Source organism: Vidua chalybeata, chromosome 8, assembly GCF_026979565.1.
Source record: "Vidua chalybeata isolate OUT-0048 chromosome 8, bVidCha1 merged haplotype, whole genome shotgun sequence".
Taxonomy (NCBI): domain Eukaryota; kingdom Metazoa; phylum Chordata; class Aves; order Passeriformes; family Viduidae; genus Vidua; species Vidua chalybeata.
Genome location: NC_071537.1, coordinates 26,402,965 through 26,644,750, shown reverse-complemented (window position 1 = coordinate 26,644,750; position 241,786 = coordinate 26,402,965). Strand labels below are relative to the sequence as shown.

At 41.8% G+C, this 241,786-nt stretch overlaps 8 protein-coding genes across 12 annotated transcripts; 3 read left to right on the top strand and 5 right to left on the bottom strand.

Moving 5' to 3' along the window:
• Positions 1–12,984: 12,984 nt before the first annotated feature.
• Positions 12,985–60,654, top strand: OGDHL (oxoglutarate dehydrogenase L). 5 transcript variants are annotated; one of them, XM_053949341.1, is made up of 25 exons: positions 12,985–13,092; positions 16,593–16,793; positions 16,931–17,039; positions 17,345–17,579; positions 24,134–24,307; positions 27,418–27,520; positions 30,771–30,886; positions 32,624–32,778; positions 35,462–35,608; positions 36,197–36,287; positions 36,794–36,973; positions 37,353–37,481; positions 37,852–38,031; positions 38,300–38,452; positions 39,812–39,914; positions 40,525–40,653; positions 42,666–42,816; positions 44,870–44,997; positions 51,252–51,430; positions 55,061–55,132; positions 55,952–56,077; positions 56,697–56,769; positions 58,788–58,951; positions 59,504–59,658; positions 60,405–60,654. In XM_053949341.1, the coding sequence occupies exons 4-25, from the start codon at positions 17,373–17,375 to the stop codon at positions 60,526–60,528; spliced, it is 3,039 nt and encodes a 1,012-aa protein (XP_053805316.1). In that variant the 5' UTR covers positions 12,985–13,092; positions 16,593–16,793; positions 16,931–17,039; positions 17,345–17,372; the 3' UTR covers positions 60,529–60,654. The 5 variants fall into 5 exon arrangements, with proteins under 5 accessions (XP_053805316.1, XP_053805319.1, XP_053805317.1 ...); XM_053949343.1 differs by lacking the exon at positions 12,985–13,092 and adding an exon at positions 13,462–13,523; XM_053949344.1 differs by lacking the exon at positions 16,593–16,793.
• Positions 60,655–70,844: 10,190 nt separating this feature from the next.
• On the bottom strand, positions 70,845–71,958 carry C8H10orf53 (chromosome 8 C10orf53 homolog). The gene is given in 3 exon segments (XM_053948486.1): positions 70,845–70,907; positions 71,397–71,515; positions 71,910–71,958. Coding segments are annotated over 3 exon segments (231 nt in total).
• A 10,764-nt stretch (positions 71,959–82,722) lies between these two features.
• CHAT (choline O-acetyltransferase) lies at positions 82,723–113,895 on the bottom strand. Its single transcript, XM_053949240.1, has 15 exons — positions 113,752–113,895; positions 110,660–110,804; positions 103,085–103,276; positions 100,863–100,981; positions 99,380–99,433; positions 97,555–97,735; positions 96,379–96,556; positions 91,805–91,974; positions 89,427–89,527; positions 89,101–89,229; positions 87,737–87,859; positions 86,155–86,296; positions 85,028–85,088; positions 82,993–83,055; positions 82,723–82,749 (listed from the first exon to the last, which is right to left on the bottom strand). The coding sequence occupies exons 2-13, from the start codon at positions 110,720–110,722 to the stop codon at positions 85,071–85,073; spliced, it is 1,470 nt and encodes a 489-aa protein (XP_053805215.1). The 5' UTR covers positions 110,723–110,804; positions 113,752–113,895; the 3' UTR covers positions 82,723–82,749; positions 82,993–83,055; positions 85,028–85,070.
• A 1,320-nt stretch (positions 113,896–115,215) lies between these two features.
• SLC18A3 (solute carrier family 18 member A3) lies at positions 115,216–117,459 on the bottom strand. The gene has a single exon (XM_053949242.1). It carries the CDS (start codon positions 117,457–117,459, stop codon positions 115,873–115,875), a length of 1,587 nt encoding a protein of 528 aa, XP_053805217.1. The 3' UTR covers positions 115,216–115,872.
• A 31,859-nt stretch (positions 117,460–149,318) lies between these two features.
• Positions 149,319–162,689, bottom strand: RGR (retinal G protein coupled receptor). The gene is made up of 7 exons (XM_053949132.1): positions 162,483–162,689; positions 159,485–159,641; positions 158,638–158,759; positions 153,510–153,663; positions 152,821–152,938; positions 151,265–151,378; positions 149,319–150,355 (listed from the first exon to the last, which is right to left on the bottom strand). Exons 1-7 carry the CDS (start codon positions 162,559–162,561, stop codon positions 150,212–150,214), a joined length of 888 nt encoding a protein of 295 aa, XP_053805107.1. The 5' UTR covers positions 162,562–162,689; the 3' UTR covers positions 149,319–150,211.
• Positions 162,690–171,743: 9,054 nt separating this feature from the next.
• Positions 171,744–182,904, top strand: LRIT1 (leucine rich repeat, Ig-like and transmembrane domains 1). Its single transcript, XM_053949700.1, has 4 exons — positions 171,744–173,022; positions 175,537–176,003; positions 179,268–179,573; positions 181,919–182,904. Exons 1-4 carry the CDS (start codon positions 172,901–172,903, stop codon positions 182,902–182,904), a joined length of 1,881 nt encoding a protein of 626 aa, XP_053805675.1. The 5' UTR covers positions 171,744–172,900.
• A 6,551-nt stretch (positions 182,905–189,455) lies between these two features.
• LRIT2 (leucine rich repeat, Ig-like and transmembrane domains 2) lies at positions 189,456–194,322 on the top strand. Its single transcript, XM_053949701.1, has 3 exons — positions 189,456–189,565; positions 189,956–190,737; positions 192,193–194,322. Exons 1-3 carry the CDS (start codon positions 189,456–189,458, stop codon positions 192,996–192,998), a joined length of 1,698 nt encoding a protein of 565 aa, XP_053805676.1. The 3' UTR covers positions 192,999–194,322.
• Positions 194,323–195,137: 815 nt separating this feature from the next.
• CDHR1 (cadherin related family member 1) lies at positions 195,138–240,586 on the bottom strand. The gene is made up of 17 exons (XM_053949699.1): positions 240,526–240,586; positions 239,661–239,756; positions 231,562–231,707; positions 230,688–230,738; positions 229,772–229,861; positions 229,197–229,283; positions 227,348–227,464; positions 225,644–225,787; positions 222,626–222,704; positions 219,673–219,773; positions 217,726–217,929; positions 214,546–214,698; positions 210,408–210,572; positions 208,227–208,294; positions 205,543–205,771; positions 204,382–204,636; positions 195,138–197,803 (listed from the first exon to the last, which is right to left on the bottom strand). Exons 1-17 carry the CDS (start codon positions 240,584–240,586, stop codon positions 197,252–197,254), a joined length of 2,598 nt encoding a protein of 865 aa, XP_053805674.1. The 3' UTR covers positions 195,138–197,251.
• Positions 240,587–241,786: the final 1,200 nt, after the last annotated feature.

Here is a 241,786-nt window from a genome sequence, read left to right as displayed (position 1 = left end):
GCTCATGGAAATGGCCAAAGGGATCCCATTTTCACGAGCAGTGTTTGGCTGAGTGCTGGATGAGCTAGGGGTGGCAGGCTTTGTTTGTGTGACACCTGGGAAGGGAGAGAAGGGTTGATGCTCTTCATGTTGTACCTTGGAAATCCCAGGTGCAGGGGAGGCAGAAGGTGCTCCCACTGTGCTGCTGCAGTGCAGAAGCAGCTGCCAGTCTGTCCCAAGCTGTCACTGATCTCACTGTAATCAGCAAATACCCTCGTGAATACATTTTAAAAGCAACCATAGCCTGTGGAGATAACCCTGGGGATAAAGCACAATTGCAAGGGCTGCTTCACCATGGACTTTTCCTGGTTTTCTCCATTGTCTTCCCACCATGTAGGTGTTTGGACAAAGGAATCCCAGACACCTGAATTTCACAACTTTTCATGTTTAAGTTCACAGTCTGCATCCTCTCATCCTGAGCAGCTTTCTATGACAGAAGGATGGACAGATGGATGTCAGACTTTGGGATTCCAAAAGCTGTTAAAAACTCTGTCTGGTTCACTGAGGTAATTGTATATTAGCCAGTGTAGGGTGATGCAATGTTTGCTCTGGATGGATGACTTGGGTTTTTTCTTTCTTTTTTTAACTTTTTTTTTTTTTTAATATCTGCATAAAGTCATCTTTTTCTGTTTTGTGGCACCTCTGTGACAAGAGTGAGAACATCCATAAAATCATGGAGACTGCAAGATGCACAGCTGTCTGAAATGGTAGGGTTTTTAAAGCTTAGAACTGAGTATTTATGATCTTGTTTTGTGCTAACAGTGTTTCATGCTCATTTATCATTGCTTAAGTGAGTGTGACCTGGAAGTTGCATAGGAGGTATTTGTCACTGATAACTCCATTACAGCAATACCATCAATTTGTGCTGAGCTGAGCTGTCAGCCAGGTTTCATTGCATGGTCCTGGTAAGTGGCACTTGCTCTGCAGCTAAAGGAGGCACTGGTGTGTTCCAAGTCCTCTTGGTGACACTGTGGGATGTGTGTGGGTGTGTGCACACTGTGCTCTGCATGCACACACATTAAAGAAGTTTTAAAGAAGCTGCCATGAACTACTGGAGTAGGGATCATTGCTAATGTAGCTCATCAGCTGTAAATCTGGGAAGCAGGGGACAGGAACCTAGACAGAGATTGCACTGTCTTTACAAGCTGGCTGTGCTTGCTGGCTCTCTGGTATCCACAGTTCACACACCTCAGCCTTTTGCAGTCAGCTGTCCTCTCTCTCTGATGGACTGTACTGAAAACTGCATAGCTGATGTGCCTAAAAATGACAAATTTTTGTGCTGATTTTTTTTTCCCGAGGTTTTGTTCATTAATTAATAGTAATTTGAACAGGTGATATTAAAGATGGTGTTTTTTGCCCTTTATTTTTAATTGTTGAATAGGTAAAAGGACCACTTTGATGTTCGAATTTTTAAAGAAATGGAATGCAATAAAGGCATTGCTCCATTGGGTGTAAAACAGTAAGAGTATGCCTGGTTGGGTAAAGGTTACTGAAAAGCCTCATCTCCTGCCCAAGTGATAAACATTGTTTTTTTGTAAATCTCCTCTTGGAAAATTCATGTAGCATGCAGATAAGGACCTACTTTCTCTGTGCAGAACTTACCACAGAGGCTTTGTCTATTCTGCTCTCAGTGGTTTTCACTTGGAAGGCCCAGTTCAGTAACATCTTTTTTTGTTTGCTTTTTAGAGATGCCTTCTGTAAATGATTGGAATTTTTATACCTACTACAGCTGCTTCCTTTTGTAATTGATATTATCAAAGTGAGATTCTGCACAGATAAAAGCTGCGTTTGCTAAATAAGAAGGGAACAAAGGACCAGTGAGGCAGGTTTGTTTTAAAAGTCCATGTTTAGAGTTAACAAGAAACAATAATGCAGTGCCATACATGATGTTACCAGTTTGGATCCAAGGGATTCATATGTGTGTTAGCATCTAATCACTGTCCCTATGCAAATCCTGAGCTTTCATTCCAAGGCTGTTTTTGTAGGAAGGCAGTAATGACAAATTACAAACTGTTTGTTTTAATATATCCATATGTCATCACTTCTTTAATATGTCTAACCTTAGCTAAATGTTACAGGCATTATGGGTGTTTTTGCCTGGAAGGAGAATGTTTGCTAGCTTTTATAAACTAATTTACACAGAACAACATCTGGCATGCATAAGGAATTAAACCCCTGTAAATCCTGTCTGGATGGGCTCTGTAATGGCTTTTGAGCTTCTGAAATCTTTGCAGGGTGGTGGAGTGTGCTAGGAGGCTACAGGGGAAAACTGCAATCTTCTTGCTCAAAGACAGTGCTTTCACCTTTCTTTACACTTGATGGAGATAGAGAATTATTTTGATTGTGGGGAACTGTTACATTTATTCTCAGAAATTGCTAATAGTATTTGTTAAAAAAATAAACCAGGAAAGCAACGACAGAATCAGGGGCAAACTCCAATGTTTTCATATTTATTACAGTAATATTCTATAGTCATGCTCTCTAAATGTGATGCTTAGATTCTCTCAAAAATCATCATCAAGACCAGCTATAACGGGGATGGGGATGTATGTTCCCAAATAGCCTTTAGTTTCAAAGTTTGCAGGTCTTTGCAAAAAAGGCAGAAAACACTTTCAGGAGGCAATTGATTTTTGCTGGGTTGCCATCTCCCATGTGATGGTGTCCAAGCAGAAACACCTGTATGAGTTTCCTTTGGTGCCTGTTTTTTGTTTGTGAAAGGCTGTCCTGATGATCCTGACAGTAGTCTTGCTTTGCTTACAGAGGAGAAAAAACACAAGAGTGATGTTTCTCTGAAAACACCAGTGTGAGCTCTGTCCATAAGTGTCCAAGTAAGTAATGTCTGTTTTGAAGCTGTGTGGGGAAATGACAAAGTTAAGCGCCTTACATGTCTAGAATCTTGCAACTTTGGAATTGGAATAATATGGAAAATTTTCTCCAGGCTGCCTGGTTGGTTGAAGTTGTTTTGCTTTGTGTACCTGGAACACCAGAGAGTAGGTGTTCCTGTTTCCGTAGGCTTGTGCATCTTCATCAGTAACAATGTTCCCATATTAATGGGGTCCCCTTTTGTGACAGTGAATAATCAGGCCAGTGAGGAACTGGATCCACGTGTAGAGAAAGCAGAGTGTCCCCTCTGGCTTGGCTTGCAGAACTGACCAGGGGGAAAAGCACTATATTAGAGATCTTTTCTCAGGAGTTTAACCCACTCCACTCTTGCAGATGTGCTACTTCTACATCAGGTGTTGCCTCTAAAGGGACATTTAGGAAAGTTCATGATCCTGAACTGTGTGAATTATCACTAAGGAGAGAGAAGTTTTGTTTACTTCCATTTGAAAGGGGAGGGAGCTAAATCAAATAAATTAATTATTTGTGTCCACTTAAGATTTAGATGTAGTTTATGACATCTGCTTTAGAGATGCTTCAGAAGAATCCTCCTCTATGGCCTTGCACCAGTGAGGACTTGGCTCCTCGGCACACGTACAACGGCCTTTCAGCTGGAAGTTGATGGGAAGTGCTGAATTTGCTAATTTTTTTTCATTCATCAGAGCATCTTGGCATACCAGATGCAATAAAGACACTGTATAAATCAAAGTGTTTCATCATGGCACAAAGTTAATTTTGCCAAGATTTGAAGACTTACCTTTTCAAAATTAAAGGTTAAGAAAATTGCTGTGAATAGCTAAAATCCTGTTATTGAATAATGACAAAATTTTCTTTAATGTACTCGGAATTGATTGGATTGAAACCAAAATGTCATGAACATAAATTAAAGTAATTGTAAGTGTTTCACACCCTTTTATATAAAGGATAAGGTCCTAAAAATTGTATTTTCAAATCCAGAGTTAGGTCTATCTTCAAAATGCCTGCTTTGTTAGGTAATTATCTCATTGCAGTTTTAAGTCATTATTTTGTCTGTTGCCTGAGGAATTTTACAGCAGAGCAGTATTAATAAGATGCCAGGAGAACAAATTCCATAACTTAATCTCTGTCATAAATTGAACTCCTATAAACAAAGTGGCATTTTCATTCATAATTAAATGACCTGCAGCAAATGTAGGTCAGGAGCAAAGGGATGTTTTATTTTACATCCTGTGGAAAATCAAAACTTTTGAATTTTGAGGAGAAAGGTGAGAAAAAATGCAATCAGTGTCTTCTGGACATGGATTGAACATACCGCAACTTTGAGAAAAGGAGGTTCCTAATTCATCCACATTATAAATCTCAGCTTAGTGGCATTTAGACTTTACAGTTGGTGATGACAATTCCCTGAGCATTCAGATGAAAAAAGAAGTCCTACTGATTGATTGAGTCCACTCCTTCCTCATTCTGCCAATTCCACGTACACAAAAACCAGCAGCCAAACCCAGCAGATTGAATTTAAAATGCAACAGATTTGGAGCTTTTTTTCCTTATCTGAAATTGGACTACTTGATTGTGAGCAATCATGTGGATGAGATGTTTCTAATGACAACTAAGTACCTCCTAAAGTCATATACCTTCAGCATCTGTGGCTCTAAATATTTTGACTGATTTTTTCTGGGTTGGTTTTGTTCTAAAGTTTTTGAAGTCTTAAGATTGTTTCCAGTCATTGGTATGAGACCTGGAAACACTCAGATGAACCTGCAACTTCTGCATGTCAGTTTTGGAAGGGGTTTGTTACCCTGACTTAAATCAGAAACCTCCTTTGCCTACTAGGAAAGGCTTTGGCCTCAGTAGCTGGAAGGGTTTCAAGGCTAATCAAATTTCTGTTTGCCTTAAACAAGCATCCCCTTCTTTTTGCCTCAAATCTTGATTACATATGACCTTCACAGAGCCTCAAAATGTTAATAAATTCCTCTGAAATTGGTTTTTGTTACAGTCCAAGGTAAAATTGTACCCATGAGAAATGCTTAATCTATGACCAAAATAAGGCATTTGTATACTTAAATGAGCAGGGGAAGGCTTTGCTGTTCTGAATATTCTTGTGGCAATGACCTGACAGAGCTATGTCTTAAGGGAATTAAATCCAACTTCGAATTAGGTCAAATTCTAGGTATTCTCTGCTGCCTTAATATTTCTCCAGGGCTGAGAGACATAACACAGGTAGCAACTAGTGGCTCAAGTATCATAATGTTGTATTTGGTAGTTTGTGTTTTACAGCCTTTCCAAAACCAAGTATTGGTAATGCACCCAGGTGAGTGCATCTAAAGTGGGCTGAAGGAAAGAATGAGCCAGGGGGAGGTGAGAGATCCCGTGAGTGTCCCTTATGCAGTGCCCAGCAGACATAGGCAGCACCTTTTCCTCACAGAGGTCAAACACACTGCTATCAATGCAGTCCTGTGCCTGAGACCCGTGTGTGTTTTGTCACACTCTTGAGAAGGTTGTAATTTTTTGCAAAAGCCTCTTTGTTTACTGAAGTGCTTGCCCTCTATTTGTGTTCTGGGCAGATGGCTCCTCTGCAGCGTCTGGCCGATGAGCTCAGCCTCGCCCGAAAGCTTCACCCTGTCTGCGGGAGGAGCCGTAATTCAGCCTCGGGGCTCGCTCCTGCTAAGCCGCTGTCGCAGGCGGAGCGCCGGCGGGACAGCGTGTGCCGGCCATGCATAGTGGCTTTAGAGTATTGACTGAACTGACAGATCCAAACTCATTTACCTAAGGCTTGGGCTAATCACAGTCCCCAGAGTGACGTGCAATCCTCGCTCTTCGTAGCTAGATCCTTCCCGTGCTACAAGCTCTGAGGTGGTGATGACTGAGGATTATGATTTGCTAGGGGGATTGAGTAAGAAGTGACAGGTGGGATTTATTCCTCACTTGCCAGACACCTTTACAGACTTTTCAATATTTTTCTATAATTGGCTTCAGTGACAGTCTCCCACAGGCACCATACTCATCCAGGGAACGGGTCTATGCAGGAAAGGTCTGTTTGTTAAGGCAACATCTGTAATTGCCTTAGTCTGCCACAGCAATTGCACTAAAACTCCAAACCTAGCATCATTACAGGCAAAAGTCATCTCACTGTGGGTCCTGCCTTTCACTTAATGATATTGTTCTTCTTGTAATGTTCTGTGCATTGAAGGTGGTATGATTCATCAGACCAGGATTTCACACTGCTCAAAAATGCCTTCAAATGGAGCTGTAGAGATACTCCTTCTACACACGTGCCACAAGCACAGATACCTGCTGGGAACTGGCCTGCAGAGACTGGAGAGCTGGACATCGCTATGGTGCTGTGTGCTGAGCTCCACAGCTGCCTCGTGCTAATCAGCGTTAGAACAATTCAGTGAGCTCAGCGTTGATGGCTGAGGACTTTGTAAAAGAGGGGGATCTGTAATGTGACAGCATGGACTGCACAGCAAACTGTTCTGAAAGGGAGTTAGAACAGTTCACCATTCCAAGATGATAAGCCAAAACTACATACTGGGGGCAAGTTTGGAGTGAATTGTTGCATTTTTCTATGGCACCAACATTATTTTTCTGAATATGTATTTGGTGATATTGGTGGCTGCTAGTGGATCAAGAGTCCCCATGAAGCACAAACAGCTCACCTTGGTAACTGAAATGCTCACAGGTCTGCTCAGTTCAGTTGTTTCCACTTTACAGGAAAACAATTGAACAATTTGCTGGGAACTAAACATAAAGGAAATACAGAGCTGTTTCAACTGTGAGGCAGAAGCACTCTTGAATACTGTCCAGTTGAGTTCAGCACTGTGGATGTAGTGTTTCCAAATGGCCACCATTAAGAAAATAAGAAGTGATTGTGACTCTATGGCTAACAGGTTTGATATTCCCAGGCCACCCCTGAGCCCTTGGGTATTTTCCATTACTACTTTTGCAGATGGTCCCTATGGCTCTGGCACCAGAAGAGAAAGAGTTGGGAATGCCAGAGCAAAGTGTTAGAAAGAAATGATGAAGTTTTAACTGTACAACAGGTTTGGAGTGCAACTCCAAAGGATCCCATTGAAAAACATAGATGAGTTTTTACTTCTGAAAAACAAGTAAACAGAAAAGCCTGTTTAGTTATTGCAGAATAACTCAGTAGGGACAGTGCTTCTAAGGGAACTCTAGCTTTGAGGCACAATGTGGTGTTGATTAGTGCAAATAAAGCTCTTCAAGAGTCACCTTTCAGCAATTACAATCAGACACTACTACTGTGGCTTCAAAAGCTTCATTAGCAAACCCTGCTCCTAGTGAGAGCTGTAAATCTTAGATACCCCAGAAGTTTTAGCTGATGGAGAACTGTCTTCCCTTGTTTATTTTCTTCCAAATGAAAGATAATTACATATTCTGTCATCTGGATAAACAGCATTAAAAATCAAAATAGATCCTCCTGAAGAAAACACAGCCAGTGGTATAATTCTAAAGAGATGAGGATAATTTTCCAGTTGAATATGATGAAGTCAGGGCACCTTAAAATTTTATTGTTACCTAAAGCAACAGTCTAACAAAATGCAGTGTGTTTTAGATGTAGCCAAAAGAAAGGTATAAAAAAGAATTATTTTTTCTATTTTTGTTAGGATTCTCTAATGAAACACCTGCAAATACTGAAAACAATTTTCTAGCAGTTTTCTCTTAATCCACAAATTGAAGATGATGATATTTTCAATTCTTTCTTGGTTAAGGCAAGAGCAGTTGGCAGTGCTTTGTTCATTGTCATCGTGCCAAATACTGGCAGATTCTTTTGCAGTGTCAGTGGTGATCTGTTTCCACAGTTAGTGGGAAGACTTCTTGCTAATTTGCCTGACAATGTACTAACCTTCCATTAAAATAGTGGGACAAATTAAGTTTGCTTAGGACAAATTAAGCTCTTGCTAATTTCCACATGAATTCATTATTTGGCAGCTATAATAAATGTTGTATGCCAGAGTTCCTCCTTAACCTACGTATCTTACTGACTAACTCACGGCTTTGTATAAACTGTAGTTAATTGTTTACTCTAAGAATTTAATGAAAATACCATGACATATCAAAGAAATAATTACAGCAATAGTTGCTTTTGTTCTTGTAGCTGTAACGGGCTAGTTTATTAGGAAAGACTTGGGAAACCACCAAGTAGAAGTTGTGTTTTCCTGATTTTCAAGCAGCTTTGTTGTCTAGCTTGTCTCTCTCTAACAGATCTGTGGCTAGACAAATGGGGTCCTGCAGTTTGATTCTATCCAGAAATAAGTTTGGAGAATAAAATCACTTAAAAATAATCTAGTGGCCAGAATCAAACAAGGAGCAGTCTTGGGTGTTACTGGTCTTCCAATAAAACATGCTGTACTTGTACCCGTTTTCTCCAGAGCATCACAGCCTGACATTTTAGAACAGAGAATAAGTAAACCCAAGATAGCTGTTATTCAGATAAAACTATCAATATGAGTTTGTCTGTTGACCAAATAATGGTGGCCTGCTTACCCTTAGGTTTGATATAACTTCTGTTGTGAAACTGGCACAAATCATGGGTGCTAGCTTGGAAGGAAGCTTGGAGGTCATCCAGGGCTCAAAGCAGGATCAATACTGGGGTCACATCAGGCTGTCCAGGGCTTTTTTCAGCTGGGTCCAGATGCCTTCAAAGATGGCATCATGTTTCTGGGTCCCCGTTGTGATGTTTTGTATCCTCTGAGTGAAGAAAGTTTTCCATGTGTCTAGATGGGGCCATTTCTATTTCACTGTCTAATCCTCCTGCCATGCAGCACTGTGAAGAACCTGGCTTTGCTGGCTCCGTCTTCCTGCTGAACTCCCTCCCCCCGCAGGTTATCCCTGTGTCTGAGGAAAGGGCAGTCATTGCTTCCCTCCAGCTCCTGGCTGTGCTTTAGTTGGCACAGCCCAGCATGCTGCTGGCTTTCCCTGCTGCCTCACATTTAACCTGCCTAAAGCAAGGAGCTGTGTGAAACTGGGACTGACTTTTCTGTTCCTCAGACATCCAGCAGCACATCTCCTTTACCACGGGAAGTTTATTCATGGAAGTGGGGATATTACTGAAGCTTATGGCACACAGAGCCAAGGTTTCAGAAAGCAAAGGGAACAGAAATAACCCATGTAAAATTCCTCATGTGAAATTTTCTGCAGGAGGTGTCAGATGTAATTAAAATACTTCTTTTAGGTAGGACTGGAGAGGGAGAAAAGCATGATAAATTACTTGTTGACAGAAAAAGGGATTAAAAAAGGGTTTTAGCATGTATTTGAAATGTCTACCTAGGAAACTCCCCAAAGCATCTCCTTTGAAAACTGACTGAATCATTTGTTGCAGCTGTTTGGTCTGGGCTCTAAGGTTTTTAGGTCTCAGATTTAAATGTTAGACAAGCATAATGACCAGAGTCCTGTGTGACATCCATGTTAGGCTCCAAGTGAGAGCAGGTTTTACAGTTTCCAAATTGCCTTGCTTTGAGAAGAGATGGTGCTTTAGATTTGAACCTCTGTTATTTTGTAGTCTGTGTGTAATAAGCACATTGGGAAATAAAGGCAAATGGAGTTTCTGGTTTGGCTTAAAGAGAACTTCTGGTCAACATTGTCTCTAGTGGAATTACATTACCAACAACAATGAAGAGTTGCCAAAAACACATAAGTGTATCTATCTCAGGAGGGGAAGCTATTAATGAGATTGTCCTTCTATGAGTAATCCTGTACCCCGACCACCTCCTATGAGATTACCCTTTGAAAAAACAAGCCCACTGAGAAGTCGTGCTGTGTTGGAGAGAGAGTTGTGTGGAGCAATTAACCACAGGGGCTCAGTGCTGATTGCAAGTGGCTGCTGATCCGCCAAGAAAAACCCTCGTACCAAACCCAAGAGAAGACAGGAGCAAGGCATTAGAAGGGTGTGCAGCACCATACCCTGCAACAAGCACACTGAGCCCTCAGTGGGCAGCACAGTGAGTTTCCAGAACCAGCTGGGTTCTAGTTTTGATAGAATATGCTTTGGGTTGTTTAAACAGGTTGGATCTAGTTTTGTTAACTCATGTCTGAGTTAAGACAGAAATGAGGTAGAAATAAGTAAGCAAACTTGATAGATTCACACTGGTGCTAGAGGACATGAGGATAAATATAAAAATAAATAATGGCCTGGCAGTGTGTCTTTCAGCACAGCAGGCAATTTCATCTCTGACAGCACAGGGGTGCTGTTGTGACTATCCTGTGCTGTACATTTTATCCACTACAAAACTTTTCTAGCACATAACATTTCCTCACTTTGGAGCTAGCATAAGAACCATGCAAAACAAGCTGGCACACCTGACTCTGCGTGTGTGTGCTAGGAATTGCAATTTTGTTCAAAGTTTTCATTCTGCTGGTGGATTTCCATTCTGGCCAATTTTGAAGTGTGATGGTTTAGCAGGAAGCAAAGCCAGTGTGTGGATCTCCCTTTGGCTGGCCAGAGGGAGAGGTAAGTATACAAGTAGACACATATATGGGCAGGTAAATGGAAATTGTAAGAATTGAAACAGGAATTGTGGGCAAATAGCTTATTGTCCATCATGGTCTCACTGGAGAGCAAATGGATGAGTGGCAAGCAGGTGCTTCTCAGGGGTGTAGACTGGTAACAAAGTGACACCAGAAGCCAGCAGCAGCAAGGCAATAGCTCAGTACACCAAAAGCTGCTGGGGCAGGCTGGTGGGACAGCCAAGTCACAATGAATATTGGAGAATTTGGGAGCTCCTCCAAATCCCAATAAACCAGAATACTGCTGTTTCAAGCATACAAATTCCCATTGTGTGAAGCATTAAAAAAAAAAAGAAAGAAAAGAAAAATAACATAAATGTGAAACTGGGCAAATGCTTTTGGGAACAACATAAACACTTGAAACCTACTGTAATATCTTAGTGTCTATCCAAGCATATTTAATTTATCCTATTCACTGCAATGGTATTCACAGTCAGATTTGACATGTGGGTTTCCCTCTAAAGTGGAGGGGAGGTCTGCTTGTCCTCACTATAATTTTTAATTTAATTTATGTTCAGTCAGCATAACAGGATTGCTCTAAAGATGGCTTCTGTCTGCCCATAATAAGGTTAAGACTCAATTAGTAGTTTCAGCATCTAACAATGTTTCACCACTTGCCAGAAGGCTCAAGCAGCATCTGGCCAGCTGCCGCTACCAGTTCAGCTCCTGTTTCCCTTTGCAGGGGTGCTGGGCCGCCCTCCCCAGGAGCACTGAGCGAGGGATGGGCGGTCCTGGGGCTGCCTGTGCCCCATCCCTGCTCCATCTGTTCCCTGCACTAAACAGTGTAGCGCAAAACCATGAACGCATCATTCACACCCTCGCTCTGCAGTCCCCCGAAGGTGCACAGCTGCTAGGAAAACTGCTGAGATGATAATAAGGTTTTTGATGTCTTTATGTGAGGATTAAGGGTTTTTTCATCTTGAAGAAATTAATTTTACTCTAATCAACAACTGTATCAACCAGTAAGCCTCAAAAAAATCTGAGTGACTGTTAGGTGACAAAACCCCAGATGAAGCCTGTTTTGTTCCTTCCTAAGGTTTTTCCTTTCCATTTCTGCCCATGTGACCTTGATAAACTCATTTTTGCACAAAATAAATTATAGGTCTTTCTCTCTTCCTTTTAAGGTGTGTCCAGTTTTCCCATTAATCTTATTACTTACCCAGAAAGTTACCAAACCTTGGAATGTATGTGATGGTGTCAATAGTTATCTGAAATACCAATTTTACCATATATATAGGCATTTATCTTTGTTGTAACTTGATTAACAGCAGGTAAATAAAAAAATACATAGTTTTTGATTTATGAGAGAAAACGGACAGACATGTAATTTGAAGGCAACCAGGAGAAAAGAAAACATGAAAGTTGTAAATGAGAATTCTACCAGCAAAGGAACACTTGAAATTGTATTATCTCGCATTTTATATTTGGTCATGTAAGTCAGATACTATCATTTTGTCGAGGTCTACTACGTTCAGTCTACTTTATGTACAAATTTTGGAGAGCAAACGTGTGTGTCCTTGGGACACTTTGTTTGCCCCTTGTCAAAATTCCCATCTTCTTCCCGTCAAGCTTCTCCTGCACAGGAGCGGGGCGAGCAGCTTGTCCATCGGATGGGTTTCCTGAGGCGTTCCCTGTCGCAGGTGCTCACCGGAGCGGTGCTCTCACCTGTATTTACCCGTTTGGTGAGAGCTGAGGGGCGGGAGCACCAGAACGCCGCCTGTGCCTACCGACCGCACGACGGCGCCGGGGCCGGGGGCTGTGCGGGGCCGGGGGCTGTGCGGGGCCGGGGGCTGTGAGGGGCCGGGGGCTGTGCGGGGCCGGGGGCTGTGCGGGGCCGGGGCGTGAGGGGCGGGGGCTGTCCCGGGTGTGTCCCGTGTCTGTCCCGTGTCCCGGCTGTGTCCCGTGTCTGTCCGGTATCCCGAGTGTGTCCGGTGTCCCGAGTGTGTCCCGTATCCCGGGGTGTGTCCCGACTGTGTCCCGTGTCTGCCCGGTGTCCCGGGTGTGTCCCGTATCCCGGCTGTGTCCTGTGTCTGCCCGGTGTCCCGTGTCCCGGGGTGTGTCTCGGCTGTGTCCCGTGTCTGCCCGGTGTCCCGGGTGTGTCCCGTGTCCCGGCTGTGTCCCGTGTCTCCCCGGTGTCCCGGGTGTGTCCCGTGTCCCGGCTGTGTCCCGTGTCTGCCCGGTGTCCCGGGTGTGTCCCGTGTCCCGGCTGTGTCCCGTGTCTGCCCGGTGTCCCGGCTGTGTCCCGTGTCCCGGGTGTGTCCCGACTGTGTCCCGTGTCCCGGGTGTGTCCCGGCTGTGTCCCGTGTCTGCCCGGTGTCCCGGGTGTGTCCCGTGTCCCGGCTGTGTCCCGTGTCTGCCCGGTGTCCCGGGTGTGTCCCGTGTCCCGGCTGTGTCCCGGGTCTCCCCGGTGTCCCGGGTGTGTCCCGTGTCCCGGCTGTGTCCCGTGTCTGCCCGGTGTCCCGGCTGTGTCCCGTGTCCCGGCTGTGTCCCGTGTCCCGGGGCGGTGGTGCCGGTGCAGCGCCCGCGGCCCCGCCCCGCCGTGACCTCAGCGCGCCTCACGTGATGCAGGTGCGGCCCCCGCCCCGCCGCTCCCGGCGCTCCCTCCCTTCCCTCCGCGCCCTCCCTGCCGCGCTCCGCGGATGCGCTGGAGCCTCCGCGCCCCCGCAGGTCTGTCCGCACCGGTGAGGGGCGGGGGGCGGCGGAGCCAGGCCGGGCCCGGCCGCGGTGCAGGGCCCGTCCCCCGCGCAGGCCCCCGGCGCGGCGGGGCCTCTCGCCGTGCGGCTGAGGGGGGTCGCGCCGCAGGCCGGGCCGGGCCCCGGAGCGTGGGGTGAGCGGGGCGGCCCGTCCTGGCCCGGGCTCTGGTGATGCCTCAGCCCCGTCGCAGCCGGGAGCGCCTCGAGAGCCCGGCAGGCTGCGGCCCCCGGTGGCCAGGGTGACCAGGACACCGCGTCCTGGCGTTACGGGGAGGGGCCGCAGAACAAACCCGACCCTCCCAGATCCTCCCTCTGCTCTGCTGGTAGCCTGGAGTCTGTGGCGGTGTCATCCCTTTGGTACTGTGGGTTTATCCCCCTGGTACCCGCTGAAGCGTTCAGGGCAGGGTAATAAATCCGTTAAGTTTCATGGCACCGAGACGCTTCCATTGCCCAGGACTCGCGGGGTGCGCCTTGGGGCCAGTGCGCCGCTGGAAAACCTCCTGCAGGGCAACTTTCTGTGTGGAGAGTTAGGATTCTCTGTACAGGACGGCATTTCTGTGCTGAGAGAAAAGAAACATTTAGTGCATGGAGGTATCCCTGAAGTAGCCTTATTTAATAAGGGTATTCCCTGTATCTGTAATTTAAGTTATTTATAATAATCTTTTGGAGAAACTTCATAATGTTCATCCAGTTCATCCATTTTTTTTTGCTGTCAGCCTTGTTTTATTTGAATTAATCTGTCTTTAAAAGAACTTTAAGAGTAAGCTGTGTGGGGAATATTGTGGGAAATTACCAAGATAGTGGATGAAGAACTACTTTTATGAAATATGGAGCAGGTTTTTTAACCACCACATCTGCAGAGCATAAAGAACATTAGCAGCAGGGCTTCACGTGGGTTAAGAAACTCAGTAAGGGCACTGACAATACCAGGAGGATATTAATTCATATATGCAGTGTATTTATTCTGAAACTGATCTTGAAAAGAGTTGGATAAAAACATTGTTATCAGAAGTGTCTGCTGTCTGTTTTCCACGAGCTTGTATGACCCTCTAGAAACCTGGGTAGAATAATTCCCAAGACTGTGGCATTAGGGCACTTCTAGAGGTGGAAGTGCCAAGGTGAAAACTAGGTCGTCATTTGAGGCAGAACAGCTGCAGGAATTTTCAGCTACTTAGGGCTTTCATTTACTTCCACCATTTTGAGGGTGCTGTGGTGCATTAAATATCAGGTTGTTCTTGTGGTTCACTGCTTCTTTCTTCTTTTTGACCTCTGGTAGAGATTTAATTAATACCATTCTTTAGGTTGATCTTAGCTCAGCTTGATCCCTTTCCAATCACTGTTTTCATTTCAGGGTTGGTTTGGGAAGCATAGTGGAGTGGAACAGTTCTAACTCTTCCCGACCCCTGTGCGCTGTCCTGGGTGCTGATTTTTGACTGACAGTCTCAAGGCTGAGTGGGCTGGGATGGTCTGGGATCACGCTGGTGGTCTCTGGCTTGTTTAGCTGCTGACAGCTGACATCTGTGCTGAAGAGCGATGTATGCAGAAAGAAAAATTAGGAAGAAGTGCGGGGTTTTGAGTCATATTAATCTGTAACTGAAGTCTGGCTGGAATGACATAGCTCCTGTATGCTTTTATAGATTGCATAAGCAGTAGTTACTGCTTGAAGTATGGATCTGACCCTATTTTGAAATGTAAATGGAACCAGAGGGAAGTGACTGGTACCACTTAAAAGCTCTTTTTTTCTTCTATATATTATGTTATTTGCACCCATTTTCCAATTTCCCTGACAATTTTTTCTTATTCTGTGTTCTTTACTAAGTTCTAGAAGAAAGCTACAGAACATTCTTCAGGCAGACATATGATGAAGAAAAAATGTAAAACTACCTGTGCTTAAGAAGCTTGCTGCTGCAGTATGATAAACTGGGAAAAACGTTCCTCTCTTTCCCTTCTCTCTCAAGTCTTTACAAAGTACTTTAAGTGAGAGTAGGTAATCCCTTAGGAGTGAGTGTACATGTGCATAGGTTTTGTGGCAGAGGGTGAGATTTGCATCCAGTAAGGTAGGTGCAATAATAATAATTTCTATGACAATGGGCACAGACATAAAGTTGTAAGTGCCATAGTGACCACTCTATTCTTACTGTTATAGCATGTTGAAGTCTCACCCAGTTTTGAAAAATGACATAATGAATGCTTGCTGTTAAATCTTACAGAGAATTATGTGTGCAGGCAGTATATGAGTTCTGTCAGTGCTTTTGCAGGACTTAATGTGCTGGTGGTGTTCGTGTTCCTCCACTTGCCTGGGAGCCCTGGTCAGAGACGGGTGTTGACACAGGTGTTGTAATAAGCTTTGAACATGTGAAGTGGGAAATGACAAGGGAATATAAGCAGGTAGGAAATAACACTGCTGAGTAGGGATTCAGCATACCAGCAGCCCAACTGCTGCCAATTTGCTGCAAAAGCCAGGTGCAGAGGTAAGGGTGTGTGCTTTTGAGGAGCTCATAGGTTTAAATGAGGACTGGGTGCTGGTTTCAGCACTGCTGCCTTGGAAGAACACTTTCACATGTCTGTGGACATGGAGAATGTGGACAAGTGCTTGTTTAGAGTAAGTGGGCGATGGTCTGCTGGTGGGTGAGAGTGAAAAGGATGCAGAAGTCTTGAAAGTGTAGGCAAGGGAACCTGGTATGATCAAGGACAGTTCACTGCTGGAATGATAGTTAAAGGTAGTGACTAAGAAAAGGATCTCGTCATCAGTTTTTAAAATAGATGTTGAGCTAAAAATGTGATGCCAGAGAAGAGCAAGCAGTAATACTGATTTATTTAGTAGGAGCCCTTTTTCTTTTTTTTTTTTTTTTTAAGGATCAATATTAACTTTTAAATTGGATGATGAATATAGCTATTCCTATCCCTTAAAAAATTAGGCATTTTATAACCACGCATTTTGTTTTTTGAAAACAGGCTATAAGAGGAGAAACAGTGAGAAATAATTTAATGGGATTTATATACAGAAAATGTTTTTGAAGTTTTTGATAGAATCTATTTTTGAATTAGAGATGAAGAAACCTTAACATGTAATAGGTAGCAGAAAAAAATTTTCTATTACTCAAAATAATGGTGTTTTAAAAAAAACTTAGAAGTTCATTTGGCAGCTCAGTACTTTTGTTTTTAGCAATTGTTCAGTCACACCAAGCAACAAAAGACCTTGGGTTTTACCTTGGACCAAATAAATTATTTCTCCAGGTGGACAGCTAAACAAATGAGAGACACTTTGGGGTTAAATCTGAATTTTACTTGTTCTAAATTAATACCTTATCCTTCATGATATTGTAGCTTTCTAAATACTTTTAAAATGAAAACAAAATGAATAATTTCTTTTCACATTATTGCTCTTTCTTTGCAGTTTTAGCAACTTCAGCATTAATAGTATATTATTTTGGGACTAATTTTAAGATGCATTTGTTCTTTTTTATTTTGAAGGTGAGCCCTGATTCCCTTTACTAGCGCTGGAGCTAATGGTGTTCAGCATTCAGAAGATTCAACCCTTATCGTGGGAAATTGACTTGGAAAATTGAATTTCTCAATTCAAAATTGCATGGAATCTGCTGTCCTTGTTACAAAGCTCATAAGAGATCATTGGAAGCACAAGATAAATGTTGCCAGTTAGGAAAACACATTAAAGTGAGCCTTTTCTCAGTGTTTCACTGTTTGGTTGAAGGCTAATGTCAATATGAACACTTAACTAACACTTCTAATTATTTAGTCAGCTCCATTACTCGTGGCAGAAATTTGAGGTAGCGGCTTTTTGTTTTCCACAGCACCTGTGGCTGACACTGTTTGCTGACCCCAGCCCAGCCTGACTGGGTAAAAGGCCACAGCTTTCCAAACAGAGGGAAAGCAGCTGGGGTTGCCAGGAGCTCTGGAGAGGTCAGTGATTAGCAGCTCCATTTGTTCCAGGGAGCTGGGCCTGGCGGTACAAATGGTGATTGCTCCAGGGAGCAGGGTGGTGTTACCAGTTACAGGAGCTGAGAGAGGAGCTGGCTGATGTGGGGATGGCCAGCAGTAGCCACTCCACTGCTGTGGCTGTAACTCTGAAGGGAGCTTCATGCCTAGGCCTCAGCCTTGTACTAGGGTGCCGTAGCCAGAAACCTCAGTTTTTGCTGTGAGGCTGAAATGTGTCTGCAATTCATTGTCTCTTTTTCTGATTAAGTTTGGTTTTATTTTATTAATAGACTTGGATCGTCTGGCTAATAAACAAACATGAGTCATCTGAAGTTGTTTGCAGCTACGCTGAAGAGGCATGGCTTTAAACTTCTAGAAAATCAGGATATAGCCAGAAGGGCATTTTTACATGGCCAACGGTATGTTTCATCAGGAACCTCAGAGCCATTCCTGAGTGGGAGTAATTCCAATTACGTGGAGGAAATGTACTATGCATGGCTTGAAAACCCTAAAAGTGTACACAAGGTAAGTCTAAAACTTGACTGTAATGCTGGGCTAAGAGTGGGATAGGTTTCTTTTACTTTTTCACTTGCTTTTTAATAAAAAGTTCAGGAAAAGGTCCTGTGAAATGAAAAACATGAAATTAATTTCCCACCTATTGATTGGTGTAAGATGTAATATTGCAAGTATGAAAGTACAGAGGAGGCACAGGCATGGTGAGCAGAGCGGAAAGAAGGATAAGTACAGTCCAGAAATAAACAGCTGCTCTGAAACTTTATTCCTCCATGGAAATGCTGGTCAAGCAGTCAGTCAAGGAATTCATTGCATCCAGAAGAAGACCCAAGAATAAAATAGATTTAATTTTTTGGTTTATAGTAAGGCTATATCAGAGAATATAGTTAAATAATGTATTGATGTTGGTACTTCTAAACTGTCTGAAGAAGACGAACCTTCAGTTGTCTTTGGATTAAACTATGGAAGTTGTAACTTTAAAACTGAATCTGAAATTGTCAGAATATTCTTCTGAAGTATCTTGAAAAGTATTTTGATTTGCGTCTCTCCTTCTCTCCTCAGGCAATAGACATTTGTTTGCTTTTCTAAAAACTCTATTACCCAAATCCCTTCTTGTGGACATAATACATAGGCTTATTTTTTAACAAGCTTTCTGCTGACAAAGAGGGCTCTGTTATGGTGATACATGTATAGTAACTTAAGAAGTTGATGAGAAGTCTGATCAATTCTAAGACAGACAAGTCATTTTCCAGGAAGTAATGTGAATTGTGCTCAAAATGTTTACCAAATTGGTTGTCTGTTCCCTTATTCTCGAGGCACATATGTCAAAATGTCACTTAGAAGTTGTTGTTCTAAATCTGATAATCTGTCTAGAGCGTGGGGAAGTGACGCATGCTGAGGGCAGAAACTAAAAAGGAAACCAAAAAGGGTGGTTTTGTAACTGTTTTTTAACTGTGGATGTTGTGCATGGACTTAGTCTTGTTGAAAGACGACATATGCAGTGCCAATTCTGAAGACTGACTATTATTCATATAGCAGATCGATCCTAGGTTTTTTATCTTACACCTGAACTTGGGATGGAGAAACCTTCTCCAGGAATGGCTCTTTCTCATCTGACTTTGAGCCCTTGTCCTGTAGCTGCCAGCTGAGCTTCACCAGCATGGGGTGGGATAGCACGTTGTGTGGGTGCACTGAATTTCTGCAAAGCCCTCATGATGTGTCAAGGCTGTAGGTCGGTATCAACCCTTTTATACTGGGGATACTGAAGGGATGAACCCACGCATAAGGAGTGACATCAAGGTGACATCCTGGTTTTTATTGTATTTACATTATATTGGCTTCTGGCTAACTTCTTTCCTTTTAGATGAATGAGATTCCTGGTTCAGCCCCTTTGCCGTGGAGTGCGTTTTGCTGCTGGGAAGCCCTGCAGGCGTCTCTGTGGGTGGGAAGCTGCCCTCGGTGCGGGTAGAGGAGTGCAGAACCGGCCGCGGACGGGAGCGTGGCGGCAGCGCTGGAGCGCTCCGCCCGGAGCTGGCCCGGGTGCTGAACCAGGCGGCCGGGAGATGCGCTCCTGCGCCTTACGGATTGGTGCTCGGGGTAGGCGGAAATGCTAGAAATCCTGCCGAAAGGCCATCCAACTCATCCGGCAGTTCAAGAGCAGTCTGGTCATGGGTCCTGTTGAGGTGGTGCAGGTTGTGGGTTGAACAGCAAGCAATAAATGAGTTGACTGTGGAATGCAGGGTGTGGCCTAGGGAGTGGATCCCAGGTGATTCAAGATGCATTTTTGTCGTGGTTTAACCCCATCTGACAACCACGCAGCCACTTGTGCTTTCTCTCTCACACACATGCATGAATGAGGGAAAGAATTAGCAGGGTGGAAGTGAGAAAACTTGTGGATGGAGATAAAGACAGTTTAATAGGGAAAGCAAAAGAACAAAGCACAAGCAAAGCAGAACAAAACCAGGAATTCATTCACCAGTTCCTGTGGGCAGGCAGGTGTTCAGCCATCCCCATGACAGCAGGACTCCAGCACATGTAATGGTGACTTGGGAAGACAAACACCATCACTCCGAATGTCCCCCCTTCCTTCTTCTTTCCCCATGCTGAGCATGATGTGGTTTGGAATATCCCTTTGGTCAGCTGAGGTCAGCTGTCCTGGCATTGTCCCTCCCAGCTCCTTGTGTACCCCCAGCCTCCTCACTGGTGGGGTGAGGAGTAGAAAGGCCCTGGCACTGTGTAAGCTGTGCTCAGCAATAACAAAAATGTCTCTATATTGCCAACCCCCTTTTGAAACCCAAACCAGTTACTGTGCAATTAACTATCCCAGCCCAAACCAGCACGATTATAAAACTATGTGAATTCTTTTCTAGGTTAACTGTGTTTAATAAACTTGCAACAGTAACAAACTGAAGTAAATTCACTGTGTCCCTGATTTATGAGGCTTGAAAGAGTATGATGGATGGAAATAATGGATTACAGCTATTCTTGCCTAAATTATTAGTTTTTTCACAGCCTATGAGAAAAGGGGAGGGGGAGAAGAATGCCAATTAATTTTACTTTGTTTCATCAACAAAATTAATTTTTAGTTTCTTGAAAACCATCTCATTTAATTGGCTGAAAGCTGCAAATACCTTCCCCAGATTTTTGTTGACAGAAATTGTTCAACTTGAGCTTTCATAAAACAAGTTTAAAATGTTAAGGGTTGAAATCACCCTGTTTTCTTAAAAATGCAGAAAAATTCGTGCTGTGGTTTTGACTGTAAAGTTATGCATTTGTCATTTGAGTATGGAAAGGACAGGAAGTGTTGGAAAATAATGTCAAGAGACACCATGTGGTGTTGATTATGGTTTTGTTAATGATTTGGCTCTCTGCAGGCCATTTGTTTTTGTTGTTTTATTTGATATGTCCAGCATGATTTAGAGAACCAGCTTGTGCATTTAGACATTGCATTCGCTTTCCTAATTTCCCTTTTTATACCTTATTCCTCCTCATGTTTCTTCTCAGATAACCCTTTTTCAGAGGGGATGTGCCACCTCATTGATTAGATGGAAAAGCTTGATTTTTCCTGGGCTTTAAAAGTAATTCTCTAGTCTCTTGTACTTAGAAACTCCAATTAATTAGGACTCCTGAACTGATTTCCCTCTCAGAAGATTTGATTGGACTTGTCTTCCCAAGTATGCTTATTTAGAGCTGTTTGTAATATGGCAGTAACATTCCAAAGTATTTCTCCTTTCTGTTTTTATCATGGTTGTGTATCAAGGAATATGCATATATATAATATATATAATATATATATATATGGAGTTTCTATTCTTTTTACAAATCCACTTCATATTATTTCCTGCTTTTTCTTGCCTTTTGATTTTCGTATCATAAGAGTGGCCAAAACAACAACCAGAATAAAATGACATGTGCTCTGAAAAAGGCATCATTATTTCTCCTTGAAGCTTGGTGTCAGGGCCATAGATCATAAAGAGAGAAGCTTGACAAGGCTCAGTTATTACTATCACAAGATTAATTACAAAACTGCATGGTTTGCTATGGAGTACATAATGCCTGCCATGTTATCCTGTGTGCAGCTGCTCTGCCATGAGTGTGCAATCACCTCCTTGGTTTATGGACTAGGAAAAGATGGGGGGGGATTGTTTTGCTTTGACTTAATTTTATTAATTTTCTTTTTTAAATGATATAGTGGTGCTCAGTGTGTGTCTTCTAAGGCTTTACTGTCCTCACTGTAGTTGATGAGTATTGTGATGGCACTAGGAAAAAAACCCAAACCATCAAGATAAAGCATATGTTACTTGTTATTCTAATTGCAACATTGTTTATTATAAGTCAGTAAAATGTTGCCACTGAATCACTTGAATTGTGTTATATTACTTGAGAAAATAATGGTCAACTACAATATAAATTTGCTGGCAGAAGGAAAGAAAATGTATAATCTATCACTATAGTATTTTTTTTTTGTGAATATATTTCTGGATTATAAATCTCCTCTACCATTTTCTTGACGAACTTTACTAATTTAGTTGAGAAGCTGCAGGTTTTCAATGAGAGCAAGCTGGTCTTCTATCTGTTCAGTCACATGGCAAATGCTGTTGCCAAAGACTGACATTGATACACAGAACTTGAAGACTATAATCTGGTATCAATCTTGAAAGACACTATAGAAATTTGTAGAGGCTTTGATGGATGTGTATCCAGTAAAAACTAATTTTCTGTAGCCAAATGATGTATTTTCCCTCCCCTCTGATTAAATGTCAAGCCTGTCCAACAAATCAATAAGTTCAAAATTGTGATAGGAAAAAATAGTCTGGGTCCATTCTGTCTCAGCTGGTTGCATCTTCAGATGGAAACATTTTCTTTATATTTGTGAGTTTGCATGAAGAAAGAGCCCTATACTGATTCTCCTTAAACAGATCACTTGTTGGGCATGTCTATTTGGAGTTTGTTAACAACTCTCTCAGCAAAGCACTTGTCTAAGAACACATTCAGTTGTTTGTGGGACAACAAAAAAAGCTGTGGTAACTTTTACATTTAAATGAAAGGTTTTACTCAAAAAAGGAATAATTATGTTATTATCATCATGTATCATGGTGTTAGAAAAAGTAAGGAAGAAACCTTAACATAAGCAAAGCAAATTCTTTATTAAAACTTCAAATGTGAGAGCTGTCATGGATCCAAATGTATGTTAGGAATTTCCTAATTTAATGTTTAATGATAATTTGTTACTGTGTATTGCCCAAGTAATTTCTTCAGTCTAAGTAACTTTAGTAGTTCAAGAAGGGATTATGATTGTTTTTCATCGTCAGGGATCTCCAGACTCTTGGACTGGGTGCTTTGTAGTCATGGAGTAACAATACTATTCTTAACACAGACCAAGAAGGTGTATAGAGAGAATCCCAGGTGAAATGCAGTCACACTTATAGTCTCTTGTAGACCACTTATAGGATGTAAATTCGGACTTCTAATCTCAGTATGGCTGCCAAGATGTCAAGGTAAGAAGAATATAGGAAACAGGCATAAATAAGAGAAGAAAGGAGGAATGAATTCTTCATCATTGTGTCTGGAACTGGGCACCACACATGATCTGTCTGCCTTAATTTGTCAGGGCATATAAAAGTCAGACTATGTTTAGATAAGCCTGTGTAGAGCAGGGTGATTACTGTATTTGCATTGATGCAGCTTTGTATGAATAAAGAAGGAAGAGGGGTGCATTAAAACAATGTTTCTTGGGCAGTGGCCTCATGCTAATGGTGAGATTCCCACCCACAGGTTCAGTGAATCCCTTCACTTCCACAACTTGAGGTTGGGAGGCTGGGTGATGTTTAGCTCTTTCAGAAACACCTCATGGTGTTTCTGAACACCTGAGAGCTTTTAGAAATTTCAGTATGAAGACTTTTTGTTAATGAAAGCAAAAAGGATTTTGTAAATATTTTTCTGTCATGCCATGCTTATATTATATTATTTTGATTCTTTTGTGGGTTCTGTAATGCATATATTAAGTAATCTTTTAAAAAGAATTGCTTTGGACTACTTTTTCTTTTTTTCTGGCACTTGGTTCTTTGAAATGTAATGGAAATCTGCAAGGCTTGCAGCCTTGCAGAAATTTATCTCTTGCAGTTCTTCTGTTCCAGTCACAAAGATATGTAAGTTTTTAAATAGCTTCCTTTTTGTTTTCTGAAGTTAGCCAGCTGAGGGAAATGTTTTACACAGACTCCCTTCTTTGCTGAGTATAAGTGTCTCACATGTTTTGTCCCATTCTGCTGCTCTCTGTTAGCATTCATATATCTGATACCGTTCTAACCTGGCACAGTAACCACCTCATCAGAATGAAAACAGTTCAGGAAAACGAGATTTGGGCATATGTGAATGAAGCAGCTTGTGTAAAAGCACAGAAGGAAATAAAAGGATCTCTTGTTTGTTGTGATTCAGTTTCTGAGATAAGTACTTTTCTAAAATTATGACTTGCACCTGAAACCAGGCCCATAATTTCTTTCATGGTAAGGTAACCTAAGCTGATGAGGAAAGGATTTTAGAACAAATCTCACTCAAAAAAACTTTAATTGCTTTTAAAGTTTCTTCAAGTAAAGCTCTTAAGGACTGATTCTGATTTAGCATAATCAGTGAGTGTCTTGAAGTACCATAAATTCTATAAGTATCATTAAAGGAATGGATTTAGTTTATTGAGGTTCGTTGTTTTATAGGCTTGATAGCTCTTTACCAGTAGCATTATTTTATACCTATTCTTGACTGCCTGAATAAACAGAACAATTAAAAAGAGCTGTGGAATTGGATAATATATGGAGATGCTTTACAGTCCTGTGTGCTGCAGGGTTTTCTGTTGAGCAAGCTCGGTGTAAGAAATGAGAGGAAAAGTGTTCTGTGTGAATAAAACACACAGTTGTAGTGAGACTGGGACGTATCAGTGCTCTTTTTTTTGCTGTCTCTGAGTGGTGTTTGACACTGTAATGCAATGAGGTTCCATTTGCAGTTTGAAAGAGCTGCTTTGGATGAGACTTTTGTTTGAGGTTGTAAACATTTCTCTTCTCTGTACATGTGTCCAGTCCTGGGATGTGTTTTTCCGAAGTGCTAATGCTGGCCAAGCAGCCCATCTGCCAGTTCAGCAGGAAGGAAAGGGATCATTTCTGCAGAGCCACGGCCTGGCCCCGAGACCAGGGACCGCTGAAAAGGCTGTTGAAGACCACCTCGCTGTGCAGTCCTTGATAAGGGCATACCAAGTAAGTGCATTCTGGGGGAGGCGTGGGAAGGCCTCTTCTGTGCCAACAACCTTCTTCCTTTTTATGTTCTCATTTCTATTCTGGTCTTAACTACTGTCTTGCTTCTGATACAAAAGGCCTTGAACTAGACAGCTTTTCTTTCCAGCACAGTGTCTAAACATGGAAGTGCTGGATTCAGACTGGGGTGATCCTCTGGGCTGCAAACTCATAATTCAGATTACTCACAGGCCTGATTTTGGTCATCTGACTTACCCTGGAAGGACTTTATGCGGATCGTGGTTTGTGAAAGTCTGTCTTCACCTCTGGGAACGTTTGTACTGCAGTTCTAAATGTTACTGCCAGTCTTTAGGGAAGGATGGAATGTACTTGCCTTCTCATACATCTAAGGTGAATCTTGAGATTCCTTATTTGAGCAGGATTTTAGGTAAAAAGAGAGACAAGCAATGATGAATTAACCAGAAACTGAATTTTGGGAGGCTGACAGTACTGAGTTTGGGTTAACTTTGATGGATTCTTTTAGAGAGCTGTTCATCAAAATTGATTTTATTTCACACTCTGATTTTTAACCCTTTTATTAAATTAAGAAATTAAGTATAATTTAATTATTTTTCTCTAAAAGAAGGAATTTGGAAATAGGACAGTGTGTTTTGTTAGATGTTTTCCAAATGAAAAATAAGTTTAAATATTTTTGTTTAGACTTGTATTTAGTATCTTAGTTTCAATAAAAGGTTTACAAATGATGTAAAAAAAACCCCAAAAATAACTAACCCATAAAACTAGATCTGTGTTTGACAAAATATTCCACAAGTACTTTTTAAATTAGTAACTTCCCATGAAGTTTCCTACAGTTTGATTTGAGCAGATCTGTTCCTCCCTGCCCTAAGTATTTTAAATCCTGTTTGGTGTCATGAGAGGGAATAGAAGAGGAGCTTCTTAAAAGACCTTTTTTTGTACACATCACATTGTCACCATTGAGTTGGGAGGTTGTTGTAAAAGAATAGAAATGGTTGTGAATATAAAGTAAAAGTTTGGTGAAGTATTAGAGAAAATTGGAGAACATTAGGCTGCTTTGACACAATTTACTTGAAAATAATTCAGGGACTGCCATTGTGCTCTCTGTATTTGTCAGGTGATGGAACAGAAATGTCTGTAGAAATGGCAGGCACCCATGTGTCTGCAACAAACAGTCACAGAGGATTGCCTAAGGCAACTGTCTGCTTTTTAAAAGGTATTTAGTACCCTCTAAATTCAGTGTTGAAGGGGTATGATAATTTGTGACCTTCCTTTGCCTGATAATGAAATGAAATGGAGAAGGATATAGAGTTTTCATTTCTCAAACCTGTCAGTGTTTTATGGTTTTGTGGTCTGCTTTGTAGTCTGTTGAGCTGGACTTTGAGAAGGCAGTTAATCTATTGCTTGTTCTAAGAGAGAGCACTGGGGACACTGAAAGAAGGAATTTCAGTGGGATGTGTGTGCTTAACAAAAGTGAGGCCAGAGAAATCAAGGTCTAGTTTCTGCTAGTCTGTACTTGCATTTTGTCATATGGCTATCGATGAAAATTTTCTTTTTATGTATTTTCACAAGGCTGATCTCTGATTTTTGCAGATGTTACTATTTTCTGTATTCAGTGAAAGTAGTAGGACTTACTAAAAATGCCTTGATATTGAGGGAAATACTGTCTTTTAGTTAAAAACCAAACTGCTCCTGGAATAATATGGCACAGCATTTACTGCTCTGCCTTTCTGGGTTTTGGCATTCCTGCTGATCTTCCTCTTCCTATTAATGCTGAAGAGCAGATGTAACTTAGGGAGGGGAATTCTTTCCTGTTGATGATGTTTGAGACAAAATTGTTTGCTTTGTTCCAGTCAGATAAACTTAGTGCTGCTGTAAACAGTCAAATGGCACAGATGTTGCTATGGGCATCATTTGGCCTGTCAGAGTTTCATTACTGGTGATTCATGAGGTGCAAAAAATCACAGAAGTCAGGCTGAGTTTACAGTGCTGATAGTTCCAAAAAGGATGAAGTATTTCTGGTTTCTTATGACTGGAAACCAAATAATTATTTGTTATTGTATAACAAATAATTGAACAGTGTTTTTACAGGTCCCTTCTTGTTGAACCACACTGTAATCATCTTCTGTTACTGTGTGATGCACTTCACTGCTAATGTTGCAGTCTATAATTTTGGGTTTTTTTCAGAGACAATTAGGATACTAGTAGCGTGAATGAAATTCTACCCAAGGGATGCAAATATGTTGTTAAAAAGAAAAATTATAAGGAGAAATTATTAATATATTCATCTATACAAAGTTTTTAATGAGTTAATTTGGTATATGAGAGTCACACATAAGAGACATATTAAAAATGGTTTTATATTTGTGACTCTCTGGGATCAAGTAGTTATTTCTTCTGTAGCAATGTTATATGATCATTCACTAGTTTATAACAACTTGTGGCATGCATTAACACCAGTCACACTGATCATTGAAAGCTGGCTAAATTCCTCACTCAATTTGTGTTCTTTAGTGCCTTGAATATCAATTCTATCAGATCAAATTTCTGAAATTTCATGAATTAAATAGGTGCTGTCAGATGCTATCTGACTTGGAGCAGAGCTCTGGAAGAGTGATCCCTTCACTTCCAATATAAACTACTTCAGCACCAATCTGTTTTAAGTCAGCAATTCTCTATTTTAATATACTGCAGGTATATTAAAGGAGGATTCAGGCAAAAATACAAAATGACTGAATTGGCAAATGGAAAGATCTATTAGGCTCATCATACTTACTTAAATTTACCTAAGGACTGAGAGTGTACTCTCTAGAAGCCTTCTTCACTTAAACTCCAGTGTAATCCCAGTTAAATTGTGTGTCAGACATAATGAAGATGGTGTTGTAATGTGTAATTTTTGATAGAGGTGTATATGCAATCAGTGATATAATGCTTATTTTTTGTTCTTATGGGAAACCTTGGGAATACGTAACCCTGTCATCACGTTAGTGGTGTTTGTTCAGCTTAATGGCTGATATTATGGAGAGATATCACTGACTTTTTGCCTTTGTCTGACTTTTAGTGTGATTTCATTTTGCTCTACTTTCCTCCATTTTCAGATCCGTGGCCATCATGTGGCTCAGCTAGATCCCCTTGGAATTCTGGATGCAGATTTGGATTCGTTTATTCCATCTGACCTTATTACCACAATTGATAAACTTGGTGTGTAAGCTGTGTGCCTTCTTATTTGAAATGCTCATTTGTGTATCCCTGGACTGAAGTGATTTAATAAGACGTTGCACAGATTCATAGAAAGGCTTGGGTTGGAAGAGACCTTAAAGATCACCTAGTTACAACTCCCCTCTAGGGGCAGGGATGCCACATTTCAGGGATGCTTCTGCCTTTTCTGCTTGCTGATATCATGACATAGAGCCTTTGAGCATCTGTAAGGAGGCTAAAATTTCAGGATGAAGGAGTTTCTACTCTGAGATCACAGGTGAGGTTCCTGTGAATCCATCTTCTGGTGAATGATTATTGTAAACCCCCTAAATATTTTATTTTTGAACCACACCAGAAATGAGTACTAATCAATACATTCTGATAATCTTAATTACTCTTATAGCATTACAGTTCAAACTTGTTTGAACTAGAGACATCTGAAGGGTAGTCAATAGGGAAACCAAGCAATAAGCAAAGTACTGGACAGAGAACTTAGAGTAAATTTCATACCAAATTTGGAATCTAACGTCTGATACTTATTCCTTATGTATGTCTTGAAGAGGTCTCTTTGAAGTTAACAGAAGAAAACATGGAAAGCACAGAATTTTTTACCTGTGGATATAATCCAAGGGTGATTATATCTTCTATTAAAAACATCAGTTTACTGCTAAAAGAGTGTAGTGCACTGGGGTCTGCTTTTGCAAAGGTTGTTCTCATTGTTAGGAGGACTTGTGTCTGAGAAATTGGCACTGATCAATTTCTTTGCCTCTCTCTACTTAAATAAAAAAAATCCACCTGATTGATTTTTCTCTGCTCTTCAATCTACCTGGTTAGTTTAAAATGTGGTTTTCTACTTGATGAAGACACTGAATCAATTTTTCTTTGATGTGTAAGGGAAGCTTTTTCGATCAGACAGAAAATATAGTGCAGGAAGTAAATAAAACACCCTCTGCCTAATTTTACTATAAGCATATCTATTCTTTGCTGCTCTGTTTTCTATTTCTAGTGTAGGGAAAGAAGCAGTTCTGATCATATAAAGGAAGTGGATGCCCAAGACTAGAGGGGTGCTTACATAAATTGGGCCTTCTCTCTGGAGTTTGTCAGCTTTAATCAAAGAAAAGTACCAACTAGAAAACACCTGAGACATTTACTGAGCAAATATAATTAATTTAGAGCTTGGGTGACTACTAGCATGTCAGTACACATTTCTTTACACTCTACAGATAATTTAGTACACGGTGTTGTGACTGATCAGAAGGCATCCACTGAAACCCTCATGCCCAAAGGAAAAATATGCCAGACCTCTGAATGAGATGGGAAGATGTGTTTGAGAGTGTAACTGAGGAGATTCAGTTGATTCAGATTCAATTTCTAACCCAGTCTTGGCAGAGCTAAAATAGAGGAAGATCTCAAATCCTATCCTTGAATGTTCCAGGCAGGAAACTTATGAAAGGTCTTTGGCAGGACAGAAATTATTTTAATATTTGATTTTTCTGTGCGTTTTCTTTGTCCCATCTTCTGGTTTCTTTTTGAGAAACCTTGTGGTAGGAAATTTCTTCTGAGAGTTGCTTCTAAAACTGCAGATGTACCTACTGCATGAGTCACAGTATAGCATTGCTTTCAGCATTTCAGTAAGAGTGTTATCTCTTTAAACACGAGGTGATGCTTCAGTAAATATGTGGTGCTGTGGTACAAAGCACAGATGTTCTGTGTGTGCCCAAATCACTCCTGTATGTGTTCTGGTTTATGCATGAGAGGACATCAACAGCCTTTGAAGTCTGAGGGAAAGTCAGCAAAAGTGAAGAAATAAATGCATTGCTTTGTTTCAAATGACACTGAAGGCCCTGTGATCCCCTGTGTCACTCTCCCCTCCTGCTGGGAAAAAACCTGTTACAATACCAAAAAGGAGAAGTAATGATACCTATGCTTTTTTGGCCATGCCAGGTCTGAAATTTTTAATATATTATTGAAATTTTTATTAGAACCAAAATTTAAATTTTAAAGTGTATTATTTTTAAAGCAAAAAAGGTGTTATTTACTGACAGTGCTGTATAGTAAAAGTGGTAGCAATGCAGTCCTATGGCCTGTTTTCAAATCTTTAATGCTGTTGTTATTTCATCCTTAATTTGCTGCTTTGCTTTTATCTTCAGAAACGTCACTTAACATTTAAGCAGTTTATTGATTTAAGAGTTATGTGCATGCTGTCTTACCAGTGTTTAAGTGGTTGTCTACAGCTTATCTGGAACCAAGCTAAAGAGTTCAAAATTAAAAATGGAGAAGCTATTTTTAATTTTTCTAATATTTCTACATGTGTAGGAACATATGTAGTTTTAATGTTTATATAAGGTTCTATAACTGTGGTGTATTATAAGTGTTGCACCTTTGCTTCTTACAATTATAAGAAACTGTTTTTCCTTCCTTCATTTAACAGGTCTAAGTTAAACTTGGATCATACCAGGCCTTTAACTGGCATTGATACCAGTCTTTCAGTCTTTGTCTATTGTGTATTTTGGCTTTTGAAACTGCATAATAGTTAGGTTAAATATTTTCTTAAATAATATTCTCAGCCAGAACAAGTTTAGATATGTCCAAATCGAGATGGGTCAATGTGGTTAAACAAGTTTTAGATGGTGGGGGTGTGGAAGTCTCTGTATTTTATAAGAGGTCACTGCCTGAGAACTAGAACTGTACAGGTCATTAGAGGGCTATTTCAAACTGATTTCCCTAAAAAGAGAAGGAGGGTAAATAGAAATACTTTGCCAGTTCTCCAGAGTGCTTGTACAGCATTTTATTGAATGGTGGTGCATTCTCTTGTTCTGTCTATTAATGTAAAATGCTTTCATTTACAGAACCAACTGGTTCTGTCAGTGAGGAGGGATTCTTTTTGTTTGCTGCTTATGTTAGAGTCAGTTATTTTATTAAACAGTGAGCTGTAGGAAGTGGTGTGGAAAACTGATGACACATGTCTTAATATGGTAAAATATAAAAAAGGCTAGAATGATTCTAATTTCAGTTGTTTCATTTGAGCATTTAAGAAAGAATCAAGTAATGACTATTTAATTCAAACACTTTTTAAAATCTAGATTAAAGTCCATTTTACTAATGGGTACCTTCAGAATACTCACACTTTAAATTTTTAATCTTCTTTCTTAATACTGCTTTATTAAATATGATTGCCATGGCTTGAAAAGCAATGCTGGTTTCCTTTTTGTCTCCTGTTCTGCTTTGCAAATCAATAATGTTCCTGTTGCAGGGTTTTATGGTTTGCATGAATCAGATTTGGACAAAGTCTTTCAGCTGCCAACAACCACCTTCATAGGAGGAAATGAGAACAGTCTGTCTTTGCGAGAGATCATCAAACGCCTGGAGGTCAGTGGGACATGATTCATTTGGGATTGTTTTCATTCAAACCAAAGTGAACTTTTTCCAGGTGTCAGTCACAAAACCCCCTTATTATTTGCCAGTTATTAATAGAGTTCTTATTAATATTATAATTAATGTAAAGGATTCCAACAACATTAGACATAACCTTTGTACTATTTCTAGAGGTTGCAGCACCATTGGTGCAATTAGCTGGATATTGGGAATACATAGATTAAGGATGAGTATAAAAGAGGTGAATATGGTAGAATATTAATGCCAGGAAAGAACTGATATTGTTTAAAAGGAGAAGAGCCTTTAGAAATTGTCTTTTAAGTGTTGTAACACAGATAAAACACCTGTGCATTCAGGGGTTGCTTTCAGATCCCCAGCTCTAGTAAGACCTTTACTTCAGGAAAAATATGGAGGCTGGGTACCAAATTCATGAAAGCCCAGCTGTAGCTTGTAGACTGTGATGGTCCTTGTTTTCCATCCCCACTTTTTTTTCTAGAGTTTCATTATCTGACAGGTGACATGGTTTATGCCATAGGAAGTCATCAAAGCTAAAATAATTCAAAGAAAAACTACTTTGAAGGAATAAATATAATTAGAGGTAAACTCCAAATAGCAAAGCAGCAAATAGGAATGGTAATGTATTTGTAGACTGCCGAGTGAGTCATTGTTGGATATTCCCAGTTGCTTGACTTTTATGTTGGCTTAGCTGAGGCATGGTAAATTGTTAAACCACATTATCTTTGTTGTGCATTTGAGCTCTATATTTGGTTGGGTTTTTTTTTTTTTGTTTGTTTTTGCACTTCTAGCTTATCTGTGTAGCAATAATCTTTAAAATTGTAATGTGCAAATAAAAGGACAAAATCAACTGCAAAATATAAAAGCCTTAAGTAACTGATTTGTGTTAAAGAGAAATAACCTTCTCTTTCCTCTTGTCTCTAGAGCTTTAGATTTTTTTAAATAGAGGTTAACATTCAACTCCTTAAAGACAGTAGAGAACACAGACTATGCTGAGAGTAGATTTGTCTCAAACTCACAGTAGGTCTTCTGTTGACTTGTAAATATTTGGAAATATTTTGGATATATTTTTTCTAATGAAATACTCTTTTTAAAGTAAGAAAAATAAAATCTAAAAAATGAACAAGGAGATAATATTTCTGCGGTGTCTTTGCATTTCTCCCTGTCCTTTCTCTGCTCTCAGCTGCTTGGATTTTTTTTCACGTTTCCAGGTTTCTGAAACTTGACAGTTATCAGATGATTTGCATTAGACTTCATAGCTGTCTTCTCACTGTCTTTATTTCTTGGTTTAAAGTTATATTAACAAAAGATGTGATAAAATACACAAATTTTGATAAATTACTTGGAATCTTTGCTGGTGAATCTAAAGAAGAGTGTACTATGCCTGTAAGAAAAGCACTGAGTTAGGTGAAATGTGCCAGTCAGTGTAATGCAGGTTTGTTGGCCTAATTTGAGTGTAGCACGAGATGAGAATCTTCCAGTTTAAAAATTTTGAAATGTTACTTTGTAGAGAAAGCTTTGTGACACAAAACTAGATTCAGTAAAATGATTTATTCATTTATAGAATTACTTTGGGGGAGATATTGTGGAAGAGGAAGACACGGTAGCTTTCGGGAGAGTAACAGAGGATATAATGAAGAGGGTATTTCTTTGTGAAACTACTATATTAGGCCCACTAGCTCCTAAAGCTTCTCTGTTGGTGTTTTCACTTGCTAGCATACCTACTGCCAACACATTGGCCTGGAGTTTATGTTCATCAACGACGTGGAGCAGTGCCAGTGGATCCGTCAGAAGTTTGAGACGCCGGGCGTGATGAAGTTCACGAACGAGGATAAAAGGACTTTGCTGGCAAGGCTGGTGCGCTCAATGAGGTACGCTGGGCTGGGACACTGCTCTGGGCCTGCTGCCTGGGAGCTGTGGGACCTGGAAGCTGCTGAGTGGGGGGGAGCAGCCTCACTGAAATCTGGAGTACAGGTAGGTGTAGTTAACCTGCCTGCCTTATCGAAGGAAAGTGTGTGCTGTGAGGAATCTCTCAGGATCTGTGTTGTGACTTAGTATTCTGTTCTCTCAAAAGGCATTTAGGGGCATGCCTGGCAACGTTTTTATTGGCTTGAGGAGGTAAACTTGGAAAAGGTTGTTTCAACACACCAGTAATATACAGCTGTGTTAAAGATTTGCAGCCTGTTGCAGAAAATAAGTGTCAGAACAATGTTGGTGTGTGATTTTAAGTACTTTCTGCCCTTTTCATTTTGAGATGTGCCAAAATGTGTTGTGCTGTTGCATGACCTGGCAGCAGCAGTTTTAGTACCTATGATAAAAGAAAACACATTTGGAAATAGCTTATTGACTGCTCCCATTGTGGCTATCTGTGTGGAAATATTGTGATCCCAGAGATGGAATTATCCTCTTACCCCTGGAACAAGGCTTCTCAGACACAAGATTTATTTCAGTCCCTACAATCTGAAACACTGTATATGTCCTTTGTTAAACACAAGAGTCAGAGATTTGAGCATTTAAGAAAGAATCAAGTAATGACTATTTAATTCAAAAATTTTTTGGTTAAGATTCTTATGTTCAAAGATCCAAAAATGAAGTACTCATTGGAGGTGTTAAAAGATACTTTTGCCAGGTGTTTTGTTTGCCAGTGTTATAATGTCTCATTAAAAGTTTCATTTAAAGAGAAATAAAAATGACACTTACTGGTCAAGTGAATATGACACTTGAGTAAGTTTGTTTAACAGGTGTTCAGTATGAACCATCTCCATTTATCCTAAGACAAGAATTTGTGCTTTTATTCCTGCCTAAGCTGTGGAAAGATCTGGTGTTTCTAGTGGCATGAAGGAGCCTAATGTTCTTCGTCTGCCAAATTAATTGTCTGCTGAATGTGGAAGAAAAAAGTTTTACAAAAATTTCGATCCAGCTATCTTTAGAATACTTTTTTATTTTATTGTATGAAAATGATTCAGGAAAAAAAGTCTGGTTTTGTGGAAAACTGGTTTTCCTCTTGAGATTTGTGGCTTTGTAAAGCAGGTTTTCATTGTTTTGCTCAAGACTGTTTTTAAAAGTATTCATTCCAAGAACTACAGAGTTCAGATACTTGAAACTGAATTTTAAAGTTGGATTTCTCATCCCTTATGATTTTCACTGATAGGTTGTTGAACAAAGGGTAATTTTAAACTCCTTCTTATGTAAAATACTCATTGTATATTTCTGAGCTACTTTGTAATGCATTAGTAAACATGTTAGATCCTGATGTAGAATCTGATCTGGGCAGGGTCAAGCATTTCCAGATTAATCCCTTCTGAGCGCAACCAGCTTTCAGCAGATGTTTCCCTCACTGGGCACTGAATGCATGCAGTGACAGAGACTGGGGCTCTGTGACCCCCAGTGGCATGTGGGGGACTGGCAAGGTGTGATTGTGAAATGCTGTAGCTCTGCACACTTAGTGGCACTTTGCCTCAAGTAATGAACTTGCTGCTTGTCCAGGACTGGCTGAACTTGCTGCTGCAAAGAGGAAGAACTCAGCGTGTGCACTGCTTTCCTTCACCCTCTGGGACCTGCTGTTCACATGGCACACTGCTTTCCATTTATATAGAAACTGGCATAGCCCCACAGACTTCCCTGAGGAATTCTGGCAGAATGGCTCAGCTGAGGGTCTGGCTTGTTGCTTAGATGGCTGGATGGATTGTAAGGTATTGATGGCTAAGCTAGGCGAGATTTTGGCAACAATTCATATCAGTGCCTTTAGGACTTCAGTCTAAAGAGGTAAATGTCAGGATTCTAAGTGAGGAATAAGCTGAGTGTTAATGGATTATGGCAGTGTTATGGGGTGAGGTACTGCACAGATGATGTAACCAATACAGTTACTTTCATGAAGATGTATTTTCTTTGCCTTTCCTATCTCCAGGCTTTACAATGTGTAATCCTTTCAGTGTTTGTTAAAAGGTACTTTTTAACCACTCACATTGCCTCTGGCCCAAATGCATTAAAGAATGAAAGAGCTTAAAGCTGTCAGGGATTGACATAATTCTGCTGCTGAAGCTGAGGCAGGGATACCAGTGTCCTGCTTTTTGGCCCATTCCTAAGTGTTACATCACACAGTCTGAGGATCCTTGCTATTGAATGAGACCTATGGAATAGATGTGTTTTCTACTCTGGCTTTTTTACAGGTACTAGAAAATATAGGTTCTCTGTTATATTTTCTTCAGTTCATAGAAGAGACTTCTTTGCTGTCACTCTGCCTTCCCAGTGGTGAGATTTGTGTACATGAGGACAGAGTTTAACTTGGGAAGTTCATTTTGTCTGAGGTGGGGACCCTTAATTGCTTCAAAGTCCTAGTCAATAGTTTTCAGATGGGGAGAAAGAAGACTGAATTCTCTCCTGTTTCCCTCCCCTTGTGTGATTGAATTCCAGAGGTGTATAACATGTATTCACAGATGTTTTAAAACCATTTAATGTAACTTTATTTGCTCTAAGATGTAAACTATTAGTATTTGCTACATTACCTTAGTACAAATAATTTCTCTTGGTTTTTTTTGTTTCTTTTTGGCAAAGATTTGAAGACTTCCTTGCTCGCAAGTGGTCTTCCGAAAAGAGATTTGGTTTGGAAGGATGTGAAGTAATGATTCCTGCACTTAAGACCATCATTGATAAATCCAGTGAAATGGGAATTGAATATGTTATAATGGGAATGCCTCATAGGTAATGCCAATGGAAACACCCCAACAAATGGGCTTACTGTGTCGGGACAAGTTTTGGGTTCTAGAAATTTATTTTAAAACTTGATATTAAAGCAGCTGAGGTAGGAAGAGTCAGTCATAACAAGTAATGGGAACACAGAACTGTAGCAAATGCCTGTCAGTAAGAGGCTACAGGCTTCAAAAGTAAATGACAAACTCTCCTCAGTGTACTTTGAAACTGCAAGCAAATGTGGCAGCAGCCATGGTATCTCTGCCATTGCATACAGTCTCTAGAACTGGGAAAACTTGGTGAGGTAGTTTTGAACTTATTTTTGCTGTCTGCTTTAACTAATTTATAATATGATTTTTTGAAGACTGCTAGATAGCTACAAAATCCACTTGGATAGCAGGGTGATCTAAAATGTCTGAGGGAATGCATTGGAGGAACTTTGTAATGGGAAGAAGGGTTAAATCAAGGGTTTCAGGTTCAAAAGTTCGAAGAGAACGTCTGCAAATTTCTTACAGGGTGGTTTACAGATTTTGTAAGTTTTATACTGTTGACTCTCTTAGTACTATTTTTGAGACATAACTGTGTTTGGAAATTTCTTAGAGGTCGGCTGAATGTATTGGCTAATGTAATCCGAAAAGAGCTGGAGCAGATCTTCTGTCAGTTTGATCCCAAACTTGAAGCAGCTGATGAGGTAAGATGCTTTTTCATTAGATCTGTATGGAGAGGTCAATATTCAAGATAGTTTCCAGTTGTTTTGGTCATGATTACTATGAAATCAGCATTATCAGCTGCAATGCCTTCTTTTCTAGTTTAAGGAACATGGTTTGGTGAAATTTCATAACAAATTTAAGAATTATATTATACTTCTAACATGCAGAAGGTCTCTCAGGAGTGACTGTAGATAAATAAGTTACATTTGGCAGAGCTCATAACCTCTAAGCATCTCTTTTTGTTTCATATGAATGAACAGAGTATTAATATGCTGCAAGTATTTATCTAACATTTGATGACAGCAGTAAGATAATAGAATAGGAACAGTATTTCAGTTTGAAATTATGGTGTCAAACCCATAGTGCACACTGATGTTCAGGTAACCAGATGTAGTTTTCAGACTGAAGCAAAATTTTAGGCCTAGTGAAATCAGATGGAGCAGGTCTGAATGACATTCCGGAATTGTGATTACGTCTTTCTTGTTAGGGATCTGGGGATGTAAAATACCACTTGGGAATGTACCATGAGAGGATCAACCGCAAAACAAACAAGAAAATCACTCTGTCCCTGATGGCTAACCCTTCTCACTTGGAAGCAGTTGATCCTGTTGTGCAAGGCAAAACAAAAGCTGAGCAGTTTTATCGAGGGGATACAGCAGGGAAAAAGGTAAAGATTGTTTAATATAGTAACTTTTAATGGTAGTTTCTCATGGTGTTTCCAATAAAAATAGTTTGCCAGTAGTTTCATATCACAGAATCGTCCACTTTTCCCCCTTCAAAAGGGATATATCACCTGTTGAACTAGGTAAGGTTTCTGACATGAGACCTCAAGGGTAACTTTGGAAAGTAGGCCTAAAGCTTTATTTCCTTTGCAAACTGAGAAAAAGCAGCAGAATGCCAAGAAATTTATGGTTTATTATAAAATTACTGTTTTATTTTAAAAGCAGTATAGAAATATGGAGCCAAGAAATCCTGCTGAGAAGCTCAAATTGCAGTTTTCCTTTCTAATGTATGTGTGGCTATGTGTGTACAATTCTCCCTCCTAGGTTATGTCCATATTATTACATGGGGATGCTGCCTTTGCAGGACAAGGAGTGGTTTATGAGACTTTTCATCTTAGTGACCTCCCATCCTACACCACAAATGGTACTATTCACGTTGTGGTCAACAACCAGGTAACAAGTACAGCCTTTTGCAATCAGCTTTTCTCTGCTGAATATTTGCCCATCTATCTCTTTTTATTGTCTGTTATTAACTGTATTCCTTGCCCCTTTCTGGTTATTAGAATGGTTGAGATGTTTCTGAAAATGATTCTAGTATCGAGCAGATAATATTTATCACCTGCGTGTATTCCATTCAATTTGTAATACTTAATTGGATTAGGCTTGCTCTGGTTTTTAAGGGAGCAAAAAGAAGCTAGCTAGCCAAAATGAAAAGCTGATGCTGTTGCTGTGTGAATGTGTGAATTGCTATTAAATGCAAACTTCACAACAGAGTAGCAGGAGGTGCCCAAATTATTTTAATGGAAGTTTCTGGAATTTTTAGATTGGCTTCACCACAGACCCCCGTATGGCCCGTTCATCTCCGTATCCCACTGATGTTGCTCGTGTGGTCAATGCTCCCATTTTCCACGTGAATGCTGATGACCCTGAAGCAGTGATGTACGTGTGCAGCGTAGCTGCAGAGTGGCGAAACACTTTCAATAAGGATGTGGTGGTTGACTTGGTAAGTTTTGGTTTTCTTTACTTCTCATTCTGTGCATTATGTACTACTCTTTATTTTTTTGTGGCTTAGAAGGTCCAGTCAAGAAACATACTTCCTTTTGAAGGCCTTTAGTTTCCTCATTTTAAAAAACCAAGAAACAAACAGGCCCATAAGAAGCCATGAATGTTTTTTATACAATAAATCTCTTAAAATCTCTGTAAAATTATGAAATGGAAATATTCCATGTTACATTTTTCCTTATCAACAGAAGCAATCTTTCCCTTTGTAGGTTTGTTACCGTAGGAGAGGGCACAATGAAATGGATGAGCCCATGTTCACCCAGCCTCTGATGTACAAGCAGATCCATAAGCAGGTGCCAGTGCTGAAGAAATATGCTGACAAACTGATTGCAGATGGGACTGTGACACTGCAGGAATTTGAGGTACAATCCAGCAGAGTTAGAGGGAATCTAAGGAGTTGTAAGGAGAAAGACCCAACTGTCACTGTATGCTGCCTGCTTGAAAACTTCCTTACTGTGATAAGTCTTTACCCTTTGACAATTTGTGATTCGATTTGGCTTGGATTTTCATGTAAAATACTATTGTTGTAGCAAAAGGACTGGAAGTGCTCTGAAGTAATTAAAATATATTGCTCATTAAAAATTGCTTCAGTTCTGAGGGAGAAGGTGATTAAATGAGAACATTGGAAGATAGAAGCATTTGTCAGCTGTTCTTCATCTCTAGAACCTTGATTCAGCAGCAAGACAGTATTTGAACACTCCTGTTGATAGCTTCATATTGATAACCTTGGCAGGCTTGTGTCCAGCAATGATGAAATAGAATCAATTTAGCCTTTTGGTTTTCTTGCAAGAATTCAACCAAGTTCAGAGACCATTTGAGGTATTCCAGAACGGTGAAGTGTAGAGTCTGGTGTGTATATTAAACTGGTTAGGTCTTTACCTTAATTTTTTTGAGAATGGGTGTTTAGAGTGCAGATGAAACCTTCTGGGGAGCCTTGAAACCTTCAAGGACCTTCTGAGAAGGTGTAGTGACATGATATTGCAGATCAAGAAATAAGCAGTTTGGTAGGTGAATTCTGTGATCTGTAAGAAGCATCACAGCTCATGCAGAAGTAGCTTTCCTGAATCATTTATTGAAAGAGTGTGCCAGTAGAGGCACCGTGGGATTTGGTGACTGGATCTAGGATCCTGGATGGATGTTTGGCTGCACAGACTGAGCTCAACATTGCTGTTAATTCCTTTAAAGATTAGCTAGCTCAATAACTTCAGTGTGATTCTGGGTTGAAACACAGGCATTGCAGAGGTGTTCTGCCTCTATGGAATATGGCATTCAATCTGTTGCCATTGAGAGGTGTGGCCAGCAGGTTCTTTGCTAGATTCTCCCAGACAGACTAATTTTTTGCAACCTTCTTTTCCAAACTTTAGTGGCTTTTGTAGCCAGGAGTATAAGAGCTGGATGATTTTGATCTTAGAAGTATGACTGTAAATTATATTTGTTATTTCACTTTTGTCTCATTCAAGAGCAATGCTTGCAGCTTCAGCTCTTGGTACACTCCTCTGTAACACCTGTCCAATGAAATGATTTATTTAGAGTAATGTGTGTAAGCATGTTTCTAGAAGGCAGTTTGATCCTAGATAAAATTAATTTTATTTATTTGTATTATTGTCACTAAATTTTCTCATGGAGTTAAATAGCTGGTATTGTCATGCTGAATGAGAGGTATCATCTGAACGACAGGAGGGTGTTATGTTTATCCATTTTAAAACCTTTTTGTTCTACAGGAAGAAATTGCAAAGTATGACAGAATATGTGAAGAAGCATATACTAGATCTAAGGATAAGAAGATCCTTCATATCAAGCACTGGCTGGATTCACCTTGGCCTGGTAAGGAGTGTACTTTCACTTATCCTAGTGTCACCCGAATGTGCTTTTATTTTGAGTCCAAAATCTAGGATTTAAATAGATTTTATCAGACAATATTCCTTTAAAATGGAATAGATGACCTTTGATTTGCCCCTGTTTATAGTAAATATAGCATTCTGCCAGATCAACTTGAAATAAATGCTTTTGTTAAAAAATGTGCGAAGTAAGCTGTGACTTTGAAAAAGCCATTTTCCAGTTTAGCAGGGAAGTGGTTTTCCTGTACTGTTAACTGTCTGGGCTGTCAGGAAGAAGGAGTGTGTCTCATGTTATTTATTCATTTATTTATTTTTATTTGAGGGATTGAGGTGCCATATGCCTTTTATTGGCAGCCTCTGCCCACATAGTAGGACTTCACAGGGAGTGAAAGCAGGAACAAAATAGATCATTGTGTGCCTGTAAGATCAGCTTCTCTTGTCAGGCAGACAATCAAAATTATTGTCTCCCAGCAAAAGGGGAAGAGCTAGGCTTAGACTGCTGCTGAGCATGTCACTTGAGTTGTTGAAAAAATTATAGGTGATATACATATCTCCTGAACAGTCCTTGAACAGGTCACCAACTCTTGTCCTTGCAGGCTTCTTTAACGCGGATGGAGAACCCAAGAGCATGTCTTGTCCCCCGACGGGCATTTCGGAAGAGCTGCTGACTCACATTGGCAACATCGCTAGTTCAGTGCCAGTCGAAGACTTCAAAATACACTCAGGTCAGCTGAAGGCTTTGTGTCTCCTCCTGGCTTTGTGTCTTGCTCCATTTCTGTATTTCTGCACAGAAGTTATTCTTGGACCATTTCTCAAAGAGGAAAATGCCTGTGACTGTTTTTACTTTGACTCTTCCACTCTATGGGTGAGGAGAATGTGACATTTAAGTTCCTGCTGCTTGTTCTCAGCATAATATTCTTTCAGAATCACACCACTTCTGTTTCATACCTCATTAAAATAGATTTTCCTTTGAGGGAGGTAGAAGTCTCCTTGCAGCCTTAAGTTAATAACTCCTTTAATTCTTCAAGTCTTTGCTTTTTTCCCAAAAAGTCTTATCTTTTGTTCTGAAAAGATTCAGTCCTCACTTCGGCAGCTATTACAGTAAGTGTCTGTCTCACTGGGGAGCCCCAAAACTGTGTCAGAGTTGTGAGATAGTTTATTTCCTGGGCAGGTTGAAATCTAGCAACTATTGGGAGCAATAACCTGCTCATTCCATGGAGAAACATGGAGACCCTTTGCTTAGGAATCTTTTTTCTTTTGTTGACTTATAGGGTACATACTAAGGGTAAGGAATAAAGATAATTTTTTCCTCTTTAAAATCTCTAAACATAGAAAGCTAATCCTTTGTGGAGTCATCCATCAAAGAATAAAGTTTGTCTTCTATAAATATTCTATGTGTTTCTGTTCCTTTGGGAAGTGAATAGAAATGATGGTGGGGCATTCCCAGTTATTAATTAAAGGCTTGTTGAGCAGATACAATTAATGGATAAATTTAACTCTTCTACACATTTGTGCACTTCGTTGTGACACTAATAAATTAAAAATTGTAGTTGCCTGATAAAATGTAATACTAGACATTCTAATTAAAAAGGTGAATTGGTCTCTTGTTAGTAAGTTGATTAACCATTGACACTAGGGAACACTTGTCAGTATATAAGGTAGATTTATGGTTCAAAACAATTATGGTATGCTAAATTCTTTTATGCCATTTAAAAGGCTGTGAGAGAGAATTTGTGGAGAAACAGAAGGGGAGAGAAATAGAAATTTGAAGTACTTTGTCCTTTCACTAGAATAAAAAAGCTTAATATCATATAGTCTTGCAATAAACAATGGGAAGATTATTTTTTTAATCAAATGTTTGCTATGTTCTAAAGGGAAAATTTTCAAGGTTGTTTTTTTTTTTTTTAACTTAAAATGAGGCAATTTCAATGAGAGTTTTATGTAGAAAGAAAGTGAGGTGTTTTTCTGTAAAATTATGTAAAGTAAGGAAAGGGAAATATGGGAAAACAACATATGGGAAAGCTTACCAAAATCATCAGTGCAGCAAAATAAGATGCTGCACAATAATATTCAATTGACAGTGAATACAGGAGACTTGTGGCCTCAAAGCTGGAAGCACCTGTGTGCAGCTGTGAAGTCTTGTTCCCTTTGAAAGTGGCAGTGCTGTAACTTGTGCTTTGGCTCACAAGGTTATAAAATCTTCACTGAAAAGTCAGCTATTGGTTACCAACTGAAAATCCATTGGCAGCTGCTACAGTTTTTCTGTTTATATGATATTCATAGTATTGATCCATCCATCCTGTTTCACTGTATAACATCTCCAGAAGTGCAATGAGACAAATGCCAAGAAAAAATGAAGAAAGGAAGGAAGACAAAAATTCAGAAAGCAAATTGCTGTTTTCAGTCTCTTATAAAACAGTACTTGGTGTTAGAGATGTGAAAATAAATCTTGAGGAAGAAGAAATTCACCATGGGTCTTTTTAATTGTCCTCAGTAGTTTCCAGCACAGTCAACCTTACTTTCTTCTTCAAAAACAAGGTATGAACATTACACAACTGCTGCTGGGAAGCAAGTTGTTTTATTTTGCCAGCAGTTCAGTTCTGGAAAAACAGTTTGTAGACCTGATTTGGTATGTGTGGTTAGTTTAGGCAATGAGGAAGGAGAATGGTGAATGCTATGTGAACAGAGAATTTCTCTGAAGTAGATCCATTCCTTTCTGATCTTTACTCCGATGTAGGTCTCTCTCGGATTTTGAAAGCCCGCTCGGAAATGACCAAGAACAGGCTTGTTGACTGGGCCTTAGCAGAGTACATGGCTTTTGGCTCTGTGCTCAAAGAAGGGATCCATGTCCGACTGAGTGGGCAGGATGTGGAGAGAGGTACTTTCAGGTCAGTACTGAGGTAACTGTTAGATGTTGTTAAAACTGTTGAAGTCCCACACTTAAAGAAATAACTTGGCATTTGCTTAAAAAATATGGTCTTCTGCAGGGAGGAGGAAGTTGGGGCTCTTTCTTCAGCATTAATCAGAATGTTATAGATTCTTGCAGTCAATAATAATCAAATTTCCTGTGTATCTGTAAGCAGCCTTTTAAAGTATAATATTTAAGCCAGAACAAACATTTTTAGACACTTTCTACCTTCTCTTGCTGAAAAGCAGAAATGGTATTTTTCCCCTGCTTTCTAACAAAAAATACAGTTGCATTCCATCTAATTGCTGGGAAGTAAGAGAGGATACTTGCTGCAGCAGATCCTGAATCTCTTAAATTCCAGTGATGCCTGCTTGGAACTTGTGTACCCTGTGAACAAACATGTTGGCAGTTGGTGAGGCTTTTAAAGTCAAATAAGGTCCGTTGTACTAAGACTTTTAATGCCTGTGGGGCATGTATGAAGGCAGGATCTCATCACTTGGTAAAATATGTACAGTTTGCTGCCTTACCTGATTCTCTGTAGAGTAAAATGTTAATGATGTATTTAATTGAAACCTTTGATGTGATGCCAATTCCTGGGGTGAATGCTGCACTGTGCTTCATTGTGAATGCTTGCAGAAGAGAGCAATAAATTTTGGTGCCTGTCTTCTCTGGTATAACATTGGCTAGAATTTGGGAAGAACTGAATATACTGTGTTGCCATAGTAAAACAACATGGTGCTTCCACTATTTTGGAGTTTCTAAAGTGATGTCTAAAAAATCTTTCTTTCAATATTCCATGTGATGGCTTCTTTTCTTCCTGTTTCAGTCCCCAACACTATCAATAGATAGAAGCTAGATAAAGCTGCTGACAGAAGCACCAGACCCCTTCTCCTCTTGGAGACAAACTCTTGAGGACAGAGGGAAGGGGAGACAGCCTTGATTCTGTACTGGTTTGATGTCAGTAAATCTGACAATTGCAGATGTGCAAATTATATGTCTGTGTATTTCTGACTGGCCATCTATGCTCATCTTAATCACCTTTTGCTAGGGAAACACAAAACTTTGTACTCTAGAAGCTTAACAGCTAGGTCTTCTGTCGTTGGCTTAATGATAAAATCAAAATTGCAGTGGCAAAAATTATTTCTGCCAAACAGCTGCCTGGTGTGTGAATTTTCCCCTTTCTCTCTACTTCCATCCCTGTGCTGCTCTTCAAAGGTTTAGTCTTTTTCTGGCTTTACAATGTTGAGTTATAGATAAATTTCAGAGCTCTTTTGCTACCATTCATTATAGCAAAGGGAAGTGCAAAAAGATTCAGACTCCAGTGTTGGCAGCTCTACAACACACAGTATTGTTAGCAGTACAATAACTGGCCTTATGTTAGTGATTGTAAAGCTGCACATATTGCTGTGATTCACTCAGTCTGCTCAGAGAGTTAATGGATTGCAGTAATTACTTCAGTCATCTCTGTTTTGGTAGTATTCCTTGGTGCCCTATTCTAATGCTGATTAATGGTGTTCTAGAGAACTGTAAATGGTGCATGTGAGTGGAAATAGCAGGAAAGAGGATACAACTCCTTCAAGTTTCAGTGCTGAAGATTACATTTTCCCATTAAAGACAAACAACAATTATTTCAAGGAAAATATTAGAATTTGTGAGGAAGGCAGAAGGAAATGTTTTTAATAACAGTTTTGTTCCTCTGAATTTCTTTAATAATTCTATTTTATAGCAACAGCTTCCCCATCCTTTTCTCTTTCTCCCCAGTTCTACTTGCGATGAGGTATTTTCAAATTCTCTGAGTGCTTGAGAAGCCTGGATAGTCAGTAAAAGTCCTTATAGTGCAGCAATTGTATTTAGACATGTGATTGTATTTCCCATGGTTTCAACCAGATCCCAGGGTGTTGTGTGTAGCAGAGATAACCATAGTGCTTGCTTGCTTTCCAGAACACAATTTTGATGCTTTAGCTTTGAAAATAGCTCTGTTAAAGCCCAAAATGATTCTTGGCTAATAAATCTCTTGCAACAACTCTTTGCAGCCATCGTCACCATGTACTTCATGATCAAGAAATTGACAAGAGAATTTGTGTTCCCATGAATCACCTGTGGGAGCAGCAGGCCCCCTACACCGTGTGCAACAGCTCCCTCTCTGAGTACGGGGTCTTAGGTATGTCTCCATCTGCCTGGGGTTTGCTAGGGCTGCTAGACAGGAAGCAGAGCTCAGCAAGGAAAAGAATGTGGGGAAAAAAAGGCTGTGAAATGGTCATATATGCAACAGGTATCAAAGCTCTTCCTCTCAGGTTCTGGCTTCCCTTAAACAAGCATCTCCACATTTTTCAGTTCTGGGATTCGGTTAAAAGCATCCATCTGCTATTGTTGATCTTGGCAATGCTGGAATGTGCACCTGATGCTTTCTTAAGAGGAACTGACAAGAAAACCAGAGACACTTTGTCACAGAGATATAAAAAATCTGCCCTGGCCTTATCTGAACTGCTATTCTGAATGTGCTATTTCAAGAAAACAATTTCTTTTTACTGATAGCATTAATCATGGTGAATTATTTTACCTTCAGCCACAGAGAATGGATAACCTTACTCTGACATGATGAGGGTGGCAAGAGGAATGTGGAGCATGAGACAAATACATCTAATAATATATCAAAAGCGTTACTGGTTATATGGATAATAAAATATTGTGTGAAGGAAAAACTTGAAACATTGTAGTAGATAAAGGTGGTAGTTGATAGCTGCTTGTTTTAAAGTTCTAGAAATATTTGGTTACTTAGTCATTGTTGCAATGCTACATATTACATATTGCTAATAATATTAAAGTGGTATAAAATTTTACAGTTGGAGCATGGGCTGAAGACCAGATTTTTTTAGGTATTTTTATTAGCTCTGTGGCAGAATTGGTGTGAACAGAATCAAAGTTTTTGTATCGCCAACATGTAAAGGTAAACTTTAAATAGGGAAGTGCAAGCAAGGATGTGTATAAATGGGAAAAAATAATTGGCTTAAATAAAAATCAAGAATTTAATTTCAGAGAATGATTGTTTCCAATTTCCTATTGTTTCTCACAGTGTGTTCTGGGTTTTCTTAATTTGAGCCTTTTTACAGTATTGCTGCAAAACTTGTGGGTAAGTGGGTCATAGGTTTCTGGATTTGGTTTTTTTACATCCTAAAAGAAGTGACAAATGTCTGTTTCAAAAATAACACCTCAATAGGAAGCCTAGTGTTGTTGATATGGTGTGAAGGCAATTCTAACTGTCACAATTCCATTCTTTAAAAACTAACCAAGTGGGCTCTCTCTCTTTCTTGATCTCATCCTACTCACTATTGTCCTTCCACCTTTCCAAACAAAAGATAGGTGAAAATTGATTTAACAAAATTCTGTGAATACAAGCAATAGGGTAAAATAGGGTTTTGTTTGTCTGCTGAAAACAAGAATACCATTTCTGTGCACTTCTGCTTCAGCAGATGGGATGACAGGTTCTTTAAAACTAATAATATTGATACTTTCAGTTTTTAAGAACTTTAAATCCCTTATGTCCGAGATGGTTTCTAGCAATAAAGGAGATTAAATTGGTACAAATAGTTGATAAGTGATGTGGTTTTTGTGTGTTTGTTGGGTTGATTTTTTTTAAACTAAAAATGCTATGTTCTGTGTTGAAGTGATTTTATAATGAACTTTTCTCTCTCTTGCTGGTATTTATTTAGTGACCTTTTCCAACATGTTTACTTTTGTGTATTGCCTCCCTAGAGAGAGCAGCAGTGTGTGAACATGTCTCTTCTAGTTAAGGCTGTGAGTCAAAGAAGAGCTATCAGAATTTATATTTATTTGGTTGGTAACATCACTGGGTCTCCTTTTTAATACATGGAAGAATAAGTTAACCAGTTGTAGAATTGGTTTTTCAGGAGACCCTAAACCCCTAAACACTTTATTTTCTCTAACTGCTGTTTCTACTATCTAATTCTGTTAAAAGAAGCAGTTTAGAATTAGCACACTGAAGTGTTTGGTGGCTGTAGGGAGAGTTGTGAGATACTATAAAGGGGAAAAAATGGTGAAAAAGTGTTAGGAATTTATTTATGACTGTGTTAACATGCAGCATCTCAGAAGCATTTTAGGAATTTCCTTAGTTTCTGTGAGGGAGAGCTAAGTAAAAATGGATTAAACAGCCCAGCATGATATAACTACAGATTATTTCCTTGGCAGGTATATAAGCCAAGAGCTGGTATCTGTTCAGAGCTGGGAGCTTTGCAACCAAGTTATAGTCAATATTTAGGAACACCTGGGGAGCCACTGCCCCATTAAAACGATACTCTGGCAAGACTGATTTCACTTAGAAAGAAAAAAAAGGCAATCTTGATCAATTGTTGTTCTGACAACTGCTTATGTTTTGTCCACAGGAAACTGGAGTGGGTGTAACCTGGGCATTAAATCAGAGTACTTAACAATCTCTGATAATTTAGAGTATTTAATTACCTCTGATAATTTTGTTTGATATCCTATGTCTACTATTTTTAGTTATACCCAGATTATAATAAATTTAGTTGTGTATCCATTTGCCTTGCTCTAATTTTTCCCTTGTACTGAAACTGAATATCTGGAAGTGTAAGTGATGGGAGTGAGAAGTCATTTAAGCAGAAGATGTTTGTCTGAACTTATTTGCTGATTAGGGTAGAGGAGGAAAAAAAAATAACTTACAGATGCTCCATTCTAGCTCTTCAGCATTTTTTAAATACTTGAAAGGGTTTCCTGTCTTTCTTTATGGCCCTCAGAATGACTTTGTAGTGTTGAATCTCTCACCAAGAGGTGCGGTTCTTTGTCAGATTCAATACTGCCTTTGAGAGATCTCAGGCTGGGGCATTCCATACTGGGAGCTTTCAAGGAATATCAGGCAAGATAGATTTGGAACTGGTGTGTGGTTCAAGAAATTCATGAACCATGGGACTTGGAGTATATTTTTTTCAAATGAAAAAGTCAAGTTTTAAGCAAAAGATGAAAGGAAGAAGACCAGTATTGATGTAAATCTTTTTTTTTGCAATACATACTTAGGATGAAATATGTAGTACTACTGCTCAGTCAGAACAATGTATTTTTAATGTTGGGGGTAGCAAATACAAATACCTGTCAGAAATTGTGTTAGGAACCAGGATATACTGTAGTAATCAATGACATCTGCATGGAGTTCTGGGAAGGCATCAGTCTCCCTGTTTAATAGAGTCAGCCACCAGATGGGTACTAGCTTCACTTTGTCCTGAGCTGTGTTTGGGTTTGTGAAAGGATGTATGCACTACCCCCTCTGTAGTCCCTGTGCTTAGAATTTCTGTTAAAGATAGCAAAAATCTGTCTTTGAACCTTTCTTTATTCTGACATAAAATCCTTGTACTGACAAGCCCTTTTAACCATTTGTTAACGTTCATGCCCTAAGTCACTTTAAAATCATATTGAATTAAGTTATGGCTGTAGCCTTACATTAATTGAAAAACAGCTGTTCTTATGACAATCATGGAAATGCTGTGGGGAAAAACACAGCACAGTATGCTGTGTAAGCTGCCACTTTGCTTGACAACACTTCTTTCTGTGCCAGAGTGACAGAAGAACACTGAGGGAGCACAGCAGGCACTGGACTAAAAGAAAGCATTTCTGCTAGGTCTGTCATCTAGGGACCATAATGAACTCCAGCAACTGAAACATTAGCTTTGCAGCCTTAATCAAGTGCTGTGTATTTTTCTTGCCTCTGTCTCCTCAGTGTAGAAGTTTACCAAACTGCTGTGCTGTTCCTGGTTCCTGGTTCCCTGTGCCCTGGTGTGTCAAAGAAGAGCTATCAGAATTTATATTTATTTGGTTGGTAACATCACTGAGCCCTGAGCATCTGCCTGCTGTTTGGAGTTGGCTGGTTGCTCTCCAACACCCTTTGGGTGTGCAGATTCCTTACCTGACATTCTTTGAAAGTTGTTTTGCTGCCTGGTTGCCTTGGATTTCCTCACAACTTCGACCTGTTCTCTCTCTGTTTTTAGCTGTGTAAGAGTTAATCCTTTAAACCCACAATATTTGCACAGAATTTTAAAGAAATGTTCAGTTCTTGTTTCTGCAGATGCAAACAATAAAGTTTGCAAAGTCTCTGCTGTAGTTTTTCTTTGTTGGGTTTTTTTTTTTTGTTTTTTTTTTTTTTTTTGTTTTTTTTTTTTTTTTTTATACCTGCTTCCCTGCAGTTCATATCCCATCTCTAGAACAGTGGAGACTTTCTACTTCAGGTCATGTTCCCTGATCTTGACTCTGGTGCCCCAACAATTCCTTTTCAAGAGAACACCTCACCCTCTCCTGGGCTGTTTACCTTGCATCTGTCTAGATCTCTCTTCACCAGCACTTTTTAAAAATTTATTTAGCAGTTTAGATCTTGTTCTTTAAGCAATTTAAGCAATGAAGGTAGTAGTAGTAATTCTTCACAGACTCCTTAGTCTGTCAAGAGTTAAAGCTATTCCACTGCTACAATCACAATTGGAATAGTTTTAATTTAGTAACTCTCATTGCCATTTCCCTGGTGGAAAATGGAGTTGTGGTATACCAAAGATGTGTATACCACAGACATGTGCCATGCAATAGTAGTCTCAGCAACATTATTCTCAAAATACTTATCAGAATGTATAGATTACATGTGGATCTATTTTCCTAGATGTTTTTATAGCTGTCAGAAAGCTTGCAAATGGTATCTGTGTTAAGATCACATTTTTCGATGCAGCTTCACCTAGAACATTTTTACCCTGTAGAGATTAGCGTGAAGTTGTCAACAAGATAGGAAATGAGCAATTATACTCATTTTTCCATGTGAATTTTAGGGGTGATCTTTCATGAAGTAGAATTATGTGTGTGCTGTGACCAAATTTTAAGTATGCACTGAGCTCCATACTCTTTGAAAAGCACTGTTTGATTATTGATAACTCTGATAACTTCAGTTTGTGTTTCTCTAAAAGCTAGATTACCCCACCCTTACAGAGAGCAGCATATGCACAAATAAGTCTTGAACATATTGCATATTTTCTCAACCATGTCACCCAATCAGTAGAAATGGTCTCTTAAAGCTTGTGTAAAATTAGAATGGGATTCAAGCCTATCTAGGGAAATCTATTTTTCAGATACCTTTGGGAATATGATTGAAGGAGTTGTGTAAATTTTTCCCCTGTTTTCATTGTGTTAAGAACCATGCAATTACACAAACGAGGAGGCCAGAGACAGAGGAAAGGCTGTTCAGGCAGTCAGGCCAAAGGCAAGGCCAGAAGAAGTCATTCTCTTTGGTGATGAACTGTCATGGGCACTCACAGACAAAGGGCTGGCTGCCTGAGTCTTTTTTTGGCCTCTAATGTATCAGTTGCCTTTTGGTGGGACCATGAGCATCTGCTGGAGTCATGGATGGACTGTTCAGAGATGAATAGTCCAAAAGCCAAGTGACTCAAAGATTTCTTGCCATGGGGATGGTGAATGAAAAACTGGGTTGGAATTACCAAGGAGTAGACTATGAAGACCCAAAAGTTAGTTGATCTGCTGGGGTAATCTTCAGTGGGAGTACTCCCTTGTTGGAGTTCTGTGTTTGAAACCAGATCATTATATTCTGTGTAGAGCTTCAACATGAAATGTATCTGTCAATTAAATATTTATTCTCTGTGTGTATTGAATCAGTTTTGCCTCAGTCGGAACCTCTACACCCAGAACAATGCTATATAGCTTTTTACTGAGAGCTTTAACCTTTTTGGTTATAATCACTCCAAACTACAGGTGAAGAATCTGAGTACAGATATTCATTCAGCACTTCAGGCTCTGCTATATCAAAGGAAAATATGAACAGAGGTCGGATAATTTAACACTGAAGCAGAAAGCTAAAGGTCCTTAGCTCTGTTTCAGAAGTGATTTTTTTATCCAAGTCCCAGATGTGTTTGCCATGCAGCTGTTATGTTCAAATTTTTTGGAAGATCTGAAGACTAGGATCATGTCTGTAGACTGAAAATTGATGTCACCAGTAATCTTCTTTATCATCTGCGTATGAGAGGAGGAAAGAAAGACAATGTTGTGTAGGGCTCTGGAAATATTAAAATTAATAAATAACTCTTTTAATTGGGCTGTAAATGCATTTTTACAGGAGAAGATAGCAGTGAGCTCTTAGGGAAATATACTAAAGTTGGAGCAGAGGGAGGGAGTGTAATTTGTTTAACAACTCCTATGATATTGAAGTGTTTGAAGAAAAGTTTGAAGGATTGAAGTCAGGCTTGGAAATGGTACTATTGAGAACTGCGTGATTTATAATGGGGCTCCAAAAATCCAGTTCATGCTGTAATTTTGGGTTTATTTTTAATTTTTAGTGAGGAATGCACAGAATTTTCAGGACATCTGTTTTTTTTCTATTTCTCCTACTTGTTTGCTTGTCAGGTTTTGAGCTTGGCTTCGCTATGGCGAGTCCCAATGCCCTGGTGTGCTGGGAAGCCCAGTTTGGGGACTTCCACAACACGGCTCAGTGTATAATCGACCAGTTCATCAGCTCCGGCCAGGCCAAGTGGGTTCGGCACAACGGGATCGTCCTGCTCCTGCCACACGGGATGGAAGGAATGGTGAGCACTGGCTGGCACATGCCAGAGGGGAGTGCTGGCTGCAGTGCCTTCTCTGCAGCTGGAAAAGCCAAAGGTGGCTTGGGGATCCAGTGGTGATAGGAGCCCAGGGGAGGAAGGCACTGTTAAGCATGTGGGGCTGCCTCAGTGTTATGAGAAGAATGCAGATAGATTGACAGGTGAAACCCAAAAAACCCTGAGAAATATTTCTGAGCTTTTAGCTTTGTGTCCTTCTTAGTGGCATGTACCACTTCCCCCCATTTTTTTCCTTTTTTTTTTCCCTCTCTTTTTTAGTATCTTTCCCTAAGACACTGCCTTCTTTCCCCAGAAAGCTGCATTCTCAGTGTACAATAAGAAAAAAATCATGTCTGAGAGTGCTTGCTTGGTTTTATTTTGCATAAAGTATATCTCTGTAAACTCTGCACTAAATTTTCTTACTATGAAACTATATAAAACAACTTTAAAACATCTTTAAAAATAATTGACCTTGGTTAATTTTGATACAATAAGAAATCTCCCTCTTTCTGGAAAGGAAAATGTTTCTACTAGCTGTTGACTGTCCTTTCTTTGGTGGCTAGTAGGAGGAACTAGGCAATGTCTTAGAGGGAAAGGGCATGGGCACACCCAATGTGTAAAGTTACATGAAGTTCATCTCAGCAGTGGAATTGTTCTTCAAATATTTTAAATTATTTTTAAGATTATATGAACATCATGTCAGGCAAGGTTAATTTTCTCCTTTTCAAATACATTAACCTTCATGAATTGTTGCATGTATGTTTCTAGTTTTCTGTTTAAAAAAGCATAGTTTGTGCCACAGTGGCAATCTCCATCTATATAAATGCTTTAGACCTTTTCACCGCAAACTGTGTAATTTCTATTCTCACAAACAATTTAGTTTATTTCCATTCAATTATGATCCTGTCCTGATACACTGGGGTGCATTCATATCTTATGAATGGCTTTCCATATCCATTGTGCTTAAAGAATAACGGGTCTGATGCTGTTCACAAGGGTTTTGATAAATTAATTTTTTTAACTGTATCCTGAGGGGACAACCTGAATGAGCCCCTCAGTAGGAGGTGTGGTCCTCTGCAGGGAAGCACTCGGCTTAAGGGGCTGGTTCTCTGCTACTTAGAATACATTTAATCTTTCTTTTCCCATAGCCACTTGGCAGAGAAGATTTGTACAGGTCTTCTGAAACATGCTTATTTTGCTACTAGTGTCAGCTGCTTTTGGAATATTTAAGAATCCCACCAGGCTGCTGAAATATTTTTATCTTCCCAGAGGACCTTTTCGTTACAGGAAGACTAGTCTTCCTATAACTACAGTGTTGGGGACAAGATGATTTGGGGAAGGATTCTTAATGGGATATGGATCCCTTCACCTCTAGGTCATGCATTCACAGGCAGGTTGGCTGTGATTGAAGGACTCTGCAGCCTAATGGCTCCTTGGGGACTCATCTGAGAGTAGCTAATGGATTCAGTATAGGTCTCACTGGATAGGTGGTCACAGTAGAGATAAACCCTACCCCATCCCACGCAGTGGTTGCTGGCAGTCTGATTGGTGGTGTCAGCACAGAAACCAAAGATGGATGTGAACACTGGGGCTCTGGACTGAGGTTGTTGCTGGGGCAGTGTGTGAGTAATGGGAAAGCCTCACCTGCCTCTCCTGTAATTGTTTGCTGGTAACATCTCTGTTCCCAGTGTACTGACTGCAGTGTGCTTGTGAAGCACTGGGTTTTGTGCTGTGTGTGCCATGCTTAGCGCAGGATTTGATTTACAGCAAACAGATGTGAACAGCAGAGGTGCTACAATAAACTGGGCCACTACTGTGCACCACAGTTTTGTGCAGCTTTGCTCCTTGCTCTCAAGTCCTTTCCTGTCTGTGACTAGATTATTTGGCACCTCAAAAGTGGAGGCAGAACTCAAAGGAGCAGTGATACAAGGTGCAGTTCTAGGCTGTTTCTGTTATACCTTTGTTGCCAACAGAATGTTTTTTTCCTTTGAATTCCCTTAGTCCATGAAGCAGACTGAATCACGGAGTCATAGAATGTTTTTTGTTGGAAAAGACTGTAAAGATCATCTACTGATCACCATGGCAGGGAGCCTTTCATTAGACCAGGGGCTGCTCAAAGCCTTATCCAAGCTGGCCTTGAACACTTCCAGGGACAGGGCATCTACAACTGCTCAGAGCAACCTGCTCACCACCCTTACAGCAAAGATTTTCTTCCTTGTATCAAAGCTATATTTGCTCTCTTGCAGCATAAAGCCATTCCCCCTTGTCCTATTGCTACCTGACCTTGTGAAAAGTAGCTCTCCAGCTTTCTTGCAGGTCCCCTTTAAGTACTCTAAAGTGCTGTAAAATATTTCCCTGGAACAATCTCTTCCCCAGGCTGAACCATCCTGACTCTCCCAGCCTGTCTTCATAGGGGAGGTGCTCCAGTCCTCAGAGCACCTTTGTGGCCCTCTTATGGATCTGGAATCCTGCACTTGGAATTAGGAAGGATGATGTGTTCAATCAATCTACCAGTTGTCAGAATAATGACTGATTTTGGAGTTCATGTATTAAGATTTCAATAGAGGAAGTTATTATGAGAGCCATATAAAGAAGAAATCTCTTTATGAACATTATTAGCTTAGGAGACATGGAGAGAGTTGAGAGGTGTAATAGTTTGTCTGTGGGTTAAAATACTTAACAGCTATGTGTGAAATTAAAGCCCTTCCTAGGGGCACCTGTCATTTGAACGAGCCAAGGCTGTCAGCAATAGCAATACATAAAAAAGCACGTTGCGTTCTCACGCTCCTCACAGCTTTCTCTTATCCTTTATAAACAGGCACGTGAAAAGGAAAAGCAGCAGATTCTGTGACATTCCTTATTCCTGATAATTTCTGTGGCCAGCATGCATATTTTGCTAATGTAAAATGGAGCTAACAGCATTTGTGCAATTCAAGTAATTGCCATGGGTACTGCTAGTGAGACAGTGGATGGGAGTGTTCAGTAATGACAGAACATAAAATATCTCCTGAGGAGGCAGAAATTAATCATAGGTTAGTCTGGCAGATAATGCGTGTGTGTATTTTGATCCATTTTAGCTAAAGCATTCATCTCAGTATTTGGTCCTGTACTGAACAGTGAACAATAGGAGGACAGATCCTGTGCCTGCTTTTGTTGCTAATACAGCAAAAGTAGTCAGCAGTTAACTTTCTGTTTGTCCTGTTCAGCATGCATGAAGAGTGACTCGCTGCAGTACTCTGAGGCACCCAGTGCTTCTCTTCCTGGCATTCCTCGTGCTCCTGTTTGCTGTGCATTAGCAAGGTGATTGTTGTGCCCACATGGACCACTGCCTTTCCACTAGTCTTCACTGTGCAGCTAGTCTGAGGGTAGAAATCACTTGCAGCTGGTAGAAATGTTGGAAATACATGTGAAACCCAAACTCCTATGAAAACAGAAAATGAGGAATCCTGTCCTGTGGTGTGTCCTCTCTCCCACTGCTGCTGTTGATGCCTTTGGCTGGGGGTCAGTTGTGCAGCTGGTGCAGAAGGGACAGGAGGTACTCATGCAGTGAGTGGTCTAGATTGATGTCTTACTGCTTATTTGGCTCTTTAACATTGTTTTACATGATACCTTTGCCAGGGTCCAGAGCATTCATCAGCCAGGCCTGAGAGGTTTCTGCAGATGAGTAATGATGATTCTGATGCCTATCCAGTAAGTAGTTTTGTCCTTTTCCTGCTTTTCAATCCATGAGATTTTTTTGTTAGTAGCATCCTTTTAGCTTGGTATAGCAGGTTTGGATTTAGCTTCAAATCTTGGTGTAACTTTAACTTGATCCCAGTAAAAGTAATGGAAGTAAGCAGCATTGCTGCTCATTACAAAGCTGAGGTCATATACAGTTAATCTCTGGCAGCATGATCTTTTTATGGCTGTTCCTCAGGGCCAATGATCCCACTTGTTTATACTGCTGTGTGCACTGCAAATAGGTTCTCTAGCCAATTTCTAAAGGAGGTCAAGTGAGACTACCCTGGCTCTTTGCAGTGGAGCTAAATTGTACTGCTAGGAGCATGAAAATAAGCAACTTCTAATTTTGATTGGGTTAAGGCTTTCATAGATTGGTCATTCACTTCTACAGATAAAGTGCACAGCTCTACAGGATGGGAAAGAGAGTGAGAGCCAAGTGTACATTGAAAAATTGAATTATAGTTTAACATTCTTTCAAAGTGGTTCTATTTTGTTTCTTCCATCTGCTAATGTCCTAGTCCTCCTCAGTCTTCTTCCTGGACTTCCCATATTTTCTGAATTAATGGAAACTTTTCATGCTTATTTGCATAAATTTTTAGGAAGAAGTAGAAACAGAAAGGTATGATTTGTAGGGATGCTTCCCTAGCCAATAAAACAATCTCAGCTGAGAGCTGCTAAATAATTTTTTTGAGGAAAGGAGTTGCTGAGAGTCAGAAATAGAAGGATGGTTTTCAAGCCTTTTATCTGATCTTTGAGACATTTTTCTATTGCCTTTAATGTTTCTCTCAGGAGTTCACTGAGCAGTTTGAAGTTTCCCAGCTGTATGAATGCAACTGGATTGTGGTGAATTGTTCAACTCCAGCCAATTACTTTCATGTCCTCCGAAGGCAGATCTTGCTGCCATTCAGAAAGCCGGTAAGGTCACCTTAATGGACTTGATTATTCCAGGTAAATTAGCCCTCAAACAAGGAATGGCCTTTGTATATGACACACTGCTGAAAAAAATGAGGATTGCTGGTGAAAAACCCTAACTGAACATGGGTTGAAGTTGCTAGTATGATGGAAAGAATCTCTGATTCTTCAGCTCTGATTTACTATGGCTCTAAAGCTTGATTTTCAGCTTTGCTTCCATCTGGCTATGCAGATCTTCAGATGAGCCTGTCAAGATATTAGTGATGTAGCTTAGAGGTTGCAGAACTGTCATCTGCATGTCTAATTGCTGGAACTTCAAAGACCCAAGATACAACTGTTGAATGTTTTATTGGTTCATAGCCTGTGATTTGATTTTGTTGTCAAAAAAAAAAGTATAAGCAGTGAGGTTTGAGAACCTGTAAAAGGAGTAGGCTACCTAAATCTTCTGAACAATTTTGAAACTTTCATGGCTTTCAAAACAAGAAAAAAATAATTTACTGTGTTTGCTATCATACTAATTTATTCTATATCATACTCAGTTTGTGGTTTTTGTGTTACAAATATTGCATGTGTAATGAAGATAAAGCAGCTCCCGACTCTTGGAAAAATTCCTGTCTTACAGCTGATTGTTTTGACACCGAAGTCACTGCTGAGGCATCCAGAAGCTAAATCCAGTTTTGATGAAATGGTGTCTGGTAGGTCACCTCAAAGTATTGTGGGGAAATAATTAGCTATACCAAGTTGCATGTCAGACTGTGAAGAACAGAATCTGCTCTGCAAAGTTTGTCTTTTCTGTTGGCATAATTCCTGTGGAGCTTCCAGAGTGAGAGGTAGCAGGGACTTTTGCTGAAAAAATTGCTTTCACATATAGATTCTTAATTTTAACAGGTTTATCTTGAAACCTTAACCCTTAATGGTAAGTGCATTCCCATTTCTGCAGGGAGTTTCCCCTCAAGAGGCTACTATATCCCTCTGCTCTTTTTCTCTTCATATAAAAATGTAGTTGTTCTTTGTACTGCCCATGCCTCCTGACCCCATGACTGAGGGATGGGTTGTACCCATTTGGAAGAATAATGTGCCCAGTTCTTGTTACAGTGCTTGGTTTGGGGCTGCTGTGTCACACCAGTGATCTAAAGTGAGATCAGTGAGTTCAGAGCTGTTGTTGACATGCCATCAGCACCAAGAGGTACACAGTGACTGCAGGGGGAATACCAAACACTGCAGTGGTTTTCTCCTACCTTGCACTGGTTAGACTGTGTTGGAGTGGTATCAGGAAATGCAGTGGCATGTAATGAGTGAGGGATTAAAGTGACTGTTCAGAGTGAGAATGTGGTGTGCTGGTCTATCTCCAGTTCCAGTGAGGGTCTTGACTGCTCTCAGAAGAGAGCAACTGCTCAGTTTTTTAAAAGAAACTCACACTGTATAAGTGTACTTAAATATTGTATTATCTTATTTTTCTAAGTGTGTAAAATTTGCTTCTCAAGCAAAGGCATTTGCTGTTTTTAGTACTGTTTAAAAGCTCTGTAGAATGGGTCAGATTAGAAATTCTGTAGGCTTTGGGATTTGTCACTTTGTCTTGGGAGTCCCCTCTACTTCAGGCTAACCTCAGTAGTGGCCAAACTCCAAATTAACATTGAGTTTTGGCATACTTTCATGTTTTTGCTGAAGAGGACAGCAGGTAATAAAGTGTTTCTGACTCTCAGCTAACCCTTTTTGCTCTGCTTTTAATAGAAAGCTCAGAGAGAGGAAGATTGACTCCAGCTGACCCAATGAAGCACAGATTCAGTCTTTTTTAATGATGAATTCTGCTGTTCAGTGAGACAAGATAATTCTGACATAAATCAGTTCTTCTTTGATATGTTTGTGCTGTTGCTTTCCTTCCCCAAGATAAATGATTTGAACAGGAGCTTATTCTGATAAGTGAGTGTGCTGATTCAGAATAGGGATCGAGCTGCTGTCTGCTACCCTGCAGTTGTTTAATGTGGAAATAATTCTACTCAATCATATACGAGAGCAAAGAAAAGGATCTTTTAGACCATCAAGTCCTTCTTCCAGTATCCCAAGCAAACTGTACTCCTGGGAGGTGGTAGCAGTGAAGATATGCATCTGAAACTGTACTTGTACATTAGCATTTATACATATGGCTCAGCTCTGTGCTAATTCTTGCTTTGGCTATTGCTGTTTTAGCTCTCAAACAGAGGTTTAAATCAAATATACAGCAGTAATGTGTGTGCTTGGGTTAATACTTCTGCAGCTGCCCAATTTAATGTGTTTTGTTTTTATAGAATATTCTGAAATTTGTAAAGCTGTATGAAAGTTACATGGTTGAAATAATCTTGGAAAGAAGAAAGAGAGTGGTTCAGGTGATTCTCTGAAAAAAGCCCCAAACTGGAAGCAAAGTTGAGCTGTCTAATAAATTTAAAAGTAAAGATGTAATACAGAGCACAAAGCTGAAAAACAGTCTACTGTTGATATGATTCTGCCTATGAAATATGGTGAAAGACTGGATTATTAACAGTCTTTTAACTTCTTGAAACAGAACTGCTGAAAGTCACTTTAGCCAAGTTACCAGTCTGAAAAGTAGGACCAGACAGGCAGGAGAACCCTTTGATCACTGCAGCCTGCTGCTTGGACTAAAGGACAATTTCTTGGGCTGCTTTATTGAAATGTCAGGTCCACTGAGGACACTTTTTCTAATTTGTGCTCCAACTAGGTACCACTTTCCAACGTGTGATTCCTGAGAATGGGCCAGCAGCTCAGGCACCACATGAGGTCAAGCGAGTGATTTTCTGCACAGGAAAAGTCTACTATGACCTTGTGAAAGAGAGAAAGAACCAAGACCTGGAGAAACAAGTAGCTATAACTAGACTTGAACAGGTGAGTTCCCTGATCTCAGAAGACAGGGTGATAGGGGTTCTTGTGCTTTTAAATAGACACCTCTCCTAGAATGGATAACAATAACATTTTTCTAGCACTTAGCATCTTACAGGGCATATTCTAATCCTTCGTGGCCTTGTGGAGAAGGAACACATCAATAGCATACTGGACAATGAGATCCAGAAAACTTGATGACTTTTCCAGAACAACATAACAAAGTGAGGATTTCAATATGATAGCACCTTAAATTTGTATATGCAGTCTGCTAGGTTTAAATGTTGTGAATAGTGCACTTGAAGCTATATTGTGTGTCATTCATTGATTAAAGACATGCTACAGCTACTTCACTAAAAAAGCTGTAGGAGTGCAGGTGGTCTGGACTACGACCTACTTCTGTTCATACTAATACAACTATAAAATACTTGTGTATTCATTTCTGAGCATTAAATCAATTAGAGAAACATGAGTCACTCTCCATGGAAAAGTAATGACTCACCATGGGCTAATACCACATAAGAGAAAGCCTTGACAATTATTATCCTCCTTTTCCAGATCTCACCATTCCCCTTTGACTTGCTGAAAGAAGAACTTGATAAGTATCCAACTGCTGATCTAGTCTGGTGTCAGGAGGAGCACAAAAACAGTGGATATTATGATTATGTCAGACCTCGTTTCCGCACTATTGTGAACCGCACTCGACCCATCTGGTATGAGACTTTAAACAACTGCTTTGTCTCCTGGGCTGATTTGTTTGCTTTTAAATTTGGTTGGGGTTGTTTTCAGGTATTTATGGGTAAGTCAGGTTCTTCACAAATCAAAACCTCTGAGTCTGGGTTCTTAGGTGAAGGAGGGAAAAATCTAGACTACTGTTCCTCAAATACAACATACACATATTGCACCTTCTTGTAGATCTAAAAGTAGATTAGTAGCAACTAGGTCTGTGTTTATTAAAGCCCTTCCTAGGGGCACCTGTCATTTGAACGAGCCAAGGCTGTCAGCAATAGCAATACATAAAAAAGCACGTTGCATTCTCATTCGCACTTAGCACAGCACTTTAGTTCTCTTATGTCTAAGATTCTGTCATTTTAAGAATTTCATTCCAGATGTTAGGTTTCTGCAGAAACAGCTGTTGTAAGAGCTCAGTCTAGGCACCTTTGCATTTATTTTAGATGATTGACTCTCAGATCTGCCCATGCAGCTGTCAAAGGAATGAGAGTCTTCATTGCCAAAAGCAAGTTACCTAATTATGAGGCAGTGTACCTGGCTGCCCTGGGAGGAATGGGGAGAAGACACAGCTTAACAATGATGAGAGGAAAGCTGACCAGAAGGTATAACTTGGTACAACTTAGATTGATTTTTATTTTAAAAAGATTGATGACCTGCCAAGCTGACTTGAATGCATTAAACAGCATGTTCTCATGCTTGTTATTGTCCAATTCTTTTTGTCATGAAGGTATGTTGGCCGAGAGCCTGCTGCTGCAGCTGCCACAGGCAACAAGAACATGCACCTGGTGTCTCTCAGAAGGTTCTTGGATACAGCTTTCAACCTGGAGGCCTTTGAGGGAAAGACATTCTAACTGCAGGGCCCCGACCTGTCTGACTAGTAGTCTCTCAAAACACTGCATCCAAAAGGAAAGTGGGGAGAATACTGGGAAATATGTATTTTTGCTTTACCAAATAAAAGGATCCAGCAGCTGACTTCATTAGTCTGTACCTTGCTTCCCAGTTTATAAGGAAAAAAAAAAATCCAGCTTACCTTCCACCATTTTTTTTGTCACTTGTCTATTTAAATTGGGACCTCTTTGACACAAGAAGCTTCTCCTATCCCAAGATGCAATGTGTGCTTGGTGAGGCTCATATCTCAGTCTGTGGGCACTGTCTAATTACTGTAAATAAGTAGAGCAGGCATGGACAGCACCATAGTTATGCACACAAGGAAAAGAACTTACTTATTTCTGTCTATATATCAGAGAAGAGCAATGAAACTGAAAAGCAGAGTTGGTAAATGACTTTGGTAGAGAAATGTACCAGCTGTATTTGTTGGAAGGAGATGGTGAGGTAACCTGGAGATGTGAGGAGGAGGCTGGAAACAGGGAGTCACATTACAAAGTTGTTCAACTGGGGGTAACAGTAAGTAGTGTGAACCACTTAGATATGAGGTCAAGAAGGGCAGAAGTAAAAAGGACCAAGAAAAGGTTGTTTGGGGATACTTGAAGAGGCAAGGAGTGTACATGAGACCACAGCTGACAGAGCAGTGGGTGATCACCAGGAGAATTCAGCATCAAATGACTTCAAAAATAAGAGGTGCTCCCGCTCCCTGGGCTTCTTGTCTCATCAAAATAAAAAGCTGTAATTAAAAGCTTTAGCTATGATCAGGTACTACATACCCAGGCCAGGTTTCCAAAAAGGCCTGTGTGTCTTGTATTGTCCTTTTATTTGGCTTGGATACACTGTGATGGTGAAGAAACGAAGAAACAATTCTTCTGTCAGAGCAAAGAATTGACGTGGTAAGGTACTTACCATGGAATCCAGAACTGAACTTAGTCTAATGTTTGTGAAACTCTGTAGCATCCTTTTAAATCAGGCTGGTTGCCCTGGGCTTTTTTGTCTCAATGGAGCATTTAAGCTAATTCAGTCTTTGAAAACCTAATAAACTTGGAAAGTGCTGCAGTTGACAGCCACAAATGTTGTTTCCTATCCCCTTCTATAGCTCAAAACATTAAGCTGATAGACAGTAACCATCACCCAAAGTATTTTAATGCTTTTATGAATGCTTGTTTCTGTAGCAAGAATTGAGTGCAGCTAAATATTGCTGGCTCTGTTTATTGTATTCTCAGTTTGCATAAGGGAGTCGGTGCTGCATGAAATATGATAAATGCACTTTTGCCACAGTATACGCAGAGGTAGAAAACAAAATTAACATAGAAATATAAACAGTCAATGACAGATTTTCACTCTCATTGTGTATCATAGATTGTGGCATAATAGTTGCATAAAAATTCCATCAAAGATGCAAAAAAACCAATAAAATAAAAGTACATAAGAAGAAAATTCTCTGTTATGGTTGTTCTTTTTGAAAATTTCTCCTTTGAGTGGGGACATTAACATCCTATTTGTAAAAGTGCTAGGATAGCTTATTTTTCTGTTTTCTATTTGTTTCTTCAATGTTGGCTTATTTAAACATAGAAGCAGTGAGGTAGACAACATTTGGACTAGCCAAAGATAATTATTCAAAACCATTGAATCAAAATTGACAATAACATTGATGTTATATTAACACATTTTGGTTTATTATTTGCTAATTTTTTTGAAATAACATATTAATGCATTTTTATTTCAATGACAGATTTTAAAATACTGGAACTAGACTGGAATTAACATCTCTAATTTCTAAACATTGTAAATCATTTCTCTAAACATGCTGTGTCTTCAGCTTTGAAGTGGTATATGATTAAAAGATTCATCTTTGTATAATGTTTGACAAGGACTGAAGTATTGTATAGACCTCTTGTGAAAAAAGTTGGCACTGAAATTCAAATGACAGCTTTGCAATTTGGAAGAAACAGCAAATGTGAGAATGAGTTGACTTCATCTACTTGGGGACACACCATACTGTGCAGCAGCAAGACTTGCTAAGATAATCAGTTTCTGTCACTGTTCTTCATTCCTGACAGCAGGAGTGTGCTTGATAGAAACCTTTGCTCTGCCCATGGTACAGTCAGAGTCTGTGCTAGAGCAGAGGAGGAACCTGTTCTCCAGAAGAGAAACCATTCTGTTTGTTCCAGGAGGTAAAGATTAATGTAGGAGACTAGACAAAAACCAGGAATGTGTGTGCATTGTTTGAACTGAGTAGATGAAAGTGTGTGCCTTGGGGGGTGTTGTCTGTTTCTTTTCTTTGTTTTGTTTTAAGTATTCCTTGCTAGACTCTCTGGCTGCTGTTCCAAGAGCTCTGGGTAGTTCTTACCTGGGTACACAACCAGCAGATGTGCTGCCTCTGATACAGAGCTGGGAATACTCACTGCTGCTAAGAATAACAATGAAAAAATGAAAGCTTGGGAACCTCTACTCTGTGTTTTCACACATGCATATATATGTATATGTGTGTATATATATATATATCTTATTTTAATTGCTGTTGGCATAGATGACGTTGAACATTGTTTAAAACATGAAAGAGGCACACTCAATACTCACATAAAGCCAGAATGGCTGCAGAAGCAGATAGAATAGATTTGTAAAGTGAACAAGTCTGGTCAAAGATGGAAGAAGAAAGTCCACTGTTGTCTCATATTGGTTCAGTGAATTCAGAATGTTTTGATTTTCCAGGCAGCTCCTCAGGTTGGTGCTGGGCCCTGGGATGTGATGAGGGGCGTCAGGGCCCCTGCCAGGCTAACGAGCAGCCCAGGGCAGCTGGGGATAATTACTGCCAATGGGACTGGCCTGTGTGCTGTGGGGCTTGAAGCCCAGGCTGTGGTCACAGCTGGCCCATCTCTCTCTAATTTGCTGTCCTGCCCTAAAAACCTCAAGCATTTTACCTTGTTTTCCCAGAATGGAGGGCTGTGGCTGTGCCCTGTGCGGTGTTGCCACCGTTTCTGCAGTAAGAAGGAGTTATGGAGTCAAGGTGGGGGGAACAAGGCCAAGGATGGCTGCTGGGAAAGGCTCGGGAGGGAGAAGTGGCCTCAGGCTCCCAGATATTGGACTATGGGCAGGTAAGAGACTGGGAACTGGGTGGGGATGTGTTGTCCTTCCCCTGGGGTGAAGGGAACGCTGAATTATTGTCAGAGCTGCTGAGGACTGTCAGGCCTGGAGTAAAGAACACGGCATGCTGGGGATCTCTGGGGTGAGCCACTGGCGAAAGCTGCTCGGGCTGTAAAATGCTGCCGCTTGCAGTGTGAGTGCAGTGAGGCTGGCTTGGGAAAAGTAAGGGGACCTGTCAGTGGTAAAGAAATGCATTTTGTTCTTTTTGCAAAAAAAAACACCCCAAACACTTAAAAATTAATTCTTCTTTCGTGGGGAGAGATATAGAATAACCTGGATTTTTCCAGGCTGCAGCCATCATCCCCAGGTGAGACCTGCTGAGGTGACAGACACTGAACCTCTACTTCTCCCTCTTTCCATGTCCTGTGGACAAAATTGCAGGTCTTGGAGATTTTGTCAGTACCTGTCACACAACCTTTTGTGCTGATGATCATTTTAGAAACCAAAAAAACCCTTGTAGATGTGGGTAATTTTGCATATATCTTTCTGCCCTTCTTCCTGAATAGTAAAGTTACCGAGTAACTACAATATGGCATTCAAGATTCCTATTAGGTCTGATTAAAAAAATATATATATAGTGTGTTTTTTTTTTTTTTTTGTCTTTGCTCCTTTTGACTGTTGAGTAGTTCTGCAAAGTCCAAACATGTAGCAATAGAAGTCTTGATTTCATGGACTCTACTGATTAAAAAGATAATTGAAAGTTTTTCTTCATGTTTATACAGAATAAGGACAGAGATTAAATGAGTACGTTTTCTTAATCATTGGTGTAAGATATCAGGGAACAGCATGCAGTCTAAAATAGAAATTCAGCACACTTGCTGGAAGGAAACAGATTAATATTTTTTCTTTTCTAATTTGTGTTTTTTAACATTGAAACCATGTCTGGTTTTAGATACCTCTTAACAGTTACTTCAGGTTTTTTTAATGCCTTATTTAAAATATCGCCTATTATCCAAAAGGCATAAAAGAACAAAAGGAGTAATTATGCAGGAAAAATAATATTTTAGAGAATTATTAGCTTTGAAAATATTTCATGGATTTCCTCAAAGTTTTCAATTATTAATAAGTGCACCAGGCAGTTCCTTTGTGATACTTAAGTGATTCAGTCATTAGCGGCAAATGGAAATCTAATTTGTTTAGAGGGGAAAACAGTTGTAGTCATTGCTAAATATGCTGTGTGAAACCCTGAATTATAATTTCAGAAATCTTTACTTCCTGCTCAATAGCCCATAGATTCACTGATACTCTTACAAAAAGAGCACATAGACACTTTATGCTCGTGTCATGCACAGCCAATGTGAGATTCTCCTCCGCTTCAGGTCAGGGTGCATTCAGCCTGCCACAAGAGGAGGGGGTCTGTGTTAGAGCTCAGCTTGGCTCTCAGTTATTTTCCTTGGGTGGGTAGTAGATTATCCCTATAATGAGTTTTGTACTGGTTTAAGTGACTGCATTTCATTGGAATGTCACCTGCAGTGGAGTAACAGCTATATGCACATAGACTTGGTTGAAGGGCAGTGATGTTTGGTGCTCTCACAGGATTCCCTGTGCACCTGTGATGCTACCTGGGCTGAAGGCAAAAGTGCAGATCAGTGCTAGAAGCTGCCTGAAAACCCACCCGTGCCAAAGAGGAGACCTGGTTCTTCTCTCTGCTGGCCCAAAATGACCTTGCCTGGGCTGTGAGGTCAGTTCTGCAGTGATGCCCTGGGTAGTTTTGCTGGGGTTCCCACTAAAGCTCCCCTATTTGGAGTGAGTCAGTTCCACAGGAGAGGCTGGGAAGTAAATGTGAGCAGGCACTGTGTGCTGGCCAAGACTTTGCAAGGGTAAAGTTAATTAGTAAAAGCCAAAAGACATATGAAGGAAGAGTATGTTTCAGATACATTAGAGGAACGATTTTATTTCCCCAAATTAGCTTACCCACTGCTGGGGGGAAAAGAAAGAGGATAAAATGAAATTGTCTAATAGAGAACATGACAAAATGACCATACATAATTTCCCGTGACTAGAAATAAATGTTTAACAAACTGCTCCCAGTAGGCTTGTTAAAGATGAAATATTTATTACTATATGTTAATTACAGGGTTTAAGCAGTACTTAAGTAATTTAAGGGGTTTGGCTTCATCTTGCTTTCAATAATTGTATGTGATTGAATCCTCCTTCATCAGTTGTTCTTTGTGCTACAGCAGTTTGCCCAATGACATCCTTACTTAGTCCATGTTTGCAATGTTGGTTATTTTGTATAGGATGAACAGTGGACAGCTTTCTTTGTGAGTTTCACAGTTCAAGCAAAATCAAATTTCATCAACACTGATGTTTTTGCATGTAAACTGAAACACAGTAACTTGTGAAGTCTAGAAAAATCTTATTACTATGGTAAAGTTGTATGTTACTCTCGGGATACTATTCTCTGACACTACAAATCTGTTTTGGAGAAATGCTTATATGCTTTTTTTAGGCAGCAGTGTGTAAGACAAATAAATACTTAGCATTAAAGTTTTCCTCTTTCCCCTGAACATACCATAAGGTATCTGTAAATCTTTTGCATTTTACATCTTAAAGTACTGGTTTGTGCCAACCCATTTTGCACAAAATTACATTGAATAAATTTTTTGGCTTATCCTGACTTCAAACTGGTGTTGACAAAACTGTCATCTTACAGCTGATGAAGAGCTGAAGCTCTGTGTTGCTTAGGGACTCTTCATTGCAACAACCTACTGCCTATTCAGAAGGAAAGATAAACAGAAATAAAGCAACTTAATCTCCAGTGATTCTAAACGGTTCCTGGTTACACTCTCAGATAATTAACTTCTCCTGTGATGTGCTCATTTAATAGATACCTGGTCATATGTGACCATGTTTATTTAATGTGCTCTGCAATATTTATACCACAATACACCCTTCTCATTATAAACCAGACAGTCTTTAATTTATTTACAGACACATATTCTGAAGCTTTTGCTTAGACAAAACTCTACAGGCTTCAGGAAAATATATCTGAGTGTACATGTCAGTTTATGACTGCTCATAAATAGCTTCTGAAGGGACTGCCAGGAAAAAAAAATGGAATATTTTTCCCTTCTTTTCAGCATTATTCTTCTGATATTTATGTACATTGAAAAATTAGGGACATGCTACATGAAGTGTGATTATTTTTGTTACTTCCATTTTTATTTCATTTTCACTTACCACAAGCTTGAGGTCCCTCATTAGACTCATCAGTAAAATAATATTTGTCATAGTGAGCATAATATTGCACAGCTCAGGAGCTCAATAGATTTATGCAGATTTCAGCTCTGTGGTACCTGTCTCTGTAACAAAGCCCAAAGGGAAGGAGATCTCTGTAGCCACGTTCTGTTCCCCAGAATTAATTCCAAAGCCTACAACAAAGACCACTTGTTTGTGATGTTTCTGGCTGTACTTCATACAGCCTCAGTGGGTCGTTCCTGGGCACATTTGCATAGGCACCTATGTGTGAGCAAATATTTATGTGCCTGAAAAGTGCCTGTGCATTGGTGCAGAGCAACCCTGTCTTTTCTTAAAACTGCCTTGCAAAACTGATCAAAACTGAAAGCTGCAGCAAGCAATGGCTGCATTTCAAATAAATTTTAAATTAGTCATGCATCTTGTCTCTCACTTGAAGGAGCCTATACTGAGGATTACCTTTGTAATTTCCTTCCCATGCACCACTTCCATATCCACAGAAGAGCTCCCAGACCTTTGCAGGTCTCTTTTTCTGCTTGATCAAACTGGTAACCATGAAAGTCTGTATGTCTTGCAGCAATAACTGTACCACTTTTGCATTAGGCGTCTGAAAATTAGTGGCTTGGAAATTAAGTGCCTGCTGTTGTTAATATGATAATGCATGGGATAAACACCTAAAGGCCTCCCTGGTAAGGGAACTGTCCTGTTGCAGTGTATGGCCTGTGCAGCCACTGGGAGTGATGGCCAAGAGCAAAGTCCTATTTGCTGAGAATGAAGAGAGCACATCTGTGGTGTCTTGGATGATGCCAGTTTGCTCCTTTTTAAGTGTGCTCCTTATATGAGGAAGCAGCTTAATCTTTCCCAATATTGTTTCAAACCAAACACCAATTTAATACCTAGATTAGGAACCCAGAAATGCCACAGTCTGTACACAGAGGTCTGAGCTGCTTTGTGGAGGTGTCTCCATCAGTTACAGAGCTAGCCCAGGGCAAGCCAGCTCCTAAACTAAGGTTCATTGAAGTGCCTGCAAATAACTGAGCCAAAGCCAGTCTTTGGAGGTATGTTCTGCAAGGGGAAGTGGACTAGGTGCCACACAACCATGCTGCTATGCAACCCATGCTTGCTACAGTTGTTTTCATATTATTCTAAAATTTATCGAGGTTTTTTTTTTTTTTTTTTCTTGATAGCTAATTAATTTTATATATATTTTCTCTCTCCTTTTGAAGAAGTTACTCGAAAAATTTTCAGATTTTTTGAGCCATTTGCAAAACACAAGGAAATGCACGTGATGGAGCTTAATCATGTTATCAGAGATTGTTACTGTGAAAGGCATAACTCTTTCAGTTATATTGGGTTATTGTGCCATTAGTACTGTTTGACTGCCAACTGTGCAGCAGTGGGGCTCCAATCAACAGGAGTCTGTGAGCCTTTTCCATTGCAAAGAGTGCCAAGGATAGGAGGGAGAGAGGCTCTTAGTGGTACCGTTTTTTCAGTGATTAATAATACTTGAGATCCATTTCAGTGATCAGAAATGTGCCTTAATGAGACAATTAGTCAAACCATAAAAGCTGCACAGCAATTTAGTTGGTGTTACTACTGGAATAATTTGCTGCGACTGCTTTCTTCTTCCTGATTTGACTTTATCACAATAGTCTAGCTGAAAGTTGCTGTAGAGAAGACTTGGAGGCTAAATTCAGTTTTGAATGGCCATGATTATCCATAGGGCAGATAATCCCCTTATAAATGAGGAAAAAAAGTGGATATTTCATTATAAAAAAATTACATGCCTTTGTCCATTTGGCTACTGTAGTGCCTTTCAATATCCAGCTGCCTGCTAGTGCTGTGGCAGCTAACTGCAGGTAGTGTTTGGGGACACGTACCAGACTGTAAAGGGCTACTGCAAAATTGTATTTATTTCTTCCTTCTGTAATAAAAACACAGTAACAGGGCCTGAGTTCTCTATGTGGAGCTATGAGATATTTTTTAGGTGCAGCTGATTTTTTGCCTCGCTCTCACATTTCGGTCATAATATTACTCCAAAGCAAAGTCAGAGCAGTCGTCCTCAACCCATGCTTGTCTTGAAAGCTTGCTGTCTCAAACCTGCAGCTTTGTGTTCCTCAAAGCTTGTTTGTATTTACTCCAGTTAAACATGTTGATTTATTAAGGCCTAATATCTCCCTACAAAACTGCTGTTATTCTGACTTCTGACTTGGAGGTATCTCAGAAATGCGCTCAGAGTGATGGTAAAGAGGGCACCAAATACAGCAAAATTAACCCACCCAACAAAAAAATAACAAACCAAAAAATCTACCCCAAGACTAGTCACAGTAGTGAGCTCATCTGCTTGTTGTGTTTCCAGTGATGTTCACAGCTTCCCATGCTCAAGAGATCTTGGGGAGTTTATTCTGCTATTTTTGGGAGTAAATCCTGCCCAGAACTAGCAGTATTTAAACTAATTTAGTCTAATTAATTTGCATTTACCTAAAAAGCCAATAAACAATTTACTGCCAGGGCAGAAAGTCATTTATTGGCATCCCAGTGATGAATGCAGTAGGTGTGTTTGAGAAAGCCCAGCCTCTGCTGAGAGCTGCACTGGAGCTGCTTTATGGGCAGGACAATCTGCTCAGTAGTGGTAGGGAAGGCCAGGGTGACAGCAAGGTGTGAACAAACTCCCTCTGTCCAGGGCAGGTGCTGCAAACCCAGTTTGCTATCTGTGTGAATGCTTCCTGCAAGAAGTGCCCCATGCCAGCTGTGCCCAGCTTAATTGTATTGATCTTCTCAATCCAGCTCAGTCTGGATGTTCCCACTTTCTTGGTATATCACAGTGGTAGAAAGCAAAAATGTTTCAGTCTTCTAAAGGGACAGTACAATTCCTGCTTTGCTCAGCTTTAACTATGAGTATTGTTTTTCTTATTAAAGAATATTGATCTAATGCCTCTGTCACCTCGAGGGAAGGGGACTGAATCTGGACATAGTGATAGTGTTATTTTGACACACTTTTGTGTTGGATCAGTGTTACTGTAAATGTGGTTTGCTATCTCCCTGCAGATTTCAGTTGGTAGAAGATACTGAGTGACAGGTTTTCTTTGGGTTTTACCTTTGTGCTGGGCAGCCTGCTCTTCTGCAGCCCTACTGGAATCTGCAGCTTTGCTGCCTGCTATTCCTGGGCTTCAGCAAATCCTTGTGCTTCTTGGCTCAACCCCCTTTGTTAGTATGCAAAGATTAACCACTTCCTTCTTTCATAACTAATTATGGGCCAAACTGAATATTGCTCAGGGCACCAGCATTCTGGCATATGATAATTCTCACACTGCTGAATTTACCTAAGTTCAAATTGTTTTTAAAATAATATTGATGTTGAAAGTATGTTGACAAATAAGGACCAAAAAAGAAGCTTCATACTCTAGTTACTTTTGAGGTACATGAAATATCAGTGATGATAACACCCAGTCAGTTTTAATCCTGTCCTTATGGCTATGCCAACTTCTTTCTCTCTACTTCTGGGCTCCCTAGTGATGCACAAATGTTCTCTGAGATATTTGTGGCCAAGGGAAGAGCTGAACTGTAAAGCTGTATAACTGTAAAAAGAAGTATTATCAGCTATGAATGACTTCAAAAGTAACTTTGACATAAGAAACTTTATAAAAAGTGGAAAGAATGAAAGATATCCTGAGTTTCAGTCTTCTTTTAATTTAATTCAAATTATTAAAATGCCATACAAGTCAGTTCTACCCGAATTTGCAATATTCAGGCTAGTAACATACAACTGTTTCTGTAAAAGGTGTTCTATTCTTATTTGGTTGACATGGGGCTGTAACAAGATTATTCTCTTCATTAAGAGACCTAAAACTGTAAAGAACCAATTGGTTGTATCTTTGTGATGCAAGTAAACCCTGTCAGAAACCCAAGATTAAAGGGGAAGTGTCCCTGTAAATTGTTAAGAATTTTACACTGCTTTTCTGGCTTCTCCACAAAGTGGATCTAACTTGCCATCACCTCCTAAAGGAGAAAACTACAACTTACAAAATATATGCAAGTAAATGTATTTACCTTTTACATTTCTGCTTCCTACCCCAACACATGTAGCTCTTTGTGCTCTCCCTCATGGTACTTGGATCCAGTTTGGCTCTGCTGTGGTTAATTCTGTAATCTGAGATGGATTCAGCTCAAGCAAAAAATAAAAATTGCTATTTTGAAAGCAGAGGGAAGCCCTAATACCTCTGTGGACCAAAACCTAGCAGGTTTTCTTGTGGTTGTGTGCTGGTGCATGTGGGATGGCCCCAGACAGTGCTCTCCCAAGCGTGGCCTTAACTCCCCAGCCATTCTCTGTTCCTGACTGTGCCTTTCAAACTGCCTTGAATATAAAGAAGTACAGAGCTTAAAAGTGTAAATGTTGATAGAACCTGGACTGTTTATGCCTTAGGAAGTGCTCGTTTCAAAATGCAAGTGCTTTTGGAGAAACTACAAATAATAAAATTCAGGAGTTGTCAAAATCCAGGTCATAGACATTGCAGTGAAATACCATCTCCCTGTTGACCACCAGGTCTACAGCATTTCAGTTTGTTACCACTTCCAGAATAAGGTGATGTCCATCTCCATTCAGGCCAGCTGGAAAAGGGCAAAAAAGCAGTGGTCATTACTGTATTTGCTTGGTTCCCAGTGAATTTTGAGTATATCTAAGTTCTTGCACTTATGAGGATGAGAAAACCCCAGTGTTAATGTAATTAAGTGCTGTACAGAACTCCCCACAAAGCCTATCAGCTTTCATCTCCATCTTCACTATTATTACATTAATGGATCTCCTTTGAATGAAGCCTTCACCCTCTGTCATTTCTAGGTCTAGGGGTGTAGAAGGCAAGAAATTAATTTTGTACTTTTATTTGCTACAGTTGCTCTGCTAACTGCAGAGCAGCTGTAAGAAACAAAATGCATTTATTTATAAGTACCACAGAATAAGACTAAATTCAAAAGAATTCTCCAGTAAGCATTAAGATGGTGTTACAGAACAGCTGGAACATTAAGTGAACAACCTTGATAACCCAATTGTTCATTGACGCATAATTCATCTTTCTTCTACTGAAAGAGTAATTTCTCAGGACATTAAACACTTGAGATTTTTGTGAAGCTGAGAATCAAATCAAAATGGACAAAATAATCTCTTGATCCACATATTTTTTAGATGAATTAGGTGCTTTTCAGGTTTATTATGGTACATTGTATAACGTTAAATTAATCAGAACTGGGAAAATAAGAAAACTGACTGATAATGCAGTTCCAGCAACACTGAAATGCCAAGTACTTGCCTGGGCACACCCCAGATTTAAATTTGTTTTAATTCATCACTTTCTATTGAGTTGTTTTAAAAAGCAGAAGCAAATTCCTCTATAGCCAAACATCCAGGGTCTCACCTTTCCAGGGTTCTTTCAGCTGTGTTAAGGCTGTACTGACACCTCAGTTATTCTGGCAGGTGGAAGCACTTTCTCTGTCCCACTTCCACTGTAGCCGTATGACTTGCAAGGGTCAGCATTTCTCAAAGATTTAACCTGTGTTCACCTGTGAGGGCTATTTGCAGTGTTTTAATTCAGCTTACTGAAAAAGTAGAAGTGGCTGAGGAAAGAGTCTGTTTCATCAAGTAGCATGCTTTCACCTTCTGCTGCTGTTTTGCCATTTTCATCAGACAGCTCTCACTGCTTTCTAGGAAGCTTTGATGGTAATCTCAGACAATTAATTCACACTTATAAAATAGGTGAGAGAGATGACATCTCTATACTCTGGGCTCTAAATTAAAAGCCCACATTATTAGTTTTCCCATGTTAGGACCATGGCAGGAACATGGCAATGATCTACCAACCCCAGTGGGAAAAATTTGAATGAGTTGCCAGTAGCCCCACTTATTGCATTGACTCGTGCTTTTTGTAAATTTTCAGTGTCAAGCAAATAGGGATTTATCTGATACTTAGTTTATTAGGTTTGCTTTTTTTTTTTTTTTTGTTTGGTTTTTTTTTTTGGGGGGGGTGCCTCTATGTTTTCTAAAGCCTTGAAATTCACAAAATTGTACGTATTTGAATACTTGAGATCACATGCATGCAATTCGATTTGTCTTCCAACCTTAGATGAATTTTGCTAGGCAGAAATAGTTATTATTACAGCTGGAGAGCATTGGAGCCGAGGAAAAGTGTTGCTCATTCCCTCATAAACAGGAAATAGAGTACACCAGTCCTTAATGGGATGAATGAGAAAAAAAATAGCTACAGCCCTTCTCTGTGGGCTATACATCACTGCAGCTCTAGGTATGGGTAGTGAAGTTCTGCAGCACCTGCAAACTCTGTAAAGCCCCGAGGCACTGCTCTTGTGTCAGGGCTGCCGAGGAGCCATTTCAAGCCCTGCAGCAGCGCCCCGAGCCGCACAGCTGGCTCGGTCCCTCACCTGCGGATGTGGGAGCTCGGAGCAGCTCTGCTCAAAACGTGGCACCCGAGCCTGGGGGTACCTGCTGCCTGCCCTGTGGTGTTGGTTGCTGGAAATAATAGCTGAGCTGTGAGCAGCAAATTTAACTACTCCCAAGTACTACTACATTTGGGTTTAAATGTATTCATCATTGGTTTATGTGTTTATTTCAGTCTGTGTTTTTGATGAGGTTTGTGTAACTGGAAAATATATGCACACTGTAATGCAAGTTTATTCTAGCAAACACAAAAGATGGAGGTGTTTGTGCTTTCTGAGGCGTGCTAGAGGAGCAGCCCTTTTCCCTGCCTCAGCTGCTGGAGCCCCCTTCGCAGCCTGCCAGCCTTGCAACACCGAGAGCCTTGGGTACGGTGCGGCCACAGGGAATCTGGGCAGGGACCCGAGGGAATGGCCTGAAGCTGCCCCGGGGGAGATTGAGAGTGGGTATCAGGAAAAGGTTCTTCACCCAGAGGGTGGCTGGGCACTGGAACAGTCTCCCCAGAGCAGTGGTCAGAGCAGCAGCCTGGCAGAGCTGAAGAAGCGTTTGGACAACGCTCTCAGGCGCATGCTGGGACGGCTGGGGATGTCCTGTGCAGGGCCAGGAGCCGCTGATCCTTGTGAGTCCCCTCCGACTGGCGGTACTGCACGATCGCACGCCGGGAGCCCGGCGGGTCCCGCCGATCCGCCCGCGCCTCCTCCCCGGGCAGGGCAGGGCAGGGCAGGGCGCAGTCCGCCGCACACCCGCGGGGGGACGGGGCAGGGGAGCCCCTGAGGCTCCGAGCGGCCGGGGCTGAAGGCACAAAAAGGCGACAAGATCTTTCCTCTGATAGCTTTTATTTGCGGTGCGGAGCTCCGTCCGTGAACGAGCTGAATGCGCGTTATCAGCGTACACTTCAGGGCGTACATATGGATATAGACAGATAAATATATTTCAGTAGAGACAAAACATAACAGGAACAACATGTGCTATAAACACACATTTACATTTGTCATAAATATATACCTTTTTTATAAAAATAAAAGTATCACTAAAATATTTCTCTTGTCTTCTGCAACTCACGCTGTGTTTTCACAGCCGTGTCCTGCCGAATTACCCGTGGGGCTCTGGCAGCACTCCTGTCCAAAGAGTGAGGTCGGGCTCTTACACCTTTGAAACACCCCTGCTTTGAAATCGAACGTCTTTTACTTTTGATCACCGTGAACACGGAGTTTCATTTAAAAATTTGCTTTTTAATTTCTGTACCCCAGCACTGTGTGAACATTGGTGTACACCCACGGGGAGAGCGAAACAATTACCTCCTGACAGTTCTCTTGCAGGGGGTTGTGTGCCCCGGGTCCCACCAAGAGGGCTCATTAAATCATAGCCACTTGTTACATCAATGCAATTACACTTAGTTTGTCAATCAATTTTCTCTCTTTTTATACTGAACAATCTATTCCACAGTATTCTGGTTAGAAACGTTTTAAAAGCTTCATGTTTTGTTTCCATAAGTGCATAAAGGTGTGTATTTTTACACTTCATAAAGGAACTTCATCTGCATAACACAATTTTAAATAAGAACTTAAGAAAACCTGTTTCCTGAAATCCTTGATAGATACAGCATGAGACCACACCACACAGGTGCAGGGAATTGTGTTAACTGAGAAGCAGTACAGTCCCTTGTGAAGCTCCTGCTGTCAGAGAAGTTTGTCATGCCTGTGAATTTTTATCGATCTGTAATTTAACCAGAACCCTCCAATTGAAACAGACCTGAACTGAGCCTGAAGCTTCCTGCACCAAGTCAGGTACCTTGCAGATAGTGCTTTTAGCACAGGTAGTGGCAAAGGTAAACCATGTACACAAAAGATTTCTCCAGCAGGGACTGAGGTCATCAAAGCTGCTCCTTTCAGATATTCAGGCTGAACACTAAAACCAGATCAGTAAGATACAAGTACAGAATGGTTGGCTAAATAAATAGGAAGTATGGATAGTCACTGGTCTTCAAGTAAAAATATATTGTCAGTATTTTCCACCACCAGTAGTTTCCAGAGCTGGAGAATGCAAAACACCTGTTACAGCAGCTGTACACAACTAAGGGGCTCTTAATAAAAAATTGGTATAAAGTATCAGGTGTGGGTGTAGTTGCTTCCTGAGTTCTCAGTGACTGTGTTGGGCACAATGTCTGAGCTACTGTTAAGATTCCAGACAAAAATGTAAAATGAGAAACAGGTAATATTTGCAAATAACTATCTATACTTACATAGCTAGGATTACAAAATAAAAGTATATATTTAATTAGAAGAAAAATAATAAATTATCAAATAACTATTCACAGTATTTTTATGCACTTAAAATATGACTACAATTTTAAACATAAAATTCTACAAAAAATATGTAGTGCTACATTTATGTTAGAAATGCAGAATGCATTTGTAGTGAAATGATACAAAGAAAAATTACTGGGAATGTTTTGAAGTAATTTTCATAATTATGATATAGGAACAATTTAAAGTTTTATTTTGAACTGTGTATTCTTTAAGCAAATTTTTGGTCTTGGTAACAACTTTCTTGGGTTTTGTTTGTGTATTTTTGCATCTTAAGTTTTAAATTAGATTAGATTAGATGTTGGGAAGAAAATCTTTACCATGAGAGCAGTGAGGCACTGGAGCAGTTTGCCCAGAAATGTTGTGGATGCTCCATCCCTGGAAGTTTTCAAGGCCAGGTTGGATGGGGCTTGGAGCAACCTGGTCTAGTGGAAGGTGTCCCTGCCCATGGCAGGGAAGTGGGAACAAGTTGATCTTTAAGGTCCCTTCCAATCTAAACCATTGTATGATAACTTTGGGGCAGCTTTTATGCTAAAATACTATTTATGTAATCTAAAATCACATTTCATCTTTGATTTGAACCACAGCTCATGGAGTAATAAAACATACATATTTTTCAGTGAAATATAATAACTTAAAAAAAAAATGAACCCAGCTTTTAATGTCTGTAAATCATCATAGCTGATTTACTTAAACACAGCTACTTGCTCTAATTGATTATCAGGCCCACTGTGCTTTCATATATGGAGTTGTGGATATCTTTTATCCAGCAGTCTGCTTAATTGCATTCATGTATCTCCAAAGAGGCAGTAAAATAATCATGGACATATAGAATCTCCTGAATTTGTATCTAGAGTTCTTAAACAGAAACGTATCTGCATCTCTAGGTTATTGCAATAAATCTATTCTGCTTTTAGGCTTCAGAGTGCTTAAATGTGTGATTTTTCAGTTTACAAAGAAAGAGAGAACATCACCTCTCCACAGGCAAGGAAGCAATCCCTGGCCAGGCCTCAGAGTGTGTTCCAGCTTGTGCAGCATGGGATCTGCACTGGAGTTAGGAATTGAATGTCTCAGTCAGTGAGTAAGTTGTGTTCTAACAATGATACTGAACACCTCTAGGTAAGGCAGCATATTTGATCTCATGAGAAAGTAACTGGAAATATCAGTCCCTGGAAGGATTTATAGGGAATAAAATAGATAATTAGGAAAACCTCAGGATAACATTCACATAAAATGAGAATTAGCAGACACTATATACTACCACTTTCCTGGTTGAATTTACTGTATATTGCAGAATATGATACCCTAAATCTGCTATTAAAAAATATAAAATATAAATCCCTCCAAGGGGGATGATACAAAGCTGATTCAAGTACCAGTACTGGTATTTATAACTCTAGCTTGAAGACTTCCTTAGAATGTAAATTTACCTTTTCATTCTAATTATTGCTCTTTGATTTTGTGTGGTTGCATTCACTCTCCTGCCAGTCACAGTGACTAAATTAATTCCAATGCAAACAGAAAAGGCCTTAAGTAGGATTGAATCGTACATTTGTTTTGTGCTTTGCCGCTCTGTCAGGCTGGATTTTGCTCACCGATAGAAAGAAATAATTAAGTCAATTAATTAGGGACAAAATTCTCCCAGTTATGTGTGATGGGTCATGTCTCCAATATGCTGCTTTCAGAACAGGACTGTGCTTGAGACCAGTGCAAACCAGAATAAAGCTAAATTATTTCTGCAGCATTTTCGAACTGGGGGAAACATGCAAACACTGATGTTATGTTCCTAAACTCTGTGGAAATGCACAGGGGCTACTCTTTAAAAAATAATCAGTTTTTCTTGTATGGTAAATAGACTGGTGGTATTATTGCACTTCATGCAAAAGTTCACGATATAATGGCATCAGCCTACTATTTACAGTGTTGCTCTCAAAATTCCCAATAGGGCAAATTAATTTTTTTCTTTACATGCAAATCTTGTAGTAATAGATGTGAATATTTTAGAACTACTTGTAGGGGATATTAATTAATTGGTGCTCCTTAGTATTTAATTTATGTAATATGCATATAACTTACTCAATTTTTTAGGGAATAAAATGGCACAAGGTAATTATGGTTAGAAATGGTAGTACAACACATACTTTTATGACTTCCTCCTTCATTTCAGTCAGTGAGACCAAATCTTTTTTGCTGACTCGTAAGCAAGAAATGGTAGATTTAGTACACAGAGTTGTAAATGTTGGCAACAATGAGAAACAAATGACACTTTGGTTCTACACTATTATATTACTAGTATCATCTTGCTTTGAACAGCTATGTCATGTTTCTTCCTAGAGGGATTCAGGAGAATAATTCCCACAGCCTCCTAGCGCTGGTGGTCACTCTGCAGCTGTGTGGCTGCATCTTGTTTAGCAGGTGGCTCTGCTGTAGTAGAACTGCATTTGTTGCACAGATCTCTCATTGCTAGGAGACTTTCTTCCACAGCTTTTGCAAACATGTCTGAGGAGGTTTCCTTACATTCCTTAAAGCTTGAGATGCAGAATAATAAATGCTCTGGCTGAGGGTTATAACATGCCCCATATCCATTGGGCACCACAGGCCCATAGCAGCAGAACATTTCCATAGTAGTAGGAACCTGGTTGCAGGGAGAAGGGAAGGAGTGATCTCTGATTAATCAGGGCACCTAAAATCAGCTGCTTAGGAATTAGGAAAAAGAGAAAAAAGTGCTAAAAATGCTGGTAATGTGGTGAATCCAGCCTTGTGGAGTATCACTGTCTTCTGAAGTCCAGACCTGGAGATGATTTACCTTGGAAGTCAAAAGCTGATCTCAGAATAGAATCTTGTTTGCTCTATTTGTTTGCTATGGTTTAAAAACTGGTGTAGTTTGAGGTGGTTATAATGCATTTCTTCGCTCAATTTATATAGATATTTGAAAACTAGAATATTTGTTATTGATAGGAATTTTAGGTAATCCTTGTACATAAAATGGATATGAAAAACTTCTTTAAGGTTTTCAATTTCTTAAGATCATGTTAAATTTGTAATGTGAAGACTGCATTAAATTGGAGAAATGAGCATTGTCCATTTCTAATAATAGTTTATAACTGATGCTCTATAAAAATACTTTAGTGCAACTAGGCGTTCTATTATGCCCCAGTTTAATCATGGCATAATATGGCAGTGAAACACTTCTGCAGAAAATAAAAGGTGTTAGAAATCTATATGTTTCAGACTTCGTGTTCATGGGCCTTCTCAAACAACATTTGCCTTTTTAATGGTGTAGAACAGGCCATTAGTCCTGCTAATAGAGCCATAGAATTGTCAGATGAATTTGCTGTGCAACAGCCGAAGGCCATAAAGCCATTCAGAAGCACTCTTTGCTCATGGATAGTTTCTTGGAGAATTTATGTAGTAGCATGTTGGTTACATTCATTCATGTCTGAAAGCCTACAAACATTATGACAAGATCAAATTACTTATTAAGGTTTTATGCTGTAGCATGATATTGTAAGTCTCTTTTGTTGCATAGTCCCAATCTGTTGCAGTTGGGTTAGTGTTTTGGCTAATGAATTCCTGCATAGATTTCTTTTTTCATTAGGACTGCTATTACATGCAATGAAATATTTAATTTTTATGCTGTATGACATAAAGATGCTTCCTTATTCAGAACATTAAATGTAGGAAGTATTGACTCTTAGAGTACCTTTGTATGTGCACATAACTGTAAATCTGTAAATGTCTGTACCTGTCTAAAGTGTCTGTAAGTCTTAAATTGCACGTCTGCATGTGTTGCTGTCCTACAGCAACCAACAGAATGCTCTCAAAGGTCTTAAATGTAGCAACTTTTAAGAGTAAAATGTCCTCGTGGCTCTTGGCTTTTTGTTTCTCAGAGTGGCAGCCCTTCTGGCTTGCTATACTGTCAGTGGAGTAAAGACTGCTCACTAGAGATGTCATCTTAGGGGAAGGAGGAAAAGAAGGGGAATGGGAATATATGTAGTTTGGAAACTGAGCTCTCATGTGAATTTCCAGAATTTCTGCAAAGGACTTTGGAAAATTGCCTTTGAAGTGATAACTGCAGTCAGTATTTACTGTGCTGATAAACCAAAACAGGATTGAAAATGTGGAGCAATTTGCAGACTTCTTGATGATACTGCTTTTGTTTGCTTGCCTTTTTTACATTGTTCTTATTGTGAGCAACAAGGTCTGGCAGAACACAAATGAACTATGCTTTGCTTGGCAAGACCAGTGAACAGGAGGCACTCACCTGGCTGGTTGAGAGGATGAATCGATTGCTTGTCAGATAAGTCTCATCTGTAAATATCTCTGGCAGTTCCTTGAAGTGCTCCCGTGCCACCTCTCTGAGCCCTAGCAGGTGATTGTCTATTGCCATTCCAGTAACAGCCTGTGATAAGACAGCAGCATTTAACTGAGTTGGCAGGCATTTGGACTGTTACTGCCCAGTGCTCTGGTCAGAGCTGATGAACTTGGTTTGAGTGACGTAAAGCCTGTAATGTTCAGATATTACTTACTCTGAGTATGTACGTTGCTGAAGATCAGTAACTAGAAATTCATTTGGTGCTCTGAAGATTTACAAATTAGGAAGGAGACAGTCCTGATGTGTATTATGTGCTGATGTTATCTGAGTGTTCGTCGTCTCTCAGAGCTGAATATCATGGGCTGGGTTTCTAAAGATGCTGAGGGAAGCATATGGGACAGCAGAAATTTCTAAGCCTGATTTGGAATTTTCTGTGCATCATTTGGATTATGTTTCAAGGTGGAGGTCTCCAAAACACCTCCAAATTGGAACAAATCTTCCATCACCTTGCTGCCTGCATCTCCCTTTGGCAGTTAAAGCATATGCCATTCCATAGAATGTAGATCCAAGGATCTGGTAGGTGTCTGCAACAGGCTGAGCAGAATAACAGATAGATTTGCCAGTGATCTATCACAGATCTATGAGCAAGCCCCACTGCTTTAGAAAACTGGAGTTAGGGATACAGAGGCAGTGGTGGCAGCTCACAGGAGCTGCTGCTGAGCCTGCAGTGAGTCCCTGCCATCAGCTGCCTATGCTCAGGTCTCTGCTCTGTCCAGCTACCAAGTGCTCTAGACTTAAGGCATTTATTAGCTTTAAGAGCTTTGCACTACAGTGAATGTGATTGAAGATGGCTAATGGGATCAAAATTCAGCACTGGGGGCTTGGTAGACAGGATAGTTACAGAGCTTTGTTTCTTTAGGAAACCAAACCAAAATTTGGTCCAGCCAGGCAGGAATTGCCTCAGATAAGTGTGTTCAGAATCCTTCAGTCCGGGTTTGTTCTTGCTGGTGAAAGCACTGATTCTGTGGAATGAGCTGTAGCTCTTCTGTGGCCCAGGCTGAAGTCATGTAGGAAGGGAATGCTGAACTAGGGGCATTGTACTGCCCTGAGAGCAGAGCTGATATCCCTGTGGCACAGGACCCTTGCAACAAGGGGAACAAACAGCCTGAGAGAAGGCAGGATATAAAAAAGAGCATGAGCTTGATTTTCCTCTTAAGGATTAAAAATAAATAAAAACACATACCTCTTCTCCTACAAGGAGAATAATTTTAACCACTGCTAAGTGCCTGAAACAGGGAGTTGGGAGTGCTTAGCCTGGTTTAGCTTATTAAGAACTAAACACCCATTGGTAAAGGAGCTATTTGTTCATCAGCCCAGACAGAGGAAGGATGCTTGCAAAAAGGTAGCATACATCAGCAATGTGTTTATGTTCTTTTTCCCATACAGGGAAACTGACTTGATAATCAAAGGAAATATTTTGCTATCACACAAGATTTATAAGGCTGTTAGCAATGACATTTTTGCAACATAGATCAATGTCATGTCTGAAGAGAGGCTGAGACAGGCTAACGAAATAAACTGTGAGTCAACGCATAGGAAAAAACGGGGCTAAATTGAATTTTAGAGCTCCACTTTTAAGATAGCAATGCTACTAGTAAGCCTTAACAAGGGGAAATAAAATCATTAAATTGCTTTTTGTTTTATGAAGTAGATTTTTTTTTTTGTTTTCTTAGGAGCTATTACATTTCAGTCTGTTACGCACAATTTAGTCAGACCATCTAAGTCTTACTCAGAGTTTAAAGCCCCAAAGATTACATACTGCTATTCTGAGAAAGGAAGGGGGAGCTTGGAAGCTTTTGGGAGCTTTTTAAATTTAAAGATAAATTATTTTTCCAATGGAAGTTTTAATATTTTCCCATGAGCTACACTGAAGGCTGAATTTTATAACAGTTTCTGGGTTTGAAACAACTTGGAGGGGAGAATTAATGCACGTTTTTATTTTTTTCCTCCTTTTTTTTTTTTTTTTTTTTTTTTTTTTTGAGAGCTATTGTGCAGAAATTCTGTATTCTGTTGGTTGTGACCCAGTAGACCTACAGTGTGTTGTGTTCATTGTGAGGTTACCCTAAGATGGTTCAGGTGAGGCAGTTGCCCTGAAGTAAGACTTGGCTTCTCTTTACAGAACATGTGAAGTCCCAGCTTCTAAGATGTGGGTTCTCAGCACAAGGCTTGAAACACAGAATTGTTTTTCTTTTGTTTCACAGTCTTGCCTGAAAGCAACACTTTGCCTCTTCAGTGCTCAGAATATACCTTTAAAACCACCTCTGAAGCTGAATGATTTCTTGAATATTATGAATATTCAAAGAGTAATCAAAAATATGGGTTTATAGGCAATGGTCTGAGTCAAAACCATAGGTAGCAAATTCATTTATCATAGCTGGTTATTAATATTTATTCATTTCATAAGTGGTATGACTAAGTTGTTTATAGAACAAGTCTGTGCTTTGTCTTGGCACAGTGGGACGTAGAGCATTACCCAGACTGAATTGTCTCATTTTTAATCAACAGAAAATGAGTTGTATTTGATATTAAACTGATTTCTTTACTGGAGGGCATCTCTCCCTTTTATTAGACATTACATTCAGGTCTCTAAAAGAAAATTTACTATAATCACTCCCTCATTGTTAATGACCTTTATTAGAAATGGCAATTTGGAATACCAGAATACATGTTCCAGAATACCAGTCCATCTGAGGATCAGGTTCCAGATAGGGACCTCTATCATCTAGTGAAGAGAAATATAAGAAAATGCATAGATGGTTAGTATTAGGTGTAGGTTTTTTTAAGTTGAGGTTAGTTGAATATGGCTATTTGGGCCATTAGAAATGTTCCTAAGTGTGACACAGCAGATACTTTCCTGTTTGGAGATGCCTAAATTTTTCTAGTGTTTAAATAGCTAATGACTGTCTTCATACTTTTGTTGAAAAAGCTGACTAGTTCTTATTCAGACAGGCAGTGTTTTACTCACCAGAACAGAGTAATTAGTCTGAGCTGCAATTGCATCCTTAAATTTCTGCATCTTCTCAGAATCCTGTTGGGGTAATCAGAATATATGTATTATTGAATCAACTCTGAAAGAAATAGCATCTTCCATCAACTAACTGAGAGCCAAATAGCAAGCACCCCAAATGTCAGATAAGTACTCTGATAAATGAAAAGCCACAGGGATCAATGTCCTGATCAGCACCAGCACCTGATCGTGCAAGGGGAGAACAGGTTTCTTGGTGGTGGTTTGTTTGAAGTCAAGAAAAGGCTTGCAGTTCCTTTTGTGTATTCCTTCCATGGATTTTGGGGATGTAGATTATTACCAATAGAATCACTATGTTTGAAGTAGGGAAAATAATTGCCTAGTGTAATTCAGTATTTTCAAAACAGACAGGCAGCGTACCTACTCCAGAATGGTTTACCCAGACAATGACAGTGATATTAATGAAAGCCATTACTGATATTTTACTAGCCAGTCAAAAAATTACTCCCATGTGTGAAAGGGCATCTAGAATTTTCCAAGGCTGCATCCACAGATGCCTCACATTTCAGATAACAAGCTAGTAAATTTTAACTCCTGTCAAATGGCAGCCTTTTATATTAAGGGAATGATCTTAAGAAGTGTTGCCTTGCTGTACATCAAGTCCAACACTGCAACTTTGGGAGACCCTGAAACAGCCAGAAATGAGTGGGTCTCCAGATAAACAGGGGACCTTCAGCTCCTATGGACGATGAATGATCTTTTGAACAAAGAATTCATTTTAGAACCAAGTCAAGGTCACCATCAGGGACCTTCAAAATACAAAGTCTGATATTTTTTCACAAGGCTAGAGCCAGGCCTTAGCTCCCTTGTACAGATTAAATTACCAAATGCAGTCTTTAAATCTGATTAATTTACAGCCATTCAAGCAATCTCTAGTGTCAGTAGCTGCTGCTTTTACAGCAAGTGTCAAATGCATGAGATATTTCTCCTGCTGAAGAATCAATCTGACTCAATCAATCTTTGGTGACTGTTCAAGCTATCATTTGAGGATAATTTTTGTTTGTATCAGAAGAAAAACGTTTTTTAATTGGATTTGAATTAATGGCTATTAACAAACCATATTTTGAGGAGTTCAAGGCTACTTATACCGGGTTGTGCATCTCTTTGTCCAGAAAAAAGAATTAACCCCTTCACATTCAGAGCAGTGCGTAGGTCTAAAGAAATTACCTTGGAATAGGTGATTTAATACTTTTTGTATTAAATTAATTTTCTAATGTTTCTGTGATGCTAATATATATGTAATTTTGCATGGAAAGATGAAGAGTTTCACATCAAAACAAAGGTTTATTAATGTCTGTTGGAAAGAACAATCTCAGACCAGTATAAGTGTCCTTTGTATCTCTCAGTGGAGAAGAGGCCCAGAAAACTATCACTGGGTTGGGTTGCAGTATGATTACAGGTTTTCCAGGGGAAATGAAACCATTATTCCCCCTATTCTGTATGGCCAAGGCATGCAGTAGAAAGATATGAGCTTCATCTAGAGACACATGGCATTCTTTGGCTTGCTTATGGGACAGTTTAGGAGGCTGGGAAAGGGGAGCACAATCTCAGATTTGGGTGGGAAAAAGGTGAGAAATGCTGAAGCTCTGGGAGAGCTGCAGGAGTCAGTAAGTGTTTGAAGAAGGCAGGAAGGAAGAGATAGTTGCAAGGGGCTAGAAAGATCTATTGAAACCACGTGGTAGGAGCCTGTTGGCTCCTGCCAGGAGCAGTCAGTGTGCCACAGCATGGGCTGGGACTATGCCGAGTGCCCAGGTGGGGAGAGGAAAGTGCACAGAAAACAGGAACTTCTGATGAAATGTGATTGATAACTATCTTGTCACACAGGACACTGATAGCAAATAAAACCAGCCTCTTCTTGCCTACTGTGTGGTAGGCACTATTCTGTGCAATAGCATGGTCATAGTCTGCCATGAATTACCCACCCAGGAAAGGGAGTTACTTTGGGTTTTTTGAGTTATTTTACCATGGGACTTACTTGAGCTTTGTTCATCAGGAGCTAAGTTCTGGGCATGATAACGTTAAGGAAATTGAAGAAGCTGTGGATGAAGAGAGGACTTATCTGGGCAAATTTTCATAATTCTCTGGGATGTTAGATCTTGGTTTATAATTTTTCATTAATTTACACCTAATCTATAGCCCAGCAATGCTTCTAGCAATATTATGCTAAATTCTAAAGAACAGCCATGTGGGCTGTTGCCACTGGAATGAGCTTACTGTGAAAAATAAACTGTATTGTGGCAGCATTTTGCATCTAAACAGCCACCTGGAAATTCCCTGTACAGCAGCGCAGTGCAGTGGGTGGAAGCGGCGCAGAGACATTGAGGGAGGCTCTCCAGGGATGGTGGGCAGGACAGTGCACAGGGCTGTTTGTGCAGCTCTGCTCTCAGCTGCACCTCTTTGCATCCCCATCTACTCTGTACAGTGCTCATGCTTCTGGCAAACAGATGGTGGTGTCCCAAAGAAAGGCAATTTTAATTTTGCTTTTTGCAGTATGATATCAGGACAGTTTAGAGAGTTGTTTGATTAGCTTGATGAAGCTTTTCATCATTAAGGTTCAGCTCCCTTGAGGATCCTATAGGACTTAATCTATTTGGTAGAAACATCCCTTTAAAACAAAAAAAGATATCAAGAAAGAACATATTCACATATCCAGAAATGAAAGCATGGGAATTGCATCACTTATTGCAGGCTGCAGAAGAACTAACCACTGCAGGAGACCTGCCAGGCAATTCCCCTGGTGTGGCAGTTTAATGATCCTGAACTTTGCAAGTTCAGCCTAGATCTCTCCAGGGAACTGAACTTGCATCTGATGATAGAACATTCATATCACAGTACTAAATCTAAAATTAGATATTATGTTTCTTATAATGTCACATTTAGGTACCTCTGAATCTTTTGGATGCTTAAATAAAAAAAAAGGGAATATTTATATTTAGCTTAATGGTTGGTCTGTACAAAAAGCAAAATCCTGTAATGCTTGCTGCCCTGCCCTATGCCTTCATGTTCTCAGTTAAGAGTTAAAAAGTGAGAGAACTGGGACCATGAATGCATTATTTACTTAGTGGATTGGCAAAGAGGACAGAGGGAGCCAGCCCAACATACCGACACAGCTGCCTTGTCACCTGCCATTGCCTTGACAAAAGCAAATGCTTCGGAGGTAGCAGACCTAATATTCTCAACCCGGCCCTCCTCAAATCGGCGCAGGGAAGCGCTTTCATAGGTTGGGACAAGCCTCCTGTGGCACCTGAGGGAGTGAAGGAAGGAAAACAAAGAATGATCATTTTCTAAGAGTCATAAAGACTAAGAGAAATATAGGCTTGGTACATTTTATTGTTACAGCCACACTTTTATTTCTGGCACAGTATTCATCTTAATGTCGATAGAATTCTGTAAGAAACTTTAAAAAGATGGATGCTCGCTCCTTCCTAATATGAAGAGCTGCATACAGCTGTATATGTTTTAGTTATGCATTGCCAGTAAAAAATGACTTGTTGTGTAAAAACAAGGCTAGTAAAACAAAAATTTACTGAAAGATCTCAAGGAATGTTTTATTTGTACTGCATCATAAAATAATTGTGTAATTCATCATTTACTTATGGGCTTGAAATATGTTTTATTTAAAACAAGAGGAAATGCACTGAGTGCATCAATAAAAAGAAGAAAACTAAAAGGGGAGTAGGGAGCTGGAATGAAAACCCTCATAGCAATTAGAACAGATTATGAAGACTGTTATTTAATTTGGGTCCAGGTATGCAGATACTACTCCTTGCTTCAGGAGACAGACTGTGTCTTTCAGTTGAAGCAGGTGGTCTCTGAACACAACTGTTCCCTAAGGTTTTTATGGCAAACATGGGATTTATATCATGGCTGGAATCCAGATGAAAATCTTGGGCTAGGTCATTGTTGAAGTTTTATTAATGGAATATGCAAAATGGATGTTCAACAGATGTTAAAGGAGTGCATGAAATATGTTAAGCATCTCTGATCTTGACCAGGTAAAGACCACTCTGGGATTTAATTTGACATGATAAAGAATTTTTTGTGTAATAGGCTGTTCTGCAGGAAACCGTGCAACCTATCTCTACCCTGGAGTTCTGGCAATGTAGAAAGAAGCTTTTAACTTTGATAAGACCATGGAAATTAGGGGATCTTATCAAATCTGGGGATGCTTGTGAAGAAGGGAACAGCAGGAGTTACTGTTCTGTGTAGGAACTCCAGTCTGATATGCTGTGCTGTAGTGGATGCTTTTCCGCCTGTGCCAGCCATGCATGTGTGGTTACTGCTGTGGTTCCTCCCAAGCTACCCACGAGGCAAGGCAGTGGAGTTTCTGCCCCAGGGACCTGGGCTCCCCAGCTGCTGCTGCTCCAGTCATCCCTGCCATATTCTCTCACCCTCTCTACGCCAAGCACTGGGACAGATGTCGGGAGGGTACTGGCTGGGATTGGCATGTGAGGGACACAGGGATGGGAAGGCAGAGCAAGAAGAGGGAAAGGGAGTGAAGAAAAGGAGTACTCTCTCCCAGAACCAGGTATCAGTTTCTATCTTGTCTGCCCTACAGTCATTAGGCAAGATCACTCATTTTCATGCAGGAGGCATTTGTTTGAATGTTGAGGAAAAAATGGACCCTCTGTATAAAACCCCACTACCTTGTGTACCTTGTTCCTATGAATTGAACAAACCTTACCTGTAGAATGCCAGCTGAAGTGCTACTTGAATGTAGGCATCTGGGCTAATCTTCTGTTTCTTAATGAATTCCTTTCCATAGTGTTCAAACTTGTAGGCTATAAAATCCAGATTTTCCACTGCCCTGGAAAACAAGCAGAAGGCAGTTACTATTGGGGTAGATGTAAGAATCTCATAGAATTATTAAAGTTGGAAAAGAACTCTTAGATCATCAAGTCCAACCATTAACCTACCCTACCTTGTTCACCACTAAACCGTATTCTGTCCCATTTCTGTTTGCAAATAAAACCCAGAGATCTTTCCCTGCCAGTACCCTCCTAGAGGTGAGTGGACTGCTCTCCTGCTCTGCAGACAGTCCTGGCCTTTGGTAACTTGTTCCTAGTCAGTAATTTTTATTCATTCAGATTCTACACCAGGCTTGTTATCTGCAGCTTTAACTGTAGCACTCAAGTCTGTTCATTTGAGTAAGACATCTTTAAAACAAACAAACAAAAAAATCAAACCAAAAAATCCAGCAACCTCCCCTCAACCTTAGTGTTTCCACCCGTGAAGCCTAAGCAAGGGTCTCCTTTGTTCTTCACAAATTTCTGAGAGATTTACTGATGTGAGAATTGGGTGCATTTGGGACATGATGAAGGCCCTAAGCTCCTTGCAAGATTCAATTCAACTACCTTTATTTAAAAACACAAAGGAGTTATTCTGCATCCTGAATGTTCTCACTCATATGTATCTTTCTAGCCACTTTGAGGTCTTATCTGATGCAACCACACTGGACGTGCTTACAGCTGATCATGCAGACAATGTGTTAATTCTCTACAAAGAGATCACAAGCCTCAATGTTGAGAAAAAATTCTTATTGCTGCCCCCACCCCCACAGATCACGCAAATCTTTGATGGCCTGGAAACAGAGTCAGAAAAACTAAAGTTTGTAGGAGCAATATGAATGTAAACAAATTACATTCCTGAATTCAATTGTTTATTCAAACCAGTTGTATTCTCCTGTCCTCTATATGTACCCCTATTGCCCTGGCTTCAGATTGAGTCAGCTCAAACCCATAAGACACAAAAACAGAGGCTCTGTATTGTTTGCATCCTGTGCAAATATGGGTAAGCTGTTTTTCCAGTGGTTTTTGGAGTACCTAATATTTACATGGAAGGAAAACACTGGTAATGCAATTCCTGAATACAGACAAGTAGCTTCAGCCCATAAGGGTCTTATCCTGCAGAGAGATGCTAGGTATGTACAGCTTGGTAAGAAAAGGAGGAGCAGGAAGACAAGAGGCCCCCAAGGAGGGAGCCCATGCAATGTGCTGGGTACTTCCCAACTTGCAGTCATGGCTGAGAAAGATGAGGCATCTGTACTACCTTTGGAGTTTTTCTGCTGCTGATGCCAAATGTGTCTGAATATCAGGGGAACACTTCCATCTTAGTCTCCGTGGAGCAGGAAGCTCGCTCACTGAATCAGCTCGGACTAATTTCTTGGAACTTTCTTTCCTGTTGGTATATAAGACAGAAGTCATTAAGGTCACAGGAATCATCCATTTATTAAACACTGCTCTTTTAGCAGGTGAATTACTGCTTTTCAACAGTTTTACGTGTCTTAGTGCCCCTGTGCATCAGGGGAAATTTGCCACTGGCAGGGGCTTCCCAGGGGCTGGAATGGGTGTAAAATGCACAGAAAGGGAACTCACATGTGCCTGAGCAGGTATTCAGCACACTGCACCATTACGATGCCATCGAAAGGGGAATGTTCGCACACGGTCCCGCAGAGTCCGTCTCTTCCTATCACAAACTAAACCAGGAGAAGAATAGGTGCAACATATACAGGGAATAAATCGTGTTCTGGCTAAGTTATCCATGATGGAAACCTGACAAAGATGTTATCCTTCCCCTGTGGTTTTCTTATTGCTCATATCAGGAGCTGCCTTGCCCTACAGATCAGTGGGTGACTTACAGATTTACTGCAGGAGACTTGCTTGTCCTGTGAAAGGTGTTGCACTGAATTCCTTTCATGCTGCTATTTGGGACTGAATCCTGTGAGAATGTAAATGTTAGCAATTCCCAATGGAATCTGAAAATTTGATTTAGCACCTTAGCTTTATGGTACATAAAACTCATCAATACAACGACAGGCCAGGATTCACCTTCCACTTTTGAGGACAACAAAACATCTGTATGTGGGAAATCCTTAGGATCCCATTTTATTACAAAGCTCATCCTTATTTGATAGCTTTCTCATAGTTTATTTTGAATCTTTTATTTCTAGATGCTTTCCTCATTCCATTTCCCTCTTATTTTCTTAATTTCATTGTATACGCATGGCACTGCTGCACTCCAGTTGTGTGATATACCCATGCAATTTGTAACTTCTGCATCTCATACAAAAGCAGATTTCTGGGCCAATACTGCAGCTTTCCTGTCCTTTTTCTGGGCTTTTCCTCACACTTATTTTGAAGTGCATTTGGCTGGACTTCACCCACTTAGCTCTCTCTTGCACATTTGTATCACATCCTGCCTCCCTGCTTTCCATGAGGTTTTCAGAGAGTGGGCATGACACAAAAAGTTCACCTGGACATTTTCTGAATCCTTATTGCAAAGGTGAGGAAGAATATGGAGAGAAAGAACAAATTCTACTTTGATAATGGCTTCCTACATAATCTGTGTTTGCATACAAGGAAATGGGATCTTATTTCCCTAAGAATTTCTCTTCACTTTTGAACTATTTTGGCCTGAATACATCTGGACAGATTAAGTTCTCTCACACTATATGCAATTTTATTTGCTTTCTGCTCCCTTATGATAGTAGACAAAAAGAAAATGTTGTTTATTCTCATCTGCTTGAAATATCTCAACACTTGACCCTGCAAATAACAGGGTTCTAACTGTTCTAAAGACAAGTGGTCTGTTCTTCAAAAGAGTCTGCTAATAATGTAATTTGCAGTGGCATTAATCAGAAATAATTACTGAAATGTATTTGCTCTTGGGTAAGTTGGTGCAAGTGAAATTATTTATGGGAGTAGAGAAGGGAGACAGAACAGAGAGCACAGTTGTGCTTATGGATCAAGATATTCTGGCCTTGGTCTGGTACAGATTGTGGGATAAGCAACCATAGATCTGAAAAGAACTAGAAAAGTACAGCATATACAGCTATCAAGCTTTTTGAAACGATGTGGTTTTGTAAGGCTGCCAAATAACACATACAGCAGGCTGATTGTGTAACTAGTGGGAAATTCTTGCTTAAGGATGTAACTCTTTGGGGCTGTAACTGCTTGGGGCCACAAAAATATATAAACTGATTTGTGATAACAATAAAGTGCCTTCAACTTCTTTTTGCCTCAACTTCTCGCATCCCTCCTTCAAAGTCCTGTCTCTCAGTCATGGCAATTATTTTAGGTGTTTCTCTTTTCATGTTGCTGTTCTTAGATATGGCAAGAGCAAAAAGCATTATGCAAGCAATGTATCAGTCAGGTTTTTTTTTCAATTTTTCATAAGATGTCAACATTGTTGACAGTTGGAGATTAATACATCACTTCACTCTGGGTCTATTGCAAAGTGTGGAAATAACAGTGCGGTGCTTTAAAATATGACGATAAAATCTGATGGGGAAAAAGGCTAGAGAAGTCAATATTAAGGAAAGTCTCAACAAAGATACCATTAAATGAATAAACAGTCTGTTAAGTGAGAATTTAAACCCATGCCAAATTATAAGCAGTAGCATTTCTTGGATGTCAGGAAAATGTGTAAGAAGAGGAAACGAAGAAAAATATCATGCTCTTTTTTTTCATTCTGGCATACTAGGCCAGCATTTTCATTCCATTTGACTCAGTGTAGAAAATGCATTGGTTTTTTATATCCAATGTCTACCTACTCACACATCTGGGTATCTGTGATATCTCAAGAGCAAAGGGCAGCTTTGGAAAAGGTGGAATGTCCCTGCTTCCCCTGCCTTGCGAGGGACAGCCTTGCTCACACCAAACCTGCCCATCTTCCCCTCTTTCTCCCACCTGACTCTAAGTGGTCCCCACCATAAAGCAATGTGCTAATGTTCACAGTGTGTAAGTTTCTTTACCTGCATAGGTTTGTCATACCAACGATTGGCCCCATTTTTATGGTAGCCTCCTCCATGCAGCATCTGAAATGCCATGTTTGTGTTGTTGAGCTCCACCCCACTGGGGCTGTCCAGGCACACCAGGCATATGCACCGCTCAATCATGTCTAGAGAGTCGCGGTTGGTGGAGTCTGGGGATAAAAGAGTGAAATGTTCACATCTTCTTACCTCTGAGTACAGCACTGGCTGGGGAACCCTCTGCCTCGGAGAGCACTGAAGATCTGACTCTGACTCTGCAATGAGCTGGTGCCTGCAGAGATTCTCTCAGCAGCAGATCACCTCAGTGCAAGGGAACATTATACCAAGGCATTAATTCCTGTGTTAACTTCTGTGACTGTGTATCTCTCACATGATTCAATAATAACCACTTTCTTTTTCTGCCTTTCATTTCCTTGAAGTAATATTATTACGAAATAGATCTATTTTACACTTAAAGCCAGCATTGCTTACTTATTTTATAAATAACAGAGGACAGGTGGAAAATAGAAAACTTCAGAGCTCATGCTATTGCTGCAGTATTCTGCTCTGGAACAGCAGAGCTTAGAGTGTTTTTGTGTTTTCTCCCATGAAAACTCTTTTCAGAACAAGGAACAGCAGGGTCTATGTTGGTTTTGTCTTACTGTATTAAAACCCTCTTGTCTGTCCTGTCTCTGATCATTAGCTTATATTGCCTACATCACATGAGGAAACATCTGCAGATGAGGTTTTGAGGTTTAGTTTTTGGACGTGGTTTTGCCAAAACCATGGGTTGCCACGTTATGCTGCTCTCCTGTCACTACTGTACTGCTGAATAAAATGGGCTTTTCTGGATCTCTTTCTGTTTCTTTTCCCTGTCTTGACCCTCTTATATGGTTGGACTACTGCAGGTATTTTTACCTTATCCTCAGTGCTTTCCTCCTTATTTATGGTATATTTATGTATTTCTCAGTTTCTTTGTCTAGCTCAGAAATATTACAAAGGTTCTGGGTTTGTTTGCATCTGAGCACCAGTTTGAAGCATAGGAAATATTTAATTGTGAGCACTTTTTACAGTTCCTCATTGAAAAGATAAAGTGTGCAACTTATAACAAGAATTTGTTTCATTTAAAAACATATCAAATTATTAATTGCTTTAACAATTGTTAACAAGATCAAAGGAAAAAGGGCTTTCAAGTGTCAACATAAAATTCCTTTTGTTCTTAAGAGAGCAGCCTTCATCCTCTGGTTTTGCTAGATTTTGGTGTAAATGTAAACTTGTTTCAGAATATTCTCAACAAAAGATATGAATTCAGATTGATCAAAACTTCTTTCAAGTCTAGGCTAAGTTCAACAAATATGTGCTCAATTCAGAAAACTATTTTAGGTGAAAGAATGGAAACATATTTAAAATTAAACTATTCTTATTTGCATTTGAAATATGGGGCCATTTCAATATGTGCATGTTTTCAAGGTTTGCAAGTATGTACAGTAGCTTGATTGTCTGAAAGAGCAGCAGTTTCCATAGTAAGAAATAATGCACCTTTCCTGGAAAGTAACATAGGTTACAAGGAGTAACATCGGTTAGTCAGAACCTTGAAAAAACCCAGACACTTGTTACCATCCAGGTTCATTCTTCACATGCTGTGTAGTGAAAAAGAGACCAAATATGCAAGAAATTTAAATCCTTTTCTGTGTCAAGAGAAGGAGAGGCAAGTGATAGCAGCAGCCGAGAAGGAAGAGGGGGAGCTGTGGCCTTGTGCAGGTTATGGTAAGGTACTGCTTATTGCTGTTTGGTGGCTCCTGCAAGGCAGCATTAGCAGCCAGGGCCCAAGGGACAGAGATGGTCAGCCTGACTTCTTGCAGGCTCCCTGGGGACCTGGTGGAGTGCAGAGTGTGTTGTGTTCCCTTGCCAACAGAAGAGTCCTAGGGAAAGCAGCTGGAACACCTGCCAGCTCCTACAAAGGCTTGAGCCAAGAGATTGTGTTTGATGGAGCGTGCAGAGAGGTTGCTGTCCTGCAAAATGTGAACACCAGCATCCCTTTGGAGTGTCTTCAAAAGCATTCAGAAGCTTTATAAGAGAGAAGACACATCCCTGTCCACTTGGCTGTAAAGCTTTTCTAGTATCTCACACTTGCAGGGCTGGCCGTATTTGTGGTATTTTTTTCATTGATGATCTGGGTGCATCAGTACAAAGATTGAAAAGATCCTTGTGAATGGAACTTGCCCTGTATACATCAGCTTCTGGTGCTGGCAGACAGGCAGCTTTGAGGAAAAACAGCTTGGATAGTGATTTACAAACTGCTCACAGCTTGCTCAGCATTCTGCTTTCCACTGTTTGATAGGTTTATATATATTTCATTGTGGCTGCTACCACACATCTTTGACAGATATGAAGCCCTTAGTCTGACATATGGCTTCAGAGTATCTGGAGTCTAGGTATTAGACTGAATAAAATTAAGCTGTGCCAGAAACAGAGAAGTAGGGGAAAGATGCCTTTACAGAAGGAAACAAACATATCCAGAGGGCTGATCAAACACTGAAAAATTATCATGTGAAGCAGGCAATAAATTGCACGAGAACTCATGAACCATGACTTGGGATTGAAAATATCTGCAGAAAGAGCTAAAACAAAGGAGAGTTAGACCAAGCCTAAAGCCTGCAAGACATTTCTTCCTTTCTAATGCACAGTTGCATTGAATTGGCCAGTCAACTCTTGGTTAGTTGGGGTTTTTAAAATTTAGTTTTAGAAAGGAAAACATGAGTTTTGAATCAAATTCAGATGTAGGATGCATGGACTGTAGCCAGTCACTTCATGCAGAATTCATTTCCTGTACTTAGGAAGAGCAAACTAGTTCTGCAGCCTGAAGGCAGTTACAATGCTGAGTGTGTTTATAAATCACTGATGGCTGGGTTTATTACAATCTCGTGGACATTTTCTCACCTAGAAGACCTATGCTCTACTTGCAGGTCTGTGGAGGCCCATGGGTATAACTCCTTCACAGCCTCTGCAAAGCACTGCATGGGTTTTCTGTCCCAAAGCATTCTCTCTTGCCCTGCCCAGCACAGGGCAGCTGTGGAGTGACGTTTCACCCACACTACTTCCCAGGTTCTCTCTTCCTCTCTTATTTATTGTTGCAGGAACATTTCACCATCACAGATAAGAAAGAAAAGGGCTGTAAATGATCATATATCCATGTGTAACAGCAATGCATTCACTATATAGAAGGGCTGTGCTGACATGAACGGTCTGGGATGGGATTCCTGCTTAGATTAGAGAAGGCTCACATCATGGTCCTATGAGGGTTACTAGTGCAGAATCTGTTTTTTTTTTCAGCTGCATAACTTGTTTGCCTTCTGATTAAAATTAATATTCTGGGAAATGCCAGGCAATCTAAAAACACCATGGAGAGGGTTTTGCTAGTTTTTGTTGATTTTTCTTTTTGTTTTTCTTTTGGATGATGTAGGCATTAACACAGAATTTTGTTGAAAGTTTCAAGGCATTGACTGTTATACTTAGTATGATATGAAAATAAATGACTAGGTGTTCACTTCAATTATCATTAAAATAAGTTATTTATTTGTCTCCTCCTTTAAAAAGAAATGATGGGAAGAGGAGGAGAAAGCTTAAAGATGGGACTAATGCTATATAATATTGCTGAAATAATGGCCAGGACTCTGTGTGTGTATCTGTACTAAGTTTTATAAACACAGATAAACTTGAATAAGAAAAGGGGAATCTTGCTTAGGAGGATAAACTTATTTTGAGACTATTGGCAACTCTTGTATATTCCAGGGCATTAGTAAAACAGCAATATTTTCTGTGGCATTGCTAAACTGGAGATAGAGAGATGTGTTAATGTTTTCTCCAGGACAAAGAAGTAAATACTTATTACATGTAAAATGGCAAAAAGAGGGCATTTTTATCACTTAGCCTCAGGGTAAAATACATAAGGTGTGATATGATAGAGGTCACTAATCCTACCCTTTATTTTAATCTGTTTCCAAGTTTGACATTCAAGTCCAGAATCTGAGACAGCTAAATGCTGCCTGATGGAAAAGAGATAGAGGGCAGTCCCCAGATAATAACTGGTGCTACCTTTCCTAGATATTTAAGAATTGGTTGAGTCAGCCCTGGTACCTTCTCCATTGATTAGCGAGAGGACACAACAAGATTCAATAGGTGTTTAACTTGCAGGTGCTTTTGTTGGATAAGATCAATAATATCAAATAGTTGCCAAAAGCTAAGAGGATACATCATTCCTATTGGTACAAAATAGATATGAAGAAAGAGACAAATCACAAAATCTGACATAACGTAATTTATGTGATGAAAAACAAAGAATGGAGTGAGAGTTATTACATGGCATAACACTTAAACATACACAGCCAATAGGTCGAGCTATTTCTGCTGCTCCCCTGGCAACACACATCTTACAGAGTTTCCTACAGCTGGAAAAATTCAGCAGTGGGGTTGCACATTCAGTCCTGTGTTTGCTGTGATGTTTGCTCTCAGCAAAGAAAGGCAGTGATGGTGAGGAGGAAGATGATGAAGAGAAAGCTGGGGTTGCTGTGGCTAACCTTTCATAAGGGTCATCCTGGCCTCTGCCCACTCTGTTCTTCCGTCTGTTGTCAGCAGGCCAATTGGAGGCAGCATTTCCTCTTCATTCTCTGCCATTTTTGCTATCTTTTGTAACTGAGTGAAAAGATCTCCCTCACTGAGACGACGGAAATTAATGACAACATCCAAAACAAAAAACTGCAAAAAAATTACAGAAGTCAGACGATCAGTCAGAGGTGGGTTGGACCCTCCAACATTTGCTGTCACCTATTGACATGCTGAAGTCCTGCCAGGAGAGCCAGGCCTGGATGCAATTCAACACAAAACCACTGGGGAATGAATGGCCCAGGGCTCATCCCTCCTGTGTTTTAACATCAATGTAATGCCAGTTGCCACAGGGGAATTATAGTGTGTGTTGGACTCAAATAAAATGTACCCTATTTGAATAAGCTTTAAAAAAACTTGGAGAAATAAAATCAGGCAGTACGTAAGTAATTTTCATGGTATTATTTGTTTAAACATAACCTAGAGAATCTAGAAAATTTCCTGTGCTTCCTGGAAAAGCAGAAAGCACTTCACTGAAAGCTACCTCCTCATTCCAAGAGCACCTACAGGCATGGCTCCAGTAATGCAAATAGTCAAGCTGGGCTATAAGGTACTGTGCCCAGAAACAGACTCTGCTGCTCCCTGCTAATTACTGGTTGGGGCAGATTCACTCTAACACTTCAGTATTTCTGCTTGTACCTGTGCTAACTTCTTCAGACATAGCTTAGGGCCCCTACATGGCATCTATGCCATGCATAGGTGTGATGGTGGTATAGTTGCCATGAACTTGACTGTGCCAATACTTGATTGTCATGAGAAGAGCGTTTCCAGAAAATGCACTCTAATAGGATTCTTTTTTCTTTGTGATTTCATCTCTGTTTATTAAGCATTTTTCTTGGAAAGAGAAAGCAAATAAAGTCTGTCATGCTCCTCCTTTCTGCACCACTGTACTTGGAACATAATGTGGGCCAAGGACAAAAATGCTGCAGAAGCATCTTTTAGAAATACCGACTGCAAATGCTTGGTAAGAAGTGAGCTCATACATAGCACGCTAATTGCATTTCTGAACAGATATTAGATTAGGCTCTTCTGGAGTGAATTTAAGCAAATTAAGAAATATAGAAAGGTATGAAAAAAGAAAACCAATTTACCTGATTGTTACAAGCAACAATGATGTGCTCTGGTTCTGGCATTACATTGCTTTTCTGGGCCACGAGGGTATCTTTGGTAAGTCCTGGAAGACGATAGGAAGAAAAGAGTCCATAGTATTGCTTCATGCAGAGAGGATGGCCAGACAGCTGTCCACGAGAAAAATCAGTAGGTAAAGCATGGCTGCAGAGAAGGAGAAAAACACAGCCAGAGGAAAAGAAGGGAGACAGAAAGGAAAAGAAATCTTATCTGTCCTTTGTTCTGTTACAATTAGATCAGGTATAACACAAATTGAATAATAAAATGAGATTACAGTATAAGGGAAATAGATGAATTCCCATACCAAAGTTAAATACATCATTCCTGGCAGCTTCATGCATATTCATTAAGCAATTGCATTATCATTTAGTGGAAATGGAAATAGCAGGTTACAAACAGCTTTGCAATGTGCATAGGAAGCCTGCCTAGATGGGACCCTGGAAATTTGGCAGGACGGAAGTCAGCAGAACAGCTGGGAAAGACCAGCACCTCAAAGAAAGGTACTGATGAAATTCCCTGCAAATCACAGAAGTCATGTACTGTACTGACTGGTTAGAGTGTGTGTGAGAGGGCCTTGCTTGACAAACAGGAATGACTTGGGCAATACAGTAGGAATTTCTATTTTCCACAGGTACTCACTTTTGTGCTAATTTTTACTTAGACCCATGGAGTAGCATGTGCTGAAAACCTATTCTTTTTTTGGCTGGAAGGTAGGTGAAACCAGCATCTCTTTAAAAGCTTCTTTAGTGGCCAGGGAGAAAAAAAGAATTATCACAGTCACAATTATGATTATGGATTGTAAAATACCCCACTGACACTGCAGCAGGAAATAGTGGTGCTGCTGGTCAGGAGAGGCTACAGAGACCACAGGAGGAAGAAAATCTTACAGTGCAAAGATTTTTTTCTTCTGCAAAAGAGGACTAAGCTTCCAACTTGTCAGACAGGGGGAGGGGTAAAGAAGCAGGCAAGGAGGTTTACTCTCATACAGCTTATGAGGGGTAATGTTTTATGCTAGTTTATCTTGGTTAACCATGTCTTTAGAACTGTTGCAGTTCTAAACTAGCAATATTTCCTTTAGTTCCCAACTCTCAAATTCTCTGTATCGCTTATTTCCTTGTACTTCAATAAAACTCTAATTTTCAGCTGCCATGTTCTAACATGGCTAATGAGGGCTGAAGATCTAACACGGTTAATGAGGATGAACTGTGACTTTGTGGAACGGTGCATAATACATACATGACTTGAAGAATCATGCATTTCCCATGTGTTTTTATTCAGAAAGTAACAAGAGCATAAGTAGCTTATTTTTACTAGCTACTGAGCCAGCCTTTCTGTGGTGAGACTTCCCTGCTGGGATGTGTTATTTCTCTGGGGGGAGGGAGGTGGGACAGTGCTGTTGTAAGTGGAGAGTACACTATGAGGAGAGTGCCAGGAAAGGTGTGCAGGCTGTGTAACCACAGTGCTGCTGCCCTTTGGGTGTGGGGAGCACAAGCTTCCTCTTGTGTTCTCAGTAACTCTGTTAGCCAAATTGTCTGTGCCCTTTTGGGCTGCACTGTGCCTGCCTGAGTGATGGCTGACAGCTGTCAAAAAGGATCCTTCTCCAACCTGTTACACTGCAGGAATACAGCAGAAAGGGTATAAAAATTGCTGAAGCACTTGCCCTGAAGCATGCTGGAGCCCCAGCCCTTCCCCATGGTGGAGAGGTGCAATACAGCCCAGCTCTGTACTGAGAGCAGCCTTGAATCAGAAGCCCTGTGCATACTCAAGCTCTCCTTCCAAGCCACTTACGTGTCCAGTAAAGCTTTGTAGTCTTGCACTCCTGAAATGAGATTGGCAGCAAACCTGCAAGTAGCAGAGAGAAGTGACATCAGTCTTTTGTCATTTGGCCATGCTGGGCTGTTTCTGGGAGACAGAGGAAAGCCTGAATGATTGATGACACGGCATAAGGAGAAAAAGTCTTCTGCCTTGGCAAGGATAGCTCCCTGCCCCCACACAAAACCTAAATTAATTCATGTCAAGAGAAATATGAAATCCTAGAGACAGTCCTTTCAAATGGTTAAACAGACTACCACAGGAGGAAGCCTGAAAGTGCTTATTTAGAGAATGGGAGCAGAGACTGAATATTTAATGGAATCCTCACATGGGTTTCAATATCAATACTCACAACCTGTCCAGTATTAGAGTACTTCCTGTCCTAAGCAGATATTATTTTTGCAGAGCTGTGGACAGGTGTATTTCTTCCTGACATTGTCCATTTGCACTGCATCAGAATGGGAGGCTCTGAGAAAAATATTTCCTTGTTAAAGCACGTGCATTAGAAAATGCAAAGTGGAGGTTTTTTGAAAGCTGTGTGCGCAATAAATTTAGTCAGTAATGAATGGAAGCATTTATAGTTATGTTTAAAGTAAAGTAAAAAGATGCATTAGCTGTCTATGAAAAATGTTAAAATAATGCATATTTGTTTCAAGGTTCTGGCTGTTTTATAATAGCATAAATTCACATGCAGTTAATTATTTCAGTAATGAGCAGCTAGAGAGTGCTAAAAGCAAAGAGGAAAATTGCACTATCTGAAGGTAGATTTTTACTGTTTTAAAAGGAAGGATGTTTTGGAAAGGCTGAAGAATGGAATCCTGTTTTAAGGGTGTCTGGAGAGGTATATTCTGTGCTTGGATACATGCTTACCTTCTCACTTTTTAAACAATAGTAATTGCCCACAACAGCTCAAAGTAGAAAGATCAGTTCAGAGCTGGGACTGATGGACTGAAGGAAGCAGTGTTCTTGGGGAAGAATGATTTCTGAATTCTTATTCTTAGATCCCCTGTGTTTCTGGTGCCCTTTTGTGCATCTGAGAGGGACAATTTAATGCCAGCGTGGCCTTTTCAGTTTGCAGGGTGGCTATGAGTCATAGTGAAGCCATGTTAAAGATTATTTCCCTTGAAACTGTGTGTCAGAAATCAGTATTTATTTTTTTTTCATCGCAAAGTGGTTTACTTGAATCACATACAGTAAAAAGCTTTGTAAATATTCCTTAAAAATATAAATCCCTTGGCATTTTTTTCATGCAATGAACGTAATAGCAATGACATCTTTCTTTCTGAATATCAGTATGAGTTACCCCAGAAACACTGCCCTCGGTCAGCAGGCCTCATAGGAAATCATTTTAATGGCTACAGCCCTTATTTTTTAATGAAAGTTGATTGTCTTTTTGCAAAAGCCGTACAGTTAAAATATCCTTTCATTTAGCAAAAGCTGCAAAGTCGTAATACATTACCTCAGCTGGTCATTTATGTCCTTGAAATGCTGACGAGCAAAGATAATTGCGGGGCTGGAATTGACTGGAAGAGCCAGGCGGTTGTTGAGGTACATGTCATCCAGCCAGTAGTTAAACACCTGAGGGAAGGGGACACAGCATCTTAAAGCTGCCAGCAGCACACAGAAAAGCATTCTGGGGGTGAGGGGACAGTGCCTGGTGCTCCTGGTGTCAGCCATGGGCTCTGATTAATGGAGCTGCTGAGCATTTTCAGTCTGGGCTCTGTGACCTCAGCTCAGCAGAAGTCAGCCACAATTCCATAATCCTGTTTCTCCATCAATGGCAATTTACAGTGTGTTCCATTAAAAACTACACAAGCTCCAGATTGTGGTGCTTTGGGTATTTTGTTGTTTGCTTCTCTCTACAACCAGAAAATGTTTGAATACAGCATGTTAACTCTTGCATAGCAATTAGAATATGTTTAAAAGAGAATCAGGGTTTTACTAGTGATGCCTTTTTTCAGGGGGCTTCAAATATTTGTGAACGATACCAAGATGCTCCATTGCCAGCCATCAGATATTGTCCTGCAGTAAGACAGAGCAGAGAAGAATTTCCCAAGCCTAATGGTTCAGTCCTGTAGAGAATGGCACATGGATAGGGCCCCTGGAGAATTCCCTTTGTGTCCACTGACACAAATGCACATTGCTGATTCTTGACCCAGACAGACACACATTAAATTTCTAACAATTTTTATTGAAAACACACATGAACAGTAACTGCACTCCTTTATGTCTGAGCAGAGATTGAAGAATCATTATTTGGAAAATGGAGGCTTTAAAAGATCATAAAAAGATCAAATGGCCTTTCTGAGAGGGCAGGCTTTGCATATGGTAACTATAAACAACAATGAAATTATGCAAAAATAATTACAAATGCATGCATCAGTTGAAAAAGTTTTCCTCCGAGATATTTCATTGCTGTTAGAACAGATGCTTCCCCCACAGTCTCTGGAGTCTTCAGGGGAACATGCTAGAGATACACTCCTGGCAAGTTAAATTCCAAATAAAACCATTTCTAATTTACCTTAAAAATCAGGTATTTATTTTAATAACCAGTATTTAAAACTGCCACAATTTCAGAAAATACTTATGCATCCTTCCTCTGTAATTTTCATGCTATAAGTGTTCAAATGAGCAGTTGTCTTCTGGAATATTATTTCCTATCAGGAACACTATTTAAATGCTGGTTAGTTTAGCCACCACAAAGTTCTGTAATCACAATATGAAAACAAGATTGGGCAGCATTTTGTTCACAAATTAAGCACTGCTTTTAAAATTAAAGCACTGACAGCACTGTAGCCTTTCCCTCCTGACTGTAGCAGCAATTTGATGGAGTTTTTTGGTGTGTCATACAAAAGGGAGAAACACAATTCACTGACATCAGTAACAAGCCTGCAGGGTTTCACTGAATCCATAGAATAATTTCCTTGTTGGAATGGAAGGACTTCAATAAAACTCTAATTTTCAGCTGCAATATTCTAAATGGTTAATGGGGGCAGGATGAACTTTGTGGAATGGTAAAATCTACTTTAGTTGTGCCTTACCTAATTTGCCTGCCTTGGGAAGAAGAAAGCTGAACTTTTGTAAAGGCAAAGGTCTCAGCATGGTCTGTGTGATAGAAGTACATGTGTATACATGTATGTGCATATTTGGCAAAGTAACTACTTCAGGGTAACTACATTGGTATAGCGTGACAATGAATGGCAAATAATAGTTCAATTTTAAAAGGCTAATTCCTATAATGAAGTATTCCATTCCAGAATAATTGGTGTGGATCAGAACTTTGCATAGATGGCTGTGCAAGGCACTTTTAAAGCCCTATCAGAAAGTATTTTTAATTCTAATAAAAATTCTACATCCTGTTATTTAAGGCAAAGGAAGAAATTACATCCAAAAGGTGTGTTTCCTACAGGTGTTGTGACACTTCTATTTATGAACCTGAGCTAAATGAATGTCCTTATTAATGTCAACAAACTGCTGACCTGAAAACACAATAATGACATGGATTTTGACATAATTTTAAAAATCTAGCCTATTACTTCTCAAATATTCCTTTATCAGAGTGACCCCTGTTTGCATTGACCTGCTGAAAGAAAACAGTGATTGCATAGAGAATATCAGAAAGAACTTTGTAAATAAGCATCATCAAACACAGCAATTGTTTTTTCCACTGCATTTGCTTACCCAGTTTATTGTCTTTTCACTTCTTTCCTCAAGCATTTGCTGCAAGGATTCCCCCAGGCCTCCTGCAATTCCAAATTTCTCCACGATGGCCTTGGTCTTTTTAAATTGCTCCTCTGGCACCAAGTGTTTCATGCACTGTAGGTACATGTGTAAGGTCTGTTGCAGTGGTGGAACAGGAAGTTTTGGCACTTCCTAATCATTAAAAAAGAAATATAAATTAATGAGTAATTCTACTTGTTTCCAATCTGTCCTCTTTTGTTCTCTTATGTTTTTTCCTTTTGTTGCTGATTAATATGTTACATTCCTTTAAAGTTAATTTATAAATTAATAAATTTGAGAGGCCAAATTTACTGTTTGTAGGTTTTCAAATGGATAGAGCAGTGGACTAGTGGAAAATTATCGAGGACACTGTTCCTTGGTAAAAATTCTAGAAATCCTAGGACAAAGAGGCATGATGCAAGGAAATACCCTGAGCTAAGCTCTAGGAAATCTGCAAATACATTACAAAATAATCAAATAATACCTTAATACCTTAACAATAATAAACTTCTTTCATTAGTAAAGAAGTTGTGATTAGCTTTTGGTTAGTAAAACCATGGGTTAATACTTGTCTGGTTGGTAATATGAATGCTTATACAATGATAAAAAGAAGCAAACATGCAGGTGTACCTGTTTATTAGTACTGACTATGTACAGTCCTCAATAAGCTTGTACTTTACCCTGCCAAACCTCTGCTGTCAGTCAGTCTGGATCCCCCCAGCCCCCCAGAAGGCTTGATAAAACATTTCTATTTATACTTCCTTTATCCTTACCCTGTTTGGAGCAATAGTATCTGGGAAGAAAAGAGTTTCATGCTGTCCATGCAATTAAGTTTCCTTTATTTTTTAATGTAGAATTAACCAAGTGAAGTGTAATTAGCCATTCAAAAGCCAGAGCTATTATTGGGACACACAAGACACATGATGGAGTTTGGACCTGGTTAGTATAAGAGATTTGATCATCAGGATGCCTTGGCAAGAACAAACAGAACTTTGAGGATTAAATCAAGACTAGCTGAAGATTAAATCAAGACTTTCCGAAAAAGAAACATCAAGATTTCTGCAAGTAAGAGATGTTGTAAAGTATGTATAAGTTTGTTTATGTGATGATTAACCCAATCATTGCAGTAAAACATTTCTAGCCTTCCTAGGATAGTATATAAGCATATGTAGTCCACAGTCAGTTTGGATTCTGACCAGCCCTCAGTCTCCCTGTGTGTCCATCGCTGATACCTGGTGCTCCACGTGAGGAGAAGGACCAGCCTATCTGGCTGCAATCGGCGAGCCCCTGGAACTGATCGTGACGGTGAGAGAACCGCGTTTGGGCCCACAATCACCTGTCTGCTGCAACGTGACAGGTGAGCCAGGGGAGCTACACTATGGGACAGAACATGTCCAATGAGAGAGACGTCTATGAAACCATGCTCGCCCTTCTAGGCAGGCATGGCTCCCCCATCCTAAAGCGCAACCTTGAATCACTTTTATGATGGGTATTACGCATACTCCCCAACACCATCCCTTCTTCTGTATTTACCCCCTGCTTCTGGGACAAGGCCGGTGTAAAACTCTACAGCCTGGCTATGCTGCCTGGCCACAAGCCAGAGCAATGAATGCTTCCTGCTTGGAGGGTGGTCATGGACGTGATTAAAAAGGAGGGAGGGAGCAAGGCAGCCTGCAAGGCTACTGCTGAGACGGTCACGGCAACTGTGCCGGACCAAAACCTGCCAAGGTGCTGCTCCCCATCCCTGTCCGCACGCCCTCCCCAGTGAGCACTAGGGATAGAGCCTGGTCACCACCTCCAGTCCTATCACCACACTACCAGAGACCCCAGAGCTGCCAGACACTTATTGCTTATGCAACAGACACTGACTCTAGCAGTAAAGGGGAGCTGTACCCTTTCGACCCCGAAGATCTGGACTTATTCCCTTCAGATATGCATAACAATTGGTTACGGATGAAAAGGAAAGCCCTTAAGGACAGAGACTTTGACACTGCTGCAAGAATCTTTTTGGCCCCCGTGCGACTCGGTCTGAGGGAGGGAAATCCATTATGGGAGCCCCTAGGTCATTCAGAAGTTAAGGAGCTGTGCCATACCGTGGTGGAATATGGACTGGGGTCCCCTTACTTTAGTAATTCATTAATAACAACTTTTACTACTCACCTCGTAAGTCCTCATGATGTTATGTTTCTGGCAAATCTTTTGCTCACACTGACGCAACATGCAATATTTATGACGCAATGGAAAAAAGGACTGGAGAATTTAATTACAATGTATGCAGGGCATGCAAACCAAGCCCTGGCTGCCTTAAATATTGACCATCTTGCAGCGGTGGGGAGGTATACCAATCCTAATGGCCAAGTTGCCTTACCAAGAGAAGCCCTAGAGGGTATCACAGATGCAGCTCATTTGGCATTTCTTAAGGTTCCTGATGCCAAAACCCCTCAACAGTCCTTCATAAATATCAAACACGGTCCACAAGAGCCCTATATGCAGTTTGTGGACAGATTAAAACAAACACTGGAGAGACAAATCAATAAATATCAAGCAAGGGAAGTTATACTCCTCAAATTGGCCATAGAAAATGCCAATGAGGATTGTTGTTGCCTTTTGAAATCTTTGCCTTCTGAACCTGAGCCCACTTTACTCCAAATGATACAAGCGTGCAACCACCTGGGAACATTACAACACACCACGGCAATCACCTATCAAGTCATGGAGCAAGGCATAGTGGACGATTTTGCTGCCCTGAAATTAACCCCCGGAAAGCAGCTGGTTTGTTTTGGCTGTGGGGAATCTGGACACATTAAAAGAGACTGCCAAAAAGCACAGAAAACCAAAGCCCCAGGTATATGCCCTCGTTGTTGGAAAGGTCCTCACTTAGCTAATCTATGAATCTATAATCTACTTATAGCATGGTGCCGCTATAAGTTTCATCAGAATGGCAAACCTTTACAGGGAAACTCATCTTGGAGCGCGGAGCAGCACCACGCGAGGTCACAAATCCCACAGCTGACGCAGCAACCAGGAGCAACTGCCAACTTCCAACCAGCCCTGCCCCTGCCCGCCGGACAGCTGTCGCTGACCTACATGCAGCCACCCCGGGCAGCACAGGACTGGACATATCAAACAATGTCACAGTAACATTACTCGATTCATCTGTTCATTTGCTTCCCACAGGAGCTTTCGGACCATTGCAACAGCGTATGCGTGCTTTGATCATAGGCAGATCATCCACCTGGATAACAGGGTTGGTTGTTCTCCCTGGGGCTATTGACTCTGACTCGGTTGGGAAAATTAAGATCATGGCTTGGACCCCTCAGCCGCCCTGTGTGGTCCTGGCCGGGAGCCCTATTGCCCAACTCATACGTTTTCTGGCACCACCAATAACTGAACAGAGGGGAGAGGGGGGTTTGGTTCCACAAGGTTCCCACAGATTTTTTGGACACAACATATATTACATCTCAGCATCCAACATGCCAATGCAAAGTGACTCTGAAAGGCAGGGACATAATTTTAGCAGGACTCCTTGATACTGGAGCAGATGTGACTGTTATCTCAAAAGGCCAATGGCCCAGTGATTGGCCATTACAGTCTGTGCCTCAAGTGCTCTCGGTGTGGGTGGGAATAGTCAAAGCTTGCAAAGACAAACACTTTGTGTACCTTACAGGGCCTGATGGGCAGATTGCCACAGTTAAACCTTTTGTGCTGTCTGTCCCCCTGGTTTTGTGGGAGAGGGATGTATTGACACAGTAGGGAATTTTCATGCATTCAAATTTTGTACAGGAGTCACTGGGACACTGCCCCACAATGGTCCCTGGCTGAAGTGCCCCAGATGCTTTCAAGCATTGGAAGCAGCCCAGTTATCAAAAGCGACAGACCTAAAGCCCTGAGGGACACCTCACCTTAGTCAAACCAGTTATATTTCCAGTTACTTGCCTTTTTAACAATGTATTTTCTTGTGGACAGCTATTAAGTATTATATAACTATTTTTTAATTGTTTTAGCCTCCAATGTTTATATCCCATTACTTTTATTAAGCCGAACTCAAATCTCTCACACAAGCAATCTTTAAAAGCTGCGGCAGGGCGTGCGGCCCCCCCGGCCTGGCACCAGCCAGCATGGTCTAACCTGCACGGCATGCTGAAGTTATAGCACACCAAAATCCCAACTGATGCTACCTGCTATCTGAACTCTGTTAACATTTACCTTCTAATTTTAGTAACTTGTGATTTTTAACAGGATTGTTACTAGAAAAATTCAAAGGTGCTTGTGTGAAAGTGGTGTCTTCCTACATATTAATAACACAGCAAAACTGCATAGTTCACTGAGAGTAATTAGATAAGTCATAAATTCAAGATTCCTTAGCTCACATTAAGACAAACTTTTAACTTTATTTGTAGTAGTTATTTGAGACTTAACTAGAATTAGTATATAAGACTTCACTGTCGGCTTTATTAAGTGCTTGCTTTTTACTCCATAGTTTCAACAGGGTAATTTTATTGTAAAATTTTCAGAACAGTTGTTATTTACCTTGATGTTTAACTGTTATATGACAAATTTTCAGTAACTTTTTTGTAATAATAGAGTTTAAATAAGTTAATTCTTTTTAAGATTAATTTTTGTTTAGTCTCAGTGATGTTTAGTTTAAGTTCTTTTAAGTATATTTTTGTTGTTTTACTGAAGTTAAGTTTTAGTGAAGTTGATTTTAAGTTTTGTTGAAGTATACCTGTTTAAATTGTAAGATATAATTCCTTTACTATACATATAATCATATTAATATTATTATATTCATATAACAACATTGTGAATAACAATGAAGCCTAAATTAATTTTGTCAAAATTTGCTTACTTAAATTACAAGATACAACTATTTTATTATAGAAATAAGAACAATTTTTGCTATTTTATTTTTATACGTAGTACTGAAGAATGAGTAACCATTTCATATTATGAGTGCTATCAGTTGTAATCTGTTTAATGCTTTTTTTTGTTTTACTACTATTTAACTAAAGATAAATGACAAAGCCAGCTGATTTACAAACATTCACATATTGTTGTATAGCTATTTATAAGACGTATATTATTCTTCTAACTACTATTACTAAGAGATTTTAAAAATATATTAAAGATACTCTTCCAGTTAAAGCCTGGACCATGGCCAAGTCCTAGCCTTAACTAGTAGAGAAATATACCAATAAACCCAAGTGTTTCCTACATCAAAACTATACTCAAGTCATTCTGACTTGCCAAATTTGGACCTCTAAGTGCTAAACCTCCTTTTAAAGTGAACTTGGAGGGCTTACCTGGGAATAGTTCTCCAAGCCCCCACTTTATAAATGGAGCTTGCCAATTACTACAGACTCTAAGTAATAGTACAATATTTAAGAAATTGATAATGCATTATTTTAAATTGCCATTCTATTTTTAATGTGCTACTGATTGTATATATTATCTGATTTATTTTTACTTAGTTTAAGTTTATTAGTTTTATTGTTTTATGTTGCCTTCATGTTCATAATGAAAAATACACATGCTATCAAAACCCAAAAAGATTAGGGAGAATATAGTTCCTCCAGAACTGTACACTAATATTTACACAAAATAAATTTTAAATCAAATCAAATTTGACCCCTTACCCTCCTGAAGCATCCTTGGAACCCCAAGAATTAGAGCCCCTGCATTCTGTGAAAATAGATTTTTGTGTTAATTTTAAATACAGGGGAAAAATTAGTCTAAAGCTTTAAAAATGTTTCTCCCTATCACCCCGTGTATAAGAATCAAACCTTTTGGTGCAATTACACCTTTTGCAATCTTTCTAAATCCAGTAATTCCCCCCCCTGTGGCTGCCATCAGGAAGGTTTTAGTTTATAAAGATCAAGCCTGAGCTTTTAGTGGCTAAAGTTTTTAGCTAAAAGATTATTTTTAAGATGGGTATGTATGTGATGATTTTCATAATAACTGTATTAATCATGATACCTTGCTTGTTTTAATGTGGGCAGAGATTAATCAATAAGGTCCTTAAAGGAGTGGTTTTGGTTGAAAAGGGAAGGGGGAGATATTGGGACACACAAGACACATGATGGAGTTTGGACCTGGTTAGTATAAGAGATTTAATCATCAGGATGCCTTGGCAAGAACAAACAGAACTTTGAGGATTAAATCAAGACTAGCTGAAGATTAAATCAAGACTTTCCGAAAAAGAAACATCAAGATTTCTGCAAGTAAGAGATGTTGTAAAGTATGTATAAGTTTGTTTATGTGATGATTAACCCAATCATTGCAGTAAAACATTTCTAGCTTTCCTAGGATAGTATATAAGCATATGTAGTCCACAGTCAGTTTGGATTCTGACCAGCCCTCAGTCTCGCCGTCTCTCTCTCCATCGCCAATAAGCAATTATGGGGGCAGTGGGAAAACAAAGCCAGGAGGTAATTCATGAAAGACTGGGAAGTTGCAAGAGGCTGTGATGCTCCCTCCCTCAGGGAGGGAGCTGTGTCACCTAGTTGAGAAATGGTCATCTAATATAACTATGCTTGTCCATTAGTGACTAGTGTAGGCCATAAACTTTTGGAGGTTTTATTTTTCTGATTTGATTTTTGCCCATCTCCTAAAGTAGGCAACGTTCAGATTTTTTTGCTAGTTCTTGCTGTAATGGACATTCATTTTAGTAGGATTGCAGGCCATAGTGTGATTTTGGGTGGAAGAAAGGATTAGCAGTTACCTGTCCCACCTGCTGCTCAGAGTTAGTCCAGTGCACGCAGGGAGGGAAGGTGTGGAGGAAATGCTCTGAACAGTAGGCAGGGACTGGGTGTCCTCTGAGCTCACGTACCAGCTCTGCCTTTTGACTTCGACAGAAAAGTCAGTGATGCATTATGTTCCCTATCTAGAAACCAAAGATTTTAGATACTCATGAAAAGTGTCATAGGATTATCTGTTATTAATGGAAATGCAAATCCAACTTAGCCTGTAATACACCCAGAAATAAAAGAATGGCAATTCTACAGGTTAGTCAAGACATATTTCTTCTGTCATTGGAAACAGATGTGCTAACTAGTATTTCTTTCTGATACCTGGCTTTGGCCCAATCTTTCTGGGTAAGGTTCCTGTGCAGTTCATGACCTGCTTAGGAAAAAAACCCTGAAGGCTGACTATTGACAGGCATGCACACCCAGTACCTTCTAAACCAGCTTGAAAATGAATCATATGTGATAGTTTGATAGTGCTGTACTAGCATGAATAATTCCATGCCATCTCTGACTTTGTAATATAAAAAATATTTGTAGTATAATAATATTTAATTTACTGTGGTTCTTCAGAGGATGTTGGAAGAAAGAGTTTATTTGGATATGAGAAGCACTAGTGTTTAATCAAGGTTTCTGGCTATAAACTGTTGCAGGATAACTGGTGTTCTCTGAAATTAAGAAATTGGCTCTAGAACAGAGCTTGGGTTACAATTATGATATTAATTTATAGAATTAAAAGTTGTTAAGGCATCTTCTTTTTTTCCTTTTTGTTTTCCCAGAAAGAGTTACTTACTCTTTCATCTTTACTGCATGAATCTTTCTCGTTCTTCTGCATGTTTTTTTCTAGGTCAGGCATTCCTGCATTTCTTTTGGTATCTTTCGTTGAGGGCAGAAATTGAAGTCACTTGGGGGCACTTATGGAGCCTGATGCCTCAGTTCTGGAAATAGAAAAGATTTAAAGTCCTGTCAGTACCCATTATTTATAACCAAAATGTACGAGGGGAGTATTCCCTGCGCAAACACATACAGAAGCTTCAGAATGCAAACCTGGAAAGAAATAGAAGTACAACATTCAAAGTAGCTAAACTGAGCCCTGTGGAGATTGCTCTGACATTCTGTTTGTCTAATTTGCTATAAATTTATTTATTCAGAACTATCTGATGCTTATAAAAGGTCCCTTCTCAGCATGGTTTATTTTGTCACTGTAATTTACTTTGCAATTTTTTGTGGCATAATCTGCGTGCTTTGTATTAATGTTATATGTTAGCTGGAGGAAAGAGGGGATTTTTATTTGAATGTACTTATGTTGACACAGGTAATGTTGCAGTTTTCTATATTAGGATCTTATATTTTCTCCCCTTACCATTTTATATGAAAGCACCACAGCCTTTAAATGTATTTTTCATGGCATTGCTCCATGGGTACAGTGAGGTGCTGTGCTAGAAGATGTAAAAAGGAGCTTGATGGGGATGTGCCTTTGCCCTCTGCAGCCTAGAATCTCACAGGGTACCAGTGCTTTGGGGCATAGGTCTGGGCTGGGGGACCCTGTGAGCCTGCCTGTGAAGGCTGTGGAAGGACTGACGGGTGCTGTACGCTGAGTTCGAGCTGCTTCGTAGAGCAGTCTTTCCAAATAGCATGTACTTATCCAGGGAGACAGCTTAACCTGCTAAAAGTCACAAAAGTGATCTGTGACAGAGCAAATACTTCCACTCATGTCTCTCTGGTACTGTGCTTATTCTGGTTTTCACTTCTGAAGATGCCTCTTCACTCCTTTTCTGTGCAGGAATAAGCTATCTGACACACATATTTCTTCTGATATACTAGTGACCACTAATTGTCCTTCAGTTATGACAGTACATAAGTACAGCTAAAGCAGAGGGAATTTTTTGTGTTCAGTCAGGTCTTGATGGATTAGAGGTTTTTGGTTTTCTTTTAATTACTTTGCACTGTGCGTATGCAAAATATAAAAGACAACGTGTGTTGACTATGTAGAAAATATTTTTTTTCTGTAGTCTTTGGAATTATTACATTCAGGGCACTGAAATCATTTCTACAACAGCTTTTAAGAATAATTTAGATTAGACTCTACAGTGTATGAAAGTGAGTTGAAGAGTTTTGTTTAGCCATAGGCAGAGATGGCTGTGGATTATTCCTCTCCTGAGGAATTAGCTTGGCTTTTGCAGCCTTGCAGCTTCAGCATGGCTCTGCCAATGTGTATGTGGTCACTGACACCTTGTGTTGATCCTGTCCTCTCCCTGTCCTGCACTGGCTGTCAGTGGGGCCATGTGCTGTGAAATAGGTTGTATAAGGCTGAGAGAGATGTCCCTGGGGCCCTGCAATGAGCCACACAGCAAACGTGTGTTGATTTGTCATCTGCTTACAATTTCAACCCAGGTGAGAGATGATGTCCCTCATGGAAAGGCCACCTTAACTCACTGCACTGCTCCTCTCCCTCTCGTGTGCTGCACAGGGCTCATCACTTAGCCATGCACTCTATTCCTAAAACACAGGTTCAAAGCACCTCAAATAATGCACGTCCTGTAACTCTTGGAAGACTGTTGGCTTGCCCAGTTGTTTATGGGCTGGCCCCAGCCCCCCACCTGCATTCAAATACAGAGCAGCCATTTTGTCTTTAGAGCCCCTCAAACTGTACGCCCTTAAAGGAAAAATCCTGCTGGTATTCTTTTTGCTGGGACTTTTGTTCTTTCTTTCCTTATGCTTTTTTGTCAAACTGCAATATGGTGTCACACTGACTAAAAGTCTATATTGGCTCAGTGTCTCTGGGAAGTGCTACTACTAACAGCCCTGCATATCTGTAAAAACAGTGTGATAAAGAGTTTGGAGGTGGTAGCCTGAACTGTGCTTTTCTCTATTGCAGGGATGAGCGCAGGCTTTGTCCCTGGTTCAAGAGCTGACAGCTTAGCATCACACCCAATCCTGTATTTGCTTAATAAAGGAGAAGAAAACTGACACAAGAGAAAATCCTGCAGAAATTCAAGATGACTTCAAAGTTGCTCACTAGAAAGCTATGAGGTACATTTTCAAAGTTATTAAGCAAAAAAAAGAAAAAAAAAATAATCCTAGCTGTTTTTATTTACAGCTGGCTTAGCTAGAGGGCCAGGGTGAGCGGCTTAGCACGGTGGCTGCGAGTCACAGCAGGCTGGGGAGCCGGGTGGCCTTCCCCACAGCTCAAAGCAGCAACTCAAATCCATAACAAAAGGCGCTGATCTCTCCGTTAGCAGATAGCAGAGAAGGACTAAAATAAGCCCATGTGCTTATACTTGAGCTCTCCTGACATGATGGACTCAGGAGGCAGCTTGCAGTATATGGCGTTCTTGGGGCAATACATTCAGCCCCCATCCATTCATCCTCACTTTCAGTGTTATCAGGAGGATAAGCTTAAAGTTCTCAGGAACCTATGCTTGAAGTTAAGAGGAATGTGTGCGTTGTCAGGAGTACACGTGTGAAGCGCGCACTGCCGCGGCAGCGGACATTGCGAGCGGAGCAGGAACCGCCCTGTCGCCGGCCGTGAGCTCCCTGCGGGCCACGGTAGCGCCGGACCCGTCGGGGAGCGCTCACGCTCCGCCGGAGGCTGCCGGTACGTCCCGCAACCTTCCTAAGCCTTAGCCCCGAAGGAGCCCTTTCCCTCCCGTACCACCCGTCGCGGCGGGACGCTCGGGCGGCGGCAAAACGGGCGGCCCCGTGGGTGCCGCCCAACCCGCCGAGTTTGGCGAAGGCAGCTCGCTCGGCTCCGCTCCGCGGGACCCGCCGCCCTCGCTGCCGTTCTCCCCGGCCCAAGGCTCTCCCCGGCCCCAGGCTCTCCCGCAGCCACGCCGCCCGGGCAGCGGCAGGCGCGGGGCTTGCAGCCCGCCCGCCCGTACGTACCTGCTCGTCGGGGAGCTCCGGAGCGGCTGCCGGGCGGGCTCTGCAAGTCGCGGCGGCTCTGTCCAAGGTACCGCCGCCTCCTCCGCGGCCAGGTCCCCTCTGGGTGGGGGCGTGCGGAGGGCGGCTCAACTCCACGGCCACTGGCTCCTCCCCGGCCCGGCCCGGCCCGGCCCGGCCCTGCCCCACCGCCCCTCCCGCTGCGCGCAACAGGCGCTGCTGCCTGCGCTGCTGCGCGCCCGCTGTGCCCGTGCGGCTGCTGCGCCCAGTGCCGGCCGTGTCCCCTGAGGGCGGGCGGGGGCAGTCGGGCACAGCCGGGCTCGCCGGAGTTCTTAGCGCCGTCGGGGTCAGCCTCGGCAGCGGCAAGTACAGCCCCGAGGCGCTGCTGTGTTCGCAGACCCGCGTTGCCACAGGGGTTGTCGCCGGTGTCGAGAAGTGTCGCCGTGGGGCACCTGCGGCTCCTGAAAGACCACGGCGGGGAAGGGTGGAAGCCGCGACGGGGCGGCAGCGGTCCCGGGAGGGGCCCGGGTTCTGCAGGAGCTGCCATGGGGCCGGCAGCAGCAGCGGCTCGGGGAGGCTCCGCTTTTGCCGCTTACCACAAAGAAGCGGCTGCGGTTTAGGGAAGTTGGTCGCACCTCACACCGCCGTGGCCATTGCTTTTTCTCCGAACCCCCGTGCCAAAGCGCCATCCCGCTGTCTTCATTAGTTTTGCGCCGCCTGAGCGGCGACTCGACCTCCCCAGCGGGAGTTGCGGAGTCGTGCGTCCCGCGCAGCTCAGCGGAACCGACCGGCCGCTGCTCCGCGGCACCCACAGCTCCAGGGTCGGGTGGGAGCCCTTTAATAGGTGCCGTGGCCGCTTGTAAATGTCTTTTCACCCTTCTTGCGATTACAAGTAATTAATTTTGTTTCCTATTGGGTGAAGAATTAAAATAAACGACTTTATTTTATATTAAGAGAAATTTATAGGGCAGATTATGCAGTCTGGTTCCCTTGTGAGTGAATCGGAGATTTCCACTCTTTGCAAATGTTTCAATGAAGCGTTTCACCCATCTTTTGTTTTTGTTTAATCCCTGTCGAGTCACTGAGGTGAGTGCCTTTTAATTCGGGCAGCATTTAACACTGAGAAGGACACCTTCCAGTATTGTACCTCTAACTGCTGGTGACGTAATTTTTTAAATATTAGAAAATTGAAATTCATTATTGTGGGGAATTAAAATTGAATTCACATGAGAATTCAAGGAGCTGTTTCAAAGCAAGCAGTCGCACAGTAGCAGCACAACGTTGTTTGCTCAGACCCGTTATGCTGTGAAGAATGAATGAGAACATTTTGTACTGGGGTTTTCTCCTGTGCCATTTTGGTAGCTAGTGAGAATTATGCTCTGCGAAATTGTTACTTTAGGGGTTACACTGAGCACAACCAGCTCCCTCCCTCAAGCAGCCCTCAAAAACAAAACAAAAGACAATTGATCCCCTTCAATTCTGTTTATTCAGATTGTATTATTCTTGTAACTTGGACTTCAACATAATACAGCATATTGCACTTACCGGAGCGCAGCACAAGAGAGAAAAAAAAGGTACAATATTTCAGTTTATTCCCAGGGAAGAATAAAATGAGATAGCTGTTGCTCTTCTTAAATATAGGAAACCAACTGAAAGTCTGAGTATATGTACACAAGATTTACTAAGTCCCTGAATACACCATTTGAAATTTTACACATACTTTTTTGCTTTTCTTGTAATTTTTACAGAGATATACAGTATGTCACACACAGTTTCCGTTTGAGAACACTCTGCACAATTATACCCCAGCTACAAAGCTGTTGGGTTTTTTGTTTTCTTTTTGGTGATTTTTTTGAAAGATCCCCTCAGATTTCTGCTAATGATTACTCCAATAATTTTTTTCAGTATTGTCTCCCATTTCCCACCCCCTCCACCTTGCCAGAATGCTGAGGGAAATACCGATTAGAAGTAAGTCTAGAAGAAAGCCATTACATCATGACAAAGGTTAAACTGTGGATATTGCACGTCAGTACAGAAACATAATGCAGTAACATTTTCATCCCCCGCTTTGCTTCTCTCCCACATGTCTCTCCTTGCTCTTGGGTCTGGGCTACATGGGGGAACCTAACTGTACTCATAGTCAGATGAGTCCTCCTCAGACACCCCTTTCAGGTCTCTGTGGTAAGAGCCCATGCTGTTCTCATCCATCTCGCCCGCTGGCTGGAGGCTTTTGCCCATGCCTTTGCGTTCCTCCATTTTGATGGTGTCATAGAGTCCCTTAGGTCCTTCTTCAAGGAGGATGTTCCTCTCCGAGTGAGAGGGTTTCATTTGGCAAACATTTTTGAGGAAGAGAAGGACAGGGGCGTAAAGCACGTTGGCTAGCCCCATGCCCAGGTTGAGCTGTGCAAAGCCCATGGTGTGCACAATCTGGCCGGCCACGATGGGCCCCAGAGCATATGCCACACAGTAGGAGATGTCTGCAATGGCGTAGACGCTGCCATAGACAGAGACGTGACGCACGTCCACAAGGAAAGCCAGGGTGGGCAGCAGGGCTGTGTCCACCAGGGCGATGCCGAAGCAGATGCCACAGAGGGGAATGATGACCTGCCCGAAATTCCTGCAGGCGGGCACCAAGCAGGAGCTGGCACCGATGATGGCCATGCCCAGGGCCCCGTAAAACCACTGCAGGTGTGGGTACGCAGCAGCCAGTTGGACAGTGACGTAGACGCCCAGCACGTGGGGGAAGAAGGCGGGCAGCCAGGTGAGGCCCACCTCCCATTCGCTGGCCCCCATGGAATCCTTCATCCAGTTGGCGATGGTGGGCTCCAGGAAGGCCAGCGGGATGTTGCAGGTGGCCAGAGCCCCTGCCACCACGGCAATGTAGGGGTCAATCATGAGGCGGTGTATGGGGGTGCCGACAGGCATGTTGGCCCGTGCCCCGGTGCCACCGGGCGGCGCCAGGACCAGCAGCAGCAGCCCGTCGAGGAGGCAGACGCAGGCCAGCACCAGGAAGGGCACCCGCTTGCCCGCGAACTCGTAGAGGACGCCGCCGAAGGGGGGGGCGGCCAGGCTGCCGAAGGAGATGCAGGCCAGCGCCGTGCCCAGGGCGCGGCTCCGCGCCGGCTCCTCGGCGTAGCGGTCAGCGATGAGGGCGATGCCGGCGGTGTCCGCAAAGGCAGAGCCCAGCCCCTGCAGACTGCGCGCCGCGAACAACGTCGCGTAGTTCTCGGCGAAGGCGAAGGTGGCGGTGGAGAGGAACAGGACGGCCAGCCCGGCCAGCAGCGGCGCCTCGTAGCCCACGCGGTCGATGAGGGTGCCGCTGAGGGGGTTCACCAGCAGCTGCAGCATGGCTTTGGAGGCGAACAGCACCCCGATCTGCACGTCCTCGTTGCTCCCCGAGGCCGGCGGGTACCGCGCAGGCAGAAGGCTCCGGTTGCCGCCGCCGCTCCCGTTGCCCCCCGCGGGCGCGGACGGGCCGGCGGTGCCCCCGCCGCCGCGCATGGCCGCGATGTAGTCGGGGATGATGGGCACGATGACCATGTAGAGCATGTTGTCCAGCAGCAGCGCCACGCACACCACCATCAGCAGCAGCCGCCGCTGCCGCCGTGCCTCCCCCATGGCGGTGCCCAGCCGCCGCCGCCGCTCGCCCACCGCCTCCGAGAGCCGCTCCACGGCGGCCCGCGCCCGGCCCGCGCCCCCCGCCTCCGACATCGCCCTCAGCGCCGCCGCCGCCGCCCCGCCGCCCGCATGGGGCACGGCGGGGGCGGCCCCGCCGCCTCAGCCGCCCGAGCCGCCGCCGCTCACCTCCGGGCGGCTGCCGTCAGCCCGCGCCGCCGCTGCCAGGCGGCTCCGAGGGGCCGATCCTCCATCACCACACTAATAAGCGCCGCGCACGGAAACCCCACCCGCCCCCGCCACCGCGCCGGCCCCGCCGCTCGCTCGCCCGCCCGCCCGCACTCCGCGCCCCGCCCCGCCCCGCCCGCTGCACCGCGCCGGGGACGGCGGCCCTGCCCGCCGCGGCAAGGGGTCTGCGGGGCGGGGGTGCCGCCGGGGCTCTCCGCCCCGGGGGTGTGCCTGGGAGGGCGGTGGGGACGCGGCACCGCCCCCGAGGCGGGGGCCCGACGGCGCGGCTGGCTGCGGACGCCCGGGCGTCGCTGGTAGTGAGCCCGGCTCCCCGGCAGCCTGCCGGAGCTCTCCGTTGCTTCCCCCTGGGCCGGCACGACGTGCGCCCGCCGGTGCTGCGGGCAGAGGTCCCGTGTCCTCAGCGCTGCTTCAGCGGCGCCCGGCTCGCCTGCGGAGGTCGTCGATTACGGGCTCCGCCGCTGTGCTGCCGCCGTCTAACCCGAGAGCTGCTCGGGGCTGCTCCCCAACACGCGGCGCGGGTCCGCCCGCCACGGCGTAGCTGGCCAGGGCAGGGTGTAGTAGGGGCGCTCGGGGAGATTTGGGCTAATCGGGCACGGGTCTGGCAGGGCTGGGCTGAGCCCGCACCTCAGGGGAGGGGCGTGAGACCACGGAAGCTTCATTGGAAATCAGAGAGCAGCACAATAACTGTCTTCCAGCGTGCGAGAGTGTTTCTGACAAACAGGCAAACGCCAGGGAAATAATCGTCAAGTGCGGTTGTGTTACGTACTCCCGCATTTTGTCGGGCCAGTGTGGCAGCTGGAAGAGCTGCGGAGCAAGAAGCCTCACCCGGTGCAGAGGCTTTGATATTGAGAAGCACTCCTTAGCACAAAGCAGCATATCTGTACTCCTGTAGCAGAAATGACATGTGGGCTGATCCAAGGAGGATCTCTGCAGAAGGCTGTATGAACTAATCCCATCTCTCAGCCGAGCGGTTCCTGAATGGATGTGGAGTTTGGGCAACTTCATTTGCTTGTGTAGCCGGGCTTCCACAGCTGAAAGGGAGATGATTTATCTGTCAGATGATTTTGCTGTATCTTGCTCTGTTGCAAGAAAACATTATAGATGTCCAGAAACACTTTAAGATGGATCCCTGCGTGGAGTAGCATACAGATCCAATTGTGCTTACACAGAAGTGGAACCTTAGAGAATATTTAAGATAGCAATAGTCCTTGACATCCTTATTGTCATTGTTACCGTTGTTACTCATTTACTATATCCACTGTAAAACTGCAGAAATGCACCACTGACAATCGGGATAAAGTTGTGGATCTGGGACTCTAAATAAGCTATTGTTCTACATGCTTCAAAAGCTAATTTCAGGGTGTAGAAGGAAAGTGTCTGAAGGAATAAAAGAGTCTAACTGGAAGGGTCCTGAGCTAAAAGCCAAGGCTGCTGCACTTGGCTGCATGGAGTCAAGATACTTGTCACCTGTGAGACTGATTTAGTTGGGAAAAAATCAAACTAAACACTACAAAGTCCATCCTCCTCTAATTCCTCAAACAGACCCTGGGGTCTTTCTTGAGAACATGTTTCTGCACAGGACTGTGAGCATGGGAGGAGCAGCTACCCAGATGGCGAGGAAATGGCTGAGGGATGCACCTGCTGTTTAGGATGGATATCACGTTTGCAGTAGGCAGTAATGGGTTGGGGGCAGATATGACTTTGGATCGTTGCTGTGCTGCAGTCAGGAGTATTGGAATCTTGGCTCCCGCTTGATGAGGCACTTTATTTGATTAAAGTTTCCCTTTTAATCAGAGATATGGTCATTTCCCGTCTCTAAAATGGAATCTGGCTCTGGGGGTCATGTCTGGATAATAAAAGGACTGGTTCTCTTGTCTCGTGGGAGTTGATATCGAATTTATTACCATCAAGAGAAAGCAGAATTATACTTGTAAAATGTTGCATAATAAATTTAGCTTCCTTAGTAAATCAAATCAGCGGATACCCTTATCTGCAAGAGATGCGTCATCGCTACGTGAGCTTCTTTCACTAGACAGAACTAATGGGGAGAAAATGTACCTTCGAGTGTGGTCAAAGTTGATGGGCCCACAGTAAATTAAACTTAAAAAAGGTCTCCCTGGTGTTTGGCTTAGAAATTTATAATTATATTTGGGAAGGCACTTTAAGGTGAAATGAGATGACTTAAAATTTTGTGCTTTTATCCCAAAGCCCAGAGATGTGACAATTATTTAGTTTGAGACAAGGAATGTGGAGGAGGTGATGTACTTCATTTGTCCTCCAGTGCAGAACATGTAGGTTTGGAAAACCACTGTTAATATCAAGGAGATAGAGAAGATTTTGGATCTGTATAAAGAACAGGGATGACTGCACCAAGACTTTTACCACTTTCTTTGTTCTAGAGGCTGTAGATGTAGGAAAAATAGCTCAGGATGACTGTTGGGTAATAAAAAGGATTTTATTATTGAATCCAAAAGAGCCCATGGCCCAGGAAGAGAAACTATACTTAGGATCTTCAAGATTTCAGACAAAATCCTAGAAAATGTATAACATGTGTGAGCATATAAACCTTTATATCTGATGATGGTATCAGTTTAAATTGAATGTAAGGGTGAAGTGGGGTTTAGTATGACCAGTTGATCACATTTCTCACACTCAGTTTAAAATGGAAAACCTACCTACATTGGGAATTTTGGAAAAATCAGAGAGGTTTCTCTCCAAACATCAAAATAAATATATAAGTAGTTAAACAGATAAAATTACTTGTGTACAGTCTGCTCTTGCTTGTCCTGCTACCTACTGAATTGATAGTCCTTGTGCTTTGAAATGACAGTTGTTTCTGATGCTGTATCAGGGCAATTTTACAGAAAGAGAGAGAGAGAAGCAACAACTGCTGTGATGCACTCTGCTCTCAGGAATGGAACTGAGTTAATTGTGCATCCCTAGGAGCCTTTCTTTCACAGGAGAAAAAGTTTTGCTATGAGGTGTCCAAAAACAATGAGTCAGAGAGTTAAGAGTCCTCCAGGTCTGCAAAATATTAATAGTCCTAATAGCCTGAGTACTTAATGTCTGCAGTAGAGAGCTTGCCCTCTTCAGGATATGGCAATACATTTTAGCACTTAGGACTGAACTAATTATGTGTTCCTTTTTTGATGAGAAGACCTGCTAATCTGATTCTGTCAAATAGGAGAGGCTCACCTACTTTGACAAGTATGTTATAATCTTTAGAAGTGTGATAGAGGAAAATGGAAGAGATTGAAGGTAAGGTCCATTTTCAACAACTTAATTTCAAATGCATTTTTGTGAAATGCAGAAAATGGTCAGGCTGTCAAATGGCAGCCAATAAGTTATTGTCATGAATGTAGTGATCGAGAAAACAATGGGTATTTTGCATTATCCATTAACATACTGCTGTATGGCAGTAGTAGCTGAGGTTCCTGCTCTTCCTGTTGGGCTCTGAAACCTTTGTTGCCAAGGCAGATGGACACACAGTACAGAGAGAAGCACATGAAGCACACAGGGGAGCTTTGGAGAGCAGAGGAAAGAGGGAGTCCTGCCAGTGGCTTGTGGTGCCATGAGGTGGCACTGGGCCGGGCAGGGCTTGGTGCCCCTGGTCCTGCTTTGGGTTCCAGCTGGGCTGGTTGGCAGTTCTGGCTGGACAAGACTTAGCCCCTCCAACCGTTGGTACTTTTGTGATTAGCAGGATTGGCCACAGCCTTCTGGGGAGACCGTGTGTCTTGTAACTCTGTCAAAAGTTCTTGTCTGATGCAGGTGTAATGCGGGATGGAGACTGTACATGAACATGTGCCCTTCCACTTCTGTAAAAGCTTTGTTCAATAGGCAAAACTGCTTTTTATTAATGGTTGTCATACTTCGAGGAATGGTAAAATGATCAGGGTGTTTTTTTTTAATTAATCTTACACCCATACTTCATGCTGCTTCACTCTTTGGAAATAGTGCTTAGAGAGGAAGGAAAAATAGCTGAAGATAGGGAAAATAAGAGAAAAAACAATTCAAGGATTTGTGTCTAAGCTTATGTCAGTTCTAGCAATAGCTGATGTTCTTGATAGTTGTAATAGACAGTTCTTCATTTACAGTTAAAAGAAAACTAGTAAATGATGGTGTGTCTTCCAACTCTAAAAGTACAGGGTATTCCCTATGACAAAGTAATTTATGAATATGTAAATAGCTCAGTGAATGAAATTTCCACTTTCCCTCTTGGAGAATACTTATCTGTCCAATAAAATTCAGGGCTTGAATAGTCTCCTGATGTTCAGTCTGAAATTTCTTTTCCTGTTTTGTTCCTGCTAAGCCTATGTCTACTGTGTACAACACCTCAAACCACTTTTTTCTCTTCTTTAAATCCTTCAAACATTTGTTGTGTTAGTCCCAGACTACACGAGGATGACAAGTGGCATTGGTCTTTGAGATGCAAGAAGAAGCTATAAAATCTGGGAGGATGCTGTTCCTCCTAATGACTGCTTCTCTTCCTGGTCCTTGAACACCATTTTTATCCTGTCATGTCTTTGCTCTTTTGCGGAAGGCTGTCAAAATGTTCGCCAACCCACCACAAAAGTATATTTTCTCCCCAAAGTTATCCTGGTTTTCATCTTTTCAGTTGTAAAAATACAGAATCTGTCCTTGCTCCAAGACTCCTCAAGTTCATTTCTGATCCAATTTTGCAGGGAACAGGAGCTGAATTTAATGTTTGGATGCTCCTGATTTTTAACATCCTTCTCCACTAGCTACTCATCTCTGCTCAACTTCTGGGGCTTTGCTGCAGTCCAAATGAAATTCCTCATTGCTTAACAGCCTTTCAGAACTGTGATAGCAGGAAACACATCTTCCACATGCTCACAAATAGTTTCTTGGGCTTTAAAAGTGGTGTCAGATTGGCAATTTGGTTTGCTGACTGTTCAAATGTGCATTTCCATCATGCTGGACATTCTCCTCATGCTGACTACAGAAGAAAGATATATCAAAAAACCTGCCAGATATTTTGGATTGGTAATCTGCAAAGACATTCATTTGTCCAAAGCAGAACGAATTGAATATGAATGTTTTAGTTAAATGGGGAAGCAAATATCTTGGGAAATAATTAAATATACATTTGAAAGATAAATTGTAAGTGACATATCCCAGTGACAGGATACAAGTCAGCTTGCATCTTCTAACTGTTTAGGTAAAATTTAACTATCAGGAAAAGCTCAGCTATCTGGCAATTTTGTAACGCCTTTCTACAAAATTATTGCCAAGGAGAAAATTCCAAGTATGAACTAGGTATTGGTGTCAGGAGACAAACAACATAAAGTTGTAGTGGGTCCTACTTTCCCATTTGACCTAAGGAAATCAGAAATAATAAACCTAGATAATTACTCATGTACATCTAATGCATCTAAATATCTAAACCTTAGATATTTACTCATGTCCATATGTTGTATGTTAGGTTTGTCTGTGGCAGCTTCTGCCATCAGACTTGCCCATCTCTTCCCAGTGCACTCTTTAGTTCATAAGATGTTATGCTTCTGTAGCTTTCATCCTGTGCCTTAACATTTTGAATAGCTGTGGTGTTTCAAAGCAAAGTGCTTATAAAGAAGTGGAAAAAATGCTCCTTTCTACAGCATAGATAAAGCCAGTGGAGACTGAAGCCACCTTGAAGGTCCTTATAGGTGTGTGGGATTAGTATTCACACAAATTTAGGAAGGGGAATCAGGGGTGCATCATGCTTTCCACCTCAGGAGGTTATAAGACTGATTCCTAGCCTGCTAGCCTGAGGCTGGTCTTGGGATAGCATGAGCCACTGGTGTCACTGTGGAACTGCTGTTGGAGTGAAGGCTTGGAAATGGTTCTCAGTAGAGGCAGAAGACTGAAGTAAGTGATTTTTATGGTGCTTTTTTCACTGTATCTGCTGTTTCCACTGCAGCTTCAGAGCAGTATATAGTCCATATGTGGCCTTTGTCAGCTGGGGGCTCTTCTTTGCAAGGTACAAAGGGCAGTGACTCCTGCTGGTGCTTTTAGATCTATCAAAGCAGCCTTTGCTATTTTTGAATAAAGTTGAATAATAGCCTGTACTTAATAACACATTAGGTTCATGAACCATCTGAAGGTACTTGTATGTAGGCACACAGAGTGTGGTGATTGGGAGTGGGGCTGTGGCTGAGCCTCATCCCCAGTGGGCACAGCTGTGAGGAGCAGGTGAGCAGCACTGACAGCAATGAGCCATGGAGTGCCCAGGGGCACTGAGCAACCACCAAAGGGAACAGAGGGCACACAGGTGCACTGCATGGACATGAGGGGATAAAAGGCTGGGCTAAAAGAACAAGCAGGACAGATGCTTGCAGCCTTCTGAAGTGACATGGTGAAACTCTGTGTGGGCAGGCAGCTGAAGCCTTCTGATGGGGTATGGTGTTGCTCTGTATGGGTGAATGCCTAAAGCCTTCTGAAACTGTATGGGGATGCTCTGTGTGTGGTGGCTGTCCCAACTGTGGTGTGTGCTGGGACTTGTACAGTTGTCTCTTGTTTTGTTTGAAAATGTTGTAAGTTGTTCTTAGCACAAAGGCTGTTCTCAGGAGTTGCTGCAAGAGTGAGGTGCCTGGCATTAGAAATCTGGTCTGCACTGACTGGCTCTCAGGGGTGGAACACCACCTGTTGCTTCCCTGCTGGGGCTGGAATCACATGGAATTAGTGTTTGTGTCTCAGCCTGAGCATGTCTATGCCCTCCAAACTGCAAAGTAGATCATAAGTGGAATAAACTTCATAAAAAGTGGTGTGATTTGACAGCACATCTAGTAAGTTTAGAAATTGTACTGAAAGTTCTCTGGAGGATTTAAAAATCTAAGGAGCTGAAGTCCATTTACTACTAACCTAGGCAGGACCAACTGGGCAGCAGGAGGAATACCTGGGAGAGCTCCTGCTCTGAGCCCTCTTGGGGTGGGAAAATGCATGGGCTTTGCTGTCAAAATGAGATGGGACTGGTGGTGTCCCAGTTGTAATCCCAAAGAATGCTTGGTTATGTAGAATAGATTCAGAAGCAAAATTGCAGTTCTCTTAAGCAGTTTGGCACAGTGGGTGTGTTGGGAGTTTTTTTGTTTGGTTGTTTTGTTTACTTGGTTTTTTTTTTGTTTTTTTTTTTGTTTTTTTTTTTTGTCCTGGAAACACAAAATTATAGGGCAAGTTTTTTTTTGTCTTTCAGTTAGATGATAGCACCTGCAGATTAACTTAATTGTTTTTTTAATGTACCCAATTGTTTTAATTGTGAACATGCCACAGAACCAAAAGCACTTTGGTTCTGTGGAGTATCCTATTTTTTTCCCAGAGCTTTGTGAATTTTTTTTGGTACTGTTGAGAACTGTTTTTCAACTCATACTATATAAGCATTATGTATTATGTGTATTTCATGACCCAAACTGTATGTGTGGAAGAGAAGGCTGCTCTCTGCAGGTTTCTGTACTGTGTGCACATCCCTCGAGTAAAAGCGAAATGCAGGGAACATACAGCAATGAGCTAAAGGATGTTGAACATACACTGTGAAGGAAACTGATTCTAATTGGAGACAAATTGCATTTGAAGGGAACTCTTTACCTCCTGACAAGATTTTAGTAATTCAGTGGGCTCCAATATTTTCCTAACAGTGAATTTTTAAAGAGATTTTCCATTTCCTTGATTGCTGTATATTTAAAGAAGATGGCACTTGAGAATTGAGAGCAGGATGCAGTGACCTTGCCTTACCCATAACACCAGTGGAAACTACTGTGCTTGGAGTGCTATAATTCTCCTCTCACTGGGAAGCTGCCTTTGATTTCAAGGCAAAAGGCTGGAGCTCCCATATGGGAAACTGCTGTCCTGCATCTCTCACCGTGCGTGCATTAACTGGAGAGCAGGCATCAGATTAACATCCCTAGTGCTGTCATAAATCAATCTGTGTATGCTTAAACAAGTTACATCAGCCTAATGGGGAAAGATGTGGTGAGACAATTAAAAGAATTAACCCAGAGCAGGAGGGTCGATAGCATGGAATAATCTGTTGCTGGAGTGTGACGACCAGGCGCCATGGTAGTTCTGGCAGCCAGTCCCTGCAGGAATTGAGCCCCAGTCTCCCTCATGGGAAGGCTGATGCATTTTCAGAGGATCTGGCAATGGGGCTCTGGGGTTTCCAAATGCTTGAAGGCTGATGAGGTTTAATTATTTTTATTATTAATTTTTATTGCTCTGAGGTGGAAAGCAGCTGTGTGTGAATGAGCTCACTAGTGCATGTGTAAATAAGCCAGCTCAGAGCCTTCCTGCCAGTGGAATCAGAGCATAAGCAATAGGGTGCAATCAATTTTAGTGATTTAATACTTTCTAGGTAAGCTTTTCTTCTCACTTACTGACTCAAGAAGGTTGCCTTACAACGCTGTTCTTATGCTCATGCCTAAATTGAGCTGTGCAAATGGCTGCCAATGGAAACCAGAAACTCGGACTTCTTATTAGATTTAGTACAGTGGTCATTATGGTGAATTTAATTACGAAAAAGGCAGAGGAGAGTTGCTAAAAAAAGAGATGGGTTTGTTTTCTTTACTCCTCCCCACCTTGTGAAAAGTCAAATTGACAATGCATGTCTATGAGGCTTACAGTCTTAGAGCAAGCATTGCAAGCTCCTAGTCACGTTCAAGACAGTTGCACAGGGGTCTTTGAAAAATGAGCCTCTATCTTCCCCAGCCAATATTCAGTACCTGACTCCAGTTCAGCCATGCCCTGTGTGAGTTAATGGAAGCCTCTGCTCCTCCATTTCCCTTGAGTCTGCTTGTTGTTTCCTTGGAAGTTTTCTTTTCCATGGGGCTACTTGTGCCTGGAAAACACAGTCAATGCAATATACCTGGGACCAATGTAAATCTCCTCCTTTTCTTCAGTTCAATGCAAAGAAAGTCAAATTGTGTGCTGAAACTCAGGTATGTTTCAGAGAAAGGCAAGGGAGTCAAGAAGAAATGGAGAGCTGGTGGAAAGGGGCACTTGCATCATTGTGTTTGTGTACTTGACCCTCTTTTTTTTTTTTTTTTTTTTTTTTTTTTTTTTCCTGTAGCTTTATCATCTTCAGGCAGAGAAACTTGTGTTTGCAAATAGTTTTCTTTTCCACTCATCACCAGGCAGCACAGTGAAGTGCTACTGGGACCATAAGGAGCAGCATAAGGAGGTCATGGAGTTCTCTGGAGATGGGGAGAAACTCCACCGTGTATCTCTGAGCATGTGATGTTGACACTGTGAGTCCACCAGACCACCAAAGCCTAGAGAGTGAGGCTAAATGCTGATGGTGTTTCCAAGAAATTAAGTTATTGGCTGGCCAGCCTTTTTCTTGCTAAGTGTGTCCCTTGGCTCAAGGCACATCAGGTAGTGCTGGGCCTGACTCTGCTGCTGCATTACAGCAAAGCCAGCAGTGAGCAGCTCATGGTGCAGTGTCCTCAATTGCCAGGGGGCTGTGGCAATGGTTGTTTGAGGGAGCTGCTCCCTCAGCTTATGTGTGCATGACTTGATTTTTGTGTATGTTGTGCTTAGATATGTTTTTGGTGAACATGCCGAAGAGAGTCAGGAGCAAAGAAAGGTTCTTGCTGGCCCAGGAGACAGGAGCATAGAAAGGCTATTGAGATATGCAAAAGGAATGCTGGCCCGAGTTGCTCTGCTTTCTGCTTGCTGTTTTGAAGTATCATGGCAGTGAGGTACCATGCAATACAAACTTTGTGGCCATTTTTCAGTGTGCCAGTTGCATATATAATGGATCTCAATTGGGAAACCCCACCAGGCTAATGCAGGGGTAAGGGTTATTGCAAACCCGGCTTTTACCCTCCCCTAGCAGCTATCCAGCTGCATCTTCTAGCACAATGCCTTTAGCAATCATCGAACTTTTGACCCCAGTCTCTGAAGTAATGCCAAGTATGTTTAGCACACATACAAATGAAGTGGAAATCATTATTGGCTTGCTCATGACCTGCTGAAAAATGGGTCCCCTCCGGGGGCCCTGTTTGCATTTCCCTCAGTCTCTCTGAGCACTCAATCTTTCAGCAGTTTCATGTGCTACAAACTGAGCATCACTGTGCTTTTGATTGGATCGACCTGCCACTGCCTGTTCACTCCCAGCCTTTCCCTGCCTTATGTTTTCTGAGGCAGCAATAACAGGGCTTGCACCTAAGCACCCCCCAGAACACACGTTTGTGTTGTGCCATGTTTATATTGTACATCCAGGTGTGACTCAGGACCACATCTAGCTCATGTCATGCTGGGAGCTGGTCTCAGCCTGTCCTCTCTGTCCTTCAACTACCAAGCCCCAGGAAAAGGAAATGCAGATTTGTAGGCTGTCAGGAGGCTCTGCTGATCCAGATGACTGGCAGCCCAAATGGCAAGGTTTCTTCCAACCCTGAATTTTATTTCTCTGCTTTCCCTCTGCATGCATATATTCATTTTGTCTGGGATGCCATGAGAATTGACAAAGCTGCTCTCTTCTTTACATGTCCATCATTGGAGCACCTTCTCTTCAAAACAAAGAAATGTCTAAAAACTCAGAAACCTCTGAATTGTTTATCTGAAATGCAGGAATAAAATATATTTAATATTTTTCTTTCCTAAGCAAAGCTACACATAAGCTTTGAGGTAAGGTCAAAGCTCATTGAGATAATTGCTACTTACTCTGTGTAGAAACAGAATGATTCCAATAACTGGGTTGTTCCTTGCAAGAGTCTCCTTTTGCATTTGCATGTAAATGATTACAGAAAAAAGGAAATCCCAGTATTCACCTTGTCACCTTATCCTGTAGTACAGTTGGAATATCATGAATAGTTGATCCTTCCATTCTGCAGTTTTGAATGCCTGTTTTTTTTTTTCTTCTGTTGTACTGTTTTAGTAAATGGTATTTTCTTCTCCCAAATGTGTTCTTTTTGATGGGCTGGGGATAACACTAGACTAAATAAGAGAAGGCTTCACTGTAAAGGAGTAATCAACTCCTTAAAAAGGGTAAATGAAACAGCTATGTTAAGCTGTCTTAGTAAAAAAAAAAGTTAGAAACAAAGTAAAAACTAAGTACTTTTCTGTCAGCATACCAGCCTGTGGTGAGACAGCAACTGTTCCTGGCAGCGCATGCTGTTAGTGTGATTGATTGACAGCTGGCCCTGTGACAGCAAAGCCCTTTCCTTCAAAGAGATGGCAGGACTGCAACTTGATGAGGGGATGTGGCAGGCCAAGGGGAGCAGGGCCCTGGCTCCCCTGTCCCCGCTCTGCTGTTTGCTGCAGTCCTTTTGGAGAGCCTGCCATTGTGCCGAGGGGCAGCCTGGAGCCGGGCAGCCCGTGCTGTGCGCGTCCCCCGCGCCGCTCCTGCGGGCAGCTCCGGAGCAGCGCCTTCACTGGCTGCTCCCGGCACCCCCTGAACCTCGGCTTTTTCCATGGCGAGGGACAGCTCTTCTGCAGCCGTGACAGAGCAGAGCAGCGCTGGCCGCAGGGTGTGCCCCCCCCCGGGACTGAGGGGAGCGGTGCGGGAGGGAATCGGGCTGCTGCTCCGCTGAAGCGCTGCGGGAAACCCGGGGCTCGGAGGTTCTCTTTGGCGTCGGTGGGCACGTGTGGATTTTTTTTTTTTTTTTCCCCGAGGCTACAACCACGTGAGATGCTTACCCCAGTTGCGCTGGGCAGCTTTCCCTTGCGCTCGGGCAGGACTCCTGTCTGTGCACCAGCTCCTGGGAGGACTTTGTCCAAAGTAAAACCTGGCAAGCTGCTGCCTGGGCCACCGATAGAGTGCATCCCCGGAGTTACACAGAAACGCTGTAGGAGAGGCAAGGTGGCAGCGTGCCTTTCAGAATTGCTGGAAACCAGCTGAGGATTCAGCCACACTCCCGCTTTCTCCAGTGGGACCTTTATTGTTGGAGATGATGTGAATAAATGGTAAGGATCATGGGAACCCGTTCCTCTGAAATTCTCCCGAGCTTTTGAGATCCTGCTCCACGTGAGAGTATTGCACATAGTGCACACGCTAACGGGTGTGGGGTCCTTCTGAGACCTGGGGTTTCACTGGGCTTCAAAAAAAGCCAGAGCAGATATGCCATGGGTTGGTCGCACAAGAGACAGGAGAGAGGAAATAAAGTATTTTTTCTTGCTACTGCAACATGAATTAGTTAATGACTACATCGCTCTAATTCCAGGGAGTTTATACGAGTGGTAACCTAAATTTCATGTTTACTGTGTGAATCGCACGGGACCCTTCCCTGCTCGGCTCTGGCAGGCAGCAGTTAAGGACACTGGGAGCAGATTTGTGGCCATTCAATGCCACCTCCTGGTTGTAAATGCAACAACAGAGCTGCTCTTAAAAGGTGTATTGCTGCCTTTGATAAACTGGGATTCACAAATATTCACAATATTCACAAATATTGACAAATACCTAACTTCTTTGGTGGCTTTCTTGGATAATTTTATTGAAACACATTTTTATACCAAGTAACATGAAAATTTTTCCTTGGGTTATTGTTTATATTAGTAAAATATAATGAAGATAAGAACAAAAATATTATTATATTGTGATCTGCTGCTTACCTTAGGGAATGAAGGTTCTGGAAAAGGGCTTGCCAGCCTCACAACAGAAGATCTGCCACAGCCATTTCTGTGTATCGATAGCAAAGGTCTGATTTTCACAAGCTAGCAACTGTTTGTCCTCTGGACATATTATTTAGTGATATATTGCTACTAGAGCGCTTTTTTTTTTTTTTTTTTTTTTTTTAAATGGCCTTTCTACTCAGCACAAGGGGACTCCTTCCTTACAAAAAAAAAAAAAAAAAAAAAAAAAAAAAAAAAAAACCCAAAAACAAACAAAAAAAAAAAAAAAAACCCCAAAGCCCACAACAAACCACAAAAAACTCCAAACAAACAAAACAAAAAAAAACCCACACCCCAAAACCTCCACAAACCAAAAAAGACCCAAATAAACAAAAAACCTGAGTTACCTTGCAAGAATGTGGTAAATAAAGGATTTACATGTGCTTCTCTTACTATGCATTAGTCCTATTTGTAAACTTTTTGCTGGCTCCAACTAAAGTCAGTAAAGATTCGGACTAGAATCCAGTGGATATGACGGGTTAGAAAAAATGACCTATTTAAGATGAAAACTGCTCCTCTGTGGTAATATTTGGGTGATGGGGGGGAAGATCTCCGTGGTGAGACTCTGCAGGCTGTTTGCTCCTGGCTGTTCGCCGGTAGGGGGTGCAAAGGTAGCGTGTGTTTTAGGGGAAAAAAACCGTTTTATTCTTCAGCTCAGCCCCACAAGTCTTTATCTAGTGCCTGGCCTTTAAGGAGGTTTTTAAGGAAAAGGGAGAAAGCGAACACAGATGATTGCAGAGTGTCAGCAGATGGAGAAGCATTATTTGATAGAGTCTAATTTCACTTTACACATATGTCAGTTACAGGAGATGCAGCCTGGCAGGGAATGGGGTTCCCTCTATTTACTGACACTCATTTCTATTTTCTAGAGAGTATTTTTATTGTTATTGACAACACAACATTTCTGCTTTTTTTTTTTTTTTTTTGAAAAAATATTTTCATGTTTGAACTATGGAATGACTTGTGCCTTTTCATTCCTTTCACAAATATCTGATGCCACCTTTTTCATGTAAAAAACCAAGTTTTTCTGAAGTGAGAAGGAATTTAGTTATTGGGGCATACCAAAAAAAATAATTCCATCTTCAGGATGACAGAGTGCACTTATTTATTGTTTCCTCTTCTTTCTTAAAGGGTTTGATATACAAACTTCATTCTCTATTACTTACCACTATAAACCCTGATTTGCTGCTTTAGCAAGTGTTGTTCTGGGCTGGTGTATCTGACACTGAATTCTGCACACAAACATTAGCTGTCTGATTTGTCTGAGACTCTGATGGGAGTTTTGTATGTTTAGAAAATGTTTTAATAAATGTCATATCTTCACTAGATTATGTATAGGGTAATGGTATGTATGTAGTGGTAGAACTATTTAAAATAATTAAGGAGCACAAGGCAGTGTTTTTGACATAAAAAACCAAAACCTTCTTTGACAAATGTTGGTATCTTCATGCTTGATAGACCATTTAGGAATTTTTCCTCACTTAGGAACTACCTTAAAGTTACTGGCTTCAACAGGTGTCTTGCCAGGAGAAAGTCCTAGTTTTATACTCTCTAAACACTTCATGAGGATCCTGATAAAAGCTTCCTCTCGCCGATCATGTATCTACTGTGATTTATGATCAGTGGGTCAAATATTAATTCACTTATGACATTGTCTTTTGTTTTTTTCTTATTTCTTTCTATTGTAACTCCAGTAATGCATTAGGATTATCTCCGTGAAGATGGGTTATAAAGTAGGAGATTAATATTGTTCAAATGATTATTTGTTTGGTGAGCAGCAACAACAAAAACATAACTCTTAAAAATATAAGAAACAAATTTCTTCCTGGCAGAGTTCTTTTCCATTAAGGGTAGTCTGCTCAGATGCCTGGGTATCACCATCAGCTATCTTTATTTGTTCCCAGTTTTCAGAGTAAAATCTGCAGCATTTATGCAAGAGCACAAAGCAAATGGCAGCTGCTGTCTGGGCTGCTTAGAGCCGACTAAGCTGCAGTGAGGTGTGTGATGCCAGTGGCCACTGGCCTGAAGAGACAGGATAATGAACCTTCCTCCAGCTTGTCACACTCAGCTCTATCCTGGAAGTCTAAAATAAATCGCAAGCTGAGCTATGGCCAGGCTCCTCAGACAAGGTGCTGAATGCAGGAGCCAGCCAGGCTTTTAGAGGTTTGCACTGTTTTGTAACTACAGCCTGAATGCACCTCTGTGTCTTCACCTTCTTCCAAGGAATATTTTCTGTATTTTTAGGCACCTGTTTGGTTCTGCTCTTACTCATCTCTTTTCATACAGTCTAAATGGGTGCTGAGGGAGGACACCCTGGTTTCTGCAGGAAATCTTATAGTCCACTTCTAACTAAAAATCTAACAGAAACAGCCAATATTTCTGCTAAAGCTCCAGCAAAGACTGAAGGGAATGGAAGCTATCCCCTGTTGAGAGAACATCAAAGCAATTTCTGAAACTGAAGATATAATTATGACAGGGTTCTGTGGCTTTCCCTTCTCATTGCTTGGCTTTCTGCCGCTTTGTGCTGTCAGTCTGGGACTGACAATCTACATTCAGCAGCTTACTTCCAAGTAATACTGTGTTTTGAGAGGAGGCACGGTGCTGAATGACCTTCCATTTCCCAGCTATGAATCCAAGTATCTAGTCAGCAAATACTTGATGAGCTGTGTTTGGAGATGACCTTGTGGCGTGGCTTTGAGCTGGCAGTGGTGAAAGGAGAGAGGCGATTTCCACGCCTGACCCGGCAGAGGGCATGAGTTGGCTCCTGGGATTCACGCCAGATCCACGAGCATGTGGAAAGCACAGCTCATTGTTTATACATCGCTGTAATTTCTGCCGCAGATAAGACACACTAGGGCGTGTGTTTTGGGGATTATCACACTTCTTAGGTGATGGAAGTCCGGGGACAAGCCAAGGTATGTGATAAGCACTCAGAAATCCTCTGCCGGGTGGATCTTGCAGTTTAAGGAGATCATGCCATTTCCTTCCGAAGTTTTGGATGCTGCAGCAAAAGCCAGGCGCTGCCATTGCTGTGGGAAGGTGGGATACCCAGAAAAGTGGAAGGTCCTTCTCAGAGCATGGCTTCAACCACGCAGGAGTGAAGGTGGCTTTCATAAAGAGCTGGGCTGATCACATCATGCTGCATCTGCTCCTCCTGCTTCTCAGATCTGCAGCAGCTGTCAGGAGGAGCTAACATGATTATCCCCAGGATGAGATTAGCCAAAGGTGACTTCTTTTCGTGCTGTGACAGGTGATGGGAACTGACTCTTCACCTTTGGAGTCAGGCTGATGGAATAGGGTTTCCTTCAGGAAACTAAAGATGGGAACCATAATTGTGTTATGTGTCCCTTCCCATCTCATTTTTCTATTTCTATATCTTGGATTACCAACCCTCTGCTCTGAGCAGAGTTGTGAGTGCAGTGGGACAGTCACCAGGGATCTGTGATTGTGAGAGCAACCCCAGCTCCTGGCTCTGTGGGGGCACCTGCAGGTGGAGATGTTTGATGGGATAGGCACCAATCCTATTGAAGGAGTTTTTTGGCTTTTTTTTCTCTAATTTTGAAGCAATGTTTGTATCAAGTGTTGGTTAGGATATATCAGTGTCAGAATAACAGGTTTAGACAATGCTCATTTTTAAATGAACATTATGTCAATATATTGGTCATATTTAAAATACCTACAAGAGGGCCTGTGAAGAAGTTACATGTTATCTAGAATACCTAGATTTGGTCCTGTGTTGTCTGCTGGGCTGCAGTGTGGCAGGTAGATAAGCCTGCAGTGCAAATCAGAAGATCATGTGCAAAGAATTAGGAGAAGTAAATCTAATTATTACTCTTGCAAAGACTGCTTTCTGTCCCTTGATTCACTTTTTCCATCATATGCTGAGACGAGATGAGTTGTCTGACATATTGAGGGGTCAGTATGATTTTGCACAGATTTGATTTTTGATGTAGCATGATTAATTACTATTAAAAGGTTTGGGAGACTTTGAAAAGGAAAATAGTATGATACAGATATATTTGCTAACAGATCAACAGATCTCAGTGTTTTGTAAGAGATCAACATTATGTTCTCGAAGGGAAAATGGCACAAGGAGACTTCCACCATATAGTGACATAGAATATTATACCTGCTTAATAAATCAGGTAATCTGTGATCAGAGCCAGTCTCTGTACATTGCAGCAGGCCCTTGAAACTATCTTTCAGTCACCAATGGCCCTTCTGCCTCAGTGCTTAATGATAGTCACACAGAATTATCTGTGGCAACTTTTGAGATTTACTGTAATTCACACAGAATCCTATAAACAACTGTGTGAATCACAAAATCAACTAGGCTGGAAAAGATCTTTGAGATCATTAAGTCAAAACCCTTGAGAGCATAAGGGAATGAGGCACCCAGCTGGGCCTCTCTTAACTGGTCACCTTCCCCACCAGCCCCTTTCCTTGGGGAGAAAGAGGAATTTGTATTTTCTGCTTCAGAGGATGACATTAATTTTGTAAAGTGCAGGCTGTCCAGGGCTTGCCTGAGGTCTGCTCACAGGGAGCAGGCTGTGTCTCTGGTCAGCTGGCCTGTAGAAAAGCTCAGCTGTGGGAAACAGTCTGATGGTAACAAATGAGCCACAAATCTGCCTGTGTAACTGCTCTGGCCACATCATCCCATTTTCAGTGTCTGTCAGCGTAAGTTTTGCCCCAATTTCTTGTCTGTTTCCCTTTCAAACAGTCATTCCACAAATGACTCTATGGAAAAGCTAGATTAAAAAGTCACATAAGCTGCTTTAGCAGCCATTAGTTTAAATACACTCAGCAGTGTAAACATTTGTATGCCAAATCAATTCAGTAAATGGAGACAGGTCACTGTATGAAATGGACTGGCATGTCCTCAGGACACCAGATCCCCTCAGCAAGACATGCAGGGACTGTTCTCTCCCTCCAACACTACTCTAACTAGAAACAGTTTATTGGAGAACTTATTTTGTCATTACTTGGAAGTAATGACAGAGACCTGTTAGAGAGGTCCCTAAGAGGTGTAATACATCTCCAGGACTGGGAGGATGGTGCTTGCTAGCAAATAGAGGTAATTTCCTGTCTTTGGCTCCCATTCCTACATGCACATGCTTCTGGAGTAAGAGACAGGCTGGAAATCTAACAGCAGTACAAACTGCCAATGCCTTTCCCTTCCATGGATGCCATGGTAGGAGAAAAGGGCTTTTTTCTTGGCATACTTGGCCAATGCTGCTTGGACACTTGCACTAAAGAAACAATGATGGTCTCAAACCAGGATGCCCTGCAGTCATTGAGATAAATATGTGCCTCTGTTGCACCCTATAGACTCTAGTCCCAAATCCTGTCACCAAGTGTGGTGTCCCTGTCCTGGGGGGCTGTGGGAAAGGGCTTGCTAACACCTTTGGCAGGTTATCTGAGTATATACCCTGGAGTGCTGTGTGCTGGGTGAACAGAGGCTGTGGGCTTTGTGTTTCTTTTTCTGTAACAAAAGAGAAATAATATGGTAGGAATGTTGACTTTTCAGAAAAAGCAGAACCAAGAGATGCCCAGTGATTTTTTTTTTTTTTCCTGGCTGTGAGGTTTTCACATTTTGAACAAATCAAATGGCCACACATCCTTTTGCCTCTGCTGTGTATCTCCTGCCTGAAGAAGCTGTGAGCCCCCAGCAGAACCTGGTAGCCTCTTGCAGAAGTTAAACAAGTCACTCACATATTTGTACATGAGTATATATTTATATATGAGGAGTACTCAATACTCCTCAACACACAGACCTGTTGTTTCATGGCAAATAAAATCAATTTGACATGAGTTTGGATTTCATTCCTGTCTTGGTGGGAGAGTGAGGAAAAATCTAATGTGAAATTGATTAATCCCTATCCATGCCATGGTAAAAAAACCAAACAAACAAAAAAACCCACCAAAAAAACAAAACAAAAAACCCAAACAGAAAGGTAACAAAAACAAAAAACAATCCAAAATGAAAAAAAAAACAGATTAAAAACAAACAAAAAAATAAAAACCCAAAAAAGCTGAAGAGAAGTCCAGTGCTCTTGTCAGGGGACTTGCAGCACTGGTGACATTAGGAAGTGCCTGGGCATTGGCTAAGCCTAAAATCTTAGTGCAGTATTAAAGAAATAGTCTCCTCATTACACTTTTCATTTTGAAGTCTATTTTTTTTCTGACAGGAAAAGAACTAACTAAGGAAAAAGAAAATAAAAAGGACTGACTGAGGTTTCCTTGGGGCCCAGCTGAGGCTGCTGCAGTGATGGGAAATGTCATTAGGCAACCTCAGGTGTGCAGCAGCTGTGAATCTGTTTTGGCTGTGGGCATAGGATTGGCATAGAGCCACTTATTTTTCCCCTCTCTGGAAGTTTGCCATTTCAGTGTACGCTGAAATAAGGAGAAGATATGCTGGCTCTTCACTATTACAGGCCATGGCCCCACTAACATAATAACATTCATCTCTTTCTTCCAATTTCTAGGACTGGGTTTTCTTATGTTATGATGAGGTCTTGGTTTTTGTTTTTAAGAATAGAGGAGAGCAAAACCTTAACAGCCTCCTTCATCTGGAGTGACCTGTTACTCTGTACTGTAACTGTGTGCCATAGTACCATTGCAGAGCCTAAGAAGATTTAACTAACCTGTATTTCAGGAGGAAATGATAGCTTAGATAATTGCTCAACTTGCTAATCACTTTAAAAGTACCAGTGAGAAAGTTTTGAAAATTCTGTAGAATGAAAGTAATCAGAAAGATTTTATTCCAAAGGGTGAAGTTTATGAAAGCCAGGTAACTTCTTGTGTAACCTACTTGGGATCTTTGTCCATCACCTACTGTAGGGGTTTGGTCCAGAGTGAGAGAGATTGCTGAAGTCAGGAGATTAATAGGTTTGCAATAAATATTCCCTCTAAATATGTGATTCTACCACTGTGTCTTGTTATTCACCTTTGTATTCCCCCTGCTCTCTATGGTGCTGCTGCTCCCCTCGTGTCTCAGTGAGACTGCATGCTCCTCAGGCAGTGATACTCCTGCTGTGGTCCATGAGGTGCTCAGTGTAACCTCAGGAGGCTCAAAATAAGTACCTGGAGTTTATAATTCCTCCAGATATGACTTATACTGGTTGCTGTCTTGTTGCTCCTTTTTGGCCAGGTGTAGTTGAAAATGTTTTGTTTACTCATCTACTATAAAGCCTTTCCAAAAAATAAAAGAAATTTGATGCATGAGGGTACTGTGGGCTCTGGAGTTCCTGCCTACAGCCAGTTTGATTCTGCTTTTGGTGTAGAACCCCAATTTCATCACATTTCATCAATGTGTTTGTTTATTTTGCCGAGATTTCATAGCTTTTTAAACAGAAGCTCACCACATGTTTTGGTAGTGGCTGTGACAGTACACACAAACATTTCCTAATTCATTATTTCTCCTTTGACCAACTCTACCTATCCTCTCCTTCTAATCTGTGTTTAACAGATGAGTGTGTCTTGAAAATGAACATTTGAGAATGTTGCAATCTGTGTATGTGGCAGTCCTCCAAGTGAAGGAGGAAAACTGTGGGAAGAAAAACCTGGGTACTCATTTTACTGCTCAGCATTAGGCATCTGTTTGATTGTTCCTAACAAGCTGAAGCAAAATGGACAGGCAGACACAATCAGGTATGTTTTAATTTGCATCTCTATGACGTTTCTCATGCCAGAGTAGGGTTTGACAGTCATTCTGTCTCTGGAGTATGAAAAAAATGCCAGGCTGTCTGAGGGTGGGTTTCCCTTGTCTCCATGTGATGTTTGAAAAGGGCAAAAGTAAGAAGTGGAGAAACTTACAGCCTTATTCAATCTAGTATTAAGTGTTGAGATGAACCTGTAACTTTAATGGTGTATGGTTGTTTACTTCAGGATGATTTGGTTATTGGGATTCATTTGCTGTTATGCTCCTTGTGCAAACTGGCTAAACCAGCTGGAAAAACAGCTGGTCAGAGTAAGTGTTGTTGTAGAGGCAGAAAGAGAGCATACAGGCTAACAAGTACATAACCTATCAATGTCCCAGGTAAAATGCATGGAGTGATCTGGCCCTGGCAGCTGTAAAGCTGGCTGTGCTCAGCAGGAGCTGGCACCCACTCCCTGGGACACTCAGGGGTATCCCTCCAAGTGTGGGAGGCCTCCTGAAACTCCTGCTTTGGTGCTGAGGGCATATTTCTTCCTGAAGCAATTGCCAGGCAAAAGACAGGGCTCTCTGCTGTTATTTTACTGAAGTCATTCTTGTTCTAGGTTTTGAGCCTGTTTTAGCTCTTCTCACTGCTGACTTACGATGGTGGATAGGGAATGTATCAGTTTTCCTTGTGAAGGTCTCATGATGCCTGCAAAGGGTTGTCCTGGGAAATCTAGTGGGAGTTTGATTCACAGAAATGCCTCCGTGTTCAGGGTTAATGATTTGTAAATATAGCCAGGAATAAGGAGCTGCAGGAGCAGCCCCAATTTCTTGTTGTACTTTTTGGGATGGCTGTTTGCAAGGGTGAGTACTGTGACCAATCTACTCATGTGTGGCAGACTAAGGGCTCACAAGCCCCACATTTTCAATTCACCACTATTGCAGTCATCTGTTAATATGCACTGAACAGCTTACTAAATTTTTTTTTTTTAAGTGTGGGAATATTTCTACCTCTTTCTAGTCTTCTTTGGGGTGTGGTTTTTTTTTGATTGTGCTTTTAGTTTCTTCTGACTGTTCCTGCATAGTTAACTGGAGTCAATTTGAGGTTAAAGCTAATTTAAACTGGATACTATATTTAGCATTTATGGTGCTAAAAGGATTATAGGAAAATAGATACTACATAAGTGGCCATAATCTTCTCACTGCTTGTGTTACTTGAGTGGCAGAGAAAGGGGTGCCAATCTGAGATTAAAAATCTAATTTTAGGGACTTAACAGGAGTCACATTGAAGCATAAAGGTACAGAGGGATTAAATTTTGTGAACTTAATTTTTTTAATTGGGCCCCTGACCTGCTAAAAACCTTGCAATCATATCTTTAACCAAAGCCTATGATTCTAAATTATGTACTCTTTCCATACACCAATTTAATAAAATCAAACTAGACACTTCAGTTTTACCCTTGATGGAACAGCCAGGATACATTTTCAGGGGTCATTTTTTTTCCACTGCCTGAAGCTTGGCGAGCCAGCTCTGTGCCATAATTTTTGATTGCTGGAGGCGGCAGTTAGCCAGCTCCTCGTCTGTATTCCTTCCTCCATGACAGTGACAAGAAAGCCTGGCCTGGGATGTGAGGAACCAGTGCAGATGGCAGCTCTGCAGCTCCAGTACTGCCCCTTGGTCACAGTACAGCCACCTCACCTGAAAAGACCTCCCAGTTAATTTCTTTTCCATCACCTGGACAGAAAAAAAAAGAAGAAAGAAGAAACAGACTAGTGACAAATAATGTTGTTTGGAGCCATGGCTTTATGGCTCTGGCAGGAGGGTGTGCTATTTCTGAAAAGAGACACAAAAAATTTTAAATCATGCAATTCCCATCATGCATTATAGATGAACCAGCTTCTCTGAGTTAAATTGTCAGTGCAACTGAGAAAGGACTGGCTGCTAGCACTGAGGCACTGCAGGAGCCTGGTGACTTGGTAAGATACATGCACAGCACCAGCTTACTGGGGGTTATTCTGTGTTCTTCCAGTCCTATTTAATAGCTCCCTGCAGGACGAGGGAGGGATCTTGCATTCTGACTGCAAGAGAAACTGAAGCAAAATCATCGTCCAGAGAATGTCTGAACTGGGCTCCCTTTTATTCCTGCTTGCCTGTAGGCTTTTAAATAACAATTAAACCCTCTTAATGGGATTTGTGTGCCATATGGCACCTTTCTCACAGGATGACACTTTCTTATTGCTATCCTGTCATTTGTCCATATCTACAAATAGTTTTCAGTCAGAAAAACAACAGGCACTGTTTAGAGACATTCAAGGAGAGAACACCATCCCTTTGGGTAATTATTTGTAAATCTTTGTCTGAGGCATTGTGTTCTCTTGTGGTGGTAAATCAATGGAGTAGATTTCAGTGGTGTCCTGGTTTAACCCCCAGTCGGCAACTAAGCCCCACACAGCTGCCCACTCACTCCCCCTGCAGTGAGATGGGGAGGAACTGGAAGAGTAAAAGTGAGGAAGCTCGTGGGTGGAGATAAAGACATTTTAATAGGTAAGACAAAAGCCACGTCCATAAGCTGAGCAAAACAAGGAATTCATACAGCACATCCCATGGGCAGGCAGGATTCATCCATCCCCAAGAAAGCTGAGCTTCCTCACATATAACAGTTAGTTACTTGGGAAGTACTTCCTTCTTCTCCCAGCTTTATTTACTGAGCATGATGTAATACAGTCTAGAATATCTCTTAGGTCAGCTGTCCTGCTTGCGTCCTCTCCCAGCTCCTTGTGCACCCCCAGCCTCCTCACTGGTGGGGTGGGGTGAGGAGCAGAAAAGGCCTTGGCTCTGTGTAAATGCTGATCAGCCATTAGGAAAACATAACTATATTATAAACACAAAATATTGCTGTACACCAGCTGCTATGAAGAAAATTAATTCTGACCCAGCCAAAACCAGAACAAATGGCAAGTTCAGGCCCCTGAAATATAGCAAAAAGAAGTTAATAAATGCTCAATGTAGGCAGAGACTGTTGGGTGATATGATTCTGACATGCCTCTAGTCCTGTATTCCTTAGTTTTGTTTGTAATACTCTCATTTTTGCTGGTAATGAATTCTAAGAAAGAGTGACTGTAAAAGAACACCAATTTTATAATTTGGTCCATGTAACACAATGGTATTGCTTGTCTTACTGATGCTTGCAATGCTTGCTTCTCTTTTAATTTCCTCCTAATCCTATTTCAAACACCAAGGTTCAGCCAGCAGCAGTTACACAGCTGTTTGGGGGTAGATGGAATCTTTAATTATGGACAATGCCATGGGATTAGTGTTTCTAATTTCAGCTGCTGGGTAGGGTTTCACTGTAGTCAAGAGCCATGGTTTTTTCACTGATGCTTCAGGTTTTGTATTCAGGCACTCATTGCTGCTTCATGTGTTGTATTTAGAGGTATGGCTGCTATATACATTTGATTTCAAATGCCATCTTTAGGCAATTGTTTCAGAGGTGCTGATACTCTGCTCATCTGTCTATCCCACAGCAGGTGTGTGTGTCTGTCTGTCTGCAATGCTCACCAGTGTACAGTTTCCCCTGGACGATCCTGCCCCTGAATAAGCACTTGGTGTCTTCTGAACTTTTAGACCAGTGAAGTTGGCTAGTGTGACTCCCTTCAGCAAGCACATTGGGATCAGATCTGACTGGATCTGTGATGTGATCCACTTTCTGAGCGCTCTGGGGATGAGTTTGGAGAAACTAGGGAAATGTTTCAAAATAGTTTTGGCCTTAATATAAAGGAAAGCATTCATAGCTTCACAAGGGTTGATCACTCTCCACTGCTACCCAAGAAGATTTTAGACTTGGTTTGCATCCTTAGGAATGGATGGTCTCTCAAACACCTGCTATCAAAACCTTCCCTGACTGTTTATGTCAGAACAGGACATAAGGTGACCCTTTCTCCCTGACCATGAGGCCAATGTGGCCCCACAATGCTAACCCCTCATCCTTGCCAATCACAGCCCCTGTAGCATCATTTGAGCCATCATGGAATCATTGCAAGCACACTGATTACAGTATAGGCAGCCCTGTTTCACCAAGGGCTGAGGAAATAAAGCTGTGCATTGGGAAACTAAGGGGTCAGGGCTTACAAGCCAGGAAGGACAACCATTATCATCTAGTCTGAAATTAGGCCAAAAATGTATCTTCAGAGCTATCTTTGTCTAAAAGGTTGCAAGTGATGGTGGTTTCACTAGTTCCCCTGACAAGCTGTTTCTGTCTTTCATTACTTTGTTGCTGGGAAATTTCCCCTTATTTCAAGGCTGAATTTTTCTGACTTCAACTTTTATTCATTGGGTCTTTGTCAGCCAGATTGGAAAGCTCCTCATGTATGTCTTCCCCAAGAGCAATTACCTATGCAGTGTGGTGAAGGTATGTCTACACTTTTTCTTCAGTGAGCTGAATATGCTGAGCTTCCTACCCATCATGTCAGAAGGCATGGGCTTTTTTTAAAGCCAGAGAATTCATTTGTGACACTCACTTGAACTCGGTCCAATGTCTTCAAATCCTCTTAAAATGCAGACACTAGGACAGCATTCAGTAACCTAGTAATGGTCTTGGCAGTGCTGCCAAATGATGCTGAAATCCTTCATTATTTCTGCTTCTTATTATTCTCCCCCACCCATATTCAAGAATCTCATTAGTCCTTTTTGCAACAGCATTGCCCAGACAGCTTACATTGAGGCGATTATCTATAATGACCCCTAAATCCTTTTCTGAGCTCTGTTTTTCAAAGCAAACTCTTCTATCACGTAAATATAAGCAACTTCCATTCTTGGATCTCAAACAGTTGATCTTACCAAAATACATTTTTTCAGGTTACAACTATTAACCCTGATGGCTCATTTACCCATCTCTCTCTTAGTTACTGCTCCACACAGTTTTATGTCATCTGAAGATGGGACTATAGCACAGAGAAGCAAAACCAAAGAGTCAATGAAGAAAAAGTCTCTGGTTTTAAAATGTCCCCATTCAGTGGTATCTACCCATGAACTGTATTTTAAGAGCTGCCAGTAACCTAGTATCCAGTTCATAGAACATGTTATGTGGTAATTCCATTAAAGGTGTAATTGGCTGTATCTTACTTATCCTTACAAGTATCCTGGAGAAATTCAAATTTTCACTAGGAACACATGAGTCTTTGCATTCTATCCTTGGAAAAAAAAAATACCATGATCTAAATTTCTTCACATCTAGTCAAGTCAAATAAATTCCAAATTACTTGTTCTCATTCAGTTGGCAAAACCAGGTCCAACCATTAATTAAAAATAATTATTCCTAATTGGTAGTACAAGAATATGATTCTAGGAAGGTCTTTTCTGGCTTAAATAATTCAATGATGCTGCGTTGCCTAGACCCAGGTTTTGAAACCTTGCTGAAAACAGGCTGCAGCGAAGTGGCTCAATGTGCTGAGAAAGGACACGAAAAAAAATTCCCCCTCTTTTCAGATTTATAGTCTGTTTAAGGTGCCTTTCCTTACTTTCTGTGTGGATTCCAATTTTGGGGAGAGCTTATGTACCAAACTCAGGCTTGGAGACCATCCTCCAGGAGCTGATGTATCACGTGGTGATGGCACGCATCTCAATATGCAGATTGTTTGTAGATAAAGGGCTAACAGAAAATCAGCCCACTGTCTTGTCTCCATTAAGATTTTTATCTATTTCAAGAAAGTTGAACCTTCCTAGTAAAGGAAAGGCTTCAGAGTTCTCTGGGAAATGCAGTATTTAATCCATGCCTCAGAGGCACCATTCCATGGGATACCTAGGGCATGCTGCCACTCGAGCTGCTGAGACAGACGCACAACTGCAGGGTGCTGAAACTTCAGCTTTAAAGTTTGAACTAACTCTGGTTCAGTAGTGAAAGAGCTGACAAATATTGCTACTAAAGCACTGGGTTTGCCTTCCTTCTGTTTGTTTGATGGCATTTTCCCTGCCCCATCCGTAGTTAATACCGTCCTTAACCTGCTGCTTCTACAGCTGATTTCAGCACAACGGTTTCTCATCCAGTGTGATATAATTTGCTTGCAAACTGATTGTCTTTGAATGATGGGTCAGCTTATTGATAGAGAAATCAAGAATGTTGCTGTGGCACCTCACGGTGTAGATCAGTGGAAGAAATCTTGGGACAGTCGGCATGAATCAATGAACACCATGAAAAAATCTGTTTTCTCACTGTTCACCAAGAAGATTAAAAGAGTGGCTTCTCCAGCAATTTGAGCCTCCAACTGTTGCTGTCAAAGTACAGTTTGTTTTCACTGTCAGGATCTAAAGCACATTGGAAATTTAGCACTCTTGCTGTAGCACTTGCAAGTTTGTTCCCTATTTCCACTTGCATAATAGTCTTTGCTGGTTTTTATAACATAGAATCACAGAATGGCTTTATTTGGTTTGGAAAGGATCTTAAAGATCACCTAGTTCCAGCTCCTCTGCCTTAAGCAATGACACCTTTAACTTGACCAGGTTATTCAGAACCCCATCCAACTTGGCCTACATGTAACTATTGCTGTCTCCATTTTAAAAAAGATATATGTTTGTAGGATACAAATGTTTGTCTTCCTAGAGTCATATTTTTGTACTACAATAATTAGAAAAAAATATTTTTTAAACTTGACTTTTGACAGAATAGCAAAAAAGTATTAGGCCTTGCTTTATAGCTACACAATTATTTTTCTAAATCCCAAGAACAAATTATTGGTAAAGAAAACACATTTTCTAGCATTAGAGACCTATTGAACTAGGTATTTTCTTCTGAAACATATTTCTAAACAATGTTTAATTAGTTTACATTAATTTGAGACCTGGGTTAATTAAAATTATATTCCTTTAAAACAGGTAATTGAATTTGCACCTGGAAGACATTAAATTGGCATTTAGGTGTAAAATCTTAATTGTCTTGACCATTTCTGTGGGTCAGAGTCTCAAGGGAGGTATCAGCTCTCTGCAGCTCCCTTTGCCTCACCTCTCTGGCACTGCTCAGGGGTATTATTCCTCACCAGTGAGCCCTGTGCTTGTCTCCTGCTTCTTCTGAAACAAGGAAAACCTGTAGCCCAGCACAGTCCCTTTACACAGCTCTCCTCTTCTGACAGTTCTGTGATCTGATGTTCTGTTCTGAACAAAACCTGCTTTGGAAAATTTCATACATGGCGAACACTGGAAGAAGTGACAGTCTGCAGAAATCCAAGGGTCTCAAAGGGTTAAAAAATAATTCTTAAATCTTGCATGTACAATTTAAATTGTGTTAATAATCATTCAGACTTGCATCTCATTGAGAAGCATTTTTGTGCTTCCCAGTGCTGCTACTGGATCCTTTTGTCTTTTAATGATATACACAAAAGATTACTTTACATTATTAAGCTTCCAAACAATACCTAATGTAGACGTGTAGGCGTGTGTGTTCACCATTTGAAAATTCTTATTATTTTACATAATATTAATGCACCAGGCCCACCCTCCTTTTTTCTCTGCAGAAAGTGGAATGCCTGTTTTCATAACAAAAAGCCTTGTGAGTATTTACTGTGTTAGCCTGGCCAGGGTAGCTCATACAGACCATTGACTGTAATCCTCTGATGAACAATCTCGAATGGGAATATGAATAAAAAGGCAGATGGTACAAATATTTTTGCAGTTTAACTCCAACATGCAAACTCTCACTATCATGGGCTGAGGTGTGAGCCTCTACTTTGTCATCCTTGCAGGTGGGACACAAACAGAAATTTAAGTGAGACATAACAGGAAGGATGAGTACTTGTGACTAACACTTGCCATTCACCGTGCTATAAGGACCTTATGTTTCACTTTTTGTGTTTGTATCCCACATTGTTGAAGCAAACCGATCACTAGCACTTGGGTCCATGTTTAAGATTTTGGAAGTCCTTTTTTTCTCTGTGATGACAAAACCAGCTCACTGCCCTGTTTTACAGTAATGCTGTTCAAAGAAGTATGATGATAGACTGAGAACAGTGCAGATTCCTCCTCTGGCCCTTTTGCAGAATTGTTGTGTAATGCTCCCACCTGTATTGCAGGTGCTGGGAAAAACAGATCACAATGTGTGTGAGGCACATGAGGAATGTGCACTGCAGAAAAGCCTGACTCCCTTTTATTGAACTGTAGGGTGTTTGTGAGTGTGGGCAGTGCAGGAAAGCTGAGTCAGCCAGGTCTGGATTTGCAGCATTATTGAGGACACAGTAACTTCATTTGGAGTTGTGGGCGTTTAATAAGCTTGAAAATAGAACTGTGTAAAATGCTGTTTGAGGTGTGAGGCATTTATGTCTGCTGAAAGAAAACCTGAAGAAATTACACTTTGTATCTAGAGATAAGGAGAAAAAATTGCCTTCTGTTTTTGCTTTGAGAGTCTGTTTTTCATCAGTGTGTCACAATGCTCACTCTGACACAAATGAGCAGAATTAGTTTGCCTGTGAGAGGCATGGGAGGGTGTTTAAGTGATATTGGATATAATGCTGCAGATCACTGGGCATTAAGAAGGGTTGGATACTGAATCAAGTAACTGAAGCTTAAGGAGAGGCCACCTTCCACTTCTATTTTGATTGTGTTCAAAATCTCCCCAACAAAGAGTTGCAGTGGCTAATGTGACATAACCTGAGGTGTCATTTAATTACTTTTAACAGTGGGCACACAGTTGTTGTAGTCACTCTCATCTTTAGTGACAGGACAGGTATTAATCACTGCTGTTCATACTGGCTGTACTGGCTTAAGCTGAGTCTCCATTTTTTTGCTCTTATGCAGTTTGCTTTAGAGAATAGGGGGGATACTACGTGTATAGGAGTGTCTTGCATCCCCTGTATAACCCCCTGGCCTGTACTTTGGTTAGGGTAATGTAAATCCTGTTTCTAGCCATCTGTGACTCTCCAGAGTGCAAAAACATTATGGGATCTTGTATACTTCAGCCTAAACTACTCAAGATAATACCTTGTTGTGACAGGAGTTATCAGGATGGTAAGAGATACCCATTGGCAAGACCTGGACAACCAGCACTGCCATGGGGCACCGGGGCAGCCCATTGTGGTGAAGGCTGACTGTGCTAAGGATAAACTGTGTAATTAACTGGAAATACGTGTTGGGCTTCTTGATGCACTGCAGTTTGCTTTCAGACATTTTCCTGAAGCTTCTTTAGGCCATCAGCCTAAACACTTGTTAGTGGTCATGTCCCGTTCTTAACGTGGATAAACCAATGGTGAGAACTAGTCATAGCCAGAAGAGTGACCAGTTATCAGGTACTGCTAGGTCTTGGTGACCAGTCCCTGGAAAGTCTCATGTTTATTTCCATGTCTTTTTTTGTTTCAATTTTTTTTTAAAGTATCCATAATCCAATAAATGAGCCATGAGCAACCTCAGTTCCTCCCCTCATAGGCAGGGAGTCAGCAGCCAAGGCTATAAACTAGAGTTTGAACAGTTTGTCCAAATGCTTTGTTTATCCCTCTTAACTCAGGAGCTTTTGTAAGTTGTATAAAGGAACCCTCAGGCTGGAACAGCTATGGACCTGACTGGCTGAAAAGCATTCGTTGAAGATATTTAGGGGGGAGATAAATGACAGGAGAAATCACTCGAGTTTTGTGTACATCTTTAGGTTTAGAGGTGCAGAGTGAAACCAGGTGGAATTTCTGACCCAATGTGCACAGGAAACCATCTGAAGTGAGGTCTCTCTCTCTTGGGTGGGACAGGCTGTTCTCATCTCACTGTAATGCACTCTGCTGCCTCTGCTTAGTCCCAGGTTTATAGCACTACGCTGGGCCATATGAACACGCCCTGTGTTCTTCACAATCCATCTCTAAGTTTTGCACCATCTGAAAGATTTCAGTGACTTTGTTACCTTGCATTTCTTCAGTGGGGTCTAGAGGACAGCTTTGGTTACTGCCTGGGACAGAGACCCCATTTGTCTCAAGGCTTGAATACCATTTACCAGTTTTATGCTCTCTAAGTCATGATATTCAGCTTTACTCATCACTGCTTCTCAGTAATCAATATGAAAAAGAGTGCACAATCCTAAGCAGAGGCACGTTTAGATTTGTAGCTGTCCAACAGAATGAAGAAACAGCTCTGCTGCTTTCTACTCCCACATTAGAAAGTTTGTAGCAAGAGCAAGTCAAAAGTCAATCTGCAAATGGACTGAGAGCCAAAGTCTGAGATGAGTTCCTGATGTATGTTTCCTTTAAGCCAAAGGGACTCAGTCCCCAACCCATTGTCTTTAGCTGTTATTTATTAGATTATTACAGTCTTTTTATGTAAGCCATAATGTGTTTCAGTAGGCAGATATGAAGAACACTCCTTAAACCATGAACTTCAGAAAATGCACATCTCAAACTAATTTTACTGTATGCCCCATCATTCTTCTGCTCCTGGGAGCAGCAAACAATCATTCCATCTCTCATGCCCTGTATCCCTGGTTCAATAAGGCTGTCTCTGTTCTGAGCCAACACTCTCCTTCATTTCCTCCCTACTGTGTTCAAACTTCTCCCTGTGTTTGATCATCTCTGTGGCCCTTTTCTAGTTTATCCTCTCGGAGTTGGAATGACCCAAACTATGCACCCTGTTCACTAAGTCTGAATAAATGGTTTTCAAATGGTGTGACTGTGTCCTGTTTTGTTACCTACTCCTTTTTTAGTTCTTTTTTAGCATTCTGCTGGGATTTGTCTTTGTGACCCCGCTGACAATGGAGCTGGTGATAGCAAGACCTACCCAGGCCTCTTTCCTGAGAGAGAGATAATTGCACGTTCAGAACCTGTCACTGTAGATACATACTTAGAGATAATTTTGTGCCCAGACACATTATTTTGCACTTATCAGGGCAAACATTTTGTCATCTGCTCACTTTATAGTATGTGTACCTAAGATGTAAGTCTTAGCTGTCAGCATTAGATGTTATTATTCTGCATAATTTTGTCATGGCATTCTTCAGTGCTCTGTCAGGTAGTTTGTGACCAGATTGAACCTCATAAAGTCCCAAAGCACATCTCTGAATGGGCTCCTGCTGGTTAACTGCTGACAAAATGACATTTATTCCCTATCTCTAGACATGTTCCTTCTACCCACTGATTGTTTAGCTTGCAGGATTGTACCATTTACCCTTTTGTATCTCATAAACAACTGGTTTCTCTTTTAGTATGTTGGAAGGCATCAAAAGGATGGATCAGCTTTTTCTTTGGTTAGTTTCAAAAACCCTTTCACTGTCAGTGCTTGGAAATGAACCATATGATCCCTGTAAGTATCAATTAGGTTTGCTTTTTTTGTGCACAAAATCTCTCCTAATCTGTGTTGTGCACATATTTTTTTACAAATGGGCAATTCTGAGACACATCTTGTAATAACAGGCAATATCAACTGACAGTTTTTCATCCCATAAGCAATATGAGCAACATGGGCAAATACACGTGTTTAAAATGGACATTTCTGAGAGTTTAAAATACATACAAATTATGATAATTATGAAAGTGCCTTTTTAATTGCTCAGACTCTTTAATCACCACCGATTCACAGATTGCTCTCTTATGTAGAACATAGGGGAATTTAATGGAAGATGTGAAGTTAATTTTTATTCTTATGACATTTTTGAACAGAATCTGACTCATACCTCCCTTTAGTTTTTGCTCAATGTTCAACAAAAAGATGAATGTTTTTTATGAGGGACTATAAGCTTTTGATTGTCCTACTCAGCAGCAGCTGCACAATCCGATGCAGTTTAGTGTGTGACAAAGCTGAATGTCATGCAGTAACTCATTTCAATAGGAGCCAAGCCAGTATTCCTTACTGGGGAAACATGCTCACTGAAATGTTTTTATGGAACTAGGATGTCAGATTCGTGATGGAAATTTGGAAACGCTTGTTTTGGGTGCACTGAAAACGAGTTGTTCAGATGAACAAGCTATTTATACAGACATGTGGTCAATACTGGATACTGGTTTAATCTTCTGGTAATCCAGACATTACCATATGGACAACCTGCACAGATTGATCTGATGAGGCCTCACTGGGTAAATGAATATCCTGCTCCAGTTAATTTGCTGAGCTTTTATGTTACCTTTTATCAGGGGAAAAAATGCTTTCCAGCACATAGTTTATTCATAGTGACTTATAAAATGAGACTGATGACAATCGACACAGGTTTAAGGCTGCTTGTTTGACAAGCAGCTCATGATGGTTTGGACAGTTATCTGGAGAGCTTTCTTTCCATACTTCATTGTTTGTAGCCAGTGCACAGCCTTTCCAATGTGGAACCACCCTTGCACATACATATCAGATAATGCACTCAGTTTTCTCTTGAATTTTGCTTTCAGTGATGTACCTGCAGTAATTTTGTTTAATACCATAATGGGTTATTTAGTTTTGTTATCAACCTCTGCTTTCTCAATCTTCTGTCCTGTGAGGAACTGCCATATTCCTCCTCTGTAGTTCTCATTTCCCAGGGCATATATGAAGGCATCCACCGTTGGCACAGTCTTGGCAATAAGAGCAGGAATCTGTCATGAGACACAATATTTATTACTAGGAAAACACACCGAGAAGCCAATGGGCTGATGTCAGCCTATGTTTAGTTTCCCTTTACCAAAAAAAACCCCTGTCTTCAATGGCATTAGCTTGCTACTCAAAGACAGGGGAGAAGTAAAAGCAATTTGGCTGGTGGGAAACCCTATTCAGGAAATTATAGCTTCCAGGAGAAAGAGTTTAGGTTGGCATTGCCTGAAACAGTGACAATTCAGTTGAGAGTGAATACAAACACTTAGGAGGAGTGAAAGGTGTGCCATGGACACCTTTGGATGGATAAATAGGCTGATGCTGCTAACACACTTAATGTAGGATACTGAATACAGTAATGCATTCAGTGACCTGAAACTGGCCTTGTTTTGGGGAATGAAAGTTGAAAGGTTTGATGTGATATTACTAAGTCCCAGCAGTGGCTTTGGAGCCAAGACTCATAGAAGAAAGGGGAAAAAAGAGGCAGCAGAACCTTAGGTGTGATCAATTACAGCTTCCTTGAGGAGAGAGAAGTATTAGAAATATGCATGAGACAACCAGTCTCTTTAAAACTGAAAATTCTGAGCCGGTACCTCACTCTGGGAAGGACACAAAAAGCTCCTACATGGCACAGAACAGTACAGGTTACACACCCCAAACAAATTGCTGCAGAAAAATGCCCCTGACTTCCTAAATCTTTTGTTGATCAAAGCAGTAATGCAATGGCTGTTGTATCACTGTGCTTACCTGTTTTCACTAAAAAATTGCAGATGAACAGAATGCTTTGAGGAAAAGGACTACTTCTTATACATGTTTTTACAAGTAAACCCAGAAGTGAGTAAATTGGCAATGTTCCATAGAGAGAGGGGAGTGAGGAGAATGTCAGTTTGGGTTCTGGGGTGGCACTGACGTACCATGCGGTATTTTGGTGGAATGAACATCACATTTTCCACTGCTGCGTAGGAGCACAGGAGGCAATAGGGACCCCAGCAAATGACCAGTGTCTTCAGTGGTAAACCAGTATTAAACTGGAAAACAAAAGCAATAGGTTTCTTTGTGTTTCACAATCACACACTACAACAAATGGATGGGAGAGATCCTGTCTGACCGTGGTTTGTGTTCAGTAGCTGGAGAGGATCAGCCAACAGGATATGGGACAGAACAGTGCAGCAGCACCAAAGCCCTGATCCTGGGCGTGGGTGGGGAGGGACAGAGGTGGCAAAACACCTTATGGTAGATCAGATCAATCTGTGTGTGCTAGATATAGAAGTCATGGCCAGAAACTGCTCCTGAGGGGAGAGAGCAGTGTGAAAATTTAAAAGCTGATTAAAAGGAATGATATTTTGTGGACTTCCTAGATGGTCTTGCAGACAAACTGTGAAGCCACTGCTATGCTGGTACAGATGCAGCAGCTGTGTTGTGGTAGGAGAATTTCTCTTGTCCTTTATGCTAGGACCTATCCATGGTGTTCGTGGCCAGCTGCTCCCAAGTATCTTATAAGTATTAATGACTAAGGAAGTAATAATTTCATCCTTAAATATTCTGCATTGTAACTTGTCTGCACAGCTACAGAGTATCATAAGAGAGAAATCACATGCTAGTGAATACAAACTCACTGGAAAAAAATAATAGACATAATAATGAACACTGATATTTGTTCAAGAAATATATAGAGGGCACAAATATTTATTCCAGTCAGCTACAAACAAGTCTGCCTGACTGTCTCTGCCAATATAACATTTCTCTTGAGATCTGACTGTCTGTACTGAGTGCAGGGGTTGGGCTGTGCCCACCAGCCATGCATAGTGCCCCAGACTGTACAGCCTGCACCTCAGCAAACAACTCATATAATCACCACATCAGATTCCCATAAACCTGCCACACCAGAACAATTCCTTTGTTTCCAGCTCATAAAGATTTCTGAATTTCCTCAGCCAAGTGTTAACACAATGTGTATGGGAGGTCCTGCTCCCACCACGGGGTGCCTGCGTGTTTCCTTGCAGAGCTGTAGTTCTGTCTGACTTCCTCAGCCATAAGCCAAGGGCCTGTGGCAAAGCAGGAAATAACAATCCTTTCTGAGATAAATTTTCCTGGATAAACATTTATATGCTATTGGCAAATATTCTGTATGCTCTGTTTGTTTTTTGAGGAGAGTTGGGCCAGTGTTGATGAGGGAAACCTTCAGGATCACTGGTGCAACTTCCTCTTTGATGGGGAACTGTTTACAGCACTAGGTTGGGGCAAATGTGGCCATCTGGTAAAATGCTAACATTTCCAAGGATGGTGTTTCCATGAACTTTCTGAATGGCCCCATCCTGTGTTGCACTACCCTCCTACTCAAGTAGCACTGGGGCAAAAGGAGCTGAGTCAGTCCTTGTGTAAGAAATTGTTTTTTTTCAAGGACTTTGTCTCTACTGAATGAAGCCCTATTTTGTCACGGTGATTGCAGGGGTTCAGGGAGCTTTCTTACCTTAAAGTGCCCAGTTTTCCTGAACTTTTGGTGTATGGACTGATAGGCTGTCATCATGATGAAGCCTGGGATCATGAAATTGAAAGTGGACAGAGCAAAAAGGAATGTGACATAGTTTCTGGGAAAGGTGAGGAGAGAAGAAAAAAAGAGGGTGTTAATTCAACTCTAGTGCATCTATGTAAACTTGCTATAAGTGTTTACCAAATTGTAATTTTAAAATTGCTAAAACCACTTTTGTCAATGTGCCTAAGCTGCAGCATTTGCTGAAGGCCAGTTAAGCTGTGCCATGCTATTGTGTGTGGGATGGATAGTCTTGTAGAAAATCACAACAGGTATTTGTATTCTAAACCCAAACACCACTACTGAGACATCTGTGCTGGCCTGCATAAAGCCAAAAGCATTCTGAAATAGTTTCAAGCCCTAAGCCCAGAAAAGATGCAGCCTGTAGATGAGTGAGGGAGTGGCAGAAAGTGGAGCACCAGCCTCTCCCACAGAGGAAGCTGACTTTAGCTGTTCCGTGTGCCACCATGCGAGTCCAGGCAGCCTGGCGTGGTGCCTGCCTGCTGGAAAGGGACATCTGCTCCAGGAACAGTGCTGGGCACAGCTGGGGGGGTTTGTGTGCCACCAAGGCTGTCCCAGGGGATGGCAGCCTCCACTCTGCTCCTGTGGGAGCTGGCCCTGGCCCTCACCTGTCCCCTTTGCTGTAGTCCAGGGTGCAGCAGGTTCGGAGCGGTTCATAGTCGTATTTTCCCCACCCCAGTAAGGGCATCACGGACCAGAAGGCAGCAAACAGCCATGCAAACACCATCATGGAGGCAGCTGTGCTCCACTGCAGCCTGCTCCCTGTGGGAAGAGGAAAGGGGGTCTCCATGCCCTGAACAAAACCACTGGAAACAGCTGTCAGGCCCTTGGGCCTCAGGCAGAAACAAGCAGTTGTTCGTGCTTTGTATCCTGGAGCTGACCTGAGTCCGGAGGAATCAGTCTTCCATAAAATATGAAGGAGGCTTTTAGGAAACAGCAAACTGTACTTCCCTTTTGTGTGTTTTACTTACACAAATGCTGTATTGCTGCTCAGCTTTGTACTACACTGGAGATACAGCTGCTGTTACAAACATTATATTCTTGCATTTTGAGAATGTGTTTTAAGACACAGATGAGTAGAATGAACAGGGTGATGCAATAAACAATGTTTGAAGAAACAGAGTCCCATTGCAGAGTGTGGGTCAGGTCAGAAATGTGACTCTGCACTCACTCCCCAGCCCCTGCCTTCTTCCTTCCTGCCAGGCCAGGAGTGCATGGCATGTGTGGATATCTCACATACCCTGTTCTAAAATTACTGGTCATCAATATATATGTGAATATATATATATGTGCAACCTGAGAACAGAGCTTGTTCTAAAAATACTACCAGACAAGTAATTTTGCCCTTAAGATCATCACTTAGCCTATAACAGGAACTGTGAAGCTCAGCATTAGTAATTTTTTTCTAATTTTATAATAAAGTGTTCTCTTGTGCCTATCTCATCCGGTTCCACCAAATACTGTAGGAATGTAATGGAAGATTGGAAACTTGAGAAGACACAGGAAGTATTCATTTATGGAGAAGGCAGGCAGGGAGGCTTCCTTGCTGCTGCAGGATATTGTGCTAGCCTCACTGCTTGCATGTAAAAAGGTCTGGATAATTTTGTTATTGAGGCCAGTGTCTGTCATCATGCCCACACTGAGCAGCCCATGACGCCAGCAAGGAGAACAGTGACTTTCCCCAGCACTCCTTTCTAATCCAATCTCCCATTAGGGACAAGTAATGATGTCATTTTCACTGAGGTTGGGAAGCAATCTTTTTGTCTGCCTTTAGACAGCAGCATCATGACAGCAGGCAGGAAGATTCAGGCCAATTCTGATCTGTCCCTGAGAGGTGAAGGACTGGGGATGAGGTGCATTTATTTTTAGACCTGGTGAAATCAGCTGCTGGTTGACCCTTCAGAAAATATTCACACACATATCAGAAGCTAAAAATGCATGAATGTAAAATTAAACAAGCTTGAGATTATTTTAGTTTTACTCAGAAAAAACACTTTCAGTACAAGAACAGTGAAAGAATCGTGTTGTCCTCATGTGGCAAAAATGTCCTCCCCTGAGAAGACTGAAAGCAAGAGCACAAGTTGAGAGCAGTTCAGTTGTTTTTGTGCACAGCAGGCCATTGCTTTACCTTAAATGCCTTTTCTTGGCCTGAAAAGAATTGATATAATAGCTGTATAGGTTCTAATTCAATTAAATGCACATGTATGGGGTTCAGCATATGCTTGCAGATATAATTCTTAATTAGGGCTCAGTGCTGCCAGTTTGGTCCTATTAAGTCCAATCACTCTTGTGCTCTGGTTTTCTCTCTTTGAAAAGCAAAGGGGAAGCCCCTCTTTTCCACACAGTGAAACAGGGAATTTAAAACAATTCCTCTAATTGCTTTGGAACACAAAAACTGCTCCCTCATCATTCAAAGATTACTAAAATTACTAAAAAGATGAACTTTTAGCAAGTGCTAGATAGAACAGGAAACCGTAATCTTTTTGATCATGAAAGCCAGTTTTTAGTGATATAATCATAACTATATTGCAGGGTTTAGTTTTTGGTAACACTTATGAATGTATTTTTGAAAGATTTAGGATTTATTCAAACATTTAGCTGATTTTCACAGACTGAAAAATACATCCCTGACACTAGGCTACCTTTCAGCTTGATTTCAGTCTGCTGTTCAAAAGGATTGTCTGAAATAAAAGGTCAACAGGATTTTCTATGAGGGAGGGGAAAAATAGTCCCTTTTTCTCATTCTTGCAAATGGTTAAGTTATAATAGCTGTATAATATTAAGTTATAATATATACCAGGACAGTATATGGCTTGTACCAAACTTAATGGCATGCATCGTTTAAAATTAACTAAGCTTGTCAAAGGCAAGGCAGAAATATCTGAAAATCTGCCAAGGAAAAATATATATCAGTCATAAATAAAATAGGTGTTAGCACCTACTTCATCTGCAGTACAAAAAGCACCAGTCACTGGTGCTCACAGGTATAAAATTTCTGTAGGAATAAGAAAGCTGTAATGTGTAATAGCTTATTTTGTGCATATCATTATAAAGAGCTCTTTAAATAACCTAATTAAGGGATTTTTTTACTCAATTTTTAAATTTATTTTGCTGTGGTTCACCATAATCTTGGTGACTATCTTGGTGATTACCTCTTGCTTCAGTGAAAAACATGAGATCTGTAAAAACATCAACATTTTGTCAGGGAAAACTGATACAGGTGCAAAACTAGATGAAGGGAATACAGTCAGTGTGACAGGAGTTTAGGATTTACTCCTAATTTGACAGAGCTAACAGATGCCATTTTAGCAAATGGTAGTTTGGTAATCTTTGAATACTGATATAACAACCCAGGTTACCTCAGTTGTTAAGGATTAGATAAAAGTCACTGCAATGCCACTTTTAGAAATTGAATGCTGCTGTGAAATCCCTGCTGGTTTTGTTTGTCTTCTTTTTTATAATATTGAGAGAAGTACTGATATAAATCACTTCAGATTTTCTGTTTCCCCCTAATTCTTAAATGCAAGTTAAAAATTTTTTTTTTTCTTTCCTTTTATATCTATAACTTTATGCTGTGCTTATGAACTGACCAGGATACTTCCCCTCTTCCCAAACTTCTAATGGCAATGTGAATGGCCAGAGAGGAGCTGACAATGTCTGCCTTGATCTAAACTGTCACCTTATGTCCTGAATACCTGGCTGCTGAGAGACAGCTTCCTCGGGATCTGCCCTTCTTCACTGTCAGGCACTAACATATAACTACTTCTGTTTTCTCTTTTCCCCCTAATGATCAAATTTTAAAATATTTTTTCCCCATCTTGCTAGAGATTGACACTGATACCCTTCAGACTCCCCTGCTATTTCTCCTCTTATTGCATACTTTTAGGTTATTTCTCTAGTTCTCTCCTCTTTGCTGTAAAAGTAGCATCTCATAGACCCCAGAGCCACACTTAGGGGATTAAAAAAAAAAAAACAAACCAAAAAAAAAAAAAAAAAACAAACCAAAAAACCCACAAAAAAAACCCCCCAAAAAAAAAAAAAACAAGAGAGAGGAGAGTAAAATATCCTGACCTTCTCTGTCACATGGGGTGATAATACTATTTTCTTCCATATGCCAAGCAACATCAACCTGATTTCTGGTGAATGACTTGTCTAGTTTTCAATACACTTTAAAGGCAGAGCTTTGTCACTTAGAGCTGTGCTGACTTCCAAATCAAAACACCTGGTCAATTTTCAGAATGTTGGTGAACAAATTTGTGATATTAGCATCCAGAATGGTTGTAAAGCCCCAAGTTATCCTATCAACATAGTAGTCTCTTACATTCTCATCAGCTCTTTCTTCCCAGAAATTTGGATAGTGAATAATCAAGTGCCAAGCTGAGGAATGCCACAATGAAGGTTTTCTTGGGAAACTGTTAGGACATAACAAAAAACTGGGGATGATGTAATTGAGCCTGGAAGGAGTACCAGATCCTGGGGAATGAAGATAAAAGGCTGATAGCTTTGTATTTTAGGTAAAGGTATTTTGTACCTTCTGTACAGGCGTGCAACTCGCACCTGTGTCAACAGGAGTTTAATGTATGGATTGAGAGCACAGCCTGTGGGCTTGGTGTAGCACATCTATGAAATATGACTTAATCTTCCTTGCAATCAGCATGTGAAGAATTGAACTAGAAGGGGCTGGTTTTACTGGAATAACCACAGGGCATGAGCACCTTCTGGGTTTTTAGTTTTGTTGTTCAAAATGTTCGCTTTAGGAGTCATGTTTGGCCATCAGTAAGTAACAATTTGAGCAAAGTAAAGAAGCTTGTGCCCTTAAGGTCCTTCTGTCCTCTTAATGTAGTGCATGTTCTTGACTGGAGGAGTGCATGACACAAAAGCATTAAACTCAATGTGGCAGAGAGTAAAATGTCTTTCCCAGACATGCTTATTTTCAGGCTCTCTCTTGTAAAATACAGATACTCCTCTTCTAGCTCCAAATGCATTTCAGTGTCCAAAGGCCTTTGTCTAGACATGAAACAATGGATTTCTTTGCCTGAGCTAGATTCCTGCAGAAATTGCAGAACAAAAAATTTGGCTGCCTTTCCTCAACAGGATCATCAGACTGACCATATTCCCTGTGTGCTTTGGGTGTGTTTTGCCATTTGCTGGTGGAATCATATGGAGGCTGTGCCTGAAAGGCTCTGTGGGTAGAAAGAGTCTCTTGCACCCCAAAATGCCTGTGTGTTGCACAAAGGGGCTGCTGAACTGTGTCTGCCCAGTCATGCCTCTGCATGGGCTCTGTTCCAGCCACCGTCTCTGCAGAGGCAGCTCTCTGCTTACACCAAATTTATCTGTCAGTAGTAAACTCTGCATGGACATGATGATCTGTTTGGTACACAGCAGGGTGTGGGATGAAAGCCCAAGATGAATAGATTTTCCTTCAATATGAAGAATTGGATTTTATTTGGGATTTGTTTTAAAATTTACTTATGGATTAAAAGAAAGCATGGCAAGAGGGTCACAAATTGGATGTGATCTGGACCAGGAAATATCTCCTGAAGGTGGTAGATAATTTCCCCTGTATGGGAAGAGGTCCTTTGGAGAAACTGTTTATATTTGCTCTATCTAGGGTGTAAGAAAAACAAACTTATATATACGATACACAAATATGTGCTTGCTTTGATTCTCAGAAACATAAGCCAGCTGCCTTTTGCAGCATGTGGGTGAGGTTGTGAGGTAAATTGTAGCCCTTACTTGTACAGTAGTGATGGTATCGGTCCCAGGCAACGGCAGCGCTGGAGCCAATGCTGGCCAGGGCTGTCAGGAAGCCTTGGAATCCATGGATTTGACAGCCATCAGAACCATAGGGCCAGTATCTGTTAGCAAACAAGGAATGTGTTATGAAAATGATAGAGAAAGGTGAAGACATGTTTGGAAATTGCATTAACAGAGAGGGTAAAATGATAGCCTGTGCTCATCCTGATAATCTGTCTGAGAAACACTGCGAAAAATGTTACTGTGCTTGTTTCTAGGTATTTGCCAGCATTTTTCTTGCTGTGGTGTCTCTTACAGTACAACAGCTATTTGTACTCTTAATACTGAGAAGAAGATATAACCCTGCATCTGTGTATTAAAAAGCTGGGGTTTTTAAATTTGAAATCTACATTTCATCCAATTATCCAGATCTTTAAGATTTGCCTCCTTTGTGAGGAGCCAATTTGTCAATGTGTGCAAGTCAGTGCAACACAACAAACAGATAAAGACTTGCAGACAAATTTAGGGTCAATCTAGAGGTTCAGTGAAGTGATATTTTGATATTTTGATAAGTAGCTTCTATAACCACTGGCAAAGCTGTCTGGCTAAATGTCTTCTCTAGTCAGTCTTATAATCTATCAGTGATGTTATGCAGTAAAATCTGCTTTTCTACTTGCCTGGTAGAACCACGTAGGGTTTTGTTTTGTTGTTTCAGATTGAGGGAATGAGAAGTTTGGCTATGACTTATGGTAGAAAGAGAGCCATTTAATTAGACCTCTTAGAACTTAAGCAGTTAATTTTCATGTGGTTCTTCTGAGCATACTTTAGGAAAACCTTAGTGCCATACCTGAGGAAGCTGGAAAAGGCAGCGATGAAGGCATTGATGCAAATCCCGCAGTCGGCCAGGGCGATGCTGAGAACCAGCAGATTGCTGGGTGTTCGGAGCTCTTTGATTTTTCGGAAAGAAATAATTGTCAAGCCATTCAGACAGAAACCAAGCAGGGCTGAAAGACAGAATTGTTTGGTGTGATTCAACTTGAAATTGAAAATAACTACAATGATAGTTCAGTTTTCTTTGATGAGAGAACAATAATTACAGTGGAACCTTATGCACAGGGAGTAGATCTGTAGTGGTCAGTCTGCACACAAGTTACAAAGGCTTTCAGAAGGGAAGTCCTAGATGACAGCTCAAGCCAGGGCTTCAGACTTCTTGAGTCATGTGGAGCAGAAGCAATTTGATCTTATTTGTAATTCTGCCTTTTGTTATAAGAGAAACTGGATTGTCAGGCTCCATGCAGGGACACATGGTTCAGGGTTCAGAGCAAGTGAGATGCAGAGGGGGCAGTTCCAAGAGAGCTGACAGCCAGCACATGCTGCTGGTGTACACATGTCCAGGCCTGACTTTGATAGAAAAATTGTTTGTATTTAATATCCATCATAACATTCCTTTTTGTTTAAGCACAGAAATCCCTCAGCCATGTTTCAGTCAACCTACCTCCCTTTGGGCTTCTGTCTCAGGGTAGACTACACAGTGCTTGAATTACACCAGCTCAATCTTATTACTGTCCCTCGTCAACAGACTATACATGGAAAGGAAAAATCTAATTATGAAAAGCAGTCACTGAGAGATTTAAAAAAATAAGTTTATGGTGTTCCTCAGAGAGGGATCCAAGCAACCCGAGCTATTCACCCAGCACAGAGCTGTGCCACTCTGAAGCCCATCCTTCACTAGTTTAAACTCAAGCTTTGTCCTTTAATGCCCTTTTCAAGGCGACCTGAATTATTTTAGCTCTGATGAGGATCTGACTCAACATCCAGTCTCTAAGTCTCAGTTAGATGAGAGGCACTATGCCTTTGTGCTCTTCTTGGAAAAAGAAATGCTGTAGCACAGAAAAAATCCATATCCCCTAATTCTGTAAAGTAGTGTAGTTACTTATGCTTATTGTCTTAATTCTGCAGTTACATAAGATGGATGATTTTTTTCTAGTCAGAAATCCTGCTTCTACCTTTATTGCATTAATGGCTGATGGCATAACCATAGTAACAGCTGATGTGTGTCTATCATTGCACAACATATAACAAAATATTTCCAGGAGAAATATTTGGAGACATTTGAGATCTGCTGTTTTTATTTCCTCCCTGCCAGATTACCTCCCACCCACAGGGTAAAACTGATGTCAACTCTCTCAAATGCAGAGAAGCCTTTAGGAGAGATGTGTTCTGAGCATATTTAGAGTAGAGCTGAAGTTATTACTATATCAGATTTTTTTCTATCTTTTCCTTCTTTTTGGAAGCCTCAGGCTTTACCAGATTCTGCTTCCTTGAAGGTCAGCATGAGTGTACAAATAGAGAACTTATTTATTTTTTTAAAAAGCGTTGAATTTTCATTTCTAGATCAGCAAATATGTTCACTTAATAAAGTGAATGCAAGTCTTCACCACAACCTTTTTTTGCAAACTGCACTTAGAAGCTGCCACAAGAAAAGGAGAAGTCTTCATTGCCTTTGTCTCAGAGTGTTTCAAAAAGTGAATTAATCTTTGATTGTTTAGATTGGTCTTCTAACCCAGATGACAATAAAATTTTAATGCCAATCTACTGGGCTCATTCTGCCTAAAACTCTATGGAAAATACTTATGTTTAGTAAATCACAAATGTATTAGACTACACCTAGTTTTAAGTGAAGGTTGTCATGGGGCTCTTTGCTGGAACTTCCACAGCTGCAGGACCCTGGCAGGCTGCAGCCCCCAGCACAGGTCAGGACTGGCAGAGCCATGGTGCCACAAGCAGGTCCCCAGCAGGACCCAGCTCTCAGGCTCTGCCAGCCCCCAGTGCTGTCCCTGTCCTCCTGCTGCTTCCCACCCCTCAGCATCAGAGTGCAGGTCCTGCCAGGCTGTGCACATGGCTCAGGGACTGTCGGCCAGGCTTAGTTCTGTTTAGGCAGCAACCTGCCCCTGGGCAAGAAGTTGAAGCTTTTTCCCCTGTCTTCCAAGGAAGAGTGTCTGACAGCATTTCCAGCTGTCCTTTGCAGCCAGACACGAGCTCAGGTGCAAAGCAAAGGTGGGCGGCCATGCTCCACGTTCATGGGGTGAGCTAACGAGCATTTATCCCACTCTGAGGGTGCTCACAGCTTCTCCTCCTCTGCTGTTGGGCCCCACAATTCTGACATCCCCCTCTGATCAGCACTATGCAGGAATGGGATCCCAGGCCCTGGGACTGACACCAACATAATCACATTATCCTAGCTATGAGCCTTTGTTAGCTGTCAGGTAGATATAAATTCACAGTTGTGGTGCAGTCTCTCAATAAGTGGAATATGCCTTAAGAAAAGATCACATTGGCTAAATTAAATTGATATGGTTTGTTACTTTTCCCAGCAGCCATTAATTGCAGCGCTACCAATTCAGTCTGGATGTATGCTAGCAGTTTGCAGGTTTCTTTGGAGCTATCATGTTTGATTGTAAGACAGCCATCACAACCCACAAAACATACAGTCCAATTTTATTGAGAGATTATCAGTCATTTCAACTTCTTTCACCAGAGGAAGATAAAATTGCCTTTAAAAGTCAACAAGAAAATATTACACTCCAAGTTCCGCAGAAGAGAGCTGAGTAGCAAGTACTTCACTGCCACAGCTATGCACAGAGTGCAGATCTTCACAGCAAAAAGCTTGCAGCTCACCCAGATTTACTCACCAGAAGTAATGGGTGGTGGGTGATGTAGCCACAGTAGCCAGGGTCAGCATACCACAAATGCTGCTGTTCACTTCAATTTTCCTTCCCCCCTCTTACCAGAAATAATAGGAGGAAAAAGATCTTATTGCTGCCGAGGTCCCACACCAAACTTACCTTCAACCAGCAGGGCAGTGCCAATGGCAAACACTTCTATTTCAGTGAAGCCTTCAGGGAGAGGGTGTGCAGTGACCATTCTTATGGTAAATATGCCAAAAGATTTAACCTCTGCCCTCTGTTATAGCCGTGGGGCTGCCTTTTCTCTGGATCTCTCTACTTCCAGTAGCCCAAGGCTTCTTAAAGGAGCAGCTCACGTGCAAACACATGCTGTTATTATATAAAAGCTTTGGGGTTTTTACTCCCACCACTACAATCCCTGCAGGAATGTTATTAATGATGGGACTAGCATCAACCCGCACTCCCCCTTCCCCTGCAAATCGTATTTCAGACACCAGCAAAATGAAAGCATTCATGGCAATTACAACAAGTTCTTTGTAGACACAAGATTAAGAAACCTGTCCAGTTAATTTTGCAACACTGGAAAAGAATTAAATGTTGTGGAACAAAGGAAACATGTAATTGGGGAGTGACCTGAAAAACAAAGGGGCATTCATTGAGTTGATAATTACAGGAAAAGTATGAACCAATAATTTCTGCAGCTTGTGGATCTTCCCCTCACCCATTTTTTTAGAAACTGGCCAGTGTATTTTTCTGGTAATGACTGTTCTCTATATTAAGATATTTCATTTTTGTAACTGAGGCTTAAATTAATATGCACACTGGCACAGCTTGATTAAAGACAAACACAAAGTACTGATTTGGGGCCCTAAACATACAAGGACGTGAGTGAGTTGCTCAGTGGAAAGCACTCACAGGAATCACCTTACTGTCCTTTTGGAGATGTTTGGGGACTGGAGTCTGGGTGTACAGTGGCTCTGGAGTATGTGCAGCTGCAGCTTTCCAACCTCCATTGCTTTAACAAAGTGCCACTAGCATGATAGTGGCTTCTTTGATACATAATTTTCTTCATCCTGATAATCCTACTGCAAAACAGGAGCAGAAAGGGATATGAGCACAGGGGATATGAGCTTCCCCCAGCTCAAGCCCCACGCTGTGCTGACCTGGCTCCCTGTTGATTGAGGTGTCAGAGTGAATTCACTCCAGATGCCACAGAGCTTGTTCAGTTCTCCTGACTACGTGGTGAAGTTTACATTTCAGGGGTGCATTTACAGTCAGGGGTGTTGGTTGAAGATGGTGGATTTTTTGCAGTTTTCCTGAAATCTGTGCTTAAAGGCTGTGATGCCCAGGAGAACTGATTAGAGCTTCAAGGCTGTTGTGAAATCATCTTGGTGAGGTTTTTTTCATATCTGGTATTCAATTTACAGTTCTTTTTGATGTAGGTAATTGCCGTGATGGATATGCTCTTAGATTTTGAAGTAGAATTCAGGAGGGTATGATATTTGTTAGGCTATACAGATATTTGGTTTAAGCAGAGTAAAATTACATTGCACCTCATAAATCCATTGTTATGTTTGCCTTTCACTCACCTACATGTCTTGATGACAAAGAAGGTGACAGTCCGGCCTCCTAGCATGGCAAATGAATCATATAAACCTGTGTTTTAATAGTGATCCATTGTATGTTCTTGCAAAAATATTAGTGCTAGATCTTGTAAATGTGCTGTAAATCTTCCTAGTGTGATAGTTCTGAAAATGGATGGCTCATTGCAATGCTTGTCAACATAAAGCTGCACAGCTCTAGACTGGGGACAAAGGACACAGATATTTGAACTGCCCTCCTGAGGCCTGTCAGGTACTTTTGGTTGCCTGCCACTATATTTCACCTTCGCTCCCAAGCAAGTATCCCAGATGTGTTACACTGCTGGTAGTTTTTGTGGAGTGTAGTAAAGTCTGTGGGGCAAACTTTGCTCATTCCAATACTATTTCTTCCATGAAAGTAGGCTACCACCCCAGTCCCCTTGGATTTAAAATACCTTTATTAGATTATTATTAACTTGTTAATTGCTCTTCTTAAATTATCTTAACAATTTCCATATCTAAATCTCATTTATTTTATCAGTGCAGAGTCGAATTGCACAAGTCAGTCACAGGCAAACTTTCCAGTGGCAGTTCAGCATCTGACTCAAGTGAAATTCACTTTGACAGAAACTTCCTGCATCAGTCTCTAAAGTCCTTTGCTGATGCTGTGTTAAGCTGACTTTCTAAGGGGACGTTGAGATAGTGTGGAATGATATAGGGTCCAATATGGCTGCTAACTTCAGTTATAAGTTCAGGTTGTAAATGGTTTTCTTCAAGCAAAGAGGAGGTGCAAATAAGGAATAAATTACTGACTTTGATAGAATCTTCTAAAGATAGTTCTTTTTCCAGTTGGTAAAACAAAGCTGCATTCATTTCCTTTCTGTCCTTTTTATGTAAGATGTAACCTCACATTGTGTATTCCTGTGAAGTCAGGGAAAACATGCAGATGATAACAGGTTTGCAAAAGACACTCATTAACTTCTTAGTGATGAAATTTTTAGTTATGACTTTCTATTTTATGCACTCTTTCAATAGCTACTTGCTCTTTCCAAATTGAGGGGGAAAGGTCTTTTTGCTCAACCTGATGTTATCCTAGAACTACATAATTTTAATCCCAGTGATTTCCTTTCTGCATCAATAACAGATCCATTTCCTTTTACCCTCTCACTTAAGAATATTTCACTGGTTACTAATCTGTTTGCAAGGAATACACAGAAAAAGTATATGATAGGTTCTTGCCAGATGTTCCTATGGATTTCATAAAACTGTAGAGATTTGGTGGGAGCATATTAATCTTTGTAAAATATGCATTGGTACAAGCACAACAAAAAAAGGTGCAGTGCAAAGATAACAGAGTGCTCATGCACTCTGAATTTTCTTCAAGCAATCAATGCAGATTACTGACACAGTATTTTATATTCACAGCAAGAACTTTGCTAAATTGATGTGTTATTATTCCTCTGCCTTCCTAATCCTTTCTTCTGATTCAGGTTTAGCCAAATTTGACTTTTTATGCTGAAATACGCCTTTAAATGAAAAACTGCAGCGTTTCAGCAGAAGCAGGCGGGGAACGCAGTCACCCAGAACTGCAGTTTGGTATCACTGAAATGAGTGGTAATCTTGGTCCTCATGGGAAAGGCTTCTTGCCAAAGAAAGGAAACAGAAAGCGTATTGTCTGGAGACCTTCTAGTTGCAGTTGTGTAAATGTGTTTCAGGGGTGATAGGGAATATGACCCAGATTGTAAATAGGCACCTGGTGTTGGCCATAGGAGGGATGAGGCAGGGAAAAAGTCATCACAGCAGTGTGTGGACAGGCATCAGCCCTTTGGAAATGCCTGCAGCCACATAATAACCCTTCTCCTCAACACTCTGTATAACACAGTATGGCACTCTGCTCAATCTGATTTTCTCTGCAGTTGTCTCAGAGCTGTTGAAGCAAGATGAAGTGGTGAAGGCCTGGGCAGGGCCCAGGAAGCTTGGGGCAGGCAGGAGCCAGTGGCTGTGCTTTGGGGAGCGAGCATGGCAGCCCCAGGTGTGGTGGGGATCGTGTGAGGGACCCAGGGCAGGATGGGGTCCAGGGGTGGAGGTGCTGTCTGTGCAGAGGGAGGTAGAGGAAAGGGCTCACTTGCAAGTACAGAGAAAGCATCAAGGTCAGGGATAATATCTGTGGAAAGCTCCTTGGCCATGCTGAGCAAAAATGAAGGAGCTGTAAACTTGGTGGGAAGTAAGAAAGCCAGGAGGGGCAACTTCAGAGTCAGAGCCAGAGCAGTGCTGTGTCAAAGTCTCTTCATAACAGGACACAGATCCACCACCTGCTCCCCAAATATCATACCTTAGCCCTGTGGTTGGCTCCATGAGGATGCAATGCCTGGGACCAGGCAGCACTGAGACTGGCTTCCCTGCCTGCTGCTGCACCTCAGTCTTTTGATAGTCAGAACTTCCTGTAGAGCTGGGAAGCATTGCCTCTACTGTTTGAGTTACCTCTCCAGAGACAGGTAGTTTAATTCACCATAAATTGAATTTGTAATTCATAAATATATATTTCCACCCAGGCTAGAAAATTAATAAAGTTACTAGAACATTTATTACACCCTAGACTTCTTAGCCTTTGCTGGATGTACCAATCATGATGGTTATCAAATATGTATAACTGTTGCCCTGGTCTGTTACCCATCCCTCAAAATGCATTCTAGACACTTATAAATGTGTTTTTCTTTCAGTTAGCCTACTAGTTTTAGAGGCATATACATATTCACAGTATAATGAGATGTGCTGTCTCTCCCTGCTGAACAGTGATGTATCTCAGGACTTTGAAGGAGAAGGCAGTCCTACAGAATGCAGGATGTACCTAACACTGGTAGTGTATTTCCCCCTTGATGCTGAGAAGAATAACTCCTCCAGGGATTACAGTTCAAAGACCAGTACCCAGTTATCAAAAAACCCTCTGCTTTCAAGAGGGGCTTTAGTTGTATTAAGAGAGGATTTGCACACCAGTTCTCCTGTTTATTACTGCTCTTGTAAAAAAGCAACGTGATTCTCCCTGAACCATTTCTCATGAGTCTATGCTACTGACCATGTATGTAGATGAACTTCCAGACCACATATGACATAAGCACATCTTTTTCCTGTCATTGTAGTATTGTATATCTTGTTTGTCTCAGCAGTCTTCTACCAGTGTCTGTATGTCGGGATTTCCCCAAATTTCCTGATGATATTTCCCTCACAAACATTACTTTAGCCTGAATTCTGTATAGCTTTCCTCAACTTCAGTGTAAGATCTGTGTTTACTTCTACAGGGATTAATCACTTCTAAATTTTTTCTCATATAAAACCCAAATGCGTTAATTATCTAGTCTAAGCTAGGCTTTTGTTTACTGTTACTGGATGGAATGGGCAGAGAAGAATAACATAAAAAATAAAAACAAGGTAAAAGCTTTGCTTTTCCTGTTCTTTGTACTTTTTTTTGGTTGTTTTGTTTTCCCAAACATTTTCTTGGTCCTTGTGAGACTTGCAGCTTCCAAGAAGTATACTAGAATGGCCACAAAGGTATGTACTCAGCCTGCAAAATCTTGGGGCTGTATTCAGGTAAATCAGAGTAGGAAAGCTGGTGACTGTCAGACTGGCAAGAGGGCAGAGGGTGGCTGTGTAAAACACTGTGCTCCATCTGCATTCAGGAGCCAGATAAACAATGCTGGAAGTTCTTGCATGCCTGAAGAAGCAAAATAAAACAGCCACTGTTTCCTAAGCAGAGGTGACTCTGCTGGGCTTAGACTAATACTATTAAGGTCCAAATCAGAAAAGGTGGTTGCAGTCAGCAATATTACTGCATGACCCCCTCTGTCATGCAGCTGAGGATGCTAAGCCCAAAGTTAGCTGATTTTGTTGAACTGAGGGAACTGCACTGGATTTTAGGCAATAAAGGTACAATAGAGATATGGGACCAGGAATATAAACCTAAGAAAGCGTCACTCATTTAAAATACATCAGCTATGACCATGGTATGTGCAGTCATTAAATTGGACTATTGGGGATGTGTATGTGGCTGAGGCATCTCAGAGAACAGTACTTCTTTCAGTGAGAATGATGCTGCTGGACAGACATTTATGCTGTTCTAGGTGTATGTTTTTGTAACTCTCTGATAATCAGTTCCTCTGCTGCCTTCCCTCTGTAGAGGAGTTCACAAAGGGCTTGTCCCAGAGAATTTTGCTCTGGGGCCCTGAATGTCCAATCCTGGTGGAATTTGCCTGTCACTGTGGGGCCTTTGTAGAAGAAAAGTAGAAGAGCTATGGCCATGGTGGCTGGCCCACTCCTCCCCTAAGGTGAGGCAAGAGTCCAGCTTATCTCACTGGGTGCTGAGGGGCTCATTCTCCATTGGACCTGGAGGCTCTGCCCAGCCCTTCACATCTGCCTCAGCCAGGGCGAGGTCTCTCTCGCTGCCTGAGCGCAGAGGGAGCAGACAGGGAGACACCGGAGGGGGGTTGGGTGGCACCCCTCCATCCTCTGCCAGGCTTTGCCCTGCTGACCACAGTGGGGCCTCGTGGCGGCTTCTGCTGCACGGACAGAAATGGGTACAGTGCAGCATTCATGAGGGAGGTGTGTGAGTGCTGCTCTCCCACGGGCCAGAGGTCTGCCCTCACATCTGCTCTTCTGCTCTGGCTGTAAAAAGCACAAAACAACCACCACTGATAGGCTTGTAATGTGCCATGCCAAAAGCTGTGTGGGTTTATTTTATTTCTTCAGCATGTCCAGAGCTCTGGTAATGACTTTGGTCCTACAGGTCTGGAGGAGCTGCCTTCAGCAGCATTAAGTGCGAGATCCAATTTAGAATGACGTCGTGCATTAACGTGCGCTCGGCTTGCATCAGTGGGAAGGATTTTCCGCTTTACATGTGCCCTGCCAGAAGCTTCTTGGAGGTGCATTTACCTAATGAAATTGATTTAGTGTCTGGCCTGTGCTGCCTGCTAAAAAAATCTTTCAGACAAAATCATGACAATAATGTATTTTGTAGCTTTCACTTATGCTAATATATGCTGTTTGATTTGCTTTATGCCATATTTTTCTAAGTATATGGAGAAAAGAAATAAAACTAAATTCTGTCTAATTGCCATATTAAAAATGAACTACTTAGTGGAACATGCTGTATTTGTCACTCAAGTTTAGCTGGAGAGTTTGTGAGGACAATCTTCTGATAAAACATTTCTGGCTTTTCTGGGAAAAAAAAATTGGAACTATGATGTCAAATAATTAACTAAATCTTATTAAATACAAAGCAATTTTTTTCCCTGAATTATAACCCCACCTAAGAAAGATAAGAAAGACTGCCATGGCTGAACACAGCCGAACTTTGCTGACAGTAGACTTTGACCCCATTTGCTTTGCATTTATTTACACCAAAAATATAAACAGGAGATTTGGTTCTTCTCAGAGAATGGAAAACAAATTCTTACACTTCAGATGAATGACACTTTCTGACTGCTTCTTTGTATGTTTTTTGCTACAACTGATATTTTTAGTTTGGTGCAGAGAAGAAACTGTTTACTTCCCTTCCTAAGTAAACAGCAAGGAGCACAATTATTATGATTGGGAGTGCAGAACTGTAAGTAAAGAGCCTAACTCCCACTAGTTTCATTATGGAATGGAATTGTCTGTCATGAAAAAAAATGTTTTTACTCTGCACTGCAAAATATGGTATTGATTTTAAAGTCTCAAATAAATATCACCTGCACTTACAAGGAAATTATCTAATGAGTGTTCATTTTACATTAGATAGCATAATGTGTGAATTACTGTTCAGTAGTTGGGAGGAGGTAATACACTTAAGCCTTAAAAATACCATGAAAATCTAGAAAGCTGTTGTACTGCAAACAGTGCTTCAGGATAAACCAGAATTTTTTGTAGAAGTGAATTCATAGGCCTGTTGAACACAGCAATCAGGTTTTGCTTCCAGTTTTATTTCTTTCATCTCCCTGTACTAGGGAGGGAGCATGAATGTAAGCAGAAGCAGCATCTTCTTGCAGCCCACTCATCAATGCTGCCTCATGCAGTCCTTGACGTGCAGGTACTGGCATCTACTCTTACAGCTTTAAGGATCTATTTTCATTGTCTTTGTTCCATTGATTCTCTCTGTTCTCTTCTGCTTGCTCCATTCTGAGACTTCACCTCGAGTACTGCATCCACTTCAGGGACTCCCAACAAAAGAAGGACCTGGACCTGCTGGAACAAATCCAGAGGAGGGTGACAAAGAAGATCAGAGGCTGGAGCATGTCCCCTGTGAAGACAAGCTGAGAAAATGGGCGTTGCTCAGCCTGGAGAACAGAAGGTTCTGGGGAGGCCTTACAGCAGCCTTCCAGTACCTAAAAGGAGCCTAGAAGAAAGCTGGAGAGACTTTTTGCACAAGGGCATGTAGTGGCAAGAGGGAATCACTTTAAATTGGCAGAGGACAGGTTTAGATTATATATTAGGAAGAAATTATTTACTGTTTATGAAGCAGTGAAGCACTGGAACAGAATGGCCACAGAAGGTGTGGATGCCCCATCCCTGGAAGTGTTCAAGGCCAGGCTGGATGGGGTTTTGTGCAACTGGTTGTAGTGGAAGTTGTCCCTGCCCACTACAGCAAGTTTGGAACTAGGTGATATTTAAGGTCCCTTCCAAACCAAATCAAACCATTGTGTGATGCTATGACCTATGTAGCCTGTGAACCAGGGGAATATATCTGCTCCCTGTGCACCAAGGCCTTACTCCTTTGCTTTCTCCTCCAGTTCCTTATGTCCAAAGCCTACCTGAGCTGGTTTCCACTCTCCTGATGAACCTCTTGTTGAGTTTCTGCAGGGTGAGGGCAGACTCACTCTCTTGACCATTCAGATCAAGCCTAACATGGTGTCTGTGTCTTGATAGTTAACCCATCATTTGCATCATTTGGTGGTGATGTGTCGATGAAGGATTATAAAATAATCCAGTCAACAGGGAGGGAAAACTCCAAAATGTAAGTGCTGATAAAACATTAGCTGGGTTAATAGTTAACTGGTCCTTTTCCCTTCCTTTTCCTCCTTCCAGAGACACATTGTGAATACACTCCAAGATGTGAAACCTGTTAATGTTACCTCTTTTATTTATCTGTTTTTATTAATCTCTCAGCCTACCTCCAGGTCTTTCTCTTTCTTGTTGAGAAGTGAGTCTGTCATGTTAAGTAAATAGCAGCTTTCTTGACAAAGTGCAGAGCATTAGCTGCTGCTAAGGTATGCTTTATTGATTGCTGTTGATTTTTACAAATTAAGTTTACTTCTCCTGCTCCTGACATTTAATGGTAACTTAAATGTTTCATTAGTGAGGCAAAATTGAGGTTCATGAAAGCAAACCTTACAATACAGTTCTGCTTTCTACAAGTTTATTATCCAAGAGCTCCAATGGAGGGAAACTATCAGATGCGTTGAAAAGAAAACAGATGCAAGAGGTTAATTATGTTGCATTGCCTTTTCAAGTAGAATTTAACTTCAGATGTTTCAGTCAATGTTGTAAGTATTGAGCTGAGGCAGAGTCTGGACAGCAAGGCAAGCTGACCAATGAGTAAACTAAAAAAAAACCAATAAGCTTGGTCTTAGCTTAGAGATCATTAAGGGAACTGAGAAATCATTAAATCTAGAAATGAGACCTAATGGAAGTCAATGAGAGAACTATGGATAGTTAATGAGCAGTACTGCATTATGTTCTCACCTCTTCAGAGATAAATAATAAGATACTTGAATTTCTCTTTGAACAACAGTAAATGTAGAATGTGAAAAGAGCAGGGGGGGGAAGTAGTCCTCTGGGACATCCCCTCAATAAATGATTTCTGCAAACCTTAATTAATTATTGGAGTAACTTGTGAAACAAGCTTATGTGAAACTATGGCACCATAAAATATCTGTTTAATAGTTAGCCCCAAACCACATTGGAATTACCTTGAAACTTCAAAAGTTCATTACCAAGAATTATTGAAAAATCACCAGTATAATTTCATTGTGAAGAACATAGGTTGAACTCTGCATCTCCACTCCAGAAATCCTGGCGAACAATCTTTGTTAGGAACAACATTGATGTAAGCACAGTCATTAACCTTCAGGTAGATTGTACATAGATAGCTGTGTTATTGCTGCACTTCTGAGTAGTAACTTCTCATTATGTATTCCAAAAGGAAAAGCACTATCAATAGGTCCATAACAAGGAGGAGTGCTGGAGAAGTGAGGTGAGTCTTCAGCTGACCTTAAGAGAGAACTGAGCTTTTCTTAGCATTCCTGAATTCCTGCCACTCAGCCCTGCATCAGGTGGCACTTCCCAAAAGGGTCGCTTACCTGAGCTTAGCTGTGTCAGCGAGTCAGAGCACAGTGGTCAGTCCTGCAGGTGGGTGTTAGTCCTGGTAGAAACTGAAATATGTACCTATTTACTGGGTTATTAACTGTTTATCAGTAACAGGCTTGTTGCCAACAGTTCAATAATTGCTTTATCAAACTAGGAGTCTTTAAAAGAAAATAAAGCCTTTTAATAGCATCACTATATATATATATATATATTTTAGTGCTCTTAGATAGAAGGCTTACATTCCATTAGCACAAATAACTGTTTTAAATCTTCCCAATACCTCTGCGGGGAACTAAATTATTGCTAATTCCTGGTCAGATAACAGTTATCTTGCCTGTGATGTAGGTCCCCCAAAAATGTATTTGCTTTTTTCTTGCTTGGGAGCCCCAGACTGCCAGAGGAAGGTGTTTTGAAGGGGCTGCTGAAGGAAGAAATGCCGTTAGTCCAGTTCCGGGAAGCAATAAGCACCTTCATGAAAATAACTCAAGTCCCCATCCTTAATCCCTGCCTATCCTTTTTTATCTGATGGACTCAGCGAGGGCTGGAAGATCACAGTGTGGCTGAAAACAAAAGGGAGTTAAGATGCGAGCGGCCGATGGATAAAACAATAGGCGAAGCCCTCCACGCTGCCTAGAGCCAGGTGCGCTCCATGCCCAGGTCGCCATGTGGGTGGCGGTGACTCTGCTGTGCTGCTCGGCGCTGGCGGGGCTGCCCCGGGCGGGCGGCTCCTGCCCCTCGCAGTGCAGCTGCGCCTTCCACAGCCTCAGCGAGGGGACCAAGGCCAGGTACGCCGGGCGCTCTCGCCGCGGGGTCGGGGGGTGTTTCTGCTCCTCTGCAAGGATGCTCGCAGGAGAAAATATTGTGTCTCGACTTCGTGGCCATTATTTTCCCGGTTGCTCCACGCTCTAGCTATATTTGCAGAGGATTAGCTTCTGAAAACACAGTAAGCTGATTTCAGAGAAAGCGTTTGGGCATCTCTTCTGTGAGAACAGAAGTAACATAATTATTGCTGGTGTAATGGCAAAAAGGGAATAAAATTTAAACAGTATTTTATTTTTTTTTTTTTACTTTTCTGCTGAAAATTCTGGTTGTAAAAGGTTTTATTCTGCTCTGCTGGTTTGTTGCTAAAGTGTGACTAGATTTGATTCATGTTGTGGTACAATAGCCAACAATTTACTTAAAAAATCCTTCAGCTGGAGATTTTAGGCATACCAATATACTTTAGACAAGAATGAACTAAAAAAACAGACAGTAACAAAAAAAAAAAAAAATAATTAAAAGAAGTTCATTCTCAGACTGGAAACTTTCAATTGAAAAAGAAGGCAAGACCAAAAGGACATCCATCTTTGAAAGCAAAGCCATTGAACATACATTTCTCTGGAGGACTGTTATAAAAGAGTCCTTCTGAAGGGTAAGCACACAGTATCTGACTTAAAGAAAATAGAGGCCATATTTTTATAAGGTGTGGTTCACAGAAGAGGAGGTTTTGTGACAGAGATACAGGATTTGCAAAATCCTTTGTAACAAACTTTTTCTAGGCTGAAATATATTTTCATTACTGAAATGAGGTATTTTGGAACCCCATGAAATAGCTCTACTTTCTTATTTCTTTAATGGTGCTATAGATTTAATACTAGAAACTTGCCAGTAAGAAGAAGCCTGGTAGAGACACAAGTAGCCTGCAATTGCTAAAAGGGAGTGTAACAGTGTGAGAGCCAATTATTTCTCCCATAACTGTCACAGTTCCCAGGGGGAATTTCCTCTCAGTGACTGGAAAAAGCTGTTGTGGATTTTAGTAAGATACATAATGAAGCAAATATCCATTAGTCCCTTAAGGAGCATAATGCTGCCTTTTTTCTGTATTATGATTCATATTTCTCACTAGAAGGATATTATCCCATAGATTATCCCATAGTTCAGTGCTCACTGACATAATTTAGGGACACTATGAGAAGCATTCTGCTTTACTGCCATGGTCTTTCTGTTAGTAACATTTTGTGACATGACTACACAAAGAAAAAAATGTTTTATTGAAAGTGGATTTCTATTTTTTTCTTATTTGATAGATTTTTATCTTCCTCAAAATCTCAACTTTCAGCAGAGGGTAGGCAGGATTTAATGCCACAATAAAAATGTTGGGTGAGAGTAATGTAGTGTTAGTTTTGATTATAAATTAACAATTTAACTGCAGGCTCAAATAGCATTTAAATCTGGGAAGTCTGCCTGAGCAGTTCAGCAATGTTATCTATTTTTGTTGATAGTGGAGGAATAATTGCTTTCAGCTAAAACCAGCCTGGTTTTGACAGCTTTGTAATATTCTGTTTATAGAGACAGTGTGATAGGAAAACGTTACTTATCACATTACATTTCTCGTGGTGTCTTGTTCAGCAAGTGGGCTGGAACACGACCATCCAACCTCTTACCTTTTGCAGGCGGCTTGGTGTTTTGTTAAGAATTTGCCTTCCCCTACTTGCTGATAGGCAAATTAAAATTCAGTCTGAGAGACCTGTTTTGTCTCCCTTCATTTCTTATGGCGCTCTACAATCCCATGTCACAATTTTTTGTATGAAGGCTGCAAAAATGCAGCATAAGCTTTTCATGCTTTGACCTTTAAGAGATTAGAAATGGGGAAGAATGATTAAAACATATAAATCTGCCTTGCTTTCAGTATAGCATTTTCCAAAGAGTTAATTTGCTGTGCTTTCACTCTCATGACTGTATGTGTCTGTGGTGCAGTGACTGCTACCATCTTTACACACCCTCCATAGTAAAGCAGAGCTTACTCCAGAGTACTTCCAAGGAGTTGTTACCTGACTTTCTTATTCTCATTTCTCAAACCAGAGTTCCCGTGTCATATTTAATCTATATAACTTCTTGCCCTCCTGCATGTCAATAAGGCTTCTTTTTGTAGGGATTTTGTAGTCCGATTTATGGATCCTTTTGTTTTAACTTGCACTAGAATCCTCTGTTGTGCATGAATGTTGTCACTGCTATCATCAGTACTCTAAAAGACCTGATAGCAAAACCCAGCAGGAAGACTAAATGAGCCAGGTTTGGGCTCACACCACTCCAGGAGAGGCACAATACTGTGATCTCTGCAGTTAGAAGGCACATATGAATTACTGCAAGTTGATGTATTTACAGTGATGATGCAGAGATCAGCAGCAAGAAAGAAATGACAAGAAGGAATCTTGTGAAAATAGAAAGGCAGATCAAGATCTTGAATTAAAATAAGGTTTCACATCTTTTCAAAATAAAAGAAAGTCACATCTTTGCTTGTCCTTGTCTTTCCCCACCAGGACAGTGCTGTGCAATGACCCAGAGATGACCCTCCCTCCTGTGAACATCCCTGTTGATACAACCAAGCTTCGGATAGAAAAGACAGCCATCCGCAGGGTGCCAGGAGAGGCTTTCCACCTGCTTCACAACCTGGAGTACCTCTGGATGCCCTATAACTCCCTGGCCAGCCTCAGCAGCATCACCTTCAAGGGCCTTCGTCGTCTGCAGGAGCTGAGGCTGGATGGGAACAACTTAATCTCATTCCCCTGGGAGAGCCTGGCTGGCATGCCACAGCTGAGGCTTCTGGATTTACACAACAACGAACTCACCTCAGTCCCTCCAGATGCTGCTCGTTATGTCAAGAATATCACATACCTGGATCTGTCTAGCAATAAGCTGATGACTCTTCCTCAGGCTCTCATTGCCACCTGGGCCAACCTCCAGGCTGTTCCCTACTTCCCCAATGACAACTCCAAGATCATCCTAGGTAAGAGAAATTGCCTCCCATTTTGCAGGGGGCACAAACGTCAAGAGTTCCTCATCTCCTTACAGCATTTTAACCCACTGTGGTTACCATAGCAAGTACACTGCTATTATATGTATACAATTTAATACCCCAAATAATGTGTGTAAATTCATTTGCATATTAACAAACTCACCTCAGGTTCATCACACCCATCTTATTATGCCATAAATTTGATTACTTGCTTGGATCTTTGCAGCACAAAGTTGGTGACTCTTGTTCAGGGCTTTTTTAGTTATTGCCACTGCCATTTTGGATGGAAATACAAATATGTTTACAGCTCTTCATCATTTATGTGTTCTTTTATAATAGCACTGTGTTTGGAATTGACCCATTTTAAGCAGAGCTAAATAAAAGGATGGATAATTTATTATGTCTAAATTAAAGAGGAATAATGCCACGACTAAGCATAAAATCTGGGTCAGAGCTGCCAATTTGTCTCTTCCCAGAGCCTTGTTTATCTGTTCACAGAGAATTAAACCCTAGTCTACCCAAACACACCAAGACAGTGCTGCATCAAAGGGCAGCTATGAAGCTCCAAGAAGGGCACCTAAGAAGCTCCAAGAATACCCTTTCTGGTGGCAGCTCTAGGCTCCCCAGAGGTACAGCTTTGGGGCAATTACCCATTTTTGTGTCAGGGTTTCTCACAGCTGACTCTCCGTTGCAGGATGCCCAGGTGAGGTTTTGAGCCCATTTCCTAGTTCAGGGGATTATTACACAGTCTTTTAGCCATTGTTTACTGTTCAAATCCATGGCAGGCTGATGATGGCTCAGAGTTGTTGCCATCTGCATGTACAGCCTCTGCAGCCAGGGGTGTGAGCTCAGGCACCTGCTGATAATCTCAGCAGAGGCACTGCAAGTTTCCTCTCACTCTAGCAAGTACTTGCTGCTCTTTGTTCCCTTGATATATTTAGGGAGGTGAAGTTTTTAAAACCAGATTGCAGTGGAAAGAGATACAAGACTTAAAAAATATACAAAATACTCCCTACAAAGCTTTTAGTGTCCTTAGCAGATGTTGCTGAAAGTTTCACTAGCAGGAGAGGAGCAGGTGTTTCATGATCCTGTTTTGCCAGATGCAGTAACAAGTTCTTTAAGCCAAAATTGGCAGTTTGGGATTGCCCATTTCATTTGTGGCAAGACTGCCTAGATCATACTTTTCCCTTTTTATTTTTAGAGTCAAGTTATGTGTAAAAATGTTATTCCATTCAATACAGATTAGAAGAGTGTTTTACCATGAACAAATCATGCCTTGATGCACGTGGCCAAATTGAGTAGTATCCAGCTATGCACAGGCTGATTGTGCCAGGATCCTAAAAAATTCATGTAGCCATATGAGTACAATGCTAAAATTAATGCAGTAATGTACATACACTCCAGTTTCTAGGTCCTATCCTATGGACACCCATAGGAACCTTGGAGATAAAATGCATATCCCTCACAGGAGCAGGCTGGGAAAACACAGCTGCATGTTTCTGTTTCACTCTGCTCATGACTGTTTCTCATGGAGGCATAAAAAATCATGAATAATAAAAAGAGGCAGCCCGATCCATTTCTTGTCTGCAGTGCATCACTGTGACTCCAGAGCCACCACTTGCAGACTCTTTCAAGAAGAGTAATTCCTCTGCTAAGTTGCTGGCTACTAGTCTGTGCCAAGGGTGCAAGCTTTTCCACATGAGGACTGCCCACGTGAGCCCATGGAACTGTGCTCTGCAGGGCAGCAAAGGCCTCACTGGGCTTTGTGGTGCTGCTGCTTCAGCTGGAGCTGGGGTACCTGCTAGGGAACCTGGGATCAATTGTTATCTAGTGCATGAACTAGAAACTGCTAGCAAAAATGCCATAAAACAACAAAGCCAAGCTGAATGTTCATTATTGACTTAGTCCCCTTCACTTTAGCATATTAATTTACAAGAACTGACCTCTTGCCAAAACCCATCACTTCTAGATCCTCTTTTAAGCCCTGGGAAGAAGATATGGAAAGCACTCAAAAGCTGTTCCACAGCATCTTAAAAACAGTTTGAGGGAGTATTAGTACTCTTCCCTTTCAGGCAGGTGCCAGCCCCCAGGTATGTCCTTGGGCTGTGCATGGCAGAGGAGGTGCAGCCCCCTCAGAGGGAGCAGAGCTCACCCCTGTGGCAGGCAGGATGCCTGGGAGCCATGCTCCTGGCTTAGGCTTCAAATGTGTGCCTGGGGTTTGATGGCATTAATATCCCTGGTGCCAATTCTGCTAGCTAAAATCATTAGAGACCACAACCTGTCCACAGCACAGCTGGATGTGAACATTTGTAAGTAGGATGACACAGATTTAATCAGAATGCAGCAACTTCTGTTCATGGATATGCATTGCTCCAGTTCCAAATCTGCTTTTTTCAGTGCTATCTTCACAAGTCTATTTTTAATTATGTATAATTTTTTCAGAATTGGAATTCAATAGCTGCAAACTGGGAGAGCAGAATAAAGAAGAGAGACATTCCAGGAGTCTGACACAGGAGTGTGTTTTTCAATATATCTCTGTGTGTATAGCCTTAATATAGTTATGGTCTATCTACATTTTTTATATACCATAACAGGCATACTCTCCGATTTAATCCTCAAAACAGTTCTTTCATGTTATCCAGTATAAATTAGCATTTCAGGAAAAGCAACTGATTACCAAAATAATGAAAATAACTTAGACTAACAGGGCTGGAAGAGAACTATGACAGGCAAATAGGATCAGCCACAGCTATTGCAGGTGTGAAAAGTGGCACGACAATCTGGCTAGTATTTTAAGAATGTCCAGTGACAATTTTCTGGCCTGTCTGAGACTTCATGGTCTCCTCATGCCGAAAGAATCCACAGCCCTTCTCCCATGAATACTTGTTTCTTTCATCCTGGAACAAAATGTGTTTATAATAAATTCTTGTTTTGCTTCTTTATATGCACAAATCACAATGTTTTCATGATATGAATAATCTTGCTTTGAACTTAAAGAATATGATTTCAGATCCAGATTTGGAGATACTTTAGCAAGTCACATTTATTCCATTCTGGCAACTGTGGGATCCATCAGATGCAGCCAGCAGCAGTGGGGGTACACACCTCTCCCTCCCCACATACTCCTGCACAGGCAGTTCTTGTAGAGCAGACTGGGAGTCTACCACACTTTGTCCTGCTGAAAAATAGACATGAAAGTGGCAGAAACAAAAGGTGGCGTTGGAGTGACTTAGTGCCCCAATTTCTTTTTGACAGGCTTGCAAGACAATCCTTGGGTGTGTGACTGCAGTCTGTACGAAATGGTGCATTTCCTAAATTTCCAGTCTCCTAACATAGCCTTCATTGAGCCCAGGCTGAAATGCTTCACCCCCCGGAGCCTTGCAGGAGTCTTCTTCAGCCAGGTGGAGCTGAGGAAGTGTCAGAGCCCCGTGGTGCACACATCTGTGGCCAAGGTGAAGACTATCCTGGGCAGCACGGTGCTGCTGCGGTGTGGCACCACGGGCGTGCCCATCCCCGAGCTCAGCTGGAGGAGAGCTGATGGGGCTCAGCTGAATGGCACAGGTGGGTTTGGTTTAAGCTTTTCTGCACAGGTGGAATGAGTGAGGCAGACCTGTACTAGGTGCAATCCACTCTGGCATTGTGATTTTCTATAGACTATAGAATTACTTATATGTTGATCTTAATATTATCAGATAAGTGTCTGTTATCATGTGCAGGAAGTTGGTTTTGCTTTCTTTCATAGCAATTGTGGTGGTGAGACGAGGATTTTTTGTGAATCTGATGGAGCTAAAGAAATGAAATATTTCCAACAGTAGCAATTAGCTGTTTTCAGTTAGTTAATTATTCAGTAACTGAAAAGGCTTCCCACTGAATTATTCTATATTCTATTAATCTATTCTATTGCTAATCCATTAGGAAACATCTCTGGCAGAGATATGTCTGATGTGAATTCAACTGGGATTCAGATCAGCTGTAGAAGAAAGAAAAGGTTGCAAACATACAGCACTACTGATACATTAAACAATAAAAAAAACACCAAACCACTAAAATGCTGAAGGATACAATGCTTCAGTGGGAATGTCCCCAAGGAATCATTCCCTCTGACAGACAAGCTGTCCTGGGGAAAAAGGCCTATGGAAGAAACCCTGACCACCTGGTCTGAGCACCTATCCTGGGGGAAGCCTTCAAACAGACACTGGTTTTGTGACCAATCAGGATTTCATTTCCATTCACAAGAAATTTTGTAGCTGTAATTGCAACACTGGTCCTTTAATTTGTGTGGAATTTAGGGAAGAAACCTTTGTTCTGCTGAAGACAACTGTCCTTAGCTTTTTGTCCTAGAAGTTTTCAGTCAGGACCTGAACCTTCTTGCTTCCAACCTGCCCTGAATACTCCTGTATCCTAGTCCTGCCCTGACTTTCATAGAGGATCTAAACCCAGCAGATAAATTGCTAAGTATTGGGTCTGATCTTCAAAGGGTTACAGGGCTCCTCGGTGCACACAACAGGGAAGAGAGCAATTTTCTTTCTCAGCAGTAGAACCATTTGTAGTAAGTATCATTTCCTGGATCTCCACAAGTCATTGCTCTGTTGTGCACGATGTGCAGGATGTAGCAGAGCTGCTCCTCATGATGATGATGTGTACCCATCATGCTGCAAACATCCCTCCTCCTACACTTGAAAGAGAGCCACCACAAAAAATAGAACAGGATGATTTCCTGAAAGCCTATGTTGAGTTTACTTTGAGCTACAACTGAGAATGATGTATTTTGTGCCCAACTAAATCAGATGCCAGCACCTTTCAATAAAAAGCTAGCTGGAAAGGTAAGTTATTTCTCAGCAATGGCAGCTTCTTGTGACAATGCTATAATGTGACTATTTGAAATGCTGGTGTTCTGAGCAGAAAGGAGTAAGAAACAGCCCACAGTCTGTATCTACAGGTAATTGCCATAGGCAGATCCATAGCTTTATGTTTTTAAAAATACTCATTCAGTAAATAATTAAACTGAAAAAGCAACTTCTTTTACCTTGTATTTTGCTGCCATTGGAAGGGACCCTGGTTGCCAAGGCTGGATCCTGACCCCAAGAGGGCTTGGGAGAAGTTTGCGTTCTCTTACCTTTGCCTTTCAGACATCTACCTGGTTTACCTTTCAGCAGGAAAGGGCTGAGACAGCACATGCCCATCCTACGGAGGCTGGTTAAATCATGAAGAGGGTGCTTTACCCTTCCACAAGATCCCAACTCTTTTTTTTTTTTTTTTTTCTGCACCAGTAGAAAAAGGCAAAGAAAGCCAGTTTTAGTCTGCAAGTAGATCACATGAGCAAATCAACACTCAGCTATGTACATATCATTTGGTGGTAACCAAATGTACACCTGTGTAAAGATAAACACCTGCAATAATTAAGCAGTAGAAGGGATATTATCTTTCAACTATTTTTCCATATACTCTAGGCTAGTCTGTGTGTGTTTATTACAATAAAATCTCCATTGTTTGTATTTTCTTTGCCTCCACAGTCTGCATCTAATGCTCAAATAGATCATGTTGCTGCCTGCTCCTTCCACTCTTTCAAGTATTGTACCTACATAAGAATATTCAAGCTTTTATTTTTAATGGAAAAACCTTTCCTGTTATGTTTTCAAGCTGTACATCAATTTGGAGGAAACAGCATCAACTTTTTTCAAGTATATTCATTTTCAAGCAGTTCAAATCCTGACATAATCTAATTATAGTCCTTTTCTTAGGTTTATTTTGATTTTGTAATGTTCTTGGTGGTGAGCAGAAATGATGATTCTTTATCACAAACTTCATTGAGCAGATATTTGGTGATGGAATCTTAATATTTTACAAACTTGGAACTAATTCCATTTATTATTGCCTGCTTATTTAACATTTTTCCTGCCTTGCAGTTCACCAAGAGATTTCCAGTGATGGGATGAGCTGGTCTATCCTGGGCCTGCCTGTAGTCTCTTACCTTGATTCCGGAGAGTACATCTGTAAAGCAAAGAATTTCCTGGGGGCAACAGAGGCGTTCATCTCGCTCATCATCACAGACTCAGAAAGCACAGATGACCCTAACTCTAGTGCCAAAGGCACATGGAATGGCAAGGCCAGCGGGATGGAGGCAGCGGCCTACAATGACAAACTGGTGGCAAGGTATGTTATCACCACCTCCACCGTGCCCACCCTGGGGGCTGGGGCGGGCACCGGAGACAACGTCCTCCTCCCAGACATGGCACAAGACAGCAACCCCCAGAACCTGCTGGTGAGCCCCACCACGGGCCAGCAGGAGCCAGAGAGGATGGTGAGGTCTGTCAGGGTCATAGGGGACACCGACCAGAGCATCACGCTGGCCTGGAAGGCGCCCATGGCAAAGAACACCACAGTGTTCAGTGTCCTTTATGCTGTCTTTGGGGAGAGGGACATGCGGCGGATCAATGTGGAGCCAGGGAAGACCAAGGTCACTCTTTATGGGCTGCTGCCAAAGACCAAATACATCGTGTGTGTCTGTGTGAAAGGGCTGATCCCCAGGAAGGAGCAGTGCATCATATTTTCCACAGATGAGGTTGTCAGTGCAGGAGGGACTCAGAAGCTCATCAATGTGGTTGTCATCAGCGTGGCCTGTGTCATTGCTGTTCCTCTGACTCTGGTGGTCTGCTGTGGAGCACTGAAACGGCGCTGCAAAAAATGCTTTGTGCGGAAGCCCAAGGACGTGCAGGAATCGTACGTCACCTTTGAAAGCCTGTCTCCCGGGGCCAAGGCGAAAGGCGTGGAAGGAGAGTACTTGACCAGGCACACCCCTGACGAGTCCAACAGGCTGCTGTCCGCCCGCTCCAGCGTGGACTCGGAAGCCATACCAAAGATAGAGGGACAGCCTAATGAATACTTCTGCTGACAGTACCTAGGCTGACTGGCAGCTCGCCCAGTGGGAAGCGTGTGGCTGTATCTGTGACTCTGCGCCAGCACTGCAGGCCACCCTGTCCATGCTTCTGACATGTTCTGGGAGAGGATGCAAGAGGGCAGACGGCGCCCAAGCTTTACAGAAACATGTTGCTCACACCACCTGGGGTTGGCTGCTTTGTACCCAGTCAAAAGCTTTTCTGATAATGGCCTCATTCTCCTGGACCACATTTTTTTTTCCTGTCAAATGAAGTATGCACACTAAGTGTAAGGACATTAAGAAACATTTCTGAGTGTTCTCTGCTTGGTATTGTTTAGGACCTGCTCTGCAATATGCTAAGTATTTTATTCTCAGCTCTTTTGATGTTCTTTTGGTTGACAAGCCAGGGGAGTATTTAGTAATTTTAATAAAAACACTTATGAAAGTGAAGATTGAGAGTCTTACCTTTTACATCCCCCATGTTTGCATGAAACATGCAGCTTGATGCTTAATAGATCACCAAACAGACATGTACAGCAACCCTTTCTAATACGTCCAACATAATTACAACTCTATGCTCTGAATTCAGAGAAACGTGCAAAGGAAATAGAAATGAAGAGACAAAACCCAATCCACTCCTAAGAATGTATAATAGAGAGCATTTGCTGATTGCATTTTGGCCCTAAACTCTGGTCTAAAGATATGGAACAATAGCAAAGGTCTTTCAGTATCAGTCCTAGCTGGCATTTTGTATCTGTATTGTAATTAGTAGAATATGTTTTATACCAGCTGTGCTAGATTACAATCATACAATGGCCTACTTTGCACATTGTGTGTGATGGTGTAATGCTTTGCAATCATACTGGAAAAGCTACATTAGACAGTTTTGCAAAAATCTCCCAAACCAGCTCTGTCACTGCTGCCTGTGCTCTTGGCAAAACTGATGGTGAAGGCCCACACGATCAGCCAGGTACTTGTGACTTGGTCATGGAAAGAAGTTGCTTTGTGAAGAGTAGGAGAAAGTGATGTGGTGTCAAACCACTGGCCATGCACACATCAGCCACTCCTGACTATGGTCTCAGTGGTGGCAGAGGCTCAGTGCAGTCTTTTTGGGTTTCAAACATTTTACAAATTCAAGGACCCTGAAAAAACCTGTCTAACATTAATCTAAATGTAGTCAGGGTGAACTGATCAGTCATTTACGTTCTGCAGCTTCACTGAAATTTGAATCTGAGTGCTTATCACAGGCTAATTCCCAGATGTGTAATTTTCCACTCAAGTCCCTCATGCAGTAATACTGTATATAACATTTTTCTCTTTGTAATAAATATTATTCATGAAGAAAATGATATATGTTCTGCCAAATGTTGAATGGGAAAGATCCAGTCAAGTTGAAATGCTAATGGATAAAGCTTGCTGAATTGTTCTGAAATGTGTTTGTAAATTTATTGGAAGGACTTCCACTCATATTCTGGATGTGTATGTACAGTGTGGCTTAACAAAATTCACTGGCTGGAATGGAGCCCTGTATGGATTTTGCAAGTCCTCCTTGTACAGAAGGGTTTCACTTATGTCAGATTACTTGGCCTGATGGAAAAAACAAGCCATTTGATCTCAACATAAATACCAGCAACAGGGATACATCACAAGAGTTTCTGACAGGACTCCCTGTATTCCTTGCATTTATGATAAGGAACTTCTCTTGTATTGGGAGAATTTGTCAGTCCCTGTATAAAATAACTAATGCTATTTCTATCATTGGACTGTGTAGATTTTTAGGTTTACAAATAAAGTTTTGTAAAATTATATATTTTAAAGCAACAAATTGACTGATGAAAGATGGTGCATAATAGATCTATTCCTTATTTATAAAGTTTAATAAAATGTTTTAAATTTTTGTCCAGACTGATTATTAGAGTCAGGAAAAAACTGTCTTTCCAGTAGTTTTTGTGCTGAGTTGCAAAGATTGCTGTATGTGAGCCTGGGTCCTGCCCACATACGCAGCAGGAGCACTGGGCTGTGCAGAACTCTCCCTACCATGGCCCTGGATGGGTAAGCTCCTGAAGAACCAAGGCTGTCCTGAAGTTTTCCTGTGGTGAACAGAGTGCACCTGCTGCCCAAGGACCTTCCTGTAAGTCAGGTCTGCAGGAGCTGACTGGGAACCAGAATTACTCACTTTTCAGCTGACTTTAGACATGAGCTGGGCCATTTGCTGCACCAGCCCTGGTGAGGAGCAGCCCTCCCCTGCTGCGAGGCTCGGTCTGTGAGCTGGCTGTGGAGAAGGCACCAGCTGGGCCAGCACTGTCCCTCTTTGCTTGTGCTCCATCGAGGGATCATCCTGGGACATTCAACTGTGGAGGTGCTCAATTTTACAGACTCTACTGGATATTTTTTGTACTTTCAATAAATAGTGATCCCAAATAGAATAAATGTGACTTCTCTCATTCCTGTGCCTTCTCTCACTGTCTCATAGCTGAGGCATTGCAGTTTCTCATCTCAGCTGCTGCTGTTCAAGACAAGCCTTTCTCTACTGCACTGATGGCTCATACACAATTGGCAGTAGGAACAAACTTGCACAAGCTCTGGCTTGTCTGGAATTGGTCAGAGAAGAAACCCTGTACTTGCTAAATTATGAGAGAAATTTCAAACCATTAAGGAAACTGATGTGACTTCAATGCTCTGGGTCAGCTTTTCAGAGGTATCAGACATGTGAAGATGTACCTCATTGGATTTTCTGTTTGTCATGGAAGGGCTGTTAGGCACCTAGTTTCATCCTTACCTCCAGGTAAGGAGGAAACCATTTCTTTCTTGTTTAAAGTCAATTCTCAAGATGCGCTGTAAGAACCAAAGCAAACATCTGCTATTGAACTCCCTCTTAACAAGCCTGGACAGGATATTACCATGCCCACTAAACCATATTACGTCAACTCATTTTTTAAGCACTTTGATACATACACTGTGTGAAACACCCAACTGTAGCCTTCAATGCCTATGTCCTGCCCAGCAGTGATTTCTAACACTGAAAGCCGTGGCAGAGGGACTAATTGAAAAGCATCAGCCCAGACTTGATTTCTTACAAGAAGAAATGTCATTTCAAGATGGAGTTTGACTCCCCAGCCATAGCTGGCAGCACACAGTGGGTGATCTCTTGGCATTTACTTTGGCAATCAGCGCAGTCTCTTAAACTCCGCTTCCCATAGACACTGTCTCTGTGGAGATTTATTTTGACAGCTTGTTTGAGCAGAGTTTGAGACAGTTTGTTCTGCATTTTGGCTTCAGTTGGGATGCCACATGATGTTAAAGAGCAGCTGAACTGAGTGGACATCTGCTGTCACAATAGTGACCATTACATTTACAAGCAGGCATAAACTGGGCAGAATTAAAAAGGCAGCAAAATCCCAGTCCAGTAGGGAACATAATGACTGTGGATAATGCTGGGGGATTTATTTCCCTTACTTCCCCCTCCCCCCTTCTCCCCCCCGTTCTCTCTACCCTAATTCATCCAACTTAGTTAAGTGGTTCACCACTGGACTCTCAGGTTAATACTGAACCTTCTGAATATACTTGGGGTTTGGATATATTTAGATAAATGGCCTCTCAAGCAGCAAATAAATGTCAGCCTGAAAACAGCCAGAGCATTGGCCCATGGTACTGAATAACACCACTCTTTGAAAGGCCATTTTCTAGCCCTGTAGAAGATAGGTCAGACTGGCAGGAATTCTCATGTGGGAAATGGAAAACAACTGCAAATATTTTTTATTGATTTTTCTGTTAAGCAATTCATTTATTTAAAATAAGGTATTTCTAACAGAGAACGCTGGATATCATTTTGCTTCCTGCATCCCAGGACATTTGGCATTGTGCCTGAAGATGTACATGGAGGGAAACTCCAGTAGTTTATAAACCTTTTAGTACTTTATAAACCCCAGGCACTGATGGGTGTCTCCATCCCTCGTGGCTGCCAACTATCCAGCCTGACTGAACATGCCAGTGATCTGGGGGGGGCTCAGCCACTGATCCCCTCACAGGGAGGTGTCCCATCCCCTCTAAAGCTGAACATATCAAGGCACTGCTTTTCTTCTGCCTCTGTGAAAGTTTTCTGTTCCCAGGCCCTGCAGCTCACCCATGGGCAAACTCCAGGATTCACTCCTGACACCCAGGAGTTTTCTAACTAATTACATCATAAATAGTTTATTAATGTCATTGCCTGTGGTAAAGGGTAAAATAGTATTATTTTATTATAGTAAAATAATATTATTATGGCATATATAATATAATATATAATATAATATAATATAATATATATATAATATAATATAATATAATATAATATAATATATATATAATATAATATAATATAATATAATATAAATTATGTTATCTATAATAAAATGTAATTCGATATACAATAATATAATAGGAGAGGGAGATGCTGGAATGCAAGACCCTCAGGGCACAGGCCCAGAGGGAAATCCAGGCACAGGAATTGAACTGAAACCCCTGGAAAAATGGAATATATGAAGCCACAAGGTGAAATAGAAATATAGATTTAGAATATAGATATTAGCTTTTAGTAGAAACTTACACTAAGTACCTTGAGTATATAAAAAGTTAAAAATTATAATATAATATAATATAATATATATATAATATAATATAATATAATATAATATAATATAATATAATATAATATAATATAATATAATATAATATAAGTAACGTTATGTTCTATTTTCTAGTTAATATTTTATAATATAATATGATATAGAATCATGTATTATTTTATTTAATATATTGTATTATTTTATTATTGTAAATTTATATTTATTATTACTGTAAAGTGTAAAAATAGAAAATTATTATTATAAAAACGATAACTGTTTTATTAGGGAATATTTTCATGGTAGACCACAGAAAGAGACTAAAGGCACCAGTGACTGATGGGTGATGGGGAAGGACACACCCTCCCACGGCAGCTGCCACTGTTGCTCCTGCAACATCCTCAGTTTAGCCAGCCAGCCCTGCTGATGGGTGTCCCCTCTGTTTGGCTACATGGAAAGTGCACAAGGTGTGTGTGCCTCGGGTGACAGGAGCTCTAGTGGTGCCACCCCCACTACAACAGCAGCAGCTTCACCAAGAAACTCCTCAGCAGCCACCACCCTCCCAGTGGGGGATTATAGCTGCTGCATCTGCTGTGCTACAGACCAGCAGCCTTTCCCCTTCCCAGCCCACTGACAGGTTTGAATATAGGGCAGCTGTTGAAAAATCAAATACTGCACCACGGACAAATAAAGAACATTTCAGCTAAAAAGCCCAAACCATAAAAATCCCCTATGCTTGTGGTTAGATGTGAGTCACTGCCAGAAATAGCATCCCCACATGCCCATTCCTTGTGGCCTGTTTCCTGTACATGGAGGACAGTAACAGAGCACTGTATCAGTCCCCAGAAGTTTCCCCACCAGTTCATTTTGCTGATTTGCCATGAAATAAAAGCTCCTGTTGATTTAAACACTTCAGAATCAAGCCTGTGTCTTCTGTAGGTTGAAAGCAGCACAACCATGAGAGCCACATATAGCTCTAAGCTGCCACACTTTAAGTACTTTCCTATCCTGGTCCCATAGGTTAGAGGTTAAGCAGGTTCAGGTTAATCTTGCTTTGTGACCCAGCGTCACACACCCGGGCAGTGAGGTGCAGCCCTTTTCCCAGGCGTGCTCCCGTGCAGGCTGTAGTGAAGCCCATCCACACTAGATGGCCCCAGGAGAACGCAGAACTCCTTGGAAAGCTTAACTAAACCTGCTATTTTGGCTTAAAAGAGATCAATAAATTTGGTTACTCTAAATCCCTTTTCAGAACGGTTTAGTTTTTCAAGATGACGGAAAGGTAGCCAGCATGCATCCATGCATCTTATAAGGGAAGCCAGAGAACAGCACTGAAAATTTTTATTTCTACAAAGAGATTGACTTTTTAAGAGACTCAGAGAAACCCATGGACTGGCCACAGCTATGTTTCAAAGGAAAAAGTTGCCATGCTTATGCTTCCATGCTTTTAGGTCTGGGGAGCGGGCTTCATGCTCACCATGAGCAGAACACACCCTGCACAGCACTGCAGGCAGGGTTTGGGGGAGGATGGACTGTGCAATGGGGCACTATGGACATTACAGCTGAAGTCTGGCCCTTACTGTGGCTTTCTGCCTTGATAAAAATCATTAAAATATAGGAGATAGAGACAGACTCTGTGAAATTTAAAAAAAAAAAAATTGGCCTGGTTAATTATTTGCAAGGGCTTGGCAAAAGAAGTGGTTTTGGCTCCATCTTCATATTCCCAACCAAATAAATATGTCTGTCAGAATCCCCTCAGGTGGAGGAGAAATGCCAAGAGTGATCCTGGGGGTGGTTTTTAGCACTTGGACACAGACTGAGAACCACACTACATGTCTTCCTTAGGGTTGGGTCCCCAGCAGGATTTATTTCTGCGTCAAGGAAGATTACAGGTAATAGGATTTGCTTCTTGGAGGCTGTTGGCGTGTTTGGTGCAAACCCCTGCACAGTGCTTTCTTAAAGGAGAATATGGACCCTGTCTGTCATATTTTTCTTCTTCTTCTGGCCTTCCACAAGATAAACCCATCTGTTTCATCTTGCATCACAGGATGCTCTTGTTCTCAGGACAACTTTGGAAGGTAAGAACACTGTTACCCCTGTTGTAGCACCAGTGAAGTGGCTCAGACAGTCCCAGTAGGAACGTGCTGATGATGTGAGCACCAAAACCAAGCAGATTTATGCATGTAGTGCCACCTCTAATACTTGAATTGTGCTTTCTTGAGCATAGAATGAGAGCTCTCTTATTTCTCTGAGATATGTAGTTACATACATAGCCATTTTTATGACTTAATTGCATTCTTTATAGCAAAATTGGTATAAACTCCAGGGATGGATGGATGGATGGCTTATGCATGCCCCGTATACAATACCTTATAATTATTCAAGTGCTTGTAGACCTGCATAGGGAACTGGTTTATTGGCCTCAAATGTAGTCTGTGACCTGGAAAATTTTCTGGTTTTCTCCGTAGGAGTTTGCTCTGCATGTCTGCACTGCTGAGGCAGATCCCTGCAAACATCCCTCAGGACATCCGGAAAATCAGAATAGAAAATTCTCACCTAACAGAATTGCCTCGTGGGTCTTTTGAGAACGTTAGTGCCTTGGAGTATCTGTGGCTCAATTTTAACAACATCACAGTGATGCACATCAAGAGCCTGGAATATCTGCCAGCTCTGAAGGAGCTGCGCTTGCAAGGGAACAAATTAAGTTCAGTGCCATGGACAGCATTTCAAGACACCCCGACTCTGAAAATCCTGGATCTGAAGCACAACCGGCTGGACGTCCTTCCAGAACACGCACTCCGCTATCTGCCCAACCTGACCTATTTAGATCTGTCCTCAAATCAGCTTACCATCATATCCAGGGATGTCTTCTACAACTGGCCCGTGTACCAGAGAAGCCAGAGGACGGAGGGGCCGCTAGAAGCTATTTCCAATGCCGTCCTGGCCCTCCATGACAACCCCTGGATTTGCGACTGTCGCCTGCGGGGATTTGTCCAGTTTATCAAGTCTGTGGGCCCACCTATTATTCTGATGAATTCCTACTTAACTTGCTCAGGCCCAAAATTCAGGACAGGGAAGTTTTTTCATGAAGTGGAGCTTAACAGCTGCACGAAGCCCCTGACCTCAGCCCTTGACACCAACCTGACAGTCCCAGCAGGGTTAAACATCACCCTGACCTGCTTTGTGCAAGCCAGCCCTTCCCCGGCTGTCTGGTGGACCTATGCACTCAAACTTTTAAGGGCATTTAATGGTAAGCAAAGCTTTTTCTTCTTCTTTTTTTTTTTTTTTTTAATTAAAAATTTATGCTGTACTATTCTACTTACATAGGGTCTCCAGGCCATCACAGTCACCACAGCAACCCAGCCCCTTTAGAACACCACAGTTATTGTGGTGGCAGTTATCCAAATGATCTCAATCATCCTGTGCATCTAAGCACATCTGACCAGCATAAGAAGAGCTGCTTCATGCAGGATATCAGTCAAAGATAAAAGGAGCATGGCCTCATTTTTATACAATTATCATACTTGTGGATTTTAAGAAGCAGCTCTTTCTTCATGATACGTGATTGTAGGAGCTACTAATCCTATATTAGTTGCACATATTTAATAAAAATGTAGTTATCAAAATATGCATGTATATTTACTATATATTATATACTACACAATTTATTATGTCATATACTATATATATTTGCACACATTCTGTATAATTATATGTACATGTAGATGTATTTGTATGAGCCCACACCCATATGCAGACTTCTATGTTCCTACACTATTCCCATATATTCTCTCAAGAAATAGAAAACAAACCACAAAACTGTGCAGCCCTGTTTCCTGTCTGTGCCCATTCATGTTTGGAGTGAACTGAAACAGAGGTTGTTGTTTACCTGAAGTATTGCTTATTTACATTCTTTAGCAAAGGTGTTGTAATATGAGACCTTTTCCTCTTCCTCCCAATCCATCCTCCCTCATGTTTATTTTTACTAAGAGCCTTCAATAGGACAAGTTGCTATTTTCATCAGGTAAAGTAAGACACACAGGCAGCCAGCACACAGGTTCTGTGTCCCTAATAAGCCAGCTAACTAAATAGGATAGCATTAGCCCTTAATCCTGGGCTGATATTTGCTTCAATTGCAGTGCTGTAGCAGCACTTGTGTGTCTTTTCACAAGCACATGCTGATTAATTACATACAGTTTCTTCTCAACCACAGCCACACACCTCTGTTTGGGTAGATGACAGGGTTTCACACTGTTCTTAAAACCGCATTTCACTTCCAGCCCAACACTTTCTAGCTTCATACACCTATTTTGGTCTGAGCCTCTTGAGACTGACATTTTTAATCCTAACACAGGATGGAGCATGTGTCCAAAATGTAGGTGCGTCTCCTCAATGCCTCTCCTGGTTTGCCCTGACCTAAGAATGCTGATGGCAATGGGCAGCTCGGCCTCTGCCCGCAGCAGCTTCTCCAGCTGCTTGTACTGGGTCAGGGGTCGGACACACCCCATGTCTCCCATGCCTGGGTGCCCAACGCGTTTATTGCCCTTCAGACAGACAACGCTTTGCTGTCAGCTCTGGGGGGTGTGGCACATTCCTGTGCCCCTCTTCCTTTGTCCCTGGGCAGGGAGGGTCCCGTCCCAGACCGGCCTTGGGGCTGCCCAAGGGCACGGTGGCTCCCTGCTGACCCGCTCACCTCTGCCCGCAGTGACCACGGAGCCCATCAGCGAGGACGCCGTCCGCTCGGAGCTGCTGATCCCGGCGGCACGGCCAGCAGACGCCGGCAACTACACCTGCACAGCCGCAAACTTCTTGGGCAACACCTCGGTGGCCATCAACCTCCGCGTGGTGGCCCCGTGGGCGTCCACCACGCCGCGCGGCTGGGCGCCCATGGCCCCCGCGGAGCCGGGCGCCCACGTGGAGGTGCGCATCGCCAAGCAGACGGTCTACGGCATCACGCTGGAGTGGTTCGCGGCGGCGGCGGCGGCAGCGGAGCCGGGGGAGACCTGGTACACCCTCCTTGTGGGCCGCTACGACGCCGCCCAGAAGGACACCATCTACATCGGGCCCGGCGTCAACACGTACTCGGTGACCGACCTGCTGCCCGCCACCAAGTACGAGGTGTGCGTGGCCGTGCGCAACCAGGCTCCCCGCAAGGGCCAGTGCGTCGTCTTCGTCACGGGCAGCGACGTCAGCCAGATGGAGCAGCGCGAGAAGCTCATCCACATCGTGGTCATCGTGTGCGCCATGGTGCTGGCCGTGCCGGCCGGCATGTACGCCTGCACGGCCGAGGCGCTGCCCGGCTGCCTGGCCCGCTGCCCTAGCGCCTGCCCGCGCCGCCGCCGCGGGGGCCCGGCGCAGGCCGCGGGCAGCAAGGAGAGCACGCTGGACAGCCTGCCCGCCGGCAGCGAGGACGGGCTCTGCCGCCCCGACGGCGGCGCACGGCGGCCTCCGGACCGCCCGGAGCCCGGCAAGGCCCGGCCGCCCCACAGGAACAGCGCCGACCTCTACTAGCCCGGCCCTGCCGCGCTGCGGCACCTTCCGCTCGCCACCGCGGGCCGCAGCCGGTGCTGGCCGTCTCGAAGGACAGCGCCAGGGCGGCTCTGCGCTGCGAGGCCCGGGGCACGGCGGGCGCACCGCCGGTGCTGGCCGCACGCGTGGGGAGCCCTGGAATGGAGGCGCCCGGGCTGCCCGGCCGCAGCTGTGGGTGCAGCTGCGCCGCCATCGCCCCGGGCTGTCCCTGCAGCACTGTCACGGAGCAACGCACACTGACACACCAAGAAAACCAACACTAACAAAAAGCAACCCCCGAACCAATAGCAATGCTTGTGGCCAAAGGCAGAAGTGTCCCCTCACTCACCCACACAGGTGTGTCTTTAAATATTTGTGTCCGCAGCTCTGTCCAGTGCTCGGTGCCCGGTTCTCCTGTGTGCCAGCTGCTGGGAATGGACAGGGAAGCTGGGCACGCCTGCCATCACAGCCCAGCAACAACAAATGGTGGGGAGGATTGGGTCAACACGATGAAGAGATTTTATTTTAGTTGGAGAAAAGTTGTTTTTTTTTTTTGACCAGAGGTGTTGGTGTTGGGGGTGGGTTTTTTGTTTGTTTTGATTTTTTTTTCCTTTTTTGGCTGGTTTTTTTTTTTTTTTTCTTACTCCTCCTTAAGGTTTACGCAGCCCTAAGAGATTCACAGCTTTGGTTGTACCACAAACAGGAAAAGTGCAAGTGCTTGAACTAGGCTAGTGGAATAAGTGGACAGGGGCAGAGAACATAGTGGAGCAGGGGGTTGGGAGCTGAGGATGCAAACCAGGCACATTCCCTAAGTGCAAACAGGTGCCTGCCTACCCTGCTGCTTTGAAACCAAAGCTCACCTCTTTGCTAGAGGCAAAAAAAACCCAAAGATGCGTGTAAAAGCAACTGCCTCCTGCTTGTGAAGCAGCTCAGTGCTGTGATTCTCAGAGGTCTGAGGACATGTGACTTACTATTTTTCTTTTTTTGACCTCATGCTTTCCAGCACAACCAAAGCATGTGGCCCACAGACCCACAGCCCTTGTTATATGTGTTATAGATCATCTCAAAAAGAAAAATCTAGACTAGACACCCCAGCTGTTGTGAAATTCATGCTGTGGTAGCTTGGCTTTCTAATTGTGGTGGTGTGTTTTTTGGTGTGTGTTTTCCATGCTGTCTCTCCTCAGGGCCTATGATTCCTCTCCCAGCACCTCCTTCTGCTGTACCGTACTGCACAGCTTTTGAACAGATCTGTTTTGTCACTGCTGACTCTCACTGTTAATACTTCACAGGACATCCTAGGCTTGTCAGTCTTTTAGTGTCAAAGGAATAAACACGACAGGTTTTCAGAATACACAGAGGTCCTGTGCTTCATCTCTGGCCTTTTACAGTTACAAATTGTAAAGAAACCTGGATTACAAGGAGCTCTGGGGTTTGGCTGCGGGGATGGAGGAGGCCAGGCAGCTTCAGTACAAGTCACAGGGGTCTGAAGTGGTGAGGAAGGGGCAGCAGCAGCTGGCCAAGCAGGAAAACCTTGTCCTGGGAAAACCACCTGCAGACACAGCTAGTACAGAGTGAGGCATGAGCTGATGCTGGTTGAAGACCAATGTGGGGCCGTGGGTGAGGGGGAGTAAATAACAAAGCACCGTCAGTAATGACCGGCCTTCTTCCATCCCAGTCAGCAGGGAGGGACGTCAGCACACTGTAGAGACTGGAGAGAGCTGCTGAATCACAGTGAGGAAACAGCTAGGGCAAGACAAAACATGCCCTGACCACGTGGAGGAAGTTCATAGCAAATCGCAGACACTGGCATCAGACTGAACGTCCCTGCCCCAGGGCATGCTGCAGTGGGCTGTACCACGGCCAGGGGCTCCTGTGACCCTGCCCATGGCCTGTGCCAGTGGCGTCCAGCTTCTCACCTGCCCTCCTTCCAGCCTGGTGTTGTCCAAAAACCACACAGCCCCTCTCCTGACTCACAGCCCACAGAAGGGTCCTTTTGGCCATCCTAAAAAGTGGCCTGGCTGCCTGTGGCTGTCAGGTGAACACAAGGCATCGTTGCCAGCAGAAGCACACAGAAGCACCTTTTGCAGATTTTTAGAAAATTTATTTATTAAAAAAAAAAAAAAAACCAAAAAAACCCTTGAAGTTGAAATACAGAGTAACTGGGAAAGAGTCTCACAACATAGTAATAAAACATCTTTATTGCCTCTTAAATATAATCTCTAAGACTATAAGCCTGTAATTCCTGTTAAATCTGACTTAATTGAATGGTCTTTATAGGCTTTCCTCATTAGAGAATGAACACTGAATACTGGCAATAACACAAAACTGGGAAGACAGTGGAATGGGGAATAAATCAGGAACTTGGGGGAACATTGCAGAACCTGCAGACATTCAGCCAGCAGAAGTCAGGTGCTTGCACAGAGCAGCAGGACTGGGGTCAGGGGCTGCACGTCCCCTCCCTCCAGCCAGCTTATGGCCAGGGGACAAGGATGTGGCAATTGGACAGGTGAGAACTTGGCCTCACATCACAGGGCCCGAGGAGGAGGGATAAGCAAGAAAACAGTAGAGAAAATGAGAGATGTGACAGGAGAGGCTCTGGGAGCAGCCTTCCTGACATGGCCCCCAGCTGGGACTCTCCTGCACCTCTTGGCTACAGCTGCTGGCTCAGCTCACGGGTGACATGAGCAATGAGCACTATGGCTTCTAGGCAGATTGAACTGAAGTTAAAAAATACAAGATTTTCCTTGTAACTGCATAATTTCATATTCAACCAGGCATCCTCTAAACTGATGAAGTCCTGGTTTTCAGCTACTGGAGTGAGAGGAGATCCTGAGGGCCAGGCCTGCTGGTTCAACTGAAATGACAGCTGGAGAACTCTCATGAACCCCTTGAATTAACACGGTGTGCTCCCCACCTTGATGTTCCTGGTACCATGACAGCACAGCTTCTCTGCAGGGCTGGGTCTCAGAGAGAGGGTGCAGGGTGCTGCTACCCAGGCAGCTCGGTTGGTGCTGCCTTCTCCCCAGGGGATGAGAAACAGACAGGTCCAGCTAAAAAAACATCTCCTCCAAAACCAACCTGAGGGCGAGTCTGTGGGGTAGATCCAGTGCTCTGCTCTTGGTTCCTTTTTACTGTCACGTAACAGGAAAAAAAACCTGTCAGCTGCCCTGCCAGTCCCCTTCCATCAACTGTTGTTTAATTCACTCAAAAATACTGATACGAAATAACTGAATATTTTGTGGAAAACTCCTTTTGCACACACCAGTGTGCAAAACAAGCCAGGAGAGGTGATGAAATATATTCCTTGACACCTTCTGCTAGCAGTGTACAACACCACATGATCTTTCCAGACACTTTCCTGACCAACATATGCAACTTTACAGCACTTGTCTCTGTCTTCTGCTTATCATTTGCCTCTCAGTTTTATCTTGTCTTCCCAGTGTTTTTATTCACGTCCTTCTCCTGCTGGACTCCTGCTCTTTTGGGGCTCAGTGTCAGAAGGAGGCAGTGCTGAGTGCTGCTATTGAACTTCCGTGCTCAAATCTTGCCCCTGCTGGTCCAGGGAAGGCTGAGGTGCCCATCCCGTCCCTCCACAGCAGGCAAGTCCAGGGCAGGAGCAAAGCACAGCATCATGTCAATGTGCTCTGGCAAAACCAGCGTAAGCTGCAGGAAAACAAAGAACTTCTCCGAGCCTGTCTGCTTACCTTTTGGGAATGAAGGTACTCAGGCCACGAGCACATCGCTCTGCCAGCTGTTGTGCACATTGTGCATGGGACAGGGCAGTGTCACTGCTGTAGGAGACCTGCACCTCGACTCAGTGCTGCTGCCACAGCCAGACCAGCATCTTCAAAAATGGGTCTGAGAATTGAAGTGATGGATTTTCAGACACCTCAAACCCACCTGCCAGACCAGGTCAGAAGAAGCATCCACCAGGGCCTTGGCTGCAGAGCATCTTGTTTGAAAACCCAAGCTCTGGGCAGAGATCTTCAAACCAGGGGTAACCTGAGTCCCTGTTCACCTGGGGAGGCTGTGGCTGGTGCACTCAGCACCGTGGTCAGACACAGCTGCAGGGAGGGCCCACGGGACACGGCCAAGGGAACCGCTGTCACGATGGTACTTGCAGAAGGTGAGGGGTGGCTATCACAGCGAGAAGCTGCTCTGGTTCACAGGGTGCTGACAGACACAGGGAAGAGACAGCAAGTAAAAACATCCATGCCCAGCCACAGTCTGCAGTCTCTGGGGCCTGCTGAGAGCACCTAGATGTGGGGCTCCCCATAAGCTGCATTCCTCTTCTCAAACCTCATTTTTAGCTCTGACACGAGGGCGTTGTGGGTGCTGCTGTGACCTTTCTTCTTCGGTGGCTTGATTATATGCTTGGGAGTGAGGGACCCAGACACAGTTGGCACCCGCCACCCTGGGGCATCGCCCCGGGGAGCGAGGGCAGGGGGTGGCGGGGGCAGGGGGGCTGCCGGCGGCACGGGGATGACCTGAACGTTATTGTTGCTGTTCTCATTGTGTAGGCTCTTCACGTCCTCCTCAACGACAAACTTCTCTGCAGCGTTGCTGGGCCTCTTGAACTTCAGCCACTCCATCCTGACTGTCCGGGATGGCGGCATCTGTCTCTTTTTTATGATCCTTCTCACCGGCATGACTTTGTTGGACCGCTTGTTGCGCCAGAACATGGCAGTAGAGATCATGATAGTTATCAGCACCATTATGCCCATGACACCAGCTAGCACTCCTAAGGCTTTCATGGGGTTATCTTTAGTTTGCATCAAAAAGGCGGCCATAGGCCCTTTGTGAAGAGTCTGTAAAGGAGTACAAAGAAAACACATGACTTACTCTAGGGGACAGACAGTGACCCAGGAATTTCATTTGTCCAAAATATGTTACAAGTAGAGCTGATTGATGAAAGTTGTCTCTAAAAAAAAATATGAGAGGCATACAGCCAGTTCAGTTGTGGAGAATTTAGATGGGGCTGGAGACTGGGTAAACATTATAATATTGTGAGGTAGATGACTTGAACACAAAAGCTTACAGAAGCACTGCCACCAAATTAGGGCAGATTCCTGCATGTGACCATAGTGTTTAACTTGCAAGAATGGAACAAGAAAATAATTGGTTCAATTACTGAACATGGCATTGAAAAGGATTAGGAGAAAGCTTCTGCTTATAAAATGTCAGTGTACAAATGAGTAGTTAGCAGATATGTGCTGCATTCTGTTTTCAAGTACTCTTTTACAGACATAACAAAACTCTTTGAGGTAGGGGAGATAAGTGGAGCTAAAGAGCTTTGTTTATAGAAAGAAAAGAAATCAGTAATGACATAAGCTACATATGGCATATTAAGGACAAATGAATGGCCAGTTCATTTTCCAGCTTAGCACACTGTGCGTCTTGGAGGTCCCCGTATAATTTTGCGGATTTTGCCCTGCGGGTGGAGCTTGGATCTTTTCACACTTTTCCAGTACATGATGGTGGAGATCACCATTGTAACAGAAATGGTGGAAAGGACGCCACTCATGCATATTCCATATATTGTCCATGGACGCTTCTTGAGGCCTAAAATATAGGATTTTACCCTGGACTTGATCTGGAAATATCAAAAATAAGAGAAATGGTCAACCCTCACATGGTTATATTTGAAAGAGGCCAGTATATATTATAAATACAGCTGGGGAACTAGGCTGAAATGTGTACAGGATAGAGAGCCTATAAAATAAATGGAGCTAAGTGTTGAACTAGGCACAGGAGAGGAGGCAGTTGCAATGATGTTGAACTGAATCCAGAAACAGTAAAAGAAGTTAGGAAGCACATATAAACAGCTGGCTGATTGGGGAGTAAAGGCTAGAGGCATGGCACATAGATCACCCCAATTTAGGGCATCGTAGCCTATCCTTGGACTGCGTTTCCAAGAGAAGTTAATCATGAATATAGGCTGAACAGACAGTAGTGCTACGTAAGGCCAGGAGATCATTCAGAAATGGCACAGTCACATGCAGTTTTGTTTACTGAGAGTTGGTCATAAGGTGATGTGTGGCTGCAGAAAGACAGGGCTGTCCACTGTGCCCTAGTCCCCTGTCTTTGACTACAGGAGGGAATCCTCACCCAAACTTTGCATGTCCAGTGATCTGTGTTTTAGTTAGAGGTCTAAGCTCCAGCTTTTGGTCAATGGGAAGAAAAGGACCTCTCTGGAGCAGTAGTCACCATGTGCCAAAATAGGTATCAAAGACAGTGTGTATAAGGAGAACCTTGTCAGTAGCTTGGACTTGAACCTCTGACTTGTAGATCAGATGGATTTTGCTGTATGACTCTAATCTAGGATGCCCATCTCTTTGCCCTCCCCAGTCTGTGGGGGAAGATGACTAAGAGTATCCCAGAGTGTGCTTCAGAGTACCTCTCATCATTAATGTCACATCCATAAACTTGGGGCATATAAATGAGCTAATAAACACCTCCTTGTCTTAATTTCTGTTTTTTCACAATCTATCTCAAACACATTATCAAGCTCACTCTTCTCCTACCCTGAATGTGCCCCATTGCCAACAAGAAAGGGGCAAAGAAATGCTAGTGAAACTCACAGACCATGTCACTGGGCAAGTAGGGACAAATTTTCATAATTTTGCTGTACAGAGAGTTCTTCCAGTATTTAATTAGGAGTGGACCTGAAACCAAAAGCAAAGCAGCCCATGGCTTTGGTGGAGCTTAGACTCACATCAGCTTTGCTGTTCTGCATTACATGGATTTTTTTTGTACTTAAATCCCATCAGATGATAGAAATTCTACCCTGGCTTACTTAACTTCATGTGAAAGTCAGATGAATCAAGTGTCAGATAAACCCTGCTAAGTACTACACGACCTGAGTCCACCTGTTACGAGTTTTGTCAATATCTATTTTACAGGAAGGCACTGATGGCTGAAGAGTATCTGACTAGCTATTTGAAAACCTTGAATAAATGAGATTAGACAGAAGTACACGTTGCCTGTGCTTTACAGCTGCAGAGGTAAGAACAGATAAAAACTGTATGGAGAGTTTTGACATTTGGCTTTGTTCAGTCGCCTGGTCTCAGAAAGTCTGGCATCTATTCAGAGCCTCCAATGATGAAGAGATGATTAATACCAAAACTAAACCCATTAACAGCTAGCTGGTTCAGCCTCTATTTTAGTTACTTGACCTCTACTATACAAAGCTTTGCCTGGAATTAGCCTTGGACAGCAACTGTTCTGCATAAAAACATCAGGTATTTTGTAAACACACAGTGGGAGAGTTCCTGTTTGTCATGGCCATGACACTGTCAGGATAAATAGAAGGAATAACTTGCAATACAGGCTAGGAATGCCATAATCTTAGCCAGGCTGTAGAGAGACTTATGGGAAGTGCACATTTAAAACATCAAGTCCTTGTGTTGATTACCAGCAGTGCCATGTAGCCAGCTCAACAAACAGTGCCACTTTGCAATTGCTGAAGCTGTTGTTTTTTCCTAAAAGGCAGGCTGCATTTTGAAGGGTATTAGTTTTTCTGGTACACATAAAATAAAGCAGATACATGACTAAATTAAAGCTGTCATATCTCTGTGGGCCAGGATTTGGAAGAAACACTCCTTCTTAACAGACATCAAGGGAGTTAAAATACTCACACAGAAGATTATGCTCTGCTGCTTTTTTTTTAGCTGTGGTAGCTTCTCAAGAGCCTTTCCTAATGCATGGGTTGCAGTGAGCAGAGCATGTGGGCCAAATATCCAGAAGCTGGACCCAAAAGGAATGAGGTTGAGCTCTTCAATCACAAGAGCAGCTAAGGCTCACCAGCTATATTTAGGAGTCTAAGTAAGTAGGCAAACCTGTTAAGAGCCCAAGCTATTGCAGATTATTTGTAGAAGTGGCACTTAAGGGACATGGTTTTGTGATGGACTTGGCAGTGCTGGGTTAACAGTTGGACTCGATTTTAAATGTTTGGTTCAGTGATTGTGTTAAAGACAACTCGGGCTGTGTTGACTCGAGCAAGTGGATCTGTACAATCTGTGCAATGAACCAGCTGGTTCTGAGGAGCCCACTTCCACACATTCAGTGTTTCTGGGGTTTTGTTCTAGCCTGGTTGCAGGGAGGGACTGCCTATTGGTGCCCAGGAACACTAGGTGTGCTCCCAAAACACATTTTCATTTTCCTCTGAAAGAAGTCCACCTTGGTGCTTGGAGCTATGTGAGGAGCAGGCCATCCCACAGTATGTGGGGATGATCAGGAGATTTGCTTTAGAAGTGACTCCTGATCTGAGGTAGAACACCAGCTGCCCCTGCAGTGCTTATCCCCAAGCTCAGTGCTATCACTGTATATGAAGGCTGTGTTTGCATCGCTTTGCAATACAAACACCAGCATGAAGCAAAACTTCTCAAATCAAACCAATATTTTTTTCAAGTCCATGAAACTGTGGAAAGAGGGTAACTGCTCTGCAAATGTGGCAAGGGCTGTTCAGTGCCATCAACCACAGCTCCCATGGTTGCCATTAGTACGAGAGAGGAAAAGATCTCCATGTTACTTCAAAGATTTTTGTTGAACATTTCAGTTAAGAGAATCTAAAACTAAGACTCACCAGCTATATTTAGAAGTCTAAATGAGTGGTCAAAGCTATTAAGAACTACAGATTATGCTGTCTAAATATGGACTTAAGCCTCAGTCTGTGAGGAGGTGTAAATAAACGCCCCCTCTACATTTGCAGAACCTCAGTGGGGTCATCAAGAGTCCCAGGGATGCCCCCATCAGGCCAACTTTCGGGAACAGGAGTGGGAATCAGCCTTCTCTGAAAATATCAGGCAGCAGGAATAGATTTCTGAGTGAGACATATGGATGGAAAAAGACTGGCTTTTCCAGCACATGTTTTTTATTCTGTAAAAGGGTATTTTTTATTTATTGTGAAAGGATAGGATATTAACAGATGCCCCTCAATACCAATTTCCATAAAATCAGACTCAGTTAAATTAAAAGGCCTTTGGATTCTTTTAGCACTATATTATTCCAAGAGAAGGTCCTTTTGATGTGCAATACTGCTGAACTTAGCCACAAGGCATCCATCTCGAAGGGCACAGACTTGTGCTAATTGCAATGGTAAACGTTAATCAGAAAATATGCCTGTTTAATTACTTACTGTGATTAACACTGCAGGAAACCTCCAGAGGATGCATTCAAAAATATCCTCCTTATCCAAAATCAGTAATACATAAATGCCCACCAAACAGCAAAATAAGAGCCTTTGTACAGCTAGAGCACAGAGGGATGAAATGCACATTTGTAACAGCCTTAGAGAAGGAGAGAGAGAGTGTGTATGCAATATGCCTACACCAAGAGATTGTTTGCTTCACAAAGTGCCAGCAGTGACTGTGCTGTCCTTGGGACACAGGCAGTGACCAAGGGTTTTGCATGTCACGTACCTGCAAACTGAAATCTAGTTTCTGCAAAAAAGATGGCATGCTATGGGATAAAAAAAAAAATCCCCCAACCCAACCAACCCAAATCATTACAAGCCATGGAAGAAGTAATAGACACATGTACAAAAGGTTATGGAAGATGTGACACTAGATTAGTAGCCCAGATCCTGCTGAAGAAACCTACTCGAAGAAAGAAGATGCTGTTGCTATCTCAGACTCTCTGTTGAGACTTGGCATCAAGAAAAGCATGGGAAGAAGGAAAAAAACTGTGTGTGAGAAAATCCATGTCATCACATGCTCTCTGCTTTCCCTTTAGACTTTATGAGGAGGGCTCTCCCTCACTTTGTGCTGGAGAGGGAGAAAAGGGAGCAGACAGGGGACTTCATACAAGACACCATCTTTCATCAGGTACTGCTATTGCTTCAAGCACTAGAAGGAAATTCAGGAAACTCCTTATCCCAAAGTATCAGCTACTTTTGCTTTCCTTGCAGTTGTCCTTCATCAGCTGCTTCAGGGACATGTTGTTCCCCAGCAGGGGAGGTGTGGGACACCCTCCCTCCACTCACACCCATCAGCCCCACATGCTGACAGAGGTTTTCAGCTCACCCGGGAGGGAAGGGAAGGCTGGTGGCCACCAGCAGGGACATGCCTGAGGACTGTGCCTGTGTCCACCCGCTGCCATGCACTCCTGAAACGTGCAGCCTGTGAGGAGCCTGGAAGCAAGGCAGGGAGGGCAAGTACTCCCACTCTTGGCTGTGGGCAGCAATTCTTGTTGGTTGTATAAAACCCATCAGAACTTCATTTCCATGAGAAATCCAAGTGTTAAGCATATTCTTTGTATCTGTAAGAACAGCTAAATCTGTAGACTTACCACAGACACCCCACATGCAGAGTCCCCCAGGTCCACATGGCAGAGCCTTGCAGCAGCAAGCCCAGCCCATGCCCACGGGGCTGGCCAGCCCCAAAAGGCAGCCCCATGCCAGGCTAGGGCAGACCCAAGTCCCCTGGCAGTCCAGCAGGCTCTGAACTGTGTACAAAACCTATCATATGAATATGCCTCATATGGAGTATCAGTGGAATAGGAGGAGATGGAGAAAACAAAGAAAGATTTTAACAGACCTAAGAGCAGTGGGAGCATTATGACCAAACAAAGAGAAGGCCAGCTGCTGTCTGTTGGATGAGATTTACATCTTTGCCCAGTTTATGTGTATGGTCCAGAGACTGTTAGGCTAATGATGTGTTTCTCTTTTACTTTAAAGCCCATTTCCTCCCTGCTGGTACCTAGTTAAAGGCATGGCAAGGCAGTTACAATAAATAAGAATTGTGCAAGCGTGTGCTGCAAACCATAAATCGCTGCTTGTTCTTCAGCTGACATAAAAGCTGGACTAAGGAAAATCTCAACCTACATGTGCAAGACTCTAAGAGAGTCTTCTTGTTTCATCTGCTAATAATACTGCAATTATTAAACTCTCATCCAAAGTTCTATGTACTTTAAAGTATTTCTGTAAAGTTTTTTTCTCACTTTTTCTATGTCACTTGGGTTGATTTCTCTGATTTATTTCACTCTGACACCAGCTGCTTTCCACTCACTTTTTGTAAGGCAAAAAGATTTTTTTTTTAATCCGGATGAAAATAAAGCAGCAGAAATTTAGCAGTTGGGATTTAGCTTCACTCTCAGAAGTCTATAGACCTTAATTCATATCTAACAATCTCGAACAAAAAACTCATCTTCCGGTTACATTATGCTCCTACCTTTGTACCTTTGCAATATTTCTGATCAAAATATCTTTCACATTTGTGGCTGTAGAATCCAACTTCACCACAAGGCTATAGAAATACTCTGCAAAACAGAGCTGGCAAGAAAGTCTCCATGTCTCCACGTCAGGAAAGAAATGGAGTAAGCAATGTCTACCCTTTGGTGCCTTTCAGGGATTGTCTCCCATAAGAATTTTTCTAAAACATTTGCTTACCTCTTCTGTGATATCAATCTTCAGAACTGCTGTGGTACTGAAGGACGGGGAGCCTCGGTCTTTGGCCTGGACCACCAATGACCATATGCAGTCTTTATTGTTTGTGATGTTGTGGATGATGTCCAGAGATCGGATATAGGATTTCAGCTTGATTTCCCCAGTGCTTTGGTCTATGTCAAACACATTGGCTGGATCTGCTTGCATGATGGAATAATCCACGATGTTGTTGGGTTCTTCTGCATCTTGGTCTATAGCCTAGTAGGAGAAGTGTGTAAAACAAAGGTGTTATTGTATCTTTGCCTGAGGACAAACACCTTCTGAGCATTCAGGACAAACACCTTCTGAGCATATTTCTGATAGTATCTATGCCATGACTGGGCTACTTCCATTTCATCTTAGAAGCTAGGCTACATTTTCTAGTGAAAAACAGCAGGACTAGGCTCCTTTCTTTGTAAATTATTTCTATTTGAGATGAAATAAACTCAGAGGAAAAACTGAACTGTAACTTATCTGTAGAATGCAAAGGGTCCTCAGCTGGGAGCTTCTCACACAGTGTGGGGGACAAATGTGGAGTGATACAGAACAATGGGATTAGCTCAATGCCATAAACTATAGCAGCCTTCATTTTTGTGCTGTAGTATTTATTCTACTAACATTAGGTGTTGTGTGATCAGGCTTCATGATATGCATTTAAATGTGTGTAACATAGGACGTTCTGCCTGTGAATTGTTATTGCATGTTTTCATCTTCTGTTCCACACTGGATTATTGGATACAGTTCTTCAAAATGAAGGGAACCACGTTGTGTGGTTGAACACACCTTCTGTGTCAAGAAGGTTACGTGTTCAAAACCCTGTACTTTCATTCACTTATCTTATCTGGGCTTCCTGTGATCACTGTGTAATCCAGGACTGTCTCCCAGCTGATTGTTCAAATACTATAACAAGACTTTATAGTCTGCCTGTAGAATTATTTCTCCTCAGCAGTCAGTAAATACTGTAATTCTACACTTTAATCCTTTTGTTACATCCAAATGGATGTGCAAAATAAAGCTGCAAGAAAAGGCAAATTTCAGACATTCATCATGACCCCTGAGAGCAAACAGCAGAGCCAGGGCTTTTCCAAAGCACTCTGCTTTGTGACACATGGTGCCATCTCTCACCTCTATCTTCACCGGTGACCCAATGATCATCGTCTTTTCCTGGATGTTTTCATTGAACTCTGGAGAGTGGTCATTGACATCTAGCACGGTGATAAACACTTCAGCCAAGCTGTATTTCCCTTCTGTGTCCTCTGCCTTCACATAGAAATTATACTTCGAGTTCACTTCAGCATCTAGTACAGCCCAGGGCTGGGTGTAAATTATACCTGTTGATGGGTGGATTAGGAACCTGGAAAAGAAGCAAGAGAAGACTTTTGATCACTTAATGTGTGTTTAGATCTCACCTTTGCTCCAGGCTGTAAACACTGAAATGCTGTACCACAGACACCTGTACTCTTAACCTAATTCCTCTCTGGGTGTTGTTTCCAAATCCTTCTCTCTACCTAGTTTTTGTCTAGTTCCTTTAGGCTTGAAAACCAGAGAACTATCAGTGTCTCATAGTTTTCTCTCTCTTGTGCCATTTCAGCTGCATTTTTCATTAAAAGTCTTTTGTCCTTAGTAAATGCTCAGTGTGATGATCTTCTCCCAGAGTGATTTTCTTGCATTAAAAGGAAAAACATTAAACCTAATTTTACTTTTTTTTTTCAGTTTAAAAGTACAGTGCAATAGATTATGTCCTGCATAAATGAAGATTGATTTATGTCACCTAAATATCTAAAAGAAGTGCGATGAATATCATATTTAAGCTCTTCACTTGGGTAGGAAATGAGTAGGAAAAAAATCTGCTCTTAAATCTCCCAAACTACAGGGCAAATTATCTTCTCCAAAAATAATCATTTTTTCCATAGACTGACACTGGGATGGAGTGGGTGTTCAGATTTATCTGTTGCAAGTTCAGTTTTACACATTTGTAATTACAGAGACACTGTCAAAAGTGTCAGCCCAAAGTTTGGATTTATAGAGAGGATACCAACACAGTGTCTTTTTAAAATGGACTGCCACTGTAGGCTCCAAGCAGTATTTCCTTTGATCAATGTACAAGGTAGCAAAATATTTTCTGTATTCCAACTCTGAATACAATTGAAAGTGATTATAAAAGGGGCATTTAGCAATTCAGAGTCTTCAATTGCTCTCATAAACCTGTTAAATACAAATACAAGTTTTGATGAAATCTAAGATCTGGAGGTGGGAATAGCTGTGTAGGAGACAGTGCCTGTGCCGTCTCCTCAGCACCCAGCTCAGCCTAACCATGCAGACAGCACTCTCATCATTCCCATTTTAGTGGAAGAAAAGTGCTCCCACTGGCAGCTTGGATTACCACAGTAGGATTACCATCAGATGGATTTCATCTTCAACACTTAACACTATTTCTCTTACTCTAGTACAACTCATCTTTCTGCCCACGCAACTGCACACCCACTGATGCAATATCCAAGACAGAAACATCGTGCCTCTAGTTGAAATTCTCCTATCTGCATCAAACTGTGTGTTCAGCACATCTAGAGGTGCCAGGGCTAGAAAATCAATCCAGCCTCACAGAGCTATGCCATTCTGGCATAAGGAAAACAAACAAAAATACTTAAGAAGGAAAAGAGACGTTCACATCATAATTCTTTCATTCAACAGCACAAGAACAGTGAATCTGAGCATCCCCATAATGCCAATCAGAATGAAGTTGTGCTTACATTTTTTTCCCTGTAAATCCTTTGTCAACAACCTTCTCAAGCTTCTTTCCACCAGCTGCTACATTCTAAACCTAAGAGGTCTGCCTGCATGACATGACCTTTTCTTGCTTCTCTCCGTGCAGTTAGCAGCTAGCTTAAAGACTTAGTGAAGAGCTCAAAATAATCCATCGTGGAAATGCTCCCATATGTGTATCCTTCTGGCGACAGAAGAGGTTCACCCTTAACATCTTGGATTTTGGACTTTGATTGTGCCTCCTAAACGGCTTTCACCTTAACAAGGAGAGTTCAGCTTTAGCTCCAGGTGGATAATGTACAGAGGAAAAAAGATTCTTGAGATGAGTGCCTGAAAAGCTCATTCATTTCCAGCATTCTGCCCTGCAGAATGCAGGTTCCAGCAGGAATATCTGTGACAGCCATGCCACTGACCCCAGCCATGTCTGGGAGCTGGGATAGACATGGTGTGAAGGAACCAGTGTTTCAAGGTGTTCTACCCCCTGCACTGTCCCCAAAGACAGGGAGAGGGAGGGAGGTATTATTACCAAATCAAGTAAGCATCAGGTTCCCATTTTCCTGATGCAGGACTATTAGGTTTAAATATATGAAAGGCTTTTAACAGCCAGTGCAGCTGACCTCCAAAGCTGAAGTGTATATCCTTGAGTATCTTGTCTTCCTTGATTTATCTTGACAAGAGCTATTTGTAAAGCCATATGGGAAGGGAAGGGGAAAAAACCAAGAAATTATTTTTCTGTAGAACTGACCTTTCACAACTAGACCAAAGCCTCTCTTTCTCTTACAAGTGTTTTTCAAATGGTGATTGAACAAATCCTGTGTATTGATACTTCTCTTTGGGGGTTTGTGGGTAGAATTCCTTGGGTTCATGAAGCAGATGTTTAATGATCACAATAACTTTACTGTTATGTTCACAGAACTCACAAAGAGCATGGCATAAATGTCCTTGGAAATGAGCAGCCCGAGAATGAGCCTGCTAGCTTTCTTTTCAAACGATTTTAGAACTCTGCTTAGAGGTTATGTAGTTTTATTTATTTACTTGTTACTTACAGATCTGCTCCTGTTCCATAGATAGAGTACTTGATTTCCCCCCAAAGCCCTGAATCTGGATCTGTAGCCTTAAGAAAAAAAAAAAAACAAAAAAAAAAAAAGAGAGAGAGTTTTACTTTACTAAAATGGAAAAAGAACAGTTTCATTTTTTCTTTTAACAACAGGCCCAAATGCTTTTCATTCCCTTTGCCATCACATTTTTAGTAGGAAACCGCATGAGCAAATATGCACCTAGAAAGTGCACAACCTAACGCCAGGAAATGTCCCTGCCAGTCCCGGAACGCTGTCCCTGCTGCCCGGGGGCTCTGGCACGGAGAGCGACGCTAGATGGCCCCATCCATCCACACTTACCTCATCCTCCTTTGATAGAGAGGGAGATAATCTCAATGGCATGAACACACTGCCAGCTCTCAGACCTTCCTAATTATCAGTTAAACATTAATGAATATGCCCTAGACAAAATTATTTACTTTATATATTGTATTTTTAAGCTTCTGCTTGTTTAATTGAGTCAATTTATAGTAATGAATAACAAATGTTTCAATCTATACATTGTATTTCAGCTTTGTCTATTTTTTAATCACCCTTGTGCCTGTGTGACTTTTAATAATGCAAATACTACTACCAGATGATATCTTTGTTTCATACTCTTGTTGGCTTCCTTTCTTAGCTCAGGCTAAGAAAGGATTGATTGATTTGGTAGCAGCTATTTCCATAAGCTCCTGCTTCTCTGGTAGCTCTGAGGAGGTGTTATACCATTGTATCTGGCCATCAAAATTCATGGTGGTCCTGGTTGATTAATTCATCTTCCTGTTTAAATATTTGAGAACTGGAACAATGTCTTTGATTCCTGCATGATTAACATAACACACCTGCAGCCCTACTGGAAGATGCAGTTTTGTTCTTTGGCATGAGCTTGTCAGATTCTCTCACCCCAAAATTTTGACCACAGCCTAGTTTAGTACTGTCTAACTTTACTTATAACATCTGCATACCTGGGACTTCCTCCAGAATTGTTAATCTGAGTACTTGAAACATCTTAGTTTTTCACATATAATTGTGGATCTGGGTCAAGTACTGAGTTGACAGCTCATGACTAAATTTTACGTGGGCTCCTCAGCTACACCTTCCCGTGCACTTTGGCTCAGAAGTTTTGTTGCTTCTGCAAACATTTTTTAAATATCTTTTTTTTTTTTTTTTTGCTTTCCACATACTAGAAATTTTTTATTCCTCTTACCTCAAAGATAGCAATGTTTAATTTAAGAGTCTCTAATAGATTTCCTATTCGTTTCCTGCAATAACCTTTTCTCTGTTGATTATGTTTCAGTTCTTTGATTCTTCCATTGCTAAAATTTGCCTTCAGCACTTTAGTATTCTGATTATTTAATTGTCTTTCTTACATGTTGCCAGCTTCTGCTGGAGATCTCTGGCAACCTGCCTCCACCATCCTTACCTCTGTGGCCTCTGCAAGGTGACTTGCATCCCCCACCAAGGCCCAGGTGGCCAGAAGCTTTCTTGGCTTTGTGAGATCAGGGCTGTTTCTAGTCTCAGCAGTTGCATTAGAGAGAGGCAGCTGGAAATGCTCCTCCAGCACTCAGGGCCCATGTAATACCCTGGCTTTCTTTGTATGAAAACACAAGATACTGGAAAAACTATAGGCATATTTTTCCCACTGTGAGAAGATACATACACAGGGATCTTTTTTCCCCAGTGCTAAGCACTTTAATTTTATATTCTTGCCCTCATTAACTGTTTAATTATTCCTTTAGCAGCCAGGTTCCTCCCAAGAGGAGGACACTAATACTGACTAAGCAGCCATCTTGTTTTCTTGTTACTCATACTTAAGGAAGTAAATCCAGTAAATCCAATTCCACTTAGCCATAACTGAATCTTCCCACTGGACACTGATTTGGCTGAGGCTTTCTTAATACCCAAAGACCATGTGATTTGTCTTAAAAGCAGATGGCTCTTGTTGTTCTAAATAATATTTGTATAAAACTTTATTTTTTCCCAAAGCGTTTTTTTTTTCGGTTGGTTCTGGAAAGGAATTGGAGTTTGGTCCAGAAGTCAAATGTTGAGTAAGATTTTCTATTTGCCCTGTCCTGTATTTTTACTGTGCCTGAACTGTCTCCAGAGACATCCAGAAAAGAGAACAATTCTTAAGAGGTGAATGAAACTTACTGTGACAGCAACTACATTGGAGCCCCCTGGGGAGTTCTCGGGGATCCTGGCAATGTAGTAGTCAGAGGAGAACTTCGGGACGTTGTCATTGGTATCCAGCAGGCGAATCACTACGTCAGCCGTCGAGCTGAATTTCTCCGGTGTGTTCACCTCTATTGCAAGAAGCTAAGAAGAGAAAGACCAGAAATCACTACAAAGCAGCTATTAGTTCTCTTAAAGGAGCTTCCTCCACCACCCCATGGCACATCAGTGCATTTTAGCCTGGTTGGACCAGACAGCTCAGAACCAGGGAGATGATGAGCCAGGTCAGCGTGTGGCCTCAGCTTGTTTGTGTGTGCTTGCTTGAGACGGGCAATCAAGCTGTGGGGAGAGGCCTTCAAACCTGTGTATTCATATTAGACTTCATGTGACAGATGTGACTAGTCATAACTAACATAACTAACCAACACATATCTAAAAGCCAGAACAGAAGCTGTCAAACAATCATCTAGGCAGCTCCTAGAACTTCAGGAAACATAAGCACTGAATTATTTTCAATAACCACATAAATTTAATTGTGATCTTTGTAAAGGATGTTCTTCATCAGGAAAAGAAGTCAGGAACAATAAACTGCACCAATCAGGGTAAAAAGATGAGGGAACCAGTTGTTTTGAAGCAGCATTTCCCAAAGATTGTGAGGACTTCTACTACCAACTTCATGGCACTTCTACCCTCATTGCCTCATGCTGATTAGGACTTTATCAGATACTCGTGGGGGGTTTGAATTGCCTCACTGTCTCTGAGGAGAACAGAGCTCTCTGACATCACGCATTCTGCTCATCTAAAGGACAGGCAATCTCATAGAGTAAACTGAGTATTTTCTGTATCTATCTGCTCCTTACTGAGTAAAATCTACTGGATTTGGGGAGCATCAGTAGGATGCCTCAGCTGATACAGCAGCAAGCTCAGGTGGTCTGTGGCTGAGCAAGAAAGAGCAGTTTCAGCAATAGGTACTGAGAGACACTGGGACCTTCACAGCATCTGTCCCATGGGTGGCTGCATCACACAGGATCAGCACTAGGCCATGAGTCTTGGGCTCTGTGGGGGTTGAGCCCAAATGGCTAACACCAAAAACAATGGTCTAATGTTTGGTTTTCATGTTTGGGCAGAGACATAGTTAACACAAAGCAGGAGGGCTCTAAGAAGACAGCACACCACTAATAGACTAGTAGTGAGCAGGACATGAACTGAGATCTAAGAGACTCAGCTGAAAAATCTGGCTGCAGTGGTTTTAATTCCTAGGAGATGTGTCCCAGGAGCTCCCACAAAGAGGGAGTGCCTAAGTGAGCTTTGGCAGGAGCAGCAGGGCTGTCACAGCACCCCCTGCTCCCCCGGGCCACTCGCCAGCGACTGCCTGGGGGACACACACTGGGCTCAAGCCTCTGCTCTGCCAGATTTGGACACATTTGTACCACCTCGAGGTGAAAGCAGAGGGTAGGGAGCTGTTCAAGTAGACGGGGAAAAGGCCATCTCAGTGTCATCTTAGAGCTGTGCCTGCTGTGTGGACATTTATAATGTTGGGAAATAAAGAGAAGAAATGAATCTCCAAGGATTGCTTGCAATTACTGCAGGGCACTTCTGCTCTAAAAGGGGAGCCTGGTCACTCCATTGCTGTGCTAACTTTTGTGTTTGCGAGTCTCAAGTGGTGTTACAGCAAAAGAAATTTTTGAAGGGACAGCCATGCAGACATCAGCAAAAGCCTCCTCATGAGAAATCTCAGCTCCTAAAGCAGTACAGAGGTAAAATCTTAGTGCTGATTGTGCACATGGAGCTATTACTAAATTATAATATCTGCCATTAAATCAACTTTGCTGCTGCAATCAGCCCATCTTTGTACACCTTATGAAAGGTCACTATTTTTACTTTTTTCTACACTCATTTTTTGCTCCCTTTTCTTTAAGCAGCATGGTCCTGCTGTGTCAACATGCTGAAACATCTTCCTTCAGGGAGGAAATTTTGTCAGTTTAGTTGCTTGCAGTGCTTTATGCAGACCTGCATCGTTTGTTTCATGCAGAGAGAAAAAACAGGACTACATAGCAACAATTCATACTTAAGTGCCAGAAGAGCAAACTGACACGCAATCTTAAAAGTGGTAGGTAAATTTCTAAAATAGAGCTTGATTTTGGCAGCTGAAGATAATTGCAGCCTCACCAGGTCCCAATCTGTAGATGTGAGTGTCTGCAGCATGTCCAGGCTCCTGCCAAGGCAGGATGTGCTCTAAGCTGAAGGAGATGGAAGCAGAAGGTTTGCCCCCAAAGCATGGCAGCCCACAACAAGGTGGAACAGCAATATTTGGCCCCTGTGGCAAAGGGACTGGAGAGATGTGTGAACTACCATAGCTGCCATACTCTGGGAAACACATTTGAGCTCTTAGACAGCTGAAAATGAAGGAACTCCTGACTACCACCTACATTTAAGAGCCAGCACTAAATGGAAGCTAGGTTTCTCTAGTAGCCTTTGCTTCGGAAAGTTTTTCAGTGCATCTCCCAGACAAATTAGCTTTAATTACTCTCTGGCATTTTACTCTTCAAAAATGAACTAGAGGAGAGGGATCATTGCTTACAGAAAAAAACCAAAACCCTGAAGATAACCTCTCAAAGCTGTTGTGAGATACACATTAAATAGAAATATATTTCATCCAAAATTCTAACCAGAATGACTACACTGACAGCTAAAACTGGGGAGGAAGCGATTTGAACTTTGCAGGAAAATGAAGCCAGCAATGAGGTCTTTATGAAGTATTTGCTGCCATATATTGCTACCATCTGCACCTTCTCCATTTGGAATCCAGAAAAAGGCTGCACTTTTTAAGCCAAGTCTTATAGTCTCCAGTGGAAATAATTTTGGAAAGTCTTTCTCCAGTGGAAATAATAATAATAAAAAAGGTGAATAACTGCTTAAGCTGTAAAAATATGTATCCTTTTCCCTGATAATTAATTCTTTTGGTGTTCATGGCAATCACACTAATTACTTTGATTTCTATTGGCATTCATGAGGAGGCCATGTGTAAGTCCTTTACTGATCTTGTGTTTGTTTAACCTGAATAAATGTGCACTTGTTATAATTAGCTTCAGTAGCACTTTATGGCCCTTTCAGAATCTTCCACTTTAATACAGTAATGATGCCTCATATTTTTGTAGCATCTATAACCTATAAAGCTCAAAATGGCTTAGGAACATTACAAGAAGAGGCCTGAAACATACTGAAGTGAAACTTGGTAAGGACACAAAGAAAGCCGTGCAAGAAAGGTGGAGAACAAAACTGTGGAATTTTGGCTTCTGGACTGTGCAAGAAATGCTCCTCTCTGTATGTTACAAAACTAGCATATGTAAATACTCAACTAGATTGTTTTGGCAGTTTTTTTTTTTTTTAATGATTACAGGGATTGTCTATGCAGTTCTTTGCAGTCAGAACTGAAACATCTATGCTCATGTTCAGAGGCAGCTGACAGAAAACCAGACTACTTAATTATCTTGTTGATGAGCCAAAGAATCCATCAGGGAAGGTGATAATGCAAGGTTCCAGCTTTTGGATGAGACTGGTTCTTGCAGGGCTGGTTTAGAGCATGGGTGAGCCTCAGGTCAGCCTGCAAATGGCCATATAGATAGATCGACTCTGACAAAGGCAGTGAACAATTTTGGGGAATTATCTTCCAGTCAGCTGGGGTCTTCAGGCTGCCAATATCCAAAAGCATGATCATGAATCAAATTACTTAGCACTAAGCAGGTAAAGTTCTTGCTGCAGAGAAATTAGGATTTCATCCTGTGAATCCTGTATCATTGTGAGTGCAGAAGCAACACCCTGAGGGTTCAGTCTAGAATGATTCAGAGCCACCAACATGTACATCTAAGTTTCCAGAGGGACATAAAAATCAACATTTTGCACTGACTGGACTAAAACAGTCCATAGATGCATCCATTAAACCTTGTGAAGGTGGTGAACCAGAGGCAGAAATGAGTTTCCCTTACATGGACTATCATATCTCTGATAATGCATCAGACAACTCTGGGTGGATTGAGAAGCTAAATCACATCAGATACAAAAGCCATCATACTCATACTGTATATACTGAAAAAGAGGACCTGGAAAGCAGAAATACCTTGAAGGTTAACACCTTGAAGCTTTCATAGTCAATAGCAGCAGAATTTTCCACTATTATTGTAACCTGAGCCTCATTCAGGACAGTCTGAGGAACCACTCGGAAGATGCCACCAGGTCCAACAAGACGGAGGTTGAATTTAGCATTGGCTCCCTGTTAATAAAAGCAGATATGACATTGATTGTTTTCAGTAATGTCACATTTCTTACAGCCTAGATTGCTCTGTTTCTTCAAACTATATAAAATGAGAACAAGCCTTACTGTTGAGAGCTCTCTGCTCTCCATCCCCTGGGCAGGAGATCACTAAGAAGCTTAGTTGTATAATCCCTCCAGCCCTAGTCACAAGACAGACACAGCTTTTCTTAAAATAGATTGACAAGCTTGGTTATTCTTTCAGTCATAATGGAAAAACCCTACAGCAGGCCTGGCTAAGGGAGGAATCTTGTGGCAAGCAGCCTTGAATTTTGTGCCACACACTGGGAGCTAGACAGAGATGACACCACGTGCATATTGGCAGGGAAGTCCTGCCTCTTCCTGCTTCCTACCAAGGAAAGACAACTGAACTGCTCGAGGAAAGACAACACAACCCTCACAAACCCAGTCTCATAGAATGGTTTGGGTTGGAAGGGACATTTGAAATCACCACATTTCAACCTTCCACTAGACCAGGTTGCTCAGAGCCCCATCCAGCCTGGCCTAGAACACTTCCCATGTCCAGCCTGTGTCCTAATAACTCACATGCTGTGTGAGTTCCTCATGCATTCTGCATGACGCGTGATGAAGACGCAGAATCACAAAGACAGGCAATTTCCAAACAGAGGTGGTACTCCACATTTCACACTGATTGAATTAAGCTAGCCCAGAGATGCAAACACCAAATTTTTTGGAAGTTGATGCACTTGTGGGGAGAGAGGAGATCCATTTGTGCTGGACAAAATCTGACACACATTTGACAGCTCCAGGTGAAGTGAGAAGGCAAATCTCATTACACAGATAAACCTTCTAGCCAGAGAGAACATGGGAAGCAGCAGTATCTAAAAGGTTATCACCACTTGTGTGTGTGCAAGTTGGAAAGAGTGAGCCAGAGCCAGCTGGCCAGGCTAGTTCTTTTAAACCAAACTGGAACATGTAAAAGAAAAGATGAAAGGGGGATCATCATATTTCTGCCTTACAGGGAAGATGTGAAAATGAGCTGAGCCTACCTCACCAAACTCTCTGGGTTCACCAGTTTCTCAGTGTCATGTTTACACTGTGACAAACAGCCTGATTCACTGCCTGCCTGGTGCCACATTCTGCCTGAGATGATGAATTTCTAATAATAACTTTCAAACAGGACAACTTTAGTTTGAGCTGTATCCCTGGAGAGCTTGTTATGAGCAGTTCTTGAGCAGCCCTAGCTCATGTCAAGAGCAAAAGTAGTCAGCAGTACTCCCTTAAGGGAAACAGAATGACCTTGTGTCCAAATTCAATGGTCTGTGTAGTTTGGTCACACAAACCCACTCCCCAGCTGCAGAGATAATAATGGGCTCTCTTTTGCTGGGTGGTAAAGCCAAGCACACAAAGCCAGAGCTGCTGGACTATGGAAAATAGTGCTGATGGGAAGAGTGGACAGTCTGACAAAGTCATACAAAGTGCGTGGCACATGGGACTGTACATGACTAGAAGGGTGGCATGGGATAGGGAGAGAACTGCCTCCCTCCAGCAGCTGAGTGATTTCTGCCACTGATGTCCACGGAACCCAGATCTGCTCAGAGCCAGCCATGATGCTGCATGTGTCCAGGCAGACAGCCATGGGACTGCAAGGGGCAGGAATGACTGAGGGAACAGCAGCACTGAGTTCTAAGCCATGTTGAAGAGGTCTGGGAGAGAGGTTTCTGTATAATTTTCTTGCAAGTAAGCATGGCGTTTCCATCATACTGTAGGCCTAAGCCAGATCTTGACCACAGCTTCCTCCTCCTCCTCCACTTGTATCATCCACTCCCCCAAAACAAAGAGTCTCTAGCAGCTGTGACAGAGACAGACACATGCTTAATTTTCTTCTCTATGGAATCATCTTGGAGGGAAGGGAAAACATTGCATTCTCTGTCTTAGAAGAAGAGCAACCCATCCCCCCTAGAGTGATGCCTTACACTGTACTAGGAAGCTTCTTGAGAAATCTATACAGTGTATTTATCAGTGTTTTCTGCTTATTTTATAGCCTAACTTGCAGCCTGAATATTTTGTCAGCCTAGATATATATTTTATCTCTAAAGAGAAGAGATGGGTTTTGTTTCTGCCCTTCTGCAGCACCATCCCCCATGACAATAGCAGGATAGACACAGCACTGCTTTGAAAGCAGTCATTTATCTGCTCGCTGCAGAGCAGCAGGAGGGAGGGGGAAGAAGCCAGTGGGTTTGATAAAGTACAATACCATCAAACCAGCACAATACTGAGCACAGTTACAGAAGAGAGTTCTTTCCAATAGTAATACAATTCTCAGATGCATTGAGCTTTTTTCTTGTCACTATCTAACCTGAGGCTAACTCAGATGGATGTCATTTGTACAGTATTTAGCTTAGGGGTCCCTATAGCAACCACTGCCATAGTACCTACAGGCATCACAGGTCAGTTAGACAGCAGGCTGAGATGGGTGGAGTCTTCTTTCCTTTTCCTGGATCTGGTAAGGGTTAGTTTGGCTCAGGCATAATTTTTAAGACTACCTAAAAATATAATTCCACTGGGAATGACTAATCAAAACATGACTGCAGACCCTGACTGTAACATAAAGGCCAGAAGAAGATGCAGACAGTTATTGCACCTGAAGTTACTAAAGGGCTTGGAACCTCCAAGAAAATCTTCAGAGGGAGTATGTTCTCAGAGAATACACTGGCAACAAATGAACACAACCAATAGTTAGGGAAGTTCATAAGAATTATTCAACTTCAGTTGCCACAATATCTGGGCTGCAGGTTTAGGACCACCCTTCCCATTGGCATAACAGTATATGACAGACTAACTGAACTCCTGGGTCCAGTCTCTCTGTGGTACTGGACCCTACAACTACCTTGTCTGTCCCAGGCTTTTAGGGAATGCAGGTGAAACAGTTGAATTTCTAAAATTAAATTTCTCCATCTGAGAGCTCTTTCTAGTCTTTAGGAAAATAGGACAGGAAAACAGAAAGTCTGCACAGTTTCCATTTACCTGATCTGAGTCACTGACTGTAATCTTCAATCCCCTTAAGATTTCACCTTCTGGGGGATGCTCGTACATGGTCAGTTCAAACCTGTTCTGGGGACCATTTTCTCCATAGAACGTTGGTGGATGGTTGTTGAGGTCCACCACCCGTATGGTCACCATGGCAAATGTGTGCTCGGAGATGTCACCTTCCTGACTGACTTCTGATGCCTGCAGCAGGCAAGAGGAAGAAAAGAATGATGAAGCAGTTTTCTCCTTCTTCAGATTCATGTTCAGGTATTATTCCACATGTACAAAGCACTCTAACTTGTAGGAAGATTCATAGACTTATATTTCTCTAAAACCTCAGCCCATTTCACGCTGAAGTTTATGACGATTAGAAGATTATGGTAATAAACCACTCTCAGCAGAGCCCCAGTTGATTCTCTCTCTAATTTTGTCATCTCAGTAACTCATTCTAGGTGAAAAAAGTTCTCTAAAAACAATCCAATAGTGGTAAGGTAATTGCTTGCCTAAAGTGTTGATAGAATAGAAAACAAAGACAATGTTTAAATTTGCTGTGGTACCACAGGCAGTTCATTGTCTCATTGCTGCAAGGACTGCAGCCTTTAATACTGTGAGAAAAACTGTACTTGTGGCATTTAGGTAAATATTTGAAGAAGTGCATGTTTTTTTTTTTTTTTTTTTTTTTTTTTTTAAGATTGAGTCTAATTCAAAATTCTGCTGTGATGTTTAGATGAGCTTAATTTGAAGTGGATATAATTTAGACAGACAGGCAAACCTAGCTGGTATTTTTCTGAACTACAAAATCAAATCTGTCTGGGTTTCAACAACTGCAACATGTGGCCTGATTCACTGGATTAAACCTGACACATTTCTTCTGCCAGGACAGAAACTGGCTGGTATTTTTGTCCCAAAAGCTGTATCTAACATGCCTTTTTGCTCAAAGGGCTCAAAACCAAAGGCCCTTTCTCCAAAGACACTAGTCTGGCTACTGAGGTGCCTGTCACTGTGTATCTGGGTAATTTAACACCCTTTTGGTTCCTCTAGCAGCTTTTGCAGCCTGCATGAGCTCTGGGTCACTACATACATAATTAGATCAGAAAAGCTTGCAAGGCTTTAACCCATTCTGCATCTGGGTAGTGGTAGGAGACTCAGTGAAGCAGAGCTGATAGAGGAAGAAATGGTGCTTGAGTTTAACTGAGCCCATGAGAACTCTGTGTTCTCCCAGGTACAGCTCACTGCTTGAGCCCAGGAGCAAGCAAGTGCCCTTTGGGGTGCTACACACTGGTTCTGGCAGTGTGCAATTCCTCAAAGCTGCCTTTAAGCCAGTATTGTCTTTATCACAACAATAATGTGCAGTTCCAATGTGTTGGAGAAAACTGATACAGTCTTCACAATTTCATTTTTAAACACTTTTTCTTTATAAACAGCTTAAAATAACACAGCCTGTCACATGAGTACTGGCTCATCAGGTGTTAGCTCATCAAGGTGTGAGCATGTATTGGTACGTGGCTGATGAGTGCCTCAGGACTGGATGCTGACATGACACTGCAGGATCTGGCCCAGTGCTATTACTAATCATAGACTTGAATATTACCTGTCTGTTATATCTGTTACATGGAGGTTTCCAGACATTAATTCCCAGTTAAGCAATAAAATCTGGAAACATAGAGAACAGTATCTACGGACTGTAAAGCACATTGATTCTCTAGCCTCAGAGATGAAATTAGGACAAGATGATTTCATTTGAAAGAAGTAATTTGAGATACTAAATATCCCAACATACCAACAAAAGCAATTAGTGCTGCTTTATACTATCTGGCACTCTGCTCAAATATAGGAGGTAGTTTCTGAAACAGGTAAAGTCAGCTACAAATTGCACAATTTTGGACAATCATGCCTACTCATGTCATTTTAGACCAATAGTCTTAAAGTGGCCACAGTACCTACCTTAATTTTTAGTTCATACACTTCTTTCTTGAGCTGATTTGGGCTTTTTATCACAGAAATGGCTCCAGTTGTGTTGCTGATTTCAAACGAACCTTCACTTCCTGCAACGAAACCAAGATGCTCTGGTTACATGCCACACTTTCTTTCCTTGAACAAACATGGGCGAATCAACTGTACACTTCATTAAGCACATCTTTGTCCATAGTGTATCCATATGTATCAGTAGATCTGAAGTCACTCTTCAAAAATGGAGCATTTCTGTGACTGGTCACAGTGAGATGAAAACACAGATGAGGGCCTGAAAGGGTTTTCTCCCCTAGGAATGGCACAGTGGAGTTCTTCCCTTATGGGCAACTGTCAGCATTTTCCTCTTCCCATCCTGCTTGGGCTCCTCTCAAGCCTCAGCATCCAGACATTATCAATGCAAATTTGGTATTAGTTTTTATTATGTTGTCTTCTTTATATGCTAGTTTAGACAAAACCAGACATTTGTCATTGTAATTAGCGAATGCTTAATTAAGTCTCTGAGAAACAAGAACATTTCTCTCACTAATATCAGTTAAGGTGAGAAATCTGACAATCTGCCAAAAATAAACACAGTCACTTCCCTCAGACAGCATCTCTGGAGAAGCTGAGTTGTCTTAAACATTGAGTTGTCAGAAAAAAGATTTCAGTCTGTTGCAAGGCTTTCCTGAACAATAAAGGTTTTTTGGAGTATCTGGGGTAAACCCCAAGGTTTCTGAACTGAGGCAGAGTCTGACAGAGGCAGGACAGGGCTGCAGCTGACTTTGCTACTCCTACCCAACTTCCATTGATCTGGAGAGAATACCAGTTCCAGGCAGCAGTTTACTGAGATTGGTATATTTGATCTGAAGCAAATGGCAGCTTGCAGAGAGGCAGCAGCGTCTCACCAGGATGTCAGGAGCTATCTCACATCACAGCCAAGGGCAGGCTGGTGCCCAGGAAGGGCAGCCCTGATGCCGCCTCATGTACAGTATTGGCCACATCCTGTGCTTTGTGACAGTCTACCATTGAAAGGAAAAGAGAGAAAATCCCTTTAAATGTAGGAGATCAAGCCTTCAGAAATAAAGGATGATGACCTGAAAGCCCAGTAATTCTTCTTTTCCTCAAACTCGTTCCCAATGCTGATTTTTAAACCATCCAATAGTATCCTCTTTTGCTAATACCCACAATAACTGCAACTTCATTAAAGCACTCTAGACACAACATTGAACAGATATTGACTCACAATACCCAATTATTAAGATACATTGGCCTGCAAAATATATTCTGACTGAGAAGAAGCTTAAGTCAATAGTGGTTTCAAACCACCATACTTCTTATTATTAACTAGTTATCACAGGGAAATTGGTAACCCGGAGTACATGTGTGTATGTGTGTTCCTCCAGACAGCATGTTCAGAAGATTGGAGCATTTCCTATCATTATCCCACACTCCTGGGATAAGAAATGCTTATTAAGAACAAACAATTTCCTTTTTTGCTGTTAGTGTTTTCTTGTCCTTTAACATCCCAGCCTGCAGTTATTAGAATAATGGCTTGTCAAAAATAATGCCAGTGTTTGAGGTGCAGGGGCAGAAACCTGTTGCAATCTTCTGTTCTCTGTTTTTCAACTTTCTATGGACTAAAAGCATATTCCCTTCCCCTCTTTTCCATTTCACACAAACAAAGCCCTTTGTTAATGGGCATGAGAAAAGCCTGCTCCCCATTAAGTCATATTTTGTTCTACTTATCTGTTATCCTCTTCCATCTTCCTTTCCTACTCTTTCCTAAACATTTACCTTTTTTTTTTTTAACCCAGAGTACTCTTTTGGTCCTTCTCTCTTTTCTTTGTCAATCCAGGGTCTTTCCTTATTAATCTTATTTCCCTTTGACATTTTCCCTGGTACTTCTGCCTTCTTGTTCTCCTTACTTAATTTCTCCCTTGTTTAGCATATTTTCATCCCACTTACTTGTTCTTGCTCCTCATTTTGCACCTTTCTTTTTACCTTTTCTCATTTTCTATCCATTGTCTTCTGCAACTCTCTTTTCCTCAATGTTTCTACATTTCTTTTACCTGTTTATTTCCTCACATTAAGAAAGAACCTTAGCATGGGTCTCATCCTATACAAATGCAAAAACTCAGCTGTATCTGTCTGTTCTGATCACTTAACACAATGAAGCACTTACTCCATAGCTCTTCAACTACACCTCAGATTTCTCTTAGGAAGTGTTGGGATCTTTCACACCTGTGAGTTGGGGTGCCCAGTTCCTGCAGAAGCCTTGTTGTGGGAGAGTGTATAAAACCCAAAACTCCCAAAGCTGTAGCCTGGAGTTTAGTTGCTCTAAGCTGTTGTCTTCACCACCTAATGAATCACCAATTCCACTAAGCTTCACATTCATGCTATTAAAAGATGTGCGACAGACACTCTCAGAATAGCTCATGGAAAGCATTACTCTTCTGATAACATCTGTTTTCTTCCACTTCAGTGTACAGCCGATGTCTCTTCACTGGTAAATATAATTTCTTCCAAGAAATCAGAGGTTTGACTGTTTAGTCACTTTCATCACTGTATTAATAAAAATATCCCTCCAAATGCCATGTCTGGGTCTCCCAATGAATTATTTGACCTCCCAGATTAGGGTCATTAGAGATGCTCAGAAGAGTGAATGCATCTCCCTTTACACTTTCTGAAATGGCAAGCAGGCTACTGATGCCTAACAAATCAGCAACATTTACAGCTCCATGTGCAGTTCTGTGAAGATACTCAAACTCACTGAATTGAATCTTGGCTATACTCTGCTAGACAGGGCCCTGAAGTTGTTTGAGGTACCTGACATTATTTCCTGAGATTTTGTCTCAGGTTTATTAAACTCTAGTATATTCTGTTCTAATTTAATGCCAGATGGAGTTTTGAGTGCCCTTCAAATTTCATACAAGACAAGCCTACTCACCATTCACGATGCAGTAATGAATACTGTTAGGCTTTCCTCTGTCTCCATCAAGAGCAACAACAGTAAGGACCTCAGAGCCCTGGGGAGAAATGGGAAATCACAGTCTGTGTGCCAAGATCAGAGCAGTGAAATTGCAGCTGCTCATTAATAAACTGAACTCCTGTAAGTATTTCTGCAGTGAAGTGCTGGTGGCAGAGTGGGCACTTGTTCTTGTGCCATATGGGGAGCACAAAAAGGGCCAGTGCCCACTGCTCTGGGTGAACTGGCTGTATACCCTGCGTGGCCATGGGTGCCTCAGCCCTGGGGGCTGGCTGGTCACAGGAATGGTTGGAAGCTGTGGCCAAGGACCCCTGCCTGGAGCCACAAGATTTGGAGCAGCCAATCTGAAACCCAAAGCTGAGTTTGGGGCACTACCAAGATTCCCTCGAGCTGCCTCTGTGTAGGCTCCTGTGTCCCATGGCCACACTGTGTGCTGAGACACAGGCAGCTGCCAAGAAGTCATTGGGTCACTTTGGTCCTTCCTAATTAAGTTCAGACAGAAGCAAACAGAGATCACAGAGCACTTGGTCCACAGAACATCTAGGGCATAAAATTGTGATGAAAATGATGGTGATTTAACTGCCCTTAAACCTTCACTCTCTGTCTTTCTGCACAAGTAACATTGCCGTGGGCCATATGTATACAGAATTTGTGTGCAGAGGACCTATTGGCTCATGTGACTGCTCCTATCAGCTCAGAGGGATGATAAGTGTCACATTAAAATGCTCACCCAAGTGGCAATGAGCTGTACAATTCAGGCCTCTGAACTAAAGTGCTACTGTTTGAGGCTGCAGAACCAGGGAACATTGAAGTAACTGTCAGTGAATCACAAATGGCAACAAGGAACATTTTCATGACAACCCTTGAGTGAATTTTTCAAACAAGAGCAAGGCTCTGTTAAAGCAACTGGAAATACAGAACTGTGTTTATTATTGTTTATGCTGGTAGCAGCAATAAAATCTGCCTATTGGGCAAAATGCAGTGCAGTCCCTTTGAAGGTGACAGAGTACTTGTAAATCCTGACAAACTCCACCAAAGAGAAAAGAAGCAAGTTTACAAAATTAACACCAAATGCAGAAACACCACTAAAATCAGCTATTGCCTCTTTCTCTGTGGAGTTCATTCTAATGGCAAAACCCACACAGAGAAGGACTGATTCGTGCTTCTATCATTATATCATAATGGTGTAAGTTATGAGCTCAAGTTGGATGTAATTAACATTTATTGATTCTCATTTCCATAGTAAACACCAACTCCTGTGTGCACCTGATAGTTATTTCAAGATCTATATGTAACTATGCAGAATAAATCAATATACATAATATCATTCATTTTAAACACCTGCAAAGTACACAGGCATTACTTCTCTGCCCTGCTGAAATGTAACAGCCTCTGCAGTGAACTGCAGTATATAGTCATGCACGGGCTGCAGTGTACCTTTCTGGATAGAAAGGTAAGACAACACAATCTTTCCTGAAACGCAAGGGAAGGTGTCCTAGGGTGACGTTATGGTGCTTGTATCCCCAGTCGTGTGTTCTGTTTATGCATGATGTTATGTTCTGTGCCTTCAGGACCGACTCTGAAAAGTGAAGGTTTGTTTTGTCTTGTTATCAGCCAGCTCACCTCCCCCCATGCTCTGTGTCTAGGAGAGCCTAGGTTTGCTTGCTTGCTTCACTTTGCCCTTGCTTTTGCTTATTAGTTAGTTTAGCTAAGCAGTCCAACTTTTACCCTGAACTATTTTTTTTTTTCCCCCTTTCCCTTTCCTGAATATCATCTGAACCTGCTCTGGACTGAGACCTGGGAAACACCAAGAAACACCGAGAGTCTGTGTTTTGTGACCTGCAGCAGCCATCCCCAGCACCAGAGACTGATAGCTGGGCAACCACTCCCAGGAGAGACTTTCTGAATTTGCCTTCTCTTCAGAGCGGTGAAATAGTTTTGTCATCTGGTGGTTTTTGTTTTTGTTTTTTTGTGTTTTTTTTTTTTTTTTTTTTTTTTTTGTACTGGGGAGTGTTTTGCTTGTTTTTTCCACTTCTCTCCAAGGAAATTCTTCCCAAACCAGGTTGGGGAGGGGCCGTGGGGGGCTTGCTTTCTGGGGGCTCCTCCTGGAGGTTTTCTCCCAAATTTGCCCTAAACTAGGACAGAAGGCCAAATGAATAGAGTGCAATCACACTGCTAAACTGATCAATAGCCTAATGTTGGGTAATTTAATGGGTAGATACCATTTCTTGTCCTATATATGAAGAAAATTTTAACTAAATCTTATGTATCAGGGTGAAAGCTGATCCATACACAATCATGTCACTGCTTAGATACAGAGAAAATTCATTGATTTGCAGCTTCAAGAATATGTGGCTGAAAATGACTGGTTCTCCTAATTATGTCCCTGCTTGACTGATAATCTGGTTGAGTTTAGGCCTAGGAGGCCTTCCTGGCCCATCCTGCCTAACCAGCCATCACTGAGCAGAAAGCATCCTGCATTTTGGGGATGTCAGGGTTGCTTCTCCCCAGGTGATGTCCATGGGACAACAGAGAGTCTGGAGTATTTGGGCATAAATTCTGTACCATGTACAACTAACTGGTGGCAGCAGACTGATCTGAGCTAGAAAATAAAAGCACTGTGAGACCACAGAGCAAACAGACACACAAAAGCTTTTAAGCATGATGTGTTCAGGTGACGTGACTGGTATCCTGCTTAAGCCTTCAGCCAAGTGCCTCTGGAGGTCAGAGCTACAGAAGAGCTCTTAGTCACTGTCTGGGCTTAGACCAATGTACATGGGCAGAAACTTTTTTGACTTCAATGGAAAAAACAGGAAGCCTTGCATGGCAAATTTGCAGTAGACATAAGGAAGAACAAGAGTGAGATTTGGTCAGCTCAGTTCACCTAGGAGTCAGGAGTTTAGATCCTATTTCCAGTAAAGCCTATGCTAGATGGGAAAGGCTGTACTTGTTCTCTCACAGGTGAAAACCAGAACTTACTGCGAGCGTGTCCTCATAGACATATCCGTAGTAGGGAGTCCCGATGAACATAGGAGGAGTGTCCTGAACATCTTCCACATTGATAGTAACTGTTGTTGTAGCTGAAAAGACTTTGTTGTCTCCCCTGAGCTTCCCACCACCATCCTAGAAAAGAAGCCATTGTCAGATGCCTCTGCTGAAGCATGCCTGCAAATCAGCTGAGGCATTGCATGGACCTCATGAGCCTTCAGAAGCACAGTTCCAGGAATCCTTTCTCTCTCTGAACATATCGATTTAATCTGTGCTGCCCAATTCCCTTCTCTTTTCCATTTGTCCTGCTCTCTCTCTGATTAGGAAGACAGCTTGCAGTGCCTCATAAGTAATTTCTTATATTAAAAGTGATTGAGCCAATCTATGCAGTCATAAATGATCTTTAGAGAAGGGACAGGGAATTCAAAGATTTTTTTCAGGAAAAATGAACACTAGAAACTGAAGCAAAAGTTAGTGACCAAGGTCTACAACTTTTCATCCCACATATGAATACAAGACAGTGCACAGTAGCAAGGTAGTGCATCTCTAGAGGGAAATAAACAGTGTACATGCTCAAAGTCTCCTAGGAACTCCAAAGTGATAAAGTGCAAGCAGAGAGGAGCTGTGCAGCCAAAACCTGTGAGACAGCCACACTGTGTAAGCAGTCACTGGGGACTTGGCTACAACCAGCTCTGTGTGACTGATACACCAGAGCCAATTAGGAAGACAACTTGCTATTTCAGAAGCTTTTAACACCCTCAGTCTCAGAGCACCAGCTGTAGGTCAGTAGTCATGCTGGTGTGTAAGAGTGTGAATTGTTCAACATGTCTGCAGTACCAATTCTAAAAACTGCAATTTTTTAAAAAAAGATACACTGGTTTTTTTTCTTCCTTACTGCCCCAAAGGCAGAATTTAAGCTAATTTTTTTTACTCCTCCTCAAATGAACCTTGGCTGAAAAATACATGAAAAGGTCCATACATTTTTTAAAAAATATGAGCAACTCCAAGTCCCCGTAAGTGCCAGCAAAATTGCCCTCCTTCTACCCATGTGAGTCTGTCTGTGTGACAGGTCCCCACAGGATTGTGGGAGACTTCAGAAGCTATAAACTTGTAATGCCTGTTAGCATGTGCAGTCACAGGCACAGTACTGCTGGGAAAAACAGTGGCAAGAAGGGATGTGCTGCAATATTTGCAGGATTTAAATAAGCTCCTGCCACGAGGCAGCAGGGAAGTGAAAAAAAGAAACATTCACAGATATTTCCAGAAGAGAATTCCATCACTTGTGCTGGGTCTAGCTGTGTCCTGTGTCTTACTGTGGATAGTGATTGTGGCCCATCTGCCTGCCAGGGGTTTGTCCTTGTGGTGGTAGGGCTGTGCCCTGGGCAGCATGAGGAGCCCTGGATGATTCTTGAAGCCAGGGCTGGATACACCAACCCTTCACTTCTAGGTGAGTCTCATGGCATTCAGGTGACATGAATGAAATGTGGGAAACTCCCTCCCAAATCCTCCAGATGTTGTTCAGCAGCAGACACCTGCTACCTTTCCTCCCTCACCTTTCCATGTTACCCCCCCACCTCCAGATGTTACAGCAGGACACTGCTGCCTTCATGTTTCAGCAGCTCCTGTATTCAAACTAATCGGTCCCACTCCAACACAGCACCCCACGTCCTCTGGTGTCACATAAAAACCTTTTACCTTGGCTACGACGACAACAAAATGTGTTCTTGATTTCTCATAGTCCAGGGTGACCCCTGGTTTGATGCGCAGGACTCCGCTGTGACGGTCTATTGTAAACTTATTAGCATGGATGTTCTAGAAGGAAAGAAAAGAAGAAACAGCCAGGGATTACACATATGGAGATAGGATTGCCATAGGGATTCACCTTTTATTTCATCTGCTAAGGGAGAAGACTAGAATAATGGCACGGCTTGGGTGAATAATGTACTTGGTGAATTTCACCTCTGCGTGTTTATGAACAATTCATGAACCGACCACAAGTCTCTCATTATTCAGAATAAATCAGTTACTTGTAATGTAGATTTTTTTAATATTTTCATATTTCATTGCAAAAACTTACACTTTGGTTAACTCAGTTAATTGCATGGAAAGAGGTAGGGAGACTTAACAGTAAAAAAAAAAGAAGGGAAAAAGGAAGAAAAAAAGAAATGGTGTTATCCCTTAGTGTTTCAAAGTTCTACTAGTTTTAAAAAATAGCTGGAAGGTTGCATGTATAGATTATTGTCAAATACAGAGGTGGTCCGGTGATTTTTGTGATGTACAAACAAAATCTAAAGGACATCTGATTTTAAAAGAGGCCTAAAAAATGCCTCCCTCCATTCTTCTGAACTGGAGATATCTGCCCAAACACCTCTGTTCCTGTATCCAGACACAATGGCCACTGTCAGATAATCTCGGCCGTTTGAGCAGACATCACCACCTGCCTTTACCATACTTGTGGAGAGGTTTTTTCTGTGCAACTTGAGAATTCTCAGAAACTGTGCCCAAAGACATGGTGAGATTTTTTCAACAAGTACACATATTTATTATCCTTTCTGCCACACAAATATATTATAAACTAGACATAAAATTTTGAAATTGCTGTCCCTTGGTTCATAGACTATCAGCTCTTTGATAAAAGCCCTGCACAAAATTGAATCCTGCATATGGATCGTAATTTGTGAAATCAAAGCTAAATTTCAACAAGACACTCAAGGTGCTCTTTCACAGTATGCCCAAGTTCTTAACAGGATTAGCTTTAGTGCTATGCAAATATCTTCTAACTTGTCTCCATATTCTTATCCAAAATTAAATTTGGATAAAATAAATTTAAACAATATTCTTATCCAAAATAAATTTGCTTTGTTTTTTTTGTTTGCTTCTTTTCATGTTTCCTTTTGAATAAAGAGAACTGCAGATAACCTGGATGAAACTGCCTGTAGGAAGAAGGAATTTGAAGGGCATAATGCAAAAAATTGCCCTTGTGGTAGACAGAAGATCTGTAATACAGAGGTTCTGCTTTAAATCTGGAGCCCTTTCAGTTCTTCACCAGTGGGCAGCAACTGAAAGGGTGGTTTTAGGCAGCCACTGCTTTGTCAGGGAGAAGATTTAGTACCTCTCATTTCACACTGATCCAGGTATCAATTATGCACCAGCTTGATACACTAAAGGGCACATTTATGTTTCCAGTGTGTTTTGCTCCCTAAAGAAAGCTATTTCATGCTACAGAAATCCTATAAGCATACAAGATTACCAGCTTATCTCGCTCTCTCTGTCACTCCAAAGGAAGGGCCAGGAAGAGCCCTGCCATGAGGGATCCTGCTGGCAAGCACAGGAGTGTCAGTGGCAACTCCAGCTCCCCTGCTGCCTGCTGGATCACCCTTGGCTGCTTGCAATCAGACAACATCCCTTCTGCCAATGCTTATTTTCTTGTGTTTGGTACAAAATTGGTCCTATAGGCACTAGCAGCAAACTCAACCCCCAAAATCTGCTTTCTCAAACCTCAGTAAATGAGAGATGATTTGTGAAGGTACAGAAAATACTTTACCTGCAAGAAGTAGGTAATACTTCCTCCAGAACCCGTGTCTTTGTCTATTGCCTCGACCTTAAAGATACTGCTGCTGGAGGGAGTGTTCTGTGACCAGAAAGAGTTAGCAAAGTCACACAGAAACAGAAAACCAGGTGAGGTAAAAGAAATGAAAAATGAGCATACAGGGAGGCAGAAAAAGAGAGTGATGGTAGAAAGAATGTAAAAGCACTGAAGGAACCAAAGAGCAGAAAGGAAAGAGGGAAGAGGTTAAAACTGGAAAACAAGAAGAAACAATTTGTGAAATAAAAATAACTGAATATTTTAGCTGAGACATGGTGTATCCTATTCCCACTGTAGTAAATTCCAAAAACTCACATTGACTCACATCTTGGAACTTACCCCAAAAATAGCACACCCTAAGTACCTACAGACTTATTCCCCAAGTTTGCAGTGAATATTAAATATCTACCCAAACTCTAAACCAAAAGAATGCAAGTGTGTCCTGCACAACTTGTTATTTTACTGAAAACATATTAGCCCCTGTTTACATCCTATAGGAGTATATTTCCAGTATGCAAAGGAACTTCACCAACCTCTGGGACTTGGACTATGTAAGGTGTATTGATGAACTCTGGGCTCTCATCATTGGCATCCATTACAAGGATCCTGACTTTTTCAGAAACCTGGAGTAGAATATGAAGAGCATATTATGACTTCCATTATTTATGAATCCCATTATTTCCTTTTTACAGAGGTTTCCAGGGCAGTTGTGCCTGTAGGAGGCTGGAGCATCCCAAATATTTCTTGTAATAATCTCAATTAATTTCTTTGAGATGAAGAAGAGCTCTAGATTTATCCAGCCTTGTGGATGCGAAGAGGGTCCCAGTTTTGTGGTACCTCTAGTGATGAAGCCCACATCCTCCTACTGGCAGACTGCCATCCTGGCCATGACAGCATCAGTCCATAAATTGAAAATACCAAGAAAATCTGTGAGAGAAGGACTGGATGCTCAGTGCCTCAGATAAGTCCTTAATGATTAGAAATGAACAAAGCTTTATCTAGCAGCAAACAAGAAACCCCCACCACCTCAGCCTAAGCAAATCTTCTTAACATCATGCTAGACAAACACTGTGGGGGTGGGGACAGGCAGCTCTTGGATGCCCAACACTAGTTCCTATAATGTCACATATTTCTCCAAAAAGCCTCCAGATCTTAGGCACGAATCTGACTGTGCTGGCAGTGAAACTTCATAGGAAGCTGCTGTAATTCTGCAGGCTGCTCAGTCAGTATTTCAGCTCACAATTCATTGTAATTATCCTCAAATAGCTGAGCAAGGAGATGAAGTGAGACTTGAGTAACTGTGAGTTCAGTGGCTCTTGGAACAGGAGGTAAGACTCTAATGAGATTATGTTTTAGGATCAAATGAGATGGTCCCTTTAAGGTAATTTCATAGAAGTGGATATGTGAGGACAGACAGTTTGACAAGCTACAGCATAATTAAATACTTACTGTACTCAGGCCATCTGAAATACTGACAATAACTTCAATCTCATCTTCCTTCTGTAAATGAAGAAAATTCTTTTGTTAGAGAGATGGTGTTTGTCCTGATTGGAAAAGGGACTGCAGATTTAAACCTGTCTAGGCAAGCAGATGAAAGTAACAACCATTATCACAGAGCAATCCCAGCAGAGGTCAGGAAGACCCCTCGGAAGCTCCAGCTCCTTTAACCTTCTGCGGCTACTGCCAGGAAATTGCTCTGGTAATCCCTATTGCTTCCTAAAGTGCTCATAAAAATCAGTCACCTTTTTCAAGAAATGTTCCCTAAAATGGAACTTTGGTTCCAAATTCTTCTGTCTTAGTGTACAGATTTTTAAAGTGTTTACCAAATATTGTGTAAGCTTCTCAGTGAGGAGATGTGAAGGGTTCAATGCCTTCTTCCCAGAATAAGGCTGCCTTTAGGCATCTTTAACCAGCATAGTTACATTGGCTAAAGGGCTGTGATGTACTAGAGGAGTGTCTTGAAACACTGCTTACACAAATCTCTACTTCTTCCTCATGATAGGAGAGTTCCCTGTCTGAGGATTTGGTGACTGCAGCTGCCCCTAAGCTCTCGATGGGGTGTGAGTGGGGGAAGATAAGAAATAAAGAATATACTTCTCTTTTGAAAAAAGCTGGACAGACAGCAGCTGAAAAAATTGATAGCAATGTTAGTGGCACAAGTCAACTGGAATGCAACACGATGGGTGAAGTATAATGTCTTAGAATTGCAAAGTATATTACATGCTTCAGAGGCTAATAAACTAGCCTTGTCCCTCAAAGCCTCAGATCAAATTAAACTGAAAGAAATTCCACAAACACCTGGAGTAGTGCCATTTGATTGTACCTCTCTGTCAAGCTCCTCGATCAAAGTAACATTTCCAAGACTCTTGTCAACAGAAAAGTAGCGCCTTGATCCAGCTTCATAGGTCAGGCCATATGTCACAGGATCTCCTTCTGGGTCAGTTCCATTCAGAGTGTACACATGGGTACCTGAAAAATTGATAGTCAACTGTGGTTGTGGTTATATCAATCACTGAGTGTTACACTGGTTTGTTCCTTAGGAACCTGACTACCCTGCACCAGGAAAAGGTTTTGTCAATCAAACCCACTTACTGGGAAATATGGATAAGCAGACAGGTCAATAGTCCTGATGGCAACTTTTTAGCCAGCTGGTTAAATTGAGTTCATCAGTGCTGGTTTCTGTCACTTCAGGCCCTTTCCTGTGGAGCTGCACCCAGGTCAAGACTGTTCATATCCAAGGGTTACATATCCTATGTAACCCTTCACCAGCTCTCAGCCCAGGTGAGCCAGAAGTGATGCTGTTGTTCAACTGGGTGACAATCTCAGCAGCACCAAAAGGCCCTCACAGACCTCTTCTTTGTAGGAACAACAGAGCTGCAAACTAGCATGCAGAAAATCTGGCAATGTCCCTTCAGGGAGAGCTCCCTCAGGACTGGAACCGAGATCTGGAACTTGGGAGGTGCAAGGACGTCTCATACTATCCCACTTTCAGAATTAATTGATGCAGAAGTCTTCTTTCCTATTTCACTCCCACTCATTAGCTCGCTCTCATTAAATTCGTTACTTGACACACCCACTCATGCTCATACCAATTATTAAATTTTTCAAACTCATCAATGTATTTCCTTCAGAAGCTGGTGCAAGATTGTTATTTCTATTTTTAAGCATCGAGAAGCTGGTGCCAGTTTTTCCACTAAACTGACTTTGTGTATTATAAATGATAATTCCTGGGGGAGTTATAACACCCATATTTTCCAAGCATGGTGAGAGTGTTTATTAGTATTATTTTTTTAAACTTACATATCTGTCATTCTTTAACAGCTTCATCTAAATAACTTCAAGCAGTTTACAAACACCAGTTAACTGAGCCTGAAATATAAACCACTGTTGTTGTTTCCTTCCTATCTGCTGTACCTTGGGTAAATTACCTGAGACATTCAGGTTGTAGAAGTTAAGCTTTATGGAAACTGCGTTACATCTAACAAAGCCCTCTGCAATGGAAATACTGTAGCAAGTGACACTGTCACGAGTGAGTTTTGCTCGTGCATGCAACCCACATATAGGATGCAAGCATCCCTGCTAAGGAAGTTAGCATAAAGTTAAGGAAGAACACTAAGACTCTCAGTTTTGAACTACTCTGGCCCTCAGTTTAGCAGATGTTTAATTTAGTACACAAAAGTGAGATTTTTTTTTTTTTCTTATCTCCTCTCTTCAGTAGCATAGATCACTGACCAGATCTGTAAGCTTGTGTTTAATTCTAGAGCATTGCCCACACCACTGACATGTCAGCTTCTCCATGGTTTCCTCAGTTTTGCAAGGCAACCTTTTGGACATCATTTACTTCTTCCTTGGCATGCAAACTCTGAAGCTGCTCAGGGGCCTTAGTGGCCATGGGACATCCAGTGGTGATATTTGCAAAGCATGGCTGTCTTCTTGTCATAGCAAGAGATTATACCAAACCATGTGGAATCTGTGCTCACTTAGGAGTAACTCTCTTATGATAATTATCAGGGCAATATTTGGGCACCTTTGTACAGAAAAATGTTACATTGCAAAATCCAATGCACCCACAAGAGCACTTACAAGAGACCCTGTTATCAGCTGGTTCAGCCAGCCATCAAATAATCAAGACTTGCAAAACAGTTCACAAAACTACAAAACATTTTTCCACATTTTTCTTGTACTTTTCCAACAAAACAGAATGGAAAATAACACATCTGTAACTGTGGTCCCTGAAAAATACTGGGGAAAGACAACGAGCTGTATGATGAGACACTTCTGACTGTAAAACCTCTCTAAACACAAGGAAATGAAAGGAGAGGAATTAACTGGGACTGATATAAAACAGTATCCTGAAAGGACACCTGCTTCCTGATACAACTATCCAAATAAGAGAGAGAAATTTGAAAACTGGAGAGTTCTGGAGCACCAGCACTGACTTATTTATTCTTGTTCCTCAAAAGCTTTGCCTTAGTATCACAGCTGGGTCCAGTTGGAGATTTAAGGTGTCAATTGCCATCATCTCATTGATATCCTTATAAATATATGCTTTAAATAAATAAATATATGTTTATAAAAATATGCTTTTCTGCAGCCTTTTTTTGGTCATTAGTTGTCTCTACTTCTCAGTTGTTTTCTGCCCTTCTTACTACCTCTTCTGTCCCTTGCACTTGACACAATGCTGGCTGTCCTGCCTGTTTCCAGCTTGTGTGGATATCTGCAGCCGCTGCTGAGCGGTGCTCGCTGTGCCGTGGAGAAACAGGGTGGACACCACATCTGGGCTCTCTTGGAGCCTCAGAGCAACCACCAGGCACAAGGTCTCTGCTGTGGCTGCCCTGAAACACCAATACCAGCAGTACACAAATGCAAACCGCTCCTCAGGGGGCACAGGGCTGGAGAACAACAGACTGAAAGTTTATGTGACCCCATTTGAACCTGGGCTGGTTCTTTAAATCTCAGAGTTTCCTTTCCTACATGTCTTAGATTTTTCTTATAAGGAAGACAGGAACTTTCTTGCTGCTAAATGTGAGTAGAAACACTGATATTGGTACAGACTGAGATTACTGAACTTTCTGAGCAAGTAATGATGGACTTCATTGATCTTTACACTGGACTCTTTGCTTTTTAGCTAAAGCTGATACTTCATTTTTCATAATACAGAATACTCTTTAAATTAGATTGTGGATCAAAAATTATTTTCTAACTCATTATAATTCCTTATTTTTTCCAAATTGTAATTTCTCTGCACAGTACTCTCCATATCATTAACACCCCCAGGAACACTTCTCACCACAGTGTTAATGCCAATTAAAAATCTGTTCTCAGTGTGCTGCCTCTACTTGCTGAAAAGGAAATAAATGAAAAAGACAGATAAAAATCTTACCAGAAGATACCAAGTAAACACCCTCTCCCTATCATAAAAATATGGGAATAGAAGGGTCTTTACTTGAGGATATGGCAAATGCCACAGTTAGGAGAGCTGGATATTCTGCGTAGCCAGAGGATGATGCATCAGTCTGGGACGGGGGAGTCCTGGGGAGCTACTTGCTGCTTCCTGCTGTGGCTTCCTCCCAGGAGCCATGCCAGGCTTTTTCACTCTGTTTTTTCTATTTCATCTTAAAAGTCACTTGCTCTCTGCTCTGCCACTTGGGCTGAATAGCTGTCTCATGATGCCATTGCTCCATTTTACTCCATTTGTGACTCAAATTTTAGCCACCACAGCTGACAACTGTTAACAAGATGCTGAGAGGGACATGCGTGGCCATGCTGCCAGGACAAGGCACCTCTGTTCCTAATGTCACAGCAAATACCACCTTGCCCAGGGTCACATGTCTGCTCTCCATCTGTCTCAGCTGAGGGCTCATTTCCCCAGCAGAAGAGGAGACGGACAGTTAAAGCTAGAGATGGCTGTTTTCACACCAAATTCACCCCAAGCAGAGGGGAGCTCAGGCTCCTGGAGGCCATGGACACGCACCATGACAACCCCAAAGTCCCTTCCCCATTCACTGCCTGCTACTGCTCCTTCCAGACCGTGCCCAGGTGACTCCTGCACCCTGGTGCACCAGCCAGCTGGCAAAGCAGAGACATGGCAGCATCAGCAGCCCAAAAGGCACGGCTGCTGCAGCAGCAGCCAAAACACACCCTGCAGCTGCCAGTGCCTGTCCTGGAGAGATGGGATATGGCAGAAGGGGCTCAGCACGGGGCCCGGACCCATGGACAGCAGCAGCATGTTCCTGTGGCACCCACGGCAACCAGCTCCAAGGAGAAGCCAATCTGAGTGCAATTTTCTGATGTATCTGCAGTTTCTGTCAGAAGAATTGAAACAAAATTGGCTGTAACACCTGTGAGTCCTCAGAGCATCTCTGTGCAGTGCTCGGCTTCGCTCTGTGCACGCTGGCACTGCCGCAGGGGTGCAGAAGGCAGGCTGTGCTTAACACTCCTGTTCTGGTAGCTCCCAGCTTTCCTAAAGGTTGACCAGGGTGACAGAAACAAGGAAAGATGATAGGTGCCACAAGAAGGCTTTCCTCAGTCAGCTGTGAATGATGGGAAGAAAGGAGACCAGGAGCATGTAGGAACAGAGCAAGCTTGAAGGATGGAGGGATCTGAAGGAATCAGTCACCCAGTGGTGAGTAGGTGGCAGCTGTAGCTTTGATCAAAGAACTGCCACTGCAAACTGGCTTTTAAGGGAATGAGTGCCTTCTTGGGGGCAAGGGAAAAACAAGAAAGGGAAATGCAAGGAGATCATGCAGAGATCTACAGAGCACTGATGATGTTTGGGCTTTGAGAGAATAATGAACTTAGGCCTTCTGAGTATGCTTCAATCCCCTGCTCTGCAGCTGCTCCCAGCCCCACTCTGTCCCCACCATGAGGCTTACAGGGATTATGAGGTAAGATGAAACAAACATCCTGAAATAGCATCCCACTCCTGCCTTAAGTCCTTGATTAGGAGCACGCGCACATTTTGTATGTACACATGCAAAGAGCTAATCACCTACCTGCCCTGCCAAACCACAAACACCAACTGCTATTTCAGTAAATATAACTGAAATATAACATAACTTCTCCCATTCTTCTTAAATGTGGCACTGAAAGGGGCTGCTGTCCTGGCCCCTCTTACCCTGAGGGGTCTCAAACCCTGCAGCAATGAATAGGATCTGGGAATCTGCAGGTACTTTCAAGCATTCATGCAGAAATAGTACTTGCTGTTTTTATGATAACTTGGTACAAAAGCAAAACTGGACAAGGGAAAAGAAGGTCAAGTTAAGGATGATACAAGAATGGTAATGAATTTGATGTGTTCACACAGCTGCAGAACTGCAATGTCTCTTTCTAGAGCCACACATAGACTCCATTGTGTCCTTTCAGTGTTCCCAAATGTTCCATGCCCCTTGCCTACAGATGTCTGGGAATAAAACTAACACATACTCCTTTGCCAACCACTTGCAATCTCAGCAGGGTCAAAGACTGTAAAATTTCTGGGGGTTTAGTAAAGCTGCTGTCTGTGGCATTGCACAGATCACATACCAGCTGCTGCCAAGAAAAGCATCCTGCCCATGGCTCCAAACTTTAACGACAGGGAAGATCTAATAGCAACCTGTCCATTTTTGCAGCACATAAACCTGAGTGAAGCCTTCCAGAATCAAACATATGGAAGTTTCAGTTCCCCTGTTTTGTCACTGATCATCCAGCTCAACCTGAGAGATGACTGTGGGAGTGTGCATGTTTGGGACTGCACATGGACATGGGAGACCAGATTCTTTCTCCTGCTTCTGGAGGAGATCAGAGCAAGTGATGAAGAACAATATTCTCCTCTGCAGTGCCACAGAAAAGGGCCAGCCTGGTAGCCATTTAGCACTGAGCTCTGGCACAAAGCTCTGGCTGTGGTTTGATGTGAACTCTGGTCCTCTTGCCCTGTACAAAGCTGAAAGTACTCCCAGCACTGAAGTGTCAGTGCTGTTTGTGCCCTTCTCCATGACTGTCCCTGCCAAAGCTTCCCCGAGGAGTGGCTACACTGACATGGGCAGCAGCAGTTTGCATTAAGCAAATCCCAAGCAATCATGTTCCAATGGAACTTCTGAAAGTGCTTTCAGAAGAGAGGACCTTGCAGTACTTAGAGCTGTTTGTCAAGGTATTCTGGGAATTAGCCCAAAGAAGCACTGGAAGCTGTGTGACAAAGCAACCACATTTGGTCTTCTCAAAAGTAAGGTCTTATCTCTCTTTCCCAAGGGTTTCTATAGGTCTTTTGGAGCTTTCAGAGAGAAGCTGTTTCTCTCTTGTCTTTTAAAGCACATTTACATATCAAATTAGAAGTATAAGCCAGCCAATTTAAACACATCCACGTTCTGGATAAAGCTAGCAGGCAGAAAGCACAGCAGCTCTCAAGACAGAGCAGCCTGAGCTTCATCACTGCTGAAAGCAAAGCACAAACTCTCCTGAGACCTCTGTGTTCCTAGTCTGGTTGCTAATGTTACAAAAGCACATACAGAAGCCTATCTCATTATTCTTACTCGGGCTAATTAGGAGAGCACTAACACAGGCTCTGATCCCTCACACTGCTGTTTTGCTGTTGAGACACACTGTCTTTTTTTTGGCTGCTGGAGCACCAGATCAGATGCAGTGGAAATTACTGCTGTACTTCACTGCTGCAGGGAGTGCTGTCATCTGAGAGACCATGTGGTGATGCAGTCCTGACAGGAGGGATGTTTTTGCCCCTGTTGTGGCTCTGTGCCATCTTTATCTCCTCATCCCCACGCAGGTGCCTGGAGGCTCCCAGTGGTGGCAGGGAGAGGTTGGTGCTCTGGAAGTGGCTGTGGGCTGGCACCACACCAGGGAGTGGGACTTGGATGGCAAGCAAGTTGTACTGCCTGTGGTTTCAGTGTGGAGTTGGCAAGAACCACCCCAAACAAACTGAGCTGTGGTCCCATTTTGTGGCTGTCTGGCATTACAGCCTTATCTACACTTGGACAAGTGATTCCACTGGCTAATCTAACTTCAGCTATCAGCAGAACCGTAGGGATTGCCAAGGCTGAACTAAGTGTGGTTTCCATGAGAATCCAGGCAGAAGTACAGCAAAAATTGCAGCTCCTTGGTCTGCCTCTGGCTTTTGCAAGTGCCACTACATTACTACATTACTACTGGCCTTCAAGCTGAGGTTTCCACTTAAGCTTGACCAAGCTTATAGTAAATTCCTGCTGCATCATAAGTGAGCTTCTTTTAAGTTCATTGTCAAGATGTGTCACTTCTACACTATGTGCTGCCTTCTCCCCCTCCTCTTCTCAAGCTGAGCAGGTAAAGCAGAATTTGCTGCTTCCAAATACCCCTCTCCTCACCCTCTAGCAGGCCCAGTGTGGCTCTTGGATGACATTAACACCACTGGGTCAGAAATGGAGACTTAGAGCAAACCCAGGCAGCTGCTTCCCAGAGCAGAGAGTGACCTTGGTCTGCTTTAAGAAGGCGTGGGTGGCAATGTCAGGCTTGCAGAGCAGGCTGTGCCCTCTGATCCCTCCCTCATCCTGGCCTTCCCCAGCTGCCTAAGCCCTGGGAGGGGTGTTTGGCTGCAACCCTGTGCAGCCATATCACTCCTCCCTGCATGAGGCACAAGTAAAGGGGTGCTTCGGTACCCAGTTTGCATTAACTAAATATTTTTCTGATTTAGCCTGTGAAAGCTACATATGAATAGAAAAAAATCCTAAATAAAATCTCAGTGCAAAGTTTGAAGTAAAGATGATGTTCATCACTTAATATATTTTTTAATGTAATTGTTTAGGTCTTAGGAGATTATTTTCCCCCTATAGAAAATATTGATTATAAATTTTATTCTTTCTTTTATTCTTATTTAACTTTTCTTAGTGCAACTACAGTTAAAAGAAGCATAAATAGACCTGCCTCAGAGTGCGGAAGTCTGAAAGCTGTATCAATTTTTGAATTTTCAATAAAACAAAACCTTTTTAAAAAACACCAGTTATGTAGACAAAGCAATTTTCACCACAAGTGGCAACATTTTCTGCCATTTGTACATAAATATTAAAAATGTGTTTAGAAAAAAATCATGCCCCTTACTTTTCAATGTACAGCTTGCTTTTTTCAAGACTGATAAAATTACTAGAAACTAGGCTTTCTTCTCCTAAGCATTTACAGAATTGGTAAGAAGCCTCTCACCTCAAATTTATTTCTAACCCCAAAGGTCTGTTCTCTGAAGCTGTGAATAGATTGGTGGACAAAAAAAGAGGGAGCTAGAATTCATGTTTTAAATTGCAGCTACAATTCAAACATGTCATTTTAAATTGAGGCCAATTAAAAGCTTGCGAGAAAAATATGTAAGATCACAGCATATAACAACAACCTACAAGAAAATATATATGTTAATCATAAGAGCAAGCAATTCCAGTTTCACAGTTTAAACATACACATTTTAATACTGACCAACAGGCGTGTCCTCTGAAAGGCTGAGAAGTGCCATGTTCCCATTTGTGCTTCTGGCTCCATTATCAAAGAAATAGGGGGCATAATTTGCCTGAACTGCAATTAAAACAAAACAGAAGCCAAACAAAAGCATTTTGTAGGTGACAGTTATTTGGCTGCCTCAGTTACCTGACTCTCAGTAAACAGGAGCTGTTTAGGGAATACAGGGAGTGTAAAACACACCCAGTTGCTGCAATGGACTTTCAGAACTGTATCTGTATAGATATTTTTAATAAAATTACTTCTACATACCACTGTGCCAGTATTTACACAGCAGGAAATAGAGTATATAAAAAACCTCCCAACCAACAGAAATAAAACAAATAGCAGGATCTCCCTTAAAAAAACCTCAACCAGTTCCAGACAGCTTCAATGAAAAATTAACTTTTTCAGTTTGCAATGATGGAACACCTCTCCCCTACTCTACACATACAAGCCTGAAACTTTCCCAGTGCCTTAGTACCTTACCCAGTATTCTTACCCAGTGTTCTAAGCACATCCTGCCTTAAAATTATGCTTACTACATGAGCAATTAGCCATAATTAAATACTTACTTGCTGCCAGACAACAGCAAAGTTAAAAAAAAAAAACAAAACAAAAAACAACATATTAGTTGTCATTCTACTGACTGACTGTTAGAGATCAAAATAGCCCATTTGAAACAAAACTGCAAGTATATAAACACAGAGGGTAACATTTGCACAAGGACCAGTTGCCATGGAAAATATTTCAGATCAACATTACATCAGTAAGGATAACTACAGGATTTAAGGTTATGCTTGTATTCTCCTATATTTTTGCTTAGCAAAGTGATTATTGTACTCACCCAGGCAAACATGCACCAGACTGAGAAATAAGGAGGGGGTGAAATGCCTTACATGCCTCATCCCACTGAAGAAAGAGACAACTTCTTCTGTGTTTTAAGGGCTTGGCTGTTGTTGATTTATTTTTATTTTTTTTTTCTCTCTGAAATGTCCAGGAAAGTGCCCTTCAGACTGATGTAGGAGAGAAATGTGGAAGAGGCAGTAACAGATGCTTAGATGTTAAGAGGATGACACGTCTTAATTTCTGAGGAATTTAAAGAAGCTCCTTCCTACCACCTAATTAGACCAATTACTTTGCAGGGAGCTGTGGGACTCATCTCTGAGACAAGATTTGGAGGAATCAGTGTAACTCATGTTTTGCTGCTGGTACTGTATTTGTGCTGTCCAAACGCACAAGTCAGGGAGAAGGTAAAGTAGAAATTTGTTTTCTTTCTGAACTCTAATTCTCTAAGACAGTTCTGTGTTTTTAAGTGCTAAAAGAAGTTTATTTTTATTTTAGCTCTGGTAATGTTGAGAACCTACAAAAGAAGAAAATCTAGTATTAGCAAAACCAACAGAAATTATTGTTACAATTTAAAAGAAAGCACTTATGATAGCAAAAACCTATACAACATTTCATATTAAAAATGTAGAAGTCAAAATGTTCTTTTTATGAATTGGCCTGATAATTTAATTCTTAAACTTCATGAATTGCTGAAAGCATCTTTTACTTTCAGCAGGAAATTTTCAACATACTAAGAAGTGTGTTTAACCATCAACACTTTGAAAAAGTTAACAGGATAGCTTTTTAAAATTGCTTAGTTTGACATATAAAAGGTGTTTTCACTAACTAAAAATACATATATTGCAATACACTGTATGGTTAAAAATCAGCCACACTGAGGATGTTCACAGATAAACGTGTTTGAAAGGAGCTCCATCAGTGACAGGACGTGACTCAATGACCCTCGTGGGCCCTTGCAGCTCAGATGATTCTGTGACAGTGATCCTGCAGCACCTGGCTGCCAAGCACTGAGATGTTTACATTGGAGCTGAGCTCTCTAAACCTGACCTGCAGCAAAGCACTTGCTCTTTAAGGATGTGTTAATGGAGTTTTCTGGGTTAATCAAGAGCCAGAGTGAAAGACATGTCCAGGGAATTAATCAGAGTTCCCCATCACAGTGCTTTAGGAAATGGCAGAAGCTGCCCGTGCTGGGTGGCTGCAGTGGCACAGGTGAGGTGGGCACATGCACTGGCAGCACTGAAAGCAGGTGCAGAGCCAGG

What these genes read in the sequence shown, in the direction of transcription:
- OGDHL (XM_053949345.1), top strand. Translation starts at nt 17,373, where the DNA reads ATGAGTCATCTGAAGTTGTTTGCAGCTACGCTGAAGAGGCATGGCTTT. An exon ending in CCTTGATAAGGGCATACCAA is followed by an intron (nt 24,308 to 27,417) that starts GTAAGTGCATTC and finishes CTCCATTTTCAG; the next exon opens with ATCCGTGGCCATCATGTGGC. An exon ending in AGACTTCAAAATACACTCAG is followed by an intron (nt 40,654 to 42,665) that starts GTCAGCTGAAGG and finishes ACTCCGATGTAG; the next exon opens with GTCTCTCTCGGATTTTGAAA.
- CHAT (XM_053949240.1), bottom strand. Translation starts at nt 110,722, where the DNA reads ATGCCTGACCTAGAAAAAAACATGCAGAAGAACGAGAAAGATTCATGC. An exon ending in CATGCAGTAAAGATGAAAGA is followed by an intron (nt 103,277 to 110,659) that starts GTAAGTAACTCT and finishes TTTAATGATTAG; the next exon opens with GAAGTGCCAAAACTTCCTGT. An exon ending in GACATAAATGACCAGCTGAG is followed by an intron (nt 99,434 to 100,862) that starts GTAATGTATTAC and finishes TGCTACTTGCAG; the next exon opens with GTTTGCTGCCAATCTCATTT.
- SLC18A3 (XM_053949242.1), bottom strand. Translation starts at nt 117,459, where the DNA reads ATGTCGGAGGCGGGGGGCGCGGGCCGGGCGCGGGCCGCCGTGGAGCGG.
- RGR (XM_053949132.1), bottom strand. Translation starts at nt 162,561, where the DNA reads ATGGTCACTGCACACCCTCTCCCTGAAGGCTTCACTGAAATAGAAGTG. An exon ending in GACTACAGCAAAGGGGACAG is followed by an intron (nt 152,939 to 153,509) that starts GTGAGGGCCAGG and finishes CACCTTTCCCAG; the next exon opens with AAACTATGTCACATTCCTTT. An exon ending in TTCCACCAAAATACCGCATG is followed by an intron (nt 150,356 to 151,264) that starts GTACGTCAGTGC and finishes GTCTCATGACAG; the next exon opens with ATTCCTGCTCTTATTGCCAA.
- LRIT1 (XM_053949700.1), top strand. Translation starts at nt 172,901, where the DNA reads ATGTGGGTGGCGGTGACTCTGCTGTGCTGCTCGGCGCTGGCGGGGCTG. An exon ending in CAACTCCAAGATCATCCTAG is followed by an intron (nt 176,004 to 179,267) that starts GTAAGAGAAATT and finishes TCTTTTTGACAG; the next exon opens with GCTTGCAAGACAATCCTTGG. An exon ending in GGCTCAGCTGAATGGCACAG is followed by an intron (nt 179,574 to 181,918) that starts GTGGGTTTGGTT and finishes CCTGCCTTGCAG; the next exon opens with TTCACCAAGAGATTTCCAGT.
- LRIT2 (XM_053949701.1), top strand. Translation starts at nt 189,456, where the DNA reads ATGGACCCTGTCTGTCATATTTTTCTTCTTCTTCTGGCCTTCCACAAG. An exon ending in TCTCAGGACAACTTTGGAAG is followed by an intron (nt 189,566 to 189,955) that starts GTAAGAACACTG and finishes TTTTCTCCGTAG; the next exon opens with GAGTTTGCTCTGCATGTCTG. An exon ending in ACTTTTAAGGGCATTTAATG is followed by an intron (nt 190,738 to 192,192) that starts GTAAGCAAAGCT and finishes CTCTGCCCGCAG; the next exon opens with TGACCACGGAGCCCATCAGC.
- CDHR1 (XM_053949699.1), bottom strand. Translation starts at nt 240,586, where the DNA reads ATGAGGCATGTAAGGCATTTCACCCCCTCCTTATTTCTCAGTCTGGTG. An exon ending in TTCAGAGGACACGCCTGTTG is followed by an intron (nt 231,708 to 239,660) that starts GTCAGTATTAAA and finishes TCAATTTTTCAG; the next exon opens with GTACCCATGTGTACACTCTG. An exon ending in TTTCAGATGGCCTGAGTACA is followed by an intron (nt 229,862 to 230,687) that starts GTAAGTATTTAA and finishes ATTCTACTCCAG; the next exon opens with GTTTCTGAAAAAGTCAGGAT.